The 288,358-nt window shown below is 37.2% G+C and overlaps 4 protein-coding genes and 1 long non-coding RNA gene across 16 annotated transcripts in view; 1 reads left to right on the top strand and 4 right to left on the bottom strand.

Moving 5' to 3' along the window:
- The window catches only part of LOC127524959 (uncharacterized), a 53,207-nt gene extending 48,666 nt beyond the window's left edge, over positions 1-4,541 (bottom strand). For both annotated transcript variants that reach the window (XR_007933217.1, XR_007933218.1), the window contains exon 1: positions 4,423-4,541. This is a non-coding gene — a long non-coding RNA (uncharacterized LOC127524959). The remainder of the gene's footprint in view (positions 1-4,422) is intronic.
- A 95,807-nt stretch (positions 4,542-100,348) lies between these two features.
- LOC127524765 (mRNA decay activator protein ZFP36L2-like) lies at positions 100,349-103,778 on the bottom strand. Its single transcript, XM_051916631.1, has 2 exons — positions 103,394-103,778; positions 100,349-103,214 (listed from the first exon to the last, which is right to left on the bottom strand). Exons 1-2 carry the CDS (start codon positions 103,484-103,486, stop codon positions 102,069-102,071), a joined length of 1,239 nt encoding a protein of 412 aa, XP_051772591.1. The 5' UTR covers positions 103,487-103,778; the 3' UTR covers positions 100,349-102,068.
- Positions 103,779-104,498: 720 nt separating this feature from the next.
- thada (THADA armadillo repeat containing) lies at positions 104,499-214,094 on the bottom strand. Of its 9 annotated transcripts, none has more exons than XM_051916611.1 (38): positions 213,956-214,094; positions 213,640-213,723; positions 213,425-213,531; positions 213,205-213,338; positions 212,937-213,085; positions 209,989-210,021; positions 209,846-209,894; positions 209,509-209,705; positions 209,298-209,395; positions 208,905-209,128; positions 205,492-206,195; positions 203,533-203,687; positions 203,252-203,407; positions 203,065-203,160; positions 201,376-201,499; positions 197,774-197,919; positions 197,463-197,694; positions 196,459-196,594; positions 196,221-196,357; positions 194,200-194,361; positions 193,734-193,900; positions 185,473-185,582; positions 181,858-181,990; positions 178,563-178,685; positions 178,347-178,469; positions 175,077-175,168; positions 162,670-162,759; positions 159,476-159,607; positions 143,084-143,252; positions 133,930-134,042; positions 131,469-131,551; positions 122,754-123,151; positions 118,292-118,416; positions 115,592-115,670; positions 114,359-114,518; positions 114,065-114,187; positions 106,641-106,810; positions 104,499-105,662 (listed from the first exon to the last, which is right to left on the bottom strand). In XM_051916611.1, exons 2-38 carry the CDS (start codon positions 213,710-213,712, stop codon positions 105,333-105,335), a joined length of 5,832 nt encoding a protein of 1,943 aa, XP_051772571.1. In that variant the 5' UTR covers positions 213,713-213,723; positions 213,956-214,094; the 3' UTR covers positions 104,499-105,332. The 9 variants fall into 9 exon arrangements, 8 of the variants coding, with proteins under 8 accessions (XP_051772571.1, XP_051772572.1, XP_051772573.1 ...); XM_051916612.1 differs by having other exon boundaries at positions 114,359-114,515; XM_051916613.1 differs by having other exon boundaries at positions 115,592-115,664.
- A 141-nt stretch (positions 214,095-214,235) lies between these two features.
- On the top strand, positions 214,236-269,081 carry plekhh2 (pleckstrin homology domain containing, family H (with MyTH4 domain) member 2). 3 transcript variants are annotated; one of them, XM_051916622.1, is made up of 30 exons: positions 214,236-214,405; positions 218,160-218,297; positions 234,047-234,109; positions 237,387-237,536; positions 237,649-237,732; positions 237,820-237,901; positions 238,828-239,031; positions 240,551-241,371; positions 241,461-241,536; positions 242,558-242,652; positions 242,845-243,016; positions 245,128-245,264; positions 245,345-245,458; positions 245,779-245,865; positions 245,962-246,120; positions 246,852-246,932; positions 247,017-247,169; positions 249,985-250,093; positions 255,362-255,474; positions 255,654-255,733; positions 255,887-255,984; positions 256,065-256,237; positions 257,757-257,912; positions 258,003-258,100; positions 260,277-260,418; positions 261,592-261,737; positions 261,822-261,951; positions 262,337-262,423; positions 262,532-262,681; positions 266,831-269,081. In XM_051916622.1, the coding sequence occupies exons 2-30, from the start codon at positions 218,178-218,180 to the stop codon at positions 267,014-267,016; spliced, it is 4,266 nt and encodes a 1,421-aa protein (XP_051772582.1). In that variant the 5' UTR covers positions 214,236-214,405; positions 218,160-218,177; the 3' UTR covers positions 267,017-269,081. The 3 variants fall into 3 exon arrangements, with proteins under 3 accessions (XP_051772582.1, XP_051772581.1, XP_051772580.1); XM_051916621.1 differs by having other exon boundaries at positions 255,623-255,733; positions 256,060-256,237; XM_051916620.1 differs by having other exon boundaries at positions 255,554-255,733; positions 256,060-256,237.
- Positions 269,082-271,068: 1,987 nt separating this feature from the next.
- On the bottom strand, positions 271,069-273,705 carry epcam (epithelial cell adhesion molecule). The gene is made up of 10 exons (XM_051916632.1): positions 273,542-273,705; positions 273,338-273,407; positions 272,932-273,033; positions 272,414-272,672; positions 272,183-272,248; positions 272,024-272,087; positions 271,840-271,938; positions 271,562-271,762; positions 271,438-271,482; positions 271,069-271,345 (listed from the first exon to the last, which is right to left on the bottom strand). The coding sequence occupies exons 2-10, from the start codon at positions 273,393-273,395 to the stop codon at positions 271,319-271,321; spliced, it is 921 nt and encodes a 306-aa protein (XP_051772592.1). The 5' UTR covers positions 273,396-273,407; positions 273,542-273,705; the 3' UTR covers positions 271,069-271,318.
- Positions 273,706-288,358: the final 14,653 nt, after the last annotated feature.

Genomic DNA, 288,358 nt, shown 5'->3' with positions numbered 1-288,358 from the left:
TAATGTCCTTTATGTCACTTATATACAGCATTCTGTGCAGAATTCAAATGCGTCCAATACCTTCTGTGGTCTGTGCCGACTCGCGCATATGATCCGCTCTGTGCTCTTGTGTCTCTGGGCCAGAGCAAACTGTGCTGCTCGCGTTGCGGCGGTTCATGTGACACTAACGTGAAAACGGACTTCATTCGCGTTAAAGGAAAGCATATTTACACTGTCTGAATCGTTCCCTATTCTCTATATGGTGCACTATGTGCCATTCACCATGTAGAAACTAGTAAATGTGTGAGCAAATGACCAATTTCAGCTGAGGCTTCAGCGTCTGTTGATAGTGTAGGAGGAGGTGTGATGTGATGTCATGAAATCCGTGATCCATTTTAGCGAAAGTGAGAGACTGTAAGTTTTGAATGTTTATATTTCTTAGATGCGAATTTTGTCATTTGTTTTGGAACACACCAGCTTATTAATAACCTTAAGGCTAACATATTCATGCTAAAAGCTAAAAAATTTTAAATTTTGATTTCAGAGGGACTTTAACGAGTAATTTATTCTCAAATTGGACATTGTTCTGATATTAAGAAAAATATAGCATTGTAGCTGTTCGCAATGTTACTTCACAATTTAATAAAATAGCTTTGCTACTGAAAAACCACATTATTTAAAAAATAGCAATGCTACCTCACTGATGGTAAATGTATTTAGACAAATACCTTTGCTAATTTTAGCGATGCTAATGCCCACGACTAGCTTACAGCACCTTTAAAGCAATGTAAACACATAACCATATCAGTTCAAAAATATGTCTTTTTGTACTTCACTTTGTGTAAAAGGACACCACAAACTGTTGGAACAAAGCTAGAAGCACAGAAGTTGTTTTTACTGGAATTACTGGAATAGCTGAAGTCCTGAATTAGAACAGGGTTTCCACATAGTGCATATTTATTTGTATATGGGGTAACAACTGGATAACAAATGTTTTATGTGAATATATAGGTGTGCTTTCTTTTCTGGGAGTACAACAACATACATCCCCCCCCTCCTTTTTATTCATTGCAGAGATGGGGAAATATACCACAACATAAACCACATGGAAACACCTGAGACAAGTCAATCTGGAAGCACTTCCCATGCCTCAGGAAGAGATTTGTTTTTCAGGTCGCTGTTGGCCTCAGCACTTTTCACATTTATCATGACGAATGACTAAGTGTGCTTTTGGTTTCATAAATAACCCCCTCCTGTTTCAAACAGTCTCAGTGCAACTTCCAAAAACACTCATACAGCATACAGTGCTCATGAGTTTATATACCACTTTTCTCATAAGTTTACATGGATAATGTGTTTTGCAATTTAGAGAGCTTAAATCAATTGTTTTGGTTTATTTATTTACATGTCATTGAATTATATTCCACAAGACAAAATAACAAAAACCCAAATTATTCTGTTCAAAACTTTGAGACAAAAATGGAAATTCTTCTTGCTGTTTAACTTATTTTTTTATAGAGGTGTATGAGGTTTCAACATAATGTAGGCTACTGTGGTTGAGAACATAAATGTGCAGAGCATTCTGAGAAACCAAATATTAAGAACAAAGGAGATGTAAACTTTTGAATGGGATCATTTTGTCTTGTGCTAAATAAATGTAAATATTTGAATATATGAATATTCAAAATATATGAATATGACACACAAACACACAGCATTCAGACACACACAATTGACACAAAAGATTTCTAGACATCTCTAGAGCTGAAAAGGCTCCTCTACCCCTTCCACCAAAGGGTTAATTAGTGTGTCACCCGGGCCACTATGTCTTTTCCATAGCTGCTTGCACCCTGCCTGTAGGAATGTGGCAGGCATTAATTCCGTAGCTCAAAACTCCAGAAACAGGCAGCGGTGGGAAGCATAACCATCTCATTAGCAGTCAGTGCCTGTGTCTGTTTGCAAGCACTTTGCACGCACTCATTTGCAATGGGCTGTGGATTTGGTCCTGCCATGTATTATGGGGTCAGATGGGAGAGAGGGACCCTTCGCTTTTGTCCTGCGAAATGATACAATTGAAATATTCCTATACTGCTACAAGTCCAACAGCTCTTCCCTGACCCACACACTGGACTGCACTATAAAACCCATTATATGAGCAAATAAGTGAGATTAAAAAAAGTGCATAGCCCACCTCAGCACCCTGCTAAATTCCTGTCAGCTCAGCTCCATTTTTTCTATTTTTAAATCCATTTCAATAAATGAATTTCCCCTTTGAGTCACTGATGAAAATGTGAAGGAAAAAGCTGCACTTATAAGGACTATGCCTAAGTGGATCCAATGCCATGTCCAGACTGAAGCCAGATTTGTGCCCTCTTACCCACACAAAGGCCTTTTGACTGTCTGTGATGTCAGATCTATTTTGTCTGTTTGAGATCTTGGTTTGAAGTCTCACCCATCCATCTGTTCCACATCCACACTTACAGTATATAAATTTCACTTTGTTTTCTGAAAGATTGTGAACTCCCTTAGTGCTTTAAACATGAGTTCAATTATTAGCATTGGTAACGCTTTAGATTACAGCCCAGAAATTACTGTGTAATTACACAAATTTACAGCATAACTTTTAGTAATTATAGCGTATCTATAAAGTACATATGTGTAGGTATAAGGGAACAATATGTAAAGTTTGGGGAATGAAGATGTAACATCCAGGAAAATTAACAAATTATTTATACTGTAAGTATTTTAGAACTAAGGGGTACTTTTTCTACTATTATGATAGGCAACAATCTTAAGTTTGGGAGCAGTTTAGCAATTTAGCTTTTTGCAATAGTGTACCAATACATAACGGCTTTTTTTTTTTTTAATTACGGGGTACAAAGAATGAAAAAGAAGAAGAGGAACGAGGAGGAAGAAGCAAGAAAAACAAAGAAAGGGACAAAACGTGTTACTTTCTGTCAGGTATTTAAATTTAAAAATAAATTTAATAAATGAATAAGAAGTGCTGTAAATCTGTTTTGAATTAAGTTGTTTTTCAAATAAAGGTTTCAGAGTCAGTAATATCAGATTGTGTATGTATTTTTATTGTATTTACCATGTAACTTCACAGAACAAGAGGGTAACAAGCACCACTTACCCTCTAACTACATGGAATAACAGTATATTATATATATATATATATATATATATATATATATATATATATATATATATATATATATATATATAAAATGTGATCATTTTAGTTTTACTTGCCTTGCCACGGAAGCCCAAACTTAATCAGTGCACTTTTGCTATCAAAAAAATGACTGTATGAATGTACTGATATTGTACTCTATCGTTTAAAAAAAGTGCCTTTATGCATTGGTACACAATTAATACAAAAAGCTATGCAGTGTATGTTCTCACTAAATTGCTCCCTAATGTAAGATTGTTGCCTATCATAATAGTAGAATAAGCACCCCTTAGTTCTAAAATACTTACAGTATAAATAATTTGATAATTTTGCTGGTTGTTACCCCTTTATTCCCCAAACTTTACAAATTGTTTGCTTATACCTACACGAACGTACTTTATAGGTACACTGCTACCGAAAGTTACGTTGTAAATTCGTTTTACTTTTTTACTGTTTTACTGTTTTTTTTTTTTAAATTATTTTTTATTTTTTTTAAGTGGGAGAAAGACAGAAAGACATAAAAAGAAAGTCCCAAAGAAACCTCCTAAATACACATTCGCATAGCTTAACATCTCAGACTGCACCTCCACAAGTCAACTGGGTGATTTCCTCAACCCCCAAGTCATGAATGATAATAAAACACTGTTATGTAAATATTATTTTGTAATTAAATTTAATAACCTGCCAATGACGCAGTAACTCATATCATAAATCCCCTCATGTTATTAAAACAGCTGCTTGAGAATTCAGAGCCACATTAAAATCATTACTCAGTATTTCACACCACCCCTACAGTGTGACCTTGTGACATGACATCAACAGACGCAACACACAGACTAGTGGCTCTATTTCAGGTATGTACAGCTCGAACATACAGTTGTCATGAAAAGATACATAATTGAACCAAAAATCACAAATAAAGGGATCCTATTTTAATAGATCTGAGTGATTTGTTAAGATCCCAGAAGAAATCCTGTGTTTGATTTAAAAAGACATAAACTACATTTTTTCTTATACTTAAAACATGGAAACAATGTTTTTCCTGTGTGTGATAAGTTCTCACATGTTTGTTATACTCAATTGACATTACACTGGCCATTTGGGTTATCCACCATTTGTTTCACATTTCACAAAAATGTAACCACCTGTTCAGAATGCAGTGCTACTTACTATTAAATACAGCACAAATAGGTTGCTGTTAAACAGTCTGCATTATTCAACAATAAATATTTAAAACAGTATTCAATCAAAAATAAAAGTCACATGACCTCATCACGTCCAAATGGAAGGGACCATCCCTATGCCCTACTCCCTTCGAAGGGCTGAGCCCTTGAAGTGGGGACTTTGGAGAGAGCAGGGCACTTGCATGCCATTATGTAGCCGTTTGGAATGCACTTGGTGAAGGGAGCAATGAAAGACAATAGCTGTGTCCCAATTCAGGGGCTACGCACTTCGGAGTGCATGAAAGGGGTGGGGCTTTGGAGTGGTGGGTTGCCAGGTCTGTGCAACAAAACCATCCCAAAAGTTGCGTAATCACAGCACAAGTGTAAAAGTATCCCAATCCCAGACGTGGCAACAATGAGCCGAGCGTCGTTACATGGCTAGCGGCTTTGTGACAGACAGTTGACGTTTGTGTGTGCATTTTAAATTTTCAATTGGGTTTTGACATGCTTCACTGCCATCGACGACGGGACACCGGACCATATGAACAGGTAAAATATGTATGGTTAAACTATGTAATGTTAGTTTTATATCGTTAGCAACTATTAGTTAACCTTGTTTGTTTTTTATGTTAAATGAAACGTTAACTGTGAAAATATATACATTCATATTTATACATTTACTCTGTATTTAAGCTGTATATAAGTCTAAATTTAAAGTACAGTACTTTAGAATGTTATTCAACTGCACTATATCTCAGAGACAAATATTGTATTTATGAAAAACTGACATTTTGGACATCACGGATATTACATTTTGATTTAGATATTACATATTGGTGAAAATACACTATATAACACTATATGAAAGAAACATTAAAAATGTTTAGTCCCAGACTAAAATTCATGTTTCAGTTGTTTTAACTAAAAGAAACTTGCACTGACATATCCTAAAATATACCTGCTGAGCATGACTATTTGTAACAGGCAAGAATTTTTAAGCTATGATGACCAAGACAAAATTTGAATGGACCATAGATCTGTTTTGTATGTTCAAATATTTTATGGTTTGATTTGAGTTTAAGAGTTAATTTCTTTTATTCTTGCCCCTTTCTGAAAATATCTGTTACATGGCAGCCGTCAATTGAGTCAGCCCTGCAAACCTGTTGGTAGATACGCAGTGGACAGTGGAAATATGCACTCGTCCCAGTTGATGTCCCGCCGGCAGAGAGGCCTTACCAGGGTCTCTAATGTGGAGCCCATCCAGGTCCAGCAGCTCCACCAGGGTCTCCCTGCTCAGCGGAATGAAAGTGTACACAAATATGTTTTGTTCTGTTTTATGTACTGTCAATTGAAAATGTTATGTTGTTTTTTCTGATGTTAAACCTAAGTTCTGTTGTAAATAGTTGTAAAAGGTACTTTAAGTAATGTAGCTATAGAACGATGTATTTTAATGTAAACATTTAATTTACATGATGAAAAAATGATTGTATATGTTGTATATGTATAATGTTTCATGTAAAATAAGTTGCATAAAAGAAATAAATAATGAACAGAACAATTCTCTTTTATTTACACATGTGAACATACGTAAAAAACAATTTAACAGAAATTACTCCGGCTCATTTACAAATAAATTACATTACAAATATAATGTAGCCTATACAACTTATGCTTTTCATTTTGAACTTACATCACAAAAATAAACTGTACAGAAATTAGGCTATTTCATTGACAAAGTGACATTTAAAAAAATATTTATATCGACACATTTTAATGTACCCATTTTATGCACTGTATTCTCTTCTTGAGAAAACTGGAAAAAAAAGCGACCTTTGAAGTGCGATTGTCACCGCGGCGCGAGGAGGGCTGACGTAATTCGAAAGCGACTTCAAATGCACCCTCTCCGTTTTCCCGTGGAATGAAGCGTCCATCTCAAGACACTTCGCGGTCTACCTTATCCCATAATTCATTGCGCGCCGGTGACGACAGGAGTTCTGTGTGAATTCACATAAATGTAAGCAATCCCCCGGTTTCACCAATATGTAATATCTAAATCAAACTGTAATATCCGTGATGTCCAAAACGTCAGTTTTTCATAAATACAATATTTGCCTCTGAGATGGAGTGCAGTTGAATAAAATCCTAAAGTACTGTACTTTAAATTTAGACTTAAATACAGCTTAAATACAGAGTAAATGTATAAATATGAATGTATATATTTTTACAGTTAACGTTTCATTTAACATAAAAAACAAACAAGGTTAACGAATAGTTGCTAACGATATAAAACTAACATTACATAGTTTAACCATACATATTTTACCTGTTCATATGGTCCAGTGTCCCATCGTCGCCGGCAGTGAAGCATGTCAAAACCCAATAGAAAGTCATAAAACTTTAAAATGCACACATAAACGTCAACTGTTCTCAACTTTAAAACTTGCTGTCTCATCTTTGGACACTGCATTACTTAACACATTTCTTACCTATGAAACTTATTTAAACATAACATGACAAAAATGTGAAATATATCACAGAAAAAAAAACAACAACTTGAATTGCTCGTAAGTTAACTCGAACTCTCCCGCCATCTAGCTTTAAAATTGAATCACGAGTATTCGCTGGGTCACATGACCATAAATGATAAAATTACTTCCTTGAAGTGACCATCACATGTACCCTTCGCTAACAGCCTTGTGGAAGGGCACTTCGTGAAGGGAATGAGTTGTTCACTTTCATTTGAAACACCCCTACAAATGGCGCCCCCTTCTCGAAGTGCCCTTCAAGGGTGCAAAAATGCCGTTTGGAATTTGCCCAGTGTGTCTAGTTATTAGGCTTGTTTGACTTCATGCTGCGCCGCAAAGATCGGCTGCCGCCTGAAAAAAGCAATGCATTCTGGTTAGAACATTTGTCCGACTTTGATCGGCGCTGCAGCCGCCTTATGATCATGTGCCATCAAAGTACCTCGAGAGCAAAAAGAAGACCAGCCACCTAGGTCAGGCGCTGCAGTTCCTCAAAATCGGCTGCAAAAGCCTGGATGACAACACACTTTATTCTCATTGGTCACATTCTGTGATGATAAAGACGACGTGTGTTTTTCTTAGAAAAGTTCCTGTATTTAACCAATCTTGATATTGAATATCTGATATTCAAAACATGGGAATTTCAATCACATCCACTTCTTTGGCCACAATCAACGCAAAAATCGCGTGGTCTGCCATGAATGACGTTGGTTCAGCACACTACGAAAAGCATGAAGTGTCTGACCTGACATCCGTCTCTACTCCTCCCCCACCTGCAACAGGCAGATCTCGCCAGCCAGTGGCAGGGTAGTATAGTTCATCTCGAACAAGCCTATTATCTTGATATTAATTGTGGGGACATGACCAGAGCAAAAGCGGGGAGACATTGCTTGCTAGTGATGTTAGATATGACACTGAAGCTTCAAAGTATGTATCGAGTACGCAGCACATGAAGCTCCATGCCGGAGCGTGTATTCTTTCCAGTCACATGAATGCTTCACTTTGCGTGTCGGAATGTTTGAAGCCAGACCAGTACTCTGCAGGTTTATGGAAGTCCAAGTCCATTTACATTTTTTTTATATATAAGCCTATAGCCTATATTACATGATCCTATATTCTGCCATATAAACAGTATAAAAACAATAAAATAATTAAACAATTTACTTGCATCAAACAACTAGTTTTTTTTTTTTTTATAACTAGTATTATTATAATTGTTGCATTTAATTTATTGCCATACTTTAATATGTGAGTTATATTATCAGAAAACTGAACATTTAGCGCTGTCAGGCTTTTATTTGTGCTTATGGAGAAAACGGAGCTGCAATCATCTCAGGTTATGCATGTAACCATGGTTCCCTGAGAAGGGGAACGAGACACTGCGTCAAAGACACTTTGGGGAATGCCTTGGCGTGACGATGTCTGAAGTATGAATAGAAACGCGACAGTGACATTGGCCTGCGACAGCCCGTGGCGTCACTCTAGTGCAGTGGTCACCAACCTTTTTAAGCACAAGATCCCTGACCTCGACCTTTATGAAAGACTTGATCTACTTGATAGAAAAAGAAAGCCCAGATTTAGTATTTAGTATTTTTTTTCATGGCCAATTTAGATTCTGATTTATTTATTTATTTACTTTTACAAGTAAATTGGCCGATTCTGATACTGGTTGCAGATGTTTATTATTATTATTATTATTATAAACAAAAATACATAGCCATTTCAAATTAGAGGGAACCACTGCTTTTTAATCACAATCCAAACAAAGATGCTACACACATTGCATGAGCAGTTGTTTTTTTATTTGAATTATATTTAATTTCAAGATTTAAAGCAAAAACAGAACGGTCTGACTTTATCTTTGTGAAATTATATGCTACACACAAAAAAAGCATGAAACAAAAACAGCAGGCTGAATGAGACGCAAATTCACTCTCTGACAGCAGGTGGCGCTTATGGAGCAGTAGTGATACAGTGTTTCCTTGGTTACCACTGTAAACAAAGCTGCACTGTGCTAATAATTAGCTACTTTATTCGGAGGTAAGAGGAAAATAAAATGCCATTGCCATCGAAATTTTTCTGAAGACAGTAATTCCTTTCAGAGATGCATTCATATAACCCTTCACCCCTAATTCAATATTTATATTTTCTTCCTATATTTTGATCATCGTGAACAGTGAGCTGCTCTGCCTGCTACAGACTTTTCTCCCCTTTTTGCGTCCGTCTTCAGCATCTCTGGCCTCTTGTTAACAGCCATTTACAGACTCAGACATGATCTGGGCTATTTACCTTTATCACTGTCCCAGTAGCTCCCAAAAATAACATAAAATAAACACAAAAATACAGAACAAAGCCTGGAGAAATGTAATGTATTTTTGTACTCATATTTCTGTTATTTTCGCGAGCTACAGGGACAGTGATAAAGATCGACCAGTTGATCGCGATCGACGGGTTGGCGACCACTGCTCTAGTGTGATTGACGCAGTGTTTCGTTCCCCTTCTCAGGAAACCATGGTTACGTGCGTAACCTGAGACGTTCCCTTTCGAATGGGAACTCGCACTGCATCAAAGACACTTTGGGGAACAAAATACCCACGAAATATAAAAATATTCGAAATACGAAATATGCCATGCTGGGGGAATAACCGCCTAATAGGGATGACAAGCACAAGAGGGCTAATAGTAAAAATACTGGGAAGCCAGTTTCCTCACCAGGTCAGCACGGCTGTCAGTGACACTCTTCCCTAAGGCCAAAAACCTTACCTTATGCCCAAAAGCGGAGCAGAGCTTAGGTCTGGTAATACAAAACAAAAAGATAAGTATTACCTTTAAGGGAATACAGGCAAGGAAAAACGAGTTCCATCGCTTTGTCACTATATGAGGGGGATCTAGTTCCACCCCTAACGGTCTCAGGAGAGACAGAGAAAATCCAAGTTGGTGTCTCTGCCTGAGATGGACAAAGGACAGTATCAAGGATGCTAGGAGGGCAAGCACTTGATGAGCTATCCAAAGCTAGCTAGCAGTGAAAAACAGTTTATCAAGGAGGCACAAATAGGGCTGAACACATGATGTCACTGTTACACTGTAATTCGTTTGATCCAAAACCTCCAACTTAGATGAGCGGAAGCCTCAGCAAGACTCTATAACAAGAGGAGGCCAAACTCACTCAAGTTTAAAGACAGTTTACCAAAGCGGCCCTGCAAAAGGCTGAACATTGGTGTCGCTGTCTAAACTGAGCTCATGTGAGCTGCGGCCTCTGCAGAAGGACCCTCTATAGTGAGAGGAGGCCAGCATGCTCAACAAATAGGCCGCTCATTAAGACGGTTTAAGAAGACCGAACTTGAAAGGCAACCCAGACAGGGCTCAACTGGGCGGTGGCCTCAGCAGAAGGACCCTCTATAGTAAGGGGAGGCCAATCACTCAGATTTTCAGGACAGTTTATCAAAGAGGCCTAGCAGAAGGCCGAGCACTTGACATCACTGCCTAAATTGAATCCATGTGAGCAGCGGCCATAGCAGAAGGATCCTCTATAGTGAGAGGAGGTCAAGCATGCTCAACAAATAGGCCGCTCATCAAGGCGGCTAAGAAGGCCATGCTTGAAAAGCAGCCCAGATAGGGCTCAAATGAGTGGCGGCCTCAGGAGAAATACTCTCTATAGCGAGAGGAGGCCAGACTCACTCAATTCTAATGCAGTTTATCAAGGTGGCCTAGAAGAAGGCCAAACGCTTGATATCGCTGCTCAACAAATAGACCGCTCATCAAGGCGGCTAAAGACGGCCGCACTTGAAAGCAGTCTAATTAGTGCTCAAATTCAAAAGACAGTTTACCAAGGTGGCCCACAGAAGGCCAGACGCATGGTTTCGCTGTCTAAATATATCCACACGAGCAGCGCTCAAACAATGAGCAGTGGCCTCAGCAGATAGACTCTCCAAAGTTAGAGGAGGCCAAACACACTCAATTCAATGACAGTCTACCAAGCCAAACACTTGACATCGCTGTCAGATTATATCAACCATGCTGAACCCAAGAAAAGAAACTTGGGTTTATGGCTGCTGTAAATTTTACCAGCCACAAGATGGCACTGTTTGCAACACTCCTGATGCTTCGAATCTTTTCCCGAAACAATCAGATAAAAGCTTTAAATATTTAAGAGGCTTCATTTCTCCATCCCTACTGCTTGCAGTCAATATGAAATATTTATTGACTCAAAACTTGCATTTCACAAAAAAAAATACACATATATATATATATATATATATATATATATATATATATATACATATATATATATATATATATTTAAGAGTATATATATATATATATATATATATATATTATGTGTATGTGTATATATATATATATATATATATATATATATATATATATATATTTAAGAGTGTAGTACACTAAGGCAAGGCAAGTCAAGAAAGCAACAAATTTCACTAAGTAGTTCTACCTCCTACCTGTGCAAATTAGAATTAGTTGGGTTAGTGCATGTTGAACTTTTGGCAACAATACCACATACCATGTATGGAGGAGAAATGGCTTTGCATATGATCCTAAAAATATACCAACAGTGATGTTTTCAAGGTGGAAGCATCATGGTATAGGGCTGTTTCTCTTCTCATGGTACTGGCAGAATCAATGTTATTGAAGGGAAGATGAATGGAGCCATATACTGGGAATTCTTGAGATGAATTTGTTGCCATCCACTAGGATGATGAAGACTTTGATGGACCTTCCACCAGGACAACTCTCCTCTCGCCCTCTAGTGGGCCCTGTGCTCACTGCCCGGGCACCATGGAGCTTGATTGGCATTTGCCATTGAACACCAGAATTGGCAGGTCCACCACTGGTGCCCTGTGCTTTTCACAGATGAGAGCAGGTTCACACTGAGCACGTGACAGACGTGAAAGGGTCTGGAGAAGCCGTGGAGAACGTTATGCTGCCTGTAACCGTTCAGCATGACCGATTTGGTGGTGGGTCAGTGATGGTCTTGGGAGGCATATCCATGGAGGGATGCACAGACCTCTACAGGCTAGACAATGGCACCCTGACTGACATTAGGTATCGGGATGAAATCAGTGGAACCTTTGTCAGACCCTACACTGGTGCAGTGGGTCCTGGGTTCCTCCTGGTGCACAATAATGCCCGGCCTCATGTGGCGAGAGCATGCAGGCAGATCAAAAGTGATCCAGGGAAGGAACAGTGGTGAACCGGCGACAGGGTCATGGGCGGCCAAGGCTCATTGATGCATCTGATGAATCATGTTTTCTTTTACATTATGGATGGCCGGGTCGCTTACCTGGGGAACACATGGCACCGGGATGCACTATGGGAAGAAGGCAAGCCAGAGGAGGCAGTGTGGGCAATGTTCTGCTGGGAAACCTTGGGTCCTGCCATCCATATGGATGTTACTTTGACATGTACCACCTACCTAAGCATTGTTGCAGACCATGTACACCCTTTCGTGGAAACAGAATTCCCTGGTGGCTGTGGCCTCTTTCAGCAGGATTATGCGCCCTGCCACAAAGCAAAAATGGTTCAGGAATGGTTTGAGGAGCACAACAATGAGTTTAAGGTGTTGACTTGGCCTCCAAATTCGCCAGATCTTAGTCCAGTCGAGCATCTATGGGATGTGCTGAACAAACAAGTCCGATCCATGGAGGCCCCACCCTTAAAGGATCTGCTGCTAAGATCTTGGTGCCAGATAATACCACAGCACACCTTCAGGGCTCTAGTGAAGTCCATGCCTCAATGGGGCAGGGCTGTTTTGGCAGCAAAATGGGGACCAACACAATATTAGGAAGGTGGTCATAATGTTATGCCTGTTCTATGTATGTATGTATAATATATATATGTGTGTATATTAGGGGTGGGAGAAAAAAAAATCAATCCATCACGATTCTTTCTTCAACAATTCTGGATCGATTCTGAGAATTTCAGAATTGATTCTGAGCTTAGGGAAGACGCTGATTGAAACTGCTTTAGAAACACCCGTATTCTGCTTGCTTCCAATTCCTCACACACATACACCACTCAAATCTTCCATAAACGAATCTGTCATAAAGTTCGGAAAGGTTGAAGCAAATTACGCATAGGCTTCATTGCACAGGATGCGCTCTGAGAGACGTGTGCTTTGTTTGATGTTACACTTGCAGTGCACGGTCTCGCCCGTCGGTATTTTCCTTACAAATGCTCTACGAAGTCATCATTTATGTCGTGTGGACTTATATATTTCAAACATGAAACTCATTAACAGAAGGCTGCTTTCAATTTCAAATGCGCTTTGTTTGTGAAGAGTGATCGCGCATGCGGCTGTGTAAGTGGTTTAATGTACTTGCCTCTCAAAATGGTTTTATGACGCAAAATTAATGGCCTAAACACAGCCAGTTATGTCTTAAGGGATTAAACGGACAGGGCAAACCACATTACTTAATATATTTCAAAAGAGATCCGTGCGTGAATGCAGCTTATTAGATCTCCCACTGTCTATGATGTCATAGTAACAATCAAACAACAGTAAAGATGAGAAAGAAAAATCACTCACAGTTCTTGAATGGAAAACGTTCAGATAATCTGAAAGCACTCTTTGTTTATTGCTTGTAATTTGTTTCTTTGCTCCTTTTTATTATTTGCTACTTGCTTGTATGTTTTGAAGTTAGATTAGTTTGCATACAATTGTTTTAATTTGAATTTTTCAATTTGTAATTATTTTAAAAAGAACTTATAATTACTTATGTAAGGACATGTAAATATAAGGATTGTAAGATTTTCAAATCGGTAAACTAGCTAATTAATTAATATGAAAAAAAAAGTAGATCAAGAATTGTTTTGGAATCGGATCGTGACTCCTAGAATCGGAATCGGATTGTGAGGTGATTAAAGTTTACCACCCCTAGTGTGCATACACATCCCATATATATGTATATATATATATATATACACACACATATATATACATATATATACAGTGGGTACGGAAAGTATTCAGACCCCCTTAATTTTTTCACTCTTTGTTATAATCCATTTGCTAAAATCATTTAAGTTTATTTTTTTTCCTCATTAATGTACACACAGCACCCCATATTGACAGAAAAACACAGAATTGTTGACATTTTTGCAGATTTATTAAAAAAGAAAAACTGAAATATCACATGGTCCTAAGTATTCAGACCCTTTGCTCAGTATTTAGTAGAAACACCCTTTTGATCTAATACAGCCATGATCCTCTGCCATTCCTCCTTGCAGATCCTCTCCAGTTCTGTCAGGTTGGATGGTAAACGTTGGTGGACAGCCATTTTTAGGTCTCTCCAGAGATGCTCAATTGGGTTTAAGTCAGGGCTCTGGCTGGGCCATTCAAGAACAGTCACGGAGTTGTTGTGAAGCCACTCCTTCGTTATTTTAGCTGTGTGCTTAGGGTCTTGTTGGAAGGTAAACCTTCGGCCCAGTCTGAGGTCCTGAGCACTCTGGAGAAGGTTTTCATCCAGGATATCCCTGTACTTGTCCGCATTCATCTTTCCCTTGATTGCAACCAGTCGTCCTGTCCCTGCAGCTGAAAAACACCCCCACAGCATGATGCTGCCACCACCATGCTTCACTGTTGGGACTGTATTGGACAGGTGATGAGCAGTGCCTGGTTTTCTCCACACATACCACTTAGAATTAAGGCCAAAAAGTTCTATCTTGGTCTCATCAGACCAGAGAATCTTATTTCTCACCATCTTGGAGTCCTTCAGGTGTTTTTTCATGTGTCTTGCACTGAGGAGAGGCTTCCGTCGGGCCACTCTGCCATAAAGCCCAGACTGGTGGAGGGCTGCAGTGATGGTTGACTTTCTACAACTTTCTCCCATCTCCCAACTGCATCTCTGGAGATCAGCCACAGTGATCTTTGGGTTCTTCTTTACCTCTCTCACCAAGGCTCTTCTCCCCCGATAGCTCAGTTTGGCCGGACGGCCAGCTCTAGGAAGGGTTCTGGTCGTCCCAAACATCTTCCATTTAAGGATTATGGAGGCCACTGTGCTCTTAGGAACCTTAAGTGCAGCAGAAATTTTTTTGTAACCTTGGCCAGATCTGTGCCTTGCCACAATTCTGTCTCTGAGCTCTTCAGGCAGTTCCTTTGACCTCATGATTCTCATTTGCTCTGACATGCACTGTGAGCTGTAAGGTCTTATATAGACAGGTGTGTGGCTTTCCTAATCAAGTCCAATCAGTATAATCAAACACAGCTGGACTCAAATGAAGGTGTAGAACCATCTCAAGGATGATCAGAAGAAATGGACAGCACCTGAGTTAAATATATGAGTGTCACAGCAAAGGGTCTGAATACTTAGGACCATGTGATATTTCAGTTTTTCTTTTTTAATAAATCTGCAAAAATGTCAACAATTCTGTGTTTTTCTGTCAATATGGGGTGCTGTGTGTACATTAATGAGGAAAAAAAATGAACTTAAATGATTTTAGCAAATGGCTGCAATATAACAAAGAGTGAAAAATTTAAGGGGGTCTGAATACTTTCCGTACCCACTGTATATATATATATATATATATATATATATATATATATATATATATATATATATATATGGGATACAGTATTATTGTACATATATGAGAGATTTTTTTAAGAGAAATTAATACTTTTATTTTGCAAGGATGTATTAAATTGATTAAACGTGAAAGTAAAGACATTTATAATGTTACCAACATTTTCTATTTCAAATAAATGTTGTTCTTTTGAACTTCCTATTCAACAAGGAATCCTGAAAAAAGTATCACCGTTTCCACAAAAATATTAAGCAAAACAACTTTTTCAACAGTGATAATAAGAAATGTTTACTGGGCACAAAATCAGCATATTAGAATGTTTTCTGAAGGATCATGTTACACTGAAGACTGGAAAATGGCTGCTGAAAATTCGGCTTTGCCATCACAGGAACAAATCACATTTTAAAATATATTAAATTTATATGAAATATGTTATATTCATTTTTTTTTATTTTTTTTTTTTTATGTTCTAATATTTTACAATATTACAGTTTTCACTATATTTTTAATCAAATAAATGCAGCCTTGGTTCAGCATAAGAGACTTATTTCAAAAACGCTGGTTCCCCCAGTCCTGAATATGTGGTTACCTTAATGATTAGAATTATTGGTATTCAAATGTGACCTTAAATAATGCATTAATTCCTGATTATATTATTATGCCCTTTGGTGCCTCTTTTCTCTCTGACCTTTAAAAGATGTTTTGTCTATGAGAGCACCAAGCTGACATAACTGCCCTGAATCCTGCCCTGAATCCTACCCTGTGGAGCCCTACACCCCTAACCCACTCCACCCTCCAATTCACCCCCAAGTGGGAATGGAGGGAAAAGGGGGGTGGGGAATCTCAATCAGTGATGTAAACCAGAGTATTGTCATGCTGAAAGAGTGACCGCAAAGATGAAAGGAAAGAAGTGGAAGACAAGAGAGAGAGGCAATGCAATGGCTAGCACAAAGAATGAGGTAAAGGAAAACCAGGCCGTGCACAGAGACCTGTTCTGAGGCTGAAAATATTTCACAGCTGACAAGCTGTTGAAGGCTGAAAAGGAAAAGGGAGAGAGAGGGGCCACACTGATAGCCAGACCATGGAGAGAGGTGGAAACAAGTTATGTAACAAATTCTCAGAGGGAACGGATGGCTAACTCCAGAATTAGAGAAACGGGGAGAAAGAAAGCAAGGGAAAATCAGGGAAAGAAAAGTTTCCTGTAATCAAGCAGGGATTTTTCCCTGTCTGTGTCTCTTTTTGTTTCTCTTTCATATATAGTTTTTAATGTTTAAGTCTACTGTACATGTCTTACTTTATGCTACAAACTTACGTGCTACAAAGTAAAGTGTTTGTGTTGGGTCACATACTACAGTGTGATGCGACAAACTACATCACTTGCATTAAAATCAACAAAGCTGTCTATACTACACAATGATGAGCACTTGCACAGCTTTGTTGATTATGGTGGAAGTGATATGATGTAAGTACAGTAGCAACGTTCGCTTGTAGTGTATATTGAGTATAAGATCAGAAATATACTGTAGGCAAGCACACACACGAATGCTGACTAATGCATTGCAACAGTGCAGTCACATTAAACATACTTAACTTGCTTTTTTCAGTTACTGTGGTAAAATAAAATCACAACAGATTTCCCCCCTTGTGGAAAACTTCTTTTCCAGAAAATTATCCCCAGCAAAGCAGAATTATGACATTGGCTACCAGGAGCTCTTTGCTATCAAGCTGGTGCTGGAGGAGTGGCACCACTGGTTGGAGGGTTAAAGCCATCCCTTCCTTGTTGTCACTGATCACTGCAACCTAGGGTATCTGTGTGAGGCAAGACCTGGTGGGCCCTGTTCTTCACTTGATTCCACTTAACCATCTCCCATCATCCAGTGTCACTGCACTTCACTGACTCTTCCAGCTTTGAGCCTGAAATTATCCTACCTCCGGTCCTGATAGTCAGTAACATCCAATGGGCCCAGGAAGTACAATGCTTTGTTCAGTTCTGTGCCATCTCCAAACCTCCTTGCCAACTTCCAGCTGCAAGATACTTCCTATGCTCATTCCTCATTGCCCCTGGTCACATTTAGGGGTGGACTTCAAATGTATCACAAATCTCCCTGCATCAGACTCCCTCCCGTGGTCAACTGATTCTCCAAGGCCTGTTGTCTGGTGCCGATGATGGGCTCCCCAAAGCCCTTGAGACCGTGGAAGCACTGTTCAATCAAATCTTCCGTAATTATGGCCTCCCAGTGGACATAGTATCTGACCGTGGTCCCCTGTTCACGTCCTATGTGTGTTTAGTGAGTCTTTCCTCTGCATTCCACCCTTAGACAAATAGGCAGATGAAGCGGAAGATCCAGGAGATAGGCCACGTCCTGAGGACATACTGCCATAACCAACAACACAGCTGAAATGGCTTCCTCCTTTGGACAGAGTAAGCTCCCTCCGTCAGCCAACCACTGGTTTGATGCCATTCCAATGTGTACTCTGCTTTCAAAAGCCCCTGTTTCCCTGGTCAGGAAAGCCATCGGAAGTTACAGCTGTGGGCAGTTGGTTTCAGGAGAGCAAGATGGTCAGCTTATGTCCACCTGCAATGGGCAGATTTGAAGTCAGAAGAGTCAGGCTGACTTTAGTAGAGCAGAAACACCTACTTACCTCCTAGAACAGTAGGTCTGGCTCTCCACCAGGGAAATCCGACTCCTGCTGCCATGCCGCAAGTTGAGTCCCAGATACATTGGTTCATTCACCATTCAAAGACAGTTAACTGCAGTCAAATGCCAGTTAAACTTACCATCCCACTATCGTATTGCTCCTATGTTACATGTATCATTCCTTAAGCTTCACCATCCCTCTTTGTCTAATTCCTCCCCAGAGTCATGTGTGGCCAATGATCCTCCTCTTTTGCTCCTGGATGATGGGCCGGTATATATACAGTCTGTGAGATCTTGGAGTGCCGACGTCTCAATCATTTTGAGTACCTTGTTGACTGGGAGGGGTGCGACCCAGATGAAAGATCCTGGGTGACTTGGGATGACCTCCTTAATCTGACAGTGTTCTCCACCTTCTACGCAAAACATCCCTCTCATTTTGCACCGCATGGTTGGGGTCGGTCACAGCTTTGAGGATTCCGGCCCTCCGGAGCAGCCTGTGGAGGATGAGGTACTGTTATAGGCACATGGGACTCTCCCTCTCCCAACAAATTCTGCTCATCCTCACCCATATTCTAACTGCACACACCTGACATCATTAAGCACTCATCATGAACTACATTTAAACTCTGCACTCACACTAAATCTTTATCTGGACTTGTCTGGGCGTTTTTTGTTTGTTTGTTTTGTTTTTTATATTTGCAAACATTCCTGAGAAATACCTGTGTTTGTTGTCTTATGCTAGTTAGCTTAGCATGCTAATTGGTTAGCATGCTAACCAGTTGCCATTCTTTCTAATGTGGCTCTTTAGCTATCAGGTTAACCATCAGCTATGTTAGCAAATAAGTTAGCTAATTGGTTAAAATGCTAAGTAACACTTTTGTGTGCTCATTCTTGCCTCATTCATCCTGTTGAATGTGCATCAACTACTATTATTAACAAACTATTATTAACAAACCTTTCAGGTCATGTGTTCGACTCCCGTGGACTCTGTGGTCCAAAATTTGGTTCCAGAAATGTAATGTGGTTCCAGACATTTTGTCTTTCTTAGAATGATTAATTCTGGACTTTAAATCTAATATATATACAACTGATATATATATATATATACATGTGGTGCATTTATATACAAAATCCTCATTTTAAATTAATTCTCACCTGAACTACTGCACTTCTGGCTCTGCACTGCTTTTTGGGCTTGGCCCTTGTATCACTGTTTGCAGCTATATTTTTTATTTGTTTTTGAATACTCGATCTCTTGTATAACTTTGGACTCAATATCAAACCATTCTTCCAATTTGTTTATGTTGTTGAGGTGGAACAAGATATTTGTATGTTCATTTATTTTTGGTAATTGTTTATTCAAACTTTCTTTTGTATATATTTGCAATAAAGGTGCCGGCTGTTAATTGATTAAATATAATTTGGTCCAATCATTTATCTTTAATCCTCCTAGACTCGAACCTAGTCCGTATTTAAAACCTATTAAGTATAGTACACTGAATACTTATTATAGTATTCCCGTGTTACAACGAATTAAGCAAACAGTGAAACAGTTTGTGTGTGTATGAGCCATGAGAATGTGATGTAGACTACACATTAACACAAAACTGCATTGATTCTTTTTAACATTTTTACTATGAGGTGTTTGATTCAAATTCAGAGGTAATTGTTTCTGAAGAAGCATTTCATTTTCATATTTTCATAACAGTCGATTTCAACAAAAGCAAGGGGGGGGAGGGGAGATGGGTTAAATTTTTAACATAATTTCTTTCTTTTTAGAATCACTCAGTTATGTTAGAATTTGATGAATGATTATACATAAATTTCATAAAGTTATGAAGTATAGATAGATAGATAGATAGATTTAGTTTGATAGATAGATAGATAAAGAATAAATAAATTATCCAATAACGTAAAACATATTATTATTATTATTATTATTACATATTATTATTATTATTTTTTAATTAAAAAAATAATAACTGGCAGTATACCAACGTTCAACCCCCCCAATGTTGAAACCAAATCTACGCCCTTGGTTAAAACTAAATAAATATATGCTAGCCTGCTTTCTAAACACATGGTTTTATATGCCAGTGAACTGTTTAGATGATTCGTGTTAAAAAGTGCTATATTATTTAACGTACATCAAATTTTGGAGAGAGATTGTTTCATCTGAATTTTAATTGCTGTTTCATGGGCTGTGTAAAATGTTTTATGATGTGCCTGTTAAAATCAAGAGGTGAAACGGCAGGCGAATTTCAATACATTTCTGTCCTGCATTATTTCCAGATCTCAAACTGTTTATACATGGTATCAGGCAAAGTATCACAGTATCAGGCCTCCCAATGCTTTTTGTTTGAGTTGTTCAGTGAATATGCCCATGTACATAAACAGAATACATCTGAAAATATTTACTCTAAGAATAGAGAATTCCATTACAGACTCAGCCTGGTGCAGCGATCTAAGAGCGATTCCGGCTCGGTCCACTTCCCAATCCTACCCTCATTATCATTTCCTGTCCCTTCAACACTTTACTAACTGAATAAAAAAAGAAGAAAAAAAAAATTCAAAAAAATTCATCAAAGATTGGAAAAGACTCTAATGATGTCTAGTATTGTTTGTGCTTTTGTTTGGGTATGTTTGTGTGTAGAGGCGTTCTAAAGTGTGAAGGTTCTGGCAAGTGGTCAGACTGGCCTGTGTGTCTGTGAGGCAGAGAGAGAGAATTAATTTCTAATTCAGAGGCGTGCTCTCTGGCCCATAATTAATGGCTCTGATGGAGATTCTGGACAATGAGGCTCTTTTAGTGTTGTAGGGAACGACTATTCGGGCCACACTGTTGCCCCCTCCATAACTCCTGACAGCTGGGTAAGCGAGGGAAGTTCGGCCCAGCGGGGGCAAGATACACCACAGCCTAAAAAACGCTCTTCGCCTACCAAATTGGATTAGAAGAGCTCAAAAAGAATGGCAGAGAAAAAAAGAGAGAAAGTGAGTGTGAGAGAGAGGAGGAGGGGGATTAACTGAATAAAACTCAAGTTAGCGGTCAGAGCCGCAAAGCTAGTTAGACTCACAGCTAAGAATGTCAATTTACAAAAAATTCCCATAATTGATCATTGTTTAAATGAACAATCAGTTAATCGATTAATCATTAACCTTAACATCTTAAATCCGAAGTGGGGGCGCAACTAAGTTATCATGTTACTTAACCACTTGCTTAACCAACAAAGAGTTGTGTTAAAGCCTAGAAGCTTGGCTTTACAGTGAATATAGGGAATGTTACCATCACTTAACAATTGCTTTTAAATTTGCTGACATATTAGAAGTGCTCAATTTTCATAGCATGAAAAAATCTGCTTGCTAAGTCATTACGCGTCACTGCTTCTGGGTCCAAACGGGTTCACTAAATGCCCCAAGAAAACAACAAACAGTGCTAATATAAATGTACGATGTGATGTAATACTACCGAAAAATTGTAATCCTACCCTTTATCTCAATACCAAAATCCCAGATGGCCAGACAGTGATTCATCTTTTATAAATCCTTAAAATATTCATGTCTGGGATGCGTGAGCATGGAGACTGTAGTGTACACTGTAAGTTTTTAAATGCTTAGTTTAAATGTGTAATATGAACAAACAGTCCTCATAGCGGTTGTTGAGATAGTATTCTCAAGTGAAATGAATAGAGGATTGGACCCAGAAACTGCATTCATCATGACTTAACAAATGGATAACTGAAAATGTAATCTGTAAAATCATATCACATAACAGATAGACTTGTGTCATATATCGTTGAAAAGGTCTCAACAATATAATAAGCATGTTTGTTTTAGTTAGAGACTAAACTCTAACTATTTGTATGAAAAAGCACCAACGGCGCACGTGTAAACAGTATACATAGGATGCTTTTGCACCACATGTTTGGTCATTTTAGACTGAGTTTTTTTTTTTTTTTTTTTTTGGAAATTTTAAAAATTGCTACTTCATCAAAATGGTACGAAACTCAGTGACTTTTGTGGCAGTCGCTATGTGACCCCATGGCATTACAGATGTTTTTCTATTTTTACTCCCACCAGATGGCACTAATCTGCCTTTAAAATAATAGTAATAAAAAAAAAAAAAAAAAAAATAGAAGTAATAATAAAAAAAAATAGAATTAATCATCAATTAATCGTTAGCATCCCAACTCACAGTATGATCCCACTCATTTCCTCTCAGACCAAAGGAGCAAGCACGGTTAAGGAGAGGTTGCTGGGATGCTTTGATAGTTATTGATTTGATGCATTTTTAGAGGGACAAACCATGTCTTTTGATGCCACAGAGGAAAGATGAGCTATTGATATTTGGGTTTCATTAGATTCATGCAGCCAAACCCCATGCTAGTGATTTCAGAAATCATGTGTTTGGCTGTAAATCAGACAAAAGTGGAAAAGCAGTGTCTGTCTCTCTGTCTGTCTTGGGGGCGGGAGGTGGGGGGAGCTATTTTCAAATAGCCCAGTGGGCTGACAGTAATCATTGTGACAACATTTCCTGTCAAGCCAGTACCCCATCATTGAACACTGAGGGAGGACATTATTCAGAAAGATTATTCACAAACTTTGCTATTTTCTTAGATTAGCTCTACTGTACTGTCTTCAAATAGACCCTCCATCAAAAAAATAAAATAAATAAATAAAAGAATCCCTTAAATTTGAATATATTCCTTACACTCTTTTTAGGAAATAAATAAAATAGTATGAAATAATAATCTAATTTATGTTATTATTTTAGATTTTATTAATTAATATTAATACTTTGAGTGTATTTATTTGGCTATATTTATTTGATCAAACATACAGTAAAAACAGTAATATTTGGAAATATTATTACAATTTACAAACTGTTTTCATTTGTTAACATTAGTTAATGTATTAACTAACATGAACTAACAATGAGCCATAGGCCTACATTTGTTACAGTATTTATTAATCTTTGTTAATGTTAGTTAAAAACACTGTTGCTCATTGTTTGTTAGTTCACAGTGCATTAGCTAATGTTAACAAGTACTTTTGATTTTAATCATATATTAGTAAATGTTGAAATTAACTAAGATTATTAAATGCTGTAGAAGAATTGTTCATTCTTAGTTTATGTGAACTAAAGTGGTTAACTGATATTAACTAATGAAACCCTATTGTAAAGTGTTTTAAAATGTAATTTATTCCTGTGATGGCTAAGCTAAATTTTCAGCAGCCATTACTCCAGTCTTCGGTGTGACATGATTCTTTAGAAATCATTCTAATTTGCTGATTACTATTATCAGTGTTGAACATTTGTGCTGCTTAATATTTTTTTGTGGAAACTTTTTTTTTTTTTAATCAGGATTCATTAATGAATATAAAAAGTTCAAAAGAATAGCATAACAGAAATCTTTTAACATTATGAATGTCTTTACTGTCACTTTTGATCAATGTAATGCATCCTTGCTGAATAAAAGTTTTAATTTATTTTAAAAAATAATCTGGTAACACTTTACAATAAGTTTCATTAGTTAACATTAGTTAGCTACATTAGTTAACATGAACTAATAAAGAATTGCACTTATACAGCATTTATTAATCTTTGTTAATGTTAATTTCAACATTTACTAATACATTATTAAAATCTTGTTAACATTAGTTAATGCACTGTGAACTAACATGAACAAACAGTAAACAACTGTATTTTCATTAACTAACGTTAATGAAGATTAGTAAATACAGTAACAAATGGTTAGTTCATGTTAGTTAATACATCAACAACTAATACAACACAACTAATGAACCTTATTGTAAAGTGTTACCAAAAATCTCACTGACCCCAAACTTTTGAACAGCTTCTTAGTAGGTGAAGAAAAAAAAAAAAGAAAAAAAACATGAATGTCATAGCTCACTTGATCTGGTCTTGTGAGAATCTGATAAGAAATGTTTTCTATGTGTTCTCATTTGCATTCATGTTTAAGTTCACACTCATTGCAGACTGGTATTTTGGCAAATCTTAACACAGTTTGAGACTTCTAAACACAGTTTAAAATTCTAGAGGAGACACCTGGTCTTTCTCTCAAAGGAAAATCTATGGAAGAGAATTGTCTCTATTTAATTTCAGTGCTTTTCAGTTCTTGTTTTGTTTAATGACGTTGCAAGTGTGGCTTAACTGTCACTAGATGGCGCTGTGGTCATCTCTGTGTGAAAGTGGGCCATGGAAAGTCTGTCACATACTGTAATTCTACTCTCTCTGTCTTTCTTTCTCTCTATCTTATCTGTCTATCTATATCTTTCATGGTCTGACCAATACACTGATAGTTCGGTGTGGTTCAGGCTTTTGTATTCACAAAGTAACTGGGCCAGTTTTTCTTGTGATGCATCTGTTTTACTTGGAAAGCTTATCTTGGCACACACAGCACAAGGTTTAACACAAACATACTGTCTTTGCTCCTCGCTGCTCCACCGAAGAAAAGTAAACCAGCACAAATTCCGACCTTTACAGTCTCTTTGTCAAGACCATAGAAACAGGATGGCATCTCTCTGCGAATAGCATTTTGGTTAGCGTGTGTAACTATGGCTTTGGCCATGGCGTTTGGCTGTGCTTCAGGTAAACTCTATGTAAACCCCACAAAATATGAAATCCTTGTTCTTGTGTTGACATTTCTTGGTCCCCATGAGGAAAACCGCTTATAAATTGTATTAAGTGATGTTTTTTGAAAAGGTTTAGGGGTAGGGTTAGGGGATAGAATATACAGTTTGTGCAGTATAAAAATCATTGTCTATGGAATGTACCCATAAAATATGAAAACCCAAAAGTGTGTGACTATGGCTTTGGCCATGGTGTTTGTCCACACAACGGATTCCTTGAGTGTCTGATGTATACTAGCCTAGCTAGGTGAGAGACAGACAGACATCACAAACACACATCCATACACACTGCTTCTGTTTATAGCCATCAGGGCAGATGGACAGGTGTTGAAACAGCAGACAGCATAGACTCACAGTGAGTCAGCCTGGCAGACAACCCTCACACACATACACGCATGCAGTCATGACTAGGGTCATGGCAATAGTCAGAGAAGCCACACAGGCCAGTAGGCCAGTTTTAGAGAGAGAGAGAGAGAGAGAGAGAGAGAGAGAGAGGCAAAAATAGACCCTGAGGAATGACATGGAAGCCACACACACTCAACAGTACCTTAGCTCTGCTCTTTTTCAGTGTCTCTAACAAAATGCTCTCTTTAGTCTCAGTCAGTCAGCAAATATCAGATCTTTCATGATGTATAATTCTTCTGCACAGATTTTACAAATTCATATGTGGTTTGAAATTGGATAATCTGATTTTTGGAAATCTTCAATTTTCAGAATGTATGTTGTCTCATGAAACTCAAGTTCATGACAGCAATGTGGTATGATGGACACGAGCAAAGGGAAATTTTCCAGTTTTCTATTAACACTCTCAGCTACTTTCAGACAACAACTCTCTTGGCATCTCTTTTTTTAAAAGAAATTAACACTTTTATTCAGTAAGGGTGCATTGAATTGATCAAAAATGACAGTAAATAGATTTCTGATTGAAATAAATGTTGTTCTTCTGAACTTTCTATTCATCAAAGAATCAAATGTATTATGGTTTCCATAAAAATGTTAAGTATCTAACTGTTTTCAACATTGATAATAATAAGAAATGTTTCTTAAGCAGTAAATCAGCATATTATAATTATTTCTGAATGATCATGTGACAATGAATACTGGCGTAATGATGCTGAATATTCAGCTTTGGCATCTTAGGAATAAATTATATTTTTAAATATATTAAAATTGAAAATAGTTATTTTAAATTGTAATATTTCACAATGGTACTGTTTTTACTGTATTTTTGATCATATAATGCAGCCTTGGTGCGTACAAGAGACTTTCAAAAATGTTAAAAATATTGACCCCAAATGTTTGAATTGTATGTCATAATATTACTGTCTGAAGAAATAGATCTGATTTCAAAATGATGACTTGCAAAATGCAAACAGTCCATTTTAAAGATCAGATTTGAACACTTTTTTTTTTTTTTTTAAATTAAATGTGGATTTGTCTTCTTTCTCAATTGGTCACAGGAATCATGATGTGAAGGTATAAGATGGCCTGCTGGGGGAGGTAAACATCAACTGCACAAATATACTCTAGATTTCATTATCCAATCATGAGGCCCTGACAGAATCTGTCAACTTTTCTGCATCTGAGTTGATTTTAGAGGGGAAAAATGCTGAAATCAGTGGAATGGTTTTCATCATGATAAAATATGATAAAAATGGAGCAGAGTAATACACACTTCTATGTAGCTGAATGCATCATTAAATTAGCCAAAATATTTAACAATCAAACATGTAGCGAAACAGAACTTTTGTCAATGATCGGTATTCCAGTTCTGTGGAATTCTGCAGAGCTTTCTGTGCAGTTCTGTGGGCACATTACATGTGGGCCTGGTAATAATTTGTCACAGACAAAAAGTGAATGCAAAATATAATAATTTCCATTGGTTTATTTGTAGATAATGTCAGTTTACTCCTGCCACATTTATAAAATCTACCAGTCTGCAAATAGTTGTACAGCACTACAGTGTTCTTGAAAGGACTTGCGCTTTTGTGTGTGTGTGTGTGTGTGTGTGTGTGTGTGTGTGTGTGTCATGGAGTTCATTGCAGGCTACATCATGTTTTGTTACCGTAAGAATTAAGTGTTCCATGAGGGGGTGACCTGGGGGAGAGGAGTGCTGCGTGGGATGGATGCAGGTCACAGCCTGTCAGATAGATGGAGGGGGGTGAAAGCCAGGGAATGAGAGAGATGGATTGTGGATTGGATGACTGATGCCTCCAGACGAAGCTTGGGTTACTGTGTCTGCAGCTGTGGGTCTGATCCTCGAGGTCAACCAGCACTCAGTCCACACACACATACACACTTATATATGTACATACACATCATTACAAAATGACTACATATAAACACTTACATACTGTAAAACCATAGATACACTCATGCACAAGAACATGGGATTGTCACTCCAGCCCCTACTAATGTTCATGGTGAACCAACATGTGCTATTACAACCGACGTGACATACTGTTCATGTATGTATGAGTGTGTGAGGCACTATTGGAAATTTTTCATACCTCTGTGTACATCTGTCACTTAAAATAATCTTCCAGGTTAAAAATAGAGTCAATAATGGCAACTTGTTGGTATAAAAAGAGTGTGAGCAAGGACATATTATGGTTCTGTGCTCCAGTCTCTTTGGAGGCACCTTCTTTGTCACAATTGTGATTTGTGTTGTCTAGTTAGCAAGAAAACATATATGAGAAATAAGGTTGCAATTACAAGATAGCTTTGAGGGGGGGCCAGGAACAGTTAGCATACCAGTCACTGACACATGTTGAAGCTCTGTTTGTCTAGATTCTAGATTTTAGATCTGTAGCAGCTTGTTTCCAGGTATCTGGCCTCTACGGCCCTCTTAGATGGAGGCCTCTGACAGTTACACCGTGTCTACCCTGGATGTGAGGAGCGCAATGCGACTAAAGATGATAGAACCTATAATAATGAGCGACGCTGTCTAGACTGGATGCGAGGTGACGCAACAAATCTCGGTCAATAAACTGATGCCTATGATGCATTCTATTTCTGGTGTACTTGATGTACACTCACGCTACTTCTGACATGACATATTTTTGTTGAATTTCCTCTCGAGAATATTTTTGGTGCGCCAAAGTGAGTAATAAATTACATAATTTTCATTTTTGGGTGAACTAACCCTTTAAATACACAGATACTCCTTTTCCGCCAAGGCAGTTTGAGTGCTGGTTCAGAGCCAGAAACTAGTTTCAAATCAGTTCTTTGTCTTTCAACACCCAAAGCACCAGCTCTGAACCAGGAAAAGTGGTTTGTATGTAGCACCAAAACATTGCTGGTCTAGAAGTAAGAACCGCTTGCATCAGGGGCTGGGGGCGGGGTTACCATGACCAACAAGACAAACATAAACTTGTAAACGGCATTTTTGAAATAGCAGCTCGATTGTAATCTCCGTCTATACAAATTACAGCGAGCGGCACGAACACATTGGATTTGCCGTGTTTGGATGCCAATGTAGGTTTGCAAAGCCATGAGCATCAATAGTAACGCAACGTCCGCCATTGTTGATGGAAGGCTTGTTTGAGATGCATCAGTGCTGTGCAGACCAGTTGGCGTATGACATCAAAGTACCGCGTTTGGAGAGCGTAGAGCGTTTGGAGTCGTCTGTCAATGGCGTCATACCCGTTACTCTCAGTTTCCGGTTTTATTTTGTAGAAACCATTGAAACACCAAAGACGCTTTAATATATTAGGTTTTATTAGACAATGGAATAATTGTTTGGTTACATTTATAGACAGAATGCGAATTATTGTTATATAGCTCAACACGTTTGGTCTTATTGTTTAAATCTAGTTCTCTTGATTTTCCAAGAGTATACATGCTTTTACCATGCCTCAGAGAAAAACACTATTTTGTAGCTAAGTAATACAGCATTTTCTCCATAATACATTTTAAAATTAATTGCATGCCATTTATCAACACAAGTCACCCAGCATTTATTATTATGATATTTAAAAATCGATCTAGCTTACTGCAGTGTGCAACAAGTGTATCCACCGAGCAGCCACCGAATGAACGCACAGAGTAATGTTATAACATAATTTTCAACACAGTCAAATGTATCTAATATGATAAACAGCGCGGTTTTACCTCATACACTTGACCGGAAGAAGCGGCGCCAGCGACTGCGGCATAATAAAAGTTACGCTGCTCGCGAGGCGTGTCACGTTCATCTCTCATTAGGAATCTCTCCAGCGGCCTCGTTCAGCTCCAACAGCACTCGGCCTTACTCTGCTTCATACTACATTAACGTTAATAATCTCATCCATGAACAAGATTTCTGCTCGAGTCCCGTCCCGATTCTTTTCCACTAGCTGTGAGGTAAAGACGACATTTCCCAAGATTCCCAGCTCAAACTCTGCGTCATCAATCTACGCCTTTGTTTTGAATAGGCGACCTCTAGCGACGAAAAAACTACATATTGTAGCTTTAATTACAACTTGTAAACTTGTCAAATTTTCTGAGAGTTCCGAATTGTACAATGTTACCGCTTTACCACCTGAACACTGCAGATTCTTTTTATCATTGATAGTGTTGCCATAGAAACGCATAATTGCGAGTCTGAGGACTTGAACAGCTCCGAATAGAACGTCAAGTGTTGTCATCTCATAATTACGGTACTTACAACATAGTGTAAAGTTAAACGCAGCATTATATATTTGTCTATGCATATTAAAGATAAAAAGATAAAATAAAGTATTTTTACAGAAAGAACTTGCATCACCTTTTGAATGAATTTAATTGTTCCATGACTTTATTACCCAGCGTCTGAACACCAAAACCCCAGACACTTGGAACAGGCGAGGGTCTTCAGCAGTGGTTTTTGGAGGGAGTGGGGAGAATGCTGGCATAAGAATGCAGCTGTCCCACAGAAAGAAATGCTGTTGCGCTTAACCAGAGCTGGCAGTGCTCGATCTGCTTTCCGTTAACACTATAGAGGCATGATGATCCCATTAGCAAGCAAGTGGAATAATTTTTCTAACTAAATACTTTTTTTTTTTTGCAAGCAACACATTAAAATGCATAATTTGTTGTATGCTCTTGTTAGCACAACAAATGCTGTATACTTGCACAAACACAATGTGCACATGTATACAAATACTGCTGTTTGAGGTATGTGTCACGTACAGCAAACGTGCTTCCTTTCTGCGCAAATCAAATGCAAGCTTATGCAGTCATTCAGAACATGTTGTTCTAGAAACTTTTTTATCTCGCTTTTAATTTTGGACACTGGTGATGCTCAAAGTTTTCTCGCTGCACTTCAGAGAGACCTGTGAGCACAGGAAGTTCATACTCACTAAACATTGTGTCTCCAGCCAGCGTACACACCCACAGAATGTGTTGTTGTGTGTGCAGCTGGTAGTTAATCTGCATTCTCATCTGTACACACCAGTGAAGTTTGTGTGCACCTGATATCAATTACGCACATTGAGGTTTCTCAGCTCAGCAACACACATGGCGACATAGCAACTCACTTTATCTTACCACACTGACTTCCTTTTGTGAAAACACACGTCAACCAGTGCACACTTAGAATGCACACGTGCACACTTATGAATTATATGTGAGAATACCAAACAATGGATACATAACAGTTTATGGACACATATATCAGTTTATCTCAAACTTTCTCTTGCGTAGACACCAAAAAAAAAAAAAAAAAAAAAAAGTGTACTGGAAGTATGTATTAGCAGTTTTTTTGTTGTTGGTGGTGTTGTAAAATGTATAATTAATGTCGCCAAAAAGGTGTATGTATGTGTGTTTGATATTTTTCCTTCTTTGCTTTCTTCTCTGCACAGTGTGATGTCCTGGATGGTGCGCTTGACAAGTTAGTGCACATACCTGCTTTGTGCTATCTACTGGCCTATATTTCAGGGTCAGGGGTTAACCTCACACATGTAAGTGGGGCTGTCAGTTTCAACACAGTCCAGTGACCACATTGCTGTCTGCCTGCACTCTCACTCACACTCTCTCTCTCTCTCTCTCTATCTCTCTCTCTGCAAAAGTATGCTATTGTCTGTGGTTTGTTTCTTTGTACAAAAATGTCAAAAGGAAAATTTACATCCAATCAAACACAGGTACTTTTCATCATGACAGATATAGCCAGTGTTTTCTAACTTACACAAATGCATTTTGTCCCTGAATTCACACATTCTCTCAACAAAAAAACATGTTTTCACTGAGTAACTGAGATCTTCAGATGAGTGTACAAATAGAAACACACAAGCTCTGTTACAAAATATACTGAGATGACTAGGTTTCTACAAAAATAGCTGCCTTCTTTAGACACCATCTTGAAACTGAAAAAAAAAATGCTCATACAAATAGCACTCCTACTAGTCTTACCTTTGGTTAGAGTTTGACATTAGTATGTTGCTAATCTAACTGTGTGACACATCTTTTTATGTAAATTCATTAATACTTCTATTGTCTTTGAAATATGGTTTAAGTGTACTGTGGAATGTACTGACAAGCTTTTATGCTAAACTACAATATACTTTAATGTAATTTCTTATGTACAATACTTTAAATATATTTGTAATTACAAGTTGCAATTTAATACATTTACATTCAATTTGGGAACACACCTATGCTGCTTCTATGAGTTACTAGGTTTTGCAGCAGAGAAAATGTCATGAGCACATACATTCAGAGCAAGAACAGCAGCAAAACAAAGGCAAATGCCACTAACTGTCAACGGTGTGCTTGACTAAACTTGATGTGTGATGAAAAAATAAGAGCAAGGTGTTCTGATGCTATCATTTTCACTGTGATCAGATCTGCGGGTTGCTCACTCTACAAGTGTTTGTCAGAATTTAGCTTGTGGTTCACAGCAAAGGCTGTGCAGAATTAAGCTTTGAAGAGGTTTTGGCTTGTTGTCTTTAAAAAAAGATGGTTCGTTTAGTTGTTTCATAAAGCTTCAGAGAAATTTTGATTGCTTTTGTGACATAAAATTTCTGCGTACTCATATGAATCAGACATAGCATTTTGTCCATCAATATTAATAGCATATTTCTAAAATGGACATCTTAAAGTGCCCCTGTAATGCTTTTTTGGACATTACCTTTCATGTAGTGTGTAATGTAGCTGTTTGTCAATGTAAATGGTTTGCAAACTTTGAAAGATCTAAGTGCACTATAAATGTCGTTATTGTCTCCCAAAAGAAAGAACCAATTCCAGTCTTACTTCCTGCACAAACCTACATAGATTAGTAACAAATTTGCATAATGCCAGTTAGTGTTGTCACGGTACCAAAATTCCAGTAGTCGGTACCAATACCATAAAAATTTTACGGTTCTCTGTACCAATTTCGGTACCACAGCAAAATCTGTTGGAACTATTTGACTATTTTATATAGCCTATTTTAAAAACATATTAAATATGGTAATCATACGTATAATTATTTGGAGCGTGTGTGTATGTTTGTGTATGTATATATATACCTCAATGAAATAAATTTTGAAATATAAAAAAAAAAAATAAATGCTTAAACATCCATTTTGTAACAGACGTACGTGTTTATTTTAGCTATTCCTTCAATGAAACGACGCACTACAGCCTGTAAAACTATGAAATAAATATCGGTAAATAATGGTAACCTAAATAATAAGAAAGTTAAATATTATTAAAAAAAAAAAAAAAACATTTGTTTTTTTATTTCTACACAAAGATGCGTCATATAGCCTACTGCTCTGCGCTTTGAAAGGGATGTGGGACACGAGCAGGAAAGAGAACATTTCGCTTTAATAATATCTTCATGTTATCTCCTGATGTTACAAGCAACTGACACTTGTTGTAAAAGGTCTGAAGAGCGAGTTTTATCCTCCGCAGGGGCAAGACATTCAGGCTATATTTGATTTTGCGCTGCCAGGGAAAGCAAAAGTAAAAATCATCAGCGTGTGTGAAACGCACTATACAAATAAACTTGACAAGCCTTATAAAGTCTAATAACAAGCACAAACTGTGTTAAATAGAAATTGACGTGCAAGCAAAAAGGTTTCTGTCCTACGGTGTTTTTTCTACTTTACCACAGTAAAGAATGCGAATAGCCTATAATAGGCCTAAAAGCGAACGAGAGGAAGAAACGTTTATAATCCCCTGCATGATTGAAGATTTGGGAAAAGAAACAGAGATTCCTTGTTCAGTGGAATAACTAGGCTAATGGAATATTGTTAAATTCTCTGCTAATTGGGTGACCAGATCGTGATTCGCAAAACAGAATACAAAGCTTAAATTTATGGACTCACGTACCTCTCTCATTCGGCATGAACCAAAATTTTTCCATGGTTGCAATCTCACATTTAATTGCTAACCTATTATTTCTTTTGTAAACAAAGCTTTATGCTTCACTCGTGTCATATTCAAGTAAATACTGGCACAGCCCTATCAGTGGGTACCGAATATACCCGGATTCTCGGTACTACCGGAACTACAGAAATGCTGGTATCGTCGCATTTTCAAAATTTCAGTACTGACTTGGTACCGAAGTACTGGTACTTTTGACAACACTAATGCCAGTCTATGTTCTTCATTGGCTGCCAGCAGACAACATCTACTTTGTCCTGCCCTCAAACACTGTAGTTGTAGCTGAGGCCTGAAAGAGTTTGGTTCGTGTTGTTGACATGTCGAGAAGACGCTCTTTGTTTCTATTTGTACACCGATGAGCCAAAACATTATGAACACTTGCCTAATACGCTGTTGGTCCTCCGTGAACTGTCAAATCAATGCCAAATCACTGAGGCATAGACTCTACAAGGCCCCTGAAAGTGTCCTGTTTTATCTTCCCCAAACATTGAGCCTCCCAGACACCTTCAAAACATTGACTGCTCAGATCCGTCAATCTCAGGGGTATGCCGGTTCAAAAACACTGTCGGAAGTAAAGGCCTGTTCACACAACCAGCTACATGAAGCAACAAAGTGACATGATCCAATTAATTTCAATGGAGAGCTGACGATTTCGAGTGACGCGAACGACAGTGATCGTTGGCGACAGGATGTAGGTGTGCCTCTGTACATCCTGTAGTGAAGTGTTGGTGGAGTGTCAGCAACTTTCATATAATTTATATGTCTCTGTATAAATACTGTGGTATTTGCCGTGCTGACTCCAAGCCTGACTGGTTTCATGAACCCAGATAGACTGACGCTTTTGCTTTTGCCACAATGGCAAAGAGCACTCACTGTTTCTCTTAAATATTAAGCATTTTATGTACTGATTTCAATTACATTTAGTCTTGTCCCTCCAAATTGTTTGTTTTTAGCGGCAAGAAAACTGATTCATTAAAAAATGATTCATTCACCTAGTTCGGTAGTCAGGACACTGATCAGGGGAGTCTGCCATTTCAAGGGCTGTCTCAATTGCAAAATCCTACCAGTCCACTGAAACGTTCGCTCCCACAATAAACGTATTTATCATAATGTACTTTAAATAAAATAAAATAAAAAATCAGAAAGATATCAATTCTGCTGTTAATCATAAATACCAGTAGTGATGTTGTACAATGAGGATGTCGTCATGTCGCCAGAAATAGAGTCATCAGTGTCCCAAAGTGTAGTGAGTCAGGGTCTTTACTGTTCTTACCAGTGTCCGAATTTGTGTACCTGATATACTGATTCACAACCTAGGCTAGGGAGCTGCTTGAGACACACCCAGAGTGTTAGCCTCAACTGCTTACTCATGACACATAGCAACACAGCTAAAAGTATTTGGACTTTTTATTGAAAGTAGCCTACTTGTATCTGTTGAGACATGCCTTTACAAGCACCTGTAAGAGCAGTTTGCGGTGTTTGAGTTGGGGGAGGCGCGGTACGCGAAAAGTCGTGTTTGCAAGATTGTGCTATTAGCATATAGCCTACTTTCAGTCAATTTGTATGTACTTCTCAGAAATATACTTTATGCACTTCTCAGAAATATGCTTAAAATTACACTTATACTATATTATACTATACTAGACTTTATCCTGACATTGTAAGTATATTTGGCCTATACTTGTACTCAATCTTCTGATCGAGATATACTTAAAAGTATAATTAAGCATTCTAAGTATACTTGGCTTATAGTTGTGTTTAAAATCGGAACAGGTTTTAAAACACTAGGCACACACTTGCCAACTTTGTAAATAGTTATAGAGAAAAACAGGGCATCAAGTATCACAAACTACCATACTTTCAAGTCATTGCGAGCACAACAAAACAACATGTATTCTAAAATCGGTGCAAAATATCAAGAATTTTTAATTCTCTGACTGGATAGAATCATAGTAGCAGTGTATATCATACACTACACAATTTTCGATAAAATCTGTCAACTCGGACTGGCCAATATTAGCAAAATGGCTTTGACTTTCTGTTGACTCGTCCAGCCTGTAAATTGGGGCAAAAATCTGGGCAAAAGTGTTGTAGTGTATTCCAGCCTTGAGTTTCAGGACAAATCTATGGGAGTTTTATCATCCGACAAGGCAAAAATCATAATTCTTAACGAAGAAATATCAGTTGCATAAACGGTGAGTTAAGCTCCTGAGTTCTTCAGATCCCTAACCCCAAGTATGAAAAATAGTACTATTGTAAGCTTCACAACTGAGCTGTCATTCTTTTTGACCAAACCTTGAACAGGCTTACTCACAGAAACAATCTCTTTTCCGCTCATGCAAACACCTTCATCCCCCATCCATCACAATCCTCTGCCATTAACACAATAACTTTCCCTCTCACCCAAACACCTTTGTTCCCTGTCCTCCCCACTATTCCCTGCCAAGCAGCCATAGAGCCCTCTATTGTCCTGTCCAGCAGGGATATCGATTTTTACGGCCCCTTCCACACAATACTTCCTAGCCTAAGCAGCCCTTTATAAACCCAACAATCTCCCTTTACGAGTCTTAAATAAATGAGATAGGTAGGCGCTCTCAAGAATGGCTCTTTAAAGAGAAAAGTGACATGACAAAAGGTCCGGCACTAAGCTTCCTCCTGTCTTAAAGTGAATGATCTTCTGGTGTAGTATGTGTGGCTTTGATGCAGCACTGGGCAGAGGATACGGGCCTGTGGTATATGGACTGGGGTGGGTAAAAGGTGTGTGTGTGTGTGTGTGTGTGTCTGTGTGTGTAAGGGTGAGGATTTAGGGCTAGCTGAAGGGTGAAGACCATGGAAAAGCTGGTTGATGGGGTCCGGAAATGGAGATAAAGAGAGGCACAGCTGGGCAGATGGGTGCGTTGAGCCTGCTCGAAACCCCTCTGTAAATGGACCTTACACCTGCTTTTTTATAAACCAAGCCATATGTTTTTAGCATACATCTCATCAAATGCTGACATACAGTACATTCACACATTTACATCCACACATGCAATGGACTACATGCACGTAGCATTCTTTAGAACTTCCGCAATAATATAAGCCAGCTGGAAAACTTCCGGTGAAATGTCACTTGTTGGTGTATTAAGCATCAATAGTTTAATAATTAGTTTTTATTATTGCAATCACTATAATAAGTGCATAGTATGGGGAACATGACTGTAAAATAAAGTGCTACCGATATTTCTGTAGAGTTAAAGATGCTGCTTGCTGAAGATTTGCTAACGTTAACCAGATTTAGCCACTGAGTAGTTCTCCCTCCATAATCCTGCTCTCTAAAGACATATCAGCAAACCAAAAGACTGGATCCTGGATTGGAGGATCCTGGATTGGGCATCATTGTATTTTCCAGTATATTCCCATATATTTTTGTTCCATAAGGGTAGGGACATTTTTCTGTGTGCTATTCCATAAAAAATAGCTTATAATTTCTTCCACAATGATTTTTACTGTTTATATAGACCACAAACATGACATTTACTGTGTCTCAGAACACGAACATGACTGATGGATACTTAGTCACATAAATACAAGTGTTCTTTTGCTTTTCATGCACATCTTTCCTTTGTGATGTTATTCTAAGAAATATGTCAAATCTGCAACTGATATTCTGTATTATTTTTAAACAGTTTCACATAGTGCAACCACACCAAAGCAAGTTCACTTTAGTCTTTTCTGAGTCTTTCCTCCCTCTACCTTTCATTTCTCAGAAAAGGAAAACATCAGCGAGGTATGTCAGGAAATGTCTTATCAAACTTGGCATCATTCTGAATCAATCATTTGTGGTTGTGGTTTTATGCAAGATCCAGAATCCTATCCTCATAGACCCCAAAAAGTAGCCACCTGTAATGTCTGTTCAAAATGTTATTGTGATATCTTCTTCTAAATAATCATAATAGTATGTTTGGTTATCCTTTTAACAGGGACAGCTTTGCTATAGCAGGCCAATTGGCTGGTAGTATACTAAACAAACTGGCTAATCAGTTAGCAGAATGCTAGGCTGGCTGGCTGGCTAATTGGACAATGCTATACAAAACTAGCAGGCTGATCGGTTAGTAGTATGAAAAGATATAAGTATGTAATTGAAAAAGCATTGAAATATTTTACTTAGTCCTTCATAGCTTTAATAATATGATGTGGCACATAATTTGCAATACATTACTTGTTATAATCACACAGTATCACCTGTATCATAGCCTATATGACTGTCATGTTTGGTTTTGGGTTTTGATTTCACTTTTGTCTTCATGTCTTTTATTTTGTATAATTCTCATAGTCATGGTTCCTGTTTGTCACGTGTTTCCTTTGCTCCTCATGTCATCTTGCCATGTGCTTCCCTTGTCTATAGGCGTGTTCTACTCGAAGCGGCACTGCACAAACCAGTCCATGTATGACTTCAAAGTACCACAAGAGCGATTCGAAAGCATATGGAGCTGCCTGCTTTCTAATTGCTCTCGCAGTATCGCTTTGATGTTATACACCGATCGTTCTGTGCAAAGCCACTTCAAGTCGTACACACCTTATGTGTCATGTTCTGATTGGTTTTGGTCATGTGTTTCTCAGTTCTGTTTTCTCATTGGTTCGTTGTTTCATTGTGTTCAGGTGTTTCTCGTTTGCTCATTAGTCCTTGTGTATATTGTCCATTGTCATTACCATTGTCTTTTGTCTATAGCTTTGTTCCCTGTAACTGCTGTTGTTGAGTTTTATGTTTAGGTTTAGGTTTAGGTTTATGTTTATGTTCAAGTTCAAGTTTAGTTAATGGATCAAGTCTTGCCAAGTCATTGTTTATTTTGTATTTTGTTCATGTTTTATTTGAATAAATACTGCATTTGGTTTCAACTTAAGCTCGTCTTCAGTGGACTTGTTACAAGGACAAATTTGTAGGATTTTTAGTCATGCAAAGTCTAGCATTAATAAAGCAGGATCAAATAGATCCATCACAGATGTGTTTAGGAAACCTATTTGAAAACAGACATTATTTCGGCAATTACTTTTAGTGACGCTAATAGAAATTACACACTTCAAGTGTATGTATACAATGGGACCACATACTTGTAGTTCATTAGCCTACATTTGCATAATACCATAGAGTATATTTCTGGCCTTAATGAGTCCTATAGGCATTGAAATTAGCCTGTCAGAAATGTTACAGCCAAAGGCTCTCTCCAGAAGTCTGTCACCATAAACCTGACCCTACACACACACACACACACACACACACACTCCATCCAGAGAAAAATAGAAAAACAGCAAGCACAAAACACCTCCCTCCTTTTTTAACACGGCAAGTCATTTACATTAGAAGGAGAGGAAGACAGAGAATGACACAGAGGAGGGGTTGGGGGTCCCGAGCCCTCTACTAAGGGGCAGTAAACACTGTCAGGCTATTGCCATGGCAGCCACGGCAGTATTAGCAGGCATCTGCCTGGCCTCCTAAAGCCAGTGCCCTCTCCTATTCTCTCTCTCTGTCTCTCTGCCCACACTGCCCAGCATGGCAGATGTGTACATAAGAGCACCCTGGTCTTGCATGAGTGATTGCCCGGGTTTAAGAGGGCCAGTGTGTGTGTGTTTGTGACAGGAGCCCATGGTGCCCTTGGAAAGATATTGTGTAACCAAAGCCTGTGATCTGACTCCTTAGCTGTTTCCAAAGACACACACACTTTCAAACACACTACGGGAGAGAGAGTTAAAAGGGGTGAGTGGGTGATAAGAAAAACAGGTGGTTCACAATAACTGTCCACTCTTCACATTTCAATTTGCTGTACAGTATGTATGTGTCTGTGGATTTCTGCAATGTACTCTTTTGATACACCAAAAACGGTCTGAAAAAGGCCACCAAAGCATATAGCATTTCATTAAAAATCAAATTTTCCAATAAAAGCGTGAAAAGTTTATTTTTTGTAATAGAACATGTGAATGTCCCTTCATCAGTGCAATGTAGCAGAACACCTGCAAACATTTATAGTATAAATTATACTGGGAGAAACATAATTATGTGAACTTGATCTTCAGAGGTTCAACAGTAATACATCACTGCTATACAAAAATGAAAACATTTATTTAAAGCATAGTTCTCATGGTCATGAAACACCTGAAAATGTTAACATTTCTAGGCCTGGAATACTCATAGAAATTAATCAGATCTTAAGTCAAGGAAAATTCATGGAATATTGTGAGAACTGCATCTATTGCAAAAAAAAAAAAAAAAAAAAAAAGTTATATATAATTATAATATTTTAATACTACAAATATAATTTCATATAATATAATATATAATAATAATCTTAACATTAAGAATATTGTCTGATATTTTACATACTGAGATATATTTATAAGATATAAATTACATAAAGTAAATGATAAACATTGTATAATATTACAATACTTACAGGACATAAGTGTACAGGTGTGCTGCTGCATTGCACAGATGAAGGGACATTCCTGAAAATAATGTGAAGGATTTTTGTTCTCCTTGAGCTTTTTATTTAATAAACTGTTAAAAAGGCGGTCCCCTTTTCAGGATACTGTATTTCAAAGATAAATTTCTAAAATCCAAATAAGCTTAACAGATCTTTATTGAAAAGGATTTAAACAATGTTTTTCATGCATGTTCAATGAACTATAAACAATTATTGCTCATGCACCAACAGACCGTAACACACTGACACTTTACAAGCAGTAAAGTGTCTGTACAGATCCACACTTTGTTTACAAGCAGTAGACAATTAAGCTCACAGTTAAAATAACTTGGGACACTAAAGAGACCTTTCTACTAACTTTGAAAAACACCAGAAGAAAGATGGGTCACACTTTAGATTAGGGTCCAATTCTCACTATTAACTATGACTTTTGCCTCAGTAAACTCCTAATTACTGCTTATTAATAGTAAGAAGTTTGTTAAGTTTAGGTATTGGGTAGTATTAAAGGATGTAGAATGTGGTCATACAGAATAGGCATGCTAATAAGCAACTAGTTAATAGTAATAATTGGACCCTAAACTAAAGTGTTACTTAAAGTTGTCCAAGGTCCCTGATCACCTGCGTAAATATGCCATAATCCTGCTGCAGGGAGGCATGAGGACTGCAGATGTGGCCAGAGCAATAGAACGCAATGTCTGTAATGTGAGATGCCTAAGACTGCTGATCGTCCTCACACTGTGCCACACTATGCGTAACAATATTTCCCCCCAGATGTGTTCAAGAACTTGCAGATGCCTTGGTGGATGAGTGAGGTAACATCTCACAACAAGAACTGATCAATCTTGTGTAGTCCATGAGGATGAGATGCACAACGGCTGGTGGCTAAACCAGATACTGACTGTTACCCTTTGCTCAGCGACCCCTTATTCCAATTCTGTTTGTCATATGTCTGTTAAACCTGTTCAGTTCATATTGCAGTTGTTGAAACTTTTTATTTCCAGACAAATATTTACATGTTAAGACATTTGCTGGAAATAAAAGCAGTTGAAATTTAGAGGACGTTTCTATTTTTCTTTTTTTTTTTTTTGTGCTGAGTTTGCTATATCTTATAATTGGAACATGATATAACTGCATAAGTTATGTTGCTTACACACTATGTTGGAATAAATGTCATTATGTAAAAATTTAATAAAATGCAAGATCAAAGATTATACTTACATTTACATATTCAGTTTCCATGTCAACACTTATAATACCAAAATGGAGTTTTCTCTCTTTAGTTTATTTACAGATGTTTTGAAACTAATCTGTATTAGTAAAATCATCAATTATGAAATGTGGTCAATTCAGCTATAAAGCAGCTCTGCAGAAAGCAGTGATGCCATCATCCAGCTCAATATTAAGTGTCCCCAACTCAGTAAGCCAAAGGCGACACTGGCAAGGAACCCAAACTCTATTAGGTGACAGAAATGGAGAGAAAAAAACCTTGGGAGAAACCCAGCAGTTCTCCTCTGGCCATATGAACAAATTTGGTGTGATGTCATTCCTCTCACGATAGTGTGTTATGTGTATGTTGAGATTGGTCTTTAATCTAGATTTAAACTGATAGAGTGTGTCTGCCTCATGAACAACACTAGGAAGACTGTTCCAGAGTTTAGGCACTAAATAGGAAAATGATCTACAGCCTGCTGTTGATTTTGATATCACAGAATTTTTCCTCAGATGAAAGTTTGCTCTGACTTCCCCAACTCACCCACCCCCCATGCAACAAAACCTTCAGATTTTTGCCAATAATCACCACCTGATGTTATATTGGGCCCAATAATGGATAGTATCTGTTGCTAACTAAAATGAATTTGTGGTTGAGTTGTGAGGTTGGGTGGTATCTTTCTGTTCTCGGGATTTAAACCCTGTAGCTCAGCCTTGCAGCTGCCCACACTAACTCCTCTTCTGTGCTCATGTGTTCTATTGGAAAAGGTCACTAAATCAAGGCAAAAGTGTGGATCTGTGTGTTGTTTTGTGGAAGAGAACAGGTTGTCTGTTTCAGGGGCCCCAACGATGGCTGTAATCCCAGAGTTTTATTCAGCATCAGTGCAAAAGAGCCTTTATTGGAATGCTGTTCGTTAGAGTGCAACCATTGAGTTTTGTTCTCTCTCCTGGAATGACAGAGATCAGAAAGAGAGAGAGAGGGAGAGAGAGAGAGAGAGATGACTGAAAGATGGACAGAAGGCTAGTGAGAAAAAACGAGGGAAAAACAGCCTTTCAGGGATCCCTGCAACAAAAGACAAAGTGGAGGGAGGGAGACAGAAAGAAAGAGAGCAAAATCATGAAAAGACCAGAGAGAGGGCAACGTCTGCCAGGCGCTGTGGAATTCATGCTGGATTTGTCCTTGTTTATGGAACAGTTAGCTGTCAATGGCAAGATGGAGTAGAGGCTGACTGTTGGGTGGCAGATTGCATATACCTCTATTGGAGTCCAAAGAAATCAGCCCTCCCTCTCAGCCCCTCTGTTTCAGAGGCGCCCAGTGAGGGCAGCCCCCCTTTACTGTAATGCACTGGCTCCTGGCATTGTGAGCCTCTCAATATGCCCAGCAAGAGCAAGCACAAGAAGAATCCCTTATCCCTCTCTGGGTCCTCTTTTAGTGAAAAGCCTCAAGAGCTCTTTCCAGGGTGCTTTCCCTTTGAGGCCTGTCCCAGGCATTTCAGAAAGACATGAGATGTGACACTCTGAAATTCCACTGCCCGTCTTTTTGGGGGAAATGAATGTCTTCATCTGCAAAGAGACATTTGCATTTTAGATCTAGCCATGGGGGTAAAATTTTTCAGTTTTCTGAGGCTGGCAGGGTGCTGAATTGGTAATTCTGATGCATGGGTTTTATTCAAAGGACACACAGCATATGAATGATTTGGTACTGAGCATACAGGGTTATGGGGGGTTGTGACGGAGCTCCAGGTAGGGCTCTTGGAGATTAGAGTTAATCTGAGCTGTTTAAAAGGCCTGTCACTCATCAGATCTCCTGTGAGCTGCCCGCAGAGCCAAGGCCCGCACCCCACCGTCTGTCCGTCAAAGTTGTTTTGTTGTCAAATTAAAAATGAATTGTTGGTTCTGGTCTATGCCATAGGATGATTCTTTCTTGGTCAACAAGCATTAGAAAAAATTGACTAGCTTCACCAGCAACACCATCACCAAAACCAGCACAAACACAGAAACCACCTCTTTCACACCATAGTGGCCCTCATTTATCAAACGATCGTACGCCAGAAAACTGTGCGTACGCTCGTTTCCACGCAAAATTTGGCATTTATCAATATGAGCGTGAGCGGTGACTACGCTCAAATCTCATGTCAGGTCTCAGCTCGTGTATGAACGTTTTTGAGTCAGCGGGAGCTTGCGTGCAGCGTAGTAAATCTGGTGGAGAACTGTTATGAGAACATTTAGTTTATTTTCCTGACCGACAATCACTCACTAACGACACGATTAAAATGTCAAATTAAAATTAAATTAGAATAGATGCGTGTCTTAAAATACCACAAATGTTTGTTTTTTTTTTTCTTTCCAGGGATTTCGCTTTGTATGCGCAAATGGCTGCATCAACAGAACATTAGGATTCGCACATCATTCACCTGCAACGCAGAGAAAAACAGAATATAGCCTACAAGGAATAAAAAAATAAATAAAAATAGGACTACACGAAATATATTTCACTGAAATAATTAACAGATTAACAAAACAAAAGAGAAAAACTGTGCATCAAGTAGGGCTAGTACAGGCTACGCTCGCGTTGTATTCGTTTTCTTTATTTTATTAAAATATTTATCTTTATTTTATTAAATCCAATTGATCGCGCGGGCGCCTCACTCACACACTCAGACCCAACATATCAGTTCTAGCGTTGCTAATTTTACATGTTAGCCATTTATCAGCAAACTAAAATGTAGACAAAGTTAACACTGCTCAGTTTAATGGTCCGCTATCCGTCTCTACCAGTCGGCGCGCGCAAAGCCCATCCAAACACATGTTTGCGCATGTGAAGGATGATGTTTTACGTGGATATTGAAACAAGAGTGAAATAGAAAGCCTTGTTTACATAAGGAACAGTAGTTCAGCAAGCAATAAATGTTATATCGCGAATATGGAAACGTTTGGATTCCTCCCGAATGAGAGAGGTAGGCTATGTGAGCCCAATTCAGTTTTGCTCTAAATGAATTCATTTCCGCTTTATAATGAATGCCACTAGCTATAGCCTAATTTGTGTTTCAATTTATAATATATAGCTACTTATTTTTCGTTCTTGTTCTGTTCCGAATAAAATAAATTTAAAGGATTTTCAGTGGAGTGAGGTACTAAAATAACCTAATTTATATATATTAATAATGTTAGTAAGTAGGTTATTTAGTTTTATTTACCGGTATTTTAATTTAAATTAATTTTATTGTTTACAATTACGAGGTTGAGGGGTGTTTTTAGAGTAAGATAAATTTCTTTTTCATGCGATTACTTCCTTTCCATGGCCGGGTTACGTTTCTCTGTGTCGAAACTATAGGGCGAGACTTCTAAAATTTGGGGCGTGACATTTAAATGACGACAGTTTTCAGCCGCCACATTTATCAACACCTGTTCATTCGTGCGACGGAATTGGCCGCATACGAAAGTTTAGTGAATCACACCTGAGCGTTGTCTTAAGCTGATTTTTGCGTTCGGATGTACGCTGGTTTCTACGTTTGTAAATGAGGGCCCCTGAGTGCACTCTCACAGACTGAGAGCTATCAAACTTGCAAAGTCACTATGCCTGGGAACAGAACTGAAGGAAAACATGGAAGACAACTTCCAAAAACAGCTGGCGTCTGAAGGAAACACAAAAGCTACTCTCTTCTCTGATTTCAAGGGTTTGCATGTAAAATCCAGTTCGAACAGGAACCTGCACTTCCTGCTGTCCGCTAGCCTCCTCAACCCTCTCCAGCTTATCCAGAAAGAAGGTCAGGGGGGTTGATTTGGACAGCCTATGCCTGTGGTTCCTCCTATTGTCCTTCAAAGGGCAGCACAGGAAAGAGCAGACACAAAGATAAAAGTGGACAACCTCTCTCAGGACTCCTTAAGATCTTCTTGGAGACAGTGTAAAAACTCCCATTTCGAGTCATGAAGGGAAACCAGAGTAAAGGTGATGGTTGGAGAGGAAGACGACTGGACAAGTTTCAAACAACAACTTGAGCCAGTCATGGAAAAAAGCAACTGAATCAGCAGCTTGCTAAACATAATAATTCAGTAAGACCAGATATAAACTTCAGGATTCCCTAGTGTTGTCACGATACTGGCATTTCTAACTTTGATACGATACCATTAAAAGTATCAATATTCAATACCATTTTCTATATCACAGGGGAAAAAATGCTGCATATACTGTCATATACAGGTGCATCTCAATAAATTAGAATATCATGAAAAAGTTTTTTTTTTCTGTAATTTAATTCAAAAAGTAAAAACTTAAATATATTCTAGATTTATTGGCATAAAGTAAAATATTTCCAGACTTTTTTGTTTTCATTTTGATGATTACAGCTTGCTGCCCATCAAAATAAAAAAAATCAGTATCTCAAATTATTAGAATATTTAATTTCAAGTTCTATTAATTTACCATTCTCAGGGTATAAATACTGGGTCTAGGTCAGTAATCCCAACAGCAGTCATGGGGAAGTCTACTGACTTGACAGTTGTCCAGAAGACGATCATCAAGACCCTCTACAATGAGGGTAAGCCACAGAGGGTCATTGCTGAAAGAGCTGGCTGTTCGCAGATTGCTGTGCCAAAGCATATTCATGGAAAGTTGACTGGAAGGAAAAAGTGTGGTAGGAAAAGGTGTACAAGTGAAAAGAACGACCGCAGGCTTGAGAAGATTGTCAGGCGAAGCCGATTTAAGAACTTAGGAGAGCTTCAAAAGGAGTGGACTGAAGCTGGAGTCAGTGCATCAAGAGCCACTGCACACAGACGTCTTCAGGAAATGGGCTACAACTGTCACATTCCACGTACCAAGCCACTTCTGAACCAAAGACAACGTCAGAAGCGTCTTACCTGGGCTAAGGAGAAAAAGAACTGGACTGTTGCTCAGTGGTCCAAAGTCCTCTTTTCAGATGAAATAAAATTTTGCATTTCATTTGGAAATCAAGGTCACAGAGTCTGGAGGGAGAGTGGAGTGGCACAGAAACCATGTTGCTTGAAGTCCAGTGTGAAGTTTCCACAGTCAGTGATGATTTGGGCTGCCATGTCATCTGCTGGTGTTGGTCCACTGTGTTTTCTGAAGTCCTCAGTCAACGCAGCCATCTACCAGGAAATTTTAGAGCACTTCATGCTTCCTTCTGCTGACAAGCTTTATGGAGATGCTGATTTCATTTTCCAGCAGGATTTGGCTCCTGCCCACACTGCCAAATGTACCAAAAGCTGGTGCAATGACCATGGTGTTACTGTGCTTGATTGGCCAGCAAACTCGCCTGACCTGAACCCCATAGAGAATCTATGGGGTATTATCAAGAGGAAAGTGAGAGACACCAGACCAAACAATGCAAATGACCTGAAGGCCGCTATCAAAGCAACCTGGGCTTCCATTACACCTGAGCAGTGCCACAGGCTGATTGCCTCCATGCCACGCCGCATTGATGCAGTAATTCATGCAAAAGGAGGCCCAACCAAGTACTGAGTGCATAGAAATGAACATACTTTTCAAAAGCCTGACATTTCTGTTTAAAATATCATTTTTTTATTGATCTTATGAAGTATTCTAATTTATTGAGAATTGGTGGGTTTTTGTTAAATGTGAGCCAAAATCATCACAATTAAAAGAACCAAAGACTTAAAGTACTTCAGTCTGTGTGCACTGAATTTATTTAATACACGAGTTCCACAATTTGAGTTGAATTACTGAAATAAATTAACTTTTCCATGACATTCTAATTTATTGAGATGCACCTGTAGATATTTTTAATATTATTTATTTATTGTCCATCCATTGAAAGCCTAGGCAATATTTTTTTTCTGAAGAGATTACTTTATATGATGACAGCTTTTAAGCTTTTATTAATATGCAAATGTTGATCAATTACCATTACAATTATCTCACATAAATATTTGCTAGCTCAATGCATTTGTTTTTACAATGGGGTAATATTGTTGCAATAGTTTACACACAGCACAAGGAAGCTTGAATTCAAATGGCAAATTGAATTTAAAAAAAGACAAGTAAGCAGTAGTAAAATAAGAACAAATATATACCAAATTACTAACAATAGCACAAAAATACAAGATATAAAGATAAATAGAACAAAAGATACAAATGAAGTAGACTGCTTTATTTTTTTCAGGTAGGTCTAACAGTAGTATTCAGGTAAGAAACTGAAAAATTAAATACAGATTAATCAATTAAAGTTACATAAGTTAATCAGCCGAGAGCAATAAGTGATTTTCTCTTTGTCTTTTGTTGTTTGATTAACATAAACAACATGAGCCGCTTTTCCACGGTTGGGCCAAACGGTTCTTAGAACGGTAAGGAACGGTTCCAGTTGTGTTTCCACTTGAGCCTGGTACGGCACGGCACAATTACAAAAAAAATAAAAAATTTATGAAGTGATGTCACCACTCAGGATTGGTCACTCTGTTCCCTGGCTACCGGTTTCTCTGTAGCTTGCTAAGCGCTCTATTTGAGCAATGTAAACTCAAATTAATAATAAAATGAAAAGAAATATCGTATCATCCTCCATAACGCAGTCGCTGTTTACATCTCATATCACGCGTCACCAAGGCAATGACTGACGGTTTTGTATTACATTCCAAAGAGCCCCACAGTGGAAAATAAAACCATAACCATACCAGCTGGCTTTACGCAATGAGAACCGTTCGACCCGATGGTGGAAAAGTGGCTAGAGAGCGACGTGTTTATTAGGCTGCTGTCCATTTATTAAGACCTGACACACGCACCCAAAATACTGTTACACATGCATTTTCATGAGCAGTTTACAACTGTTTACATTAATACTCACCAAGATGGGTATTGTGACATTATGTTTGTGTGTATTTGACCATTAATAAGCCACGAAAAAGATTTTGGCACTCATGAGCTGTATGTCAGAGGCGGCTGTATTATGTGTGTGCACCTCGGATATGAGCTCGAAATCTGTGGGAATGAGTAGAATTATGCGCAATCCAGCGCCGAAATTCAAACCCGGTCACACCAACACTATTTAACCGGAGTGAATGAGATGACTGAATGAGAGGAGGCAGGTGCGTGTCAACTCGCTTTCAGAGAGGAGAGTAAGGAAGCGCAGCTGGTGTCGGTGAATCGATACTGCAGAAAGGAGTATTGGTATCGTTTCAGATATTTCATTATCAATACATATCAAAATATTTATATTTTTGACTACGCTATTTCCTAGACATTTATAATAATGTAAAATATATAGATCACACTTCACAAATTTACTTTCAGGGCGGAGTGGGGCCCATTTTAATGGCCAAGACCAGCCCCAGGAATAAGGAGTTGGTTAAAACATTTTGAATGAACTGTCCCCAACCCCAAACAGCCATAACATAGCTAACTGTTTTAGCATGTGGGTTTGAAGTTACCATTAATGCAAGCATCAAATTAAACTAGAGTAATGGGTACTTTAGTTTATGTACGTCAAATAATTGTATCCACAATACAATAATTTCTAGGTAAAAAAATTATCTTAATAAAAAATGTTACTTTCTTTCCTGTGAATTATTTTTTGGTCATAAAATCTACAATGTTGCTCACAGTCACATGGCACTTCTCCTGTGAGCTCAAAAAGGTGATGGGAGTGTATGATAATTTAATGACATCACCACAGCTCTTTTCTCACTTTTCAAACCGACAGTGTTACAACTGTCCCCGAGTCTCCCCTATGGCTATGTATTAGGGGTGGGGGGAAGAAAGTTGATTCACATATGAATCGCGATTCTAACTTCTATCGATTTGAATTGATTCACAGATTTCAAAAATTGATTTTCTAAAGGTTTGTTAATAACGTGATGTTGTCAGAACAGAAGGTGGCAATCAACTGCATTACAGCACCCGGACAGTTTAGAGAGTGCACAGTCTTGCAATGGGGGAAGCAAAGAGTGGTGGGCGATGTGTTTTTGTAGGCCATAAACCGGAAGCGAGTTTGAATATTAGCACTTCTGGTTCCATCGCCCTGAAGTCAATGGGTTTTTTAAAATGAGGTTTTGGTTAAATGCTTGAAATAAGTTCTGTGGCGAACACAAGCTCATGATATTTTCACATTTTATTCTACAATATAAAATACATCAGTAATACCCTCTTGTGATTTTTAAAAGCTTTTACTTGTCTTGTAAAAGGCGGTTGCTTACAAGAGGCTAAATAGGACTACAGGACTTAATGTCTGGGACATTAAACGTCATCAGCCAAACAGGTAAACTAATCTACTCACTAGTCCACTTTCACAGCCTTGTTGTGTTTATAATCGCACTCTTGCAAACTATTATAACTCAATCTTTCAGGGAAAATGTTTTTAAACAAAGGCAGAAAGAATTGTCAGAAACTTTGCGATGGTGACGTTGAACTCATGCGAGCATGCTGTAGTTTGTTTATAGCCTACATTTAGTTTTTGAATTCTGCCGATTGTATTTGCGCTTCAAAATTCATAAAAGTTGTTTTAATTTGTGAAAATTATCACGATGAACAAAATGTGTAAGAATTTCTGCAATCATCTAAAAGCCACTGAAAAATCTTTTTGGGGTTTTGTCGAGGGAACCAAGGTGATGCCTTGGCCTACAAAAATATGTCATCCCTTCACCACTCTACTATGAAAGAAGCTTACTTTAGGGGGGCCAAGATGATGACAGAGTAGTCGAGTAGTAAGTAGTTTTGAGGAGATTAAAGTAGGTTGTGATAATTTACTCTTTTTTTGCAATACTTGACTTCTGACATAACATAATGGGCAAAAAAAGAAAAATCAGTCCCTTCAAAAAAGCGCCACAGTAGCTGGACACCTTGTGGAAGAGAGTTGCATGGAGTCGGCTGACTTGGAGAATATTAATCTTGAAACAGAAACATGCCAATGAAGAGGTTTTTGCAAGGCCTGTCTTTTGTACTCCTTCCAAGAATCTAGCAAGATCAAAAAGGAAGGATGAAGTTTCATTATCTACACTCTTTGACGTAATCCAGAAGCTAAAAAATGGATGAAACACACGATAAGGTGATCTTCATCGATAAAACAGTTGCTGTTTCTTGAGGAAAACTCAACAAACAGTTTGAGAATGTTTCCCAGATGAGTGGTCAAGATGCACTCAATTAAGATCATTCATCTTGAAAAGGATATAAAGTTACTGCAGGCTGAAAACATATGTCTAAAGGAAAGCTTGGAAGAAATGCAATGATACTCATGTTGATGAAATCTCAAGCAACAAGGGGTCCCATAGCGCGATGGAGAAGATGCTAGATGTGTGACAATTGCCTAACTTACAGGGTCTATGGTAGCTTTAACTACCTCTTTGTTAACTTATGTTTACAGTGGTAAGCTTTAAAAACCTTTTTGTGTGTTCCTGTTATTGTTCTGGTTTGTACTACAGGTGCTGGTCATATAATTAGAATATCATCAAAAAGTTGATTTATTTCACTAATTCCATTCAAAAAGTGAAACTTGTATATTATATTCATTCATTACACACAGACTGATATATTTCAAATGTTTATTTCTTTTAATTTTGATGATTATAACTGACAACTAAGGAAAATCCCAAATTCAGTATCTCAGAAAATTAGAATATTGTGAAAAGGTTCAATATTGAAGACACCTGGTGCCACACTCTAATCAGCTAATTAACTCAAAACACCTGCAAAGCCCTTTAAATGGTCTCTCAGTCTAGTTCTGTAGGCTACACAAGCATGGGGAAGACTGCTGACTTGACAGTTGTCCAAAAGACGACGATTGACACCTTGCACAAGGAGGGCAAGACACAAAAGGTCATTGCAAAAGAGGCTGGCTGTTCACAGAGCTCTGTGTCCAAGCACATTAATAGAGAGGCGAAGGGAAGGAAAAGATGTGGTAGAAAAAAGTGTACAAGCAATAGGGATAACCGCACCCTGGAGAGGATTGTGAAACAAAACCCATTCAAAAATGTGGGGGAGATTCACAAAGAGTGGACTGCAGCTGGAGTCAGTGCTTCAAGAACCACTACGCACAGACGTATGCAAGACATGGGTTTCAGCTGTCGCATTCCTTGTGTCAAGCCACTTTTGAACAACAGACAGCGTCAGAAGCGTCTCGCCTGGGCTAAAGACAAAAAGGACTGGACTGCTGCTGAGTGGTCCAAAGTTATGTTCTCTGATGAAAGTAAATTTTGCATTTCCTTTGGAAATCAGGGTCCCAGAGTCTGGAGGAAGAGAGGAGAGGCACACAATCCACGTTGCTTGAGGTCAAGTGTAAAGTTTCCACAGTCAGTGATGGTTTGGGGTGCCATGTCATCTGCTGGTGTTGGTCCACTGTGTTTTCTGAGGTCCAAGGTCAACGCAGCCGTATACCAGGAAGTTTTAGAGCACTTCATGCTTCCTGCTGCTGACCAACTTTACGGAGATGCAGATTTCATTTTCCAACAGGACTTGGCACCTGCACACAGTGCCAAAGCTACCAGTACCTGGTTTAAGGACCATGGTATCCCTGTTCTTAATTGGCCAGCAAACTCGCCTGACCTTAACCCCATAGAAAATCTATGGGGTATTGTGAAGAGGAAGATGCGATATGCCAGACCCAACAATGCAGAAGAGCTGAAGGCCACTATCAGAGCAACCTGGGCTCTTATAACACCTGAGCAGTGCCACAGACTGATCGACTCCATGCCACGCCACATTGCTGCAGTAATTCAGGCAAAAGGAGCCCCAACAAAGTATTGAGTGCTGTACATGCTCATACTTTTCAGTTGGCCAAGATTTCTAAAAATCCTTTCTTTGTATTGGTCTTAAGTAATATTCTAATTTTCTGAGATACTGAATTTGGGATTTTCCTTAGTTGTCAGTTATAATCATAAAAATTAAAAGAAATAAACATTTGAAATATATCAGTCTGTGTGTAATGAATGAATATAATATACAAGTTTCACTTTTTGAATGGAATTAGTGAAATAAATCAACTTTTTGATGATATCCTAATTATATGACCAGCACCTGTATTATCCAAGTTTTCTTTTCCCCCTGTTGTGGTTATTCATGTTATTAAATGTGATAATGGTCACATTTAATAACATAATATATGGTCACAATTTAAGCTCTGCCAACAAGTCTATTTCATTATTATGAGGAAAAATGTAAGCCTTTAAGCTAAAACAAATACCAACAGGCCTTTATTGTTATTGCTGGAGATTTTAATTAAGTTTTTGATAATACAGCTGAAAGATTTTGTCCTAAAATGGGCCTTAATAATAACATTGTTTGTAAGCTATGTAATCAACTCCATGTTGCAGACACATGGCTCTATTATCACCAAGATATAAAGGAATATACCTGGAGTAATAATTTGCTAATCAGTAAATCTAGAATAGATTTTTTTTCTCTCACTGCAATATGTGGTTGATGTCAATCACCAATATGTTCCATTCTCTGACCACTTAGTAATTAAGCTAAATTTACAAAAAAAAAAAAAAATGTGGGAAGAATACTTAACATAAACAATACTTTGCTAAAAGATTTTAATGATCAGGTCAAGGGCCTTGCTAAAGAAATATTTTCTGAAAATTAGTTTGAGTCACATGGTGCAAATTGGGAATATGTATATTTGCAGATTACTAGCTATAAATAGATCTAAAGCCTTAAAAGTGGAGCCTTAAAGCCTTAAAATGCAATTATCTTATTTCTAGATTTTTATAAGGCTGTACAAAATGTATTAATGTTGTTCAAATGCTGTACAAAGACATTAATAGTTGTTTAATTTTAAATTTACGTACATCGTCAAAGTTTCCTTTTCTTTGCGGTGTACTCCAGGGTTGCCCTTTGAGGCCTTTATTTTAATTTGTAGTAGAAACATTATCTATTGATATTTTGCATAATGATAGTTTCGCTGGCCTTAATATCTTTCAAAAGAAAGATTTGAATTTCACAATTACCAGATTTGTAGAACCTTCCCTTTCTTTAGCACTAGATAATCATACCTCCAAAAATATATTGATAAGGTTTTTCTTGATTATATTTGGAATAATAAATCTCATAAATTGAACAAAAATATTTTGGCAAACAAAAGAAGTGATGGGGGTCTTGAAGTTCAGAATTTTGGTGATACTAACAACACATTTAAAATTAATTGGTTGAAAAGATTTGCTTGGAACAGATTCTGTCGTATTTTATCCCTAATAATATATTTAATAGGGTAGATGGCCCTCTTTTTTGATGAAATGTAATTACTTCACTGGTAAAATTGGCTTGATTTTTTGATAAATGGTTTAATAAAAACAAATATCCTGTCCTGTTTAAAGAATTTAATTCTGTGATAAATGCTATTCCAAGTGTCTGGGGTTGTTGTGCTTTTAAGTAAAGAATGCAATAATAAATTTATATGTCAACCCTATGAAATTCAATTACTCCAAGAAAGAAATTTTCTGGGCTCTCCCTCACCATCATTCACCCGCTCACAGTCACCCAAGTTCTGATGAGATGCAACTGCCGCTCATCAACTCGGCGTCTTGAGACTCACATAAAAACCCCACCTCGGCTGTTAGTCTTAGTTGGGCATTGGACTCACCTTACGCTTTCTCAGTGTCTGGATCTCTATCTGCTTCTGCTATGCAAACTTATCTGTGTAGTATTTAAGACTCTTTTTTTTTTTTTGCTTGTTTGTTTGTTTGTTTGTTTGATGGATTAAGAAAGATTCTGTTTACCTTAATGAAGTTTTGGCACAATCTGCCCAGTTGTTTCTGTTATATTTACCTGCATAGACCTTGATGTTAATCCTGCTGACAATTTCAGCACTCCCTCACTACCAACCTGTATATTTCTACTTGAACTGAGTATCTGCATCATTTCAGTATGAATCCCTGTGAAATTCAACTACAGTATCTATACTTACCTGTGAACAGCAAAAAATCACATGAAATGTGATTTTTACAAATCCGTTTTGAGCTACATTCATGTGTAGTTTGAAATCCTGTTCAAATCTCATTTCTGGAAATCTGTTTCAGTCTGACCGTTCTAATCGGATTTTGCATGGTTTATGTCACTTTCTCACACCACGTAAAACATAAACATGTCAGATGTTGTTATAGCAAACATGCTCAAAGTCGCTGCAAAATCTTGTTGCAAAGTGCCAGTCAGGCAGAACATTACAATATAATGGAGACATGTTGAATCATGAGACCGATGGAGACAACAGCCTCTTACATTTCTGCTGCTGCCTCAGAAGATGCAGTAGTTCACTGTGGCAGCTACATATTGTCATGATGTAAGACAACATCTGTATTGCAAACCTCTCCATGTTGCTGTTGTTGTTGTTGTTTGCCGTATGCCTACTAACACAACGTCATTGCCATAGAAACCAATGCAGATATTCTGGAAAATTAAAGAGCGCCAGGGGACACACAAATCAGATCTGAACAGTCAATAATTTAGATCAGATTTCAGCCTGATACACAAATAATAGGATTTGGACTGACAGTGTGAACATAGCCTTAGCTGCCAATCAGCTCCATTTATCTCATTTTAAATCTATTTACAGATTTTTTTTTTTTTTTACCCAAATCTCCCTGCAGATTATATCTTGACCAACAAATGACTCATAAAAGGAGATTCTCTGAAACTTGAGTTAAACATACATATTTTGGAATGTTACTTTGCAGTATGTTGAGGGTTCAATAACAAGTTTAATAAGTCTCCATTCTAGGTCAAACATTGATGTAAATGGATTAGAATAATCATTTCATCAATTTATCTTGTGAACTAAATAGTCTAAAATCCTGATAAAACTAAAAACTCTTTCATTTACTCTGTAAATTTCTTTACCTCTCAAACCATCTCCTTATCACTCTGCAACATTCTCTTAAGTCCGGGGTTGGTAATCAATCAACCCCATCTCTCTGTGGACCTCAAACATGACACAGGCATTTTAGGACAGACTCCAGGTCAATTCCTCCTTCCTGGTGAGTTTTAGTGAAGTGTGGTTTGGCTCTGATCAGACTGCAGGTCATATCTGCTGCAGTGTGCATGCCTGTTTGCAGAAGCTGCTTGTTCTCTGGTTCTCTCTTACATAACCCTTGAGAGAATCAAAGGGGGTTATGAGAAAAGATTAAAAAAAGGGAGAGAGAGAGAGAGAGAGAGAGAGAGAGAGAGAGAGAGAGAGAGATGTGGGAAGATACTTGTCACAGGTAATTACCCATTTTGTTAAATTTGATAGGAATGTTTTGGCAGCTTAAATCTGGTTTAGTAAAGGGCTAAGTGGCAGGCGAAGACTAAGTAAGAGCCCTTCCTTGTTGACTTACAGTCAGTGCATTAAGCTAAATCTCTCTGAGGGAATACTAAAAACCTTGTTTCAATGTTATCCCTGAAGATATGCGAGGACACAAATCTTAAACCAAAACCCAGATATATACTGTATGTATGTGTATATATACATATATATATATATATATATATATATATATATATATATATATGTATATGTGTGTGTGTGTGTGTGTGTGTAAGTGATTTCAGTTATGAAGTTACACCGAAAAATAAATCTGTCTAAATGTTCATCTATTTTAAAGGTGAAGTGCAATTTCTGTGTCAACAAATGGAATTACGAAAATAATTTCCAAACACTCCCCTTTTTTCATTGGATGGAAAAATAGATTGTCCTGTGCCCAGACTCATACACAATATTGGTGTGCTATTTTTTCATAGTACTACAGAACCACAGTTAGTATGTAGTCTGACTAAAAAATTAATTGGTCTTTGCTTTGATTTCAGTATGACTGAAGCATTTAGATGACATTTTATGATTTTTGCATACCAGGACTAACAGATTGTAGCACTATTTGGACTTTAATTGACCTTGCCATTGTGCAATTGATCTGTATGACAGAAGTGCAACACATATTTTATATTTCAAATATTTAGTTACGCACTGTGTTGTGTACTTGGACAGAAACTGTAGCTCGACTACACACAAACACTAGCATGATTATGACTGCACATGTAAACATACTGATGTTTTTACACGTTTCAAGCGAATCAACTCATGAATAGCTTACCTGTCTTTGCATATTAAGCTTGGATAAGAGAACATATTTTAACATTAAAAAAATTACACAAATGACCTTTTACTAAAAACAGGAATTAGCTTAAAAATCAGCATATCTCTAAGTGTTTATAAAAACACTTCATTTAGAGCTACTTTTATGGATCTTAGATATTAGAATATTTATTTTAGAACACATTCCACAATCGATGGCTAGATACATGTAGCAAACACTCAGACACCTGCACTGCAGTAACATCACTGTTCATAGGTGTGCAACATAGCTGTCAGCTATGACAGAATCATTGCTTAAAGGCAACAAAAGAAGCTTGTGTGTTATGTAAGGTGTGACTACCGGCTGATTAGATCAAGCCCAGGAGGAAAGAAGGAGAGAAAGAGAGTTGTCTGGTCAACTCAGTCACTGGCATGAGGCAGCTTTAGGTGGTTAATGATTACTGAGGAAATTTGATAGCTTACTGCTGCACCTGCTTATGTCATCAACAGCATAAGCAGAAGCAGGCTTTCATACAGCTCCAAATGTCCACTATTGTCCTCATTGGCATTGAACACTGAGTAGGAACAATGAGCCATGTGTTTATGTTTGTGACTTGTACTGTACACTTTCAGGAATGAAAACACTTCACAGTATTCAAGAGACAGTAATGTCTTGGAATTAACTTCTAATCCATCAAAGTCACCACATTAGTCCAGAAAGCTTTTCTGGAGGTGTCTGTTCCATGACCGGAGGTAACGAGAGCTCTTGAATGCTAAGTTTCAACTTATGACTAATGTGTTGACCATCCCATTAGTCAGAAAGAGAGCATTAATCAAGACAGGGCTGAGATTCGGAAAGCCTGCAGGAATCTGAAGGTAGCTCTCTACATGAGTGCACTGGCCTACACTCTGAATGGTACAGAGCGCTTAGATGCTCATAACTTCTGCCAGAGCAAACAAACCTTGAATCAACAGAAACTCCCTACTGTCTTCTCTCCGCTAGGGAGGAACTGATTTACTTCACATAATAAGGAAGCTCAGAGTGCAGGCCATGATATAACATCAGCACTCCAGGACCAGGGTTGCTGTATGTGAGGGGATTAGTTCAAGCTGTACTTCAAATGTTAAGTGTCCAAAAGTATGTCAGAAGAGAAAGTGAATAGAGGTGTAGCATTCTTTCCATAGCTCACCCATTATTCAAAAATGTATTTGGTTCACAGTATTTGTTGGCCAGTGTCTCTGGCGATTGCAAAAATGTGCTTTGCAGAGCTGAGGAGCCGAAGGCACAGAGTGACACAGCTGGCCTGGCGAGCTAAGGCAAAGCCAACGAGAAAAAGGCTAGGAAGACTGCGGTGAAGCTGGAGTGACCAAGAACAATGATGGAGCCTGAGGGAAGGCAGTGCCTGGTGGAGCCAAAGGGGTGGAAGGCTGGAAGACCGGAAGCATATGGCAAAGCCAGGGTGATGACTGATCGAAGCAGAGCTGGAGGGATGAGGGAGCCTGGCCAAGCCAGTGGGATGACGATCCATGCTGGAGACGAGGTAGCATGGAGTCAAGGTGGAGCCGATGAATCAACAGGCCGAGGTGGCATTATGTGCTTGGAGGCCTTAGGTGTAGTCAGGTGGTCCATAAACCAAGGTGGCAATGAAAGAGACAGGAGACTGGGCAGAACCAGCGGCGACGAAGAAGACAGGAGACTGGGTGGAACCAGCAGCAACGAAGGAGTCAGGAGACTGGGCGGAACCAGTGGCAACGAAGGAGATAGAAGACTGGTCGGAATCAGTGAGAACAATATATATAATGAGCTTTTAGGGAGCAATTCTACATCAGTGGTGGGGGCAGTAGAACGGGCATGATCCAACTCCAAACATTCCAACTCAACCAAAATTTCCACTGGGACAGACATGGGTGCTGGCTCTCGCACCTGGTCAGACTCTTAGACTGGCTCAGGCTCCGGGATGAGGGTAACTGCAGGCTCTAGCTCCAGGGTGACGCTCTTCACCAGTGGAGAGGCTTTGGCTCTGGTCTCATGGTGGGCACAGGCTCTTGATCTGGGTCTGCAGTGAGCTCTGGCTTTGTGTCTGGTGCATAGTCCATATACTGTGCCAAGGTACAGTTGGTTGCTCCCACTGGCAACAGTTGAATCAGATAATCATCCAACCCACTGCAAAAAATGGTCTACAGAGCACCGTCGCCCCAGAACCCCAGATAGCTGAGCTCAAGAAACTCCTCCACAGTCTTCCAGTGGATGACCATCTTGTGAGATGGAGAGGAGAAGTTCTTCGAGGAGTGACGGGTGAAAGACCTGTTGCTAGATCCATATTTTAATGTCTGGTGTTTTGTCACAGTTGGTTCCACACTGAAGCATATAGAGCAGGGGTGTCCAATCCTGCTCCTAGAGGGCCACTGTCCTGCAGAGTTCAGCTCCAACCCCAAATAAGCACACATAAAGCAGCTAATCAAGTTCTTGAGGCAAACTTGTTGAAGCAAGTTGGAGCTAAACTCTGCAGGAAAGATGTTGGACACCCCTAAAACAGAGGATCTATTTACACCAGGCATACTTTATTAAACTAAATAAAAATAAATAAATAAATAAATAAACTCTGGCACAGGAGAACTACACAGAAGTAACATAAACCAACTTTAACACTGAAGACACCCGACAAAGAAATGAACTGAAAAGATGGTTTAAAAACAGACCAAACAATGAGGCTAAACTAGAAACAGGTGAACACAATGGGTTGCTACAGAAACAAATAAAGAGTGGAAACATGGAGAACAAAGGAAAAGGTAAAAACAAAGAGCAAGGTAAAACAAACTAAAAGTCCATAAAACAGAACATACACCTGACAGTTGCCAAGGCATTTCTGATTTTTAAGTTTAAAGCTGCAGCCCGTAACTTTTTTTGGTTAAAAATGATCCAAAATCAATTTTTGAGCAAGTACATAACCAGCCAGTGTTCAAAACTATCTCTCTACCATAGCTCGATTCACAACGGTAAGCTTGTAATAATGTGTTCTAATTTGAGTGGTACTGGTAGGTTTCCGCAGGAAATTTGAGCATGCCACCGTTCGTCTTTGCGTCATTACGCCACATCTGTTTACATAAAGAAAATTTTCTCACAGCAGCTGGAATAATTAAACTTAATATTTTGATGACGGATTGTATAGTATGACAAATTAATGTTAGAGATTAGACTGTACAGAAACTGAAATCTACAGGTAACGCTAATACACACTAAATACACATAGTCATGCAATGCTAATGTTGTTAACATTAATAATTTGAGAACAAAGTATAACAATAATTATAATTTGCCTGGTTTGATGTGATATGAGCTAAGCGATCGTTAGATTTAATCACCATTAGTAGCGCAATTTATTTTTTAATGCTTTTTTCTCAGTTGGTCAGAACAAAAGTGGCTGATTTGTTACTTGTTCAGATTACTTTTTCCGGTGAAAATTCTTATTTTGGTCGTACTTCCAAGACTACAATCCGTGATTCCGAAGTACAGTATCCACCGATGTGGTAACTGGCAACAACACATTCTCCTCAAAACATTAGATTCATCCACGCTGAGGAGCCGTGCCGATGCACAACCCACGTAAAGATGTTAATTCTGCAAATAACTACAATTGCAGGTTTCAAATTGAGATGGCGACAAAGAGGCAAAACTTACGGACTGCAGATTTAAGTTTTTCATATAATATTTATTTTGTTTTATTTTTAATGACGAAAAATATATGCTAGTTTTAGTTAACAATAACAACATTGATGTGTACCAAATTTTGTGTAAATCAGATTTTATAGCAAAAAAGAGAAAATTCAAATTTTAGACAAATTTCATAGACTGAAATGTTTTATTTCTGAATTCTGTGTCGTTGTGAGAACTCACAGATCATGCAATTGGATTAATAATTCAAAAGTGTATGGGGTGGAGCCTATGAGAGGCCTTTATCAATTTGTTTTATAAATAATTTATTTTACCAAGGCTTTTTTCCCCATAACTACAAAGCAACTAAGTTAACCTTGACTGAGTGGATGGACAGCATTTGGGGGAGGGACTTTCCCCAGAAAGGATGGATCACCTGATTTGATTGGCAGATGCTCACTTTTCTCTGAAAATGGGTGACAAAAAACAACAGAGAGTGTCTGAAAGAAAGAGGGGGAAATCAGAAAGCAGAAACAAGAATGACAGAGGTAAAATGAAATAATGATAACAGGAAATAGGACATGACTGACAGGGATTGCCATTAAAAGCACATTCCTCTTTTATGAATAAGTAAATCATGTTTGCTAGAGAAACAGATCACATAGAAGAGGCAGAAGGTCAAAATTAACCATCTCAAAAGCATGATCAAACCGATGAGATCACTCTAGGCTAGTTGTATGACCAACCTAGTGTAATTAGAAAGTTCAGTGAATGTTATAATTAAAAACAAAATGTTAATCTATGTTCAAGCAAATTATGATTTAGAGAACAACACAGTAGCTCTATTTTATATTTTACAGACATTCCAATAGTCATAGAAATATTATAAACACATGATTTATACAACCAAGAATAGAATAAATCATGTCAAAAATAATTTGATTTTGTATATGAACAAACAGCTCCTATATGTTGTAAGCATGTGGACAACTATAATGATCTCATTAGTAATCGTAGGTATTCATATGTAAATTTTGGTTCTAGCAAACATACATTTTTGTACATTTACATAAACACAGAAGTGTACATTATTAGCACATTGGCAATATCTAATAAGTAAACAATATAACATATGAACAACTAGACATAAACATTTACATTTGTTTATAAGCTCATTGAATATTGAACTCATGGAAATCAATAGGCTGATTTTAATAAATTTAAACAATCAGAATAATTCAATATGTTTAATGTCATCATATTTTTAACACATTTACCTAATTTGATATTACAATAGTTTCATTCTGTTCTGTGTCATTTCTGTTGCTGTATTCAACTTGTTTCAAAGAATTACATCACTTTACTCAAGTCTAAACTTTAAAATGTTAAAATCCATTTTGGCAAGCACACATTACATAACTATCAGCACTAAGAATGCCTGGCACAATTGAAGTTCACAAACCTATGTCCTCATGTAATACAGGTGAAAGCATTAAGACAGACATCAGTAAATATCTTTGGTTGTTGGCACAAGAGATTTTAAGAGTACACTTGATTACCATTTATTATCATGTCAAGATTTATTGCTCCAAACACTCTCACCCTCTTGTTATCTCTTCAATAGGCTTTGAGTTTGCCCGAGGAAGTTTAGCCATACTTTCCATGCCGACTGACAGCCAAAAATATGATGAACAATGTCTTTGAAATGCTGGTCAAGTTACTCACAAGTTTTGTGCTTCCTTGAGAGGCTGAATGGAATAAACGTGTTTATCTGAGCCGGAGAAAAACACTGTGGAATTCTCTTACCGAATGATTCATTATAAGCCTCTGGCAGAGAGAGCCATTCAGGCCAGACGAAGGACTTTTCAGACTCCCAAGGACACACCAAAGAGTATCATGTGAGTATCGTTGAGCAAACATGCAAACTCGCGCACTTACACACACACAAATGCTATGGGCTAAAAAAAGCCGCTACGGTTTTTGGGCCATCCTTGAAACTGAACAGCAGCACGCATAAAGTCACACAAACAGTCCAAATGACAACTTCAAACAAGTGCTTAAAAAAAGATGGAGGTTGCCGAAATGACAGCCTCCGCCAGGATTATGTTCTGTGCGAACACCAACCCTCAAGGGAAAGTGCCGGTTGCTGTGCCAACATGTCTGCAGAAATGACAAGTGAGCTGTAAACCACAGCAGGAGGGGCCACGCCTTTCAGCTCTCCTTCAGGCGCCCCCTTAGGGCACCTCAGTTCCCAGAATGCACCTAGTCCTTGCTACCATCGAGTCAAAACACTTTTTTTCTTGTTCTATTTCCTTCTACTCAGTCAGGTAGAGCCTAACCAATAATGGCAGCCTGGCTGTGGTATTGGCAGTGTCTGCAGGGTTCAGAGTGACTTCTATATGAAAGTTCAGCCAAGTCGTTCTGTGGAGTCACTTTAGAGGATTATTCACATCCTCTGGCCATCCCAGCCACCCCAAGTGACAGTCCGCTGATGGATGACTGCAGATGGAGAGATGAAAACAACCGACATGTTGGTCTCAATTTTTAAATATTTACACATTGTATATGAGAGCTCAGACTTATCACTGACTTAAAAGTCATGAGCAGTTTAGATTCTATTTTCAGGAGAACAACACCTTCAATCCAGTGTAAGATGCTCTGGATAAAAACATCTGCTAAATGCATTAGGGTCGATGACAAATAATCATCTACAAACCTTTTCACTCTGCCTCAAGGATCATTTGGGGTCCTCTGATGATGCATTATCATGTTTACTGTTATTGTATTGTCAGTTCATAATAAAAGAGCCATGTTTGCAGTTGTGCCACCCTGACATTTGAGAATATTCAAATTGCTGGACAAAAATTTTTCAATTATCTCAACAGCTTTAAAACTACTGATATTTATAAAATGTGTTTATATGAAAGGTTTGCAAAAAGGGTTGTAATCTAATTTGTATATCCTAGAGTTTCAGAAAAGATCTCAACAATGCCTCGTCATTTACCAAGATACTTAAATGTCTGAAATATTTCTCTAATTTCCCAACTGAGCTGATCAGAGCTATGCTACCCACTTTAATTTATAGCTCTATGCTGTTTCTCAACAATTGTTTCATTGTTTATTTATATTTTTTCAAAAGAATTTGAGGATAAATATCTGAGCTACTTACTGTAAATGAAACAACTTAGAACTCAATTAAGGCTCCAGAGTATTGCATCATGTACAGTCTATTTGGCCATTTTTTTTTTTTTTTTTCTTCCCACAGATCGTAGTGTCCTGGTGGACAGTGTTGTGTATGGAGGGCTCTGACCTGACATTGACACACCTGACCCCAAAATGTGCAATCTGAGGGGAGTCTGTGAAACCTCAGTTTGTTTGCATTCACATCTTTAAATCCAATTTACTCACTTTTTTTTTGTTTTTGTTTTTGTTTTTGCCATCTTATTGTAGTCACGTAGGTCTCCATCATCGTTTAGTATGTCTATTCCTTGCTTTCTCTTTCATTCTCTGTCATATTTCTGCTGAAGCTTTGCCCCACCTAGTTCCTTCAGAAAACATTGTTGATTTAGCTTGGAGAGTGATGATGGATAAACTTATCCAAACCTCAAAAGGGTGTGCGCAGCACTCAAGAAGCCAAGAGTGCTCATTTATGCACACACAAACACACACACTCACTCACACACAAGCACCTTCAGCTCCAGCAGCTTAGACATCATTCACAAATAATAAAGACATGACAATGTGTCATTTCTTGACAAGCAGATGTTTCTTTGAGTGGGCATGTGTTCTCTCGTTAGCAAGTCTGTAGTAGTCAAAGGGGGTGGCTGAAGAAAGAGAACGGTTTGTGGGTTCGGAGGTTATCAAACAAGCTGTCTGCACAGGCTCTGCAACAGTCCATATTGACGTGATACCCAAACATCTTCAGATTGAGTAGAATAAGTCACGAGAGGCTGTATGTTACAGAATTGTTGCCACAGTAAGAGTTTTTAAGGCCCCATTATGCTCACAGAAAAAATCTTGTTAACGAACATTAAATATGTAAAAATGTGCTGTGTGCTTTTTTCTCAATAAAAAAATAAACAGACAACAAAAATGAAAGCAGTGAGAAAACTGCAGTCAAGAAAGCATCTGATCATAGTGATGTGGATATGTTTGCACTAGCTCCACAATTCTGCACTCCAGTCAATGCCAAGTGTCAATGGTGGTTACCAGCCAGGGTGAACATTTCTGGAAAGTTTCGAACTCCCAAAATGAACTCCAAACAAACTTAGTTTTGGCCTGGTTTTGTTCAAAATGATGTCACACCATTTCGTTCTTTGATTTAGCTTGAAGTATATCAAGGCTTTTAGGGAAGGAGGTGGGAGGTACCAAAACCCCCTCAACTGTTGTAAATGTAAATGTTGTAAAACTCAAATGAGTTATAAAACTTTTGTAAAACTGCAGTAACAGTAAAATGATCACCAATACTCAAACAGTTTAAATTTATCAAAATAATCAACAATTATTCTGCCACCTGTGAAAATGTGCAGTAACGGGAACAGAGATAACCTAGTATAACCGAATAAACATAACACATGCTGTTAGCCTTTGTTCCTACGGTTTCAAACAACCTTGATAAAACTTCAGATAATGCCATTATCTGTTGATTTGAACCTGAAAAGCATAGTATCTGTTTGCTGATAACACAGTCTTACATACGACCTCTATTCTGCACCCTATGTAGAAGAAAATAGCCGCTGACCTTGATAGCACTCTATATTTAGGGACTATCGCTTGTCATGGACAGGCCAAATCTGCAAGGGTGGTGGAGACACTGATGTGGAGAGCAGCCTTCGCTGTTCAGTAAAGTGTGTGTGTGTGTGTGTGTGTGTGTGTGTGTGTGTGTGTGTGTGTGTGTTTGTCTTCTTTCATGAGATTCTCAGAAACTCAGGAGTTAATGGAATTACAAGTTGGGCCAAAAAAAAAAAAAAAGGGCAATAAAATGACCACTGGTGGTTAAGTGACTCGTCAGCCCTTCTGCAAACCAGTAAGAATAAAAGTATTTCTTTGGCCTGTTATGCTAAAACAGCATTTCAAGTCATTAGAATTTCTATCTTGCCATCTTGTTTTTTAAAAGAGAAGAACAGACTGACAAAAGCTAAAAGTTTTTATTTATTTATTTATTTATTTTTGTTTGTTTGTTTTTTGCTGACAGCAGTGCTGTCAGCAAAAAAAAATCCATTTAACCAGCATTAATTCCACATTAACCCAGCCTGGTTTAACCTGGTTAGAGCTGGTATAGTTCTGGTATATTAGCTGGTCTAGCTGTATAGCTGGTCCACCAGCACTCCTGCTTCTCAAACCAGAAACCAGCACCCCATGCTGGTCCCAGCATGCAAAACATATCTTATGCTGGTGACAAGCAATGTGGAGTTATGAAAGTATTTTTGAGGAAAATTCTATAGAAAGTGGCATTTCCATGTTTAAATGTTTTAGTAGTCCATCTACATCTTGTGCACTTGTGCCATCTACATTTGTGGATCGGAACCTGTGCTTGTAACTAAATGTACTAATTAGTGTGTCCAGTAGTAACACTCACAGTTTGGTCGCAGAAGAAGAACACCCTAGCAACTGTATAGACCTTATGCGCCAGAGAAACAAGCGCGCCGCCATCTTTATAAAATTGTCTTTGAACTTCCGTTTTGCAGTAGCTCTGTACATTTCTATGACATCGCTGTCAAAGAATAATTAGCTGGTTAAGTGGATTTACTTGTAGAGTTAATGAAAGTTATCATGAGCATTGTAATGTTTAAAGCAGATGTATTAACAAATGTCAGTAGACCGGGAAGATTTTAAAACGAGCAGTTCATTCATAAATGTAAGATCGCTGTGGAAATACAAACCGGAAGTCAAAAGACAACGAGCGTAACGCTGAAAAGGGGCAGGGCTACATAAGGTCTATAGCAACATGCTAAAAAAAAAAACAACAACACTCAGAACACATTTGAAACTATACAGAATGCTAACATTATGGAATTGAGTTGTGGGGGAAGTACCACTCATATTTCCTTCAGAAAGTGAAAATATTTTGCTGTATTTGCAATTACATTTGGTGCTGCTATGGCAGTTACATTACATTTAATGACTGAACTAAAAAGAAAAAGAGCTGTAACCACAAAATGTTGTTATGCCAAGGTAGAAACAATGGGAAAGATTCACAATCACGTACGACACACACAGGATATCCTTTGTGCTATTCCACAATTTATCCCTGAACCCAGTTTAGCCAAGGAAAAGTTTTGAATGGAATTTTCCATTAATGGGACAGACTTGCCAGCCCATCCCAAATGCGGATATTCACCCAACATCCCCTGCCAGCGGGATTCTCTCACACACAACCACACATGTATACAGACACACAAAACACACACAACCCGTTCTATCATGCTCGTTCGCCATGGGGTCATAATATAACAGAAACCTTTCAACACCTAGCAGTCATCCAACAATCTGAGCAGAGCACTGCTGTCAGCAATAACACACACACACACACACACACACATATACTAAAACACATACGGACATGCAGGCAAAAAAAAAAAACCCACTCTACACCCCACATCCACATACCCACATTAGTGGTTATACAACCATGTATAATCAAGGACAGACACAACAAGCGCTTTTCCCCCTCACCCTCTCCTGTCTTTCACACACTCACACACACTTTAAAATCCAAACCTCTGTTATGTTATGGCCTTTTGTGCTTGTCAATCACCCTGTCTCCTGTTTCCCACGTCTGCCTGCTGTGGCCTGGCCCCTGGCCACCAGTCTGCATGGGCAGGAGTCTCTCATGTGTCATTTCCTGTCTCACTTTGGGCCAGCTCCTTTTGTGCTATGGACATGGATGATTCCTCAAACCTTGCAGATTTTTCAAAAAAAAATCTGACTTACAATTTGCGCAATGGGTGAAAAATCTCATTGACTTAAATGTGAATTATTTAGTTACTGCAACATTACTGACCTAGCCAAATTACAAAAATACAGCATATTTTGCAAATGCCCTTTTTTTGAGCGTGGCAGCCACTCCAACTCGAATATCCCAATCACAGCTCTTACGGGTTCTTGTGAAGGCATGTTTCAAAAGGTAAAAGTAGACTACTTTCAATAAAAGGTCCAACATATTAGGAATATATTTAGCTGTGTTGCTATGTGTCACATGTAGCTAACACTGTCTTGAACAAAAGTGAATGTCTTGCTTATAATAATCCCATCCAACGTGTTTAGAAAACGGGTGCATTTTTTGACATGATGCGGCACATAAATTTGAGGCTGTTCACACTGGACACATCAAATAAACATTATAAACTGGAACATTTGTCTTTCTGTGACCTGGTGCATGATGCTGTATGGTACTGAAGCATCTATTGTAGCGCATCACATCACAATGGCCCGTTCCATTTTCTAAATGCAGCAAAATTTGGTTTGCACTTCTGTACCTAAAGATGAATGTCTTTTCCCATGTGACACATCAGCCATGGTCACATTTACTATTGTTCTGTGAAATTTTCTGAATGTTGAATCTGCTCAATGCAGAGTTTGAAATGTTTCTCCACTGAGATTTTGCATCAGGTTCATGCTTTTCACACAAATTTTCTGTGTTGAGAACAGAAAGCTGCTTGGTTTCTTGGTTTTCTGTATGAGCTGTGCTTCATGTATCACTACACTATTGACAAAGGATAATTGACTTTTTTGCAGGAGACATTTACGTAATGTGATCTCACCTTTAGATAGGAAATCTGAGGCATATGTAGAGACCAAAATATCATAGAGATGACTTGGGCCAATAAGCAACCACCTAGCAACATGATTAAAACCACTCTGAGCACTGTAACAACCACATATCAACCCCCTGGCAACCATCCACAACACCTTAGCATTGAAGGCACAGGAAAGCACCACTCTCGTTTTCTTCAGAAAATGTAAAAATCTAGTTTCCTTTACAATGTAGAGGAAAATTATATTGTGATCACAGACAAAACGCACAATAAACTCACAACACATCTGATGACAGAAAGACCGTGTCTACAAATAAAACCTAAGAGGCTAAACATGGATAAGCTTTTAAAATAAACAAGGACTCAAACTCTAACCACTTAAACCAACTCAAGCTAATGCGGGGTGCGATAGACATCATGTCCAGTTACTCACGTGATTGTGGTGGTTATCAGTTCAGATTGCAGCATGCCTGCTATTGCAGTGCATTCATTGTGTGTCTGTGGTTATTTCTCATGAATCTTCTTCTTCTGTTTGTTTGTGCTAAAAACTGATAATTCAGCAGTATTTTGTTTGACATGTGTGTTTATTAAAACATTTCTTTTTAAACTTTCTTTTTTGTTGTTCACATGAAAGTCACATCAAAATCAGTCTTAATTGCAAACTTTTTTTTTTAAACTTTTTTTCTTGTTGTAGCTTTGTCCCAGACCTAGTCTTTAGTGATCTTAAAATTATAAACAATATCCATATCAATATGAATTTCTACATTTGTAGACCACCTATAATCTTAAAGAGAAAATACATAAACTATTGGTGTGAAAATTATTTACATCAATATTTACACAAATTATGGCTGTCCCTCAGTTATTGCATCATTTCCATTATATTTAACAATTTTGCCCGTAATAAAGAATATTTTTTTATTGTCATAAGTCGTTTTTAATAAAGTTGTAATTTTGTCAAATTATGCAAAGAGTGTGGAAATAGTATGTAATTATAATTTTAGCATTCTTAAAATGCTACCTTTAACATGCATTTAAAATACATTAATAAGACAAAGATGTTTATTCCAAAAATGTTTAAAATGTTATTTTCAAATCACATGTATCAGATGTGATATAAAAAAAAAAATTAAAAAAATTAAAAATTTAAATTTTTTAAAAAAAGACACTGTGGTGAGTTCATGAATGTCAGAAAAAATGGCATAATTCTCCTGTAATATCTGGCAATATTGTTAGTAGTCACACAAAATAACCTAGTGAAGCGTAAAAGAGAGTCTCCAAAAGTCTACCAGGTCAAAAGTGCCCATAGTTGAAGAAATACCTACAGTGTGTATATTCTTACATTCATGAATGGGAAAGTGGGTGTGTTCCACAACTGGACCATTATGAACAATTTCCTGTTTCTTGTCTAGTAGCAATAAAAACAAAAATACGTGCTCATGCATGACACCCTTGTACACATTACAATGGCTCTAATCACACTACAGAAAATGTCATTTGTTTAATTTAGAATTAAAGAGTCCTTGGTTGATATTTATTCGTACAATGACAAAGGCATAAATGAGTGACATAAGTTTGCCAGAACAATCATTATGATTACATCTATGATTAGATATTAGATCCCATCTATCTGACAGGAATTTTTCTGTCCACCTTGGAAACTTTGTTTCCTTGTCATCATTCCTTGCATGTGGAGTCCCTCAAGGCTCTATTCTTGGCCCAGTGCTGTTTTCCCTGTACATGCTCCCAATAAGGTCCATTCTTAGGAATTATGGCATTTCATTTCATTGTTATGCAGATGACGTTGAAACAAAAAGATTCTAACCCTTTAAAACTATTGTTTGACTGCCTCAAGGACATTAAAGCTTAGATGACTCTAAATTTCTTACATTTTAATGAGACTGAAGACTGCAGACTGAAATCATGATATTTGACCCAAACAGTACTAACAAGGTCCCTAACATTGATCTGGGCTCTCTGCTTCCCTATGCTAAACCCACTGTTAAAAATCTGGTTGTAATAATGGACATAGATTTTAAACTTGATAAACAGATAAATTCTGTGATAAAATTGAGTTTTTATCAGTTAAGGCTTTTATCTAAAGTCAATTCTTTTTTTGTCATTTAATGACTTCAATAGGGTTTAGACTATTGTAATGCCCTTTATGGCCCTGTCCCAAATGGCACCCTAAACCCTCACGGTCTTCCTCTGAGTCCGCACTTTCACGACGTAATGCCACTTTGACTGCCGGGTAAAGTCCTCTGCGTAGCTCACAGTCTTGCTGGCTCAGCAGAAGTGAGCATCGAGGGCGCATAGCAGCCGCAAAAGGGGGTGCTCACGAGCACCCTTCTTTAAGCTTAGATGACGAATGGGACACCCTACGGTCTTGTGGACTTAACGGACACGCGCACGCAGCGGCCATTGTAAGTCCACAAGACCGAAAGTGCACATGAAGTGTGCCATTTGGGACAGGGCCTAAATTGGTGTCAGCCAGGCCTCTCTCTCACTCTTGCAGTTAGTGCAGAATGCTGCAGCTCGACTTTTAACAGGAACGCACAAGTGGGAACACATTTCCCCCATATTCCCTGCATTGGCTTCCAGTGCATTTTAGGATTGATTTTAAGATTTTAGTGTTTGCTTATAAATCCTTAAATGGTTTAGCTCCAACCTACCTTTCTGACCTTATACAACTGCACGTCCCATCAAGGTCTCTGAGGTCTTCCAACCACATGCTTCTGGCTGTCCCTAGAGTAAGGCTATAGCACAGGGGAGATTGTGCATTTGTAGTTGCTGCCCCTAAACTAACATATTTTTATTCTTTGGCATTTATTTCAGTTTGTTCCCTCTTTGTCTTTGTTGTTGTTTATGACCCTAAATGTACAGCACTTTGGTCAACTCCTGTTGTTTTCCTCTAAAAATAGATTAAATTTGAAACTTGAATTCATCAAATGAAATTAAATGTCAATACATGGAGGAAAATATGTCTTGCTATTTACAGTAATGTGAGCTCCTACTTAAATATTTCCTGTTTTGCATGACCTAAGTTTGAGAATTTTTCATGTAATGAATTTCACCATCTCACAAAAGACTGACTCAAAGGCAGTTATGAGATATAAGCTCAGAGAACAATTATGTTTTTGTTTGTTTGTGTTCTTTATGTTCTTCATGGTTGGAGGAACAGATAGAAGTGTGTTCAGTCAAAGCGGTCTAGCCCTTGGCTAAAGATGTACTTGGCTTTGTTTTCATATGTTCTTGTCTGTCTACTGTGACCACAAAATCTTTAGAACTTCCTTCTTGTCACAGACAGCTTCTGGGAAGCTCTCAGAGGCAGTGAGAGACTGAGACACAAATGTGTTTGTGTCACATTAAGATGTGGGCAGACACACTCATACATTGGGGTCAACAAATATCCAGACATGATAACGTCTAACATCTGTGTTTATGGTAAATGGTTTCTTGTCAAGGTAACAGGCAAGAAAGTGAATAACTGATCAGGAAGTCATCAACCATCAGAGATATCCCTATATGAGCTACATACACACTTATAAGTACTGAGTGAAGGTTGAGTACAAATTTGCACAAATGACCTTGTTGATTATTTATGTTCACTTTAATAACTAAATATGTAAATAATCATATTTACATATTCTGTCTCAGCCTCACTTTAGTTAACACTTGCCATTGCTGCATCACTTTTTCCCTCAGATGCAGAAACTTAACAATCCCTTTATCCCAATATGCATACTGCCCTACCATATAGTAGGAGAAAAACAGTATATGAAAAGAGTAGTTTGTCTGAATTCATAGTATTTATAAAACAGTATAGGCAAAAAAAAAAAAAAAAAATAATAATAATCCAGATGATGTACTACTATCGTTGAGATTTTTGAAGTGCAAATATGATAGACACTTTACTATCCCATGAGGCCATGGGCGAGGAATTGTGAATGGTAGTGAATTGATGCAACTGATTTAATTCATACTATGCAGATTCATACTATATAGAGCATACTTTTTTAATTGACACAAAGTAAGCTCTTCATTAAATTTAGTTTTGAAAAATTTGGCAACTGCAAAAAGCCTGTGAATGTTCAATGAGGCACATTGTTGCATTTATCATTGGTTGTCTGTTGCTAAATTACATTCTAGTACAACATTGTAGTTTCACACTTTAAACCTATGGCACAGCACAGGTAGTATTAGTGCAGCAAAAACCTATGCTAACCCTGTTGTGAATCAGGGCTTGATTACCCAGAGCTAGCAGTGGCACTAACCCAATTTCAAAATTATGGCCTGGTTTTACAGATAGGGCTTAGATTAAGCCAGGATTAGGCTGTTGCGGTGTGGACAGTGTGTGTACAGCAGCGCATGTGCAAGTGACTTGAGCGCTTGAAACAAAGCCCGCTAGATGTCGAACGCATCTTTCCGCACTCACAGCCAAAGGAGTATGCCTATACTTTGAAGAGTCGCGCACTCAACTGTACGCGAGATGGAGAGGAAGGCAGAAAATGAAGTATACCAGGGCTTTAAGTGTGAAACACAGCTTAAAAGTGGCCTTAACCCAGGATTGGCATAGAAGACTAATGCTGAATTAAGCCTGTTTAACACACACTGATCAGATTTCTTCCTTGACGATTTGTTATTCAGAAAGAAGAGGAGGCATTTACTTTAAATGTAGGATTTTTTTTGGTTAAAATATTTTTTGCATTTCCATCCAGTTAGATCAGCAGTTGTGATTTGACATGGTATGTGGGTGAAACAGTAGTCTGGCGTCTCCTCAAAAACACCTCATGTTTGATGCAGAGACTGCATATTCAAAGCTCTTCTGAGAATATACATCCACACAGGGCAGATCTCGGTATCGCAGCATTAGCAGGGACATGTGAGTGATTAAAATTGAGAGTTGTCACTGTCAGTGGGCGCATCAGAAGACACTATGAGTCAGACATGAGAGGGTTAAATGTTTTATCACAACCAGCATACGTATTGACACCAACTCTCATAGGGCCTAGCTGTGAGAAAACCAGTCTTGACGCCTTTTTAAAAAAGTCAGTGACGTAATTGCCCCCCACTGTGCTTGCGTTTACTACACCAGAAATTGCCATTTTTAATTGTTTACTATTCACCGTGCCATATTAACCACCCAACCCTTGAATTCTGTTTGCACCAATGAATCATTATTTTCCTGTTTATCACTGTAAAACTGCTTTGAAGCAATCTGTATTGTATAAAGCACTATACAAATAAACAGTGCTGGGGGTAACGCATTACAAGTAACTTGAGTTATGTAATTAGTAAAGTACCACTTTTTTTTCAATTTACAACAGCATATCTAAGTTACTTTTTCAAACAAGTAAAGCAAGTTACTTTTTCACATTTATTGACTGACAGCTCTCCTGTCCCCAAATAAAGTGCAGAGGCATTGTGTGCACTGTGTAAACATGATGGTTATTGTAGTTCTCTAGACTAAATGTGAAAATGCATTTACTCATCTCACTTACACGAAAACATTCAGTATTCCTCAAAATGAATAAAAACAGTGAAATGCAATCTAGCGCTTTATATAATACAGACTATTTACACTACATCTAACACTTTTTACACTTAGTGCAAAGAAAATACTTTTCTAAACAGTATCACTAGTCAAAATTATTGTAAATACCAAAATAGCCCAAAAATAGTTCAAATAGCCACTCCTAAAATATTATTCTGAAGGCTAAAACCATCACTGACATAGTCATGTGAAAAAGAAAGTACACTCTTTTGAATTCTATGGTTTTACAAATAACATCATGTCATTATTTATTTAACAAAAAATGAAGCATTTTAATCAAGGTCTGGACTTTGAATGGGCCAGTGCAACACCTTGATTATTTTCTTTTTCATCCATTCTGTTGTAGATTTTCTGGTTTGCTTGGGATCATTGTCCTGTTGAATGACCCAATTCCGGCCAAACTTTAGCTGTCAGACAGTTGGCCTCACATTTGACTCTAGAATACTTTGGTATACAGAGGAGGTCATAGTTGACTGAATGACTGCAAGGTGCCCAAGTCCTGTGGCTGCAAAACAAGCCCAAATCATCACCCCTCCACCACCGTGCTTGACAGTTGGTATGAGGCGTTTGTGTTGATATGCTGTGTTTGGTTTTCGCCAAACGTAGGGCGCATTATGGCCAAACTCCACTTTGGTCTGGTCTGTCCAAAGGACATTGTTCCAGAAGTCTTGTGGTTTGTTCAGATGCAACTTTGCAAACCTAGCCATGCTGTCATGTTCTTTTTAGAGAGAAAAGGGCTTTCTCCTGGCAACCCTTCCAAACAAGCCGTACTTGTTCAGTCTTTTTCTAATTGTACAGTCACGAACTTTAACATTTACCATGCTAACTAAGGCCTGTAGAGTCTGAGGTCTGAGCTCTTGGGTTTTATGCAGTTTCTCTGAGCATGGCAAGGTCTGACCTTAGGATGAATTTTCTAGGACATCCACTCTTGGGAAGATTGGCAACTGTCTGGAATATTTTGTGAATAATCTTCCTCACTGTAGAATTATTGACTTCAAATTGTTTGGAAATGGCTTTGTAACCCTTCCTAGATTGATGGGCAGCAATAAATTTTGACATATCAGGACATAATAAAAAACCATCTGGTCCTAGGCAGGTCTTAAAATTAGGTAAATATAAACTCAGATAAACAATAGCACATGACGTATTATTACACAGTGTCATGGTTTATTTAACAAAAACTAGGCCAAAATGGAGAAGCCATGTGTGACAAACTAAGTACACTCTTACTGCTTCCATAGGAATTAAGAGGGTAAGTAGCACTCGGGCACTGCTAATCAAATGCCTTTGATTAATTGATCATCAGCAAGTGTGACCAACTCTATAAAAGCTGAAGTTTTGGCAATTTGCTGGTCTGGAGCATTCGGGTGTGTGTTAACACAATGCCAAGGAGGAAAGACATCAGCGGTGATCTTAGAGATATAGACTTCAATAGGGTGTACTTTATTTTTCACATGACTAAACATGAGTGGGGCTGCAATATTAACTGTTCAGCTGTATTGAACTATTCAGCATGACCCACAGTTCTGTTTATTTGTGAGACTTACCAATGGGTATTCCAACATGTGTTCAAACTGATTTATGCTGCCCGATTGATTGACACTGTTTTGCGTATGTAAGCATTCACTCCATGCTCTCGCTGAACAGTTCAATTGGGTACCGCCATTTCATCAGACAGTGTTACGTGTCCCATACAGCTAATAACCATGGAAACTGTGGACTTTTTCTTTTCTTTTTCTTTTTTGTCAGGAAAAACTGCTGGAAAAGATGTTGATTAGCAATAAGTTACGTGGGACCGTACTATATTGTGGACTGCCACATAACACATTTTTTTTTTTTATTTACTTTTTTTTTTTTTTTAATTATTCTCCATATTTCTTAGCCATGAAGTGCAGCTCTTGTCACTCGTGTGGTTTGAAAAATGTTTTGATGCACTCATGATGTATTGCTATTCTCATGATCTTGCACATTAAGTAAACAATGGAATAATTCAATGTTTGCGTAATGGTGAACAAGCAATACTTTGTTTAATCAGGGTTTAGTGTGTGTATGTGTGACCATAGAGTATTTCTCTGAGACTCAGCCATTATTACTGCAGGACAGTTCTGACTCAGCACTGACGGCGTTAAATGTGTCAGAATCAGCGTTTCACTGCTGTGGTCTCAATATAACAAACCCCAACACCATCATATATATGTATACGTAAAAAGGAGGCTGGGAATTAGAATAAAGGTTATTCAAACAAGCACACAATATAAGAATACAAAAAGCACCCAGCTTGCAGAAAACAGCATTTCCTTTGTTTATAAACCATAAAAACCTCAATGATCTCAAACAGAAGTGTCACCTGATGCACTCAAACATCCTATATAAACACACAGTCTGTGTGGAGATGATGTGATGTGCACAACTTTACAGGTTTCCCAAATTTTGGATACAGCTGTATAGTTGAAGCCAATCTTAGAGCTTATACCCTTTGAGCTTATATTGTGAAACTCACTCACGTGTCATCTTCCAATTTTGAAATCATTCCCACCTAAGAAAAACTGTTCTGATAGTGTCATGGACAGCTAGAAAAAAAAAAATGCTAAATGCTAATAATAAAATGCAAATAACCACATAATCATGCATAGTTAAAATAGCAAAATAAAAAGGCTTTTCAACTCTGAGACTTCAAAAATGGAGGACAAATCCCTTTCAACAGTTTTTATTGTTCATCCAAGTACAATTCTAACAGTATTTTGAAGCAAAATTCATCTGTTATTTTGTAGTAAATAGCCAAACTAGGCAGACACTAACACTGAAAACCATGGCTAAAACTACAAAAGGTTAATGATTTTATGACTCAGACTACATTTGGTAGTGTGTTAGCCACTTGCTCTAGACAGCGTCTGTCACTTTCACAGACTTCCACTCTGGCCAGTCAGCCCAAAACAAAAGCGATTAGAAACTTCAAAGATGCTGGTCTGTGACTGAGACTATGTCCAAAATTTCAAGGACATGAGCTACAGAGTTTTAACAACACGCTCAGCCTGTATTGCATGCAACCACATCCTACTGACATGCAAGCCCCTGCCTGGGTCTCAGGCGCAAATGAGAGGAATCAGCAAACAGTGCAGTGTCTCTGCTGGGGTTAGTCGTTCTTGTTTGATTTACCGTCTGTGTGTTTGCAAGGGTGTGTGTTACTGAGACGTGCCACTGTCTTGTGACTGTGCAGTGCTGCAAAAGCAAATTGACACTAATGCACCTGAGAATAAAACTCTCACACATATGCAACCACACCCAAACATACAGGAAGCTGGTGGGTTATGTTAGTCTTACAGAAAGCGTTACGTGTGCCACTTTTACATCATCCTGTTGACAATCAAAGTCATTTTCATTTTCATCCTTTGTTTATGTCTCAACTGAACCTGCAGCTCTTAAATCTCATTCAGCTACTGAAACTGCTATTGCACAAAGGTTTGCACAGAGTGCATTGAATATCAGTGAATATATAGAGCAAAATACAAGTTATTCAGTCAAGAGCAGTGAGTGACTACCTCTTTTCTTTTGTTGTTTGATTAACATTAATGACACATACAGCAGCAGGTTTATTACAATGCACGGATCTAATAGGCCTGTAATGATATCGGATTTTTCCCCCAAACTGTTTACGTTCACTTAAAATATAACCGAATATGTTTACGTCAATACTCGCCTTGTTTCCACCATGGAATAAAAAAGGTAATTTCAACTTTTTATCTCACAATTTTGACTTTTTTCTTGAAATTGCGAGTTTATATATTGCAATCCTAACTTTTTTTCTCAGAATTACATGAGATAAACTCACGATCCTGACTTTTTTTCTCAGAACTGCGTGATATAGGCCTAAACTCGCAATTGCGAGTTACAAAGTCAGAATTGTGAGGAATAAAGTCAGAATTATGAGATATAAACTTGAAAATTAGTATTGTAACTTGCAGAGTAAAATAAAATAATTATTAGGCCTAACAGCTTACACCGCAACTGAAACAGCAGCCACCTTTTACAGTTCCTCCTGAACCAAAACAATGATTAATTCGGAAGATATGGAAACCCATGACATTATACTCGGAGCAGTTTGTGACTCGAATGGATGAGTTTCAATGGTAATGCTATCAACGCTGAAATGAATCTGCAGCAGTCAGGTGGTACAGGTCAGTGATTTGATTTTTTTTTTTTTGTTAAGGAAAATACAAATGACAAAATACTCAAAAGTAATTAAATACATATTTTAAATACATTTAATTAAAATACTGCCCATCTCTGACAGTCAGCTACAAATCATTTGAGACCTGCAGCTTCTATAACTTTAACTGTCTGTGCTCTGCGAATTGTGTTGTCTTATGGTGTCTGTGCCTGATAGTTGCAGAAGATGGACCGTACTGTGTGTATGTAAGGGTGTGGTGTGTGTATCTGAGATAATTGCTGTGTGAAGAATTTCAAGGTGGACCAGACCTACAAAGTCCACACATACACAAACCCACAAACTTCACAAAGATAGCCAAATTGACAACCTATACGTAAAACTTCAAGAGATATCAGAGTTACAGAGTTGAAACCTGTTTCACAATGAACTTTTTATTTCCGATGAACGGCAGTACTTTAATCATTATCAAATTCCTGTGACCGGAGGATGATGCATCATCCCTCTCCTCAGTGTGACAGAAAACATATTTTCTCCTCTCTTTCTTTCTTTCTTTCTTTGGATTGTATGATTGTAATGAATACCCAGAAACCAGATCTAGAGGCATATGTTCTGTGCCATCCTCCTGAATTCACTGTGTCATTGATTATTAATACTAAAAGAATGCATATACCATGCATTTAATCAGATAAAAACAGTAATGATACTGTGTACCAGTGGCAAGCCTAGATTTTTCTTTTGTTTATATTTTAAACAAGCCCACATGTCTTATTTTTAGTTTTAAGAGTGTTAAACAGTTTAAGCTTGCTGTTGTTCATTTTTACTGTTGTTCATACTTAAGTTTAGAGATTCAAACACATGGTTTTCAAGTTTTTGGTTAAATGCCTGAAATAATGTCTATTGGGTTTTTGCCTATGGAGCCAAGGTGATGCTAATTTCCAGTTTGACCTACAAAAACATGTAATCACTGCAACTCTCTCTCTATTTGTGTGTGTGTACCTGGTATTTCACTATGTTTATAGGGACCAAATGTCCCCACAAGGATAGTAATACTAGTAAATTTTGACCTTATGGAGACATGTTTTGTCCCCATGAGGTAAACAGCTTATATATCATACTAAATGAAGCATTTTGAAAACCTAAAAATGCAAAAAAAAAAAAAAAAAAAAAAAAAAATTCTGTCATGGGTAGGTTTAGGGGTAAGGTTAGAGTAGGGGGATAGAATATACAGTTTGTACAGTATAAAATCATTATTATGGGAAGTCCCCATAAAACATGGGAACCCGTATTTGTGTGTGTGTGTGTGTGTGTGTGTGTGTGTGTGTGTGTGTGTGATGAGTTGGATCAGATAGTAAAGGAAAAGCTGCCAACAAGCATCCAGTACACAAGTGAAATCCTTCAAAACTATTTAAAAAGCATCCCAGGATACACCTTATGAAGCTGGTTGAGAGAATGTTATTGTAAAGAATCCGTGTGTTTATTTATATATAAAACTGTGATTGAAAATAATTTTGCTCCACACCTAACGTGATCTAACGTGATGTGCTATTCAGTCTGGAGGGGTGATTCAGCGTTTTACTGCTATATGTGTGGGGTAGTTTATTACAGCTCACAGACATACAATAATTCTGGAAGCTAATGATTAACTGTGACAACAGCTGAGAACAAGCCCTGCATCTTACTCTGATGACCTCTATACGTTAGATCAGCACACACTGACGTAAGACAATTGTCTCTTTGACTAAACATTGACCTATTTTTCAACCTCATTATGGTCCACATCCTTTCCAGTGTTTGCATTCAAGTTCCAAATGTACCTTAATTCAGGGAATAATGCGGCATTTGATTCTGGTGGTGTGATATTTGCCAAGGCAAAACATTTACCAGCATTTAAAAACAGGGTGTGTGTGTGTGTGTGTGTGTGTGTGTGTGTGTGTGTGTGTGTGTGTGTGTGTGTGTGTGTGCGCGCATGTGTGTGAGTGTGTGTGTGTGTGAGTGTGTGTGTGTGTGTGTGTGTCATCCAAGGGCATTTCCAAGGGTAATGCCCAGACAAACAAGTCAATTAAGGCCTCTGTCCTAAATGATTCACGATTCCCAATGAGGCACTTTTATAGTCTCTTATACTATCATGCCACTAAACAAGATAATAAAATACCTTCTGATATACAAGACACATGACCTGGGAATGTTCTAAGTAATTTCTAATGTCCAATATCCTTCTAGTGTATGATATGCAAGGGGGTTTGGTTCAGTAGTTCAGTATGTGATTATAGACAGTTGATGATTGTAAAAGGTCTACTAACCACATACTGAGACATTGGATGTTGGGTACTGTTGCAGGCCTGAAAGGAGGAAACCCATTGAGGAAACTTGACCCAAAAACAGCTAAACACTCACAATGAAGAAACAAACAAAGAAAATAACCGAGTAAAACCTTGAGGAATGAGAAAAGAGGGAATAATGAAAAACTTGGGGACAAACAAAAGATAAAAAGAGATGTATAGTAACACATAGTGGGCTATGTACGTAAACAGCATTTTAAGGTATCATAGGCGCATTCCTGATGTAAAGATTATTCCAAAAAGTTGGAAGAACTAGTGTGCTGCCTTTTAAGACATTATCTTTTGGACAATTTTAAGGCAACATTGCATGTATCCATCGCATAGAAGGAAATCCAACAATGCATTACCACAACCTCAATGAAAAAAAAATCATCCAAGATGTCCGACAAAGGCCATAATTATTTAAAGCCCAAAAAGTATCCGAAGAAATAGTTCTATCTAATTAAAATTGGCTATTTTATTCAGTATTTGTGTACAATGTATTTTTATGCTTCATAGCTTTAGCATAGCAACATGCTAGTGCCAAACTGTATTGAAATCAATTTTGAGTCTTGTGTCCCTCGCGTTAAGGTGCGATCACATTAGCAAAATTTTATCGACAAATAGGTCTATTGTCAAAAGTGTAGCAATGTAGCTCCCATCACACAGAAGTCACTTTCAAACCAAGCAGCTTTCTGTTGGTCAACACAGGGAATCCTTGTGACCAAGCTGAACCCGTTGCAAAATCTGTGTGGGGAAATATTTCACCCATAAAAATTCACCAAACAACGCTAAATGTGACAGCACCTTTATACGTGATATTTGTACAACATGTACAGAGTTACAAATCGGTCATGTATGAGGTTCCATTCAAGTAAATATGCTGCCTGTATGAAAGCAGTAGACAGCAAGGCAGCTCACTAGGTGTTGGAACAGAGCCAGAAAGACTTGTCTTTGTGCATAAACAGGATGAGCCAAGGTCTCTATCTTCTTTCTCTCCCTATACTGTACTACATACTTCCTGCATGGATCTCACAGTGACCAAAATAAGACCTAAGAACAATTGCTGGCCCCAGTGGTGCCTGCATCCAGAGAAGGGTTTCATTTGCCACGCAGTGTCGGGTTCTGGACACGTGCATTCGGGGAAGGTCTCAAGCCCACAACGAGTGTGACGACACACTCCGACTGCAGGTTTGAGTTCAGCTGTTGTTTACATCCCTCTATTGAACATTGTGTGATGAGGAGTTATACACAAGCTGTTCTCTGATGCACATGGTACAGGAACAAAACAGCAGGATTCAGACTGTCCATGTTTTGCAACATCCTCTGCATTACAATGGTGTTCATTTTAACCCCTTACTTTCCAACGCAATATGGAAAATGAGGATTAAATCTCAGATGAAGCGAGAAGGTCAACCTGTTAATTCAACAAAAGCACAGTAACTTTTTTTTTTTACTTTTATGATTTTCTTTATCTTTCATCATGAGCATGCAGGTTTTGCTTATCCTCAGCTATGTTTTCAACTTTTCTTGTTTTTAACGTCTTTGCTGTATTAGCAAATATGCACATTTTTTTAAAAGAAATTAACACCTTTATCCAGCAAGCACATTAAATTGATCAAAAATGACATTTATAATATTACAAAAGATTCCTACTTCAAATATAAACTTTCTAATTCATCAAAGAATTGTGCAAAATTAATGTATCTGTCACAGCCACCAGCACTTGCACTCCATTTCCCAGCATCCCTCCTGTTCCTCACCTGCACTCACTCACCAATTACCTACACCTGCAAGCCATCTACTCATCACCACTGTAGTATAAAGGCACACTTCACCACCACTCTTGGTCTGGTCTCGTCTCACGTACCTGGACTCCTCTCCTGTTACTCTCCTGTTACTCTCCTGTTACTCTCCTGTTACTCTCCTGTTACTCTCCTGTTACTCTCCTGTTACTCTCCTGTTACTCTCCTGTTACTCTCCTGTTACTCTCCTGTGATTCCCGTATCCTCTTCCATTCTTCTTCCGTAGTCTGCTCTCTGTTCCCCGTGGATCCTTCTCCTGCAAAGACATTCACCTGTTAATTCTCCAGCTAAGTGACTGTTCCAAAGTGCTTGTTCATTGACTCACCTGCATTCTCCGTTTGCCAGTGTCCGTGCCTCTGTTTAAATAAACACCTGTTGATCACTTACCTGTCTGCCTCCATCTGTGTCCTGACAGTATCACAGTTTTCCTAAAAGATATTAAGCAGCACAACACTTTTCAACACTGATAATAAGAATAAATGTTTCTTAACCATCAGATCAGCATATTAGAATGATTTCTGAAGGATCATGTGACACTGAAGACTGGGGTAATGGCTTCTGAAAATTCAACTTTGCCATTACAGGAATAAATTACATTTAAAAAAAAATATTACAATATAAAACAGCCATTTTAACATTGTAACAATATTTCAGTCTAATTGAACCCTGATTTTATCACTGAATCATTATTTTTCTGTTGATCACTGTTAAAGCTGCTTTGAAATAATCTGTATTGTATAAAGCGCTATAAAAATAAAGGTGACTTGACTTGACTTCCATCATATATATCAGATCATATATCAGGTGAAGTTTCTAGACTTCGGTAACCAGGCATGTGAACTGTGTCAGTGGTGTTTGTATTAATAGGGGAAATAATCTTAAATAGCATATGACACAGAAATAACAGAATATTTCAACACAATTTATAACAGAGGAAAGGTTCATAACTCATCTCATTTATTGAAAAATTATCATTCGGAACAACACATGCTGGAATGCACCGCAATCCTGCACTCCATCCAGCTTCCAAGTCTTCATGCTTTGAGTCCAGCCTGTGCATATGAGACTGTGTTTATCATAGTGAGGAATGTGCACTATTTGGTAAGTCAAATGCTGGCTCCACAGTCAGGATGTGTACAAACACGGTCTGGTTAATGGGCTCATCCGTCAATTCCATACAGCGCCAAAGCACGTAGTGCAGATAGCCTCGCTAGCATGCCTGTGTGTGTCAGTCTCAGTTTCCAATTAAGACTTAATAAGGCTAAAATATATTTTATAAATATGTTCCAGGCATATTTCACCCCAAAATCATTATATTTTGCATACACAAAATAAAAATGATGCTTATTTTTAGGTACTATTAAGATGTGTGTAATGTCTAAAGATATATTATTTATATATTATAAAAATATATCGTTATATGATTTATTTCAATGGCTATGTATAATTATAAATTGTTTAAGCATTTGCTGTACTGAATTTCATTTATTTCAATTATTTCATGAAAATCATGTTACAATGCAATACATTCAAAACTTTCAAAAACTCAGTAAGGTTTTACAGTAAGGTTTTTATTTTAACAGAAGTTTTTCGTAACATTATAAATGTCTTAGCTGTCCCTTTTGCTCAGTTTAAAGGGTTAGTTCACCCAAAAATGAAAATTCTGTCATTTATTACTCACCCTCATGCAGTTCCACACCCGTGGAGGCCTACATAGGGAGCAATGACATTTCCTCTCTCAAGATCCATAAAGGTACTAAAAACACATTTAAATCAGTTCATGTGAGTACAGTGGTTCAATATTAATATTATAAAGCGACAAGAATATTTTTGGTGTGCCAAAATAAACAAAATAACGACTTATATAGTGATGGCCGATTTCAAAACACTGCTTCAGGAAGCTTCGGAGCATAATGAATCAGCGTATCGAATCAGCGGTTCGGAGCGCCAAAGTCACGTGATTTCAGCAGTTTGGCGGTTTGACACACGATCCGAATCATGATTCGATACGCTGATTCATTATGCTCCGAAGCTTCCTGAAGCAGTGTTTTGAAATCGGCCATCACTAAATAAGTCGTTATTTTGTTTTTTTTGGCGCACCAAAAATATTCTCGTCGCTTTATAATATTAATGTTGAACCACTGTACTCACATGAACTGATTTAAATATGTTTTTAGTACCTTTATGGATCTTGAGAGAGGAAATGTCATTGCTCCCTATGTAGGCCTCACTGAGCCATCGGATTTCAACAAAAATATTTCAATTTGTGTTCCGAAGATTAACGAAGGTCTTACGGGTTTGGAACGACATGAGGGTGAGTAATAAATTACATTATTTTCATTTTTGGGTGAACTAACCCTTTAATGCTGATTAAATGTAATACATTTTTTTAAAAATCTTACTGACCCGAAACTTTTGTTATATTATATTATATTATATTATATTATATTATATTATATTAACATTTTATTATATAACATTTTAAAAATCAGCATAAATTAATTTAAAAAAAAAACTTCTTTGTAAGAAATGTATTTAAGGATTTTGGGTAAAACAAGTGTAAATTCATTTTAAAATCTTTAATCTTAAAAATAATAATTTAAAAAATAAATAAAGTCTGATAGTTATCTCATAATAAATAGTGAACAGGTCTGTGTAACATGCTGCCACAGTGTGCATGCAAATTGATCATGAAGCATTTTTATTATTGCATGACTATCGAAAACTATTCAAAGCTTTTCATATCCTATATCAAACGACACCTGTTTGAGCGATCACAAATGAAAGCATAAAAAAGCTAACGCTCACATCATTCATGAGTACAATTCATGCTTATTTTGCAATATAAACCTATGTCATTATTGCACAATTGTGTTATGCTTCTTATTAATGTGAATATCCTAGAAACATCGGTCTGATTTACCCCAACTGTCCACATATAGAATGTAGGTCAGTGTGTGATACCAGCTCAGCAATACTGACACAAATGTTGACAGGAGGAAATTACAGAAAATATGTTGCAGGAGGTGGGCAGCAAAACGAGAATGGTGAACTGACACAGCGGATATTGCCAGCCATTGGAAGACTGGGCTAAAGATTTGGAATGGAGTCCAAACTGCCACAGTGAAAGTGTGGCTGTCCTTGGACATTTTTGGGCGAACTGTCTATGTGAAAGAAATTTATGCTAAGCAGAACTATACAAGTAAGAGTTTACATTCTTTTCGTGTAAAACATGGTGCCTTGAAATCTGGTTGGCTGAAAAGTGCTTTATGAACATAATTCCCTATTTATGCTATTTGACAGGAATTAAAGTCCAGAGAGTCTTGCCAAAACACTCATGAAATACCCCATATATTTTTCCTCAAATGAAACCGGATACATTTTCATTAACAGTTTATCCACCGCACTCATAAACACCACATCTACAAGAAAAGTGGACAGGATTGAGAAGGTAAAGCCTTAAAATGGAAGTCATCTGAGACACGGCAGCAGTGCTGAGCTTGGCCCAGGGTCACCAAGTAATAAACAGTTATGAAAACAGTTATCACCAGGCTGAAGGGGTCTGTAGGGGGGAGAAATCTCCACATTTCATTTCCGCTAAGCGCTCTAGTTTCACTCTGGACTAAACTACTGCAAGAGAACAGAGGGTTTAGGTGAGGGGTTTTTCAAGTATTATTACTTTACAGTGATTCTGTAATGCTGTGGCTGTAATGAGTGCACGAAGATGAAGGAGATCAACAAAACAGTCTTTAATCAATCCAAAAAGGTAACAAAGAACACACAGGAGAATGCAAGAATTAGTTTAGCACAACCACACTACCATAAACAAGACTGAACTCTGAACAAAGGGAATTTAGGGCTTAAATACACAGGGAGACAGAAACTGGGAACAGGTTAATAAATAATTAGAAACTATGACAACAGATGAGTAACTACTAAACAATGGCAACTAAGACTAGACAGAACAGAACAAGACAAGAACGTGACAGCTCCAAATATGTAATTCAAGTTTTAAGTACATTACTTATGTTCAAATCTCTTTTTCCAAAAATGTACGAGATTGCAGAATGGTTGAGCTGTCAATCTCCAAAAAAGGACCACTGAAATACACTGATATTATTTATATACTAATATAGTTATTATTATTATTATTTTTTAAGCTTTTATTTTATATATATATATATATATATATATATATATAGCCAGCATGTGATATATCCCTGGTCTTCCAAAGAAATATAGTCGCTTTGTGTGAGGAATAGATTGAAATGTAATAAATGACTGATCTTCCCCTGCAGCATTGCTCTAACCTAAATATCATAAACTCTGATAAAGGCATCTGTGAATCAACAAGAATTTAAAACAGACTGGTTCTGTTGTACTTTCAGAAATGCAATTTCCTGTATTCCTGCTTAACTTCCTAGATAGCAAGGTGACATTGATATAATGGCTGCATCCAAAAACTTGGGCAGCTGACTTGTTGCCTCGCTGCCCTATCAGGCAATGACTCTGCAGGCAGCGTTTGCGCATGAAGGTACCTCATGAAACTGATTTTGGACAGACTTCTGAGGCAACGTAACGGTTTAATGATCTACAGCAAAATAGCGCGAGCTTTGGTGATAACTAAGCGAAAATTTAATTACTACAATAGTAATTTCTCACTAGAAATGACATCAAAAGTGGAAAACAATGGTCAAAAACATTTACACACAAACTGACCACCAACCGCAACTTTCAGATGCCATCTTTATTTTTTTAGTTGAACTGTCACAAAATGGAAAGCACAAGATTGTGGGATACAAAGGCAGCAAAGGATTCATCTATGCTGCCTTCAAAAATCGATCAGATGAAGGCATCACATGAGACAGGAAGTGAAGCTAACTCTGGATTCAGACGTATCTTGATGCCTTCCTACCTTGGAATGTGTCCTCCAAAGGCAGCATTTTTCAATTTTTGGATGCAGCCAATGTTGAGTTTTTATCCAAACCATCATTTTGATTGAGATTGACATTTCAATGTTTAAAGTGTTGTCAGCATCAAATTTTTTATGAAAGCAAACAGCACACAGTGGAGACAGGGATATTGAACTATATTGAATTTCTAGCTTCCGCCAGACTGCCTTCCATATTCAACTTAAAAAAAACTTTTTGAACTGTGAGAGGCATTACACTTACTTCCTAAGTTAAATACGGAAGGCGGTCTGGCGGAAGCTAGATATTTTACTTTATAACAAGTTAAATATGAATATTTTTCTTACACAAATGCATTGCTTCGCTTCAGAAGGTCTTTATTAACCCCCCGGAGCCATGTAGAGTATGTTAATGATGGATGGATGCACTTTTTTGAGCTTCATACTCGTTGGTCTCGTTCGCTGCCATTATAAAGCTTGGATGCGTCAGGATATTTATTAATATAACTCTGATTGTGTTCATCAGAAAGAAGAAAGTCATATACACCTAGGATGGCTTGAGGGTGAGTAAAGCTTGGGGTAATTCTCATTTTAAAGTGAGCTATCCTTTAAGACTGTCTAGGCCTTCAAAATGCATCTTCACGCAGAGCTACAGTGTGAAAATTCTTCAAAAGTTTACCTTTTGTGTTCCATGGGAAAAAAGTCATGCAAATTGGGAATGACATAGGTGTGAGAAAATAAGAAAAGAGGACAAAATAATTTTTATATTTTATATATTTAGACTTTCCAGGTTAACGTTTCCATATGACTTTTGACCTGCCTCAGTTTTATTGCCACAAACAAAAGGCCCAATCTCAATATCTGCTCTTGAGAAGACTTTAACCAGCTGTAAAAGCATAAAGTACTGTGTTCCTGTGATTACAGATCATCCTAAAACCAAATATAGAGGTGGGCAACAACTTGTTGCAACATTTTGCCTCATTAAGGCTGCAGGCTTTTAATTGGGTTATCTGAAAAGGGATTTAGTGCCTTACGCAAGTTCCTTTATTAGGTTAAAACCTTACTGACGTGATATTTGCTTGACTTCCAGATCATGGACTCAGGTCAGTGGGCTTCCTAACCTCAGCTTTTTAACTTGAAGGTAGATATCGCAAAAGCGCGGCATGTTGCTTAAGTGATGCGTAAGTGTTGCAAGTTAATGATTAAACATTATTTTCTGGTTTTGTGCAGAGTTTACTGGTTAAACAAAGGAATTGCTTCTAAAAAAAGAGCCCTGCCAAGTCTATCAAGGTCAAGTGAGTGTGTGTCGATCCACTGTGTACTATACACTATTTGGACTCTTTCACGAGCCCTTTTAGAAAAGCGATTGGGCATATATATATATGTATAATCAGTATTTACTTATTTACTCTCTAGTAAGTGAGAGAGAGAAACAGACATTTGTGTGTCTTAGTGTGTGTGCACTGTTGGCAGACGTAGAAGGATCGTTTTGCTTGGCCTAAGGAGTGAAGAGGATGCTTACAAACACACACAGGCATGGCAGAGAGCTCCCTTGCTCCACTCCATGAATGAGCTGCCTCAGTCTCCACATAAAGACGATCTATGAGACAGATCGCCTGGCCTGCTGAGTCACATGACCTGTGAAGGAGTCAATTGATGACAGTGCTACAGGATAGAGCTCTGCCCGATAGCATGAGCTACATTACCAGGGGAAAACCAGGGAGGGAAATTAACAGGCACTGCTATTTAAAAGTGGGTTACTTAGACGCTACGCCACATACAACAGTGATAAATCAACACTAGACATAGTTAGCATAGCATAGCTCTGCGTACACCCACAATGTCAATTTTTAGGTCACCCACAACCCTGCCAATATGCTTTCCTAAAGGTGCTGTAAGACATTTAATGGAATAGCACACAGGAAATGTCCTGTTAGCTGACAGATATCACTCAAACTGATGTCCTGAGATGTCACACCTGTATCTGTGATAGTATAGAATCTAGAAACAGGTACGCTATTACTTAACCAAATGGTCCTTAACTGATTTTGCTTAAAGTCGGCATGAAATGAAAATTCACCCCCATTTTGTAAATGCATGTTGTAAATCTTATTGTTTAATTTTTAAAATTTTAAAATTTTTGATATTTTTTTTCAAATGTCATAATTACCTTTTTCTGAAAACAAGATCAAAACTTTACCTCTTTCTTACAATCAACTGCAAGCTCTATTTCATTTTTGTGTGCAAAGCCCACATCTCAAAATCCATTCAACAACTGATGCGTAGAAGTCCCCATCCTACATTTTAAGAAAAAAATCTGTTGCTACTTTTGTTTCATGATGACTTTAAGTTTAGACTCTACACAGTAACAAAATAGCTTATTGTACAAAAAATGTCCTTACAATCAAACACTGAAATGTATTAATATTACTTTTTTTTTTTTTTTTTTTTTTTTTTTTGAGGATAAATGGTGTATCACACTTACACGTTCAATGGGTTTATTATAAGCAAGACGTATGTTGGACCTTTTATTGAAAGTACCTTTTGAGACATGCCTTCACAAACATCTATAAGGGCTGTATTTGTAATGTTTGAGTTAGGGGAGGCGCGACAATGTGAAAGGGGCATTTTTGTAATTCTGCTAGGTGCCACTAGTGTTGCAGAAACTCACCTTTAAATGCATATGAGAACGCATATGATGCATATGATATTTTTAGCAACTTTTTTTTTTTTTTTTTTTTTTTTTCAATATGAGACTAACTAGCAAGTTTGTTGCCTTCAGTTTGGTTACATGCCCAGAGCTGTTGCTGTCACATAAAATTACCACTGTATCCAAGTAGGCCTACTTCCCTGAAGTATAGTATGTGAAAAACAGTGTCTGAAACGAGTACCATGTCCAAATTCATAGTATTCATAAAACAGTAGATGAAAAGTAGGTTTTCAAGTATTATGCCTCAATGACCTGCTACTTCCACTGAGATTCTAAAAAAAGTGCACATTAAATAGACACTTTACTATCCCGTGGTTTACCGTAGTCAGCCAGATCTGGGCCATATCCAGGTGAGATCGAGGACCTGCGCTTTGACGCGACCACAACGCAGACCTGACGTGTCAGCAGAGATTGAGTCAATTACATCATCCACTGTGAACACAATTAATTAAACCTCATTAACACGACAGCCAGTGGCACAGTTCCTCAACAAACTGTCCATACCGGCGTGATGAATACAATCCTCAACTGGATGGAACTGGAATAAATATTTTGACTGTTGCGATCCCATCGGACTTATTATGATTCAGGCAGCTATCATAAAGCACTGTTCGCTGTTGGCCAGAGGAGAACTGGCCCCCCGACTGAGCCTGGTTTCTCCTAAGGTTTTTATCTATTTTAACACCTGTTTGCCACCTGATGTCACCTGTTGGAGTTTGGGTTCCTTGCCACTGTCGCCTTTGGCTTGCTTAGTTGGGGACACTTGACATTTGATATTCAACAGTGTTTTGATCTGCCTGCACTGACACCATTGTATGCGAACTGAACTGAGCTGGATGATGACATCACTGTTTACTCCAGTGCTGATATAGATAAATTAACTAAATTAATAACTATTGATTCTTACATCGGAATGAATCAATACTGAATTTACTTAAGATGGATAATGACACCATTTTCTTTAAGAGCTGCTGTGCAGCCAAAATTATATACCAGTTATCACTGTAAAGCTGCTTTGACACAATCTGCATTGTAAAAAGCGCTATATAAATAAAGGTGACTTGACTTGACTTGAGGCCATAGGAGATGTTTGGTGAATGACAGTGAAGCTACACAACTGATACCGTAAGTCATATGACAACAACAACATGGTGGATGTAGTATGTCCAGATTTTATTCATACTACACACATTCATATAACATATTTTTTAATGGTTGCAAAGTAAGTTCTTCTTATTCAAATGTAGTACCTACTCAGACAGTCTGTGTTTTCAAATGCAGCTATTGACTTTGCAGCGCTGACAAAAATACTATTTTACTAAGTGACAGTGAATAGCAGAGGAAGAATCTGGAAGCAACTTTCTCGTCTCTGTAACCAGGGTATTGGCATTGGACCGAAATTTCTTTTTCTTTTTTTTGTTGTTGATGTAAACAGGCCTTTTACCTCAACAACTGAAGGTAATGTACCGACTTCATGTAGTCAAAATGTCAGAAATCTACATGTTTACATGACCTATTTTTAAACACAGTAAAAGACACACATTTTTTACAGTATGAAATAGCCATTTTCTGTTTGCATTAGGATAAGGGCATGTTAGCATGTTATGTGATGGCTGCATGTTTGACAAACCCAAATAGCACAGATATAAGGCTGACAGTGACTATGCCGACATTTGTGCTTTTCCCATGTGTGGCCGAGTACATGTGTACGATAGCCGGATTAGTTACGGGCTGTTTCTGTGTCAGTACATGAGGTGTGTGTGGACTGGGAGATAGAAGTTTATTTGTGGCTTGTTTGAGTGGGCGTGAGCATGAGAGCGTAGTGTGCATGGAGATAGGGCATAGTTTATTTAAAGACATTCTTCCAATAGGATCCCTTACGTGGTATAACCCACTTTGGCTCAGGGTCTGTTTAAGTGTGCGATCCAGGTTCTCAAGGGTAATATCGGGCAGAGGGCAGTGCCCCAACCTCCCTCAAAAGCTTTTTTATTTAGAACTAAACAGTCACAGTACAGTACCAACTTGTAGATGTACAGTATATTATGCCTGTTCTCTAACATTGACCATCAAGGGATAGTTAACCCAAAAATGAAATTTACTCTCTATAATGTCTTTCCAAACTTATGGAACACACTAAAAAAGAAATTATTAAAGGGTTAGTTCAAATTCTGTCATTAATTACTCACCCTCATGTCGTTCCACACCCGTAAGACCTTCATTCATCTTCGGAACACAAATTAAGATATTTTTGATGAAATCTGAGAGCTCTCTGACTCCTCAATAGACAGCAATTTAACCACCACTTTCAAGTTCCAGAAAGGTATTAAAGACATCGTTAAAATAGTGGACGTGACTGCAGTGGTTCAACCTTAATGTTATGAAGCGACGAGAATACTTTTTGTGCTCAAAAACGAATCAAAAATAACTTTATTTAACATCTTCTCTTGTGTCATTCTTCTACGCTGTTTACTTCCAGCGCTTCGAGGTTCTACGTCAGAGCGCCGGCTCAGTATTGACAGACGCTGTTCACGTGAGCAGCACAACTCATATGTGTGATGTTGACGCAGGAGCCGGCCATGAACTAACCCTTTAAGAATGCACTGGCTGCTCTTTTTCTATAACTGTTTCTATAACACTGAAGCTTTAAACACACACACACACACACACACACACACACACACACACAAACGTATCATAAAAGCATCTTAAAAATATTCACTGTAATTCATGTGAGGAACAGCACAGTTTCATTATTCAATGATAATATTCAACCTGAAACAACCTATTAACTGCTACAACTGGATCATTTAAAACACTGAACAAATCTATCAGACCGGTTTGTGAAGTGGATTAAGATCAAACCAGATCCAGAGATCTCTACTTTTCTCAAGAACTGCCATGAACGCAGAAGCTTTCAGTGAGTAATTACTAAAACTTAATTTTCTTTAGCCTGATTTCACAGACAAGGCTTAAGCCTAGACCCAGACTAAAAAATGCATGTTTGAGCTGTCTTAACTTAAAGTAACATGCACTGACATATCTTAAAATAGTTCAATGACATTGTTTTGCACACCGGTAATGTTTTTGTTTTTTTCTTTTTTTCTAAGGCTTGTATAAAAAGCTACCTAATTGAACTAAGGCCTAATCTTGGCTTAATCTAATCCCTGTCTGTGAAACTGGGCCTTTATCACATAAACTATTGTATAGCTTCGGAACATTATTTAAAAGTTTTTTATTTCTGTGTTCTACAAAAGAAGGAAAGTCATACATTTTGAAAAATATGAGTGTGTAATTTTTTTTTTTGTGATCAATCTCAATACCATATAAGAAGACATTGAAGAACCCGTGCAGAGAAAGTAAGCGAGAAGGAGAAAAAAGAAAGGGATAATAAACATCCTGAAGAGCAGAAACACTCATTTCCAGCACTCATTTCCCTCACAGACCTTATCAACGTGGCCTTTGTCTGAAAAGCGGTCGATATGAAATCTCGAGATGACCAAGCATACCACCTCCGAAGCACCTTCCGCTGCGTTGTCCCCCACCCTCAACTTCACCTAATATCCGTCAAGCGCTCACCTCTGACCTCTCTAACTTCCTGCACATACACATTGAAACCTGAAGACCTTGTTATTCTTTCTCACAAATGTTCCAGAGTGACATTCTCACCAGCTGCAAACCAATGTCACCAAGAACTCAGTAGATAATGACCAAGTGGCTCTGCAAGCTCACACGCTCTCAGCCTAGCTACAGTATCGGTACAGTATAAACATTTTGGATGATTACATGCAATTACTTTGTGGTCCATAAACACACACACACACACACACACTCACACACACACACACACACACACACATACATGCTCCTCCATCATAAACCAACAGATTTCAAGGGCTTCTGTTTGGGAGCCCAAAAACTGTTTACTCAGTAATAACGCAAATGAGTACAGTTATCTACGTCATGCTGCCAAGAAATTGCCAGAGTGTATGCTCCAATTAAACGTCTTCAAATAAGGCTTCCACTTACGAGCGTAAGCTGCTCAATTTTACGATCCACTGAATTTGTGTATATTCAGAGTAAAGAGTGGGAGGTTGTGTTTACTTGCAAACTATTAGACCACCACACTGAAACATGTTTTCCACATTTCTGGCTATAAAATTGACTGTTTTGATATTGTAAATAGTTTACATAAGTGAATGTTACTCAATTCAGATTTGCACTGATCACCTGGCCAAATGGAATCTGATTGCTTTTTTCAGATTTTCTGCACTGATTTTGGGACAAAATCTGCTAAATTCTCAAGAATGGACATTATCATTTAAACACTGTGAAATTTGTTTAGCTGAGAGTTCTACCCTTGTGAAACAATAAGTACACTTAAGCATATTTTTAAAAAAAGTTTGGTAACGCTTTAGATTACAGCCCAGAAAGTACTGCGTAATTCAAATGAATTTACTGCATAACTTTCGGTAATTATAGTGTACCTATAAAGTATATATAGGTATAAATGAAGATTATTTAACATTGCTTTGGCACAATATGTATTCAATGACTACATCTTTCAAATTACATAAATACATTTCTCACTTAGACATGGCCACCACCAAAAATCTATTACCAATTTGCATGTTTACATACTCTTTTAAAATTTCAGTATGGTATTACTGTAGAAATGTAACAAAAAAAAGAACCCTTAAGAGATTCTATGAAGTGCCTGACAGAACACTTTAAGGTTTTATAACTTTTTCTTTTAAAGCTATACTCTCTATAAACACACTTACGTGATCTTTTATTTCATTAATATTATATTATATATTAGTATACTTTTAAAAATAGAAGTACACTACAAGTGCACATTCAATATAATTAAGCACACTTCTTTTTCACATGGATATATTCATGATATTTAATAAACTCACCAGGGGAATGTGTAGAGCTTTGTGCATGACAAATGTTCTAATTTCTGCCTGACAATCACCAAAGTTAATAAAATAAAAAGTTATTTATTTAAAACATATCATTAATAATGAAATTCTAACAGTCCGTGTGAATATAAACTGTGAATATTCATATCTTTCTGACTGTCCATTTGAAACACAAATAAAGTTTTTTTGTGGTCTTAGACTAGTGCACAAGACACATTGCATCCAAAAAAAAAAAAAAAAAAAAATTATTAGGTCTATTTATATTAGGCCCCATTCACATTTTTCCAGAGTCTGTTTGTCTTGACCTCAGCGGGAACATCTTGACCGGCAAATGTAAACTCAAGACAATGACAAAGGCAATGAGAAATCATGAGGAAGTCTGGCCAAACAACAAGGGAGCTATCCGGTTAGAGGGGAATTACTGGATCAAGCTCAAGTGAACATTTTTGGCATAAACTATTACGATGGCCCACTTTAGACATTCTGCTAACTACAGCATAAGTAACTTTGCAACTACATGTCAACTAACTCTCATTAGAGTATTAGTAGACTGCCTAATATCTGCTAACACTTTATTTTTATGCTCCCCAACAGACATTCTACCGAGTATAAGTTTGCAACTATACATGTCAACTTATTCTACTAACCCTAACACCTAACTCTAACCTAACGGTCTGCTACAGTCTACTAATACTCTAAAGAGAGTTAGTTGACAAATTACTTATAGTTAGTAGAATATCTAGAGTGGACCATCCAAATAAAGTGTAACCAAAACAAAATTTTTAGTTCACCAAAATGTTTTAGAAACAGTGTCCCAAAAAGTATTTGGACACTTACTCCACACTTAAAATGTACGAATTCCACTGAATTCAGCTGGTGTTTTAGTGATTTTTCATGGATGTATAAAGTGTTCTCCTCAAGTTCACACAGGTGTACTATCAGAGTAACCACAGGTGTAGAGAATCACATTAACTATGATTGACATCATATACATTTGCAGTAGATAAATTTATATATAAATTTAGGTAGGGCAGATTCTGTGTCTTAGCTAGTTTATAATAAACATTTTGTAAGCTTTATATCCTAATCGCTGATCATCCTAATCATACACACTTTTGACCGAATTGTAATGTCCGAATCCGTTATTCAGCCTGAGGTTGGTGCTTTAATGATTGACATACTTTAGTATAGGCTACACAACAAACGCATAGAATGCCATTTTAGAATTGCCTTAATAGTATTTATTACCTTCAAATGTTGTTTTAGAATATTACAACTTAGGAATTCTAGTGAGGAAAAAAGTTATGTCTATTCTCAGAACAAACATAAAACAAACACAACAGAACTACTGTATATAAAAACTATTCACATGAGCACATTTAAACTAAAGGGCTTATACTCTCATTAATTTGATACGCTACTACACATAGAAAGAACAGACATACCAACTAGTTACTAACCTGATGCAGATGCATAGTTGAAGCGGAATGCTATTGGGCCCTATCCCAAATGGCACACTTCCCAGCAAACATTTGGACGTTTAATGACCGTTGAAAAGATGTCCCTCCAACACATCCTGTCATGGTTGAAAAATAGTTCCAAAATGAAATTTGAACTAACGTCTTAGGCGTTATCTTATTAATTTATTTAATAATTAAGTGTTATATATTAAACTACATGTAGCTAAAAGTCAACACAATTATACATGCAACCCCAGAAAATTGTAGACAAACTTATCTGAATGCATTTTTAGGAAATGTTCTGTGTTACATATTTTTACCGATTTATGCCGTCCTACCGCAACTATTTTTGGCCGGGGACATGGCGTTGCCATCGGACCAGTGTCGCCAACTGCTTTCAATTGAAAGTAGCTAACACTGGTAACTAAATGTCACTAGATGACATCATAATGGCAAAAATCATTGATCTATATAAATATGCATATGGATCAGTGGGCAAAATAAGAATCTAGATAAGGTTTGTCCAAGAAGTTTCTAGATTTGTCCCTAAACTTTTGAAAAATGTCTCAAAAGGGGCGGGGAAGTCACTAAATCTAGTGACAATATCCCTAAATTGGCAACACTGCGTTGGACCAATGGCTGAATCCCAAATGGCACACTTCTATGCACTTTCGGTCTTGTGGACTTACAATAGGCTTGTTCGACTTCATGCAGCACTGCACATACTGATCAGCATCTGACTTAAAGCAGTGCATGCCGGTTAGAAATTTTGTCTAACTTGAGACAGCACCGACGCCATGTGACTGTAACGTATGGCATCAAAGTACCGCGAGAACGATTCGATAGCAGCCGGCTGGTTCATTCTGCGCAGCATCTCAAGAGCGGCTGCACGAGCTCTGATGACGACACACCTGTTTCACGATTGGCCGGATTCACCGCATGACAATGATCACGTGTGTTTCATGTTTATTCTCACACCTTCAATTCAACTAATGCTCACAAATCTGTATTTTTATAACAGTTAAAGCTCTTTTCATGTTTTCGCGATGTTATATTGTGTCATGTTTATCAAAATAAAACTGATAAAAAAAACGTAGACCCCACTACATTGGTATTTAAATAGTATAGGCTTATGTTGAACTTTACTCTTGTACAAACAGACGCTGTAAGCAGTAGCCTACGTAAAGTGTTGAATGAAAATGTCTTTGAAACATTGGTGTATTAGTCAAATATTGTATTCATTTCACTTCAGCTGTGATAAAGTATGCAAAACCGACTTCACGTCTCCATTTTCAGCTCCTCCCCGACTGCAAGTGGTTACTCTCGCCGATCAGTTGCAGCCGATGTCGAACACACCTAATGGCTTCCGTGTGTGCATGTCCGTTAAGTCCACGAGACCATAGGGTGTCCCATTTGTCATTTTATGTTTCAGAAGGGTGCTCGTGTTGTGAGCACCCCCTTTGCAGTCGATATGCACCCTCGATGCACACTTTTGCTGAGCCCGCACTGGTGCAAGCTCCGCAGCAGACTTCTTCCCGACACTCAAAGTTGTGTTACGTCACGAAAGTGCGGACTTGTAGGAAGACCGCAAGTGTTTTGGGTGCCATTTGGGATTCAGCCAATGTTTGCTGGTTTCATACGCACTTTCAGTCTTGTGGACTTACAATGGCTTGCCGTGTGCATGTGTCCGTTAAGTCCATGAGACCGTAGGGTGTCCCATTTGTCATTTTATGTTTCAGAAGGGTGCTCGTGTTGTGAGCACCCCCTTTGCAGTCGATATGCACCCTCGATGCACACTTTTGCTGAGCCCGCACTGGTGCAAGCTCCGCAGCAGACTTCTTCCCAACACTCAAAGTTGTGTTACATCACGAAAGTGCGGACTCGAAAGAAGGTCGCAAGTGTTTAGGGTGCCATTTGGGACAGGGCCTTGGTCTGGAGTCAGGTTACATAAAGTCAAGTCAAGTCAAGTCACCTTTATTTATATAGCGCTTTTTACAATGCAGATTGTGTCAAAGCAGCTTTACAGTGATAACTGGTATATAATTTTGGCTGCACAGCAGCTCTTAAAGAAAATGGTGTCATTATCCATCTTAAGTAAATTCAGTATTGATTCATTCCGTTGTTAGAATCGATAGTTATTAATTTAGTTAATTTATCTATATCAGCATTGGAGTAAACAGTGATGTCATCATCCAGCTTAGTTCAGTTCGCATACAATGGTGTCAGTGCAGGCAGATCAAAACACTGTTGAATATCAAATGTCAAGTGTCCCCAAATAAGCAAGCCAAAGGCGACAGCGGCAAGGAACCCAAACTCCAACAGGTGACATCAGGTGGCAAACAGGTGTTAAAAAGGTCTGTTTACCTAACATGAAAATAAGCGGGGTGTTATGTGAAATCTGTCCCAATGATGAGAGCACACTGCAGTTCCATTTTTTCACCACAGATTTACATTGGAAATTTGTGGGGCGCTGTAGAGCTAGGGAGGGCTCCAAGACTGGCTGCCCCGCTTAGCATCATGAATACATGCCTGCCAAATTCATGAGCTACCTTTTAATATAGTCTTAAAATAGTCTAAAAAAAATCTGTTGCAGAATTCTGCACACATTTATGATTTATTATTAATTCAGTGTATATATAGAGGTCTATGTTTAGATGAATATTTTGGTGGGGCTCTGCCTCACCTACCCACACAGACGAGCCGCGGCTGAACAGTTGACAACCAGAAAAAATCATAGGACCTTTTGTCTTCATTTTGTCAATTTTTTGCTTGAAAAGTATATTTGTCTTTAAAATAAATCTATATTTTGTTATCTAAATCAATGACATTTAGATGTTAAGTGTGGCTTTAGTGTCCCACTTTATCCCCTGGTTTCACAGACAAGACTTAAGCTAGTCCTAGACTAAAATGCATGTTTGAGCTGTTTTAACTGAAAGCAGCTTGTACTGACACATCTTAAAATATGTCAGTGTCATTGTTTTGTCTCAAGATGCACACCAGTAATGCTTTTTTCTAGTGTACATTTATAAAAGCCACTTAAATATTCTAATTGAACTAAGGCCTAATCTTGGCTTAGGCTAAGCCCTGTCTGTGCAGGCATATGCATTTTCTATGTGTATGCCACAGAATAATGATTATTATTATTATTGGCATTAATAACCTAGTTCTTCTTCTTCCCTTGATCCCAGGCTTTTTTAGATCAGTTCATTAAAGTGAGCAACATAACTGATAAAGCTACACCCATAATTTAATCACAGTTCAGGGTGCAATCTGAGTAATTATCTAGCACAAAGGAGCATAGGTACGCACACACATCTTCACTCATTATTGGCCAACAGTAACGTGTAAACAACTCAAATGTGCAAGAACAACTTGTTCAGCAAGTTATATTATTATTAGCAGCATGTGATAATGTGGCAGTTATATTATGGCATATTATTCACTGAGGTGGGAATTTGTCCAATTTCAGAAAACTAAGAGGTGACTGACTCAAGCAGAGATACACACTCTGCTGGACTTATTATACCCTTTATGGATGTTGCCTTCACTGGTCCTCCGTCTGCCGGCCTGTAAACAATGACCTCCTGCACATGATGAGTAAATATTTGCAATTTTGTGAAATAGTGAAGGGTCATGGACAAGCTGCACCTTTCATGCAAAGCCAGCAGGATTTCTTTGAAGTCTTTTTTCTTCTTAAAGGGATTTTCTGGACACTGATTTACACCCCAAAGCCAACCACACAACAACAATGTGAAATAAACTATAAAGCTTGTGCTCCAGTGCATAATTACTGTACACAAGGGATATCAAACACTCTTTAACTTTTCAATTAATTGTTGCTTTGTGAAACAAACATTTGGAAAAATAATGGTTGTTTGGAATGGAATATCAGTGTAGCAATAACTTCTGAGAAGCATATGCTGACCTCATCACATTGTATGTTTGATTCAGTATAATTGGTGTCCAGTTATCCTCTTGGAATTAAAAATAAATGTTTCATATTTTTTTTTATTTGATCGTGTTTTTTTTTTTTTTTTTTTTTTTAAATGAGCTCACATTACTTTCAGTTAATTCATCACACAGGAAATGGGAGGTCAAATTGAGAACATTGTAAGATCTGAAAAAAAAAAAATAAGGTTTTCATTTTAATGAAATTTGAAGGTGTTAATGTGATAGATAGATAGATAGATAGATAGATGATAGATAGATAGATAGATAGATAGATAGATAGATAGATAGGTTTAAATGTAATATTAGTAAGTCCTTTTCTTTGCATGAGAACAGTGTTTTTATGAATCCAACACCCCTTCCTTCTCCAACTTTTCCTGTTAAACACACTGAGGCACAAATAGAAACTTTCAGAATGCCTGACTGACTATACCAATAAAGATGACAAAACCAGCAGGAGAGAGGCTGGAAATGGGAGGCGGTAAGGAACCGGGTCTTTCCTGCCATAATCAGAAGTCAGAGCATTTCCTGTCATTGTAGGAGTTCCAGGCGCATTTACCACTCTGACACACAAACATGCACACTCAACCATTTGCATTCACACGTATAAGACAAAGAGTACAGATTTACTCTGAAGCGAGGCACCTTCACGACACACATTCCTGACGGACAAATGGAGAAACAGATCACAGACCATTTGGCACTGATCTACTCGCTGTGGGTTTTGATAAATATTTCATCATAAATCGCAGTGGGACTTGATAAATATTTGCCCACTGTTATCTTTCTTCCTTATTTTATATATGACTTCAGTGGTGGTGATAGTTTTTATCACATACCACAGTCACTTCAGTGCTTTAAAACATTGGCAAAAACAAACAGTTGAATGACTAAACCAAATCAAGGTTGCATGAATGCCCTACAATGTCTACAGGCAGCAATCTGAGACCGTATGAGTGTGCGTCATGGTCATTTATGAATGGTGAGCAATATGTGAATGGCACCATACTAAAAGTTCTCATCCTTTTTTATGAGGGAACAGTAATTTTCTTCTCTTTATTTAAAGGAACATTGTGTTATGCAAATACTGTCAAATAACGAAAGCAAGCAAACTGTCGTGTCATTAATCATATATTGTTTGAAATATGCATTGAGCAAGTTTTGACACTGCATACAGATGACTTCAGTCTTAGTCAGCCACGGAGAACAAAACTACTAGGTTGGGGCAACCCCCATAACTCCTGTCACAGGCAGCTAAACATGCAGACAGAATGCAGACCACTGCGGTTAGACTCAACCTCAGCATGCAGAAACTGTCAGGGTTCATGTGAGTCGAGAGAGACTGTTTTCAGGGAAAAAATACAAGAATAGAAATGGCTTGTGTGTGACTTGAAGAGCTTATACACAAGTATGACTTGCAAAACAGCTCCAGTGTTTCAATGAAAACCACATGGACTACATTCCAATGTTCGGTTTTTTTTCCAAAATTATTTTATTGGGAGAACTACAAAAATGTACAGTACAAAGTTAACAGTCTCACACGCAATTTGTAGTGAACTGACGCCCCAAAAACAAATGTTACAAATCCTGTTCTTTTTGTCTTTTTTTTTTATTACATTCAAAAAGCTTTACTTCTGATAAAGTAGTCAAAAAAGGTACATAGTGCGAATCCCCTGTACCTACTATGTACAAACTAAATGTGTTCAAACTCTTCCCCGTCCAGCAAGTTTGGAAGAGTCAGACCATTACCATATCGTAGGAAAGCAAAAGAACAAACAAAAAGGCAAAACAATGCAAGGAACAGGGAGTAATAGGGAAAATAAAAAATAAAAATACAACTCAGATTGTTGCTCTAAGCCTCTATTTCTCTCCTTTGATAAGTGGTAACAACCTTCCAAGAAATATAAATTACAAACTACATTCATTTCCTCTTGTTGTAAAACAATAACATGTATGAAAATACTTTATTTGGTTAATCATAAGGCAATGTAAGATGGTGAATCCCCACAGGCACTAGGCAGTAATACTGGGGCACTTGACTGCTACATTCTCACGCACATGGCTGTCGTGCATTTTACATACACGTGTATATGTATGTGTGTATAATTATATATATAAAATTAAAAAAAAAAATACTTTTTGGTTAACCAATGTACTTGGGATCTTTGAAATCTGATTTTAATGAAAATCTAAGGCTAGTACACGTTTGGACGGTCCAAACAGTTTATACATTCTACGTACATACCTACCTAAAAGGGACACGTCTAACGATTCTCCAAAACAAAAACAAACAAACCCTTCCGAAAAGTAACATCCCAACAAACAAGCAAATCACACAAACTTTTTTTTTTAATGAACGTAAACAAGGAAACAAAATGAATGAAATAAATATCACATACAATCTCTTAAATTAAGATTTTTTTTTTTTTACTCATTTACAATAAAATAAAGAAGTTACAAAAAAAAAAAAAAAAAAAAAAAAAAAAAAAAAAAAAAAAAAGAGACCAAACAAAAATATATATTACTGTGAAAAGAACATACACTCCACTTTATGTAGATTAATAATGGCGATCTTAATTTAAACATAAAAGAATATAGATCTATTGCTTCATCATACTCGATAAATACAGTATGGACACAATTAACAATGTAGCCTATACTTTTCACAAGATAAAATAAATAAGTTAAATAGTTCATAGCCAGTTATGCACTGCTATGTAAATCACACAAATCAGCTAAAAAAAAAAAATAGATATATTCAACCATCAGCAGTGATTTCCCAACAAGCCAAACGAAAGTTTCAAACTGCACAAACCAACCAAACCACTGGGTGGCGCCGCGAAACTGGATAAACTTTTGGAATGGAAGTACATACTTTCAAAACTAGTATACTTTTTGTCAAGGCATATTCTTGGCAAGGAAGAAGGAAAATCTGAAACCGCTCTGTCTTTCACGTTCAAAAACAAGTCTTTTGTACAAATCTGGAAAGTAGTTGGTCCAAAAAGACCAAGAGAATGCAACAAACTGCACCGGTGGAATGCCTTCAAGCAGTTCATACAGACTAATGCCATGTCAACCGTCTGACAAACAAATCCATCTCCCTCGATATTAAAGTCTTTTGCTGAATTGCATATCTATCGGGAGGGTCGCGAGAGAGAGAAAAAATCCACCACAATTCACTATAAAAGCGGATTAATCATCGGAAATCGACAGCCTGCTGAAGATTGGCAAACGTCTCCCGCCGTCCAGACTGGGAGACTCAGAGCCGCTGAGACTTCCAGAGGAGCTGAGCGAGCCGCTAGCGTAGCTCTCCCGGTCCGAGATGCTGTCAGGCGGGCTGGGGGGCGAGTCGAACACCGGCGACTCCGACAGGCGGTGGAGGGACTGCAAGTGGCCGAGGCCGTCGCCCATGTTGACCTGAAGGTTCCCATAGTAACCGTTGTGCGTGTGCACGGCCAGCGGCGCGAGCAGGGTTTTGAGGTCTTGGCCGGGGAAAGAGAAGGCACTGTTCCCAAGGCAACGACTCGACGAGAGAACGTCTTCGTAGAAGTTAGTGGCGCTGGGGGAACTATTGGAAGAAGGCGGTGGGGGAGTGCGGGACGTGGGGCTTTCGAGAAGGGGCGAGTCGAGTTCGTGGTGGCTGGAGAAACCCGAGAAGCTAAGGCTGTGGTGGAGTTTTGGTCGGTCCCTGAAGGCTCCCGCCGCCTGCTGGTGCTGCCCGTAGCCGCACACCGGCTCTCCCCTGGCGGGCTTGGTGGACTCTACATGCATGCTGTTGGTGTTGGTGGGCGCTGGTCTGCGTTCGTCGGCATTATGGATGAAGTGGCAGCGCGGGCCATACGGACAGAAGCCGATGGTGTGGAAAGTGCGACAGGGCTCGGTTTTGTATTTTGGGTGGCGAGACAGGCTTCTCAGCTCGTGGTAGCCGTGCGCGAACTGACACTTTTCGCCGTATTTACACGCGCCGTTTTCCTCGAATGGCCTGCAGAGCTCCGTCTTGTAGCGGGTGGAGTTGATCTGCGAGCCCGGTTTCTGCTGCAGGACTTGCAGCTGTTGCTGGCTGCGCTCGCCGTTCTCGCTGTAGGCGCGGTCGCGAAACTTGTTCTCCTTATTCATTATGGCGTTCTCCTTCATGTTGCTGTAAGAACTGGCGGGGTACTTGTTGCCGTTCGTCATGGACTCCATGTTGCTGGCGGAGTTTCGACGGAAGAATCCTGACGCGTACGAGTTGCAGTTGTTGGTGCAACTGCTGCTGCTGGAGGTTGTTACCGGGGCCCCGACTGCTTTCTTATCCAGCATGCTGTTAATGTGAATGGCGTTCATGTTGAGGCTCTTCTCCTGTTGTGCAGAGAGGTGGAAAGAGGAGAAACAGAGTTAAAATCAATGCACAGTAGTTGCAAAACTTTGTATGTACTCGTTTCAGCCATGCATGAAGTTGTTTATACAGCCAAAACTCCTCTAAACGTCTTAGTAAAGTCCCAGCAGAGATAGGATGCAAGTTAAAGTAGCAAAAGTACCTTGTACAGCATGTCGATGTCGTAGAAAGTGGATAGGATGGTTGCAGACATTTCTGTTTCTTCGGAAGAAGATAGTCGCAGATGATCTCTCATTTGAAGACCGACCTGGATCCTTTGGATGCAAAGGCTTATAGTTTGTCACTGGCTCTGGGATTGTGCAAGAGATACGGAATAATACAAAAAAAAAAAAAATGTTAGTCTCAGATGTGGTCTGAAACTCGGAGAAGGAAGGCTGAGTTCCTAGTTGCGTGTTTTTGTTGTTAAGTCTTCTCCCACAGTGCCGAACTAGAACAGTAAAGAGTCTGCTTTACTATCCCGCACATATAAGCTTGAGGACAGCGCGTAAAGAGGAGGAGCTCTCAAACTTACTGCGAAAGTTGCCTCAAAGTTACGCCCTGCTTTTCAAGTGTAGCCAGGCCTCAGGATCTCATTGGTCGCTTTCTGCACCCCTCATGCAGTGCACACGCTCTTTTTACAGCACTACACAGCTCAACGTACAAGGTTGTTTTTATACATAATTTTAGAGTTTAGTGCAGTGAATTTCAAAAACAGCAAATAAATACTCGAATATATACATACTACCACAGAAAATAATCGTACAACTGTGCTAATAGTTTGTTCACGAATTTATTAAGTTATTTTTGTATTATTATTTTTTATTATGAATCATAAATATATATATTAAAAATTGCATGTAATTTATAACGGTGGGGCTGGGTCGGTGGGAGGGGGAATGAATGGAAGTGTCTTAGAAGGATATATATCATACAGGCACACGCACAGTGTTGTTGACTGTTTACACTTGGCGTGCACGAAATTCACGCGCGCGCCTGCAGTGTGAGACTGGTCGCTCTGATATCAGGAAATGTTTAGTGCGATTGCATAATCTAGGCCGAGAGGCCAAACTTTGAAGTTGTGCCAGATCTGATACATGGAGCGAGAAACCATGACGCTTACTGCACGTGACAAAGTTTTCCCCTGCTCATTTCTTTCAATGTATAAATAAAGTGCAGTTTACCCTGGAGCTGCATATATATATATATATATATATATATATATATATATATATTATATATATATATACATAACATTATTTATGCATTACTTTAGGATTGTGTCCTTTATTTAAAACAGAAAATGCAGACAATAAGAACTTTTACCAAGCTGCTTTGTAACAAAGTGAAAATCAAATCCTCCAAGAAACACGTTTCTCAGCTTTAATAAAAACTATACAATACTGCCTCCTAACGGTCTCAATGCTTATCGTCATAAAGAAAGGCTTGGGCGCCACCTACAGGCAAAACATATAACAGTAAAAAATATTATTTACTTCACAGTGCCTGATGTGCTTTCCCCCCTCCTCCAGATCTCCTTGCATATCTCAGCAGTGTAGTATTTCAATTCCATTGTCATGGTTTCAGCAAAGCACATCTATACATTAATGAAAAAACAAAACAAAAACCTGATCTTGGTGAGGGGAACGGTATGTATGATTTTACCCACCCCGTGTGTGGGAGGAATAGGCTGCTGACATTCCAAAACATTACATCATTTACAGTAAAAGGGGAACATTGCTACTACAGTCCCTGAAGGCAGCCCAGCTGTCTACTTACCAAACACACATCAGACTAATTGCATAACATGCACAGGAGGAGCAAACAAACAATTCATTTTACTAAAAACAACGTTAAGCTGTGCATTAAATACAACAATTTGCACAAATACCACCATGTGTGAAAATGTGACATTGAAAAGACAGCTGAGGAAAAAGTAAAACCTCTCAGATTCTCAGTCTCACAAACACACACATTGTACAAAAGTAAACCCACATTCAAATAAACGTAATAACTATTTAAATTAAAGAAAGATGTGGTCATTCCTGCAAGCAAACCGGAAAACCACGGTGAGATTAAAATAGATTCCTAATGCACAACCCCTTTTACTTGTGTCTTTCACAGTCATCTAAGAAAAACGAAAGTGTATCTAGAAGATTCTGAGCGAGTGATGTCCTCTCATTCAGCAGTGTTATCTTGGCATACTCGATGGTGGCTGAAAACTGGGGCAGCGCAGGAAGGGCTTTCATTGAACGCTGAGCAGTGAGGAAATTGCTGTTGGCAATGGCTGATAGTCGGTCCAGCTCTGTGGCGCTTACGCCAGGTACATATGCCACTCTTAAGAGGGCAGAGAGGTGTCCGTGCAACATCCGTGCCCACAACAAAGGCTCTGCCCACAGGTTAAGATCTCCCTTCTCAAAGAGGAACTCTTCATCCTGGACAAAAGAAGATAATTAGAATAACAACCAACATTTTTAAACTGGTAACTCCAGTGGGTTAATAAAGGCCTTCTTAATTGAAGCAATGGGTTTTGTAAGAAAAATATCCATATTTAAAACTTTACAAACTATAAAAAACAAGGGCTGTACTCCGAAAACGGCTTTACGCACTGATTCATGATGGAAGTGTGACCTCTGACTCGACGTATGGCTTGAGGTTGAGTAAATCATGGGATAATTTTTTTTTTTGGGTGAACTATCCCTTTAAAGCTGTTATGTACAGTCTTGTATCTTTGTCTTTTTGTCAGATTTTCTAGCAGATCTTATAGCTGGTTGGTTTGGCTCATGGCTTAAAACTGTTTAACAGTTTTTAAAAATTGACTTTTTAAAAATCCCTATGGGAAAAATGAATGGGAAAAATGTGCCAGTGGACGGGCATAGTTGCACTTATTTATCCACCTTATTTTTCAACACACAAGTAAGCTATTTTCTGTGAATGTGTGAGACTTGCAATTCATTAGCTGCTATTAGAACCAGAAAGTGCAGTAAACGCTAAAAAAAAATGTGCTACAAACCAGTGTGTTTATGAATACATTAATATAATATTACAACAAATACTGGTTTGCAACATCAAGCAACATAACGGGCTGTTTTTGTACATCTAAAATAACTGGAAGCCACTGACACAAGAAGGATTGTACGTTCAAGTTTAAAATGGCAGCAGCCCTTCTTATGTTAAAAATAAGGTGGATAGGCCCACTAATTTATATAGTCCATAGTATTTTCTGCACTTTTTTTTTTTCCATTTCTTAGGTGACGATTTTAACTCTCATCAATAATGGATTGCATGATTTTGTGTCCTGATTCTGACACTAATGGGGGCGAGTTGTGTGCCGAAGTTTAAAAAGCCCCTAAACATGAACAATATAGTGATGCATTTAAAAATTACACAAAAACAGGAAAATTGGTCCTTACCAAGTCTGGTGATTCCTCACAATTTGTATCCAATTGTTCATCTCCCAGGAGCCATTCTATCAAGTTGACCATACCAGCAGCCACATGGTCCCACATCTGGAACAGCTGGCACAAAAGACCCACCCCCATCTCCAGGGCAACTGGAGGAGAGACAGCACCCGTGGCAACACCTAGAAATGTGGCAGAACATAAAAAGTCAAAATGAAGCCTGTCAAATATTCCATGATGTAACAGGATTCAGCAAAATGAATGATTATGAAACACACGTATGGAAAATTTAAATAGATCAATTTAATGAGCGATGTCAATCTTAGTCTGGTTTCTTTAGTCTCCAAGGCATTACTGGGTTCATGCAGTGGAGGTGGTGCCTTGCCACAACGAAATCTGCTCCCAATCTGAGATTTGCCAGAGCGTTGGATGTAAAGCAATAGCCTGAGATTGATGCCTTGCTCTCTTTTTGTTCTCTAGACAGCACGTTTCCATCTTCCCCTGGCATGGAACCCATTTGAGGGAAACAAAACTATAACTCAAGCAAAACGTGAACATTGGAAACCACAACGTGCCATATGTGCACAGGCATTCAAGGTCATTTCTGACTCAACGATCGGGAAGTTGAATCTAAGAATAGATATAGACGTAAGATTAGGGAAGTGAGAAAACACAACAATACTGACGGCCATCCAGGATGGCCGTCGACCTCCCTTTGGCTTTAACAACCACAGCTGTTCATGCTTCAAAGCAGTAACGTGAGAAATCTAATGCAGAAAACTCCGGTTTCCCTCCACTGCCCCCCTTCCTAACCAGAAGATGACATGCAAATTACTTAGGTGACTTCAAAAGTCACCAGGAATTGCCAGTCAAAACCAAAAGAAAGAGCAAAGCAACACTTTAAAGGTTGCCCACCCACCCCTCCTCCAACAGAACTCTAGGAAAACAAACGCTGCACAAGAATGAACAGATCGGCTTTCCAATGCAAACTTAAGTAGAGTGCCATGAGCTGACATTACTAGAACATGGAAATATGTTGATTGTGTAGACTCAGAGGATGACATGGTCCTTTCTCTAGGTGATGTGTTGGGACGCCCATCTCTTGCTTTACTGGAGTCTGATGTCAGAGGTGCTTTTCATGCATATAGGCTTTGGTGCTGGATGCCTTCCAGGGCCGAACAAATAACTGACACCCAGACATTAAGAAATAATAGGAAACTCAAGCTCTTTCCATTCCTTTTTTCTGTGGTTTAGCACTTCAAAAAAAAAAAAAAAAAAAGATTTCTCAATCTCTTCAGCGCTTACTCAACAGGATGTTCTCTTCGTATCTGCGAAAGAGAGTGTTGTTTTTCTTTAGGATCAACTCTGATGTGTTCATCTGCAGTTTGAGAAGAATTTGTATAACAATGTCTATAAATTCAACATTTAGAGGCTGAAAATGCACAGTTAAAACAAATTGTAGCTTTAGAGGTACAACAGCTTCTCAACAACTTTGTCCATTTATCCCTAAAAGGTTCATATTCATCTCTTAAGGGTACATATTACTATAAGGTACTAATATGCATCTTTTAGTGATAGATAAGGTGCAAAGTTGTCCTTTAAGAGTACTGGCTCCAGTGACAAGCTGTTGTACCTCTAATGGTAAAGTTTTATACCCTTTTTTTTTCTGACAGTGTATGCAGCAAGGTTTTCAAGGCCTTGCTGCACTTAACGGTATAGTTTATCCAAAAATGAAATGTCATCATTTGCTCACCCTTAATGACGTCATCATAAATGCTGTCATTATTTACTTGCCCGTATGTCATTTCAAACCTTTATTTTCTGTGGACATTTTAAAGAATTTTGGTAACCAAACTGTTTTGGTGACCATTAACTTCCATTCTATGGACATACAAAGACATTTCTCAAAATATCTTTATTTGTGTTCCACAGAAGAACAAGAAGTCATTCAGGTTGAAAACAACACAAGGGTAAGAAAATAACAGAATTTTAAATTCTCTGAACGATCCCTTTAAATTAACGTGAAGAAGTTTCTAGACCTTGGCTGTAGATGTAACAGCAGAAATGTTCGTGAGGTGTTTTGGGGTAGTTCGCCCAGCCGGTTTGCGTCTAGGCGCACACAGTTGTGCTGGGATTCCAGAAGGAAGAGGAGGGCAGTTTCATTCCCGTAATCGATCTGTGGGAGTCGTGGAACTGGAACTAATTAAAAAACTTTCTGAATAATGAGAGCAAGAAGAGCTTTAGTGTGTGGCAAATCTGGGATGTGAGTAAGCGCAGCTGGGCTAGTGTCGGGTGTCGGGCGTGAGGGAAGGAGGGGTGGTGGGCGAGCGGGAAGACGGGCTGGATGAATAAGACAAACTCCTCTGGTTCCAGCTTACCCATAATGCACCTGGGGTCTCAGTGCACTTTCTCCCACTCTCCTAATAAATGCTTTTCAAAACCAAATTACTAAACTGAGACCCCAAAATAAAAATGTTGTCATAATTTACTCACCCTGTTGTTCATCCAAACCTTTACGACTTTCTTTTTTCAGTGGAACACAAAATTTTACTTTCTGAACAATATATTGGCTGGTCTTTTCAATATAATGAAAGTGAATCAAGATGGGCACTGTCAACCATAAAAGTATCCATGTGACAGAGTCCACAGAAGCCATATGCTATTCTTTTCTGTTTCACAGAATCAAGTCATACAGGTTTGGAAAGACATGAAGATGAGTAAATGAATACAGAATTTAATTTCTGGGTGTTTTTTCCTTTAATTTAGACTCTATATACACTTACCACTTATCAATGTAAATCAGATGTTACACTGATGAAAAAAAGCTTGTAAGTAGGTAGAGATTTCGGTGCATGTGGGAATGACCACGTGCATCCGTGCATTCTCTCTCACACATATTTGGATACACACGCAGAACGTGGTGCAAGAAGTGTGTGGGCAGGAAGCATTGGTGTGGGCGAGAGTGGTGTCAAGGTGCGAAAACACACACGTGTTTACAGCTCTAGCTTCCTTCAGAGATCTATGAGAACCAAAGAATTAGAGGAGGCTCTTACCCAAACAAACACAGGCAAGAATTCTCATATGTACAAATTACAGACAGACTGATAATCAGCTTGACCATTAATATTCTAAACATATTGGTTCTTCACCACACAAATATAATGGTATTACTAATAATAATGAGAATAGTGCAGTGCAGCTTACTTTTAAGATTATTGCTCTGGATATTTAGCAATATCAGGTGTAGCTCTGGAGACAGATATCATCTGACACATTTATGCCAAAATTGAGAAGTCTGCCAGAGTTCTTTAGTGTCCTTTACCACAGCCTAACCTGTCTAACAGGAGTGTTACAGTATCACCCAGGTGTCTGCTGGTTAAAAGGCCAGGCACATGGTCACATGACCCTAAGACTGACGGGAAAAAGACTCTGTAACATATGTGGTACCTCACAATGCTTAGAATTCTTCCTGTGTCAATAGACTGTGACCGCCCCATCCATCCATCCATTCATTTCTAGCATGCTATATGTTTGGAAACGGTTCTTTTAACTCTAATTGATGGAGTGTGTAGCTTTTCATTTCTTAAACAACCATGTAGGAAGACACATCATGGCTTTATTCCAGGATGACAATGTCAAGATTCATCAGGCTCAAATTGTGAAAGAATGGTTGGGAGGGGAGCATGAAGAGTTATTTTCACACATGAATTGCCACCTCTGGGTCCAGACCTTAAATTCATTGAAAGTCTTTGGGATGTGCTGGAGTAGACTTTACAGAGTGCTTGACTCTTGCATTGTCAATACAAGATCTTGACCAAAAATTGATGGAAATAACATCACAACATTAATTTATTAGCTTTATCATTCTGGAATATGGACATGATAAGTCTTCCTACATGGTTGTTTAAGAAATGAAAAGCTACACAGCTACACACATCAATTAGGGTTAAAAGAACTGTTGTCAAACATATACATTTTACTTCCAGAATGTATTGGTTGAGTTCTATCGACAAGCTAAAATGAGCGTTAGGGCCAATATGCCTAAACTATTACTGCCAAAGACCTCTGCTTTGATGATTGAGCACTCTTGCGCTACATTTGGACACTACAGGTTTAATGGATGAATGGTCCATGGATCAGTTCAGACCTCTTCTTGTAATCCATTACATGAATGACTACGGGGCATCTACTGCTAAAGACATTACACGCACAACACTGGAGTTAGACATGAGCTGAGGTGAGAACTTCCTCAAAATGAAACCAGATGGCCAAGAACAATATCAACAGAAATAATGCGAGCAACAAATGTTTAAAGCTTTTCAAAAGGGTAGAACTGATGTTGTACTTGGATATAACATGGGGGGGAATAGCAATTTACTTGTAAAATGCAATTTACTTGTAATAACAGTAATAGCACTTCATATTTAAATATGGCAACGTAAAATGATCCGCTAGTGGGAAAAAAAATAGCATTCACATTATGACGACAACAATAATACATCAAGGCAACATTATTAATTGTTCCTGGTATGGGGATTCGAACAAACCCTTAACGCTAAGCATTTAGCTTTGCTGTGCTGCAGAGTTTGAACTCAAATCCAGGGGCTTGTTGAGTAAGGGTGTATTTTTCCAAGTGATCAGAACGTGATTTTTGCCTGGAAGATGAAAAAACTGTTAAAAAGTACCCTACTTGCTCTGTAGACTTACATATTATAGAGCTTTTTTGACTTTTTTGCCAGTAGGCAACACCCTAACAAACACCTAGTCACCCTAGAAACCGCATATCAACACGATGGCAACCAAATACAACACCCTAGCACCTTTATTCTGTAAATGTAAAAATATTTACACTTGTTCAAGGTTACATCTCTGTAACTGAGGCGAAAGCAAACGGATCCCTAAAAAAGCTGGCAAACGAGAGAAAAGCGCTGAGCATTTCGGGCACAGTAATTACATTTGAAATGCTTGAACACTCCCGAGTTCCTCCCCGTGAGAATATGGTCCTATTCCCTCTTAATGCTGTTATCAGATGTACCTCTCACCCTCCTAAAAGCCTTGTCAAGTGATGCCAGTGGTTCTGATTTCCAACCTAATTTGTATTGAGATAGCGGAGGAATAAAAGTGTTTAATTGAATTTGGTTGCGTGTACCGCACAAAGACTTCACTGTGACGGCGAAAAGAAAAAGGGCCAGGTACAAAGCCAGCAATGTGATTAGAGTGAGAGATCATGTTAGAGTTACTTCATATTTATCTGAACTGCTTCATTTTTCTCAGCCAATTTTCTTTCTAATACTAGAAAAGCACTGAAAAATAACATACCAATGAACTTTTTTTTTTCCAATTTCATCAAGATTTTAGATTAAAATTTACATATACCCTACCATTCAAAAGTTTAGGGTTGGTATTATATATATATATAAAAAATCTAATTTATTTATGCATTGTTGAAAACAGTTTTAATATGCTTAACATTTTTTTTTTTAGGATTCTTTGATGAATAGAAAGTTCAAAAGAACAGGATTCACCGGACAATAGAAATCTTTTGTAACATTATAAATGTCTTTCCTGTCACTGTTGATCAATTTAATGTGTAAAATTTAACTTTTTTTTTTTTTTTGACCCCAAACTTTTCTTCGGTCGTGTATGAGAGAACGTTCAGTATATATTTATGTATATGTTTTAGATATAAAGTAACAATATAATATTTACAGTATATGTAATAAGTATATATTTTTTCACCATTTTTAAATCCCATTTTGCAGGCCACTTGTTTTTTTTGAATATGTCAGGGATAATGTACAGTCAAACAGTCATTAAAAGCAAAATTAACTTTAATATTTTGCTATAATGACTGGCTGACTACCGTTGAGACGATCATTACAACGTAACTTAAGTATACAGTTTAAAAGTCCTTACACAAAAACATTTTCAGAGTTCAGTGATCGACCAATCAGAATCAAGTGTTCCAGAGAGCCGTGTAATATGGGGTCATAAAAACTGCAAGCGCAACAATTTTACATCTTATTTAGATAAATTGCAGCAGCTGTTATGGTTTGAAAGTTCATGTCAACTACCCAAAACGAGTAACATATTGTGGGTTGGATACAAGAGAAGACACAAAGGATTGTTGGAAAAGGCTTTCTCAAACTCTTCCCTCAACATGCTCGTTTTTCTTGCCCATGTGAAGCAGGATATCAGTGCATCAGGGAATGTGGTAATGGTCTGGTTTTGATGTGACTGATTTATGAGACGGAGGTGCTGCTCCTCTCTGCATCGCTGACCCACACACCTCCATTTCAAAGGCGCAGGGCTGCCGTTCACCGCCTCTCCTCCACACCTCTCCTCTGTCGCTCAGTCAGGCGAGGTTGTAAACAACACTGACCTGACCTCCCCCCATCCCTCCAAAACACTCTTTAAAATACCTCCCCTTCCAGCAATCTTCATTTGATCTCCTTGAGTGAGTGTTGTTGTATTTATCCTATGTAGACCATGTCTCCACTGATTTAAAGCAATGGTCTGGGTTCAATACAAGTTAAGCACAGAATTTACAGCCTTAGTTTAAAAAAGCAGCAGCAAAAATCTTATGTACAGTAATGTACTTACAATGGTCTAAATCATTCTTTAAATGATGAAACTAACTTTGAGGCACTTCTGGTTATGTGTTACAGACGTAAATCCTGTAAACGAGTGAGTTTGTCTTATGTAAACAGTTCCTTTTTTTAATATTCGTGCATGTGAAAGTTACTAGATTTAATGGCTTTACATGGCCATTACCCTGAAATATTGACCATTACATTACACAGACAGATTAGCAAGATATTTTAACATACTAGTTTAATACTAACACATATGTTTAAGTCTTGTGGATATAATTCTGAAAAATAGTGTATTTTATTGTTTATTGCCTATTTTGGTGGACTTCTATTGCAAGGGAGTTACTGTAAACCATATTTTTTTTTAAAGATTGTCTGTAGCAGGGTTGATGAAAAGCTAATAATAAGCAGCTAATAATTAATTAAATCCTAAAAATGTAAAATTGAAATAAAGAAATGGCTACACTTTATTTTAAGGTGTCCTTGTTACAGTGTAACAATACATTTAAGTACTGAGTAATATTAATTAACATGTACTTACTATATAGTTAGATTTAGGGTTTAGTTTAGGGTTAGTTGCATGTAATTATGCATAATTTACTGTTATTGAACTTACTGTTATTTATTAAAAATATTTTTTGAACATGTAAATGTATTCTGGCGGACCCCAAAATAAAATTATGAACTTGTAAAAAAAGCATAATATGGGCACTTTTACTTAAAAACTCAGGAGGTACTATAGAAGTACATATTTTAAATCAAAGGGAAACTGTGCTCCTGATAGAGCTTAACTTGCATTGAACCCAAAACATCTCTTTAATATGAGTGTATGTATGTGTGTACCTGTGTTGTGCAATTGGGCTGGTATGTAGCAGGTGAAGTCAGCCGCCCCGTCCCTGACGTCCTGATCTTCGTCCTGTAATAATGTAAACAGACACTTCCATAGCGCCACTGTGTGTGTGATACCTAGAGAAAACAAACAAACACACACACACACAAACACACACACGCACACACACACGCACACACACACGCACACACACACGCACACACACGCACACACACGCACACACAGTGTAAACTTTAGTTTAGATTCCTGCATACTTGTTCTTGTCCATACTGTAGATGAACACTCACCCAGAGGCAAAGCTGGCGCCGTCAGTAAGGTGGGGACGGCCTTCACCAGCACCTCTGCTGACATGAGTTTGACTTCTGCAGGTTGCTTATCACTGCAGCTCTGCATGACCAGCGCCCCCCATCTGCTCAGACTCAGCACTGCAGCTTCACTGAGCTCCTGCTTTATAAAACAACCACAATACTGAAGTAAGATCAGACATGTACTGTGGTGATACCACAGTTCAGTGGTAATGCCTTGGTACTTTGATGTATATCATAGTACTGCATTGACATAGATACACAAGATACTTCAAGGTGTGTTAAATATCAGCAACTGTACAACGGTATCGAAAGTGATTCATCTGATCAAAATTGGTACAATCTTTTTTTTTTTTTTTAAATGAGCTTTACTGTTTGAGTTTTTACTGTTTTTTTGCACTGATGCCAAACTTATTCATTTGTGTATAAATCCATTTATTTGTTGTTTATATGAGGCAAAATATAATACCACATTTGTTTAATATGTAAAAAAAAATAAAAAAAAAATAAATAAAAACTGAATTTCCAGCAAAATAGCTTTATCATGATATATATTGTTACCATAAAGTAAGATTATACTTTGACTATACTAGACTAGATGTTTTTGAAAGAAGTCTCTTATGCTCACCAAGGTTGCATTTATTTAATCAAAAATACAGTACATACAGTAATATTGTGAAATATTATTACAACTAAAATAACTGTTTTATATGTTAATGCATTTCAAAATGTAATTTATTCATCTGATGGAAAGCTGAATTTTCTGAGAGCTGAAAAAAAGAACAGCAGTTTAACTGCTTTATGCCACTGAAATTACACTGTCAACTAAGAAAAAATATTTTGGAGGGCATAAATCTCAGTCGCCCCCTCCCCCTCATCACACTTAGCGGCTAATCGCCCAACGGCCATTCACAAACATTTCAGTGACCTACAAACAACGTTAACAGCTCTTAAAAACTTGCGTGAAATCAAACAGGCTGATCTTTCCGGAGCCTGTGGTAAAGCTAAAGAGCCTATGCTCTCTTTTTCCCAGGGATTGCCTTATTTGTAGTGAGATGTGACGGAATGTTAAGCCGCTATAAGGTTAAGTATCTGTAATCTGCTCCAGTCTAGATAGAGTGTCCAGTTTAACATGCTTGAGGTCTGTCTGGAAACTTCCCACACAATGCTTCTCTCTTTCCTTTCCTCACTCTAGTTTCTTTTCTTCTTCCTTACCTGCGGTGTTGATTCAGCCAGGTGCACCACCAGTCGAGACGTCAAGGAGAGAGTGGCACAGTAGAGCTCCACACTGAAACTCATAGAAGAACATGTGCATACTAAAAATGCTGGGTGATGCAACTGAAAAACCACATTGATCATCCATCTATCTATCTATCTATCTATCTATCTATCTATCTATCTATCTATCTATCTATCTATCCATCCATCCATCCATCCATCCAGATGGCAGACTATGTAAATAATTTTTATATATATGCATAAGTAACAAGTAAAATTCCCAAAAACGAACTTCAGGATGTTTGCAATTCAGATTTAAATTGAGGGCAGAATTAAACTATCATTTCATGTCTGCAAAATGTGCAACAATCTTGACAAAAGGGGCACAAAATGGCCTACAGGAAATAAAATGGAGTCTACAATGATAACGTTCACACTCTTTTTGACTAATGAATTTCCTTGAATTAGAAATCATTGTACAGAGATGCCCAAGCAAATTTCTATTTCATGTATTTCTATGTGAGGAACCAATCTTTTGATTTAAAACATGTAAACAATTGTACTTCCCTATTATTGTACAAATGTCTGGCTTACCTTGTGAGCATTTTATTTCCCTACACAAGCACTCAAATATCAAAATGTAGCCAATTATGTTAAATCAGAGCAAAACATTTTATATTTACTATAGAAATTTCCAGGATTTATTATTATTATTTAAAACTATACAGAACATTTTCTCATTTTTATGAGCTTTCTAGGCCTGGAAATAACCAATTTATAATTTTCTGATTTTTCCATGACCATCTGGACCCTGATCATAAATGCTGTCTGATCATGAACTGACAACATACACTTGAAATCAACCCCTAGGCCAAGTCTAGAGGGGCTGTTTTTCTAACTTGATCTCAGAACAGGTGTAATCCAGCATGTGTTGTCCAACAGAACACGGCTACCAAAATACACTGAGCAAATGTGCCATTACACAACACTGCAAGTGTCTCCCTGCATTACACAATTGCAAAGACACACAGCAAGTATTATGGTGTTGCTTAAATCACAGGACGACTGTTACAAAAGACACATATCATGTCACACTGTACAAATAACAATATGCTATGAAGCGTTTCACAACACTGAACTTAAGGGGAGAGATTGAAAGTGTATGAGCGTCGCAGGGAGCGGGAGTCTTTGTAATGTAATACCGACGACCTGTGTTCACTGCACACTAGGATGTGAAGGTGTCTGTTATTCAGAGGCCCCTACAGGCACCTAGGAGCCAAAAACAACAGACCAACTGCACCTGCTGCCACATAAACACATATTAAGACATGCACACAACCTCCAAGCATGTACATACCCACAAATTATAGGGAATAACCCTATGTAAAGGTATACGAACACACTCTCTCAATTGAAAGCACAGGTAGCTGTGACCCTTTAATGTGTAAATCAATCTCCCTCCCGCTCTGCCGTAGGTATGAAAGGGTGATTGATGTACACGGGGCGGCTGGCGACCACAGGTATGTGTGGTTTCTTTTGTAGTTGGAGCCCACATCTAAAGACATTACGCTCCCCGCTAACAGCGCTAGCCACTCAACAGAGTACCTCTCGTCTCCCCAGAGGGATCTACACCACCCCAAACCGCTACTTCAACAATGAGGAGGTTTGTTGGAGTCCACAGCTGCTGAGAACATGTTTTTAGGGTGTCAGTGCAATGTTTTATGCAATATTAATAGTTTAAATCTAGTGTGGACTTTCTGCGCAACTGGATGTAAACGGAAAAAATAACATTCATGCCTAAATCCCTAAAGGTGCGGCCACATTTACCATTGTTCGGCAAATTTTTGTAGGCGAAAACCAATGATTTCAATCGCGATCAGGAATTTCGCATGCGTTACAGATTTCGCCATGCAGATTTCGCTCGCGTCAAGTTTGTCACACGAATTCGCCACTTTGAATTTCAATGGAAAGCTGCTTGTTTTGTGAAAGTGACTTCTGTGTTAGTGTTTCATACATTGCTACACTACTGACAACAGACATTGGATCTTTTTTTGCATGTGAAATTTTGCTAATGTGAACACTCTCCACATCTGACATTGTTTGAACTAGTGGCCAACTGACATCCAATGTTGTTGCTGATATGTAGAGAGTCGCACGGCCAATACAATGCTGTGATACAGGTTACATAATACAATTGAATAATAGCAAATGAGATATACCTATAATTGATATAATGTGATAGGCTGAAACAATATTTGATTTAGGCTTGTTTAGGTTTGATTAGATTTCCATAATAATCATTAGAAGAATAAATTATAATAGTTCATCCACTCATGGTTTCAATGTCTCGAAGTCAGTGGGTTTTTTAAAAGAGTGTTTGGCTAAATGCCTTAAATAAGGTCTATGGTTAACACAAGCTCAAGATATTTTCACATTTTATTCTATGACATAAAATACATCAGTAACCACACCCCACCCCCTTTTAAGTTTTTACCTGTCACTTATAGCCTAAGCTTTTTCTTTTTTTACTTCTGCTTGCTTCAAAATTCATAAAAGTTGTGTTCATTTACAAAGATTATAATGCTGAACAAAACGTGTAAGAATCATAACCTTTTGTTGGTCACAGAACTTATTTTCTGCAATAATTCAAAAAAAAAAAAAAAAAATAGATAATATAGTTTGATCTATATGGTTCACCTGTGTGAAGAGGTCTCCAGCAGTTTGAGGAGATGCTCTAGAACCTCCTGACAGCTCAAAGACATCATCCCATCTCTCCAGGGCAGCAGGGAAGAAAGTGGGATAACAGCAAGAACTTGCAAAACCTGTGAAACACCAAGATAAATGGAGACTTTAGTCAGGGTAGATGCACTGAAAAAATGTTTGCTGCTTGTTCAAATTATTTAATTAAATTAAGCTAAAGCAACAAGTGCTATTCATTCCTAACATAATTTCATTGTGTTCAATCCACTTAAATCTAAAATTGAAGGTTACTTAATCCATTTGTGTTGGGATTACATGAATGATTTTCATTGCATTAACTGAAACTGGGAGGTGGATTGTTAATTGACAGCATGCTTTGCAAATATTGAAATTAAGTGTTATTTTGTGTTTTTGAGTGAAGGAAAACATCTGTTCATGTTTAATGTTCAGTTATGTTTGACATTTGAAAGAGTTTCTGTTATGTTGACGTTTTTATGGTTACCACTGTGCTGAAGATTAGAGTTTATGGTTAGGTTGTGGATAACTGCATGTACTAATATTATGATGCATGTTGCTTTGTTCAATGAGCAATAACTTTGCTAATGCCAGTGCAGTAACAAGTTTCTTCCTTCTTTTGCTGTGCAGAATCTTTTAATTGTACAACATACTGAAAGTCAAATACAAAAGGGTATTTTTTGTTTACTTAAAATCACACTCTTGACTATATTGGAATCTACTCAATATATTTGAACTGATATAACTAAAAAAACATTGACTAAATTCAACTTAAAATGTTTCAAATGAAGATAAATGAATATTGTGTAACCACTTGCCTTAAATTTAGTAAAATCAAAAAAACATTTTTTTTTTTTTTTTTAAGTGTTCCCTATTATACTAATTTTCACAAAACACAACGTATTTTCAAAGTTGTCTTTATTGTTGTTGTCTGAACGATAAAAGGATTTCCAACAGTACAGACTGTATATCTATCATGCACAGCCTCATTTTCTTTCATTTCAAAATAAATTTGGCATCTAACCCGACTAATATACAAAGAGCAGGAGACGTAAAATGTGCTGAGGTCTGTCTAGGATGTTTGTGAATATTTTCATTTGCCAACCACACTTCTCAACCTATATTCCTTTCATCCATATGAACATTCCCTTATTCCACCCTCCCGTCTGTCAGTAACATTCCTGCCTCCCTCCCCATCCATCCATCTATCCTTCCATCCCCCTGCACATAAAACACATCTGGTTCGGCTCTGGCCTTCAGGTTTCCCCCGCCCCCCAAACACTCGAGCAAGGGAGTTAACGGAAGACTTGTTTTTCTTCTCCTCAGACCCCCACCGTCTTTCCTTTCCTTTCCTTTAACGTGACAGGCCTGGTAGCTCATAGGGGTTTGTTGACATTATTTAGACTTATTTGGTTGATTATTATTTCTTGGAGTGCACAAGAGGATATTTATAATGGTTTTCTATGTCCTCTGTACTTGATTATATTTAAGTCCTTTATATTATAGTACATTACATCAGTGGCTCCCAATCCTGGTCGTGGAATACCCCCAGCACTGCACAGTTTAGATGTCTCCCTAATCAAACAGAGTTGATTTAACTCATCAGCTTGTTAGTAAAGACTCCAAGATCTCAGATGGGTGTGTCAGATAAGAGAAGCATCCAAAATGTGCAGTGTTGGTAACCACTGCATTACATAATATTAAAGTACACGATGAAACCAGTGTGGATTTAGTCCTAAGACTAAAATGAATATTTTCAGAACAGATTTAAGCACTAGGCTTTAGTTGAGTTGCAGTTCAATGCGTATCTTCTTATTAGTATAGCCATTTGAGCCCACAGAGGAAATTAGCCTAACTTTCCTAACTAGTCACTTCCCAGAATGCTTTGGTGGAACAGTAGACTTACCATAGAAACCAGGCCATATCGAAAGTCTAGAGCTTAACAGCAGGACTTTAAACATTAACAGTTGGCCAATAAAACAGCTTTTAAGAACACACACACACAAAATCACTGCAACAGGCACACAGAAAAACATGCATCCCCAGACACAAACACACAAGCCATTCCCAAAAAGCCAATTCCCGTCAGTTTGAATGTTGCCTAATGATAGAAATGGCAAAACAGGAGGGTAATTGATGGTTGGTTGAGTGTTTATGAGGAATTGAAACATGACCCTTTTTTCTAAACAGGAAATCGCCTGCCATTTCACTTTGCAGGGCCAAAGCTTTCAGTTGAAATTACATTTGTGTGTATTGAGTCTGTGAATGGAAATTAAATGACATTCAGCCGGTTTCATTCAGATACTGCTGTTAGTAGCTCTTGTCCAGCAGGTTTTTACAGTGTAGATGTTTATTCGGCTAATCAGAGAATCCCTGTACGAGGGTATATCATTTCCACAGCTGAATTCACTAATCTCAGGGCCACAGAGTTCTGTGATCTGTGTTTTTAGGAATTTCAACATGGTGAAAAAAACAACACAAAGGTTTCGGCTGCTAACCTGTATCAAGTTTGATTCACAAAAATTGTGATATCTGCAAATCAAACTTGATTATTCTAGTAGTTTTCTGGTAAACCTACAGTTCACATTTTTGTTTTTGTAAAGTTTTTTTTTCTATTGTTTTTGCATTTTTTGTCAGGTTTTCCTATTATATATTGTATAATAGGAAGTGTTTTATCATGAGGAATTTATAATTTTTTTCAGCTAACTGAATTTATTATAATAGAATACATTTTCATTTAATTGCAATTAACATGCAATTAAAGGTGCAATAGGTGATTCTCTACAGAAACATTTTTGTTTTACTGGTTGAAATTCTCCTCATATCCTGATGGCAATTGCTCAGTCACGGAGCACCACAAACAAACAGCAGCCACCTTTTACAGTTCCTCCAAAAACAATGAGCTTATGCTGCGTCCACCCCATAACTACAGTAATTAAGAGATGGCAACCCGTGACGTTCTAACCGGAGCTGCTCACGTCCTCAGACTCGGAATTATGCGTTTCCGTGTCAACAGTATCAACACTAAAATGAATCTGCAGCAGTTAGGTACAAGCTCTCTAAGTTGTTTATGTTCATTATTATTGTAATGTTATGTGCTTTGAGACATGAGGTAGTTTAATGTCATCTCTTGTGACACTTCGCCGAGAGCAGCTGTGTGTGTGTGCCAGTGTTGGGTAATGCATTACAAGTAACTTGAGTTACGTAATCAGATTACTTTTTTCAAGTAACTAGTAAAGTAACGCATAACTTTTTTAATTTACAACAAAATATCGAAGTTACTTTTTCAAATAAGTAACGCAAGTTACTTTTTCTCATTTATTGACTGACAGCTCTCCCGTCCCCATGTTGAGAGAAATTAAGTGCAGAGGCGTTGATGGTTATTGTAGTTCTAGACTAAATGTGAAAATGCATTTACTCATTTCACTTGCACAAAAACATTCAGTATTCCTCAAAATGAATAAAAACAGTGAAATGCAATCTTTTATGCAAACCTGTAATAATTAACTATATTAAATTACACAAATATACTTTGTGTATTTAATCTCACTTTATTAACCAATGTCTTTGCTGCTGACCTTCAATGATCAAATTCAACCATACTAATAAGCAAAAATTACTTTAGATTTAGAGAGTGTTGAACTTCCTTCTCCTGTATCCTATTCTTCTTTAATCCAGAATGGCAGCACAGCTGAAATGTTTGTTTGAGCTGCGCCCTCTACTATACAGGCGTAAATATGGATTTCCCTCAGCCTGAGGCTTATTCATAACACTTTTGGTGTAAAAGGGCCTTTACATTTGCTAAAAATAGAACTTTCTGTTGTTGTTATTAAAAAACAAACAAGCAAGCCCAGCCCAGGTGAGAAAAAGTAACGCAAAAGTAATGTAAGTAACGCAGTTACTTTTTTAGGGAGTAACACAATATGTTAATGCATTACTTTTAAAAGTAACTTTCCCCAACACTGGTCTGTGCCTTCATGTGTTTTGGAGGAGGCGTGGCTTTGGATGGTGACTTGCAGCAAGGGTGGGATTGTATGCTTTCAATGCTAGCAGGTTAACATTAGCATTTCCCAGATCTCCTACTGCACCTTTAAGTGTCCAAACAACATTCAGTTCACTTAACTGTATTTTTTTTTTTTTTAAAGTATATTATTTCTGTACGCTGAAAAAAAAAAAAAAAAAAAAAAACGGTGTAGAAATTTCCACTCAGAAATTCCAAAACAACAATTACAATATAAAGCAAGATTGTTTGAAGTTGTAACACAAATTTTGTGTAGATTTTGTTAAAGTTCTTTTGCTTTTGTAGTGGGTTTAACGTTTTGTAAAGTTGCAGGTTTTTGTTAAGTTTTTTTTGTGTGTGTGTTGTATTTTCTTTATGTTCATTTTTGCAGTGTGTTTTATAAATTGTGTAGAGGATGACAACGCAAAAGGGTGGTTTCCTCACCTTGGCTTGACACCCTGGGTATGTCTCATGAAGGGCCAAAGAGGTTAGGCTGGACATACTGAGGTCAAAGGGCAAAGGTCCCTGACCACAATCCTGAGGCTTTTCTTCTGTCTTCTGAAGTCTCCTGAGGAGCTGTTCCAGGGCAAACAGCCGAACCTCATAGTGTGGGCACTGCAGCAGTCGTTCTAGGAGGTCTCTCTGAAACCCCTCAGACTCTGGAAATTCCCAGAGGTGAGGTGATTCTACACATATGCTGATGGCTATGTAAGCCAGACTCTGCAGGTACTGTGTAGCTCCAGGGACTGAGAGGTTTATGTCATCGGGTCCTTGAGGGGCCACAAGTTCTGAGGCCATAAGAATGTGCAGTGTTTCCTTACGTAGTTTCTTCAGCGGAGACTCTATGAATATAGACAATAAATGTACTCCATTAAATGTGAAAGAAGTGAAATATATTCTAAAATTAAAGCATAATTGATCTTAGGAGACATATCAAAGTGTACAATGCAATAAGAGAACTACTTTGATGGGTGTATAATAGTGAAAGATGATCAACCATTGAACTTTCACTACTAAATATTGATTCAGCTTCACTATGACATCACTATGACATCACTATATGCTCAGCTGAAAAGCATCCTGGGAAATACAAATGCTTCAGAAACTCAAACATCATTTTTTCCTTACTGAATTATTATGAACACAATATTCTTCTGAAAGCTAAATAAAGTCCACTTCTCCATCCAAGAAGTTCCAATGACCCATTCCAACTCCCACAATGCAACCCAATCTGGCTCTGCACATGATTCAACAAGGAGTGGACAAGAGGGCGGGGCCATACTGCATTCCCCAGGAGACAGGCCCGGTTACCGTGACACCAGAGTATTAAAAGAGCCCTCGTACGCTTCTTGTAGCAAGCTCAGATTGACCTGAAGCATCTAGTGTGCGGTGCACTCTAATTTAGCCAAGTGTGAGAGGGGATTTTGTATGTGTGTATACTTGCCTGTCTCTTTAGGGCATGGACATTGCTCAACACCTGTTTCAATGATGTTAATTGTTGACATGTTCACACAGACCCAGACTGTTATTATGAGAAGGGGGTGATGGGAAGGCATGTTTAAAATCAGGGTGGAGATGTTGACAAACGTTTGTAGTGATGAGAAGAGGAATATCTAATCTAATGTGGAAAATACCTCATCACCAGAACCCTGACACAGACATTGGCAACATAACGTCAAGCCAAGAAACGGAGCCATTTATCATATATACATTTCCACATGCTTTTGCTCATGTTTTCTTGCATCACTCAGTCACAGGCACAAACAACTGTAGACTTGGTTAAACGTTCCTTGAAAATCTTCTCAAGTCAGTCCATTAAAAGTGCAGCATGTACACATTTGTACACTATTACTATTACAATTTGTGTCTAATGCTCACCAAGGCTGTATTTATTTGATCAAAATTCCAGTAAAAACACATTCTTTGTCTTATAGATGTTTAAAACAATACAGAAAATGAACTTTAACAAACACTTTTCCACAATGTAAAAGGCACTAGTTTCATATAACAACTCTCCTACACGTTCCAATAAAGAAAACAAGAATGCTGCAGTTATTCAGAGCGAAAGAAAAGTGAAATGAAGTAAAAACAAAACTGCAGTGGGTCATAAGAGGAGTGATGGTAACCATTCTCAAGCCTTTAAACTCAGGCCAAGTACTCATTATTACAAAACAACCCACTAGGAGAAAAACATCATTAACAGAGGGAGGGAGACGAGAACTAGTCAGTCATGAGACAGACTTTGGTTAACAATGCTGATTTATTTCTCTTTTACACTATGTTTTCATCCAACACCGAGGCAGATACACAGAACAGGGAAAAAAGAGGAAATGAGAGTGAAGAGGGTGTGTGGTGGAAAGAAAGGACGCTTCGCTATGGCATTTATTAACATTGTTGACCCTCTGGAGAGATGGAGGACCACGGTAATGATTACCCTCGGAAATGAAAAGCATTTCTCAGCAGGACAGACTGTGGCAGACAATATGTGTATGAGTTTGGAGACAGTAGTTCTGGGGATGTGCTGGAATCTTTATGAAAACCTAAACAGCCCAGTAAGACATCCAAGGCGTTACACACAAACACACCCGCCACCCCAGCATGACTCAGAGAAAGCTGTGGTTTCATCAATGCCACGACCACCAAGTCTCAATGACGATATTTTGCTCTCTCATAAAAATAGCAATATTACAGTCACTGGCAATAGAAAATAAATCCTATTGCATTGAAATCAAACACTGGCAAAACACTCACACAACCTGGAGAGGCCATTCACTTTTAAACCTCTCGGCTTAAAAAAATAAATAAAAAAAATAAAAAGAGGGGAGGGGAAAAAAGTGGAAGAGAGACATTTAAAGGGATATTCATCCATGAAAACTGTCATCATTTAATTATGTTGTTCTGAACCCATATAACATCTTTCCTTTAGCACAAAAGATGCTGTTTTGAAGTTTGAATGTTCACATAAATTCCGGCCTATTTATCACGCAAAGCTATCGTATGGCTTCAGAACGCTTCAAATACACCAAATACAATCATTTGGGCCACATTTATGATACTTTTAAGGTGCTTTTTTGTCTTTTTTGAAGTCTGACAGCCTCTGGTAGCTATATACTTTTACTGTATAAGAAATGTGAACATTCTTCAAAACATCTTTTAAAGTTTGGAACAAAATGAGGATGAGTAAATGACACAGGGTGCATCTCAATCAGATCAGCTCCCTAGCTGTCAAGGTCATGCAACATTTCAGCTATAAATATATTATAAATGTTAGCAAGATTATGTTCATTATCTATCATATGTTTTTTTGATGAAATGTAATAAAATAATAGTCTGTATTAAAAAAAAAAAAAAACAACATCCATTGTGTTTCATTATGTGTTGTGAGTTGATTTATGTTTCACGCTTTCAGAACTTCAGTTAAAGGAACATAGTGAGCATTGATGCTCCCAGGTGCAAAAACACAAACGATTTAGAAGAACAACATAGTGACTAAACACGCTCTGTAGAGTGTTTGTCCGTTTAGGGTTGCTGTAGAAACGTGCCGGTGCATAATGGCGACTTGACATGGAGGGGGGGACCCGTGGTGTGTGATAGAAATGGCTCATTCTAAGGTAATAAAAACATAACGGTTCATTATGTAAGGTCTTTATGCACCACTGAAAACATAGTTATGTATATTATATTGCATTACTGTCAATAGATCCTCCCAAATTTTACACATTGCATCTTTAAGGAAAAAAAAGTCTCTCTCAACTAAAGTTGTTAACCCTGTCATTTGGTACAATACTATAATATGAAAGGTTAAAATTAACCCAGAAAATTAGTCCAGACTAGTGTTGTCAAAAGTACCGGTACTGAAATTTTGAAAATGTGACGATACCAGCGTTTCTACAGTACCGGGAGTACCGAGTATCTGGGTATATTCGGTACCCACTGATAGGGCTGTGCCAGTATTTACGTGAATATGACACGGAAGCACAAAGCTTTGTTTACAGAAGAAATAGGCTAATAGGTTAGCAATTAAATGTGATATCACAGCCATTGGTTCATGCTGAATGAGAGAGGTATGTGAGTCCATACATTTAAGCTTTGTCGGCTTTGTATTCTGTTTTGCGAATCGCGATCTGGTCACCTGATTAGCAGAGAATTTAACAATATTCCATTAGTTATTCCACTGAACATGAAATCTCTGTTTCTTTTCCCAAATCTTTGCTCACGCAGGGGATTATAAACATTTCTTCCTTCGATTTTAATTAAGCCTATTATATTCGCATTGTTTACTGTGGTAAAGTAGAAAAAAAACACCGTAGGACAGAAACCTTCTTGCTTGCACATCAGTTTCTATTTAACACAGTTTGTGCTTGTTATTGTGCGCGTCAAGTTTATTTGAATAGCGCGTTTCACACACGCCCGTGATTTTTAGTTTTGCTTTCTCTGGCAGGGCAAAATCAAACACAGCCTGAATGTCTGAAGATAAAACTAGCTCTTCAGACCTTTTACAATAAGTGTCAGTTGCTTGTAACATCAGATAACATGAAGATATTATTAAAGAGAAATAGTCTCTTTCCTGCTTGTGTCCCACATCCCTCTCAAAGCGGCAGGCTATATGACGTATCTTTGTGTGGAAATAAAAAAAAAAAACGAATGTTTTTTAGAATAATACTTAATTTTCTTATTATTTAGGTTACCATTATTTACTGATATTTATTTAATAGTTTTACAGGCTGTAGTGTGTCGTTTCACTGAAGGAATAGCTAAAATAAACACACGTCTGTTTGAGCATTTGTTTATTTTATTTTTTTATATTTCAAAATTTATTTCATTGAGGTATATATATACACACACACACAAACATACATACACACACTCACTCCAAATATTTATATGTATGATTACCATCATATTTAATATGTTTTTAAAAATAGGCTAGTTAATTAAAATAGTAAAATAGTTCCAACAGATTTTTCCTGTGGTACCGAAATTGGTACAGAGAACCGTAAAATTTTACTGGTATTGGTACCGACTACTGGAATTTTGGTACCGTGACAACACTAGTCCAGACTATTAAAATTAATTGCTATTTATTTTTAGATACAATAATAAAAAATAATAAAAATAAAAAAATTGTTGTATTCAAACATTTAAACTGCACATAAGTCATACAACTTTTTAATTATATAATAATGGCTGTCTTTTTTTTTCTTTTTTTTTTTTTATAAAAGATTTATTTAACCATATATTAAATGATTAAAACATCACTAACATATAATATATATGTAATATAGTGCATATATTTAGCAAAATGCTCATCTCTAGCTTTTTTTTTTTTTTTTTTTAAATAAATGAGATACGGACACTGAATGGCTTTCCTAAGGTAAATGTGACATTATGTGATATTGTTTATAAGCTTTATTAATTACTGACATCTTTCTGCATTTGAAACACTGATTGAGTAATTACACAAGATGATATAAGTCAGTAAGTTGTACCGTCTCTTTCAACATAACTTCTGATTTTCATTTATGTTTATTTTGTGATAAAACTATTAGTAAAGAGGAAGAGATTATCAGTGACATAATTTTCAATCCCTTTAGTTATTCATAACACTTTCTCACTTTATATAAAATGGAACACTCAATAATTCTGTGAAATACAGTACTACAGCCCAAACACCTTTGTGACGCAATAGCTGTTAAAGTACATGTGCAATCTTTTTGTTTCTAAGTGTTCAGCTAGATTTTATGGTGCAGGAAAACAGTGGGCCGTCTGTACTCACTACAGTAGTAAACACACACCGATCCACACAAGCGGCAACGTGCATGAACACATGGATTTTACATCATGCTCTGCCATCATTACCCAAACTGTGAAAAACAAAACCCAGACGACTGAGGAACGTGCAGAGCAGATGTGAGCATGCTTTCCCACAGTGGGCGACCCCTACGTTGCCAACCACCTTCTGACGAGTGTGTGCGCGTGTTATCCACAATTTATTCACCTAAGAGGTAGTAATATGGGGAATAGAGTACAATTTGTGCCAAAATTATGGTTTGAATGGCCATCAGAGAGAGAGAGCGACAAAATGTGTGTTGTTGAGGGAGCATTTCTCAGGCGGTAGTGTTTGATCCACACAGGCTCATAAACCCGTTCCTCTCATGCCCAGCTAAAGCATCGCCAGTAAAAACACCATCACAATCCCTGCTTAGAGTCTCAGAGCCAAACTACTTAGAGCACTTGGCCTCATACCCACCCACCCACATACACACACACATACACACACACACACACACACACGCACATACACACACAAACGTCCTGTTTCAGTGAGGAGTGTATCAGGATGGGAATACATGTCAGAACTGCCTAGAAAATTTCAGCTCCTACTTAGTTCCAAGACAAATTAAAAAGCTGATTGTTAAGGTAATTCTGACCAGTTTCAAGCGTTAGTGATAAATTAAAATGTTAATTTCTTCACTGAGGTACCAACACCTGTGAATAATGCACTTTAGGAAAGAGAGAGTGAGAGATATAAAAAGACAGAAAAAAATAAAAAGTGAGGGAGGGTGAATCTCACATACTATTCCAAAAAAAAGAAAAAAAAGAAAGAAAAAAAAAAAAAAGAAAAAAGAAAAATATTGATCACACTTTATTTTAAGGTGTCCTTGTCACTGTGTAATTACACAAATACCTACTCAGTAATATTAATTAACAACATGTACTTACTATGGAGTTAGGGTTTGTCAAGAGGTTAGGCAAGAGTTAGTTGCTTGTAATTATGCATAATTTACTGTTATTACTATAGCAAGTATACAGTGTTGCTTGAAAGTTTGTGAACCCCTTCCAGAATCTGCAAAATGTTAATTATCTTATCAAAATAAGAGGGATCATACAAAATGCATGTTATTTTTCTATTTAGTACGGTCCTGAATGAGATATTTTACATAAAATATGTTTACATATAGTCCGCAAGACAAAAAAAAAAAAAAAAAAAAAATAAAAAGCTGAATTTATAAAAATTAACCTGCTCAAAAGTTTACATACCCTTGATTCTTAATGCTGTGTGTGTTACCTGGATGATCCACAGCTGGTTTTTTTTTTTTTTTTTTTGTGATGGTTGTTCATAAGTCCCTTGTTTGTCCTGAGCAGTTATAATGCCCAACGTTCTTCAGAAAAATCCTCTAGGTCCCACAAAATGTTTGGTTGTCCAGCCTCTTTTGCATATTTGAACCCTTTTCCAGCAGTGACTGTATGGTTTTGAGACTCATCTTCTCAAACACAAGTATTAAAAAAGGTTCAAACATTCACTGATGCTCCAAAAGGAAATACGATGCATTAAGAACCAGGGGTGAAAACTTTAGAACAGGATGAAGATGTCCAAATTTTTCTTATTTTGTTTAAATATATTTTTTCATTCAGTACTGCCCTTCAGAAGCAACAGAAGATACTTACATGTTTCCCAGAAGGCAAATTAAGTACAATTGACCTTGATCTTCAAATTCAAACAGTTTTCACCCCCCGGATCTTAATGCATCGTGTTTCCTTCTGGAGCATCAGTGAATGTTTGAAACTTTTTTAATAGTTGTGTTTGAGTCCTTCAATTGTCCTCAGTGTGAAAAGATGGATCTCAAAAATCATACAGTCAATTCTGCAAAGTGTTCAAATGCAAAAGATTTTTCGGAAGAACGTTGGGCAGTTTAACTGCTCAGGACAAAAAAAAAAAAAAAAACAGCCGTGGATCATCCAGGTGATGACATACAGTATTAAGAATCAAGGGCATGTAAACTTTTGAACCGTTCAAAAAGTCTTGTAGACTATTTGTAAACATCTTTTATGTAAAATATCTTATTCAGGACAGTACTAAATAAGAAAATATGCAATTTGTATGATCCCTCTTATTTTGTTAAAATAATTAACATTTTGCAGATTCTGCAAGAGGTTCACAAACTTTCAAGCAGCACTGTATGTAATGTACAACAAGGGTATGGTAAAATAAAGTGTTACTGAAGTAATTTGCTTAAAGAAATTGAAGGAATTAGGGAAATAGAAAATGAATATTTTTAGGGACCATTAATATTTTTTTATTTTTTTATTTTATACACTTATTTTCATGACAATTTCCTCCACCCAATGTCTTATTAGCATAGTGCGTCCAGATGTTTTATTTATGTTCATTAAAACTTTTTTGGAACTCATTATCTTAATGGTGATTCTCATAACTATAATACATTGGGGCTTATGTATTACAGTAAATATGCTGTGATATACATATTGCTGCTTTGAATGAGTTTTTAAATTTTAAATTACATTTTTCTTTGCATTACAGTTATTAAAATGAAATCAAAACAAATTTCAAAAAAAAAATAAAAATAAATAAATAAATCGCAAGTTACAAAAGGACAAAAACTTGGCCATATAACATCTATATATAGACTACTTTTACAGTTGATTTTTTTCTTGTTATTTTTTTTTTTGTCATTTTTTTAACTTGACAACTTTTTTGTCATCTGCTTTCATAGTATGGCAAAGAACAGTGTGAACATTCAGCCTAACATCACTTTTTGTGTTAATCTAGTACAAAGTAAGTCATATGGCTTTGACAAAGTCTGTTGACAGTTTTTATTTATAGGTAATTCCTTAAACTGACAGAGGAAAACACCAGACAGAGTTTGAAATATAGAGATAGAGTAAAATTTATGTTAAGAGAAATGAAAGGAAAGGTAGACAGAGATTAAGAGGGTGTTAAGACTGAGAGTACAGGGCAGAGTGTAAAAATAAATCTCTGCACAGCACAAGGCGTGTGTGTGTGTGAGTGCGTCCATCGTTTGTTATGTAAGTGATGGCAGGCGGGTGGGACTGTAAGAGTATGCTTGTTTTAAAATGATAAACACCGCCACCATGCCCACATGTGTGCGACACATGGGGCCGGCAAACATGCAGGGGCCACCCCTTTTAACTGGGTCACACGGGCACAATTGTGCCATCTGTCAGAGATAGTTTAGCGTTTTTTTTTTCTTATATCAAAGACCCACAGGCCTACAGCACACTCAAAATAACACACTCTCAAGAATTTCCTTGGTCTATAAACTAGACTGGAAGTTGTACATTTGGAAACAAGCACATGACACTTATTTTGATACAGATGTTGTTTTGAGCTCTTACCTGACACAGGAACTGGAATACAACCACAAAGACAGCCAAGCAGGTCTAGAAACGCACCACGTGTTACCAGACACAGATTCTGCCTGTCAATTGTGTGTGAGAGAGATTAAGTTGATGATAATTTTATACTTCATAGCATTTCATTGCATTTGTACAGAAACAACACTTTATTTTTCAAGTGTAACATACACAGGGTGTGATTTAAAAAAAAACAACAAAAAAACAGAGGGGGGATATTTTAAGGAGAATGTCATTATTGAAATTTTAAAGTAAAAATTAAGGCAAATGCAGAAAGTATAATTCACACAAAATGCAATTAACTAATTTAACAATTAACTTAATGATTATAAATTTATTTATCCAATTTATAGGCCCCATGAGGTATATGAACTTATTTCAGCCAAATAATATTAATCCAATTACGGTTCGTCTCAGACGGATATGTAATGCATGTTTTATGCCTGTAGGAAAACTTATATTACCATCTACTGTCAAAAATGGGAAATGCATCCCGTCTGACCAGAAGTGTGGATAAAACGTATGAAAAATAAATGACCAGAAGGGGGATATCAAAACAAGAGGCATGGAAATGGTCGTATGTGTCAAAACACTTTTGAGTCACTGTTATAGTCAGAGTGACTGATAATGTATCCTGACTGCAATAGAGAGCAATTAAGTTCACACTAATTGTAGATGCTGAGGATAAAGCATCACATGTGCTGCCCATGGGCACAAAGGGAATTCTGGGCCCTGTATCTCAGACCAACTGCAGGGGTAACATTTGTGGGAGAGGGTGAATGTGTGTGTGGATAGAAACAAGGGTGAGTATATGGAAGAGTAAATCAGTTATGTGTGTGTGTACAGCAAACGCTCATGGGCATGGGCGAGAACAAGAGGGCCAGTGTTCAGGGCTGACGTCAGTATTTCATCACTGAGATATTAATAACACAAACTCTCCCTCTCTTTGAATGCCTGGCTTCATCTTTTTGTGTCCTTCTGTTGCTCTTTAAACACAAAATATTACTCAGAATTCAACAAATTACCAAGCTAAGGATTATGGGGAAATATGGTCAGATGTTTGGGATCTCTGTCATTATCTTTATCCCTCCATCTCCAGTTTCTCTTTCATTCTTCTGGCAGTTTCATCCCAGCTTTCTAAATGTTCCCTAAATCTCTTCATTGGATATGTTTGGAATGGTGTACTACCATATTAGCCTTATTAGAAATGCAGTATGCAGTATGTACACAGTATGAACATTTTCTCTATGCATGGAGAACTTGGATAACCTAATACATCTGCCAATTGTGCAATGTACAAGAGCACAATGTATCCCAGTATCCCAAAATGCACTCAACTTAACATTCCCTTTCCAGTATTAGGAATGAATCAGAAACTACAGCATTTCATCTCCTTCTTGACTCATTATTTGATTGAACTTCTAAAAGGTCAGTCTTGCTGGCAATGGAGGCCTCACTGAGCCACCGGATTTTATGAAAAATATCGGTAACACTTTACAATAAGGTTCATTAGTTAACATTAGTTAACTACATTAGTTAACATGAACTAATAATGAACTGCACTTATACAGCATTTATTAATCTTTGTTAATGTTAGTTTCAACATTTACTAATAAATTATTAAAATCTTGTTAACATTAGTTAATGCACTGTGAACTAACATGAACAAACAATGAACAACTGTATTTTCATTAACTAACGTTAACAAAGATTAGTAAATACAGTAACAAATGTATTGCTCATGGTTAGTTTATGTTAGTTAATACATTAACTAATGTTTAACTAATGAACCTTATTGTAAAGTGTTACCAAAACATCTTAATTTGTGTTCCGAAGATGAACAAAGATCTTACGGGTGTGGAACGCCATGAGGGTGAGTAATTAATGACAGAATTTTCATTTTTGGATGAACTAACCCTTTAAGTTATTTTAGTACATTAAGTTAAAATAAATGAAAATTAGAAACATTGCTGTGCCAACTAGCTGATTTTGTTTTTTAAATAATTTATTTTATTTAAATTTATTTTATTTAAATTTATTTTAGTTTTAGTTAACTACAATAACCCTGATTAGGACACTACTCAATGAATGAAACGTACAACATAGCGCTATTCCTATTCCAAAATCTCTCTCGCTCATTAAGGAATTTGTTATAAAACATCAGTATGGATGAGTGAGAGTGGTCAAACGGCATGTGGCCATGTCACTCTCCCTTGCAGCGCTGCAGTCCATGCACTGGGTCAGTGAGACGAGATCAGCCTTTGAAACAGGAGCTCAAAACACAGAAAGCTCAATTTATTCACCAATGTGTCGTCATGTTATTTTGTAAAAAAATTGTTATTAGCAAAAGCCGAACCAAAATTTCTTGTATGCACACTGTTTTTGCTGATATATATGCAAATGATGAAAGTTTAGACCAATGTATAACCCTGACAGTACCCACCTTGTAGCGAGCCACAGCCGTGGAAAAATGGCACTGGAGAGGTCACAGTCCTGCTTATTTTCTGACTGGGGTCTGTGTGTGTCCGCCAAGTAGGAACGTAACAATGACAGAACCTGTGAAGGAGATGGTACACTTTTACTATGAGAATAAGTTGGAGAGAAATAGATAGAATGTTCATAAAGAAAAATTATACAGAGAGAGAGAGAGATCAGTGCCATCAGACTATAGTGAAATAAACAGATCAGAAAGATTTTAGAGAGATCAGACATTGCAATCTAAAGTATTTTATTATCTTGTTTACTTTTTCCTTGAAAGGCACAACATGTAGGATTTTTGGATTGAAATATCCAAAAACCACTAGAACAGTGTTATATATTTTGTTGACTTGTGTACTAACATTATCCCAGATGTTTCCAAGAATGTTTAAATCCAGAAAAATAAGGAATTTTAACCAGGACACGGATCGTGTCTGTGTGTCGCCCATCAGTGACGTCATACCTGTGTTACTCTCGATTTCTGGTTTTATTTTGTAGAAACCATGGAAACACCAAAGACGCTTTAATATATTATGCATTTTATTAGACAACGGAACAACTGTTTGGATACATTTTAGACAGAAAACTAATCATTGTTATAAAGCTCAACATGTTTAGTCTAACGCCTATTATTTGAATTGAGTACCATGTTTTTATCATGGGTAACATAGTATAATCAGATGCAGCTTTATGTTTAGTAACAGTAATACAGCATTCTCTCCGTCATTTAATATGTTTTAAAATGAATTGCATGCCATTTAACAACAAAAGCCAACCAGCATTTATTAATATAATATTCTAATATCGATCTAGCGTAAACAGCACCCAAGTACGCTTGACCGGAAGAAGCGGAAGCTGCGATTGTGGCATAATAAAAGTTCCGCTGCTCTCCAGCTGTGTGTCGCGCTCGTCTCTCATTAGCAATCGCTCCACTTGGCCCTGCTCTGCTTGATACTACGGTAATATTAATAATCTCATATCGATTATTTTACACCGGCTGTGAGGTGAAGACAACATCTCCTATGATTCTGCGCTCAATCACGGCGCCATCAAGCTACGCCTTTGTTTTGAATAGGCGACCTCTAGCGGCGAAAATTACATATTGTGCCTTTAATTATGATCATAGATCAGAGATGGAGAGATCAGACGTGAATTAATGAGATCAGTCAGAGAAAAGAGAGAAAGAGACCAGAGAGAGCAACCAAAGAGATTAGATAAATCAGAGAGAGAGAGAGAGAGAGAGAGAGAGAGAGAGAGAGAGAGAGAGAGAGAGAGAGAGAGAATTCAGACAAATCAGAAAGATCAGACAGTGACATAAAAAAAAATAAATAAATAAAAAAAATAAAAAAATTCAGAGAAAGAGAGATAAATCTTAAAGGATCAAACAGATTAGAGAGAGATCATACAGAGGCGTCAGAGACCAAAAAGAAATGAGACAGAGATCTGATCAGAGATCAGACAGATAAATCATAGAGGTATCAGATTTAAGAAATCAGAGAGAGATAAGACAGAAACATAAAAGACATCAGACAGATGAATCAGGAATCAGACATATAGACCAAAAAGGATCAGACAGATAAATCACAGAGAAATCAGATATCAGACAGCAATTGAAAAGACACCAGACAAATTAGAATGATGGATCAGATTCTTCATTAGTTCATCTTTCTTAATCTAAAAGATATCTGACAGAAATCAGAAAAAAAACACTGTTACTTCCTAAGTTCTTCTTTCTTAATTATTTGCTCAATTAACATTGTTTTATTTTTCCTTACATATGACAGTCTATAGAGATATAAAATGAAGGATAGTAGATGGCTCTATGCATGCCCGGCTAAAGACTGTACAGAAGGCTGAAATAGTCTCTTTACTGGGTTACAGCCACAATGTGGAAGCCACTCATTATGCTCCGGGAGGGAGAGGCACAGGGAAAAACAAGTTTGACCATGAAATACCAGGCATGGCGTTCAAGCTGCGGACACCCCCCGACACTAGCGGCCCACACCCTGTATCCCACACATCTAGACCAGGCCTGCTTGTGCCGTCGGGTGGGAAGGCCCATGACGGCCAGCCTCTTCTGCGCCCTCGAAGGAAAGTGTGTATATTTATAGTGACGAACTACACAACTTGTGACCGACCACAAACCGATGGCAGTGGCTAAGGGCAAAAATAAACACCCCATAGAGGTCCATAATTCAGCGTACAGAGAGCCGTGCACACATTTAGAAAAGAAACATGCACAAACAAACACCAGCATACGGCCTGAATGCAGTGCTAGATGCTGACCTTTGACACACTAAGGCCATTGAGTCGACTGTCAAATAAGACTTCAAGGAAATGTTTTAAAAGCCAACCTGTGGGCGGACGCTTTTATGAGAAGATTTGGAAAGTCTGGACACAATCTGAATCTAATTAAGCTAATTTGTCTCATCAGTTTGACGATTTTTTATAGGCTTTTCCTTACCGAAGAAACAATTCTTGTGTGAGTGGGTGTTTCAAGGCCGATTGAAGTGATCACTAAATCCAGACCTTTGGCAGCAATGCACAACAGAGGAGGAACAACACAAACAAAATGACAACATGTCCTAACCAGGTGGGATGATACAATTTTCCTGTGACAAATAATTTGCTTGTTAACACTGAAAACAAAAATCTTGCAAGATGTAATACTCTCATAGCAAATCAGGACATACCCAAAATGTTTAATATACAGTTTTGCACAGTGGTATTTTACACCAATGAGGTCTCACTGTGGTTGGAGCTACTAGCACAAAAATATGCATATTCGCTTTTTTTTTTTTCTGTTTTTTTTTTTTTTTTTGGTTTGCAAGAAAAGAGCACCATTACACAAATACACCAGTAACACTTTACAATAAGGTTAATTAGTTAACTAAATTAGTTAACATGAACTAATAATGAACTGCATTTCTACAGCATTTATTAACCTTTGTTAATGTTAATTCCAACATTAACTAATACATTATTAAAATCAAGAGTTGTATTTGTTAACATTAGTTAATGCACTCTGAACAAACATGAACAAACAATGAACAGCTGGATTTGGATGAACAAACCCAGTAACAAACGTATTGCTCATGGCTAGTTCATGTTAATTAATATATTAACTAATGTTAATAAAATGAGACCTTATTGTAAAGTATTACCAATACACCTCTGTCTGATGTCTTTATATTAATGAACATTTAATTGCACTTATATTATTAGTTGACATTTTAAAATCTCATTTCTCATTTAAGTTAATTTTCTTTGTCACCAAAGAGGGGAGGGAAAAAATGAAATGAGTAATCGGGCTGTTCTCCATTTAAAATAAAAGTAAGTAAATAAATAAATAAATAAATAAATAAATAAAAATAAAATAAAATAAAATAAAATAAAATAAAATAAAATAAAATAAAATAAGACTGGGACTGCTTTCCTTAAGGAACAAATAAATAAATAGATATTGAACTGCTCTCAGTTAAAAACAACAACAACAAAAAACATGCACACAATTTTAGGACAATGGTTAAGGGCTGAATCAGTATACAACACACTATGTGTGCGTGCATGGAAGACCCACATTGAGTGCAGTATGTCTGCTGATCTGATTTACTGTTTTCAAAACACAGTGGATTAATTTCCCTGTGGAACCTGGATGTTACCTAGGACTTTTTGCAAAAAAGAAGCTGTTGCCGAGGTGTCAGATTAGGTTAGTGCTGCTCAATCTGTTTCCCTCGTTAGCCGGCTTCTAAAAGGAAACCAGTGAGTTGTGTCAACAGGGATTTTTAGGTGAACTCTGCAGGGTTCAAGCGTTTTACTCAGCAGAGCTGGTTTTGTAATCAAAATGGCACTTTGAAACATTGTGCCGACATACTTCTTCATTTCATCCTGGTATCAACACTCTGTAATGCAAATCAAGGTTTGTGGGTGCGTTGTCTATACAGTGTGTACATACAGTGAAGCTATTTTTATGTAGGCTTACACACATCCGACTCAACAGAAAACAAAAAGTCTTTAATTCAGGCCCTAGACAGCAACATCTGAAACCTGTTTTTCTCCCACCCACACACTTTTTTTTTTTTTTTTTTTTTTTTTGCATTTCACTTTCTCCTGCCATATCTGTTTTCTGTTTAAACAAACACACTGTAACATTTGCTTATGGTCAGCAATGTCCAAAGGAAAGTATGAATTTTGTACTATAGAGATGGTTTACACCTCAAATTGTGATTAGACTTTTTTGGTGGGTGATATCTAAAAGCTAGAATATCAACAGAAACTTGGGAAAATGGCTCTTTGACTCAAATTTGAATAATCTATTTTAAGTAAAGTTATGATCAGTCCTATGATGGGTTCAGACTACACAATATCAATCTGATTTTGGCACGATCTGTTTGACAAAGGGTGTCATGGTGATTCATAAACGACAACGGGACGCAAGAATCGATTGTTTTCTCTCGTATAGTTTGTCCTAGGCTGCGTCTGAAAAAGTAGGCAGCTGAGTTGTTGCCTCTCTGCCTTATCAGGCAATTACTTTGTAGGCAGCATTTGCACATGAAGGTGCCTCACGAAACTGATTTCAGATGGACTTCTGAGGCAGCGTAATGGTTTAATGATCTACAGCAAAATAGAGAGCCTTGGTGATAACTAAGCGAACATTTAATTACTGTAATAGTAATTTCTCGCTGGAAATGACATCAGAAATGCAAAATGTTGGTCAAAAATGTACATTAACACAAACTGAACACCAACTGCAACTTTCAGATGGCATATTTATTTATTTTTTTAGCTCCACTGTCACAGAATGGAAAGCACAGGATTGTGGAATATCAAAGGCAGCAAAGGATACATTTAAGCTGCCTTGATAAATCGATCAGATGAAGGTACACTATATTGCCAAAAGTTTTGGGACGCCTGCCTTTACGTACACATGAACTTTAATGACATCCCATTCTTAGTCCGTAGGGTTTAATATGGAGTTGGCCCACCCTTTGCAGCTATAACAGCTTCAACTCTACTGGGAAGGCTTTCCACAAGGTTTAGGACTGTGTTTATGGGAATTTTTGACTATTCTTTTAGAACTGCATTTGTGAGGTCAGGCACTGATGTTGGACGAGAAGGCCTGGCTCACAGTCTCCACTCTAATTCATCCCAAAGGTGTTCTATCGGGTTGAGGTAAGGACTCCGTGCAGGCCAGTCAAGCTCCTCCACACCAAACTCGCTCATCCATGTCTTTATGGACCTTGCTTTGTGCACTAGTGTGCAGTCATGTTGGAACAGGAAGGGGCCATCCTCAAACTGTTCCCACAAAGTTGGGAGCATGAAATTGTTCAAAATGTCTTGGTATGCTGAAGCATTAAGAGTTCCTTTCACTGTAACTAAGGGGTCAAGCCCAACCCCTGAAAAAAAAAAACCCCACACCATAATCCCCCCTCCACCAAACTTTACACTTGGCACAATGCAGTCAGGCAAGTACCGTTCTCCTGGCGACCGCCAAACCAAGACTCGTCCATCAGATTGCCAGACAGAGAAGCGTGATTTGTTACGCCAGAGAACATGTCTCGTTCTTTACACCACTGCATCCGACGCTTTGCATTGCACTTGGTGATGTAAGGCTTGGATGCAGTTGCTCGGCCATGGAAACTCATTCCACGAAGCTCTGTACGTACTGTTCTTGAGCTAATCTTGAAGGCCACACGAAGTTTGGAGGTCTGTAGCTATTGACTCTGCAGAAAGTTGGCGACTTCTGTGCACTGTGCGCCTCAGCATGCGTGTCCCAATACTTTTGGCAATATAGTGTATCTCAGAAGAAAGGAAGTCAAGGCAACATTGGATTGGGATGTGCCTTGGTGCCTTCCTACCTTGGAATGCATCCTCTGAAGGCAGCATTTTTAATTTTTCGGATGTAGCTATAGTGGATGACAACCACTGCCGTGCCTGTGACACTTCACAATGTCCCGACAGTTTTTTTTTTTTTTTTGTTTGGTCCTCCACAATGGGTTCTGTCACATCTGTGACTTTGACCAATAGGAGCACAGAAGCTTCCATACACCGCTTTCGAGAGGATGGTAATAGTGCTCCTAGGTGGAATTATGCAATGGAGGAAAGGTTTTTGGAGCTATAGCAACAATACTCCTGCCTTTATAATGTTTCCTCGAGGGACTACCATGACAGAGTGACAAAAGATAAATGCTGGCAAGCAATAGCAGAGGTGCTTCAGCAACCCGGTGAGTATTGGAATTAGCATTAAGCTAATATTTTAGTTTACACTTCTGTTTCCAGAAGTCAGTAGCTAGTTCTGCCTTCTCAATCACATCACGCACGTTGCTAAAGACGGCAAGTGATGATTGGTCAGAAAATAACGTGTAGTCTGACATGTTTCTTGTCAAGAACTTAGCAGTCAAAATCGCATACTCTGACGCAATGACTATCGTAAGACTAGTCTAAGCAGTTTAGGCAACCAGCTATGTTTGTCATGATGAAACCGCCTAATAAACATCTTAAACACCATACCAACCACCTAACAATAGCCTAGAAACCACTGACTGTTTTGCAAGTCCCATTCGCATTTTCTAGAGGAAAAAAACAAACAAACAAACTTATAAGCAAGGTCTAGAATGTTGTATTTATTTTTGCCACTCTCACAGCACATAAAATACTCAGTTTAAAGGTGTAGTTCACCCAAAAATTATAATTCTGAAAATGTGTTATGAGGGTGAGTAAATTATGATAAATTTTTAATTTTTGGGTGAACTTTGCCGTAAAAGATTTTATAACGAACAGAGACACAAAAACAAAGCCATGCATAGGCAGTGCCATCTTTATCCATCTCTTAGCTGATGCTGTGGTACACACGTACACCACTCCTGCATGCAGCTCAGGTATTCTCATCAGATAGCAAAATGAGGGCAGTTCTACGATGAAAATGTTAAGTTATCACTAGCTGATCTGAACATACTTCACACCATAAACCACCCCCCCACACACACACACAGTTCCCCATCACACAGACAAGATGTGCATAGAAACATTATCTGTTTCTAATCTAGTCATACACACAAACATCCAGAATTTCCATATTCAAAGAGTCAAGAGAGAGTCACTGTGAAACAGTGAATCGAAAACAACATGGTTAAATACAGGAAAATAAAGAGCCATTTCACTATCCATTTCCCTTTCTTTTGATATCTCTTTCATAGTATATGTAATTCTCTTTTTATTTATTTATTTTTTTAAATATGCTTGGTCTTTTACAGTGCAAATAGAATCAAATCAAAAGGGGACTGTGCATTTTTTTGTAATAATTAAAAAAAATAAAGTAACTTTGCAACTACATGTCAACTAACTCTCATTAGAGTATTAACAGACTGTAGTAGACTGTTAGTAGAGTGTTATGTAAGGATTAGGTGTTAGAGTTCAAGTAATAAGTTGACATGTAGTTACAAACTTACTTATAGTCAGTAGAATGTCTGTTGGGGACAATCAAAATAAAATGTTAGCAGATAATAAGTAGACAGTCTAATACTCTAAAGAGAGTTAGTTGACATGTAGTTGCAAAGTTACTTACTAGAATGTCTAAAGTGGACTATCGAAACAGTGTTACCAATAAATTTTATAAATAAAAATATACAAACAAAAAATTGCGTACATATGAAAATATCACTACCTTTCAAATGTTTGGGGTCAGTATGATTTTTAAATTTTTTTGAAATAAAGTCTCTTCTCAGTGCTCAACATTTGTCTGCTTGTTGACAAGAAAAGGTAATTCACAGAAAAAAGAAAAAAAAAAAATATAGTGATGGTAAGTCAGTTATAGCCTAATTGTCCATAATGTTTCAGTTTGCTGCTATATATTTTATTTATTCGTTTTTACACAATGTATATTTATTTTGTTTGTGTTCTGACCTCTGAAAAACTTAAGTTTTCATTTAAAGTTAAGGCTACTTGTCCATTGGTCTTATTATGTTTGCTGTGATGTTTCTATTTTAGGTGTTTCAGTTTGCTGTATATTTATTTATTTGTTTGCTTATAATTTATATTTATGTCCTACATTTTAAAAAAGATTTTTGTGCAATTTATGTCCTACATTTTACATTTTTTTTTTATGATTTTTTTTTTTAAAGTATGGTTGTTATTTATGTTATTTATATTATATTATATTATATTACATTGTATTATTTTTATTTATATAATAGTTTGTTTGCGTTCTGATCTCAGAAAAGGTCACGCAATAACCTTTATGCATGACCGATGGATGGATGGATGGATGGATGGATGGATGGATGGATGGATGGATGGATGGATGGATGGATGGATGGATGGATGGATGGATGGATGGATGGATGGATGGATGGATGGATGGATGGATGGATGGATGGATGGATGGATGGATGGATGGATGGATGGATGGATGGATGGATGCCCATACAAAATCCCTTTGGACCTCAATAATTCCTCACCATAGTCAAATTCCCCATCTGCAGGAGCTTTGGGTAGATATATGACTGTCATGATGGGAGAGAACACCAAATCCAGTTCTTCCCTTACCCGAGCACATCTTCATCCCAACGTTTATCTACAGATATGTCCGTCTCTCTCTCCACGCACATTTGCTCACGGACAATTCAAGTTTCATGCCCAGAAAGCGTCTTTAGTGTCAAAACTACAACATTTTACTGTCTCTATCTACAATTCTCTCTTAAGCTTCTAGTTTATATGTTGATGCTGTTTTATCACTTGAATTTCCTTTTGGGGTTCAAATTTTCCATGTCTATCAATTCTATCAAATAATATCTATTATGTCAGAAGCGTAGCATGGTGGTTAGCGAAAATGCTGAATCAATGAGCTGTGGAGCATTGTTTGCTGGTTGTATTAACAAAAGTTTTTTCTATTATTAAACATTGTTTTTAATCGTTTAAAAGGGGAATAATTCAGGTATCAGCATCTTTCAGAAAATGGCATATTCGATAATTTAAAGCTAATTTATAACAAATCATTTAAAATGGATTTAAATATATATATATTTCCCTCAAATATTTATACTCTTGTAGATGCTGCGTATGTAATGTAACACAACGTAATTGATTGCTGTACAGAGCATGTGATTGGAGTATTCACACACCTGAAGCAATGTTCCATGTATGTGGTTTTGTTGGATTCCTGGTCCAGGTTCTTCAGGCAGCTCCTCCAGTAGAGTTTGGATAGTGGAGGGAACTTGGGTCACCAGAACAAAAGGAACCAGGGCTCTCGCTGCCATTTCACGTGTGCGGTACACTGCTGAGCGACCACACCTACAAGAAAACCACAATACAAGGGACAACAGATTCATAATTATATTTCAACTGCTTCATGAACGTTTCAACTAGTAACTGCATGGCATGGTAAGAAATAGATTTTGAGGGGGTTCTGGTGAAGGAGTGAGAAGTATTTTAGGAATTAAACTTTCTCATATTGCTGCTTCTTGAGAGTCACCATCCTAGATTATAACAGTGTACACTCATTCTTTCAACTTCATGAGGAGCTTCCTGGGATGCTTTTAAATAGCATTGAAAGAGTTCACATGTACTGTACAATCTGTATACAGTAAAAACAGTATTGTGAGAAATATTTCAATTTAAAAAACTCATTTCTTTTTTTAATATATTTTGTAATGTAATTTATTTTTGTGATGGAAAAGCTAAAATTTCATCAGCCATTACTTCAGTCTTCAGAAATCATTCTAATATGCTTTTTTGGTGTTCAAGAAACTTTTTATTATTATTAACATTGAAAACAGTTTTTGTGTTGTTTAATATTTTCGTGGAAACCATTATTTTCCAGGATTCTTTGATAAATAGAAAGTTAAAAATTAATGCATAATTGCTGAATAAAAGTATTAATTAATTTTTTTTTTTTTTTTTTTTTTTAAATAAAAGAAAATCTGACTGACCAAAAATGTTTGAACTGTACTGAAAGTTTTTGTTTTGCAAATAAATTGATACATAGGCAAAATGTATAGCTGTTTACTAAACTAACATCAAACATTTAAATTTCTTTATATCAGAAGGATTTTAAAATCAGAAATACAAATTCATTCAAGTGTGTCCAAACTTTTAGGCCCGTTTAGTTTCACAGACAGGGCTTAGATTAAGCCAGGATTAGGCCTTTTTTTTTTTAGTTAAATGGTACAATGTTTCTCACTGGATATCCCAGCACTGTGTAATTAGTTCAATTAGGACATTTAAATAGTTTTTATAAATGTACCTTAGAAAAAACATTACTGGTGTGTATCTTGAGAAAAACAATGTCACTGACATGTCAGTGCAAGTTGTTTTCAGTTAAAACAGCTCAATAATGCATTTTAGTCTGCTTAAGCCTTGTCTGTGAAACCGGGGGTTAATGGTACTACAGTATATTTGTATGTAAAAATGTAATTTAATAGATTCCTGGAAGGTTTACTGAACTCTTTTGGACTGGTAGTAAAGTGGGGGGTTGGAGACTTGGTGAATTCATTTTCAGAGCAGCCCCTTGACGACTAAGATGACTGCTTTACAAGCACTAAATCTAAAAAGCCTCTCCAAAGTTCTGGAAACTCCCCCAAGAAGCTCCAGAGACAAGAAATAGAAAATATCCATCCATCAAAAAGAAGGGGGCAGGAAAAAGACAAAAAGAACAACGATGTAGATAAATGAATGGATGTCTGTAGATAAATGAATGGATGTTCAACAGATGAACAGATAGAAACAACAAATAAACTAAAGCTAGACTTGGAGAGCTGTGATTGGGATCTGCTGACAGCAGATTGAAGCGAGCATGGAGGTATGAGTTCGTGTTTTGCATTCTCTCCCAGACCTAACCGCAGTTAGAGAACAGAGCTCACTGCCATTACTGACCTCAAACCATAAATAACATATGGATTCTGAAAGGGACATGTTAATCTGTACAATAACAACTTCTGGGGAGGCTAATGAAACCCATGTCATAACAAATGAAACATTAAGTTGCATATAACTACTGTTCCCAGGAAAGAGACGAGGTAAAACACTTGACTATGCGATATTGTGCACTTGTGTAACCTGCTTATACACATGGGTGTCACATTGACAACATTCATACTGCCTTGAATAGTCAAGCACCTCTTTGATTCTTGAAACAGTTGTGAAGAGCACCTGTAACCATAGTGCCAATGGGCCTGTCCCAATACCAACAGTTGCTGTCTTTGCATTTGACCACTACATGACGTATGTCCTGTATTTCCGTTCTTTTGGTCCAAGTGTTTAAGTGGGCGTGAAGACCGCAAGTGTGTGTGGAACTTTTGATTACCTGACGTAAAAATGCAACAACGTAATTTTTAAATTTTAAACCTAATTTTTAATAGGAAAAATTAAAATATTCTACTATTAAATGTACCATTGTTCTTCTATATCGTTGTTGTTGTATCATACTGAACTGACCGACAGCTTCAGTGATTTTAAAAATGCTATTTACTTTCTTTTCTGTGTAATTCAGTTATAATTTGAAGATAAGGTTTTGTTTTTCATGAGACTCTGTGACATATATTTCCTCTGCCACCATCTTCTAGTTATAGTGGTCTTTTTAAATAAAAGTGTTTCCTACAAATTTTAAATAAAAGTGTTTGCTACAAAATGTTAGTTTTCCTACATCTTTAAATTTACAGTTTAACAAATCACATTAAAAATAAAATTAAAACTGGATAATATTTAGAGCTTTGAAATGCTGACTCAGGACATTGTCTGTTTTTGCTCTATTTTGCCAAAGAAAATAATTCCAAACAAATCCACAGCAGAGCCACTGCTCATATCTGAGCAACATAGTAATGTTTAGTTACTGAATGAATCTGCATTTTTAACAAATCTGTCGAGTGAATGACTCAACGACGTTTTTAATGAATCATTTGAATGATTCAACTCATTAAGGCAATGATTTGCTGCCACGCACTGGTGTTTTTAGTTTCAAAATTAAAAGTATCATTTCATTTTTCCATCATTTCATATTTCTATATTCTGTATTTCTTCTGCAGAAAACAAAAGATGATAATTTGAAAAATGTTGGAAACCAACTACTATAGGTGCCAATTAATTTCCATAGTATGGGGGGAAAATGAGGGAGTGAAAATTATAGAATTTTCATTTTTGAGTGAACTATGCCTTAAGTAACTTCTTAAACTCTTGCTAACATGACATAATTTTCACTTTTGAATGAACTATGCCTTAAAAAACTAAGTAAACTCTGGCTAACACAAGTGGGTGTAGGTCATTCATCACATTCATTTTAGGCCGTGACCATGCACAAAGAGCCACAAATGGGCATGACCCACGGAGATGTCTTGCCTAATGAAGCTAACCAGTGCACTTAACAGGTTACATACACATGGCACATGATAATACAGGAAGAGACAGTAGGGCACGTCACAAGTAACTGTCTGATGATCAGCTCTACTGACCACTGTTATGTGTACTGTACACTACACTCTCTAAACAGGACAGTGAGAAAGCAGGAGACGCCAGCAACAGACAGCCAGACATGTGAATCTTCACCTGCTGGGTTTAAATTGCACCATCATACAGACATCCACATTAACCCCCATGACATACATGTTGCCTTCAGCAGTCACAGCAGGACAACAATCCACAGACACGGCTTGTCACATGACGGAAGCACAGACTCATTTGTGGCTGCAAATATACGATACACACAAAACAAAACAAAACCAGCCTAACCTGTTGTGTTCACCTTTTCTTTTACAAATGAAAGTAATATTTCACCAAAAAAATCATTAACTCAACCTGATGTCATTCCAAACCTGAATAATGTACATTTTTTATTGGAAGCAAATACACCATTGAAGTATCAAAACAAACAAACAAACATACAAAAAAAAAAACAAAAAAAAAAAACTGTACTGCACAACATACTGAGCAAACCCATACAATCTCAAAATAAGTCATGTACATGTGTACTGAAACTAATTTATGCAGTATATCAATACGTACAATTTAGAGTTGGATTTCGCTGACAATGTGATTAAAGAAGGGAAATAATAATAATAAAGCCCGGTTTCACAGACAGGGTTTAGATTAAGCCAGGATTAGGCCTTAGTTCAATTAGGACATTTAAGTAGCTTTTATAAACATGCCTTGGGGAAAAACAAAAAAACAAAAAAAAAAAAAAAAAAAAACTTTACTGGTGTGAATCTTGAGAAAAAACAATGGTACTGACATATTTTAAGACATATCAGTGCTTTCAGTTAAAACAGCTCAAAAATCTATTTAAGCCTGAGACTACGCTTAAGCCTTGTCTGTGAAACCGGGGGGTGAATGTATTGTGTTGATACTAGTTAAATCCTTATACTGAATGCATTAAATAATATTCTTAGTTTTCCTTCCTATGATGGGGCAGCCCAGAGAGAAAATACAAGAGTTTAACATCCAGATACAGTTTATTATTGTTACTATTACCAAAAAAATAAAAGATTATATGCATAATGCGGGACTTTTAATTATAAACAAGTCCAAAATACACCAGGACTCTTATTTTGAAATGTCTTTGCTTTACTACTTCCAGCTACTCATTCAGATGAGCCAGATAAAACAACTATTTACAACATATTACAATATAAAAACCATAAAGCAAACATTATCATATTTCATAAACAGTGGATCATAAGCAATCGCTTGGCAAAAATGCACAGTATTTATTGATTGCACACTGCTCTGAAACAGCGAATCTTTATGATGCTCAACAGCACTGCATTTGGATGTTGAATGTGCAGCACTAACATTTATTTAAATCATTGCCTTTTGAAGGTTAATAATCTCATAACGCCATATCGCGATTATTGCTTTTCCATCCCCAAATTTAAGACCTCTTAACATTTAAGATAATTTAGAATTTTAATGGCCTTAAATTTGATCAAACTGAATTTAAGACTTTTTAAGGACCCGTGGGGACCCTGTGGCCAGTGGATTATCAACATGGTCATACAGGTTTGTTTAAATATTCCTTTAATTTAAATAAAGAACTGAAATAAACATACTGAAATACATAGAGCATAAGCATCTCAGACACATATTTCGATCTAACGACCGCCTCTGTACTGTTCCCCCTTTCTGGCCTCATATGTTAACTATCAGTGCTAATTTGTCCCATTAAAAGTCTTTGGAGAGGAAATGACAGTTTGGAAGGGTGTAATTTTAGAAACATAGCAGTCTGAGGCAAGTCATCTCCAGGGGGCTTTCTCAGTCTCGACCCGCCATTTCGGCTCAAAGGCCATCTGGCTCTTATTAGGCATGGTGGTACAGTTTCCCCGAGTATGACTCGGCAGTCTGCAAGCACCAAACAAACCTAATCTTAGTCTGGCTTGAAAACAACAGGCCGAGACCGTGTTGGACAGCACCTGGCAAGAGCGCCATAACACAACTTGTTTATTCAAGTTCGTCTGGCTCTTGAGGCGCACTGGAGAAATGAAATGAGAAAGAGTACATGCAGTTCCATCACACGCTCCAGAAAGCACATCAGTGTATAAACACAGTTGCTTTTTTCTGAGATGCAAGTTGCTCCACCTAAAACAAGTTTTAAAGTCCACATGAATTAAAAATCTTTTCTTTAAAGTTGCAATGTAACGGGAGTAGTGACAGATCTTCCTTCTTGTGACGCACATCTTAATGAAACAGATTATTGAAAGAGAAAAATGTATGAAGGGGAATTGTTTTATCTATCAGTTGTTGATTGGATTAAGGAACATCTGAATGTCAGCTTGAGTTGATTGTAAGAAAGAACTGGACTAAATGTTGAGAGAAACTAAAGCAATTAAATATTGTTTTCGGTGATTAAAACTGAAATAAAATAAAATATAAATATATGAAAAATCAAAATCTGAAAACTAGAAATGTTTCCTTGGCAATTAACTTAAATGATTAGTTCACTTCTGAATGAATATTTCCTGATAATGTACTCACCCCCATGTCATCCAAGATGTTCATGTCTTTCTTTCTTCAGTCGAAAAGAAATTGAGATTTTTGAAGAAAACATTCCAGGATTCTTCTCCATATAGTGGACTTCAGTGGGGTTTACCGGGTGGAAGGTCCAAATTGCAGTTTCAATGCAGCTTCAAAGGAATAAGTGTCTTTGTCTAGCGAAATGATCGGTCATTTTTTAAAAATAAATAAATAAATAAATAAAAATGTATATACTTTTTAACCACAAATGCTTGTCTTGCACTGCTCTGCGATGTGCCACGCATTACGTTGAAAGGTCAGGTGTGACGTAGGCGGAAGTACCGCAGTAGGGTGAAAAACTTCATCTAGTTTTCTCCTCTAACTTCAAAATCATCCGATATCATTGTTTTGCCTTTTTATTGTAAAGGGCGTTTGGCTTAGTCTCTGCACGTTGGCTTTGTAGACACTGGATCGGTACTTCCGCCTACGTCTATGACCTCTGTAATGTGATTATGTCATGCGTGCGGATCACAGAGCTAGTGCAAGATGAGCATTTGTGGTTAAAAAGTAAATAAATGTTTTTTTTTAGAAAATGACTGATCGTTTCACTAGATAAGACCCTTATTCCTCATCTGGGATCACGTAGAGCCCTTTGAAGCTGCATTGAAACTGCAATTTGGACCTTCCACCCAGAGAACCCTACTGAAGTCCACTATACGGAGAAGTATCCTGGAATGTTTTCCTCAAAAACCTTAATTTCTTTTAGACTGAAGAAAGAAAGACATGAACATCTTGGATGACATGGGGGGGGGGGGGGTAAATTATCAGGAAATTTTCATTCAGAAGTGAACTAATCCTTTTAAAAAAACACAAGTTTAAGCTGGAGTACTAAAAATGAAATAAAAATAAATTTAAGCTAATTAAAAATAATAAAAACAACAATAAAAAAAACTAATAAAAGTGACAAAAGCACAAACAATTACTAAAATTAAAATTAAACTCAAACTAACGAAAGACAACTCAAAAATAGTAATAAATACTAGTATTTAAATAATACTAAAATAACACTGCTTTTCAGATGCCGTCACCTAGACCACACAAGTGGCAAAAATAATGTCAGCAAACAGCCAAATAGTCATTTAGACATTGTTTTAGGCTACTGTACAGCCTTAAAAATTTAAAATCTTTAAATCTTTAAAATCTTGCCAATGGCTTATAGTCATAGTCAATGCAATAAAATATATGACAATAATTAAAAATAATATAATTAAATATTATTAATATAAAAAAATAATTTGAAAAAGGAGGCATGAAAAAGACATCTTTATTGAGTAGATAACATAGACACTTGTTTCTGTTTTTGTACCTAAGTGGACAAATTGCCTTTGCGAGCATCATCTAAACAAGGAACTAAAAGTAGCAGCAGAGTACCAAAGCTAACAGTGGAGATGACACTAGCAGACACATCAACATAGTAGCCTTCAAACAAATATAAGCTACATGTTAGAGATAAAGATAGACCACATCCAAAAGAATGCTTCTAGGAACCCAATGCTAATGTACTAGATAAACGCATGCTTGCACTGGAAACACACTGTGCTTCTTTGACTGACAGAAATGCTAAGCTGTTAGCTAAATTCACTGACCTCGTGTCTTGTACCTGGCACAAAACATCCGAATTATCGGTCTGCTGGAGCTCCTCCTGTGAGAAGATAAGTCATCTCTGCCTGAGACTGACCAACAGTGGCTGGTTGCATAAGTATTGCAAGTTAGTCATCTAATTTTTTTTAGTCTTTAAGACTGGTCATAACTAAGTAAGTTCCTTGAATTAAAAAAAAAAAAAAAAAAAAAAAAAAATCATTAGTACATTACACAATTGTGTGGGAAGTGTTGGCTTTATAAACAAGGATTCAGGACAGCCCTTCTTTTTCCAGTGAATCATATGCAAGACAACTATTACGTTATTTGTAGGTAGATTCCACCATAAACTGTAAACACTGTGGCTCTGTGATGCTATAAAAACATTGCTTGGTTTGTTTGAGCATCACAATCAGTTTGACATTGGATCAACCAATGGCATGACCACTGAGTACATACAAAAATTTTCCATTTGCCCACTCTTAACAATTACCTGTTCTCTCCATCCAGTTTTGATCTTGCATTTGGTCATTCAATGGCAGTCTTAATCTATACTAGGATGGGGTTCTCATCTTTTTCAGCCCAATCTACTACCCAACAGCCACATGTACAGCATAAAAAAAAAAAAATAAATAAATAAAAAAATACTTTCAGTAATTTATAACCTAATTAGATCCTTAAATGTAGACCCCACCAAATCCCTCTTGGGAACACAATTTGGAAATTTCCATCTTGGATGACCAGTGGTGTGACAATCTGGATCTGGTGCACTCCTCAACCATATGTGCCAGGCACAATCTACTACAGATCTAAGCAATTTCCAGCCAACCACTTACATATGTTTTGGACATGCCTGTGGCTGACAGACTTTCAGTCAAGGTTATTTGACACACTTAAGCAGGCCCTCAACCCTTGTTCGGCATTTCCCCAAGAGCAGACATGCCAGCTACAGCATGATATTTCCTTTACAGCCATGCAAGCTATAGACACTTTTTTTTTTTTTTTTTTCAAAAATGGATTTATCTTTATGTGTTACACAAAAAAAAAATCTATAAAAATATTTGAAAGGAAGAAAAAAGAAGAATTGGTATATGTGTCAAGATTTTGCAAACTTGGCCTTCAGCCTTTATGCCCCCAGCCACCATCTTGGTTCCCAGAAAGAAGCTCAAAAAAAAAAAAAAAAAGGAAATTTCAAAATTTCATCCTCTCTCAATGCGACTACATTCTGATACATTGCGCCTACTTTTCACAATCCAATCAATTCCTTGTGGATAAAAACCACAGCTGTCAATTTAACACGTTAATTTGATTAATTAGTTAAAATAACACAGTAAAATTATTAATGCATTTAACACACCTGCCTTGCCGCAGACCGATGTAGTTCAGAATCAATCAAATCAATCGGGTAAACCAATGATTCAAATCATAAATCAATGGCGCAATATAATTATTTTTGTTATTTAATGAGCGTGTTAGTAATATGTGCCTATAGGTGGGTGCACAACACGCATACACTCTGCTTATTACACACACAGGGACGCGCAGCAACACACAAACATGCCAAATGTTAAAAATAAAAGGATTACAATGTAAAAGATTATTATTGTGTGCATAAAGATAAAAATGCTTTGGTGGAATCCGGCTTGTCCTGTAGATGGTCTGCTCACGTGCTTTAACCTCGCGCACGAGCAGATCCGTTTCCTCGCTAGAGAAGCGTTCAGTTTTTCCGCTTGCAAATTCCACCATGTAAATAGCGAATCTGCCATGGCGCGAATGCAACTGGCTTTTAAAAGGACTGGGAGATGAGACTGATTGGTTTATTGCACCTTACACCCAAAACACACCCATTACTCATTAAGAGAATAGGGACAACCCTTTTAGACCATGCGCCGGGCACACCGACCATTTTCCCGTCGTTAAACTAGCAAGGACATGCCCTAAGTGCACTTTAGACCATAGCTTAGATCGTTAAAATAGGGCCCAATTTAGACATTTACCGCCACCTACTGGCAGTTTTAATTTCTTATTTAGGGCCCTATTTTAACGATTAGGTTAGGGGAACACTGTCCTAAGAAACTTAAATGTCACTGAAAAGTGCTATAAAATCATCATGACCATTCATGATGTTTGTGTTTATAATTTGAGGATCACTGCAAAAATATCTTGAATATTTGATATATGACCCAGTCCTACTTTAGGTTATAATAATACACCCAATAAAAGCACACTTGAATGGATAAGAGCGCTGGATCACGTCTATTTCGTCATTATCTTCTCACCATCATTATACATTATTCTGTATATGTTCAGCTAAACACTGCACAGTCTTAACTGCATAAATTATACATTTAATATAGATGAATCCTTATTAAAGCTATAAAAGTTATTCAGTCAAGACCAGTGAGTGATTATCTCTGTCTTTTGTTCTTTGATTAACATTAATGACAGAACACTGAACTCACATTACTGTGCCTCGTCTAAAGTCAGCCTGACTGTTAGTTTTCACACTGTTTCTTAAGGTCTGTGGGAGAGGGACGGAGGAAACTACAGGAACGCAAAAAAGAAAAAAAAAAAAAAAAGAAAAAGGAATGTATAATGATTAAAGCAGATTTTTTAGGCTGCTGCTACTTTTAAGATCTGACGCACATGACGAGTATCTGACACGCATCCTATTTTCTCCCAACTCTTTATGTTCATTTAACACTTTTTAACTCATGTAAGATTGTGCTTAAGGGGATACTCAAAACAGGAATTTTGACATAATTGTATGTGTTTTTGTCCGTTCAAGCGCGAAAGAGAACTCAACGTGGCACTATTTATAATAGTTAACAAATAATGCTAAAATAACACTGCTTTACAGTTAATGTCATCTAGGCCAGGAATTTGGCACAAATAATGTTAAGTAGACAAATTTTTCTTTTTTTCAAAATGAATTAATCATTACGCAAAATCAATAAAAATATTTGAAGTCCATATAAATGGATTCTTGGTACAAAATTTCATACTCTCTCTCCACTGCAAACTACCACTCAAGTGCGGCTACATTCTGATATGTAATGCCAACTTTTCACAATTCAATCCATTCCTGATAGATAAAACCAAGTCATGTATTTTTTTCTCATTGAACATCAAATTTCACTTGGAAATATGTCACTTTAGGGAAGCAAAATGGGTTGAAAATACGGTTTATGTTCAATTTAATGTGGTTGCTGGTTTTGGTTTGTTGGTTTCTAGCTAATCCAAGTTAGAAGCTAATCCTAACTAAGCTTCATGGTTCATCTTAATCAGAGCTTGTGCACCTAAGAGTAGGAAAAAAAAAAAAAAAAAAAAACATCTATCATGTTACAAAAAACAGCTTAACCACCTAAATGTGTAATGACCTAGATTTAGCAGCGGGGTTTCCTGTCACCACTTTCGTGGACATTGTGCAAACCCATGTTTACCTAGCATGTGGCAATGTTAACAAATGGATAGTAACAGTGGTAGAACTCTAGTCTGGGAAGGGTGTATTTCAGATGTATTTAAATATAAAAACTTATATAATCTATAATAACATGAAACTAAATTAAATTAACTAAATTAAACTGCATTGTGTACAGACTACAGAGGTTAATGAGGAAGCTATTCTATTTCTGCTGTTCCATACTGTAAGTGCCATCTACTGTCAGAGAGTGAATTTGCCTTTTCATTCAACCCGTTGCTGTTTTTCTGCAAACCAATGTGAAGATCAACCCATGTTTTTACGCAGCATACATGCAGTGTTGTAAATGTTAAACGGTGGATTGAAAATATAATGTGCAGTCTAAAAATTGAAATAATTATCCGACTAGACATCATATCAGACATCATTATTGGGTTTTAATTAAATCTGATTAAACCTGGATCACTTCAGATATGGAAACACAGCTTTATCCATACCAAATGTTCTGTTATCACATCTGTTAAAGTAACGATTTCAGTTCAGATTTTCATCCAAAATCTCGGTTCATTCCAGTTAATTTAGCTTAAGTAGTTTGCTCTGATGATCGGCTCTGTGAGGCCACACATTGATAGAGAAGCATGTCCATTGGCTGCAACCCACAGGAATTATGGCCAATCACAAAAGTTGACATTGCGCAGCCAACCATAGATGAATATCCTGCTGCATATTACTGCACTACATTTTTGTGCATAACTCAGATCACTTTTGTAGGCTATTAGGTGAATAAAAGATAGAAATCACTTTCATTTCTCAAAAAAATCTAACTAGTTTAAAATAGGATGCAGTCCCCCCCTCGAAATTCACTCCCAGGACTCTGTACCCCCAGTTTACAGCCCTTGAGTTCAAGATTCAGCATAATTCAAATGCACCCATGTTTTTTTACATTCTTGGACAACAAAAAACAGCTTGTTGTGCTAAAAAATTCTCAAATTTTCCATAGACTGGAGCTCAACATATCTACCCTGACACAAAGACAATGTTTTCAAGGCTTAGGCGCACAATACAAATTCACAGTGTGAACAGCAAATGTATCATCTCTATGATTTATAACACGCTGACAACACTGTGGGTTTAACGAAAACAACCCTGAAAGGAGAATTCAGCACTGATTGTGGAACAGAATCGCAGTCTACTCAGGTAACTAATAATGGGTTGCCTCGTATGTCAACCAGCACAATAATTAACAGCACAGATTCCTCAAGTGTTTTGCTGAGAACCCTTGTGTTATTGCAAAGAGAGGCCTGATCAACACCGGACACCCAGACACACACAAATACACGCCTAGGGGAGAGGAGGGGGCCTTGGCAGCCAGAACCCAGCTATATTTAACATCATCTACATGTGGGCTTCATTTGAGTGAATGCGCCTGCATACTTCCACTGACAAGAAACAGGCAGACCCCAATCCTCTAGTCTCTTAACCCTTGCGTCCCTGCACCAAGAAAGTCTGAACTCTGTTGACTTGGATCCTTCTATCAATCTGTTCATCCATCCTGGAGGTCTGACCCTCCTGTAATTCCTTAATTGTTAGGAAAATCCATCCATAATTTCTAGATATGACAAGGTTTAATGGAAAAGGGGGGAAAGATGAATGTGGTCTTGCATTTGTTTCAGTAGGGCTGAGATGTTTGCTGATATCTAGTCATATGGTTTGAGTCCATTATTTATAGTGGCTGTGGACTAGCTGTTGATCATTCAGAGTGCATTAGAGTCGTGAGCTTGATCTGCTTCTCTCTGTTCTGCATTATCTGTGTTCCAGCCCCAAGGCCTTGAACTGATTCTTTCTCCAGCCCCTCCACACCTCTGCTCTGCTCCAGATGTCTGTGGCACACACAGGGGCTCAAAAACACACTTATGATACTATACAGGCACTTACACCCAAACAATGTTCTAGAGCTTCAAAAATGCAATTAAATAAATGCTTAACACCGTTAAAGCAATCAATTCATAAATATCAGAGAGTTGCAAGTGTCCTGATATCATTAAGTCTTTTTAAAATGATACAATTCAGAACAGTGAAGCAGTTGCTAAAACATAATAAATATTTTAAAAACTTTTGTCAAAATCAGATCTGATTTTATGATAAAGCAAGGTTAGTTTAGGTTGTAAAAGCTTAATATTTGAAGAGTTCAGATGCAAAAACCTCTAAGTCCATCTGACATGTGTAGAGTATTTATTTATTTATTTTTTTTTAAACCAGGCTCCTATGTTTAGGTTCAGTAATTTCACTTTAATGGCAATGAAAAGATTACTAGTCAGTTATTGAAATGCCTTAATTTAAAAAAAAAAAAAAAAAAAAATGACACTTTAGTCAATTCATTGGTATTTAACAAATTTGACTGTGTTTTGCTGCATACATGTGTGCTTTTTTTTTTTTTTTTGCAAAAAACGCTAAGTCCATCTCTTTGGACAACAAGACAAATCATGCAGTCCTACTGTGTTCAGTGTGAAAGGAAGATATGTTATTACTTTTCTACTTGGTTACATGAAATGGAATTAAAGTTTTTTAAACCATATCAGTGATCCCAAAAAATCTTTGTAAAGTCTCACATGTAAGATTACATCCATAAAGTGGAGAAAATTGTTGTACTTATTACAGATGTGCCTCTTACCAGTGTGTTATATATATATATACACACACACACACACACACACACACACACACACATCCTAGTGTATGATATATGCATGCCAATTAATTGCACATATTATTTTGATTCCTTATTATCAATATTTATGTAATATTAATATTCATTAAACTAAACATTTAATAACAGCCCTTACATTTCCCATGTAGATTCAAAAACAGGCCACAACAGCTCAGTTCTCACATAAGCCACAAAAACCAAGCAAGTTTCAAATAAAACATATAGTTTAAATAAACTTTCTCACTAGTTTAAATACCCACAAAAGCACAGAGGACTAGAAATACAGATAAACCTCTGTGCTAAAACAAAAAGAAGGCAGAACCCCAAACATCTTCCTCAGAGTATGAGAGTGGGGGACAGAACATTCCTGGCATAAACACTGGTGAGAATAATGTCACAGAGGGGAAACAGGTTTGAGTCCAAGTCTTTTGGTCACCAAAACGAAAAGCAGCCAGCAACAGTTGTGCACATTCACACACCTGTACAGAATATGTTCATATGACTATTACATAATGTGCTGAGCTCATTGTTTTGGTCTGAAGTGGGTCACACTATCAGGATCATAAGTTTAAAATAAAGTTCTCTTCTACTGTATGTTCATCATAACATTTAATATTAAGACTAAGCTTGCAGCAACTTCACTATCACATCACTGTAAACAGGAGATAGTGAAGATACAGATAGTACTCAACCAGAGTAAGTATTTTGCCACCGCTGTTTCTGCAGCAAATGCATGTGCAGCCTTTGACCACTAAAGTGGCGCTAACCATAGACTTCTCCAAGTTATCAGGCAAATGTATCAAGCGCATTATTGTGAGTAGCAGTCAACCTTGCCTTGCAAATGGGTTAGATTTGAGGTTGCAGTCGGCAGAAAATCTAAGAAAAAATACTTAATATTCAGAGGAGAATATGTGCAAAGTTAGTACTCTTGAACTTGTGTAGACTATGTGTTTGTTATTTAAAACAAATTGAAGCAGTATAGTAAATGTCAAGACTGTGAGACTATGCTTTGTAAAACTCTAGGCAACACAGTACTACACTATTTTTAACAGGTCTGCAGTGTTATTTATATAATTGAATTAGTGCTGTCAAATCGATTAATTGCTATTAATTGCATCTAACAAAAGTTTGTTTATATACGTGTGTATGTGTGTGTATGTGTATTTACAGTGCCCTCCGTAAGTCTTGGGGCAGTAAAGACAAAATTGCTCTGTTAGCTGTGTTGTCAAGACATCTATATGATTAAAAGATTAATATGAGGCAGAAGTACAGAATGTCACATTTTACTATTGACTGTTTCAACACAAAATGTTTTACCAACTAAGTAGTACAGCACTTTTAGAGTTTCATCCCTCTGCCTAATGTGAGCATAAGTATTGGGACGCTTTAACTTAAAGCAAATGTAAAAGTGTAAAAGCTAATATTTAATTCTAAATCCCTTGTAAGCAATCACAGGAGCGAGTCTGTGACCTATAGACATCACCTGACTCTTGGTTTCACACTTTAAAATGCTTTTCCAGGTCGTTAATACGGCCATTTTCAACAGTTATTCTAACTGCATTCTATAGGCTATATCACGCAGTGAGATGTTGCCCTGCATTATATTCATCATCAGTCAACTGTATGAAATGTCAGATTACCCTAGGGGCAGGGCAAGTGCGTTAAATGCATTAAAAATATTAACGCATTATTTTTTTCCGTAATTAATTCATCTAATTAATGCGTTAAACTCCCAGCCCTAATATATATATATATATATATATATATATATATATATATATATATATATATATAAAAAAAATAATAATTTTATCATTTAATCATTTTAAATAGAGTATTCCATTAACATGTCGCTAAGGTATCAACACAATCTATTTTGCATAAGAATACACAATGCACACAAATTAGGTAATATAATCAATTATTATGGCTAAATGAACTATTTTATAAACAAATTATCATATGTTATATATTATAACCATTTATAAAATACATTCTTTTGACTCGTCTGCCATCTTGGAAGGAAAATGAGAGGCACACAATGCCATCTGAAGGCAGCTCACTAGGTTTTTGAAAAGAGGAGAGTCTATGTGTAATTGTATCATTTTACCCAAAAACTCTGAGGAAACTGCAAAATGCAAATCAACATACAGAGTTCTAAATGAGATTTCAAATGTGGTCAGTCATGCGTGAAGCACACAGAGTCAGGAGCTGTGTTATCAGAAGCAGCAGTGGGAGCAAGACTTCTCCACCCTTATTTTAAGCCAAAACAAACACCATCCTGCTATTGTTTCTTTCATCCGAATAGATCTATTGCTCCCCAGCTGGAGGAACACAATGTTCTGTGACACACAAATGGGAGTGGAAATGATTACTCCTGGCTCTGGGATCACGACTGAGACCTATCCCTCACTCTGTGTCTGTGTCTGTCTGTGTGTGTGCGTGTGTGTCGGGGGGGATGCCACTACAGGTACTTGTAGAATATGTTCCAAAAATATTTTTCTGACTTTGTCTAAACAATGAAAAAAAATGTGTGAATGGAAACAGCAATGGCAGTTGCACGTCTAAAGCATTACAAATGGTAAGAGAAGAAAAAATGTGGAGTCAGAGGAAAAAATCTATTACAGGAATGGATGCACTGAATTGAAGGATGAGAGGATATGGAAAGGCAGCGGACCTGTGACACCAGAGGGCTGAGAAATAGTGAGCTGATTCAAACCAATATTTTATTTTTGGGCTAAAACATTTGGTGCAGCTCATCTCGTCTAGCATTGCATTTACAGTAAAAGTGTTCCAAATGTCTACACTTACCTGATGATTAAAGGCATGAAGGGAGCTAAACCCAGAGGAGATGATGAGCCATCCATTGGAGATGGGTAGAGACGGCCCAAAACCAACAACAACAAGAAAAGACTGGGGTGCAGTTTCACCTGCCCTGAATCACTGAAAAAAAAAAATAAAAATAAAAAAAATAGAGAAATACGTTACATTTGCTTACCTAAACATTGCCTAAAATACTTGACTTGTGTAACAAATTTGCATTACTTACTTATACAAGCGTATGTGCAAGTATAAAGTCATGTGTAAATAATGAGTAAATGTAAATGTGTCTGACTACCTTAACTAACAAGTTAACTTCCAACTAACGTAACCAAGGTGACTTACTAAATTAACTAACTTACCTGTATATGACTTCATAATGTCTCTAACTTCAACTAGCATCACTTAAAGTTAGGGTAGGCAATTTCAAAGAGGTTAGCAATAGCAAGCTAGCTTTGAAAGCATTAGATCCCAACCTCCCTTCACAGCGGTTCCCAAATCCACACCTCCTCAAACACATGAAAGTACACAGCCAGAGCAGACTTTGCAAAGCATCACAAGAAAAGAATGCGTTAAAATGACACTCTTAATCATATTTAATCGATGACACATTATCGTATCCGATAATCCAACGCATTAACCCCATAAATGCCGAAGCAAAGGAAAGAACAGCAAATCACAACTATTCAGTTTGACTGTGGTGATACAGTATAAATACTCAGTAAATATCAAACGATCTGCATTAGACAAAGCAATAGTGATACATGGTAAAAACACTAATGTAGTTAACGCTGCATCTTTTATTTTCAGTCTCTCTGAAAAGCCTGAGTCATACTGTGTCTAATTTGAGTATCTAAAATGAAGCAAACAAACGAAGTTTCTTACTGACATGATGTGACTGGAACTTTGATAAAAATAAAGTTCATCCACGCTTTCTTAATGTTAGGATCACATGTATGGTAATGTAAAGACTGTTTTTACACAAATTTGCACTTCAAAAGCTCTTTGAATACTCAGAAGCATCTCTATGGTTTTGTTGCTGGAGTAATCCTGTTTTTGCATCTCTCTCATATTTACTACTACATGGCATGCGCAAATCGGTGGGCGGGGCTTAAGAGGCAATGATGTACAAGTAGGTGTTGATCCTCTTCTGCAGAGGCGGTCTTTCATTGCACTATGATATAATAATGTGACAAAATCCGAAACGAGTCATTTTCTGAGCTTGGTTTCAATAAAAGGTGTTTTTGGACTAACAAGGAAGTTTAAAGTTCTGATATTTTAATAGTATAATGAACTCTTATGTGTCAAAAGTTTTCTCAACTCATGACCCCTTTAACCAACATAACTTTCTCCACATATTAACTGAACTAACCTAAATAACTTAACTGAATGTTATAACTGAATTGACTTAACTAAATGAACTTACTAATGTCAACAGGGCTAGGATAGATGTAGTATTAGCTGAGGGGTTCAGAATTAGTGACCAGCCACCACACACACATACAGCTACTCAGAGTGTTACAATGACAAGATGAACACATGTACACATGGACACCATTACAAACCCTTCATTTCCTTTCTCTTTTACTACATTTCTGCACATGCAATGTGCTTCTCTGACAGCCCAGTGGAAACTCAAGACTTATGCCAGAGCAAACACAAAAAAACAGGCAGAAAAACACGCAAATATAAATTACTCATATCTTTCTATTACTCTGAAAGGGCCAAAATCTGTTCTGTTCTCTATAGGCCGTGAGCTTTCCACGGCACAGCTGCCAGCTGTGGATACGCTTGTCATTATTACATCAAACATGGCCAAACTCACCACCAAGGGGTCCCAGGAGCCTGTAGACCCTGGGCCAGAGTGCAGGAAATGTTATTTTGCTAATCAGGGCCTGGGTAATGCGTTTAGAGTCTGATTTCAGTCAAGCACAATGTGGGACAGCCAAGAACTTGAGATCATCACCAAGCTCAGGGAGACTGAAGTGTTAAACTTCATCCACATTCATGAAAAAAGCTGAAAGGGGAGTGCGAGAAAGAACCAATGAAATACAATAAATCAGAGGAATGGAAAAAGATGCTAAAATGAGTAAAAAAGTGCAGCCAGGGTGAAGAGGTGATAAGACTGGAAGAAAATGTGAGATTAGCAAAGCGAGTTAGTTGGAGTTCAGTCTTGGCTCCACTTGCCCCGGTCTTTTCATCTCATTTCATATCTGGTGCATGTCCAATCGAACCCTCTCGGCACTCATTTCCCATGTTAAATGTTTAAAATTGTTATAAACCCCTCAAGCTGAGACAAATCATTCATCATGATTTCGTCCATGCTCATGAAATCTTCATATCGCAAACCAGATTACAAATTGCAAGGAGGTCGATGAACCGTATTCCAGCGATCCCACATGCTTTTTACAGCCTGCTTTCCAGATAAAAGAAACATTCTGGAGTGAACTTCAATAGGAAAAACTTCTCAATCACATTAAATGGCATACTCCCCCCTAGATATCCCATGATGCTCCTTTCATATTTGGTAAAGGTGGGTGGCGCAAGGACGCTGATGATTTTTAAACCTTTTCGCACTTCTCTCTACCCTTATTTATATGCGAAATGATTTACTGGCGGTATAAAATACGAGCATTGCAGAGTCTGACTGGCTTGGCAAGCGGGACACAAAGACTAGGCCGTGGGAAAGAGTCAGACCACTCTCTTAGCTAAAAGGAGAGAACGCCAGACTGAAAACGCATTAAAATAATTTGATACATATTAAGATAATATTGGCTCAAGGGCCTCTTGCACAATGTAAGTGCTATTTGGAAGAGCAGCTCATCAGTCTGTGGAGAAATTAAATGAGGGAGATAAGAGACTAACATGTTCTCACAGTGCAGAGTCCAGTGCCTGGATCCAACATGGCTGATACTCCCACATGCGGTTTACTTATCTGAGGCATCTCAGCTAGGAATCTGTCCATCAGTGTGGTCAAGAATGCTTAATAGGTCTAAAGAGGCTTGATGAGGCACTTAAACGATCTTAAATAAGGGCCTCAGAGAAATTAAAGAAGGGTGAGAAGAACTGTGTCCATTTAGCGAACGCTGGGATCATTCAACTCTTTAACAACATCCGACACAAATCGCACACACATTGCAGGATCCTGTGATGATATAGGGGGCCTTTTGTTGGGACATTCTCACCTGTTCACAGAGGCTGCAGCTTCCTGTAGCTGACTAAGAAGGAAAGGATAGAGGGCAGGAAAACGAGTGAAAAACTCTCGGCCGGTCATCCTGTTAAGAGAAGAGAGAGAGATTAAAGTGACAGTATGTGTAGGATTACACAATCAGATGAGAAATGACAATTGAATGACATTACTCTGACTACAAGAAGTTTTTACGTTTGGCTGAAAAATGTCACAATCGAAGCTTTCAATTTGACAGCGCAGATGTACAGGAGCCCCCATTCTGTGTCTTCATTAGTTTACTGTGTTTTACAGTTCCGTATAATAACTGAAAGGCAAACAAGTCTTTGAATATCTAATAAACACTTAATGCCACAAACCTCGCACACTTCGAGCTGTTAGATCTTGTGTGCATAGCTTGAATAAACAAGAAGTTTAGCTCTCACTGGAGATGCATGAGCAAGCAACTTGGTCACATTTACTGAAGTTCTGTGAATTTTCACGGGCGAAATCCAGTCTTTTCCATAGGAATCCATGCAATTGGATGAATTTCCCCACACAGATTTTGTAATGGATTCAAGTTGGTTATGTGGATTTGAAAGTGACTTCTGTGTGAGCTGTGCTTCATACAGTACATCATTACACTATTGACAACAGACACTGGACCTTTTTGCCTCAAATGTGATTGCACCTTTAAGGCTCGGGTATTCTTCAATTTCCACTTTTCAATCTGTCTTGTCTGCACAGCTTTACAGTATACACAACAGCAGATGAGCTCGGATGGATGCCTTCGACACATGAGCAGTACAATTGCATTTTTATACTCCACCAGATGTCAGAAGGCAGCACCGAGTTGTGTCATTTTCAAGACATTCGCTCAGAAGGATAAAAGAAAAGTAGCGGATCCAGTGATGCCAACTTAGCAATTTTGTTGCTAGATTTAGCAACTATTCAGACTAACCCCAGCAACATTTTTTTGTTTTGTTCTGTTTTTTTTTTTTTTTTTTTTCCAAAAAGCACCTAGCAACAAATGTAGCTACTTTAAAATTTGGTGACATTTAGCAACTTTTGAAAAGTTGCCAACACAAATGCTAAAATGCACACATTTTCCCTCTAAGTGACAAAAATTATTTTTACTCACAACTCTGTCAAACAGTCACAACACATGGTCTGCTACGTGACTGCAAATGTGCATTGTGAGTGACATCATCAGAAGTGACAGCTCAGCTAGCTCCATAGTCAGGCACAGAGACAGCAGCAATCATGTTAGTGGTGTATAGTAGGTACTACATTTCCTCTGAAGCATACTTTGTGACTGTTAAAAAAGTATGTTCTAGTGTTGTCAAAAGTACCGGTACTTCAGTATTGAAATTTTGAAAATGTGACGATACCAGCATTTCAGTAGTACCGGGAGTACCGAGTATCCGGGTATATTCGGTACCCACTGATAGGGCTGTGCCAGTATTTACGTGAATATGACATGAGTGAAGCACAAAGCTTTGTTTATAGAAGAAATAGGCTAATAGGTTAGCAACTAAATGTGACATCGCAGCCATGGAAACATTTTGGTTCATGCCCGAATGAGAGAGGTAGGCTACGTCATACATTTAAGCTTTGTCGGCTTTGTATTCTGTTTTGCGAATCACGATCTGGTCAACTGATTAGCAGAGAATTTAACAATATTCCATTAGTTATTCCACTGATCATGGACTCTGTTTCTTTTCCCAAATCTTCACTCACGCAGGGGATTATAAACGTTTCTTCCTTTGGTTCGCTTTTAATTAGGCCTATTATATTCGCATTCTTTACTGTGGTAAAGTAGAAAAAACACCGTAGGACAGAAACCTTTTTGCTTGCACATCAATTTCTATTTAACACAGTTTGTGCTTTTTATTAGACTTGATAAGGCATGTCAAGATTGTTTGTATAGCGCATTTCACACACCGGTGATTTTTAGTTTCGCTTTCTCTGGCAGCGCAAAATCAAACATAGCCTGAAATGTCTGAAGATAAAACTAGCTCTTCAGACCTTATACAACAAGTGTCAGTTGCTTGTAACATCAGGAGATAACATGAAGATATTATAAAAGAGATGCTCTCTTTCCTGCTCGTGTCCCACATCCCTCTCAAAGCACATAGCGGCAGGCTATATGACGCATCTTTGTGTGGACATAAAAAAACAAATGTTTTTTAGAATAATACTTCACTTTCTTATTATTTAGGTTACCATTATTTACTGATATTTATTTCATAGTTTTACAGGCTGTAGTGTGTCGTTTCACTGAAGGAATAGCTAAAATAAACAAGCACGTCTGTTTCAAAATGGATGTTTGAGCATTTGTTTCGGCCTATTTATTTTTTTATATTTCAAAATTTATTTCATTGAGGTATATATATACACACACAAACATACACACACATGCTCCAAATATTTATATGTATGATTACCATCATATTTAATATGTTTTTAAAAATAGGCTAGTTAAATAAAATAGAAAAATAATTCCAACAGATTTTCCTGTGGTACCGAAATTGGTACCAAGAACCGTAAATTTTTACTGGTATTGGTACCTACTACTGGAATTTTGGTACCGTGACAAGACTAGTATGTTCTATATAGTATGAATGAAATTCAGACATACTACATCTGCCATGTTGTCATGTGACCTACAGCGTCACTTGCGTAGCTTCACCTCCATTCACAACTCTTCTCTCGTTACCTCTTGGGATAGTAAAAGTGTCCACTTCATAATCTCACCAGTAGTAGTACTAGACATCAGTGTACTTTTTGCCTACTGTTTTTGGCAAAAACATTTGGGAAGTATTTGATTTTGGACACAGAGATTGTGTATTCTACATAATGATGTGGTTTTACGTCATTATGTAATGAGGTCATCACATGATGTTACAACATCATTTAGCAACTTTTAACAACAAATCAACCTGCCTCTAGCAACTTCTCCTGAAAATTAGCTGGCAACAGTGAGCGGATCAGCGATCACATGCAAACTTTAGAACAAGAACCAAAGCAAAAACATGACCTTAAGGTTATGCTGCTTTTTTTTTTACGGTTTTGTATCACTCTTTACACACTCTTCTTTGACTGCTGAACATTACATCAGAACTGTGCGTATTGCCACCTTAGTGGACACTTCTGTCTCAACATTTATCTTCCACATATGCTATTGTACACACACCATTCGTGCGGTCACAAAAATTGGGCTGCAAACGCTCGAGATGACGAAAATCATGGTGCGTGAACAGTGGAATGCGGAAAGCCAAAGTATACTTTGGACTTTAGGCCACTGTTCCAAAACCTTACTGTTTAGTGCCCACATAGGCTAATAATCATACCCTAATACCCTAAAAAATAATTGAAATACACAGCACACCCTTACATTGGTCTTAATTTGACTAAACTAAATGTTTAGAGGGATCATAAAGTGTATTTTCAGATCTTTATATTATGTTTCTGGAGGTTAGCTTACAAAGTTGCATCAAAAAAAAAAAAAAAAAAAAGTTTAAATATTTGTAAAAAAAAAAAAAAAATCTCTGTCACAAACACTTCATTTCAAGGGCTGTTACCCCTTTCAGATATGCAAGTAAACATGATGTTTTAGTGCTGTAATAGAGCTGAATATGTTTAAGTCAGATTAAAATGAATCAATGCAACCACAATGATTGCCATTGAGGACAAAATACTTGGCACAGCAGTAGCTTTCAATAACAAGATATTTGGAAAAACTGGGAAGTTGAGAATAACTAAGAATCTGTTGCAAAATGAGACGAACAAATGAAAATGTTCTTGTTTAATCGCTCAGACACATCATTAAAAATAAAGCCATGCATTTCTAATAGTTTGATCTTTTGGAAGGGTATGCAGTTTTTGGACATGTAGTTTGTCTACATCCAGGGACAGAACAATGTTGGACGTTCTTACTCAACATTAGTATCACTCTTGTGATTGACAGAGACATGAGTGGTTAAGAACACGCCTTCATTTACATATGCATGTTATAGGGTTTATAGAAGAAAATCATGACATCTTCATAGTGCATTATGGCAGGGGTGTCAAATCCAAACTCAGTAAGGGCCATGCTGAGGGTTGTGAATAAAATCAGGGGCCGGACATATATTTAGAGGATTTTTTGTGTATTAGTGTATTAGTATTAAAAACTCAATTCATTAAACCACATTTATCAAAACAATGAGGTTTTAATTTTGAGTTGTAACATTTGTGTCACAGCAGACTTTTTTATCTTTATCAAAACAAGAAATAAGGTCTCTGACGAGTATAACTGCATAAAACAATACTTTAAAACAGTAGCATAAAACAGTACTTTAAAAACAACTTTCAATTTCAGAAAGTAATTTTGATAAATCAAAAAAAGTCAACAAATTACAGATATAAATACCACATGGTATATAGACAACAAGTGGTATCTGAAATTGTGTTATTTGGCTTATTTTGGTAGATCTTACTTTGAAAAGACAATGCATAATGCCTAACTGTTATTTAAACAAAACTACTTGAATACAACTCCTGGATTTCAGAAAAACTGATGATGTTTCATTCTTGTGCCTTCTTATATTATACTCTTTGAAAACCATGAATGACTCTTGACATTTATGAGACACATTGGCTTTTCTTTGTATTCACAGAATAAATATTCTGTTTCCCATCTTGGTTGGAATTGTCGACATTCGTGGTCCACTTTTCTTTTTTTAGCCATTGTGCTAGCCACATTTAAAGTCAGATAGCATTTACATTGTTTACAGTTATCGCCGTATTCTCGGATAAAATTAGCGAGTTGAATGAAGCGTGACAGCACTACCTGTGTCTCAATGTTGTAATTATTTAAAGGTGGGGTATCCATTTTTTCAACTACACTGTTTGAAAGTTAGTTGGGCCGATACCAACAACAAACGTCTAACCAATCAGCATTAGGGGGCGTATGACGGTTGAGGAGACAGAACGAGCAAGAGGGAGATTTGGGGAAAAAAAAAAAAAAACACCTGCAGAACGAGAGATGGGACACAATACAAAAGAGCTCAAAAGAATATCACTGGAATGAAGGTTTATGACTGGGCAAGCGCTTTAGGACCCACATTTATATTAGAAAAGCTTTCCAGCACTGGAGAGAGCTAAGTGGGAAGGCCTGAAAACAGACACGAAGGCTGCTTTGATTCCTTCTTATGTAAGTAATACTGGGTTTTGATTGTCTGGAGCTGCTGTGCTGTTGGCGACTAACAACGAACACTTGTTTACGTATTTACTCGTGTGTACTGTACGTTCATTTTTGGTGCTTCTTTGTCGTTTATTCATCAACTGCGCTTTATTTTACGTGAAGCATTTTGTTGCGCGTCAGCTGTGATAAACAGACATCCACTCGCATTGCGTGTGTAACAGTGAGAGTTTTGCAGTTAAACTACTGCACACTGACGATCGCTAGAGAAAGCAGTGTTTAGCGTCATTGGTAGTGCATTCGCCTCGCAAGCCAGTAGCGATTTGGTCGGTGTTCGAGACCAACTCAGAGCAGGGTGATTATGGTGTGAGTTTTGGAGGCGAGGCAATGAAGAGAGGGATGGGTTTGTTTGGGTTGATTTCAAATATCAACATTGTTCAACAATAAATTTTAAGAAATCGCATACAGCACCTTTAAAGCTGCTGTCTGTAACTTTGCTGTTCAAAATTTACAAAAAATTACATAATGAGCAAATACATCATGAATCCATTTTCGAAACCGTGAGTTTTTGTTATAGGTGTACTGTAGTGATTCAGGATATAAGAAGTGTTTATATTCAGATTATTTTAGACAGATTCGGGTCTTACCACTGCGGAGTAGCACAGTACCTTCGTGAATCGTCATAGAAATAAACAGAGAGAAGTAGCTCCGGCTACAATGTTCTTCCGCAAGACGCATGCAGTTTAGCAACCGCTAGATTGACAAAAGTTACGGACTGCTGCTTTAAATTTTTTGCGGGCCGTGTAACTGACACGTGCATTATGGGATCATTTCTTCTGCTATGGATAAATGCAATTCTGCCAAAGGCGGGTATTTCCTTTTGGGACACCCTTGGTGTCAGGAGTGTGCTGCCTACGTAGGCAGCAATCTAGATTTTGGAACAGAGCCTAAGTGACATGGAGAGAAGAGAGAGAGAGAGACTGCAACCTTTAAAGCTCTGGTTTGTAAACCACTTCCTAAAGTCTGAGCTCTTTACAGCTCTATAAAGCGCTCATTAGCTCAGCCTCTGATGGAGCGCTGCAGGGACACAAGGCTCACAATCCCTGTTTGTTTATTCCTTAGAAAGCAGTGTGGCTGGAATAAACCCTGGGAATCTCACTCGAGACAAATGTGTATGTATTAAAAGAGGGCAAGACAGACAGCGAAAGTGTATGCGTGTGTGACACACATAAACGTATCTTTATTTAGCTAAGCCTCTGTGTTTAGGATAGGCCTTCCAATAAAAAAAGTTTTTTTTTTTTCTTCCTATTCATGTCTAACTGAAACAGCCCATACAGGGCTAACTTTAGCTCAAGAGCCAATTTTTCAAACACATATGCTGTGACTTCGGCTATGCAAAATCAACACACACACAAACACACCACATCCTGTTTCAACCGCTAATGCACACGGTCTGGTCTGAACTTAGGCCAGGGCACTGTCATGGTAACAAGGTGGGTCATCTACGTCTGCCACACGGCCACATGCTGCATGCTAGTGACACACACACACACACTAATGAGCTCTAATGTGGGCAAATGTGGTTACAGTTAAGCTCAACACAACCCTGCATTTTTTCAGTATGGATCAGTGTCTTCCTGACAAAACACTTCCAAGATGTCCATAAATGCAGCCTGTCAACCTTAAACCATCTTTAACCGCTCTTCGTTTGTCATTACTTAAATTCACAAATGTAAACTGATATAAGTTAGCAGATTAAGTGTAACGCACTTGAGTGTGTTGCATAGGGCCATAACCACAAACGCCAACCAGACACACACACACACACACACACACACACACACACACACACACACACACACACACACACACACACACACACACAACACTACAATGCAGTATTTCTTCAGCTAATTTGTTTATGTAATGTAACATTCAGAACATCATGAACACAGGAAACAAACTTTTTCTCTATTGTGCACTAACTGACTGAGGTCAACCAATGAAGGTCTTAAGGAACAAGCAAACATCTCTGATCATAATCTGAAGAGACCAAGCAAATACAAATAAACAAAAGTATGCTTTTTTTTTTTTTTTTTTTGTGAAAGTACTGAAACGAATTACTAAGACAGATGTAAATGTTTAAAGAGTTTAAACGAAATTACGTAGGCGAGATGATGATGATATCAGAGGCTAGCAACTTTGTTGGTCTAGTTTACAAACTTGCACACCAGTGAAGTCATTACTTATCAAAATAGGTTTTTTATATAATGGTTTGAGACTTTCGTTTTGTTTCATTTCAATGTTTAACTAAGATGTGTATCATTCATTTTTCAAACTGTGATTTGACTCCTTTGATCTAGTCCAAATAGACCAATGGAAACATTACTCTGTGTGCTTTGTTTTGACCAAAATCCTTGTTATAATGGTAAGAAGCAGAACAATTTTTTATAGTTACGTGAAACATGAAAGCTAATGTCAAACATATGTTTGAACGATAAATCAGTCCAAGAAAAATATTCAAACACCATTTATATTAATGCATTGCTACTAAAATTCTGATTCGATAAACAAATTAAAGACTGTACAACTCTTAATGATTTAGGCATTCAAAAGTCTGATTTCATGTATAATTTTATTTGCACATGATTAAGTTTGAAAGGTCACAGTCATTTTTTTTTTTTACCTTCCTATGTCTATTTTCAAAATGGAATGAGTTTTTACTTATTGTGCACTGCCTTCTATTTTTTTAAGAAATGCTTGTGAACCTGAAAAGTTTATGCAATGCTAAACATCTCAAACAGCAGTGAAAACCATGTAGCATGACCTCATTATGTTGTGTTGTTTAATATGTTGCGTAAAAACATCATGCATGTTTCAGTAAGTGCCGACTAGTTATGGCCCATTTTGTCCAGTTTTCAGTTATTATTTGATCAAAATGCCAAAAGGGGAGTCAATACATATGCTAAAAATGACGTCTGATATTACATGGAAAGTCAAGTCGAAGGCAATGCACTATGAGATGCAGTACTGCACACATTATATTCTGATGTATAAAGTAGCTGTGTTCCAAATTACACTACTGTTCAAATGTTTGGTGCCAGTAAAATAATTATATATATATATATATATATATATATATATATATATATATATATATATATATATATATATATATATATATATATATATGTACACTTTTTTTTTTTTTTTTTCCAAACGCTTGAATGGTAGTGTTAAGTACCTTACACTGGTCACTTAAAGGTTAAGTTCATCCAAAAATGAATTTTCTGTCATTAATTACTGAACCACACATTGGCAGCAACATCATTGCACCTTTTGAGGTCCAGAAAGGTAGTAAAGACATTGTTAAAATAGTCCATGTGACTACAGTGGTTCAACCTTAATGTTATGAAGCGATGAGCATACTTTTTGTGAGCAAAAACAAAACAAAAATAATGATTTTATTCAACAATTTCTTCTCTTCTATGTCAGTCTCCTTATGCTACTGATTTAGTAAACATCAACAGCGTAGCGCACAAAAATAAAACAATGTTTTTGCGCATATGTCATGCTGCTCACGTGCACAGCGTCAGCCAATACTTGAGCCGGCATTCGGACGTGAACAGAAGCGCTGCATTACATTCACTAAGTCAACAGCGTAGGAAACTGACAGGGAAGAGAAAAATTAAATAAAAATTGTTACTTTTGTTTTGTTTTTGCGCACAAAAAGTATTCTTGTCGCTTCATAACATTAAGGTTGAACCACTGTAGTCACGTGGAATATTTTAACAATGTCTTTAATACCTTTCTGGACCTCAAAGGTGCAATAAAGTTTCTGCCTATGTGTGGTTCAGAAACCCTTGCATTTCATTAAAAGTATCTTAATTTGTGTTCTAAAGATGAACGAAGGTCTTTCAGGTTTGGAACGACATGAGGGTGAGTACACTCTAAAAAATGCTGGGTTGTTTCAACCCAGGTTTAGGTCAAATATGGACAAACCCAACTGTTTTAGTTTAAAAATTTAAACCAATAGTTGGGTTTGTCCATATTTGACCCAAACATGGGTTGAAACAACCCAGGATTTTTTTAGAGTGTAGCTTCTTTTAAATACAACACTTGCCATTTTTTTAACCACTGGCCTTTTTTTTTAAGACGCTACATTTTCAGTGCACTACTAATGCACAAAATAGTGCAGAATAGTACAGAAGTATGCAAGATGGGACACACCTTGCATTTTGGAAATCTTCTGGGCTAACACAAAGATCATTTGCATACTTTGCACAGTATACATATAGTACACTGCAGAAATATTATTAGTATGATAGTATGATATTGCGAACACAGCCTATAAAGTTTACACGCAGATTGTAAATAAGTCCCCAAAAAGCCATAACAGGGAACAGCCTGTCAAAATGTTTAATAAGTATATGTCGGCGTACAAATCCCAAGACTCACAAAAAAACACTTGCACACAGGAAGAGAAATTAAACAAAATAGCATTAAGCAACAGTTGAGTGACCCGAAGGACTGAGATGTCTGCCATAAAAAACACATAAAACTAAAGACAAACACATTGAGCTGTTGGACAAGTTATCCTGGAAGTAAACGATCCTAACTATGGCTGTTCAGAGCGCCAGAGCCAGACCGAAGAGTCAGCGTTATTTCAGTACAATTATGACAAAGCTCTGCTGAGTTTCAGTGACCTCTCAAGATTCAGCGTCTCTTTAGAAAATCCTTTGGTAATCTTAGACTGAAATGCCACGGTCAGCTGACCTGGGACCACATGGGCTCTTTGAAGTGTGAGGTATTCCAATGCACTGGGTTGTGTCATTATGGCCTGCTCGATTTTCCAATTAAGTCCAATCAGCACACCGATTAATCATAACAAACCATGATCTCATGAGTGAGCCATTATTGTTCTTCAACGAGGTCAGTGCCACTCCCGTTTAGTCATTCCTTACTCCATCCGTGACCTCTCTGCTTTCAATCCCAGAATGCATCAGGACATTCTTGCAACAGCTCACGCTCCACTGGTTTGGATGAGATTAGGGAGCTGACGCAGAGCAGTCTCCGCAGCAGGAGGTCCCATCATGGCCCACCACCCCCCCGTTCTGTGGTGGCCAGGGATCAGAGGTCACGGTCAACCCGGCAGCAATCTAGAGGGTGTGAATGTGTGCCAGAAGTGTGTCAACATGCGTGTTGAGGCAAGATGTTGTTAGCATTCCCTCTACTACGGAAAAGATAAACACGCGTTGAAGTTTGTTAACCCCTGTGCGTCAACACGAATGCCTGTCAAGAGTTTGAGGTTATCAGCAAAAGGGAAGAGTTGAAACTGTGAGCAAAAGAGTAAGTCTTTGCGAGGGTGGATAAACGTGGGATGAGGATAGAGGCAGAACACAAACAAACAAAGGCCAACAGGGAGTTAGGAGGAACATCCAGAACATTTAAGGGGCTGGAAGGTGTCCATGCATTGTAGGCCAACATACGACAAAGATTAATGACTGGAATGGAAGATTCGAAGGTGAAAAGCATAGAACTTCAGTGACCCCTAGTGAACAACCCCTGACAGAGCAGGGTCACACAGAACTGTTGCTCACCAACAAGATCTATAAGTGAACAATGCGACAAGACTTAAATCAAAACAATGTATTCCAATGGACCCTTGCATCAAAAGTCTTAATATTTTATTACAATGTAATAACTAGCTTTTCTTCTGAAACGCCTTTCCTTTTCAGTTGATGTCACAGATTTCTCTTTTCAACTTTTCCACTCCAACCACCTGGCTCCATTCTGCAATGTTACAGCCAGTTTTGAAGGATGAAACTAAGTTCTGTCTTTACATTGTTCCTCATTTGTAAATAGGACAAATAGGTCCTTTTGGTAGGGACAGTAAAGTACTGAGTAACGGATGACAGGCCAGGTATAGTGTAAAAAAAAAAATCCATCTTACATTTTGTCAGACAAACTCTATTTTACAGGTTGACTGAACTATTTAATGTAGAAAAAGTTGACAATACAAAAAAAAAAAAAAAAAAAAAAAAAAGAGGGGTCAAACTAACAGGCTGGTGAGCATGTTCAGTTTGAGCATTGATCACCCATAATCCCTTAAACTTGAATAATTTGTGTTTTTAGTCAAAGCATGGGGACATGAGAAAATATTTATTATTCAAAATTAAGATGTTTTAGCTCTGATTAGTGTTAAAAAAAGTGTTTTGTTTCAAGTCATGGTGATGATTAGGATGATTAGTGTACCCTATTGGTGAAGTTCTGCACACTGGTTTTGGTGCAGAAAGGCAACTATGACATTCTGAGTTTGTGCAACTAATTGATACACAAGCTGAGCGAACTTTAAATGTTCAGTGGAAAGGTCTGCCAAAAAAAAAAAAAAAAAAAAAAAGAGAATGTTTTACATTACTAATGTGCAATATTAATGCTCATTTTCCATAATAATCTTTTTAAATTCAAAATGATAGCTTATTAAACTTGGATCCACAAGCATAAATTATGAATCATGAAACATTTTATTATGTTCACTGAAAGCACATACCAAATTTAATTGTTAAATTGATACTCATTGTTCCATACTGTAAGTTGAGTAAACTCAAAAAAGACCTGAAAAAGTTTTGAATTTTCTCAACTTTTTATATTGTAGTTACTAGAGATGCACAGATAAATTGGCTAATAAATCGGTATCGGCCGATAAAAGCAAATTTTCACACTATCGGCTATCGGCCAGTAGTTTAAAAACAGCCGATAGTCAGAGCCGATATATCCTCTCAATCAAAAGAGGGCAGGAAAGCGCACTGAATTTGCTAAGAAATGCTAAGAAACCAGTTTGATGATCAATATTAATAGAAATTATATGAATTGATAACATTCAGAAAGTTAAGAAATATGAATTTAATCTTCAGAATTTAGTTAATGTGTGTTAATATTAATTTGAGTAATGTGTTTGTTTATAACTGATACCAGTTACTCTGAAACAAGTTGAAGAAATGGAGAGAATAAAGTTTTTATTTGTATTTCTTTCAAAATATAATAATTAAAAATATAATGATTAATTAAGAATTCTAATGAAATTATCATTAATTAACAAGGTGGTATAAAAGGCAGAACCCCCAAACTATCGGTATTGGCAGATATCACTCTGAATAATTGGCTATCGGTATCAGTGGAGAAATGTAGTATCGTGCATCTCTAGTAGTTATGAGTGGTGTATAAAACAACTGAAGTCACACCTGTTCTTTTTGGAGTGCTCATCTTTTCCTTTCTTCACCCCGAATATCCGAGTAATCAGAGTGCTGAACAGGAGAGTTGAGGAGTTCCTCACCTAGAAAGTGGACAGGATGGAGAAACTGATGTCAGAGCAAACTTTCCTTCCATGTATATTTATCATTTGATCTTTGACTAAGAATTTGGTGCTTGAAATCTTAAAAATGTGGTGCTCATTGACATCTACAGCCAGTTTTTCCTAAGGTCTATGCAATGACTTATTTGTCTGCCACAATCTCATCATTTAGAGTAAAGTATAGTTATTAAGGTGCGGTCACATTTATCACTGTTCAGGCATTTTTTTTTTTTTTTTTTTTTTATTAAAAAAAGTTGTGGAATATACTACATTGACAGTTTTTGATGCAAAAACACTTTTAAAGTAAAGGTTCACCCAAAAATATGAATTTCTGATGTCATTTACACATCCTTATGTTGTTTTCTGTGGCACATAAAATAATTTATTTTGAGAAATATCTTAGTGTTGCTGTTTGTTGTGTTCAAACAATGGAAGTCAATGAGCTCCAATGTTGTTTGGTTTCCAAAGTCCTTCAATTATCTTTTTCTGTGTTCCACACATAGCTTTGGAACAACACAAGGGTGAGGAAATGATGACAGAATTTTCATTTTTGAGTGAACTATTCATTTAAATGTAGCTGGGGGAAAATTTAATTAAAAAAATATGATATGACCTCTTTGACATGAGAGAGTAGTGAGTCAGAGCACATGATGATGGCCCTCGAGACGATTACAATGCAAAAATTGGTCTTGCAGCTCAAGGGAGTACAAGAGAAACAAAGCCCACGTCACGCAGTCATAGGAGCAACTTAACTTAAGCCGCCAGATTTGCAGAGTCTGATGACATCTTGAGTTCCAAGAACAGTAAAAGGCCTTCAAATCAAAATCTTATGTGGCCAAAGTAATGCTGGACACACCAAACTTCATGTTCGAAGTGTTACCAGCTCATAACTTTGATCACATTTTTATGTCAGCTTAAGAAACATTCCTCACAGACTACAAGAAAACTGTGTGTGTTCTCGGTGTCTGACTGCTGCATTGTGGGAAGGATTAGGCTTACTGTACTCTACACAGTAAAGCCTGCTGTCTTGAGCTCTGCCATAAAGATAGAAAACGGCAACAGTAGCAGATCTTTTGACATCCTGAGTGTATATGGAATGAGTGGGAGGGAAAAAGGACTCAAAAGGAATGAACTGATAAGAAAATGAAGTGAGGAGAGATGTATGAAAGAGACGTAAAGGCAGATAGACAGGTATGAGGGAGGAGAGCACAGGAATGTGACCTGGAGTTGTCGCCATCATGACCTGTAGGAGCCATGTCGCCCATGTGGAGGTGATCAAAGCAAGCAATCCAGGGCAACTGGCCAGGACCACCGCACAGCTGTGTGTGTGACCGCACATACTGCCCCTGTCCCCTGTGTTCTCATTCAATTTAATTATTAACCTGTCAGTGTCTCAGCAACAGCTATGATCTGACAGGGTGGTGTACGTGAGGAACAGTGAACAAATGAGTGTGAGAAAGGCAGAAGAGACAAGAGACACTGGAAAGAGAAATATATACCTTAATATAAACTTAGAAATTTTTGAATGTCATTGCATTAGGTACAAAATATCAAACCATGTGGCATCTGCACACAAATGACACTCAGGCTTTTTAACTTTTTTATTATATACAGTATTGTGCAAAAGTCTTAGGCACGTTGGTATTTTCACCAAAAAAACCAAAAAAAACACTGGTTTGAAGCCAGTTATTTATATCTTTTGCTGTAGTGTGTCAGTGGGAAATATCAGTTTACACTTTCAAACATTACTTTTGCCATTAATTGTAATAATTCAGTGAGATTTTTGTATGCACAATGAGTCTGACAACAGCCGGTATGCTCCACACGGAGATCTGATCCCACCATCATCTTTGATTACATGAAGAAACAGAAAAAGCTCAGACAGACTAAATCCAGAAGAACTGTGGCAATGTCTCCAAGATGCTTTTGAAATCAAAATTTAAGTTTTTTAGCTTTCAGTATGAATATGTTAGCCTTAATGTTATGAATAAGCTGGTGTGTTCCAAAACAATGACAAAATTCGCATTTAGGAGATATAAGAATTCAAAACTTACAGTCTCTCACTTCCGCTAAAATGGATCATGGATTTTCATGACATCACATCGCACTTCAGCTTCTCATCAAATCTTCTGTCCAATCAAATGCTCTCTAGAATCTGAAGTCCCACCCCCTCCTACACTATCAACAGACACTGAAGCTGCGGCTGAAATCGGTCATTTGTTCACACATTTACTAGTTTCTACATGATAAAGTGCACATAGTGCACTATATAGGGGATAGGGAACGATTCAGACAGTGTAAATATGCTTTCCATTGACGCGAATGAAGTCCGTTTTCGTGTTAGTATAACGTAAACCGCCGCAGCGCGAGCACAGTCTGCTATGGCCCAGGGACACGAGAGCACAGAGCGGATCATATCCGCGAGTCGGCTCAGACCACGAAAGGTATCGGACCCATTTAAATTCTGCACAGAATGCTATATTTTAAAGTGATATAAAGGAGATTAGGAGGATAAACGGTTAGATATTAAAAGGAAACTTTTACTGTTTAACGGCTCTGGCCGAGCTGTGATATAAACGAAATACTATTGGCTATTTTAAAAAAAGGGGCAGTGCTGTTCGATATATCGCCCTGTCTTCCTGTTTCAGTTGAAATTACGTCAACATATTGAATAATGCTGCGTGTTCCAAAACACTTCGGCAGGCCTTTAAAGAAACCTACCTCCAAAGCTACCAGTTTTTCTGGATTTAGTTTTTTTTCCTGTTTCTTCATGTAATCCCAGATGATGGTAAGATCAGATCTCCATGTGGAGCAAAATCTCACTGGATTATTACAATTTATGGCAAAAGGAATGTTTGGAAATGTAAACTGATACTGACAAACTACAGCAAAATATATAAATAACTGGCTTAAAACCACTTTTTTTCCTCTCTTTTTTTGGTGAAAATACTAATGTGCCTAAGACTTTTGCACAGTACTGTACATAGCGGTACAGAATTATTATCATATGCACAAACCATGTTATTTACATGACACTTCAAAAAGTAGAATTGTATTAACTATGTCCAAAAAACATGGTACTTCTTTTTTGTTAGTGAAGGAACTGACATAGACAGGAAAGAAGTACAGAAATCAGAAAAAGGGATTATTATACACTCACGGCCCACACAGGAGAAGTGAAACCTAGGATAGCAGCTTGCATGCCCTCTGACACAAACGGCACAATGTTCTCCCCCAGACGTGTATCTCGATACAAAGCCCTCAGGATGTTCAGAGCATGGACCTGTATGTGCATAAAAACAATGACCCATTAAACATGCCTGATCCTATTCATAGTTTCCTCAAAAATAAAGTGTGTTTTTGTGTGTGTGTCCACCTGTGGCACAGTGCTGCTTTCAGTAGCTCCATCATTAGACGGCATGGCCAATGCCGTCAGAGATCTCATGGTCATCTTCAGGAGTCCACAGCTGGATGATTTAGGCTCAGAAGACAGCAGGGCCTACACAGAGACAGTTTTATTACATTTATCACTTAAGGCCCGGGAATACTTAATTTTCCACATTCTGTTCCGTCTCACGCACAGTTTAGCGCACGGGCCTTTCAAAGTATACTCCTTGGGCCAAGGCAGAAAGATGCATTTGATGCATGATCACTATCCAGTGGACCGTTTTCAAGCACTCGAGTCATACGCACATGTGCTGTTGTACAAATTGAATTGCATGCAGACAGCGCGTGCGGACATCCGTGGATCCTCCTAATGAAAATTACACACAGACAATGCACGGATAGTCGCCGAACGCGGACATTAAAAGTATACTTTGGGCTTTACAATGGAAGATTAACAGGCAAGTTCTCACATTTTGACATGGTTTAGAATGATGAGGGCGGGTAAAGATTTTTGGATAAACTGTCCTTTAAGCTGTATTTAAGACAGCACATTCCTGTGAGACAGGGACAGTGAATGACAGCATGACAGTGGAAAAATGACTCACAATATGTAACCGAAGACAGTCTCTGGAGTTCTTTTGTCCCTGTGCCAAAGGGTGTGAACTCATCGTGCAAGACCACCTTTTCCGGGACACACCGCAGGAATGTGCGCTCATGCCAAGGTGTTGAGTTTATCCATCCTCTCCCTGTCTTATTCTTCCCTAAAACCCTCTCATTGTCTTGCATTTCAGATCCAAACCCCATTTTTCCTTGACTTCAGTATTTAGCTATTCTGACCTTTCAGAGGACTGTCCACTGGGGACGATCTCCATCATAAAAACTATATGGAATCAATTACCGATCCACAGATGTTCAGATAATACTAATGAAACTAATTCCTGGTGGTGGAAATTGTCAGATTATTGCATATTTGTGAAAGAACAAATGTTTTGAGAGTGCTATACATCTACAACTTCATACACGCTGGTAGTAAATGTTAGGCTACACTCAGACTGTAGGTAAAAGTGTCCCAAATCAAAGTCTGAGGACGTGAACAGCTCCAGGTAGAATGTATTTACGGTTAGGGCATGGCGAGAATGCAGCATAAGCTCATTGTTTTATTTTAGGAGTAACTGTAAAAAAGGTGGCTGCTGTTTGTTTGTGGCGCTCGTTGACTGTCTGTCGTATGGAACGTGCTGACGATGTGTGATGTCTGCACGAGCAGGGTGCATGGAGGTATGGAAATACATATGTTGACAGGCAGGAAGGACATTGTATCTGAATGCAATGATCGGATGAACATTTTTTTGGCCCTGAGACTTCCACAGAAGATAAATGTACGTTTTTTAATATTTAGACCACGTCTGTTTTTGATTGCTATCAGGATGTGAAGAGACTTTCAATCAGTATAACAAAAAGTGTTCATGCCTATCCTACCTTTAAATAAATGCATGATTTCAAGTAAAAAAAAAAAAATTAATTTAGTGATTTAACCTTTAAGTTGCAAACATATTTTTTTCTAGTTTATTTGACATAATGATGATCATTACATTAAAGGGATAGTTTGCCCAAAAATGAAAATTATCCCATGATTTCCTCAACCTCAAGCCAACCTAGGTGTATATGACTATTTTCTTTCAGACAAAACACAATCAGAGTTATATAAAAAAAAAAAAAATATTCTGGCTCAAGCTTTATAAAGGTAGTGAATGGTGCTCGAGATTTTAAAGCCCAAAAAACGGCATCCATCCATCATAAAAGTAATCCACATGGCTTCTGAAGCAAAGCGACGGGTTTTTGTAAGAAAAATATCCATATTTAAAACTTTATAAACTATAATAATTGGCTTCAGACAACGGCCGTACACAAGTCGAGCTCCAGGGAAAGAGTGACCTCTGACCTGACGTATTATGTAGGATGTAGGAGTAGCTTAAGCTTAGGTGAGAGTAGACGCCTCTCGTGGTTCAAACAAATAGGGCTGGGCAACAAACTCAAGCTCCTCCTACATTTCGCTTTAAAAATTCTCATTTTAGACTTCTAATTTTTGACCAGTATTTTGCTTTTGTTCTATCCTCTGTGCTTCACATTCATCAATACGTCATGCGTCGGGTCACTCTTCTGCCAGAACCAGACTTGCATACAGCCGATGCCAGAAGCCAGTTATAGTTAATAAGGTTTTAAATATGGACATTTTTCTTATAAAAACTCATCGCTTCACTTCAGAAGGCCTTTATTAACTCCCTGGAGCTGTATGGATTACTTTTATGATGGTTGGATGCACTTTTTTGGGTTTTAAAATCTCAAGCCCCATAAACTAATATTATAAAACTTGGAAGTTTCTAATATAACTCGATTGTGTTAGTCTGAAAGAAGATACACCTAGGATGGCTTGAGGGTGAGTAAATCATGGGATAATTTTCATTTTTGGGTGAACTATCCCTTTAACTTAATATGTGTGTAAATTAAACTCAAATGTCTGTGTTAATTGATTTATTTTTTATTTTTATTTTTTTTAATTAAGTTGTAGTAACTTTAAAATTGAAATTGTCTTGATAACTTTGTAAACTGTGTAGTGGATTTCAACTTCCCAGCATGCTTTGCTTAAGACTGGATAAGGAGAGTGTTGAAATTGGTTACCATTGTGCTGAAGAGTAGATACATGAAGGTAAACACTACATTGACTCTATAAGCAATTACTGCGCTATTGCCAGTGACAAGTACTGTAATATTTTACTTGTTCATTAAATATACATGCTAAATAAGTTACATTTAGCATGTGTTATGATAGCTGTGGATTTTAACTGAAATGGGTAAGATTAATTTGTTCCAGGGCTATAACTTAAGTAGTTGGAGCAACTTATTTATTTTATTTTTTTGAGTAATAAAGTTTATGTTTAGTTATGTTTAGTAAAGTGTGTGTTTATGTTACAGATTATTAAGTTCCTCTAACTCAGTATAGTTTGTTGGTTGAAAATTTTATTTGAAGTTGTCATAATAAAAAAAAAAAAAATGTATTATTTTTTGTAGAGCTAACTTTTTTTCTTTTCTTTTTTTAAGAGTCTGTGCATGGATACATTTTCACAATAAGATCAATAACATCAGTTTAGTAAATAACTAGGGTAAAGTTCCATGTCATGCTGACTTTAAATTTAGAAAATCAGAGAAAAAAAAAAAAGAAAAAAAAGGAGGTTAAGTGTTAATTTTGGGGAAAAGAATTTGGTCATTGCTGTACACAGAGTACTAACCTGGATATAGAAGGGTATTCCTGCACTCCGGCGGGTTGCACACAGTTTAGAGGAGGGGTCACTGGATTTCACTTCCTCAAGAACCTCTTTCAGCCAGTGTGCTGGCAGCTGCTGGAGCATAGCACTCCCACTCCTGACAGAGAGACAGAGAGAGAGAGACAGAGACAGAGACAGAGAGAGAGAGAGAGAGAGAGAGAGACAGAGAGACAGAGACAGAGAGACAGAGAGACAGAGAGAGAGAGAGAGAGAGAGAGACAGACAGAGACAGAGAGAGAGAGACAGACAGAGACAGAGAGAGAGAGAGAGAGAGAGAGAGAGAGAGAGAGAGAGAGAGAGAGAGAGAGAGAGAGAGAGAGAGAGAGAGAGAGAGAGAGAGAGAGAGAGAGAGAGAGAGAGAGAGAGAGAGATTACAGACAAACCCACATAATGCCTTGTTGTGGAACTATGAACAAGACATTGGCTCCCATGATTGTGGGCATCCAAGTTTATGTGGTTCTCAGTTTCTCTCAGGCATTTTTGTTTACGTATTCTCAGATGTGATATTATCCACAATTTTCAAAGCAATCTGATAATCAAATCACATCCAAATGTGATCTCAAAGCAGAGACTATAAAATAATTGAATTTAAACACTCATTTGAGGAAAACATCAGGCTAGAGCCAAGTTACATTACAGCAGAAAAGTTGTGAAGATTAACACTGATTTAAAAAAAAAAAAAAAAAAAAAAAACAGTCTTTGTGGACTCTGTTGTTGTCAAGATCCAGTGTAGGACCATAAAACTACAACAGTACGAGAATTTACACATCACTTTTACAGTAGGTCATATTAGCCCTGGGATGTATATTACCGTTTAAAATAATATAAAATGCTGTTGTTATAAACTTTCTATTCAAAGAATCCTGAAAAAAAATGATGATGATGATGATGATGATGAAGATGAAGATGAAGAAGAAGAAGGTGTTTCATAAGCACCAAATCAGCATTACAATGATTTGTGAAGGATCATGTGACTTTAAAAAACATTTTTTTAAGATCTTACTAACTTCAAACTTTTGCACGGTAGTGCAAGTGAAGCAAATGCTTGAGGAAAATTATTTTTCAGCAATTTCTCATTCACAAGGCTGTAATTACGAAAAGAAATCTCAAAAAGCTGCATGATTTCAGGAATCATTCATGTCCATAGCATAAATAGTATAGGACGATATACACAACAAAGTTTAATAATTCAGGTTAACAGTTTATTCAAATCCCTAATTCCAAAGTATGAGCAATAATAATAGAGATTCTTTCCTAAGCAAGCACTGTAATTACACTGCAAACCTCGGATGAATACACACACAAACACATAGCAGGAGCTGCCCAAGCGTGTGCAGGACGCCCACTTTGAGAGCGGAGAAAAAATGCGAGCCTGAAAAGTACCGTTATACCAGACGCGCTGGACCGAGCAGGCCAGATCAAACAATCCAAACCACACAGCAAGCGCCCGCGCCCGCGCCCGCGCCGCGCGCACACACACACACACACACACACACACACACACCTCACTCAGTAATACACTACCCCAAACACAAGGGGAAACCTTCAAAAGGCAGCCGACGAACGCCCAACAATCAACACCTCGTAACGGGCTTAGCGGTTACCGGTGGAGCCGTGTAATCACACAGCAATGCTTTTTCTCCAGAAGCACCTCTGAGACTCAATACAGACAACTGTAAATACAGGCCGATCCACCACAAAACACACAATACTACTTCCTCAGGGATTTCAAGAAAAGTTGACATCTCAGGACTAATCACATATTCGCACGCACGTTTTTTGGCAGTTTTGCACATTATTGACAGGGATGCCAGGAAATTGAGAGAAAATAATAGGGAGAAGAGACACACCAAACTCAAACCTACATCACCCACTTAAGCACAACATCTCAATGGCTATGCTCACTATTACAGATCAATTCCTGGTGAATATGTTCCATCCATTTTTACTCATTGCATATCCTGTTTCACTTTAAAATAAGTCACAATAAGAAATAAAATGAATTGTGAACAACATGGATTCAACTTCTATTCAAGTTTGTGTTTCTTTCATTCTTTGATATGCAGCCCAAAAGCTCTCCGGTTTAAACCGGTTCAGTTTTTGACTTTCTCCTCCACCCACTTAAAAACCCACAATATACCTACTTTCCACCATTTCTCATAACCTGGAGAGATTGAGAACACTTAACATGAGGAGTTTAACACAGCAATTAACAGCAAAGACTAACTCGTGAAGTGCTTGCTTCATGCCGTATGAACATAAATGGCATGGCAAAAAAATAGTTGTTGACATTTTTATAGCACACATTAACCAAACTTGCTTTCAAATTTTAATATATTTAATATTATTTACTGTTTATTCTATTATAGTTTGTATTAATATTTTGATTTTGATTTTAATTTTGGTTTAATTTTTAATAATTTTGTTTTATTCGTTTTTGTTTTTCAGTTTTTGAATTTTAGCTTTAGTTTTATTTCAGTTAGTAATTCTAGTACTTAAAGGGTTAGTTCACCCAAAAATGAAAATTCTGTCATTAATTACTCACCCTCATGTCGTTCCAAATGCGCAAGATAATGTTGAATAAAGTCGTTATTTTTGTTTTGTTTTTGCGCACAAAAAGTATTCTTGTCACTTCATAAAATTAAAGTTGAACCACTGTAGTCACGATGATTACTTTAACGATGTTTTTAGTACCTTTCTGGACCTTGAAAGTGTTGATTATATTGCTGTCATATACGAGTCATATACCTCTCTTATTTCATTAAAAGTATCTTAATTTGTATTCCGAAGATGAACAAAGGTCATGAGGGTGAGTAATTAATGACAGAATTTTCATTTTTGGGTGAACTAACCCTTTAAAGTAAAACAAACATAGAAATGTTTCCTCGGCAACTAACTAAAATAAGTTTAATATTTTAATGTAATTTTCTATTTTATTTTAGCTTTATTTCAATTAACAAAAAATGTATTTTAAATTGTTTTTGTTTTTGTTAATGATAACTATGACCATTTTTATTTTTATGGAAACAAAAAAAAAGAAAAAAAGAAAAAGAGAACTGCAGAGGTGAATTAAAATTACAAGAGGCTCTATCTGCAGCTCCACAGCAGCAGAACCGATCTGTTGTCCCATTCATGTCATTGTCGTGTGAAAGCGAGTGAGTCAATTTCCTTGACCTCTGTGCAGAGACCACATTCCAAAGCTCATTAAATCTCACATTTCCAGATGTTAACAGTTTTCAAACTTCCTGATTATTTGAAGCTTGTCCTTCAGGAGCAGCACTGGTTTCCAGCCCAGCAGCTGAGAGGGAGTGGGGATGAGGAGGAGGGGGGGCTGGACTCATTCAGGTATGAAACGTGGTTGCCAAGCATAACATTAGGGGCTCTGGTGTAGCACTCCCTTATCTAAAGATGCACACTTGTTCTGTCTGAGGCCTTTGGGTTGAAAACATCTTGAATTTGCGTTATGACAAAGGAACTATTTGATTGGACAGAGAGTTGAGAAGTCAGTATGTGTTTTCTCATCATTATTATATAACTGTTGGGTTAGGTCGAGCAATCTCACTGAGTTTGACCTCTCACCTGCAGAGCATCTCAGTGAGCCGAACAAATCCCACATAGGCCAGTTCAAACGCCCCCCTATGACGAGATTGCAGCAGCTGCTCCCGAAAGTACTTCCCCACACCTTCCACCTGAGAGAAAAACAGACAGAGATATACAAAATGAATGTGTGAAGACACTTAAATTAAAAAGCTAGCATTTTGCACATACTGCCTAAATAAAATACTGTAGACATCAAAAATCAATCTAGATGGACACTTGTTGATGGACACAAAGTCTGATCCAACATACACTGCCCGGCACAAAAAATAAATAAATAAATAAATAATTCGCTGTTTGGATTTAAATTGGCAAATGCTTAAGAGTCTATGATTGGATCATTACTGCAGTGATTATGTTTCTAGCATGTTATATGTTTGGCAACAGTTCTTCTAACCCTAATTGATGGAGTGTGTAGCTTTTCATTTCTTAAACAACCATGTAGGAAGGCACATCATGGCCATATTCCAGGATGACAAAGCCAAGATTCATCAGGCTCAAACTGTGAAAGAATGGCTGGTAGGGAGCACGAAGAACCAATTTCACACATGAATTGGCACCTCTGAGTCCAGAACTTAAATTCACTGAAAGTCTTTGTGATGTGCTGGAGAAGACTTTACAGAGTGCTCGACTCTTGCATTGTCAGTACAAAATCTTGACCAAAAATTGACACACCTCTTGATGGAGATAACATCACAACATTTATTTTTATCTTTTTTTTTTTTTTTTTTGGCCAGGCAGTGAATATTCTTATGGGTTAAAGAAAAAAAAACTTCACTTAGGCAGGGGGGGACCAACTCCACATTAATGTCTATGTATTTAGAATGCAATGTCATTATAGTCCCTGTTGGAGTAATGGTCAGGTGTCCCAATACTTTTGCCCATATGTACAATAGTGGCCAAAAGTGATGTCCAACCTAGGAAAATTGTCTTCTGTGCACTTTATTCAAACTTTTTATTAAAAATGTATTAAATATTTTGTATGCATGTTGTAAAGTTGTGCCTGGAGTGTAAAACTAATGTATGTGTTCCAGGATCCAATTGTATAATTTGTCATGATGCAATGACACATACCAAATTGTGCAGAAGTGTTCATACCAAGTTTGCAGTCATTATTCCCAGCCTGTAATTCAATAAATCCCTATGTGGCTGGTATTAGCTATATTATTAGATGTTATGTGGGTTTTAGTGAAAATAGCCAGATGGAAGGAGCTGTCCTCTGCAACCAAGGAGGATATTGTTGAAATGGCTAATCGTTTGGTCAATCGTTTTTGGATATTGCTCATGTGCAGGATATGAATGGTCACAATGGCCACAAAGCACAGTGAGACCACTACCATGCAGAATGTAAAGTGCTGCGGCTGGTCAGGGAAGACTAGTAAGCATTTTGACAGGAGGATTCTAAAGATCTGGATGAGATTGTGAGGAACCTCCCATTTCATTTTGAACTGTAAGCCAACAGCTACAAAAGGCTGGATTGAGAGGTTGTGTAGCAGTAAAGAAACCATTTATTAGTTTTATCAACTGCAAAAAAACACCTTGCATTTGCCAAAGAACATAAGGACTGGAGTGTGGAAGATGTTCTGCAGTCCAACAAGACAAAATTTAACAACCTAGCATTGGATGGTGTCAGGTATGTTCGTAGGAGATGACTGGAGTGTTTTAATGCCAAATGCATGTGTTGATCCATTAAACATGGCAGGGGAAATGTAATGGTATGGGGACGCATGTCTGCAGCAGGTGTTGAAAGGATCTACAAAGTTGCTGGCACTTTGAAAACAGATCAATACTTGGAAATCCCGCTGAACACAATATAGGCAAGTATGGAGGATCTCTTCAATTAAACTCTGAATGGCACACATTCATGATTACAAATAAGCTTAGTAAAACAGATACTGTACTGTCCATGTCAGCCTCTGCTCCCAAATCAACAAAACAGCTCCTCCCACAGGCAGGCAGCGGTTAAGGAGCAGCTGTTTACGTTCTACTCCAAATGCTTTAGCTTCAGTAGGACTTTATTTAGCCAGACACTTCCTGTTTGCAACTTCACCCGCACCCCCCACCACTACCACCACCAAACTTGGCTTACGCTCCACGTGCACCGAGAAATTTCCCAACACGACCAGCTAATTACTCTCAGGGTCAGTGACCTAAATAGCAGTTTTTCCTGCACGTCCAGCACTAAGAGGGGTTAATGCAAGTCTAATGCTGTTGTTTGCTGGTTGTTTTGATTCCATTAACTCAAATTCTGGTTAAATAGCTATCGAGAAAGAAAAGAAAAAGAAAAAAGAAAAAAAAAAACACAGATGGTGTGATCAGCAAGCTATCAAAGACTGGATGCAGAGTGTTCCAAACTTGCAGGTTAAACTATTGTACAGCACAGTGTTCACACAAGTAGCTCATGATTCACGTCTCAGAACGGACCAGTTCACAGTAAAAGCTGCATGTGCTGTGAGTTTGAAGTGCAGTGATGTTACATTGTTTGCACTTTGACTTTGACAAACAGTCAGTTTGAGATATAAATGAGTATTGTGTGTAGGCAATCTTTGGATAAATTTACAAAATAAAACAATTGGCTCCTCTTTGAAATCACAATTGTATTGCATTACGTTGTTTTAAACCCAAAATCTTTTACTTAAAACATTATTCATTAACAATTATTCAGTTAGAGTAATATACAAAAAAGTAGCAGCCAGCTTCTTTCTGATAGTAACTTGTAGTGTAGCTAACTACTTTTTCAGAAGGGTAGCTTGATTTTATCTTAACTACTTCAACTTATGAGTAGCTTGTCAAGGATTCAGAGTATTTTCCTCAACACTGTATATATTCCTAATTTTGCACATTGCTGAGCATTTGCAGCTCATTGATAAATGTCAACATTTTAAAAACATTTTTGTGTACATAATTTTGGTACTGTTTTGGGTCACCACTCGACGTCCAACACAAAACCAACTAAGATTGGACCTAAACACGAGTCAAGAGACGCTTTGTACAAACATGGGGTTGAGAAAAATAGCATTTAAATACATTTTTGTTTTGCTTTAGTATTTTTGTTTTGCTTTAGTATTTTTGTTTTTGCTTTAGTATTTTGACAACTGCTTTGTCATTTATATTATTTTTTTTTTTTTAATATTTGTATTTAGCTTAAAAAAAAAAAAAAAAAAAAAAAAAAAAAAAAAAAAGGTTGCAGAAACTACATGCTTCACTTTTAAAAAACTTACAAAATTAGAAATGTCACATTGGCCACTAACTGAAATAAAAGATTTACTAAAACTAAAAAAAAAAAATAAAAAAATAAAAATGTAGTTTCTGCAACATTTATTTTTTTTTTTTTTAAATCAGTGCTACCTGACTAGAGAATACAAAAAAAAAAAAAAGGCTGTTGTCTAACCTTTTGCCTTTTGGTAGGAAAACTGCAACACCCATAATGCACCAGGCATACTGCCGTCGAAGGCCACTCCCACCAGTCTGCTATGGATACACTTGACCAGAGTCAAATACCACCTTGCTTTAGTAGGGAATACTTCTTAGCAAACTTTTAGTTATAATGTTGTCAATCTGTATTGTTCCCGGGTGCAAGAATTCAAAGAGTAAATATTTAGCGGAAGCGTGTTATTTTCGGTTTACAGTGAAGGATCCAGCACATTGTAGGCAGTGGCTAAAGGCTGCAAAGAATCATAAATATGGAGTGAAGGCTGCAACGGAAAATCAGAAAAACCTCCATGTTTGTAATCAAACATTTCAAACTGGATGACCACGTACAGTGTTTATGCCAAAATGTAAAACGTTGTCACGTACAGATAAGAAAGCTGTTGCCCTAGTGCTCCATTTTTACCATTATGCTGTTTAAAGAGTAGACAAAGTACGATATAATTTCAGTGATAAACCTACCCTTACAAATAACTGTTCTGTTAATAACCCTCTTAATCCAACAGTCCGTGGGCGAGGATACAAAAAGGCGGAAGTATAATCTGTAGTTTTCACGAAAGCCCTGGAGCTGTCAAAAGTCTTTTGCTGACAAATAATAATCCAGGTAGGACAGAGAAATATTGCTAATTTACATATACTATCGATATTGTAACAACAGAAAGAGGGTTAAAAATCTGCAGTTACACTTTAACAGTAACAACACGGTTTCAAAAACAGCAGCTTTTTGTTGGTCAACGTGGTGAACCCGCTGTGAAATCTGTATGTGGAAATCTTTCACTCTCATGAGAAGTTCCAGATAGCATGTCACCTATTGAATTGTCTAGATTTTGCTGACAAAAATTTGCCAAACAACAGTAAATGTAAAAATGTACATTCACTATCAGCTCTCGAAACGGTTCAAGCTAATACAGCAGAATGTAAACAGTACAGAATGTAAACAGGAGTACAGTACTCAAACTTATGACTGCCACTGGATTATCCAAATTAGTCACAACTCTCTCAGCTTAGTCCAAAGGGGATAGAAAGGCCTCAGCTTAACCAAAGCCATGGGCAAGCCAGACAGATTTAACTTCCTTAGCTCCACATTAGTCCATCTATCCAAACTAAACATGCAAGACAATCTTGGAGACAAATGTGTAGGACCTTAATTTCACACCAACTTTCTCAAAGGCAATCTACGCAACAGAAACTGGCAGATTTGACTGTAAAGAGCATTTGATGGTCAAATGACCGGAGTGCGACTTCTTTGGGTACCACAATGATGGTGAAAAGGATCCCCTACTGAGAAGCAGTTTACTCTTAACTCAAGGAATTATACACCATCAAGATGTGACTAACTGCTTGCAGTTGCCATGGTGCCTCCACAGTCTGAAAACATGTGCCGCGTTTCCACAGCGACGGAGGACATAACAGGATGCAGGACACACACATTTGGGAAACAGAACCTTCACTATCATAAACACACGCTCGGTCCGAACCCTCTGAAGAAATGTGGTCTGGAAAAAGATGTTGTATGAGGCATAAACACAAACCACAAACACAAGCCATGTGGACCCCGGCAGCATCATTAGATCATCCTTTACATAACAGGCGAATATGCCATGGTAACCACACCAGTGACATCACTGAATAACTTCGCTCCATCTGTTAAAGCACTGAAGTCATTTTAGCAGGACAGAGCAGTGAAAATAACAATCGTACTGACACATAAACGCGCTCACTGAGGCCGTTGGCTGATCAACACAAATTCCCACTCTGAAACCTTCGCACAGATATCAAGTAACAGTTTTAATGATATGATATATTGCTTCATTTTTCTGTAAGTGCAAGAGATGTTGCAAGGTCTGCTCACTCCCTTGCTAATTTCTGGATTTGGAAACTACATCTAGCTATCAAGAAAAAGTGGGAACATTTGATCAAGCTGTCTGGCCTTGGCCGAAGTTATACTCTTAGCTTAAGACATCAAAAACTAATTTAAGAGTTTAAACCTTCTGCCCCTTAACTGCTATGCAAAATCTGCTCTACAAATCTCAATTGGATGGAACTGGAATAAATACTTTTAATGTTGCGATCCTATTGGACTTATGATAGCAACCTGAATTGTAACAAAGCACTGTTGGCCAGAGGAGAACTGGCCCCCCGACTAAGCCTGGTTTCTCCCAAGGTTTTTTTCTCCATTTTAACACCAATTTGCCACTTGTCTGCCACCTGATGTCACCTGATGGAGTTTGGGTTCCTTGCCGCTGTCGCCTCTGGCTTGCTTAGTTGGGGACACTTGACATTTGACTTGACATTTGATATTCAACAGTGCTTTGATCTGCCTGCATTGACACTATTCTTTAAGAGCTGCTGTGCAGCCAAATAATGTACCAGTTATCAATGTAAAGCTGTTTTGACACAATCTACATTGTAAAAAGCGCTATATAAATAAAGGTGACTTGACTTGATGTGGACACACAAACTGTTTGTTGCTGAAATCTTATTACATCGTGCAGGACACGGTGTTAGACTATTTAGTGTATTGCTTCTGTAGACGAAAACAAAAATGTTTTTAGTTAACTGAAAAACTGAAATTTATATACATTCATGATTCCAAATAAAACAAATATATATATATATATATTTGTTTTTTTTGTTTTTTTCAAATAAATTTAAGTTTTAAATAAACATGCATTAAACATGAAATTGCCACTAGACAGCAGTAACACTAAACTGTGCTGAGAAATTTAATACATTTTTAAATGATGCCATTTGATGAATTAAGTTTGGCAACTCTAAAATGCTAAATGCTAAAAATAAATAAACTCAAATTTGAAAAAAGCTAAAATAGCAGAGTAAATATAATAATTAAATAAAATTACAAAAAAAAAATTATATAGACAAAATACAAATTAAAATCTAAAAAAAAATTCAAAACTATAATTAACCATTGTTATAGTGTTTTTGTTTTTTGAAGTTCAACAACTTTCTTTCAAATTTATTGTATGGATCTCTTGTTTGGGTTTGGATGAACATAAGGTTGAGTAAATGATGACTTTTTGGTCAATCTATTCACTTACGGCCAGTAGGTTTTAGGACAAGGCCCATTTGAGGAAGGGAATTTTCACTTTAGGCCTCAAGCTATTATTTGCTTGGTTCAATGTAGAGTGAATATACACAGACACTGTTACAAACACATGTTCTTATTGTACTAGTGCTCATGGCATTAAGGCAGTGAGGTTTTGAACATACACCAGGATGTAGGAAACGTTCATGTTTATATATCGTATTGGAACATAGAACAGAGATGCTGCCAGAACAACCGCTGCCAGAGTCTCAGGTGTAAAAAGCTGGTGAATGAGTTCAGTGTGAAGTGGTTCAGCTCTTCAGGGAAAAAGGAAGCCATTTGAAAAGAATGCAGGATAGGAAAGGTAGTCGGCCCATTAAACAGCAGGCTGGTCTGAAATGAAAGCACTATGCTAAGAGGGCACATGCTAATTGAAGCCGGGCACAGCAGGAGACAATGTATACATTCACATGGTTTAAACTACTGCCGACGGAAAATAACTGCCCTGCTAAACACAGGCAGCTGGCATGGTTCATGCTGAATTAGAGCACAGCACTGCTCCAAACCCTAGTGAGCTGCATACCTAGCCACCATTTCAAAACATCATAAGCACACTTCTATCCTGAACCATAGGAAGCAAAATTATGCTACCTTCTAACATACCTCATTTTAGCCAAATACAGAGGTAGCATCGCATGTATCCTTCACAAATAAGGCAATGCCAGAATGCACTGCAACAATTGAAACAAATTATTTAATATGGCTGACAATGTTGCATGTACACATTTCAGATGTTTATGTGAAGGACTCAGGACATTTTTGCGTGGAAAATCAAAAGGATGTGACCTTTATGCACGCTCCTATAAGCCTCTCTTCCGTTCAAAGACAGATGAAATTAATGCTTATACAATGTTCAGGAAAATGCTGAAAGAGCCATTCTTTACTGTAATGTCAATGTGTCATCCAAAGAAAAGGGATTCATTCAAACTATAGTCTCACATAGCCAGATCTACAGTTTATAGTATCAAATATACTTTGTAATCAAACTATCGTAACAGTGTGATTTTAATTACCTCATCCGTCGACATGATGCCGGTGATTTGCAAACCTTGTGCTAAAACATCCACGTTGCTATGATCAGATTCTTTCTTAACTGCTGCTTTCTCACTGCCGTCATTTTTGTTGTGTGATTATTTTGTTATTGAGAGGGACGCGCACAGCACATATTTACATTATGTTTTTCCCTGTAAATAAATAAATTATTGTTTCCTCACATTCAAGCTAAGACGTTCCATACAGGATAGGATTCCATCTTAGAAAGAAGCCTACTATGAAGAGAGTAGATACTGAGGCAGCTCCCTAGGGATTAGAACAGAGTCTTTGAGTCTGTACTGGAAATACGTTTGACATTTTCTTTTTAATGAGCGCCAGGCTCAGCTTTATGGCAAATGAAGTTGTATTCACCGTGATCACATTTCCTGACGCCTCTTCAGGGGCTGTTCGCTAGACCATATTTAAGTCTGTATTAGCTATTACCTATGATGTCTCATTTCTCGGCCCTGAGCTCAAAAAGATCAGCTTACTGGTAAAAATCTCCGCTCTACAGTATGAGGTACAGTTCTCCATTATATTTCACTCGCTTATGTAACCGAGATCTTGGCTTCAGGGAGAGCCCGGTGGCTTCTATTATAACAGCCTCTGTGTTGAGTGTGTGTAAACCTGTCAGTGAAAACTAGATTAGGTGACACCTGTCGAGTGTCTGTCTGACCTGGTCCTCTGTGATGACTCCTCTGCTGTCAGGGTGTGTGAGAGGACAGTACAGGGTCATGCTCTGACACAGATGACCCAGTAACATGGACACCTCTTTCATGGTCCTCCAGCAACAAACCAGCACCATCTGAGCAGTGACTCGATAGGCTTCTCCATCACTGCCACCTAGACAACATAAATAAACATACACACAAATAAGCATTTGGAAAACACTGATCAAATGTCGGCCTCTAATGGACAGGACATGTATTACAACAACACCACCCCTCATTTGAAATTAATTATGGCTAAAAGTATGATGTTTAAAATGTCAATGCTGTTACTATATGCATCATACTAATGGATTTATGACATGCCTCAATGTATAAAATTTGAGTTCAAACTGAGCTTTTTGATACAGATAATATGGTAAAGGGCAATAAGGTGGAGGAACTGTGTCTAGTAATGGGCAAATGTGTTTGTACCAGCGTTACAGATTTGTCGTTTATGAACGGTGTTCTCTGGCTCCTTCTGCTCGCTGTTATGGTCGGTGTCACTGGGGTCCAGCTCTCTGGCACTGGTGAAAAAGTCATTTGTGTCACGAGGTTGAATCTCCTGCAGGATTTTCTGTAGGTCAGCAGAGGTCTCTGTGGAGAAAGAAAAATATGTAATGTAATAACATGCATGCAACTGAATAATGTGAAGTGAAATAACAGTGTCCTGACTCTAAACTGTCCTGACTCCGTGGCATGCTTTCAGAGTTAGACTTGCTAAAAAAAAATAAAAAATAATAAATCTGCCCAAGAGGTTTACTCTAACTGTAGATAAGAGGTTTACAGAGGAAATAAACCAAATAGCTTCCTTAAATTCTGATGATGGGAGTGCACTGCCATTGAAAATTCCATGTAATCACCTAAATTGGATCAAGTGTTAATGAAAACTGCCCAAACACATACACTTTATTTAAACAGTCTTTCTATTTAATGGAGAAAACATCACAGAATCATGTAAAATAAATGAAGGACAGTGTCATAAAAAACAAGTCTATTCCAATGCTTGCATTTTTCGAGATTACTGGCTGATTTCAGGAATGGAATAAACAATACTCCATCAACTCCACTCTGGATAGATACCCAGTGTTCGAATTACATGTGTCATAACATAACAATTAATCATAATAAAGCGATAAAGCTTAGTACACTTATCAAAACAAAGGCTGCAATTTAATTAAGTATATAGTTTGTTGAACTGCCTGTTTCAGAGTGAAGAGCAGCATTGTGTTATTTTACATGCAAACAATTCATCATGTTATTTTTAGTGTCTTAGAGTGTCTGAACACTTAAAAAAGTGAAGAATTTAAAGTTATGCTTTTTAGTATATTCCCTTTCATGTAGTGTTTTATAGCTGTTTGTGAATGTAAAAGGTCTGCAAAAATGCAAAGGGCAAGCTAAATGTTGTTATTGCCTGCCCAATGAAAGAACCAATTCTGAACTGCCTGAAATGAGTCGTCAGCAATTCCAGTCTTACTTCCTGCATGAACCTACGAAGGTTTGTAACCAATTTGCATAATGACAGCCTATGATCTTCATTGGCTGCACGCAAACAAAAGGGACTGAATTCATAGATTATAGAGACGGAATCTTTTGTCGAACCGTTTGAGACACTGTGAGAAAAGAGATGATGCTGCAATGTATATAATGGGAAAATTAAAGTGTTTTTTTGACCTTGGATGCATGTAAACCTATTGTAGGAGACCTCCAAAACAAAATTAGGAACCTTTAAAATAGCATAACAGGGGCACTTTAACACATAAATATTAGTATTGTAACTTTATTTTTATTTTACAGTACAACTGTGATTTACAACTGCAATATATTTGAGTCTTCTTTTTAATAATTAGAGTTTATAATTATATTTATAATTATTATTATTATTGTGCCGTTAATTACTTTGAATGTGTTGTTAAATTATTTAAATATTAACTTAAAATCTCAGGGGGTACTTCAAGTAAATATTTTACGTACTGTATAAGGGGTTCGGCCGACAAAACAAAAAGTCGAAAAAAAAAATCTAATTCGATAACTTTCTCTTTTTGAATTTTCTCTTTTATTAGACATAAATCAACATAATCCAACAACTAATGCTATAAAATATTAATAAAATTAATAAGTTGCAATGCTGCTGGACAACTGTACACTAAATTCTGCATTGTGTTCAACAACACCAATTAAGATGTTCTTCCTCACCTTGACTTGAACATCCTTCTCTACATTTTTTTTTATATTATTCCATGTTTTTCCATGTGTAATTTAAAGCAGTTCTGGCTCACTAACAGTCACAGAAATATATCTATAGCAGTATAAACAGTATAGCAATCGGTTGACGCATTTCTACTTTCACACGGTACATACCACCCACTAGGGCAGATGCACTGCTTGACAAGGTAGTGGCTGGTTAGGACTCAGTTAGGATTGTGTTTTTTGTACACTACAAAAAGTGCATTTACCAGACTCTGTATCCATGGGAATAAGGCCCTCAGGAGAAGAGCTCTGAACCACAGGTGACACTACATCAGACATCCTGTAGCACAGGCCTATGAGCTCTGACACAACAGCCCTCCATTGAGACAGCAGTACAAGTGATCTAAAGACACAGAAATATATCAACCACACGTACACCTGTCAAAATGAATGCTAAGACCTTCTGTAAGTAGATGATTAAAGGTCAAGTATGCATGGAAGTACCCAGTGTTGAGCTGTTGCAGAACTGCAGTTATGCAGTGAGCTCTGCCATATAAAGGACAGGAAGCAGCAGCCTGCAGAAGAGATGACTCTGCCTTCAAAATCTCTTCTTTCAGACAAATCATCAGCCACTGGACCACTAAAACATCACAAACACATTTTCTAATTTAAAACAATGGCAAAAAATGGTCTCATTGGTCATTTTCACTGATAAAAACACAACATGTGTTGGAAGTGTGTATTTTGTATTTAAAAGTATGCATCTTTGTTTTCTACAAATAAACACTGATCAACACACATGCTATTAGCACATCAAATATGGTAAGAGGAAGCTCAACAGTACTTACTTGACATACAAGAACAAACTTCATTTATTCTTGTGGAAGCTCCAATGTGCTTGCATGACAAGAAAACAAACATCATTTGTATTTATGCATCAAGCAAATATATTTGAGCTTCCATTTACCATGCAAACCATTTGATGGGCTCTATATTTTATCAATGTGTTTTTTGTACACTACAAAAAGTGCATTTACCAGACTCTGTCTTATCAATGTAAAGCTGCTTTGACACAATCTACATTGTAAAAAGCGCTATATAAATAAAGGTGACTTGACTTGACTTGACTATATGTATTTGCACTGATCAATGTTTATATGTGAATAAAAGTCTAAATTATGGGGGGAGGGTAACAGATGACAGCTATTCTTTTAAAAATAACTATTCTTTTAAGCATGGTAACATGTTTTTTGAAGTCTTGAACATTTACTTTCATAATTAAATTATGGAAATGCTGGAGATTCCTGAAAACTGACAAGCTGCTTACATCTACAGTCTTTCAGATTGCAGCCTGGATCATACATCTATCTATTAGTGCTGGGCATCTAACACCAAGGATGGATTACGACTCCCTTGGCACGGACTTGTCCTAATATCACTTGCACTCCAATTTCATATTCGGGGTTTTAGGTGTTGCTCTCCAATTTCTAGTGCCCTGTCTAGTATACCTGCCAAGGTGTTCTGCTCCAGAGTGGAAGCCTCAGATGCCTGGGACTGGTTCAGTACTGGTGGCCAGAGAGGGATGTACTGCTTTTGGATACAGCCAAGTAACGCATCCTGCAGACCCGGCTGGTACAGCAGCAGATTGAGAAGATGAGCAGCAGTGACGCTGTCAAAGGGTTTGGTGCTTGTGCTGAGATCCAGAGCGACCTGCAGCAAAGACTGTAACGTCTCTGGCTCCTACACAGATGAGGAAAAGCATTCATATTCATTTGAACATTACTTAATACTAGTCTCAGACTCTTATTTTCACACTGACCTGAAGTCGCACTGCTGCAGGGGGCAGTTTTTGTAAGAGGTTGCAGGCGAGCTGTTTGACTTCAAGGAAGTTGCTTGCAAGGCAGTACAGCACAGCTTTGGCATGAGATACACTTACTGATTCTCCAAGAGCAAAACCAACAGAGCCTGAAAAAGATTCAAGATTACTTTATTGGTCCCTAAGGAAATTTGTCTTGGACAAAAGGCTTCCACATAAAAACATACAAAAAAGGAGGTAAACAGATGAATTGATGAGATAGAGGTGACTAGTGGTCGATCGATGTGGATTTCTTTGATGGGCGATACCAATATCTTAAAGAGCAGGGTGGCCGATGGCTGGTATAAAGTCGATATACGTTTATATGATATAATACTATTTAATTTAAAGGTAGTAAATAACACATGCACAACAAGTTCTGCAATTAAAATTATATTTTATAATTTATACATTTATAATTTATACATTTAGACTGTATCATAGTGCCATAGTCTGCTCTCATTAGATTTACATATGATTTGCTCTTATCATCTGATCATGTTTGTATCTCTCTATTAGTGTTACTGTATCTTAGTGCTGCATTTGATACTATCAACCACAACATTCTTCTGAATGGATTCGAAAATTACGTTGACAATAGTGAAATTGCATTGGCATGGTTCAAATCATACTTATCTGACCGTTACCAATTTGCAGTAGTAAATTAAGAGGTGTCATATCGATCACAAGTTTGACAAGTATGGAGTACCAGAAGGCTCAGTACTAGGACTGTTGCTTATCACCCTGTACATGCTACCCTAGGGAGATATCATTAGGAAGCATGGCGTTAGTTTTCACTGTTATACTGATGATACTCGGCTCTATATTTCTTCGCACCCTGACGAAACATACCAATTCACAAAATTAACGGAATGCATAGTTGATATTAAAAAATAATAGACTTCTGGGTATTGGAGGTTGTAGACTAGAGTTCTTGCTTCAAAATTATGTAAAAATGATCCTTCCTACTCGTTCATATAAAACAATATATTGGTTTAAATTTTGTAAGACACTTTTTGTCAAGACACACAGTATGCATGGAGGCATGAATCTTCATGAATAATGCTGTGATTCACACCTGAGAAGACAAAGACCCGCATAATGACCTGCATAATGACCTGCACAATGAGCCCTTTCAGTCAGGTAGGCTATGTGAAAAAACCCTCTGTGATCATGCTGATAACAGGAATACGTTAATGTAATGTCCACTCTTGACAAAAAAAACATGATTTTTGTGATCTCATGCATGCACGTATTATTTCACATAATGTGAAGAAAATTTTGTATAGGCCTATTATAGTTTAAATTACAGTATCAGTCAAAAGATTGGACGCATTACTATTATAATGTTTTTAAAAGAAGTCTCAAGTCTCAAACCAAATAATGGTTTTCTATTTTAATATACTTTAAAATTTTATGTATTTCTGGGATGCAAAGCGCCTGAACATTCATGTTACCTCTATGGCATTTCATATAGGCTATTATATTTGTTATATTATATAGCCTAAATGTTAATGTGCAGTTGACAAACTATACATCATTAAAAAGATCTAAGACTCAAGCTTCACATTTTGACCTCTGTTTTACTCTTACAGTGACCATAATTTGTTAATAGTCTATGCGTCAGGAGTTGAATATGAAAAACGATGTCGTTACCTTTGACAAAACAACATCCATCAGGACTTTTAGCTTAAAAGCATGCACATTTGGAGAAATATTGATGGATTCTCATATGTTTGTCAATTTTCTATACAGAGGAGTAATATTTATTTAATATTTATTGTCATCACTATAAGCGCTGGATACTGCGTTTTCAATTCATACTTGCAGCCGGAGGGCGCTCTGTGCACATTTAGTCCACAAATGTCTCAGTGAAGAACAGGCATACCATGTGACATTTCAGGAACTAACAGAGGCTTCCAGAGATCACTATAACATGCAGATAGACACTTTTGAAGATAATAAATACACGATTGCAACGATGTATACATGTATTGCCTCAGAATTTGCGTCTGAATAGCGCTCGCTCCGTGGGCGTGGCCGAATTAGTGGATAATGAGCTGACTCACGGACATCTGACATGTCGTCTCTTTTCATTCAGATTACATAAACAGAGAATATTTGTTTTCGATTTGACTTACAGGATTTAAAACCTGACATTTCAACGTTTCTTTAGACATAAGTCTCATTTTTGTGTGATTAGTATTTACTAAGTTACAGTTCATTTTCTGAGAACTATCAGACTGGACTTCGTTCAGAGGGAGACGACTGATCACGCATCATGTTAGTTTTCTTTATTTTGCAAAAAGCACAGGGGGTTAAAAATATATCTACATTACACGACATATGCTCTCAATGACAAACACAGAAAAGTTAAGATTAAGGCTAGATTATTGTAATGCTCTACTGGGTGGTTGCCCTGCACGCTTAAACTCCAGCTGGTCCAAAACGCAGCAGCTAGAGTTCTTCCTAGAACCAGGAAGTATCACCATATTAGCCCAGTTCTGTCAACACTGCGTTGGCTCCCTATTAAACATTGCATACATTTTAAAATCTTGCTAATTACTTATAAAGCACTAAATGGTTTCACTCCTCAGTACTCGAGTTAGCTCTTAACGCATTATAGTCCATCATGTCTATTGTAATCTCAAAATTCTGGCCAGTTGATAAACTGCAGGCGGTAGATCCTTTTCCTATTTAGCACCTAAACTCTGGAATAGTCTTCCTAGCCTCGGGAAGCAGACACACTCTGCCAGTTTGAATCTAAACACATGTCTTTAACCTGGCATACGCATAAAACATTACCAATTTCTAATATTCAAACAATATTATTGTTCTGACTGTACTTTTTTTTTCTTTTGCAAAACTGCTTTATAGATGAAATAAACTAATTTAATAATTGATTATCTTTACAAAAGAAATCAATCAACACTGAACTGACTTCAACTGAACAACAGAAAAGCATCATTTTCCTGTTATAACTGTAAAGCTGCTTTGAAACAATGTGCATTGTACAAAGTGCTATATAAATAAAGGTGATTTTTACTAAATATAATTAGAAATAAATTATTTGAAAATTATTTAATTTGAAAAAAAAAAAAAAAAAAAAAATATCTGTCAAATCTGTAAAAATACAAAAATAAATAAATAAACAAAATAAATAAATAAATACTATGGATGTCAATGACTACCGTCAACTGTCTGGTTACCAACATTCAAAATATCTTTTTAGTTCAAACAGAAGAAAAACTCATACAGGTTTGAAAAAACATAAGGGTGAGTAAATGAACACAGAATTTTCATTTTTGGGTGAACTATCCCTTTAAATAGATATTAGGTGTCTAAAAATTTTGCTATTCAATTATTAGACAGAACTGTTAAACTAATGAAGACAGAGAAAGGGCACTTCTGTGGGTCTGCACTGGATCCAGTGCGGTCAAAAGTTTAAAAAAAAAAAAAAAAAAAAAAAAAAAAAAAAAATACAAATATCGTTCAAAAACTCATATTTGAAAACTCATCATCAGGCTAGCGTTTAACAGGTTTTAGGAGGGAAGACTGGGTATTACCTGTGTTAAAGGTGAAATGTTCAGCGATCAGCAGCAGCAGGTGCAGAGCCATCAGACACCTGGAAAATGAGGCTCCTGGATGAAGCACCTGGAATAGAGTCTCACAGAACCAGCATAGGAACTCCTGATTTAAAAAAACAAAACAAAAAAACAAAACAAAAAAAAACAAAAAAACAGAAAATAGTTGTTTAATTTTGGAACTGAGTTGTGCTTGACTGTACAAAACTCTCCAGCGTGATTCTAGGGTGCCCTAGAACAGTGGTTCTCAACCTTTCTGACTTGAAGGTCCCTGTTGTCCAACACAACATTCAGAGGGGACCCTCCCATATAGGCCAAGATATGTCCAGAATCTGCTGTAATTATGACAAAGCTGCTTGTTTTCCACTTTCTTTTTTTATTAATAGAAACTCAGAGTGTTGATGTATTAAATTAACTCATTTTGATTCATTTCGCGATTCCAAAAAATTCAAGGACTGTATGTTGTTAAATAAAAACAATAGAGTGCTGCAGTGATGATGTATTTTTGTAGGCTAAAACATTAAAAAGCATCATATCACCTCTTTAAGTAGTAGACTGGACTAGCTCCACAATCCTTCTTTGTCTCGCAACAATACTAAACACTGACTCTAAGGGTGTACTCACACTAGGCGCTCTGAACCGTGCCCGAGCGCGTTTGACCCCCAAAGCCCGGTTCGTTTGACAAGTGTGATCGCTCCGTTCCGTGCCCGGGCGCGGTTCGTTTAGCCGGCCCTGGCCCGCTTGGAAGAGGTGGGCTAGAGCACAGTTCGGTTGGGCTCGAGCGCGGTTCACATGCAGTATGAGTGCTAACTGTGCCAGAGCACGGAACAATTACTACTTTTGTGTGCGCCACTGTCATCATTATGACGGCAAACATCTTTATTACTACTTTGATAGTACACTTCTCAATTCATGTAATTAATTCGAGTGTATTTGGGTTTATAACGGATCTGATTCTCACCTTATTGATGAACAGGAATTGTAGTTTGCGAGTAAAGCTGCAAATTCCTCCATTAACGTCAGCTGCCTTCGTAATAATCCTCTGATACGTGCTATTGAAAATCGCTGTGCGGCATAAATTATAAATAGCCTATATATTAGGCAGTATCTTAGCGAAAGTGCATTTCTTCCTGTTTTCTTCCAGTCAAAAAGTTGCATCGTATATGACGTAAGTGTGCTTCGGCCTGGAACGTTAAATGCAAGTGTGAGTGCAGGCCAGCGGGAGGGGGGACAATTGCGCTCGGGCTCGGTTCAAGGCAGCCGTGCCTAGTGTGAGTACACCCTAAAGGTACATTTCCCTCAAATATGACTCATCTCAACTAACAGAACTCCGGCTAATGGAAAAAGTACATTTTTTTTTCTGTTATCTTAATGTTTGTTGCTTCATGTGTGTCTCCTATATTCAACACATCACTTAATGGTCATGTAATCAGAGGACTCTCTGTTCCTAATGTTCCTTGGCACTTCTTGCTGTTTAGATAAGCATTTCTAAATTCACTCCTTTTGCTATATTTTCCAGGGTCCTTTTTGTTTTAGTTATGCACCATCTAATCAGTTTCAAATGCAAAAATGCCTATTGAGTAAAATCATTTGCACAGACCAAGATTCAAGACCAATTAAAGTACTGTCTGTGGAGTTTATCTTACAGCTCAGATTGTATCACAGTTGTACCTGGTACATGTTGAGGACTTGCTGATCTTTGTCATTCTCACGCTGGTCCTTTCTCTTTTGCAGAAGCTGAGCACTGTCCTTCACCCTACACAAGAGCTGACAACACAACAAAACAGACATAAGCCAATCAGAACACACTTACAACATCATCTGGCCAATCAAAGCTTAAACTGACATAGGTTTCTACCTTCTTTAACAGACTGACAGTCTGCTGTCTGACTCCTGGTGACTGACTGTTCAGATTAAAAGGCAGGAAGTGGCGGATCAGCTCCATTTCCTGTCTGGACAGCTGTTCCGTGCTGCGATGGCTCTCACATAGCAAACCCAGAGCATCCATTCGAACCTGAATTCACACATAAACAGCCACAATTTCCCTTTGGTGTTCTAGTGCCATAGCAATAATACACTTTAGCATGTCATACTTTAATTATTAAATGTTCAGTAAAATATAATGTGGTTCCAGTTTACCTGATCATGTTTGTGCACCAGAGCCTGTCGCATTAGTGGAAGGGGTACCAGGCCACCCCACAATTCCTCCTCAACAGACTTCAGAACACCCTGAGACCGGGCAGCACGCAGACATGTCATTAGAGCCCCCAACGCACCTCTGCTACCAGCTGCCCCTGAGGAACAAACAAACTTAGCAAAACTTTGTATAAAAAATAAAAAAAATAAAAAAAAATACATATACATACACCTTTCTATAATTCAATATCACTGTTTTCTAAACCTCATTTCAAATACCCTAAAAAAAATTTATACACATACAGGCAACAATGTGAATATTGCAAAGAATATTAAGGTACTAACAACGTAATGGCTTAAGGATAGGAAGGTGAATGTCAGAGCCCTCAAAATCTGATGAAAATCTGTGAATGAGAATTTGACTGAACTTGAGCAATTATGCAAAGAAAAATGGGCAAATATTCCCCAATCTAGGTTTGCAAAGATAGTACAGACATATCCAAAAAGATGAATGGCTGTAATTAAAGCAAAAGTTGACTCTACAAAGTATTTAAGGATTAGTTCACTTCAGAATTAAAATTTCCTGATAATTTACTCACCCCCATGTCATCCAAGGTGTTTGTGTCTTTCTTTCTTCAGTCGAAAAGAAATTAAGATTTCTGAGGAAAACATTCCAGGATTTTTCTCTATGTAGTGGACTTCAACGGCTACCAACCGGTGGAAGGTCCAAACTGCAGTTTCAGTGCAGCTTCAAAGGGCTCTACATGCTTCCAGCCGAGGAATAAGGGTCTTGTCTAGCAAAACGATCGGTCATTTTCTAATAAAAAATAAAAATGTATACTTTTTAAACCACAAATGCTCATCTTGCAGTGCTCTGCGATGCGCCACACATTACGTAATCACGTTGGAAAGGTCACGCATGATGTAGGCGGAAGTACCAATCCAGTATCTACAAAGTGAACGTGCAAAGACTAAGCCAAACGGCCTTTACAAAAAAAAAAGGTAAAACAAAGATGTCGGATGATTTTGAAGTTGGAGAGGAGAAAATTAGTTTTTCCACCCTACAGCAGTACTTCCGCTTACATCACGCATGACCTTTCCAATGTGATTATGTAATGTGTAGAGCAATTAGAAATATCATTTTGTTAGACAAGACCCTTATTCCTTGGCTGGGATCATGTAGAGCCCTTTGAAGCTGCACTGAAAGGCAATTTGGACCTTCAACCGGTAGTACCCCAGTGAAGTCCATTCTATGGAGAAAAATCCTGGAATGTTTTCCTCAAAAACCTTAATTTCTTTTCGACTGAAGAAAGAAAGACATGAATATCTTGTATGACATGGGGATGAGTAAATTATCAGGAAATTTTAATTCTGAAGTGAACTAATCCTTTAAATCAGGGGACTGGTGGCTTTTCCAACCCTGTTTTTCTAGTTTTTTAATTAAATTTTTTTTTTTGATTAATCAGAACTGTTGCCTTTTCTTTTATTACTTTGATATTGTAAGGCAAAATTTGCTCAAAATAAAATAAAGCTCAAAAAAAGTTTATTTTAGAATGGGTTTTGATTTCAGGCTGTACAACAAATAAAGTCACTACTTCAAAAGGGTATGATGACTTTCTATAGACACTGTAAATATGCTGATTTGATGTTCATGAATTTTCTTACTATAATCAATTCTGAAAACATTTGTGATGCTTAATATTTTTATACAAACTGTGATACATTTTTTCAGGTTTCTTTGATGAATAGAAATATAATAGAAGCATTTATTTGAAACTGGAATCTTTTGTAACAAATATTTTACTGTCACTTTTTATCAATTTGATGCATCATTGTTGAATAAAAGAATGCTTTAAGAAAAAAAAAATATCTTACTGAGCCCAAACTTTTAGTAGTATACCCAAAGTGTACATATAAAATATGTATTTGCATACATTACATTGCAGATTGAATGTCTCTTACCCTCAGTGCAAGACGGCATCTCTTGCAGGGCCTGTACCATGTGGCTAAGACTGGAGGGGTTGCAGCGTAGCAGTTTGGGCAGGAAGTAGTCTAATATATAAGTGGTTTGATCCAATCGGGCTGTACACAATACCTGCAGCAGAGGTGTCACCCAAACCTCATGCCATCCATCTATCCAGGCATTCCCATCCCTAAATCGGGCACACAGCTGGGCCTTATGACTGACAAACAACTTCTCTAGAAGGTCGCTGGAGTACGGTGCCAGTGTCTGATCCCCCATCAGACCCAGTAGCCTGGATGGCAGTCCACCATCAAGCTTGAGTAGATACTCCGCACCCAAGTGCTCCACCAGGCAGGCCAGTGTGCCGTATTTTCCTTTCATATGCCACTCCAGTGCTAGAAGGTCCCGGGTGAGCTGGCTGATGTAAGGGTCGCTGGTGGGATCGGACTTGTGATCACTACAGTGCTGGTGGAGCGTAAGAAGGTTCTGGAACAGGGATCGTGTCTGGTGGCGGACTCCATCCAGTGGGTGTTCCCAGTGGGCATAGATGTGGTGGTGAAGGCGTGCGATTAGATGAGAGCCTCCGACCAGAGATGAGTGAAGGAGAGGGGGACACGTGTCGACCTGTACGCAGTCAACCGCTGCTCCGCTCCAAAGAGTCAAAACCCGAGCCACTACCATCACTGTACTGGACTCCTTTACTCTGAGAGAGATTCATGTTAGAGAGAAAATTAAAAGGAAAACCAGGCTGATAAATTTCAAAATTAACTAAGAACAGTATTAGGCCGGTTTCACACCGCACGCGTCAGCAGCGCATATTTTTTTCAGCTTTGGGTCTATTTTTGCTGCGCTAACACTCAATTAAAGTGGAAATACACCTTTGATGGACAAAACAAATATGATTTCACACAAAAAGTGCTCAAAAAGCACAGAATATGCATATCTAGTGTGTTTTAATAAGAACTGGAGTAGGGCCTATGTCAGGAAAGAAAATTAATATTAAAAAATATTTATAGAAGATTTACTCATTTAAACTTGTTTTTAATTATTCAGTTTGGGTTAAAGTATGGTGTATTATAAAAAACTAAAGTAAACTAGCCAGAAAATATGATATATATAACATTATTACACAGACAGCTATATAGGCTCTAGCATACCCAAATCAAACCCAAGTTTGCTGGCTTTTTTTGCCGAGTTTGCTGTCTTGTAAACAAGATGATGTAAAACACAAAGCTTACCTCATTCGTGTGTAGCAATGGATAACACAAGGCTTTTATTTATTTATTTGTATTTATTTTATGTTTATATGCGAGTGTTGTACACCTCCCCATGTTAACAAACTTTCAAGACTATCAAATTTATAAATGACCAACTTATAAAAACAAATTTATAGTTGTCTTTGTAAAGAAATGCTCACTTTATATGCAGCTTGAAGCCGCTGCTGTGACGCAGTACAAACGCTTCCAGTGTGAATACTCACGCGTTGCTGCAGCTGCAGTTCACGCTCACGCACTGCTAATGTGCCGCTGACGCTTGCGGTGTGAAACCGGCCTTATAGTGTGAATTAGGGCAGAGGTCTTTAATCCTGCTCCTGGAGGCACATTGTCCTGCAGAGTTTAGCTCCAACCCTAATCAAACACACCTGAAACAGCTAATCAAGCTCTTCACAAGTTGAAGCAGGTTGGATATAAACAGGGTTCCCACACCTTGGTTAACTTCAAATTCAAGGACCTTTCAAGGACTTTCCAGGTCCAATACTCTCAAATTCAAGGACTTAATATGGGGACACATTTCAAGTGAGAGCGAGGTTACATTGTGTTACCTTGTAAGATACACTGTTACAACTATGCAAAAAAAGCATTTTTTTTTTTTTTTGCATTTATTTTTGGCCATATGACAGAGATCTGATATTCTATTTGTCATATTTCTGTTTTGCATAAAACTGAAGAATAATCGGTACATCCTATACTGTATTCTAAAATGATCTGATATTAACTTTGCATGGATTGTATTGAAAAGAGCTTAGGCTCATGTAACCAGAAGTTTTAAGATATATGATTATGCTTTTAAGTTTTTCTTGCCTCATGGGTTTACATCTGTGAAACGTTGAGGTACCATCGTAGTAGTTTCATGCGCGTGTAAATGTCATGGCAACGTACAACACAAAGTACCTCACGTGGGAAACACTTAACGTAACGCGTAAAAGCGCGTAACTAACGTAAATCAAGCAAGCTAGTATGCATAGGCCACGAAGTGTTGGCGAAATAACACATTAGCAGACCGGAGGGAATAATATGGAATTTTTTCCAGAAAACTTCTTGCACAAAATAAATTCAAGCACTTTCAAGGACCTGTATCTATGTATGTTTATTTTCAAAAACTTTTTTTTTTCAGATTCACAAACTTTCAAGGATATGAAGGACCCGTGGGAATCCTGTGGGGCAGTGGGCCTCCAGGAGCAGGGTTGAAGACCTATGAATTAGGGGGTGAATTCAGAGATGCAACTTCTCTGAAAGAACTATTTTATTTTGCTTTCTGTCAACTGAAATGCTATGACTAATCGTGGTCATTTCATTTATTGATAGCCATTTTCACCAATAAGAAATGTGAAAAGAAAAGAATGTATTTCTAATTCCCACGTATTAATCTCCATTTCTTTTTATAATAAAAGTTTTTTTTTTTTTTTAAGTTTTTTTTTTTAAATGGTTTATATTATGTTGTGTCCATCTAGCAAGTTATTTATTATTTATTTATTATAAATTAATGATGAATTATACCATTCAATTTTTTTGAAAGCGATTAATATTTTTATTCAGCAAGGATGAATTAAATTGATCAAAAGTGACAATAAATGCATTTATTGTGTTAACAAATTATATTCCAAATAAATGGTACGCTTGTACTTTCTATTTATTTAAGAAAAATTATATAATAAGAATATAGAATATAAATATATAATAATAAATGTTTTCTGAGCACCAAGTCAGCAAAAATATAAAAAAATGTTTTTGAAGGATTGTGTGAAAATGACTGGAGTAATAACTGCTGAAAATTCAGCTTTAACATTAGAAGAAGAAAAAAAAAAAAAATCATTTTAGAATGTATTAAAATAGAAAACAATTATAGTATTTCACAATATTACAGTTTTTACTGTATTTTTGATCAAATAAATGCATCATTAGAGAGCATAAGAGACTCCTTTCAAAAAAATCTTAGATCAAAAAAATTGAAGAAAAAATATTTTATCTTTAGGTTTATACATATAACTGTGGGGAGAAAAAAAAAAACACTGTAACTGCATTGCAAATATTTAATTTTGCAAACAAATCCCTGGTTCAGACCACTTACTAGCTAATTGGTAAAATATGTTTAGCATATCCTTTGTGTGAATGCATTTGGTATACTTCAATACCTTGTATCTAGAGACAGGAGCACTTCAGGTATGAGCAGCAGCAGTTTCTCTGCCTGTGGACCGAGAGTCTTTCCTCTCCAGCTGAGCATAGCCAGAGCTCCATGACTCAGATACAGAGCCACAGCTGCAGGCCTGCTGCTCTCGTACAGCCCTGCGCAGCTCTGCTTCAACCACTGGGGGGCGGTGCTGCCTGCATCCACTGAACACTGCAGAAGACCTGCAACCTACAAACACATTTCACACTTAACAGCTTTTCCACAATCAGGAATGGGTTCAAATGCAGCTCAAGTTGAGATAGTTAATTCAAACTCAATAACGAAAGTACAGAATACAATTCTAGACTCTTGTATTTAGAATACTCTTGCTCCTGGGATGAAGAAAACGCTCACTTACTATAACAGGTACATCATCATTTCCATTCCCCATAATAGATCTAATGAACAAAACAACAGCCATCCCAGCAGTGCTCTGGACCGTCTGAACAAACTCCTCTGGATGGGGAAGAAAAATCAAATATAAAACAAAAATCTACAAAATAAATACAATATACAAAAAAAATGTAAATTCAATTTGCATATGAAGATAATAGTGGTCTTCACAATACCATCAGTCAAGATACATGTATAACAGTTGAGTAGTCCACTGAGAACTTGATGTAGATCAGATTGGTCACTTGAAGCTGAAAGAACTGCAGTACTAATGGGTTCCTGAGATCTCTGAACCACCAGCATTGAGGCCTTCACCACTGCCAAACAGGACTGCATCAGCTGAGCCTGGGCTACATGGCGACCGGCCAGACCCCTGAAGAACATATCAAATGTAAATATACAACAATAAACCATGTTACAGACAATTTAAGGATTCTGAATAAAAGGAACAAGATGTCAACATTTTCATCCATGCATACAGCACATTATACAGTACAAAAGTGAACAGTTTACCTGTTCTGCTCCACATAATAATTCAAAGTCCTTTGGAAGAACTGGAGGACTATGAGAGAAAAAAAAAAATCAGCGGCTGGATTTACAAAACAGAGCTGAGAAAGCCAAAGGCATGCCATTAAATTATTAACTTGTATACTAACCTTCTGTTAGCAAACGGTGAACACATTTCTCACCTGTAAACCAAGAAGAACTATTTAAAATTTTATTACACCCATTTACACTACTGCTGAAATGTTTAGGGTCTGTAAGATTTGTTAATTTTTTTTTAAAGAAGTCTCTTATGCTCACCAAGGCTGCATTTATTTGATCAAAAATAAAGTAAAACAGTAATATTGTGACGTATTACTACAATTTAAAATAATGATAATGATTTCTATTTTAATATATTTATATAAAATGTTCAGCATCATTACTCCAGTCTTCAGAATCACATGATCCTTCAGAAATCTTGAAAACAAATCTTACAGACCTCAAACTTTTGAAGTAAAGTATCCACCTTATTTGAAAAGTTAGAGTGTGGGCATCCATTTGTAAACTGAATGTGTCTGGCTTTCAGTGTCATCCGCTTCGTTATTTTTAACTGTACAGCCTGTTATGCTGCTTGAATTTGCAAAATGTTATTTCTTACCATATTATTTTAAAGGTACACTATGCAACTTTTTGCTGCTCTAGCAGTCAAAAAACAAAACTGCATGTATTTTGTTGAAGAACATTGTTTTGGTTGTGCTTTGGCTCTGCATGACTATGCGGATGAAAATGATTCTCATGACCAAAAAAAAAAAAAAAAAAACATTCATTACTAGGCTTAAGGGATACTATAACCAGTTTAGATGGAAAGGATCTCAAGCTGACTGTGAAGACGTTACTTTAGCTTTAACAGACACAGTATTTCCTTGAAAATAGATTCCAGCACAGTGTAACAACAACCATAATGAAATGACCTATCACAATAGATAGATATAATGCTTTATATTGAACTCTGTTAGAGAGCTACATACGACAATTTATCTGTTCAATAAAATACTTTACTCATCTGTTGAGCAATTAAAATGCCATCTCCGGGTTTCTTTTACAACGCTTCAAGCTGTACAAGTTGTACAAAATGTACAAGTGTAGATTTAATGTATTAATGTCATTATGATGCCTCAACACCTGTGACGAGTCGACCCCAACCCCTGCGAGGACTTCAGATGATGCAACTCTGGATCAACATGCACCGTTCCAAATTTTGCTATATATCCAAATTACTTCAATGAGCTCATTGTTTCTGCCTTAAATTAATACATTGCTCAAATTAATACATTATCATCTACAGTATCTCACAAAAGTGAATACACCCCTCACATTTTTGTAAATATTTTATTATATCTTTTCATGTGACAACACTGAAGATATGACACTTTGCTACAATGTTAAGTAGTGAGTGTACAGCTTGTATAACAGTGTAAATTTGCTGTCCCCTCAAAATAACACACAGCCATTAATGTCTAAACCGCTGGCCACAAAAGTGAGTACACCTCTAAGTAAAAATGTCCAAATTAGGCCCAATTAGCCATTTTCTCTCCCCGGTGTCATGTGACTCGTTAGTGTTACAAGGTCTCAGGTGTGAATGGGGAGCAGGTGTGTTAAATTTGGTGTTAATCGCTCTCACTCTCTCATACTGGTCTCTGGAAGTTCAATATGGCACCTCATGGCAAAGAACTCTCTGAGGATCTGAAAAAAAGAATTGTTGTTGAAGGGGTCAGTGCTCAATGCTCAGACCATACGCTGCAGTGCTGAGCCTGTCAGTGCTCAGACCATACGCCGCACACTGCATCAAATTGGTCTGCATGGCTGTCTTCCCAGAAGGAAGCCTCTTCTAAAGATGATGCACAAGAAAGCCAGCAAACAGTTTGCTGAAGACAAGCAGACTAAGGACATGGATTACTGGAACCATGTCCTGTGGTCTGATGAGACCAAGATAAACTTATTTGGTTCAGATGGTGTCAAGCGTGTGTAGCGGCAACCAGGTGAGGAGTACAAAGACAAGTTTGTCTTGCCTACAGTCAAGCATGGTGGTGGGAGTGTCATGGTCTGGGGCTGCATGAGTGTTGCCGGCACTGGGGAGCTACAGTTCATTGAGGGAACCATGAATGCCAACATGTACTGTGACATACTGAAGCAGAGCATGATCCCCTCCCTTCGGAGACTGGGCCGCAGGGCAGTATTCCAACATGATAACGACCCCAAACACACCTCCAAGATGACCACTGCCTTGCTAAAGAAGCTGAGGGTACCTAAACCCTATTGAGCAACTGTGGGGCATCCTCAAACGGATGGTGGAGGAGCGCAAGATCTCTAACATCCACCAGCTCCGTGATGTCGTCATGGAGGAGTGGAAGAGGACTCCAGTGGCAACCTGTGAAGCTCTGGTGAACTCCATGCCCAAGAGGGTTAAGGCAGTGCTGGAAAATAATGGTGGCCACACAAAATATTGACACTTTGGGCCCAATTTGGACATTTTCACTTAGGGGTGTACTCACTTTTGTGGCCAGCGGTTTAGACATTAATGGATGTGTGTTGAGTTATTTTGAGGGGACAGAAAATTTACACTGTTATACAAGCTGTACACTCACTACTTTACAAAGTACATTGTAGCAAAGTTTCATGTGACAACACTGAAGAAATGACAAGATATAATAAAATATTTACAAAAAAGTGAGGGGTGTACTCACTTCTGTGAGATACTGTAACTGCGTGATTTGTATATATACATTTCTGAAATTACATAACTTTGGACACAGTCAGCTCTGATAACAGATCACTCTAAATTGTAATGTTGACATGCATTTTCTGTAAAGCTGCTTTGTATGTATTGTGAAAAGCGCTAAATGTGAATTGAAAATGTAATTATAAACACTGGTTTGTAGCACAAATATTTTTACCATTTAGAGTAATTTTGTTATATTTCTAGTTATTTACCTACAGCAGCTAATGAATCAAGTCTCACACATTCACAGAAAATAGCTTACTTCAGAATTGTAAAATAAGGTGAATACCTGCTATTATTTATGATTCAATCTAATAAAATGACATCACTTAGACATACCAATTTTAAAGCCATCCAGACAGGAAGTGATGCTATCTGTTAGGTGTGAGAAGTGATCTGTGTTCGTAGAGGAGAGAGAGGAAGACAGGCACTCAGACAGCCATCCAACCGTCTTCTCCTGCAGCCAATCTGGGCCACTACCTAATGCACTGTTGGAAAAGAAAAAGAAGATGACAATATGTTAAATAAACAAAGTGTTCAGAAGTCATTAAAAAGAGTTGTTGATTTACAGTCACATGAGTGACAGTGAAACGTGGGTACTTTTAACCTTGCTACGGCTCTCTTAAGTGGGTTCTTAGCTGGCAGTGTGGTATACAGGAACGCTAGTGTGCTCAGGCAGGCATGCAGTAAAGGACCTGTAGAGGACTCATCTTCACTCATCTGCTCCAACATGAAGCCTGCCTGCACTCAGTATGCAAACCAATGAATTAAAAATGTTATGCGATAACATTCAGTATAATTAAGTTTAGCATGTGATGCAGACCAACCTTAGAGATGAGCTGGATCTGCTCAACCGGGTCAGACGAGGATAAACTGTCCTTAAGAACCTGAGCAAGCTCTATGGATCTACTATCCCCCTCCACAGATAAGGAATCTGGGAGAAAACATGAGATACAAAAGAAATATTACAGTAAAGAAATATTACAGCAAATACGCATTGCAACCACAACACAACCACTAAAAGTTGATTTCTGTCACTCACCTGTCAGGCTCTTCAGCTTGACATCATCCAAAGCTACAGCCTCCACTTTAGGTGTTTTTTTCTTCACAACCATACTGACTAGACCTGGGACATAAAAAATAACTGCAGATGAGTATCATACATTTATCGTAAAATTACTTTACAAAGCAAATACAACAACTGCAGAAGATCAACTTCAAACTACAGCGCTTAGTGTGACCTAGTGCTAGTCACACGTTATTGTTTCCTGCAGACATTTATATTAAACCGACGTTTTCCCACACCGTACCCCCCATTTTTCTGTACATTCAAAACACTTTAAGGCATATTGTCATACCTTTGAAACAAAGCAGGTACCGGTGAAAAAGTTCAATGCTGCATGTAGAAATCAGTAATTCCACAGCAACATAACATACACGTGTGACGCGTCAATTCCGGAGTCGCGATGAAAGACCGCCCAAACAAACATATGATTGGTCCAGACACAATACTTCTGAAGTTTGATTGGTCCTCGGGAAAGTCAATCATTCATGACATCACCGTTCTCCAAAAAAAAGTCCTAACCACACCTACAATGGTTTGATTGTACGTGCTCGTAAAAACACGCCCATGATCCCGCCCACTTCCAGAGGACGATGCTGGAGTGAAAACTTTGAGCTAGAAAACGCTCGCTCTTTATATCATAATTAGGTCATTAGTGCAATAACAACTGAGACAACACGGAATAATATTTTTATTATGTTGTGAAACCAGTGCCATCTACAGCACTTGTAACACTGAGTGTCGGGTAAGGATAAAATCTTTAACTATTAACAAAAAAGTATTAGTTTGTTTTGTTTCTTGTTAAAGGGAATAAGAGGGAATAAGTACTTAAATATAAAGTTTCTGTTGTTTGAAATACACTATTTGTTGATTTTATATGATTGAAATGTAGTTAATATTGATTAATACTATTCTGTTCTCTTATGTTAATTTTCATGAGCACAACTCTAATTTATTGCATCATCATTCTTTCAACTGCAGTTAACTGGTATATAGATAATCATTATGTACACATAGTCATGTCAACATTTTAGTTTAATATATATTATATATATATATATATATATAGGGTTCTATACCATTTTTGTCATTTTAAACAATATTTTGTCTTCATTAATTTATTTTCAACGGCCCACTAATCTTTGAAAGTACAAATATTCCACATACTGTCTGTCATATAGTGTCTGAATATGAGGTCGGTTGCCCAATCACCTGTGATATTTCAAAGCTATAAAGATGTAACCTGTAATTACAGTTATGTGGAATCATTGTATATTTGCTCTGTATTATGTAGTGAAACTGTAGACAACCTGATGACATGGGGGTGAGTAAATTATCAGGAAAGTTTAATTTAAAAGTGGACTAATCCTTTAATGGAGCCAGAGGATCACTGTCTCTCTACTCCTGAGATGCAAATTCCAACAAAAATTCCCACATCTTTGTATACATTTCTAGATGTACATTTAATGACCCTGTTATCCTCTTTGGCTCACTTTCCCCAAATGTTTCTCTCAAGGAGGTTGATCCATAGTAACATGTTGTTTTTATTCACATTGGTGAAGATTCAAACCCTCAGTCTTATTTACCAGGACAGCTTAATTGAGCTCAACACATGTTTGTACTGTCTTTGTGCTCATGCCAATGCTGTAATGAGAGCTTATTATAACTGTAGAGAAGTTGTAGTGAAATGTGTTCACTCACACTTTTCTGTTGTGCTTTACCACACCTGATTTACATCAGTTGACACATAATTAAAACTTTTACAATGGAAAAGCATGATGATGCATCAGTGCTGGCTGGTATTGTTTGTTTTTATAGTGGTGGTCAGTTTGTCCAGGGCTCTGCCTGGCCCTCAAACACTTCTGACATTTTCACACAACCAATATAGACTGTCTTTGCTGTTTATTTCCAACTTATTGATGTATGTCTCTATTTATAAGATAAGATCCGAATGGAAAATCAGTTAATATTAGAATTGGGTCATATTCTGGTTGTGCATGCACCATGTAAATGTGTTGATTGGAGTAATCCAATTATTGATGAGATTACAGTTTTTTAAAAGACAGCTGGCATAAACCTGTATTAATCAGAATTTTGTACATTTTTGGAGTGAGGAGGAGACAGATTCTTTTGTCCAAATTTTAATAAAACCAAATTTGCAGTTCATGATGATGATTTTAATATGCTTTCCCAGTCTGCATTTCAGCGTTTATTCACGTAAATCAACATCATGGATCAAAGTTAAAACTGTAAATTAAATAAATGTTGATATTGCAACGTCGTTGCAACATTTTCCTCTTCAAACATGGTTGAATGAATCTCAACAAAGTATTTTGATAACCTATTCAAACCTTTAAACATTGTTCCAATGATGTTGTTTTTTCAACGTTGAAGGTCAGTCATATGCTGTCTGGTTTTGTTTGGCCATTAAGGGCCAGATTTACGGAGCCCGCACATGACATGCAAGAAAAAAAATTTAATTGTGCGCACGATTTACTAATTCGTTCCCTCGATTTACTAAATCATGTGCACGACTTACTAATTCGTTCCCTCGATTTACTAAATCGTGCGCACGTTTTAGTAAATCAAGGGAACGAAATAGTAAATCGTGCGCACGTTTTAGTAAATCGAGGGAACGAATTAATAAATTGTGCGCACAATTTATCCTACTATTTTTTTTCCTGCATGTCATGTCCGGGGCTCTGTACAGATTTACTAAACAGGGCAAATTAGTGTGAGAGTGCAATTAATTTCCATAATGATCAATGCAGTCTACCAAGAGCAGCACAAATTAGCGTATGATTTAAGACATGCTTTTTTTTGGGCAGTAAATAATGCAACAAATACCAGTAAATTGACTAGCGCAACCTTTAGTAAATCAATGCATACAATAAGGTCAGCCGCTAAAATAACTGTGTCCACGCCTATTCATTGCTAATTTTTCACTGCGTGTCTTTAAGAAATCCTTTTTTAACGGCAAAAGAGTGTTTGCACTGGTGCAAGCTGTTAGTAAATCTGGCCCTAAGTTTCCTAAAGTCCATGTCATTAGACACATTTTGGAAATACTGTAAACATAGACCAGTACAACAGTTTGGAATTTTGGAAATAAACATAGACCAGTACAACAGTTCTAGGTTTATTCAACAGTTCATGTATCATACTTTTTTTTTTTTACAGAAGTTCCTCCTGATATATTTAATGCACTACAATGTTTCAGTAAAAATGCATGTAGATAATTATGTGGAAACATGCCTAATTTAAACTGGATTTTTACTGTTCTTGCATTTAAACATTTTGAATTTAATTGATCACAGGTAAATCAATATCATGTATCAAGGTTTAAAACACTGTTTAAATTTGTTTCGATTTTGCAAATGGAATCATTGTTGATAACTCTGTTTCAACATCTTTTCAACATGAGTGAAAGAACGTTATTAATCTAGTATTTTGTTAACATTTATACAGTGTTTTTTCAATATTATTTCAACCACATTTCCAGTGTTGGGGGTAATGCATTACAAGTAACTTCAGTTACATAATCAGATTACTTTTTCAAGTAACTAGTAAAGTAACACATTACTTTTTCAATTTACTACAAAATATCAGTAAATAAGTTACTTTTTCAAATAAGTAACGCAAGTTACTTTTTCACATTTATTGACTGACCGCACTCCTGTCCCCAGGTTGAGAGAAATAAAGTGTAGAGGTGTTGTGTGCGTTGTGTGAACATGATGGTTATTGTAGTTCTAGACTAAATGTGAACATGCATTTACTCATCTCACTTGCACGGAAACATTCAGTGTTCCTCAAAATGAATAAAAACAGTGAAATGCAATCTCAGAATTTTACACAAACCTTTCATAATTAACTACATTAAATTACACAAATATACTTTATGTATTTAATCTCACTTTATTAACCAATGTCTTTGCTGCTGACCTTCAAAGATCAAATTCAACCATACTAATAAGCAAAAACTACTTTAGATTAGATTTAGAAATAAGAGTGTTGAACTTCCTTCTCCTGTATCCTATTCTTCTTTAATCCAGAATGGCAGCACAATTGAAAGTTTGTTTGAGCTGTGCCCTCTACTGTACAGGTGTAAATATGCATTTCCTTCAGCCTGAGGCTTATTCATTACACTTGTGAAACACGTGTGAAAAGGCCTTAACATTTGCCAAAAATAGAACTTATTTGTTGTTAATACAAATTAAAATACAAATTAAGTAATGCAATTAGTTACTTTTTTAGGGAGTAATGCAATATTGTAATGCACTACTTTGAAAAGTAACTTTGAAAAGTAACTTTTGAAATCAATGTTGAAATGTGGCTCATTGGTGAAAATGATGGTTCCTCTGTGCTCCTTATATCAATATTTGTTTTGTAGCCTGATTTAAATTTGGACCTATGTTCTTTAGCTTAAGTTCTTGAGTGGTTTTCTACTGCATGTTCTGTCTCTCCGTCTGCTTCGGTCTCATGCTGTGTATGTGATGTTGCAGGGCCTGAGGGGTGACGGCATGGCGGAGGGTGATGAATGCGCGGGCGGGGAGTGGAAAGAGAAGTACATGGCCCTCGAGGCCCTGCTCTTCAAGTTCCGTGGGCAGATGAGTGTGATCCGAGAGCTCACGGCAGAAAAGGTCAGTCAAACGCACTATGCCTCAGGTCCCTGAGTCTTTTCACTTGGATTGCTGTTTACACTGGTGCTCTCGGACCTTTAAAAATCATTACATCAGACTGCATGCTGAGCAAGTAAAACCTACTCTACCCATAGCCATTTTTTATTAAAGTAATAACAGACCAGGCATTAGATTTGTCTGTAACTGTCACTGCCCCACTAATTCCTGTCTGTATTTATATACTGTTGCAGAGTGAATTCTAGGAAAAGCAAAAAAGCCACCTATTAAAGTATTTGCTTATTTCCATGTTTGGTTTTTATTTCCATGAAAGAGTATGTGTGTGTATTCGTGCCATGGCCTCTTTCTTTGGCCTATCTCGAGGGAGAGCAGATTAGAGGTTAATATAAACAGACGCCTGACCACAGGGCTCCAGACTGCTGCATTCTGGGATAGCAGAATCGTCTTTGAATTACAGACTTGAGATGTATTCGGGTGCTTTAAATGTCTTGCCCTTGGGGAGAGGTCAAGTTTAGTTTTTTTTTTTATTTTTTTTTTTTACAAAATATATATTTATATTGTATTGTTTTTTCTCCAACTACATTTCAACGTTTAAGTTCAGTCACATGGCATCTGTCTTTTTTTTTTTTTCTTGAATCGATCGCCTGCGCATCTACAACAAGTCATGGGGATTTTGAATGTGAATATTTACTATGGAAAGTACAATTGAAAATATTTTTTCTTGTTCTACATTAGTCTTGTCCTCTTTCCCATGGGGAAAGTATACCAAACCCGCATGCTTCATCCCGCATGGAATATCTGCAGGCTTTATAGGGTTAATGGCAGTTCACAAATGTTATATAATTGATGTAAGATTTAATAATGCAGCAAAAAGTAGTTTTATGACCCCTGGAGCCTAAGAGAGGCCTCAGCAAACTTCCTGTGGGGCCGTGGTATATAAAAAAATACCTAAATTGATAAATTATTATAAATATATTAACTAAACTGTAATCTAAATTACACATAAATTCTAAATAAAATAAAAAACACATAAAATGATGTATAGCAATGACTCTGAGATTTCTTTTTACTCTCTTAATAACTTATAATATTCTTCCTACTGACGAACATCAGTTTTTGACATTTCTAGAATCACAAAATGAATCACAAAGTCAAAAATTTGAGAACCACTGCTTTAAAGTTTATCTGCTGGACAAAAAGCATTTTAGACCCCTCTAGACCCCTCTTCTTTTTGTAGTTTCTGCATGACTGTTAAAATGTATGCTCTATATAGTATGAATGTGTGTAGTATGAATTTAATCTGTATGTACTACATCGCTATGTTGTCATTATCATGTGACAGGATCAGTTGCGTCACTTCACTGCCTTTCTCAAATCCTCTCCCATGGCCTCTTGGGATAGTAAAGTGTCCATTGGATGCACACTTCAAAATCTCGCTGGAAGTAGTAGATCACCCAGGGACCTTTATCCAACTGTTTTATGAATACTGTGATTTCGACATAATATTTTCACATAATATTTTTCCCCTCTATATAGTAGGGAATTGTGCGATTATATACAGCCTCAGTCACAGTAAATGTGACCCCTGACCCCCCTTTTGATGCTGATTCAGTTGAATGATTTAATCACATAAAAATCTCATTATAATTGTTTCTTATTCCTTCATCAATAGACATGTTGTTTTTATCAGCAGCTGGGTAGCGTCTGGGCCCACTTAAGTGTGCCATCTATTATTCCTCCCTTGTATAGCATATAGTGGATGCATTCCTTTACTACAGTAATTAAATGCTAAAATTAAATGTTTACATGGGGCCTCTTTCCTGACGTGTCCTCCAACTGCAGATGCTGGATCAGCTGGGCTGTAATATACAGATAGCTGGGAAGATCAGTTTGGTCTGAGGATATGTCAGAGATAAATCCTGTAGAAAAAGACAAATGAAGAGGATGAAGGGGAAGGATTAGATCACAGGATAAAGAAAGTGAGGAAAGTAGGGAAGTAGGAAAGGGCAGGATAATCAACTATTCACCCAACAACTGATTAATTAAGCGGTCGAGTATTATCTAGATTTTTTTTTAACTATATTTTAAGCAGTGGTGCTTTACATGGGGTGAATTAAAAGATGCAACTTTGGCGGAGCATTTTAACATGCTGCCATTGTGCTTGTTTAGTCTCACACTATAGCTATCTTTCCATCCACCTATTTTTATGCACATTTTGGAATATCGCATAAAAAAAGATGGAAATGCCAAGATGCGCATAAATGTAAAATCAAAAAATGCGTATAAAAAAACTTGTGTTCTCAATTGAGGCGGATACATTTTTTATCCAATAAGAAGACATGCAGGTAAACTACGATATAAACATATTTACTGACAAAAACTCACGTGACTTTGCCTCAACAATGGATTTAATTGGATAACTGGACTAACCAGCAGACCAATTTTATTACACAGCAACTCAAATGTTGGTTTTATCATTCTGAAATGCCTGAGCCAAAGCCTGTCATCAGAATGATTTGGTATAATGACCTCCCAGAAGTGTCTCACATGATTGCATTCCCAAACACCAGGCATCCAAATGCAAGATAACATGACAGCGTTTATTGCGTTTCTTCTCTGTGCTCTGATACGCAAGTCATTTGTGCTGTAGGAAAAAAAGAGCCACAGACTTCCCTGATTGCATCAAGTTCCATTTTTATTACAGATATTTTGCTGCAATTTCCCGGGAAGCGACGGTTTTGTTTTCTTGAATGCATGGTATGGAAACGCTGCTACTGTATATTCATGAATGTTTTATGCGATATTCCAATTTTGTGCGTAAGTTAAATTCACAACATTGAATGGAAACAGCTATTAAAACATACAAGAAGCTGTATCTTTAAATTAAAGGCCCATTCATACCAAGAAGGATATCTATAAAGAGAAATATAATGTTGACCATATTAGTGTTGAGTTGACACAAATCAATGATAGTTATTTGCTATTTATTTGGTTAACAGACTGTTGCTGTAATAAAACTTTATAGTTATACTTCTTGGTGTGAACGAGTCTTAATTTAAAGCGCAGCGCTTTTGTGAAAAGTGACTATGACAGTTTTATGCAAATTTATACAACAGTTCAACATGCTAAAAGTTAATATTGAGTAACTTACATTTTAGGCACAATATTGCCAGTTGCTTTGTCTATTTTTGGTCCATCTACTATTTGTTAACACGATATTGTAAAAAACTGACATTGCGATATTTTGCTTTTCTGTGATATATATTACGACACGAAAATTTCACCACATGATTTGAATAGCTCTATTTATAAAGAATTAATCATTCTAGGATGATTGAGGTGATTTTGTAAGAATAGTGCATCTGCATAAAAAATAATAAACAAATTACAAGCATAGATAAATTTAATAACAGTAGAATAAGATACAAATGGAATAAACAGTGCTTTATGTTTTTCAGATAAATCTGTATTCAGGTACAGACGTTAAATAATCAAATGAAAAACAACCCTTCAGTCTTCATTGTATAAATTGAATAAAATTAATATAATTAATTAATACAATTTATCTTTGATAAAGATACAAAAGTGATTTTCTCTTTTTCATTTGTTATTTGATTAACATTGGTGACACAGACAACTGCTGGTATATTAGGTTGCTGTCACTTTAAGACGGATGCATGGATCCAATTTAATGATACTCATTAGTTTTCTTTCTCAATTGTTTACAACATATAACTGACTGTGTTTACGAGGATACTCGCCGAGACGGCCATATTGACTTAATTTTGCTTTCATGTGTCCGTTCAAGCTAAAAAAGAAGAGAAAGAGAACTTAATTCAGTGTGCATGTGCTGTCTGCTCGGCTCTGTGCACGCACAGAAAACAGAGCGTGAATTACAGTCTTCTTACACTTGATGTTTAAACTGGCAGGATTCAAAAACACATGCAAATGTGTTTTAAAAACACAATCTTTCAGTGAACCTAAATGAATCAGTGGTTTTGAACAATCGGTTAAGTGAATGATTCAATTGATCATAGGTGCATTCCATTCAACCATGCGATGTGGACTTTTATTCTGTTTCAAGTGAGATTCCAATTCGAAGGGACTATACTTCCTAGTTATCCTCCCTAGTTAGTGGGTTGTCTCAAAGTATTATGAATTATGGTTTTGAAATTATTTTTGTAGTTTTACATGTGCCTTGTAGGATGATGAGGAGGTATAAGAGTGAAAGGGAAAGAGAGGGAGTAAAATGGGAGGAGAGAGACAGACGAACAGAGTGGCAAAACAAACTATCCTTTAATCACTGAGACTCCCAAGGGAGGAAATGCCTGACCTCGTGCTATACAGGAAGTTAGCATACGAAATGCATTCACAAACAAACTCATATATGCTGATGCAAGTGTGGTTTGTTGGGAGAAATGGAGGTCATTTTCTCTCCTAGTTTGCATCCTGTTTTGTGAAGTTTGAAATGAATCAACCGGACATGGACAGCAACTGCTCATCGTGCAAAGAAACTCAAAACAGTAACGAACATTCGCTGTGAGCCATCCTCAAAGAATGTCACAAAGGATCACATGAAGAAAACTTCAGTGGCTACACCATATCCTGCTTCTGACCTCATGCAAACCTTTCTTTTAAACTATTATGGTAAAAAAAAAAAAAATAAGGACAGCTTTCTAGTGCAGTCAAATACATACATACATACTGTACTTGTGTTCTCACACCGAGAGCACATTGTGTAAAGTCTGAATCTGTTTTACACATTTGTTTGGGAGGCAGTGGCCAGAGAGCACAATTCAGAGATGTAATAGTTGACATGTTTCTGAGCATTGTGATTCTGCGTAATTACTTCTACTTTAGTAATTACTTCTACCTCCCCAAAATAAAAAATAAATAAATAAATCTACAAAATTATATATTTGGCTTTTATATTGTTACTGTACTGAAGCCAAAGCCAATTATTAAAATGTTGACTTTGTATTAAGTGTAATTTTTTTCTACTCACTATTAATAATAATTACTAAATGATGTTTTATTAACAAAGGTCGGGAGGAGCACATTCAGATAATCTACCCAATCAGTGCGAGAGGAGTCTTACCTCTGTTCCACGACAGTTTTTCCAGCATCCCTCCTCCACCCCAACTCCTTACTCTTGATTATTCCTATCCCAGCTATGGGTGGGGGGAGTGCTTCTCTTCAGACAGCACACAAAATAGGCATATTTTATACTGTATCTCATTATATGTAAGTGTGAACTCATGAAGGATATGTATAATTGGTAATACTTTACAATAAGGTCCCATTCATTAACATTAGTTAATGCATTAGATAACATGAACTAACAATGACTATGAATACTGTATATTTCTTCAGGTTTTTTTTAATTTTCATTTGGCCTAATGCTACATTCCAGACAACTCGGGATTCTGATTTTTCCCACCTCTTAAATGTAAATAATGCCTGGAATGCTTTTTGATGTCGGACATCCAACCTGTGAACTCGGGGCAAATCGATCAACCCTGACCTCAGTGAGACACGTCATTTGACGTCACTTCCAAGATGGTGGCAAGTCTTTCCAACTAGCATAGCGTAGAGCTACTTTATGTCTAGTCTCGCCTAGCCAGACCTTCAGACTCACGGCAGAAGGTCTGGACTCTATCGCAGCTTGCATTGGCCATGGACCGCCCAAGAGAATGTTTGACTAAAATGTAACGCAATCAATCACAGTTTGTTTTGTTCCACGTCATGTTTAGGGGTGTGAAAATATAAAGTCGATGTCCCTACAATAACAGACCGGTGTGCATCTATAAATCTTTCATTCAAGAACATTGTGCAGGTTTACTGCAACAATGGAGCCACGAAGTTCACATACTTTTGAAAATCCAGCGTTTAGTTGATCCTGGTAAGTGCTCATTGTCACAGTGGTAAACATGACGGCGCTCTTCTTCTATGAGGGGGTTTGGCTTCACGGCATGTGTTTCCAGGCGGACCATTAAAGAACGTGACACACACGTCTCCCGGACATCCTGTAGAATTCAAAGAATTAGATGACGACTTAGAAACTCCTGAAGTGTTTCCAGGTGTGCCATATGCATCAGACGTTCAGCCAACGGTCCGTGAGCGTGACGTCTGAGGCTGAGACTACCTTATGTCAAACGTAAAGACAAACTGTTACATTAAACATTAAGTTTATATAATGATAGCTTTAATTTTTGCTTTTTGCCAATTGTTTTTAAAGTGAACACCAGCATTGTTTTGTTTTTTTTGTTTTTTTGCCATATAATTGAAACAAAAACACAAAATGCTCTCTTTGTGCACAAAAATTTTAATTATAAAATCTACTAACACAGCTAGAAACTTCTAGCACATTCCAAAGTCTTTACAGTATACAGTGTGCTGCTTTTCCCCCTGATTGTGTAGGACACAGATGAGTGGAGTATGGAGCACAGGCCGGGTTACGCTTGGGAATTTGGAGCTGTGGTGTAGTGAGGGGTGTCATACAGACAGGCTTTGTGAGCTGGCCTGTGGAGGAGGCTGGATGAGGGGTGCAGGGCGGGCCGGCCACAGAAGGCCGTGGATGGAATGCATGGAATGGAAGACAGACTCTAGCCATGGCCATATGGGGCGGAGAAGCAAAGAGGGCTTGTTGTAGATTAAAAAAAAACTATTGATAGAAATGTGGATTTTACAGGTGCAAACTGATGACAGCATCCATAGAGGTTTTTGGTTTGTTTTGGTATAATGCTCTCCCATTAGCAGTCGCCCATCACATCAATACTCATTTGAATAAATTTTCACTTCATTTTCAATATTTTCACTTAATAATAACACGGAGTAATACTTATTTCTATAACTGTGTTGTTTTTTCGATATCTTTTGAGTTATGGAACAGTTTTTGTCATCGTTTGCAACCCATTTTTTGTACAATAAATTATTCAAAGAATAACAACCTGAGAAAGCTACAGAAAGAACAAGCTGAATTCAACATACCCCAACATTGCTTAGTTCTGGTGAGTTTTGCTAAACTTCGATGCTTTCTTTAGACCTATGTTTCATGTTTGTGTGATAATTATTCGCTGAGTTTCAGTTCATTTTTTAGACGTTTCAGAAAGATTCAAAGACAGATGAAAGCGCATTGTTTTTTTATTATTATTTTACAAAAGCAGAAGGTCTTGATTTTATTGTGAGCATACACAAATAAAAGTAGACCATTTGTAGTTTGTGATGATGTCTTGCACTAATCTGTATCGCCAAAAATGACGGAGTAGGCCTATTTTAAGTTGTTTCAGCTGTCATGAGGAAAAATCCATCAGAACGCGCCGGCGTGTTCGTCGGCCAGAGGGTCAAAGAAAACGTAGCCTATTTAATTTCATATTTATGTTTAAATATTAGACTATAGCCTAATATTAGTTTTTAAATTTCATTTATGTTGATTATGAAAAGTGAACAGCATGACTAAGATAGGCTAATAAGATGCACAATATGTCGGGAGACATGCAGTGGGTCAGACGTGATTTTGACCACTTCATTAAGTTTTGTTTTGTAGGCTAGTAAACCTTTCTTTAAAGTGAATTTCGTTTTGTATAAATTGTATTTTAATTTTAATCAATGTTTTATCAACCAATTGCCTGGATTTAATAAATAGGAAGAAAACCAAGAACGTCGGGTGTGAGCGTCATAATTAATTGATAAGATATTGTTGGTCGAACAATATATTTTAGCTGAGCATTATCTGTAGACATCACAAGTACTGGAACCTAGCTGGAACCTTAAAATGATTATTAATACTCTTGTTATACTATTTAAGGTACTGAAGACTTGTATGCCCTTAAATTTATCTGATGAGCATGAGCGGAGTGGAATAATGAAAGTGATCAGCATGATTGATATTCAAAACGGTAAGCACACGCTGCATTGTGTGTGTATCTGCAGTCTAAGAAATTTATATGAAGAAATAGGCAGTTGTCTCCTTTACGCAGGAGCAGAACGGTGTGTTCAAATGCAGTTTTTTGCACCGCCGCGAGGCGACAACATAGTCAGCTTTCTTCAGCGATAGTTCTTTGGCGTCTGTTTGGTGTGTGATATTTTCCCCTACCAGTTCATATTTTTGGCGCTCTAACCCAGTGAATCTTTCACACCTCATTTAATTATGTCAACACAACAAATTATTTGAAAGGCTACTGGTCACAGAGCACGCAAATAACTGCAAATTTTACAGTCATAACGTGTGAATTTGTATGATATTTCAGCAAAAATAACTAATTAAAAAAATTAAAATTTTTAGTCGCAAATGCAACCGTTTTAGGCGTTCCATCTTGGAACGGTCAGCGCGTCGTCACTCACAGTAACACCGTGTCTACACCAGAGACAACTGATACGTTGCATCGTGCCGTGCAGAAACGGCTAGAAGCTGCCTAGACTGGACGCGACAAAGCGACTATTGTAAATTCATTTGTCCTTCCTATGAGAAGTATCACAAGTGTTTGGAGTATGTCATAAATAGAACAAAGCATCAGTTCCCTTGCGATACTACACGACTACTGCGTCGTTCGTCTTATTAATTAATATTGATTATTAATAAGACAAGACGCAATGGGGAAAATTCCTTTTTCTCTGATTCTGAAGCCTTTATACAATCACGCAGTGTTAACTGCACGGCCATTGGTTCGTGAAGTTAAAGTAAAGGAACCAATGACAGCGCGGAATCGCACGAGCCAATGGTGAGCGAGCCCTCTCGAGCACGCCACAAGGGGCAGGGTATCGTGCTATATAAGCGGCCCTCTCACCATGGCAAATCGATTCATTCTCCTTCAAGCGACGCAGATGTTATCTCTTCGCTTGATCTATGAGACTTGAAGCCGCCTTCACCTGCAAGCAGCTGGAATTCGCCGCTGATCAGCTCGCCACTCTGCAGCAGTTTGGTCAGCTTGCCACTCTCTATTCTGCTCGCCGCTCTCAAGCAGCTCGCCGCAGTCTAGCAGCCGCCGAACGCGAGCAGCCTGCAGCTCTCTCACCGCTCTGCCAGATCGCCGCTTCACAGCAGCCAGATCAGCAGTCTCTGAAAACTGCCTTACTGCTAGCTTTAGCATAGGTTAAGCGTGTGGGAGATTTACAGGCGCTCTCTGTGAGCCCCTCATGTCTTAAATTCAGGCCTAATGACTCCAAAGTCGTCCTGAAACCGAGACATGGATATGTCCCGAAAGTCCTATCTACCCCCTTTAGGGCACAGATGGTCGTTCTCTCCGTTCTTCCTCCTTCTCAGGATGAACAGGAGTTGAACCTACTTTGTCCTGTCAGGGCCCTGAGGACTTACATTGACCGTTCTGCCTCTTTTCGTCAGGTGGAACAGCTTTTTGTCTGCTTCGGTGGCCGCACAAAAGGTCTTCCGGTCATGAAGCCCAGGCTTTCCAGATGGATAGTCGACGCTATAGCACTCGCTTACTCCTCCTTAGGCCTTCAATGCCCTTTGGGTGTAAGAGCGCATTCCACGAGAGGTATGGTCTCCTCGTGGGCGTGGTCCTGTGGCGTTTCCATAGCCGACATCTGTGCGGCGGCCGGCTGGGCCTCACCGTTCACATTTGTCAGGTTTTATAATCTAGATGTCCCTGCGCTTTAGACGCAGGTCCTTTCTGCATGAGCCTCTCTGCTGTGTCCAGCTTATGGCTTTCCATTACGACCCCGACCACATCTGGGCATAACTATGTTCTGTGCCCTCTGTATACACCCTAGGCCCCTCTGTGGTGCCCTAGTTTATGGGCTTGGGAGGATGACTACAGTGTTTCAGTCCCTGTTGTCTGGCCCATCCTGTCTTATGAGTATCTGTCGCGAGCCCTTTTTCAAGTGCTCTGCCCCGATGCTCGGTCGTCCCCCTGCGTAGCACGGCACGATTGTACTGTCCCCATTGCGTCTTGTCTCATTAATAATCAATATTAATTAATAAGACGAACGGTGGCCGTCTCACAGTGGCCGTCTCACCATGGCAAATTGATTTAATTCAACTGAAGCGACTTAAATCGAATCAGTCGAATTAAATCGATTTGCCATGGTGAGACGGCCACTGTGAGACGGCCACTGTTCATCTTATATAGCCCAATACCCCGCCCCTTTTGGCGGGCTCGAAAGGGCTCGCTCACCATTGGCTCGCGCGATTCTGCACTGTCACTGGTTCGTTTACTTTAACTTCACGAACCAATGGCCGTGCAGTTAACGCTGCATGATTGTATAAAGGCTTCAGAATAGTTGGTTTATAATTTTTTTGGTAAACACACCCCAGTTCAGCCTTGTTGAAAAAAAACAGCATATGCTGGTTAGGTATGTTTTGAAGCATGGCAGCTGGTTTGAGCTGGTTTAAGCTGGTCCTGAGCTGGTTATAAGCTGGTCCTGAGCTGGAGCTAGTTGCTTAGGACCAGCACTTGACCAGATTAAACCAGCTCATGACCAGCTTATGACCAACTAAGGACCAGAATAAACCAGCTCAAACCAGCTGTCATGCTTCAAAACATACCTCACCAGGATATGCTGTTTTTCTTTTCAACAGGGAGTTCTTGGAGCTCTTGCCTAATGAGCTGATAACCTGAATCAGGTGTGTGTTAAATAAAGAAGACATACAAAATGTGCAGAGCGGTGGGTCCCCAGGACTGGGGTTGAGAACCAAAGATGCATAATTTCTGAATAAAAGTATTAATTGAAAAAAATCTTAACAACCCCAAACTTTCTAACTGTTTTGTATGTAGCCATTTTTGAGTGCAATATGCTTTAAACTGTTAGTAAATAGGTGTTCATTAACGGTCTTAATCAAAACAGATTTAATGATGAGCTTTAGAAAAAAGCATGTTAATATGTACCACTAACCTGTGGCTCAACTGGTCAGAATCTGACTGGGTTTGTGCAGCTGTTCTCAGAACAGTCTGTAATTACTCTGCTATTTTTTATTTTCTATATCTGTGCCATTGGGCAGTGGTGGACCAGCTTGGCCACAGATGAGGTTGGGCGTGTACCCGTGTGTACAGTATGTGTGTCTGTGTGGTTGTTGTGGTACGAACATATCTGTAGTTAGCTACACATTAAGCTTGTGTGTATGAATAGTTTGCGGGGATAGTGACTGTGTGTGTGGACGATGTAGAGATAATGAGTGTGTGTAGAGTTTGTGATGTATTTCTGACCATCAGTGTGTTCTGGGGACACACCCTTTGGTTTAGTCTAGGCATTGGCTTACTAAACAATAAATAGCAATAGACTTTTATGACGGAAAACTAACCAGACCCTTTTTATCTTCCATCTGTGAATAAGAGACTTATGTCATTCATCAAGCTCTGACTAATGCACCATTAACAAATCTAACAAAATGTGCTTTAACTTAAGTCCAAGAGAACTAGAGCAGAAAAGGTGTACACAAACTAGATTGTTCCAAAGTCATCATAATGACAGTTTTGTCAGTAGTCGGAGTAGACGGAGGCTTGTAAACAAGAGAGCCTGTTAGAAAGATCAGAACATCATTCAGTCACATACACACAAATGCATAAAACACTTTTGTGTGGTGTTCATTGGAAAATATGAGAGCGGCAGCAGTAACTATTAGTAGTGTGTTAGGTCATATTTGTCTGTTCTCCTTTGGGATTCTGTGAAAAGAAACAGGTTGCTGATGGAGCTCATGCCAAAGCAGGAACAAGCAAACTGTTCCAGCGCATAACACCCACATATGAATCTCATGAATTTAACCCCCAAATCAAAAAGATATAATTAAGAAAAGACAAAAAAAATAAATAAATATATAAATAATTGGTCAAAAGGAAGCTAATTTATAAACATTTTGGGGTTTATGACAGTTAGGCACTCACTAAATTCTAATTACTGTAATCCAATAAAAATGACATTTTCAGTACTAATACTTAATAATTATAAGGTATGTATACGCAAAAAAAAAAAAAAAAAAAAAAAAAAATTGTATATACATATGTTGTAACGATGGGTCGGCAGAGCGGGGATCCATTTGCAAGCTTTATTAAGAACAGTATTTACACAGGTAGACAGGGGCAAAGGCAGGAACATAAACAAGGACAGGCAATGGTCGAGGCAGGCGGCAGACAAACAGTATCGGGTCACAGGCAGAGATCAGGGCAGGCGGCAAACAAACACAGTCCAGTACACAGGCAAGGTTCAGGGCAGGCAGCAGAGAATCACAAAGAATAAACAATCCAAACGGAAACCAGGAAACAGTCCACAAGAAAACGCTTAGTAGTGATCACCAGGGCAAATCAAGACTTCGCAAAGGGTGTGTGTGTGTGTGTGTGTGTGTGTGTGTCTTAAATAGTCCAGGTAATGATCTGCAGGTGTGTGTGGCAATTGGTGATTGGTGCATGTGATTGGAAGGGAGGATTCTGGGAAGTGGAGTCCAGGAACTGACAGGAACAGACAGTGATCGTGACATATGTACAGTTGCATGAAAAAGTATGGGAACCACTTGCAGAATCTGTGAAAATATATATAATTTTAACAAAATAAGAAAGATCAAATGCATGTTGTTTTTTATTTAGTACTGTCCTGAGTAAGATATTTTACATAAAAGATGTTTACATATAGTCCACAAGACGGAAAAAAAAATAGCTGAATTTATTAAAATAACCCCATTCAAAAGTCTGGGAACCCTTGGTTCTTTCTTAATACTGTTTGTGGTTACCTGGATGATCTACGACTGTTTTTTTTTTTGTTTGTTTGTTTTTTGCAAATTCTTCAGTTTTCCAGCATCTTTTGCATATTTGAACCCTTTCCAGCAGTAACTGTATGATTTTGAGATCCATCTTTTCACACTGAGGACAATTGAGGGACTCAAACACAACTATTAAGAAAGGTTCAAACATTCACTGATGCTCCAGATGGAAACATGATGCATCAAGACCCGGGGGATGAAAACGTTTTGAATTTGAAGATCAAGGTAAATTGTACTTAATTTGTCTTCTGGGAAACATACAAGTATCTTCTGTTGCTTCCGAAGGGCAGTACTAAATGAAAAAAAATAAAAAAAATAAAATAAAAGAAAGATATTTCAACAAAATAAGAAAAATTTGGACATCTTCATCCTGTTCAAAAGTTTTCACCCCCTGGTTCTTAATGCATCGTGTTTCCTTCTGGAGCATCAGTGAATGTTTGAACCTTTTTTTAATAGTTGTGTTTGAGTCCCTCAATTGTCCTCAGTGTGAAAAGATGGATGTCAAAATCATACAGTCACTGCTGGAAAGGGTTCAAATATGCAAATATAAAAAACTGAAGAATCTGCAGGACCTGGATGATTTTTCTGAAGAACATTGGGCAGTTTAACTGCTCAGGACAAACAAGGGACTCATGAACAAACATCACAAAACAAAAAAACAGTCATAGCTCATCCAGGTAACCACACACAGTATTAAGAACCAATGGTTCCCAAACTTTTGAACAGGGTTATTTTAATAAATTCAGCTCTTTTTTTTTTTTGGTCTTGTGGACTATATGTAAACAGCCATTCAGCAAACTCCAATCTGATGGCCATAACTAAGCCACCAAATGTGTGCTTATATATGAGACTGGCAAGAGAAATATGGAATTTATATTAGAGCTCAACTAGAATGAATGAGAATTGAGAATAAAGTGGTCAAAATTCCCTGAAATTTCACTGATGACAGTAAACAGTGACCAAAATGACCAGCAACAGAATCATTACCTCTGGTTTACCACAGAACACAAAATCGATCTCATCTCAATACAGTACAGCCTTAGGACTTTGGCAAATGTTTTTGCTTGGACAGTAGTTTTTGCATTCCTTAACTTTCTACAGAAATTTTTCTCATGGTCTTCTCATCCAAAAAAGAAAAATAAAACACTTGATGGAATGTAACCCTAATATAGCATGGCATTCCTGCTATGGTAAAAATTAATTGAAAATGGACATGCTGCATTCCTGACAATACTATGCTATGAGAGGAATACATATAAAAAGATGAAATCCCAGCTCAGAGGATATTTGTTTTACAAAACTAGCTGTCTTTTTTCCCCCAGTGATGCATGGAATATGTTATGCATAGAGCAGGGGCGAGAAGTGAGTGGGACAGAAAAATCAAGTGTAATACCAGTTTATTCTGACCTTTGTCTAATTGACAGGTTTTATTTTTTCCTTATCTCTTGCTTTTAATTGGCTAAGGAATGTAATACCCTGCTGAACAATAATAACCAATAATTTTAATGTTATTTTTACTAGCGTATATTTTCCTAATGACAATTTTATAATTGGTTTATGTAGGCCTTACTACAAACACTTGTCCATTAAGTCATCATGGATTTTATACAATGTTAAAGCTGCAGTCCGTAAATTTTTTTGGTTAAAAAGTATCCAGTTTTCAATTTTTGAGCAAGTACATATCCAGCCAGTGTTCAAAACTATCTCCTTATCTTGATTCACAACGGTAAGCTGGTAATAATGTTTTATAATAAGAGCAACCTGGTGGATTTCCGCGGGAAATTCGAGCATGCAGCAGTTCGTCTTTGCGTCATTGTGTCACGTCTGTAAACAGAAAGGAAGGAGTCCAGGCTAGTCAGCTTTATCATGTGAGGATGCTGCTTGTAGCAGATCATTTATAGCCTGTTCTCACAGCAGCTGAAATAATTAAACTTATCATTTTGATGGCGGACTGTAATCCAGAAAGGTCCAAATGACAATCATCATACATAGTCACGCAATGCTGATGTTGTTACCATTAACAATTTGAGAACAAAGTATAACAGTAATAATAATTTGCACGGTTTGGCGTGATCCGAGCTAAGCAATCGTTAGATTTAATCATCATTGACAGCGCAATTTATTTAGACTAATGCTTTTTTCCTCAGTTGGTCAGAACAAAAGTAGCAGAAATGTTACTTACTTGTTCAGATGATATTTTCCAGTGAAAAATCTTATATTGGTCATACTTTCAAGACGTAGAATCTGTGATTCTGAAGTACAGTATCCACACCGGGGTAGTGATTGACAGCCAACATTAGATTCATCCGCTGAGGAGTCGTGCCGACGCACAACGCACGTAACGATAACAATTCCGCATATGACTGCAATCGCAGGTTTCAAACAGAGATGGCGACAAAGAGGAAAAATGTCAGACTGCAGCTTTAAAGTAAAGTAATCAAACACTTAATGAGGCTTTTTATCACAGAATGGCAGAAAATATATTTTATAATTTCTACTGTAATAAAGGCTATGTCAAATTAGCACTGCATTATTCATATACTATATTGTTATGAAAATACCCCGTGATGTCTTGAAAAACACACACGTGTCTCCACGTTTCATCAGTCAAAGTGTTTCTGCTTTTTATTCTGCTACAGTGATAGTTGGATGTCTTTGTTTATATAAGGGATTTCCTGTAATGTTATAAGCTTTTACTTCTATGAGTCCGTTTTGGACTTTCTGTGTGAGGGCGCCCTCCGGCTTCCTTCTACTATGAATAAAACAGACTTTACATGAGAGTGCTTAGCACTCCATAATGCTTACATTGCCTCTTTTTGGATAAGAATATTATTACTATTTCATCTCTTTGAATTTAAATAATAAAAAAAAAAAATCACAATAGCCCATGAAAACTGCAGGGCACACATGTATTCTACAGGTATTTTACACCCATGGCATAGAGGAAAAATTAAAGCAGACATTCATATTAATAATTATCATGTGCATGCATACATACATAAACACAACTGATTTGCTCATGCATTCATTGTTCTTGTTCTCTCAGATGCAGCAGTTGGAGAAGCAGGTGTTGGAAGCAGAGCGTCGGGCGTTTGAAGCCAACCAGCAGGTAAATACTAATAACACTCTTGTGGACATTTCATTAAATATTAGGGATGTACATATTTGATTCAGCTGAATTATTATTCTGTTCTTAAAGGGACATTCAAACACAAACACAGTAGGCCTACAGGTTATTAACAGCACAGATTGCACATCATTGAAAACAATGGTAGCACTTATTATGTTTATTATTAAAGATTGAGTATAGTGAACTCATTGTCATGTTCAAAAAACAGTTTGAGATGATATGAGCTTTGTGACATGACGCGTTATTCAGCTGGAAGTAGCCATCAGAAGATGGGTACACTGTGGTCATAAAGGGATGGATATGGTCAGCAACAATACTGTGGCATTTAAACAATGCTCAATTGGTACTAAGGAGCCCAAAGTGTGCCAAGAAAATATCAACCACACCATTACACCACCAGCAGCATCCTGAACCACTGAAACAAGGCAGGATGAATCCATGCTTTCATGTTGGTTACACCAAATTCTGACCCTACCACCTAAATGTCGCAGCAGAGATCAAGACTCATCAGACCAGGCAACATTTTTCCAATCTTCTATTGTCCAATTTTGTTGAGCCGGTGTGAATTATAGCCTCAATTTCCTGTTCTTAGCTGACAGGAGTGGCACCCGGTGTGGTCTTCTGCTGCTGTAGCCCATCAGCTTCAAGGTTCAATGTGTTGTGCGTTTAGAGATGCTCTTCTGCAGAGCTCGGTTGTAATGAGTGGTTATTTGAGTTACTGTTGCCTTTTTATCAGCTCGAACCTGAACATTCTCCTCTGACCTCTAGCATCAACAAGCCATTTTTGCCCACAGAACTGCCGCTCAGTGATATTTTCTCTTTTTCCTATCATTCTCTGTAAACCCTAGAGATGGTTGTGTATGAAAATCCCAGTAGATTAGCAGTTTCTGAAATACTAAGAGCTTCACGTCTGGCATCAACAGCCATGCCACGTTCGGTCACTTAAATCAACTTTCTTCCATATTCTGATACACAGTTTGAACTTCAGCAGATCGTCTTGACTTTAGCTACATGCCTAAATGCAATGAGTTGCTGCCACGTGATTGGCTGATTAGATATTTGAGTTAACAAGCAGTTGATTTGTTATACCTAATAAAGTGGCATGTGTGTGTGCGTGTGCGTGTGTGTGTGTGTGTGTGTGTGTACTTATATTTATTACTTTGTGAGGTCCTTTAGTTGAGATATATATATATATATATATATATATATATATATATATATACACAGTATATACACAGTGCTCAGCGTAAATGAGTACACCCCCTTTGAAAAGTAACATTTTAAACAATATCTCAATGAACACAATTTCCAAAATGTTGACAAGACTAAGTTAAATATATCATCTGTTTAACTTATAGCATGAAAGTAATGTTAATAATATAACTTAGAGAACAAAATTTTCAGTTTTACTCAAATTAGGGTGATGCAAAAATGAGTACACCCCTCTGAAAGTCTCTGGTGCAAAGCTAAATTTTAGACTACAAATGTCTAATTTAACAAGAATTCAACCACAGGTGAGTCTAATTATTCATTACACAGGTGTCCAGCAGACAGTTGACTATAAAAGGGTGTTAAAACCCCTTCCCATTTCATGCTGTCAGCAATGGCACTACATGGAAGAGAAATGTCACAAGACCTGAGAAAGAAAATAATTTCTTTACACCAGAAAGGTGAAGGCTACAAGAAGATCAGCAAAGCTTTACTTATCAGTCACAATACTGTAGCAAAAGTGGTACAAAAATTTAAAAAAGATGGAACTGCAACCATCTCACAGAGACATCCAGATCGTCCACGGAAGTTAACACCTCGACAGGAGCGTCTTTTGATGAGAAGGGTTAAAGAAAATCGGCATGCAAGTTCACTGCAGTTATCTAAAGAAGTAGAAAGCCAAACTGGGGTGACTATTTCCGGTGACACAATATGGCGTGATGAATGGCACTGCAGAGGAATGGCATGCATGGGTGCCATCCACTAAAGTAGCCCTTCCTAAAGCCCAGGCACAAAAAAGCCCGCCTAGAGTTTGCCAGGCCCATGCTGACAAAGATAAAGACTACTGGGACTCTGAAGACTTGGTGCTGTCATTAAAAATCATGGAGGAATACAAAGTACTAGATGTAGTAGTTTTTGTTGTGGGGTGTACTCATTTTTGCATCACCCTAATTTGAGTAAAACTGAAAAATGTGTAATCTAAGTTATATTATTAACCTTACTTTCATGTTATAAGTTAAACAGATGTTATATTAAACTTAGTCTTGTCAACATTTTGGAAATTGTTTTTGTGTTCATTGAGATATTGTTTAAAATGTTACTTTTCAAAGGGGGTGTACTCATTTACGCTGAGCACTGTATATAACAATGTTAGAATTAGGTGATGTGCAGGTGATGAGCAGTGCCCGGTTTCCTTGGAACTTAGGTTCATCAGACCAGAGAGTTTTGTTTCTCACAGTCTGAGAGAGTCTTTTTAGGTGCTTTTTGCAAATTCCAAGTGGGTTTTGTTTCTTGATTGATGAGAGGCTCTGTCGTAAATCCCAGATCGGTGGAGTGTTGCAGTAATGTTTTTCCTTCTGTAAATTTCTCCCATCTCTATATATGATCATGGAGCTCAACTAGAGTGACCATCAGCTTCTTGGTCACCACTCTAACCAAGGCCCTTCTCCATTGATTGCTCAGTTTGGCAAGGAGGCCAGCTCTAGGAAGAGTCATGATTCTTCCAAACTTATTCCGTTAAGGATTATGGAGGCTACAAGCTTCTGTGAACCTTCAATGATGCAGCAGAATTTTTTGTTGTCTTCCCCAGATCTGTGTCTCAACACAATCCTGACTCTGAGCTCTACAGGCAGTTCTTTTGACCCCATGGCTTGGTTTTTGCTCTAAATGCATTTTCAGATGTTAGACCTTTTATTGAGAGGTGTGTGCCTTTCCAAATTACCCATTCAGTTGAATTGGAATGCTCCTGAGCTAAATTTCAAGTGTCCCAGAAAAGGGTATGAATACTTATACAATGTAAATATTTCAGTTTTTTATTTTTAATAAATGTACAAAGTTATCCCAAATCTGTTTTTTGCTTAGTCATTATGGTGAATGGAGTGTATTGAGGTTGAAAGAAATCATTTAAAGTAGTTTAGTATAAGTCTACAAAACAACATGTGGAAAAAATAAAGGGGTACGAATACTTTCGCAAGGCACTGTATATATATTAGCTTATTATATTTTATATATTGTAGTTATTAGCACAGTGTGTATGTGTGTGTTGCAGGTGCAATGGATGGAAGAGCGTCTAAAGGCTTCAGATATCCAGTCAAGTGATTCAGAGCTGCAGCTTTTCAGGCGCTGTCAAAATCTTCAAGCGGTACTGAAGGAGAAAGATGAGCTTATTGCTGCCCTAGACAAGCAGCTGGAGGAACAGGTCAGTTACACCTCCAATCATCAAAACCACCAGGTTTGCATCAGTACACAAAAAAGCGCCTATTTAAATCCATCAAATTAAAAATGTAATCCATTACGTTTTACACCTTCAGAAACAGAACCGAATCCAAGATGCCAAGACCGTGGAAGAAAAAGCAGCTAAGATCAAAGAATGGGTCATGCGAAAGCTGAATGAAGTATGTTCATGCACTTTGTATGTGTAGAAAGAGATAAATATCTGGGGGAGAAAGTGTGAACGTTTGTGATCACAATCACTCTTGTAGTTTGATATAGAGAATGCCTCTCTGAGAGAGATCAACCAACAACAGGAGGCTGAGATACAAGACCTGAGAAGACAACTGCCAGGTATTCATGCATGTGATCACATAGTAGGTTAAATCATGGCTATGTTCAGAATAACATTCCACCATATTAATCCTGCTAATTCTGCAGGTTAAATCTTGTTTACTGACAAAAAAAAACAATTTGTTGACAAGTTTTTTTATTATTATTATTGTTAACATTATTATTATTTTATCAGTGATAATGAAGATTAAATTGAGAGAACATTTTTATTAAAACTATGACTAACACAAAAAAATAAAAAGTATGTAGCATGCATACTGTGCAATATAGAACAGAGCACACTTTTTGGAATACTTTATCCCATAATGCAATGTGTTCAATTTTTATTTTTTAAATATATTATTTTTAGTTTTTAACTTTATATACAAAGCAATAAATAGAAACAAAACAACAAATAAAATAAATCAATAATGCAAATAATTTCACACAAATAAATTACTGAAGCATGGGAAATTGCGTCATTAACTATTCAAACCATTTAACCCATTTTCGCTTCTGTTTGCTATCAGATCATTTTAATCTGCTAAACTCAAGGAAAGTTTTCAGTCCAGTGATCCAGTAAGCGAATTCATGCAACCAATGTAAAGAAAACCAGGCTGATTACATCAGAGATGGTAGAGAGAATAGAAACTTTGCATTTTAGTGAATTATTCGTTCCAGTGTATAACAATTAATTTCGCTTTAAAACATGATTTTTTTTTTTTTTTTTTTTTTTTACTTTGGTGTGCATAAATTTATGAATTATATGGACTCATTATATCATTTGGTTATTTGGTGTCCTTTTGGAGTCTCCAAGTGTCATTTTTTTTAAAGACACCTAAATTTACCTTGAAAAAAGCTTGCAAAATATATATATATATATATATTTTTTTTTTACAGTGAGGGAAAGGAGGTGTTCAGTGTCATGTTTTTGTGTTGCGTTTTAGTCATGGAGCAGACTTTGGGTTCTGGTGGCCCAGTCCAGCCCAGCGTGGGTGAGGCCCGGCGGCTCAGCAGCCTGACTTTTGGCTGTTTCCAAAACAGAGGGAAGATCCCACAGGTACTGACGGGCCCAGAACCGTCCCAGAAGAGCATCGGCACCCTGCCGGATCGTGACCACACGCACATGGATTGTAGGAGACCCTCTACTGGTCAGAAGACTAATATAATATCTTCAGTTGTTTGACTGAAATTAATAGCCCATAATCTGTTGGATTTTATTGAGATGCAACAGGGATACAAAAAAAAAAAAAAAAATCTATTTTAAATAAAAGCTGTTCTTTTAAACTTTCTGTTCATCAAAGAATCACAAAAACAAACTATCACAGTTTCCACAAAAATATTAAGCAGCACAACTGCTGATGATAATTAATCAGATGATATAGAATCAGATCAGATGCTATAGAATGATATTAGAATGATTTCTGAAGGATCATTTGTCACTGATGACTGGAGTAATGGATGAAGAAAATGTTTAAATTTCAAATGGAAAACCATCATTTTGATCAACCAGCTTTAAATTGTCCCATCTAGAAAAGGAAAGTTTCTCAAAACTTATTTCAACAAAGCCTCATCTGGAAATTCCAAAATGTTTAAAGGGGACCTGTAATGCCCCTTTTACAAGATGTAATATAAGTCTCTGGTGTCCCCAGAATGTGTCTGTGAAGTTTCAGCTCAAAATACCCCACAGATTATGTATTATAGCTTGTCAAATTTGCCCCTATTTGGGTGTGAGCAAAAACACGCCGTTTTTGTGTGTGTCCCTTAAAATGCAAATGAGCTGCTGCACCCTGCCACTTATCAAAAGAGGGTGGAGCTTTAACAGCTTAACTTTGGTTGCTCAACAACAACAAAGCCGGAGAATCTCATGCAGCCAAAATGACGATTGTCAGTAACGGTGTTCAGCCTTACATTGTTCAAACTGTCGGACACTGATGGAGAGACTCAGGAAGAAGTTACAACTTTTAGAATGCAACTGGACATTTCTGAATGGTTAGTGGATAAATTTATGTAGTTGCTGTGAAGTTGATTCAACTCATCGACTAGCATGTGCCATCATGTTAATGTTTTGTGCAAATCCAGCGTTGAATTGACCCTCGTTTGTGAAGCAGTACGGCGTAAAATGACGGCATGGTAACAACACTCTACTACATTAACTCTTCCTCTACTCTAAAGCAGCCCAACGTGGCCTCGCCCCCTTTGTTGCGTGTTCTCGGGGGCAGGGTTTATGTAAATTTTAGGGTTAGTGATGTCAGTAACCCGGGAAGAAGCTCATTGTAGTCCCTACCAGCCGTTTGTTGTAGTCTTTAAAAAGTGATTTCTTTACAAGAAAATATCTCCCTTTGCATTAAACCTTGAGCGTCGTAACTTTGCTGATGTTGTTTATGCTCTAACACCAACATTACACACTAAATATAGTTAAAAAAAAGTGAAATCATAATCAACCACACCTTTAAATGACGCAGCATGACAGTGTAGCACAGTAATAGTGTTATTCATGTTTTTGATTCAGAAGAACCAACTCATAAGAGTCATTTGTTCAGGAGTCATACTGCATTGGTTGCGATCAAATGAGTCATGGTCATGAGTCTGATTCAGTGAAATGGTTTGCAAAATATTTACTATTGTATTCATGTATTTACCAAGTCTCTGTGTTTGGTTCCAATCCAGATTCTGGAATAAAACAAAATTGCCCAGAAACAGAGTGTGTTGGCCGTTGCTCTAAGGGGGGATCTGAGGACGAGGGTGAGCAGGACAGTCCCGGACACATGCTTTCTTGCGGTGTCTCCTCTGTCCTGTCCAGCGCTGCCTCCTCTATCCTGTCCAGCGCTGCCTCTGAAGGGGAGAGGAGTCTGTTTGGAGGTTTGCATTTCAGTCGACCCACAAGTGAGACATACCACACCGCCTCTGATGACAGCAGCTCATTGTTTGATGATGACATGCAGCGTGTGGAGTGCTCCAGACTTTGCCTTCCTGGAACCAAGAGTGCTTTAAAGAAAGACAGCGAGAAGACTGAAGATGGATCCTCAGATGAGTTAAATAAGCGCTTCCAGTCACAATGTCTGGATTCTTCGTCGTCCTCCAGTGACACAAACACCTCCAGCCCAGTTCTAACTCCAGCTCTCACACCAAAGCGGCCCACCCCATCTCAGGACACCCAAGACACCCCAGCTTCCCCCAAACAGCCCCGATTGCGCAATCCAAATGCATTTAATGTTAGTTTGGCATTGGCCAAGAAGCATATGAGTCAGCCTCCATTGTACAGTGAAGCCGCTCACGGGCGGACACGAAATGCTATCAGTATGCTACGTCCTCTGCGGCCTCAAGAAACAGACATGGACCAAGATCAAAAGATGGAGACCTGTGAAAGAGAACATACTGATGTGCCTTCAGCTGAAGTGCCACCTGAGGAACCCGAAACACCCGACGCCTCTGCAGCTGTCCCCGGGAGTAAACCCCCAACCCCTCCACTGCACAGGCTGCCCTCTTGGGTGAGTCCTGTAAAAAAAATAGCTGAACTAATATGAATTTCGGTCGTTTTAGTTCATGTGCTAAACATGTGTTTTCATGTTATTTGCAGGAGAGCAGAATATATGCTGTGGCAAAATCAGGAATTCGTCTGTCAGAGACGTCATGTACAGATTTAGCTAATAAAGGTGTGTTTTAGATTATGTTTTTAGTATTTGTGGGGTTTTTTTTGTTTTTTTTTCCAATCAGCTGCCCTTCATTGATCTCTCTTCATATTATATCATCATTATTGTTCACGTGCACTTCTTAAAGTCCATTTGTGTCCATGGGAAATTTTTTTCTCATTTCCAGGTTTCTCAGAATCAGAAGTCATCATAGTTGGGCAAAATTCTATGCAAAAGAAAAAATCCATTATATAGCAAAAGAAAAAATCCATTATAATGTTTGTATAACTTTACAAAAGAGGAAACAAATACTGAAAGATTGATTATCTTGGTCAGAAGAGAGAAAGATGTTGAATTTGCCGTCACTCCCTTATCTGTTGTGTTAGAAATATATATATGAGAAAAAAATATATTTTACAATAAAGAATAACAATGCTATTTTAAGACAGTTTATTTATTTATTTATTTTGCATTGTGACTATTTTTATGACAATTACATTTGCTCCAAGATTCCTTTTACCAAAATGCAAAAAATGCTTTTTTATTCATTTTAAAATTAGCATAAATTAAATCTTGATTGACAAATTTGTTACTATTTAAAAATAATTAAATTAATGATTTTTCGTCACATTAGAAAAAAATTGTTTGCATTATGGGCTGAGAATTGTGGGAAAGGAATTTAAATATTAAATATATAAAATGTTACACTAAAAAAAATATTAAAAATAGAGTTTAAATAGGAATGTTCTTGACAAATTTCCCAGAGATTCAGAGTTCATTCACAGATTAGAGGGCCAAATTATTTTGGTTTAGGGCTGGGGTTAGAGGTTTAAACAATGTACTTATTTACCTATAAACCTTTTGATTTTAAAAGCTATAGTTTTAAGTTATGGTTATAGGATGGTGTTTGGCCATTGATTGTTGCATAGAATTGTAAATATTAGTCCAGGGCCAGCAAAGTAATTAAGGAACATTTCTTACTTGCCTAAATCATAGTTGTGCATTTACTGACAGCTAGTGAAAATGTCCTATCCTCTTCTTCCAGACTCCTCACACACATCCTCATGCCCTGCCTACATGCTCTACACATCCCTCATCTACAGGAACACAAATACACCCATCTTCACCACAATCAAAGGGGTAGGGACTTGTGTGTATCTTTAGATGTCTGTTGGAGTGTGTGGCTGTCTCACCATAAGACTATGATGCTCAGCAGTGTTTATTGTAGAAATTGTTTGTCATAAATGACTGTGAATTTGCAGAGGAGTCAGTAATAGAAGCAAGTCTTTTAATCATGTTTTTATGAATGCCACATTTTTTTTACTCCTATAGAAGGCGACTTTGTTAATCAACAGTCAGTTCTCTGACGAGTCGTCTAGTTCTGAGGAGGAGGACAGTTCAGAGGAGTGTCAGTCTAACTCTGGAGAGGAGGACAACTTGCAGACCTCTGGATCAGAGTCACACAAGAGCAGCAGCCAAGGAAGCCCTCGCTCTCTTAAGAGAGGTACATGCATGATGCAGCAGTTGTTAAAGATCGGGGTTGGTAACCAAGAACCTGCAGGTTTGAACCCTGCAAGTAGCAATCCATGAGTTATCACCATTGTACCTTTGAGCAAGACCCTTAATCACAGCTACCCAAGGTGACTGTCCTCATAATAATTACACTGGAATTTTTCTCTAAAATATGTATTCTTCATGAGTGCAGTCTCTGTATAATTATTTTTAAAAATCCTCATCCAATAATTATGAAGGACTGGAGCATATATGGAAAAATCAATTAAACTTTTTGGTCACAACAATTTTTTAAAATGGTCCCTATGATGATTTCTGTGAAAACACAGACAGAGTCATGAAATCCAGTCATGGAATTTGGAATTTACTACGTAACATGCAATGTCATGGAATTGACCATTTTGGATTAATTAATCAAAAGTATGGCTCTAAAAATTAACTGAATTCTAATTGTGATATGGACTAGTGTCTGTGAATATTAAATCACAAAAAGACTGCTATTTAATTATGACATCTGCATGTTTCACGTGTCTCCGATTAAATAAGACTATGCATGCTTAAGGACGTGTGAAGCTCATGGTGTCTTCAGCATCTGCCGTCTTACTATATGTGGACACTCCACATAAACTGAGTTCACTTCATTTCACTGTTTCATTTGATCGTCAAATACAACACAGAAACGCAAAGGTCTTCAATACAAACTGCCAACCTTTTAATTTGAAGAAATTATGATAGAAATACATTATGTACTAATTATTATATTAGTTTACCAATTTACTAAGTACTGTATATACACTATATGGACAAAAGTATTGGGACACTTAACCATTACACCAACAGGGACTGTAATTGCATTGCATTCTAAACATATAGACATTAATATGGAGTTGGTCCCTCCTTTGCAGCTATAACAGCTTCCACTCTTCTTGAAAATCTTTCCACAAGATTTTAGAGAGTTTCTGTGGGAATTTTTGAACATTCATCCAGTAGCGTATTTGTGAGTTCAGGCACTGATGTTTGACGAGAAAAGAGCCTTCCCTCTGCATACCGGATGTGGGCATGTAATGGTTTACTCTCAGTTAAGGACCTGTATGAAGAGAGTGTGTTTTCATCCTTCTTATCTCTGTCTACCAAGTTTAATCTACCCTATTTCGTTGTTTTTTGTTTTGCTTGCTTGTTTTTCAGATCAGACATTTTGTGCAGAAACTGTTCCCTCATTTCCCAAATCGTCCCCCAAAATATAAATTGGACAACTTTTTTTATCTTAAAACCAACAATAAATGTCTTATTTCCGACATTTATAACACGATTAATACTTTGACTCCTGATTTATCAAAGCATTTGAAGGAGACTTGGGAACAAGACCTTTCAACTCACATTTCAAATGACATATATGACATATATATGATATATGCCATATATACTGTGTATATATATTCGATTGTTAACATTTTGGTCCTATGTATTTAACACACTGGGAAAAGTGCTTAATGTTGATCTCAGCCCCAATCCTTTGATGTCCATTTTTGGTATTCTACCATACACTGGTTCCTCTTGCCCCGTTGCTCAAGTGGTCGCTTTTACTACTCTGTTAGCCAGAATTAATATTCTCCTCACATGGAGGTGTGCTACTTCCCCTACTCACAATAAATGGATACAATACATATTTTTCTACATTAAATTAGAGAAATTAAGGTTCATGCTTCGAGGTTTCCCTTAAACCCTTCAGTAATCCCTGGGATCCTTTCTTGAATTTTATTAAAGGCTTGCTCTGCCCCGCTGATCCTGACTCGGATAATATTTAACACTGAATGTCTCTTTCAGAACATCTCTGTTGTGCAGCACTTTATTTGGCCCAAAAATAAATAATTAAAAAAAAATAAAATGCAATGTTCTGTTGTAAAGGAAGTGTTATATTTGATTTTCTTAAAGGTATATGAATTAAATTGATCAGACATGCTTTTTGCTTATTAAAATTTAATTAACCCATTAAAACAAAATCCAAAAAATGGAAGACATGGAATTTAGGGGGAAAATAGTAAAGATTTCATAGGGCTTTACAGACACACACACACCTTAATGAATGCATTGTGTTTTGCTCAGCTGTGTCATTGTCTTCTATGACATCTGAGAGCGACTACGCCATACCCCCTGATGCTTACTCCACTGATACGGAGTGCTCTGAACCTGAAAACAAACTACCAAAGACCTGCTCCTCCAGCAGTGACAACGGCAAGAGTGTAAGACACATGTACACATGCACACATCTGTGTTTCTCAATCACACCTGTGAGACCAAATGAGGATATGTTGTGTCTCAGGAGTCTATGGAGAAGTCTGGATACCTTCTCAAGATGGTAAAGACGTGGAAGAAAACATGGAAGAGGCACTGGTTTGTTCTGAAGGACGGGGAGCTTCTCTACTACAAATCACCAGTCAGTTTAAATGGCTTTTAATGGCTTTTTTTTTTTTTTTTGTCCTATTTTATAATCTTGTTTTGCTTTTACTGTTTGTTTATTTCTTTCATAAATTTTGAGTTTTATTTTATCTGTAAGTTTTCTTTAAAGCACTTTCTTACCACTTTTTAATTGATCTTATATAATTTGCTTAAAAATATTTTTTTATATTAAGTTAACTTGTTTTACTCAATATATATTAGGGTAACTGACTGTCCCAATAACCTCAATATGGTGGTCAAGCTACAAATAAAAAAGTACTTTGTTTCATGACTCAATTCTTTGATTTTGTTCCATAGAGTGACGTAATCCATAAGCCCCAAGGCCAGATTGAGCTGAATGCGTGTAGCACTATAGCACGTGGTGATGGGAAACAGATTCTTCAGGTAAAGTGTGTGAGAGAGAGAGAGAGTTTGTCCACTCATCTCAGATATAGAATGTTCTTTCACATGACTGTCCATGTTAACGTTGTGTCCCCTCAGGTGGTGACAGGTAAAAGTGTGTGTAATCTGAAGGCAGATTCTCCAAACCTCCTGGAGGAGTGGTTGAGGGTTCTGCAGAGTGTCCTGAGGATCAAAGCTGCTAGTCCGCTCTTCACTCACCCAGATGTACGGCCCATTATGAAAGGACACCTGGCGAAGGTATCCCGTAGGAAAGAAAAATCATTTTTATGTATGCACTACTGTTCAAAAGTTTTTGAAGTTTTTGTTTTTGAAAGAAAGCTGAATTTTCAGCATCACTACTCCAGTTTTTAGTGTCACGTGATCCTTCAGTAATCATTCTAATATGCTGATTTGGTGCTCAAAATCATTTCCTATAATTATCAATGTTGAAAACAGTTGTCCTGCATAATATTTTTGTGGAAATTGTGTTACATTTTTTTCTTTGATGAATAAGTTCAATTCAAGTTCTAAAGTTGATCAATTTATTGCATCCTTGCTGAATTAAAGTATTAATTTCTTTTAAAAGAAGAACTTTTGAACAGTAGTGTAATTTTATACAATTTCTCTTTATTACATTTTCTGTTGTCCAAAATAAAGGTTTGATATTCTTGTTATATTTTTCATTACTTCCGTTTTATGAATTGTTTGTTTCATAGTGATTTACTGTGTAAATTATTGCTGAAAAGAAAATTAAATAGCCTATAATCCTAAATACTAAATAATGTAAATACAAATATGTTGTTGATGGCATTTTTATCGTCTTTTTTTCCTGGGTAATACAAAAAAAATTGTTGTCACAAATTATTTAAACTATATATAACATTCTGCTCATAAAGTCACTCTACCAGTTTGAATCATAACCCAAGTACAAGTTGTAGGTGTTTGTAACATGTTTGCTGTGTGTTATCTATTGTCTCTGACTCTTTAAGGTGAAACATGGCTACTCTAAGCATGTGTGGTGTGCGCTTTTCGGAAAGACTCTCTACTACTTCAGAAGTCAAGAGGACAAGGTCTTCTGTTTACTTAAATCAAAAGTCATCTTGCACAGGACATCTGTATGTGTGCATGCACTAATATCATATTTCCCTATCAAGTTTCCCCTAGGTCAGATCAAACTGTGGGAAGCTCGTGTGGAGGAAGTGAATAAGTCATGTGACCTAGCTGAAGTCTCTGCTCAATATACCCTCTCCATTCAGTCAATGAGCCAGGGCCCAACATACCTGCTCATCGACTCACCTCATGAGAAGGTACAGTAGGCAAACCATTCTGAATTATATTTAACTAAAACCACAAATACCTGTGCACCAATGAGTTTGAGACACAGGTAAACAGAAGTGCCAATAAACAATGTATTACTACAGTTTCACTACAGTTGATGCACTGAGCAGCCATATTGGTTGGGCTGTTCCCAATCTCAACTCTGTCTTGAGGAGGCATTCCAGTTAAAAGTTCCTACTGGGAAATAGGAACAAATAGAACGCATCATAATATAGCTGCAAATGGCAGTCATCGGGGTACAAGCATTATTGGCCCATGTGAATGATTAGCGATCCAATTGAAATGTATCTTATGATGTGTTTTTATATAGCAATCTTTACTGAAAGTTAGGGATTGATTATTATACACTGTATGTAGTGTATGTGTGGACACATATCAACATTTAAATTTAGAGGAATCCCATGTCATAGGATGTCACAGGACAATTTCAAATTATATAATTTGTGTTACGTTGGTTGCAGTGAATGAGTGAATTAACAAGGGGCAGGTGGACACAGTAGTTTCAAACAAACCAGCGTTGTCAATCTCTTTGAATGGCTATAATCATCATAGACAGTGGCTTCACTATATTTGCAGCAATTTTTGGTACATATCAACGCATAATGTGCATTGATTACTACATTGACGAGTACAGTAGTATTTTATTATGGGGAGTGATGGAGAGATAACATCAATATGATTTGCTTGTATTTAACCCTCAGGTATTCCTAACTTATGGGCCACACTCATACAGTCAAACCAAAATTTATTCAGACACCTCGAACATTTCATACATTATTACAGTTTATTCACTATAGTTTAAAAAAATTGGTAATAAAATATAAGATCTCAGAGTTAAACTGTGTCAGAAAAAAAATTATCTTAACTATGACAGAAAACACTTAAGCAAAACATGGTCAGGTCAAAGTGTCTGAATAATTTTTGGTCCCAAATTTTTATAAATTTTACTGGTAGTCCACTGTATGAAGAATTTTTTGGTATAATACGTCACAGTTAATATCCTCACTTACATAAATGAACTATAGTGTCCTGCACCCACTTGAATAAAAAAAAAAAAAAAAAAAAAATTATATCTAGTGTCTGAATAATTTTTAGTTTGACTGTATGCTACTCCTTGACGATCATAACCTTTTTATTAATTAAATAAATGTCCTATATTTTAGTTCAATAATATATGTAATATTTTGAGGAGATTTTTGGGGTAATAAATAATATTATAATTATGATCAATTAATGATCATTTAAAATATATTACTTGTATTACAATTAGTGTAGTATTTAAGGTTAAAATAGAGAAAAGGTTTTAAATTCCAATACAAAGAGGCACAGGTATCTAGTGGCCAGAAAATTATAATATTCATATTTAATGCCATGGTTCACCCACTACTACATGGATATGCATACAGGGCTGTACCTCTAGTCTAGTTTCTCAAAAGAGCATTGCCGGTCATAATTGATAATTTATTTTGTAGGTTTTGCGTTTGAATATATATTTAGTCATGATCAATCACTAGATTTTTAAAATTTTAGATTTTTTAAAATGGTAAATTTAAAAAAACGTTACTTGCATCATAAAGTTATTTTATAATACTCACATAAGCACATATATTACACAAGTGAATATTATTGAATGCAAGGAAATACTGAATTTAACCCAAGAAAAAAAAAAAGACAACCAGTTGCATTCAACAAAACACATTATCATAGCAAGAATATATCCAGTGAGAGGCTAGACAAGTTTTTCCTTGAATGTTCAGTCTTTATAGAAACTCACGTGACTTGCATAGAGGGAAAGATGTCAGAAAGACTAACAACTGTTAAAAATATGTCAATAGCATCTGGTTATGGTAGCTACTTAAGTGTTGCTCATTTTAGCTAACTGTAATTAGAGTCTGACTATATGCCACTACAGGCTAGATTCCAGAGAGGTCTACTAATGCATTAAAATGTCAAAAAATGCAGTAATTTCATCAACTTGCCAGTGAGTGTGCTTGAGAAACACTGAAATGGGGTTCAATACTGGAACTATTCAGTGTTTGGAACTATTTGTTGCCCCACGACACGCATTACTTCCACATTCTTCAATTACTATGGAAGTCTATGGGAGTGTCGCAACTGTTTTCCAACGGCTCTGTAGGAAACTAGGTCAACTAAGGAAGACAGGAAATAAACACAGAACTGGGAGCACATAAAACTAATCCTGACAATTTGCAGCTTAAACTTAATTATCTGATGCATTTATGTCAAGGCCCTTTTCATTTTTATAATTTATTTCAATATATGTTGCCTTCTAACCTCATGTTTGCAGTTTAAGTGTTTGTTTTATTATTATATTACTATAAGACATATAATTTTGTCTATTCATTTTAAATGGACATCGTATACATTTAATCATGCCTTATGTGCTTAGACCCCTAAATAATGAAATTACATATATAAAGATGTACTAGTACTACTTAAGTGGGTCAAAAAAACACTCTTTAGTTCAACTAATAGTATTTAACATAAATTTAAACTGTAATGCTTTTATTTCATTGTACATAAATGTTAAGTGTCTGAAAACATTACATTCACTTAAATATATTCTTTTAAAGTATGTTATTTATGTAATAAGTACTCCTTAAGTATGCTTTAAGTATGCTCTAGTATGGGTACTTCTTTCACAAGGGATCTAATCTCATCATGGCACAGAAAAGGTATAAATTCAAAGATAATCTTAAATGTTTGGGTAGTTCATGATGAAACAGAATGTCATTGTTGCTTGTCTGTGTTCCTCTCCTGTAGATGGCCTGGTTTTACCATCTGTCTGTGGCAGCGGGCACTGCAGTGGGGCAGGTGGGAACTGAGTTTGAGCAGCTGGTTGGTAAACTGCTTAACGTGCAGGGAGACCCAGGTAAGAAACTAACAGCTGCATTCTGGATAATCGTGTTATTAATTTCATGTATTTCATCGTAGCGGAGTATCCTACATCAGAGACATACAGAACAAGGAAAAATCAGCTATGGGAAACAAATCCCAGCATATTAGAGCCATCTTTCAGGGCCTGATGTTTACAATTGGTAGTCTTGTCCACCATGTTGCTTATTCTGGCCAAGAACCACCAACTTAGACAGGAAGAGACATTTACTGTAAATGACCAACCACAATTGATCATACTATAACAATAGGCTGACACAAAAACACTAGTCCAAATAATGACGTTGGAATCTCTGTGATTGGCTCCCAGGAGGTGCGCAGATCCACTATTCATCAGATGGTCTGTGAAAATAAGGGTGAATTAGCATTTTTAGGACCTCCAGCAAAGTTTGGATTTGAGGCCAGGGATGTGATTTTTCCATATTTATAAGGCTTACAGCTCATGGTCTGGTATTTTCGATGTTTTGGTAACTCGGTTCATAGTAAATGCTGCTTCACACGAACTCCATCTCTGCAAGTGAAATTGGGTCGCTTATAACCTGCATTTTAAAAGGTCAACCATCTTCCTAAACTTGTAATGATATATAAATCTGTTGTCAACAGAAGAAAAGCTGTTTTCCCAGCTGTTTCCCACCAAAATAAAATTATTTTTAAGACAGCCACACATATTAGTATTGTAATTTTACTTTTGTCCTAACCCTAATAATGAAAATAATAATAATAGTTATTATTATTATATAGTCAGATTGAGTGGGGGTTTCCTTCTTTTTTTGTCCTTTTTGTCCTATCACCTGTCTGGAGTAATACTAAATCTGATTAAAACTAACAAAGTCCTCTAATTTCAATTTCAATACAGTCAACGCAACATGGCTCTAGTTGTGTTTGTAAGAAACAAAACAGATTGAGTCTGTGGTAGTAAATGAGGGACACAAAAGTAGCACAGGTTTCAGTTAGTTGGATGCTGGCTGGTATATGCCTTATTTTGCACAGAGGTGTAAAGAGTACCTGAAAACCATACTTGAGTAAAAGTACAGATACCTTACATCGAAAATGACTCCACTACAAGTTACAAGTCACCAATTCCAATACGACTTGAGTAAAAGTCTTAAAGTATCTGATTTTAACAGTACTTAAATATTTTACTCATGCTGAATGTAGGCTCAGAGATGCACTAGTCCTGAGAGACTGCCAGTGAAAATAACAAACAATTGATTTGTAAGATGAGAAATCTAGTTTATTTTCTAAAATCAAAATAAAACTGAACACCTCAATGTTGCAATAAATCAAGGTCAACACAGCAACCTTTTAAACATCTACAAACTCTTAAGTCTCAGTTGAGCTCAAGTGCACAGAAAGGCCATAAGTAAACCAATATCCTTCAAAACGGTCTTGTCAATATAGCGGATAAATAAAACAATGTTAAGTAAAATTAAATAGTCGAAGTCTACTGTATGTGCTGGTTTGAGCCTCATCACCAGCTGCAGTCAACATCTGCGATCAGCAACTGCCTGCTAATGCACTCACATTCACGTAAAGTATCCTTGATGACAAGTTTTGGGTGAGTAAAGGCAAAACGCACAAAATATAGTACCTTCAATGCCCTTAGATGCAAATATCGCTATCAGAAACAAACTGCTGCAGAAAAAGTTAGCTGCCATGAAAAATGTAATGTGTAATTGCATTATTAATCACAAATGTAGTGGAGTAAAATTACATTTACTTGCTCAAAAATGTAGTCAAGTAGAGAGTAAAAGTTGCCAATATCTTTGATACTCAGTACAACTACAAAGTAGCCAAAAAGATACTTAAGTACAGTAACTAATTACATTTACTCAAGTACTTTACACCTCTGGTTTTGCATCACGGAAGTAAGATGTTTTTGCTTATTGTTTGTTTGTTTTTTAATATGCAAGACTTCATTAACCCCCTATTTAAGTTAAGTCAAGTCACCTTTATTTATAGCGCTTTTACAATGCAGATTGTGTCAAAGCATCTTTACAGTGATAGAGGGAACATAATTTTGGCTGTACAGCAGCTCTAGAAGAAAATAGTGTCAATGTCCAGCTTAAGTAAGTTCAGAATTTATTAATTCCATTGTAAAAAAAAAAATCATTAGTTATAGGGATGCACCGATACCATTTTTTATGTACTGAATACGAGTATAGATATTTTTTTTCTGGTACTCGCCGATACTGATACCGATGCCTATACATTTATTAATTTCTTTTCTTTTTTTGGTGATGTGGCAGTTTTCCAAGTACAATACAGTGAGACTAATGAATGCAAAACAGCTTCTTTATTATTACTTCAATGAAAAAAGTAATAATTTTTATGTGCTTGTCACAAACTTAAAGCACAAATTTCACAGTGTCCAATAACCTTCAAAGGGCATAATTACCAAAGTTATAATAATAATAATAATAATCAAGTCTTTTTTAACCTGCTTTTTAAAAAGTGCTAAACTAATATTACAGAACATATAACACTGTGAACCAATGTAAACACAACCTAGGGTGACCAGATTTCTCATTGTGGAATACAGGACGAGTGGGCAATATGACCATGATATGAGAAATTTTATTTCACGATATATATATATATATATATATATATATATATATATATATATATATATATATATACATTCATTTAACATCTTTTGTTGTTTTATTAACATTAATGACAGACAAATATTTAATTAGGCTACTCTCCCTTTAAGACCGAATCCATGAATGTAATATACTGACACATATCCTGTTTTCACCCACCTGGTTACGTGCACTTAAGTCAAGTCAAGTCAAGTAAAGCCTTAACCACTTAAAAGTCATAACCGACTGTATTTACGTGAGATATTCCACACGATGGACATTTTGACAACTTTTTGTGCATTTGACTATTCAGGCGCAAGGAGAACTGATCGCGCGCTGAGAACTGGGATCGCGCGCAAGAAAGAGAGAGCACGAGCGCAAGAGAGCGCTTCTGGTCTGTCATTCAGTGTGATTTGCATGCAGTTCGTAATGTGTCGGTTGTCATCAGTAATTCTGAAGTATTTCCACACCCCTGAGGCTGACATTGTTTCTGCTGCTGCTGCCAGTGTCTCTGTGCGCAGAAAATTCTGTCAGTTACGTCACGTGAGGTATCGGTCTTTGGTATCTGGGATATTTTTATGAGTACGAGTACAAGTACATGAGCTTGGTATCGGCCCAATACCGATACTGGTACCGATACTTGGTGCATCCCTAATTAGTTATTAATTTAGTTCAGTTATCTATACAGCAGCTCTGGAAAAAACTGTGATGTCATCATCCAGCTCAGTTCAGTTCACATACAATCAATAGTGTCAATGCAGGCAGATCAGAAACATTGTTGAATATCAAGTGTCCCCAACTAAGCAAGAGGCAACAGCGGCAAGGAACCCAAACTCCATCAGGTTACAGAATGGAGAAAAAAAAACCTTGGGAGAAACCAAGCTCAGTCGGTTCTCCTCTAGCCAACAAATGAACAGTGCATGATTATGATTCAGGCAGCATTACAGGTCATAAATCAGATTGGGATCGAAATAGTCAAAATATTTAATCCAGTTCCATCTGGTTGAAGATTGGATTCATCACGCTAGTATGGAAACGGTTTTGTTGGGAATCTGTGCCACTGGCTGTCATGTCTATGAGGCCTTTACAGGGGATAGTCTAGTTGACAAAATCTAGCTGACACTTCAGGGATTTGTTGTGCTTGTGTCTAGGTGTGGGTCCTCCTTCTAATCTCCTTCGGCCCGGATCCGGCTGACTACGGTAAACCTTGGGATAAACAGAGAGACTAATATTAGCGTAGATGTCATTCTTCTTATGATGTAATGAGTACATCTGGTGTTATAGGAAGTGTTCCCAGTTTCGGCTGACCTAATTTATGCAGGCTAACAATCCTTTAACGGATGTGAAAATATAAATTGATAATGTGTTATGTGTATGCCAGGTTAAAGAGATCTAGACTAAGAGTTTTTAGTCTAGATTTAAACTGTCAGAGTGTGTCTGCTTCCCGAACAATGCTAGGAAGACTGTTCCAAAGTTTAGGTGCTAAAAAGAAAAAGGATCTACCGCCTGTGGTTGATTTTGATATTCTAGGTATTATCAACTGGCCAGAATTCTGCGATTGCAATAGACGTGAAGGACTATAATGCATTAAGAGCTCGCTCTAGTACTGGGGAGCTAAACCATTTAGTACTTTGTAACTAATTAGCAAGAGTTTAAAATCTATACCATGTTTAATAGGGAGTCAATGCAGTGTTTACAGAACCAGGCTATATGTCACTGTCTGACATGATACTGTAGTAGAGGGTTGCATGGTTATAATTTTTTTTATCTCTAATATTGTCAATCTTGCAAGTAAAGAAGTTCATAAAGTCATTACTGCTGTGCTGTTTGGAGACATCAGAAGTTGAAGCTTTATTTCTCGTTAATTTAGCCACTGTATCAAATAAATACCTATAGGGTTGTGTTTTGTTTTCTTCTAAGAGATTTGAAAAATAAGTAGATCCAGCTGTTTTTAAGGCCTTTCTGTATGCAAAAATGCTTTCTTTCCACAAAATGCGAAAAACCTCTAGCCTATATGTAAATAACTGTTAAATGAATAAGTGTCATAAACAGTAAAACTGTTTGCCCTAAAAAATGTTGTGTTTATGATTATGAATGAAATTAAAATAAAATATATGTTAAGAATTAAGTTTGCAATATAAAGCAGTATAACGGACTGCTTTTGTACAGGTAAAATAACTGGAAGTGAGTGACACCAGAAGCCAGACACATTTACAGGGTTAGTTCACCCAAAAATGAAAATTCTGTTATTAATTACTCACAACTCGTGTTGTTCTACATCCTTAAGACCTTCGTTCGTCTTTGCAATGCAAATGAAGATATTTTTTCCAACAAGGAATTTATTATCTGTATTGAAAAAAAAGATGCAGTGACTAAGTGATTTATTCAGTTGTTTATGGCCAGCAGAGGACCTCCAGATCTCAAAGACCCCAAGCAATTGTGTGGTGGTTAACATCACTAAATGAAAGGACTGTGGTATGTGGGTGTGCTGCTTGAGGTTGAGACTGATTTGACATATGTTATTAAAATGTATCCATGGCAAACACTATATCATAAAATTAGTTTATTATCAAGTTGTTCATTTCAACCTCATGCTGCCCTAAATTGTAGCTGTATAAAAATAGTTTAATGTCCATATTTGTCTGATTCTTTTTCAGGGTCTTCGCTCTGGAGACACCAAATGCTGTGTTTCACGAAGGAAGGACTGTCTTCTCCACTCACCACCCTGCCTTCACAGGCTCTACAAACTGAAGCCATCAAGCTCTTTAAGGTGTGTCTTCATTCATTACACATTTGGGGGGCATGGCCCCAAAACAAGGGCAGAAACACTGTTTTTCTCTTCTTTACAGACATGTCAGCTCTTCATTAACGTGGAAATTGACACTCCAGCCATAGATTATCATGTGTCTCTTGCTCAGTGTGCTCTACAAGTGTGTCTCACCCACCCAGAGCTGCAAAATGAGATCTACTGCCAGCTTATCAAACAAACACAGAAGAGACAACCACACGGACCGCCTAAAACCCTGCAGGTAAGATAATTAAAAATCACATGCTTGAGATGTGAACACACACCACTAGGGGGGGGTGCTTGGTTTTGTTTTGTGTTTCTTGCCAATTTGGGAGTGATTTATGAGGTTACAAGAGAGGATGTCAATGACTTGTTTTCATTTTCTCTAACACAGGGATGGCAGTTCCTGGCTCTGTGTGTCGGTCTTTTCCTGCCCACACATCCCATTCTTTGGTATTTGCAGGTTCATCTCAAAAGGCATGGAGATTCAAGGTAAATCAGAACAGATGTCATACTCTTCCCTGAAACACATCCTACTCAGTTGCTCAATCTCTGAATTGTTTCCAGGACAGAGGTGGGAAAGTACGCCATTTATTGCCAACGTTCCCTGGAGCGGACGCAGCAGAAAGGAGATCGGCAAGCCCGATCGTCACGTATGGAGATCTTGTCAATCTTACTCAGGAACCCTTATCACCACTCTTTGCCCTTCAGCGTGCCTGTACACTTCCTTAACAACACCTACCAGGTCCAAACAGATGCAAAAATGCTTTATGATCAAGTAACAGTTAATCAAGAAATGAATATTGATCTGTCATTATTTACTCACACTGATGTTCTTCTAAATTTTCATGCAGCTCATTTTTTTTCATACGAGTAACCAAAAATGACAAAAAAAATACTATAAAAGTATTATAAAAGTGGTTCATTTTATGTTTGTATTATATTCCAAGCCATCTGAGAAATTCCTACAGAAGACTTGGAATAGAGAGCAAGAGTCATATGGATGACATAAAACTTTTTATTGTGCATTCTGGATCTTGATGGTCACTATGAATCACTCTGTTGTGTTTCTGTAGCTTGAATGGTAAAGCATGACTTTAACAAAAACGTTTCAGGTTCGATATCCAAAGAATGCAAAATATGCAAGTTGCTTTTCAGCAACTACCAAATGCATGACGGTATCTATATCTATACTAAAACAGTGTGAAAAATTCTTCAAAAAGGACTCCCATGGGCAAGTTTAATTTATTTAAATGTATATTATTTTCCAGTTTTGCTTGGCTCTAAAACATTATTACTGATTACACTACTGTTCAAAAGTTTGGGGTTGGTAATTATTATTATTATTTTTTTTAAATATCTTATGCTCACCAGGGCTGCATTTAATCAAAAATACAGAAATAAAACCCAGTAATATTGTCAAATATTAGCACAATTTAAAATAATTATTTTCTATTTTAATATATTTTAAAATGTAATTTATTCCTGTGATGGTAAAGCTGAATTTTCAGCATCATTACTCCAGTCTTCAGTGTCACATGATCCTTCAGAAATCATTCTAATATGCTGATTTGCTGCTCAAGAAATATTTTTTTATTATCAATGTTGAAAACAATTGTACTGCTTTTTTTGTGGAAACTAATTTTTGATTAATTTATTACATCTTTGCTGAGTTGTGGTCTAATGGTTAGAGAGTCTGACTTGTAACGCGATGGTCACGAGTTCGAGTCTCAGTACTGGTATCCGAGGGAGTGAATGAACAGCGCTCTCTTCCACTTTCTTTACCCACAACTGAGGTGCCCTTGAGCAAGGCACCTAACCCCCAATCGCTTCCCGGGCGCCACAGCAAAAACGTCTGCCCACTGCTCCGGGTGTGTGTTCACTGCTGTGTGTGCACTTGGATAGGTGAAATACAGAGCACAGATTCCAAGTATGGGACACCATACTTGGCTACTTGTCACGTCACTTTCACTTTTATTTTAATTTCTTAGTATTTCTGTTAAGTATTTAAAAACTTACTGGTCCACACCACCAAATTATTAAATAAAAATAACCCTGAAAAGCTGAAAAAGTCATCAACTCAGTGTGCTCAGACATTTTTATATTCCACGGAACAAAAATAACAGTTTAGAACATCACGATGGTGAATAAATAATGTGGGAATTTTCATTTTCGGAAGAACTGTTTCTTTAAAAATGAAATTACAAACTATAGGTATTTCACCATCTACCTGTCTAAGCTAACAGTCTGTCTTTGTGTGTCAGGTTGTTGGTTTTGATGCTTCAACCACAGTGGAGGAATTTCAGAGTCGGTTGAACCAGGACACGGGCATGAGGAAAACTGGTCAGTCTGGTTTCAGCCTTTACTCTGACGACCCCACTGGCAAAGACCTTGAGCACTGTCTTCAGGGAAACCTGAAGGTCAGACTCGCACAAACTACACACTCTGGACAGTGACTTATTGTACTTTATAACCATCTTTATCTTAAAACCAATGTGCTGTGTCCTCAGATCTGTGACATTATTGCAAAATGGGAGCAGGCCTCGAAGGAGCAGCACACAGGCAAATCAGAGAATGCCAGGACGGTGAAACTCACTTATAAGAACAGGTAGAGTACAGCGGCCAGATTCACGAAAATCTTAAGAAAGTTAAGAAAATTCTTAAGATGAGATAAATTCTAAGAAGTTCTTTAGAATGTTCCTAAGTGCAATTCTTGAAAAATTCTTAAGAAGTTCTCAAATATTATCTTAAGAACATCTTTTTTTCTTAAGAAGAAAATGACAGGCTGTGGTGTTATTTGATTGAAAGGCAGGGATTGCAGAGGACTTGCTGAATGAAAAACACCTCAAAGCCTGTCTTTTTGCGCTGCCTACAGATTCCGTAGTTATCATAATAAGCGCGCAGACTATTTGTGTTGCGACTGGCTTGACGGCAGTTAATCATTTAGCGTTGTGATTTTAATGTGCACTGTGTCAAGTTAAAATAGTTATTTTAAAAGACATTTTTTTAAGATGCAGTTGTCTTACTTGTGCTCTCTCTAGTGAATGTGTCTTGTATCTGTGTGTGCTGCCTCGCTAGTTCTAGCTAAAGTGAGTGCATCATGTATACGCATTCACTCTAGTGATCACTGTTTTAATGATCAATTTTTGTCACTTGTCCACATTTCTGGTATTAGTATGTATTATAGGTAGCTTGTGTTATGTTGTAATTCTTAATCTTTGAAACAACCCAATAAATTCATTAAACATCTTATCTTTGGGGATTTAAGACAGGTTGGAGGTTATCCTAACTTTAAAGGATTAGTTCACTTCAGAATTAAAATTTCCTGATAATTTACTCACCCCCATGTCATCCAAGATGTTCATGTCTTTCTTTCTTCAGTCGAAAAGAAATTAAAGTTTTTAAGGAAAACTTTCCAGGATTTTTCTCCATATAGAGGACTTCACTGGGGTACAACGGGTTGAAGGTCCAAATTGCAGTTTCAGTGCAGCTTCAAAGGGCTCTACACGATCTCAGTCGAGGAATAAGGGTCTTGTTTAGCGAAACGATCGGCCATTTTCTAAAAAAAAAAAAAAAAAAAGTATATACTTTTTAACCACAAATGCTCATCTTGCACTAGCTCTGCGACGTAATCACGTTGGAATGTAGAGGTCTGCATTCCCGATAAGATTTCTTGCTGCGCGGGATTAAATTTTGAATGAAAGGCAGATTGCGGTCGGTAACTATAGTGTACTTTAGGCGGGAGCGGGCGTTCTGACTATAACCCGGTCGCTCCCGAGATGCTTTGGCATCAGCGCATCTGTGTTGAACTTGAAGTGAACAAAACTTTCTGCAGTGGTGGCGTTCACACAATTCCCAGTTCTCTGTCCTGAGAAACCTGGCAAGATATGTTCTTTGCAATAGAGGTCTGCGCGAGTGCACCTTCAGAGATCATTCAACCTTTGTGATCTGATTTTGGAGGAGAGATGTTCTATAACGATCGTCAGTCAGCGTCATTCTGTTCTTGCATGGATGTTAAAAAAGATTTCATTTTGCAGTATAGCTAGTAAGCCAACAGTTTTCGTTTTCGTATGTATTTTTGGCTTAGCCTATAGGAGGGACATGTTGTAGGCTATTTAATTTAGCCTATTTTTTCTCTGTGATATTTAGCCTATTATTCTTTGTGACATTTTTTTCTCTGACATTTTTTAGGGTGTTGACAGCATCATAAGACAAATAACAAATAAAAATCTTGTATATGCTATGCAACATTTTATATTTGTTATCCCAAATCACTCTCTTTCTTTAGGGGAAGTTTAAATGCGAGATTCTGGAAACAATCTAAATTTAGTGGGACCCGTCGGGTCGGGAAGAAAATCACTATATGCGGATAGTGGGTGAACACAGAGTGAATTTTAGGCGGGAACAGGTGCGTGCAAAATAGAACCTTGCGGGAGCGGGACGACCAAAACAGTCCCGTGCAGACCTCTATTGGAATGTTCTTGTGAACTAATCCATTAAGAAGTTATTTGCGATTATTTTTAAGAACATTCTTTTCAGGAATATGAATACTTCTTAAATGTTGTCTTAGGAAAAAAGACAAGAACATTCTTAAGAAAAGTTTTTGGGAATACAAAATATTCTTATCTTTTTTCTTAAGTTAGAAAATATGAAGAAAATAGCAGTTAAGAAGAATTTTATTCTTAACAATGTTTTCTGAATCCGGCCCCAGATTCTTAAACAGAACATCAGCAACAAGCCTACTGTACATCCAACAAGCTGCAATTTGTGTCTGTTCCCTGTAGGTTGTACTTTTCCCAGCAGATGAGAGGAGAGACCGAGAGGGAGCGGTTGCTTCTGGCATACCAAACAAATGAGGAAATTACAGCGGGTCACTTCCCTGTCAACAAAGAGCTTGCTTTAGAGATGGCCGCCCTGCTTGCTCAGGTACACGGTGCTGCTCCTATTATGCTACTGGATAAATCTTACACACCTGTCAAGAACATGTTCAAGTGATATTTCACCCCACTTTGTCAATGAATTAAACAGCCCACTACATCTCTTCAACCACACGCCCTCTCTCTAAAACCAAGCCTCCAATAGCACGTCGGCCAACCTGCAAAAAATGACTCTTAGGCACACAGTGGATCTGATTGGCTAGTTTTCTGATTTGCTAAAATTGTGGAGTGATCATATATATCAAATAAATGACTTTTATGAACTGGTTCTTTTAAAGAATTGTTCAAAAAGACTCAGATCAGTCAGTCACAAATCAGGTCCCTCACAATTACTAAAATAATCATTAATAGTTTTGAAACCAGAATCTGTAAATTCTGGATAATTTCGATCCCATTCTTATATAAAATAAATCACTTAAAGCACCTCTAAAGACAATTAGCTCAGTTTTGGCTTCCATTAATTTAATATTTTTATATTGTAACATTATTTTCATGTCAGTTAATCAAAACCGATTTTCATTTCTACAATGCAAAATAAATCATTGTCATTACTGTAATAAGACAAAAAATGTATTAATTAAATTTATAGTATTTATGGTAACACTTTATAATAAGGTCTAATTTGTTAACATTGGTTAATGTATTAACTAACATGAACTAACAATGAGCAATACATTTGTTACAGTATTTATTAATTTTTGTTAATGTTAGTTAATAACATTAGACATCTGTTCATTGTTTGTTCATGTTAGTTCACAGTGCATTAACTAATGTTAAGATTTTAATAATGTATTAGCAAATATTGAAATTAACATTAAATAAGATTAATAAATGCTGTATTGTTAAGTATTGTCAATTCTTAATTCATGTTAACTAAAGTAGTTTACTAATGTTAACTAATGAAAACTTATTTACTGCTTTAAATTCATGCTCATTTAAGTAAATAATCATTGTATTACAGTAATTTGTCAATGGAGATTTGGCAAATTACTAATGGCAGTTACTAAAAAAAATGTCTGAAAACATTGCTATAATGAGAATTTGGGGAGAAAATGTCCTTAATTTTCACTGAAATAATGCCATAATCCAAAAAAAATCTTAATGTTCCTAAAATAGGCTTTGTTTTCTTTTAAGTAAACTTAATGCGTTTTGTGTCACGCAGGTGGAATTTGGGGACTTTGAGCGCCCATTTTCTAGTCCAGGTGGTTCAGGAGCTGCACAGACTAAGTCTAACCAGACCCTCAAACAGGTTCTAGAGCGTTTCTACCCAAAGCATTACAGACACACCTGCACTGAGGAACAAATGAGGTATTTATGCCTCCAGTGAAACAAACTCAAATATGAACACAAAGAATTTGATTGGCTTACAAACTGAAATGCATACATTCTCAGGCAGTTGCTGCAGAAACTCTCTACCCGATGGGCATCCCTGAGGGGTCGCAGTTCATCAGAGTGCATACGAATCTACCTGACAGTGGCTCGGAAGTGGTCATTTTTCGGAGCCAAGCTATTCGAAGCTGAGGTGAGTTAAAGCCCGTTCACACCAAGTACCATAACTATAAAGATAACGATAAAGATATACAGTAGTTCTAAAAATGATAGTTCTAAATATAAAAGAATAGCAGAGTTCACAATCAGTTCGCTAATCAGATTACATCCTGCTTTAAAGAGATTGAGTATTTAAAGCATCAGACGACTGCAGCACGCGCTTATAATAAACAGAACAATATTGTGCGTTGGTGTGGACCCTGATATAGTTATCTTTATAGTTAATGATCTTGGTGTGAACTGGCCTTTAGTCTCCTAAGACTAAAGGTGATGCGTACAATTTTTTCAGTATTTAAAAACTCAAAAAAGTATAAATGCTGTGGCATTGTTTCTTAATCTTACTCTCTTTCTTCCTGTAGCCTGTGACTTCATCTCCACAGAAGAATGTGCATGTTTGGCTGGCAGTACATGAAGATGGAGTCAGCATATTGGAGTTTAACTCTATAGTAAGTGAACATATTCTCCTCAGAGCTGCAGCAATCTTACATGTTATTTCAAACCAATTCATATTGTTAGTGAATGGCTAAGATGAGTTTTCACCTTGTGTTTTCTAGAAAGTCCTTGCATCTTACCCTCATAAAAGCATTGTGACATTTGGATCATGTGGTCAGGACTTTATGCTGGTAGTAGCTCTGAGTTCTGGCACCAACACATCCAAAGATAAGTCTACAGAGAAGCATTTATTTGCTATGACCCCATCTAAGGTAGGTGTTATGCTTTTAAATGAGTATTTTTGTTTAAAAAAGAAAATTGTTTTGGAAATGACAATTGTGGGACAGTTGTAATTTGTGTTTGGAAATGACAATTGTGGGACAGTTGTAATTTGTGTTATATATATATATAACACAAATTACAACTATTATTAAACTAGTATTAAAAATTTAAAAAATTGAAAATGATGGCATATATATATATACAGTGGGTATGGAAAGTATTCAGACCCCCTTAAATTTTTCACTCTTTGTTATATTGCAGCCATTTGCTAAAATCATTTAAGTTCATTTTTTTTCCTCATTAATGTACACACAGCACCTCATATTGACAGAAAAACACAGAATTGTTGACATTCTTGCAGATTTATTAAAAAAGAAAAACTGAAATATCACATGGTCCTAAGTATTCAGACCCTTTGCTGTGACACTCATATATTTAACTCAGGTGCTGTCCATTTCTTCTGATCATCCTTGAGATGGTTCTACACCTTCATTTGAGTCCAGCTGTGTTTGATTATACTGATTGGACTTGATTAGGAAAGCCACACACCTGTCTATATAAGACCTTACAGCTCACAGTGCATGTCAGAGCAAATGAGAATCATGAGGTCAAAGGAACTGCCTGAAGAGCTCAGAGACAGAATTGTGGCAAGGCACAGATCTGGCCAAGGTTACAAAAAAATTTCTGCTGCACTTAAGGTTCCTAAGAGCACAGTGGCCTCCATAATCCTTAAATGGAAGACGTTTGGGACGACCAGAACCCTTCCTAGAGCTGGCCGTCCGGCCAAACTGAGCTATCGGGGGAGAAGAGCCTTGGTGAGAGAGGTAAAGAAGAACCCAAAGATCACTGTGGCTGAGCTCCAGTGATGCAGTCGGGAGATGGGAGAAAGTTGTAGAAAGTCAACCATCACTGCAGCCCTCCACCAGTCGGGGCTTTATGGCAGAGTGGCCAGACGGAAGCCTTTCCTCAGTGCAAGACACATGAAAGCCCGCATGGAGGACTCCAAGATGGTGAGAAATAAGATTCTCTGGTCTGATGAGACCAAGATAGAACTTTTTGGCCTCAATTTTAAGCGGTATGTGTGGAGAAAACCAGGCACTGCTCATCACCTGTCCAATACAGTCCCAACAGTGAAGCATGGTGGTGGCAGCATCATGCTGTGGGGGTGTTTTTCAGCTGCAGGGACAGGACGACTGGTTGCAATCGAGGGAAAGATGAATGCGGCCAAGTACAGGGATATCCTGGAGGAAAACCTTCTCCAGAGTGCTCAGGACCTCAGACTGGGCCGAAGGTTTACCTTCCAACAAGACAATGACCCTAAGCACACAGCTAAAATAACGAAGGAGTGGCTTCACAACAACTCCGTGACTGTTCTTGAATGGCCCAGCCAGAGCCCTGACTTAAACCCAATTGAGCATCTCTGGAGAGACCTAAAAATGGCTGTCCATCAACGTTTACCATCCAACCTGACAGAACTGGAGAGGATCTGCAAGGAGGAATGGCAGAGGATCCCCAAATCCAGGTGTGAAAAACTTGTTGCATCTTTCCCAAAAAGACTCATGGCTGTATTAGATCAAAAGGGTGCTTCTACTGAGCAAAGGGTCTGAATACTTAGGACCATGTGATATTTCAGTTTTTCTTTTTTAATAAATCTGCAAAAATGTCAACAATTCTGTGTTTTTCTGTCAATATGGGGTGCTGTGTGTACATTAATGAGGGAATATTGCAGCCATTTGCTAAAATCATTTAACAAAGAGTGAAAAATTTAAGGGGGTCTGAATACTTTCCGTACCCACTGTATATATATATATATCATCATTTTCAATTTTTTTCAATTTTTAATACTTTTATTCAGTAAGGATGCATTACACTGATCAAAAGTGACAGTGATGACATTTATAATGTTACAAAAGATTTCTACTTAAAAAAAAAAAAATGCTGTTGAATTTTCCATTCATTCAAGAATCCTGAAAAAATGTATCACATTTTCCACAAAAATATTGAGCAACTGTTTTCGACATTGATAATTGTAAAAAAATGTTTTTGAGCGGCAAATCAGCATATTAGAATGATTTCTGAAGGATCATGTGACACTGAAGTAATGGCTGCTAAAAATTCACCACATGAATAAATAAAATTTTAAAATAAATGAAAATTAGAAACCACTAACAGTTATTTTAAAATAACTTTATTGAATGTATGCTGTTTATTGTTCTGTTTTAATAATAATAATAATAATATGTATTATTCACGTCCTTATTTTATTCTTATTACTATTAATATTATTATTATTATTATTAACGCCGTAACATTTTTGTATTTAAAATGTACAAAATCTATATAATGAGCCAGTACATCATGAATCCTTTTTCTAAACCGTGTTTTTGTCTTATCCTGAAATCACTATGGTAGGCTACACCTATCATAAGTGTTTGTATCGGGACTATTTTAGACTGGTTCGAGTTGGCACTGCTGCAAAGTAGTAGGCTACAGTACCTGCACAGTACCAAGACGCCTGCAATTTTGTTTATTTACCGCTAGAGCGCCAAAAGTTTCGGACTGCAGCTTTCATATATAGCCTAATTAAAAAGCATGTCACTGAAAGCCAAATAACAGATTTGATTTGACTGAACAGTGGCAGGGCTTAATTTATGCCCTTGATTTTTTTTTTAAAAATCACCCTTTTTTTTTCTTTTTAAATTGACGCGACCAAACCAAAGTGACCAAAGTGAAGCCAAGCATAATAATAAAATATATAATATACATATACAAAACAAGAATAAAAATTTATAAGTAGCTATAAACAAGCCAAAACGAATTCATTTGAAGCGAAACTGAGAGTAAAACCAGCGTTGTTCTCACGCAGCCTACCTCTCTCGTTCGGCACAAATTCAAATGTTTCCATATTAGCAATGTATTTGGATGCTGAACTATCATTTATTATGTAAACTAGGATTTGTACTTCACTCCTGTTTTATTATCTACGAAAAAATCATCCTCTTCACATGATCAAAAATGTGTTTGGCAGGACCAGTTTCAGCGGTGGTCACGCTGAACGGCACAGATAGGATACTACAGAGTATTTAAAATGAGCAGTGTAACTTTTTTATATGTTTGGTTGACTGTATTTTATTTTAATAATGAACAGGCTACAATGTCAAGTTTGCAGTGCTAGAATATGTTGTGTGCGCACGTGAGGTGCCGAGCGATCAATTTAAATACGCCGTAATTTACAGATATGAGTAAGACATCATTTGATACTGTAAAGTTTACTTTTATTTGTGTACACTCACACAAAAACCAGAACATTGTGCTTTTGCAAAACAAAGAAAAAAGGATGCTCTTTTTGCCATCTCAGTTTCCTTTCCGTGAACTTGTTTGTGGAGCGCCACGCCTCACAAAAATGAATCAAACTCAGCACCATATAGGCTAGGCTAGCCTACTATTTGTCACTGAGTTTTTTCTTTCGCTTTGTTAATCAATTAAGTCAAATATATTTTGTATATTTATTCATTTTAGACTATGATTTTATGAAAACAAATTTTATTTTTATTTTATTTTTAATATAGGCTAACTTACACAAGCTATCCTGTCAATCTATTTTTTGAAGTCACAGGTTTGAAAACCTGTGATATAAAGAATACATATAAAATATTCAATGTTTTATATAAACTATACATATAAACTTTGATGGCGATATTAGAGCCATTGCAAAAGAAACTATACATAGCTTACATGTCGCATTAAACTGGCAGATTTTAGAATGTTGTAGGCAATTCTTTTGCAAGTAATTACAAGTTTAATCTTGTCTTGCCTGGATCCTTGGTGTAAACTCGTGAACGCCCCCCAAGAAGCCCGTTGTTCTCTGAATGCTCCTGTTGAGAAACACTACGTGTAGTTGAAGAAACATGCGGAAATGTATATATTCTCTCTTACAAAGGGAGAGCACACACACACACCAAAGTACACAGAAACACTGGCTGATAAATACTTAAGTTTGCCATTCATGAACATTACATGATGACATCTAACATTTCATAGAGAATTGCTAGAGAATTGAAATGCCACAACAGCATACATACATGAAAATTTTACAAAGTGTGTCCCACAGCATTTCTCTGCTTCCTTTGTTTTTTTAGGTTCGAGACCTGACGCTGCTCATAGCCAACTACATTAACTGCACACAGCAACAAAAAGCAGCAGTGCACCACCTGTCAGCCCCAGCCCTGCTTCTGGCCCTGTCTGGAGAGATGAAGAACAAGGAATCAAGGAGCAAGTCTCCTCCAGCTGCCTGCAGACCCAGCAAAGCACCCACCCTCCTTTAATATATCACTGGTGGATCATGTCATATGTCTCAGTCCACTCCTTTCATTAGTAAGTTGTAAGCTAGTGCCAAAACCATCTTTACAATGTACTGATTTACATCAAAGGAAATATGGAAATTAAATAAGAGACATATCTCTTTTAATCATCTAATATTTAATTAATCTGTTAGAGAGATGAGGGTGACATGGTTCACAGTAGTCCTCAACATAAAAATGGGTGAGATCTCATGAACATGTCCAAGTCATGTTCCACTCCAAAATAATAAAAAATAAATAGTAATTTGCATGTGAAAGTTAAGCCTTTTTTGTATTGTAACATTATTTTTATGACATTTTGCCCCAGATTTTCATTAACATTTTTTCCTGATATTGAGATTTTTATATATATATATATATATATATATATATATATATATATATATATATATAAGCTATTTAAAACAAGATAATTTAAACTGTTTTCGTACAATGTTGTTTTTTTAATCCAATCCGATCTTGAATCAGTAATGCAACTTTGCGTGGAAATGTGCATAATTTTCATGAAAAAAAAATGTCAAAGAAGCAAACAAGCTTTTTACCTCCTTGTACAAAATTTTAAAATGACTTTGGGATGAAATATAGCCAGAACTGTTCTTTGACAAGTTTCATGAGATTCACCTAAGTGGACTTTTGTCATGCCAACATGGTATTCTAATACTTCTACATCTGTATATGAAATTCAGTGTGAAAAGACCATTTTCTACTTTTCAGGCTCTAGCAACAATCTCATTTCAAAGGAATATATAAACCCAGAACACTAACTAAAACATTTCCTTACACGCAAATGTATATGTAGGCTATACATTGTTCAGAGATATGTTGGCTTGCTGGAGTTTACTCAAACGAAACTGGAAGTAAATTTTGATTGCAGAATGAGTAATACTACAGTTATGTATCCTGCCACTCTGAATCTCACCTTATTTTTGCATGTTTAAGCTTACACCGAGAGAATGTAAGGATTACGATACAACAGGAAGTGTACAGAAGACGTGTGGTTTCTGGTGAAGGAAGCCAGCATGAAGTCATAGGATGACTGCGGTATTTTAGAGAGTATGTACCGGTTTACTTAACAAGGGGCTTGAGATTCATAAAGAGATTCAATGCAGGAAATACAAACTAGAAGGTTCAACAAGACCCATACCTAAAAATACCACAAAGCCAAAGAAAATTATATATAGCCGAATAAATATAAATAAATATAAGCCAAAGCATTTCATCATTGAACAAGGGACACTTTGATAGATAATGTCATGGTAAATTGTATTTATTTATTTCTAAAGTGTATTTTCTATAAATATTATCTATTATGCTATTTTAAATAAATGTCCTTACTCAAAAACTAAAATTGGATCTGTTTTTAAAATAGAAATTCATCATAAGTTATATTAATACACTACCATTCAAAAGTTTGGGGGTCAGTATCTTATGAAAGAAGTCTCTGCTCTGCCACATTTTTTGATCAAAGTAAACAGTAATAATGTGTAATATTACAATTTAAAATGAATATTTGATTTATTTTATGAAATATATTTTAAAAAGTAATTTATCCCTGTGATGGCAAACTGAATTTTCAGCATCATTACTCCAGTCTTCAGTGTCACATGATCCTTCAGAAATCATTCTAATATGCTGATTTGGTGCTTAAGAAACATTTCTTATTATTTTCAATGCTAAAACAGTTGTGCTTCTTTTTTTGTTGAAACCATTACACATTTTTTCAGGATTCTTTAATGAATAGAAAGTTTAAAAGAAAAGCTTTTATTTGTGACATATCTTTACTGTCACTTTTGATCAATTTAATGTGTTCTTTCTGTATAAAAGTATTAAATTCTTTAAAAAACAAAATCTTACCGACCCTAAACATGAATGGTAGCATTCCTACTGTATATAATGCATATACTGCTCAGGAATACAAGTCAGCTACAGTTAAGTAATCTAAAATGTTTTTTGTACAGGACATGAATGATTGTTTGGCTTCTCTTCATCAGTATTCTGGTTATAAAAACTTGCTTTGTATAATTCCAAATGTTTGTTCTGACTTGTTGCTTCTGTTTGTTGACACACTTCCTGCTATTTCCCAAACCAGTGGAAAAAACAGGTATTTTTTCCATGTCACATCTTCCCACTTGGCGGCTGTTTTTCTTTGTGCTTTGTCCTATTGGCAGACTTCCTCACTTCATTACACAGAATCAAATCCATTTTTTTCAATTACTTTGGAAATGTTACTTGGAACAATTCGCCCTTCGATTCAGTGTAAACAAACAAGTTTTGTCATCCTCTACCCTTTCATTAGTATCTGTGTTGGCCAGCCATGACTCATATTATTCTTACAACAGGAATGCCGAGTCAAGTGTCACCTAGTGTGCTAATCTAGATAAACACCTGATACTTGAAAACTATTTAAGATGGTAACTTATATACTCTAAAGCCAATGATGTAACAAAATGGTATTGCTTATAACTAAATTGTGTGCCTTTTAAGTATCGTCGATAATGTAAACCGAAACACAGGTGAGTGAACCATCCTCACAAAAATGTCCCTCCCTACTGTGACCCATACTCATCTGACAGGCTTTGTTATTTAATCCCTCCTTTTCTGCCATGGAAACACAGACTGACTATATGTGACTCCCAACTCAGGTGTGAGCACGGTTGGGGGAGGGCAAAATGTGATCCACCTAAACCTGTCTAAACTAGTCTGAGAAACAAATGCTTGAAGCTCTTCTGGGAAAAAAATACTAGGGGACTAGAATTGAAAACAAGGGAGTGCCAGCCAAGCTTTTGTGTGAAGATTTCTCTTAAAAAAAAAAAGAAAAGAAAAAAAAAGTCAGATTTATGTCTGAATTTCTTTGGACTTTTGCCACTTGTCATGCTGCAACCTCTTTCTTTGGCAAGGTGTTTGCTATTCTCGTACATATTTGTAACATGCCATTTCTACTAAGCAAGTGTGAGAAAGCTTTTTATTACTAATACATTGGTCATTCATTAATGTGCCTGTTAAAGCCTGACAGACTCTTCAACCAATGCAGAATTTGAGTAAACATGGCTTCCTGGTTCATGAGAGGAGGTTTTGGCCTTTGTTAGTCAGAAATTTGCATAAGTCATACCACAATGATACAGGAACTTTTTGTGCCCGAAACTTGAGCAACAGGTCTGACCAGTATTTCAAAAAGCTCAATGCACAACTCTCTCATGGGTTTAATTATTAGTCCTTCTCTGCAATCGAACGGTCACAGCAGCTTTGGGTTAATAAACAGCCCCTTTGTTCTAAATTCTGAAAGAAAATAACCCTTGTACAAATGCATATGTAAGGGGTCTACAATTAGACACTTCAGGCCATGTTATTTAAAACACTTGCATTATAAACCTTATAGTAAGTGCAGGCACTGCCAGTGGTAAACCTAATATATAGTAGTCAACATTTGAAGTGGATCAAAACCTTTCAAAGTTGTCTTAAAACCTTCTTCTTAGGACAACTTTGATTAACTTTTCTGATCCACTTCAAATGTTGACTACTGTATTTGGCTTCCACTACCATCTTCTAGTACTGTTCAAAAGTTCATTATGCTGCTTGATATTGCAAACTGGTATTTGGTATATGTATTGTAATTATAAAACACTGGTTCTACCATTCACTGTTATTCTTTTAGTGATTTACCAATAGCCTACGCACAAGTCTTGCAGTCACAGAAAGAGCACAAAATAGATATCTTTCCCAAATTAAACACCAGTGTCAAGTGTTCTCTAGAACCAGCACTATTAAACAAGTTGCCATGACTTAGAGATTTGAATAATGTTTACTTTTTTGATGAATCTCATGTGACAAACAGGTGCAGCTCAGCTTGCCCTGGGCTGAAAAGTACTATCAAATCATGTGGTCACCAAAAGAGAAAAAGATTGTGTAAGAACTGTCTTTACCAATACATAACTATATTTAAAGGGTTTTGATTTATGACATTTAGATTGTCATATGGCAGATAAGAATATGGTACATTTAAGAATAAATAAAAAGCATGACATTTAACAAATTTTATTAAAAACTCAAGTCACACAAACTGTACAATGTTAAAACGTTGATCCAATTGAAAATGAGCCCTCATTAAATAGCAAAATATAACAGTGACGCTTAAAAACTGTACTCAGCATGTAACAGACAATTTCCCCAATATATAAGTGTCACATGCAGTGTACACAACAGGTCTATGCATCAGCATGGGGCACATCCCAGTGTCAGATTCAAGTACATGGGACATCATTAATAGCTTTAAGACATGGTCTCCATCTCTCTGGCCTGCAAGAAGAGAAGGAAATGTGTTAAAAACAGAAGCTAGCTTCCTTTAGGGAAATACCACATTTTGGATAATGAAGTAAATGAGAACTAACCTGTGCTTTACTGTACTGGGCCTTCTGTCGCCGTGCAATGAAGAACTGAAATAAGAGGAACAGTTAGACAAGTATGCACGTTAAGGAAGGGGGGGGGGGGGACTCTATATACACACACACTTACCAGAACAAGAAGTCCAGCAAGCACAATCAAGCTGACCACCACAATGACAGCAATGATGCCACCAGTCAGCTTCTGCATGGTGAAGGTGGGTGCCTTTTCATCTACATAGTACACCAGAATATTCTCCATTGTCACATTTCCCCCAGCAACACTGACCTCAAATTTTTGTTTATCATCATGAAACAAGGGAAGAACTTTGACCTATGGAAGACATAAATTTCATACTAGTTACAAAACAAAACCAGGCATTAAAACTAAAAGATCATAATGAGTCTTACATCCTTCTCCAAGTAATAAGTCATGAGGGACAGGTCAGTAACACGGTCTTCCATCTTCTTTTTGACATCCACAACAATGATGCGGCCATCTTTGTCATACTGGGGATGAAAGTGGGGGGGGATTTGTTAGCTTCTGTACAACAAGCAGCCAAGTTGAGGGCTGGCATAACAGTAAATGTCTTACCTCAACCGTTTTCACAAATTCCTTGTCCAACTTGTAACGCTGCAGCAAAGCATTCTGAATCCCACTGCAAAAACAAATAAATTAACAAAAGACATTACAGAAGCAGAGCTTCATATTCCACATGGTCTAGCAAAACCCTAAAAACCCATTGTAACATACGTCTTCAATTTGTCAGCATCGAGAGGTACATCTGTTGCTTTATGCTTTAATTCCAGGCGAACCCAACTAGAAAAAAAAAAAAAAAAAAAAAAAACAACAACAACAGAATTGTCAGACCATCAAGTTGTGCTTCCTTCCACAAACAGTAGTACAATACAGACCACACCTCATACTGGGTGTGTCAGTCAGAAGTGTCCTGTTAACATTCTTTACTAATACAAGTGCACTCACTAGGTCTCCACAGGCTCACACTTGATGCTCTTATCTCCCTTGTCACTTCTACGTACACCGGCACTGTTGACACACCAGCACACATCAGTGTTGTTACACTGGACAGCCTTGAACTTCCCATCATTCTCACACTCTGGGTCATAGATGCCATCATTGTCCACAAAGGCGGTCTCTACTGGCTTCCCACCAATTGATCTTGTGCTCAAGTTTTTCTTGGCACGATACATTTCCGCTTTCATGAGGTAGCACTTGGGAACCACTGTGGGGAGGGAGAATAGAAAAACACAGCCTAATGAGAAATGATGATTAAAATCTTCTGGTTTGTCTCAGCTAGGTGGAGTTTCCAAAACCCATCTAAAAGCAGCCTGGGAAACTAGTTAAGTCAGCAAACCAGGCTAGGGTGTTTTTTTTTTTTTTTTTTTTTAAACAAACAGCCCAGGTTAGACACTTTAGTAGTGACATCAAAAACTACACAAAACAGTTAATCAAAATCAATTTAAGAGTATAAAGAAACTCACACTTAGTACAATCAAGCGGCTGCTGGATTTCATCAGTAAACTGAAGGGTGCACTGACAAGGGCTTCCATCGCATTTTGCCCATTTCATAGAGTTACAAATACCTGTTGGATTAAAATATATTTCGTGAAAAAAAAAAAAAAAAAAAAAATTATATATATATACACACACAGTTTGTTTAAACACTAAAGTTGTTGGTAGATTTAAAAATGTATAACCCGAGACAAGTAGAGTTTGCCCCTCCCCCATACTGAACCACACCCAGGATCTTTGTTTTGTTTGCCTTCCAACTACCAAGTTGTTAACAAGGACTAAACAATTTGTAACAATTTAATCCGCTTCATTCATTCATTTTCTGGTGTAGCCTACATTTAAAAGCCTTTTAAAATTTAAAACAAAATTACTTACATTGTGAAGCGACCACATCCACGAATACCACAACAAACAAGGCGATTAAAACCTTCATCGTGGGTAAGAACTGAAAAACAGAAACCAACAGTATCGGCGTTATAAATATACTCCGTACGAGGTACTGATGCGTAGGCCTATGTTAATACCCAGAATGCGCAATTTAACTAGTCTTTCACCACTAAAACGCTGAGGTCCTCTTACCAAAAAAGCTCTGATAAACTTGAAAAACCGAGCAAAATCCAACCAAAGAGAGTTAGTCCGCTTTCTGTAGACTCTTGAGCTTAATAAAGAATAGATCCAGTAGATATCCTCTCTATTCCCCGCCAAACGACTGTTCTAAACGCGCAACAGGTGGCAAATTATGTATACCTGTTTGAGTGAAGACGTCAGGTGTAAGTGGGCGGAATTAACTCTTAACAGACTCACCTTTTTTCCGCCCATGACCATATTTGGCCACTTGACGCATCGAGACTGAACGCAAAACTTCCTTTCTCCATTTTGGAAATGTAAAGCACCAACAAAGATTTTCGGTTGAAACTCGACACATGCAAACTCTGATACCTATCAGGTGAAACTGCAGCATTGCTGCAAGGTGTAGCCCATATGACAAAGGCTACCGGAGTGAAACAAACACAAGGTGACTAACAGACGTAAAGCAAAGCAAATTAATTTATATAATTTACAATAATCTCCTATTGAGCCTACATTTCATACAAAATTGTGATTTAAAATGCATAAGAGGGAGAGAGAAATATAAACATGTAGTAATATTGAGTTTTAAAATCATTTAAGAACATAAAATGAATGTTTAATAATAATAATAAATAAAAAAAAGATTCAAATGAATAAAAAATACTGTCACCAAATATTAAGAATAACTTAAATGTGTACATAAGAGCAAGAGAAAGTGGGGAGTATAACACAATCAGTTTAATTAATTAGAATTAAATAAGTTAGAAATTACTTAAGCTACTCTGGTGAAATCATTGTCATACATGACCATTATTACTCTCCTGAGGGTAATTATATATATATATATATTACAAGAAAAACTAATTTAAAGTTAAGAATGTAATTTTATTTCTTATGATTTGATTCGTGATCATTGTGGTTAATACATTTTGAATGATAGGACTGGTATCTAAATCAGCATATTCTCTAATGTGATATAATGTATAATACCCATACAAGCTTTTCATTTACATGTTAGCAAGGTAAAAATATGCCTGACCAGAAGAGGAGGGCTATAACCCACAAAGACAAATGGGACAATGTACAGTATAGACACTTTTGACAATTGTCCAACAAGTGACTAACATGCCCTCACACAGTTTATGTTTTTAGAATTATTAGGATGTTTTGTTTTGTCTTCAAATTATTATTGTTATTCAGTTTTACTTGGCTTTTTGAATGATAATGTTTACTGTATTGTTTATCCTTTTAATTAAAATGTTTAAAATTACAATGATTTAGGATGTTGGTGAAATGGAATGGCATAATAATTATTTATTTATTTATTTTTTAAAGTACACACTGAATTGCCACAAGTTCTCACAGCATTTAAAACATTTTTTTTCTTTTCCTTTTTTTTTTTTTTTTTTTTTTTTTTTTGATTAATGTAAACACTTGTCACGCCAATTAAATAGAATCTGAAAAAGGCAGGAATGACAATCACAACAAATATAACAGAGACACATACAGTACTGTTAACAGTCAGTATTGGGACATTCAGTGTTACAGGTAAAGTCATTAAAGGCATCAACACACACACTGTCTCTGTTTCTCAAAGAATATGGCGAAAACCAGGTGAACAAGTTTGGATAGAAGTGGCCCAACCCCCAACCACTACTTTCTAAGCATTTCGGGACATGTTCTGTATACTAGTGTTTAGATATTAAACTAAATTTTAAAGCAAATCTTTGGACACCAAATTTTGGATTGAGTCGAAAATATCATCTTTGTCATGTGTAGCCCACAGGTATCATGGCCTCTTGGGAAGCACAGCGCTGTCAAAGCTGAGAAATTTTTAAAATGGACACACCCTTCCATACTGGTACCTACAACAACAACAACGAAACTGACGTCATACTCTCAGTATGTAGCAGTATCTCAAACAACATCTCGTAGACAATTTCCTATCATATACATCTGGATCTGTGTTCGTCTTGTTCTTTGACTCTAAAATATGTTTATAAGTGTTTCATATGGTCATGTGGATCTGAAACCTTTTTTATATATAGCTATGGTTGTAAAACCTCTTAATGTAACAATATATAAGTCTAAACTAAACAAGGGCAATAATTTGTGAGTTTAAAGTTGCAGTTATCCTATTTATCACACTCTTTAAAAAAACATCTCAAGATGTCAGACACATTGGTCTGCATTGCTTGTCTCGAATGAAAATATGTAATAACTGAACGCATTTGAAAAATGTTTCTCTGTGTTATATATTTCTACATCTCCACTTGTTGGTGCTCTTATGTTTTTCCACAATAATACTCTTTCTGATATTTTTTGTCTACACCCTAAACTACATTTTCAAATGTCCAAAATTGCAGGACTAAGGTTTGACTGGATTCTGTAGCAACTATTAATGACAGACACTGCAGGTCTTTTTATTTTTTTTAATTTTTTTTTTAGTTATTTTTTTATTTTTTTATTTTATTTTTTTATTTTAGTTGTAAGCAATTATATTTTCCCCATTTTACCTCAATATATTCATTATATATACACATTTAAGCCTTATAAAAGGTCTCACCCATGAGAATAGAACCATCTCACTTGAATTAAATGAAGTGTTACTGAATAAAGCTGAATCATCTCTATAATTACTTATAGGTTTCTCAAACTTTATTAAACATTTAAATTATGTTTGCTCATATACAAAGTTTAAAAGCAATTATTTGTTACAGTTTCTATTTATTTATTTTTTTTTAAGTCAGCTTTCGTTGGAAATTTAACAGTATTATAAGCTATAAAATTTCTCAGCAGTTTCTCAAGTTAAAAGTTGTAAACAGTCCATGGAAACAATACTAATGCACTGAAAACATCTAACTATAGTTTCATTTTTTAAAAACCTTCTTGGTCTGAATAAATTTAGGCTTGTTTAGCAAGCAAAGCGCAAATAAAAAGACAATCTACTCACCTGGACTTCACAATGTCTAGAAATTAAGATGAAATCAACTCTCTTTTACACTTTCAAAAACTTTTTTTTTTTTTTATGAACACAGATGTTTACATTTAGATTGGTTGGCTGCAACTTCCTATAGCTGCACACAACACCACAAAGTGGTTTAAAAGTGCCAGATTAAAGATTATTTAAAATGCTTAACTAAACAGAAGCATGAGAAATGGGTTTACTTTGCCATTACCCTTTGTGTGAGAAATTAACCAAGAAGGTAAAAAAGTATAGTACAACATATTCCACCAGAAAAGCTCCCAAGCAGAAGTGGCCTTTGCAATTCGGAGGCCCGTTTCAAATAAACAGTTGGAGCCCCCCACCCCTCAATTAAAAAAAGCCAAAAACATTGTATGCAATGCGACTGCAACTTCTATATTAACTCTGTTATATTATCTTACTCTTAATAGTCTATTTATTAATGCTTTCTGTCTCTTTAACCAGAACTATTGTTACAATCATGACGGAAAATAAAAACAGCATTCAATCTTCGTCACTCTCTCAGCCCCTCAGCTAAAAAGAAGTCATTGAATCATTCAATCAAAAGATTAATTCAAAATTGTAAAGACACAACCCGTTCTCACTCCCGAGGCGTCAAAAATTGAAGCATGGTCAAGCGTCGCTTGGTATACGCCAAAGGTGCCCCTCGGCGTCACTCTATGGACGAACTGAGAACTCCATTGCTTTCAATAGGAAACCTTTAGCGTCAAAAACAGACGTGAATTTAAAATCACGCTGAAGAAGTCTCAAAAAACACACCGCGATATTTGGCATCAGTTCACGTGTGCCAGATGTTGGTAAGTGGTCGTTAATACGCTGTTCTAATGTTTGATATAATGTCTTTTCTGTTTGCTGATATTAATCAGATTAACGTTAGCTCCCTCATGTTCAGTCACTGCATTATATCTGTCACCTTCGCTGAGGTTTTGCTTTTCATTTCTTTCTAAATTAAAGCACCTTACTAAACTAGGGTGATTACACACTGTCACGTGACGTGCATAGACCTTCAATGAGTTAATCATATTCAGGTTCAAAGTAGTACAAGTGTAGTTTGTAGTAGAAGCACGGTAAAAACAACACTTACCATGCTTTTACCACAGTATTGGTAGTTTTAATGTAGTATTTGTTGTCAATACAGTGTAACCACAACACTTGCCATGCTTTTAATGCCTAATAATGTAAAAACCAAAAATTGTAATGTCAATCAGTACTTTTTTCCTATATATAATCCTATATATTAAAAATAATGATATTTTCTTTTCTCTTGCTTCAGCTGAAAATACCAAAAGGGCCTTTTGGAAATGAATGGAGGAGACAGAAAGCTGCAAAGGCAAATATTTGCAATGGTATGTATGTGTTGGTTTTAACCCTTTATCAAACATTTTATCAAGCATTTGTTAAATAGTCTCAAAGTCTTAAATTAAAATTAAAGTCAGTTCCTGTACATATTTATCACCATATTTGTAAATCAGTTGTGCCCCTTCTTGGACAGTCGGATGTCCCACACACTGTCAGAAAGTTTACATTAATTCCATGAATTCTTTAAAATGATTACAAATTGGGCCCAAAATGTTCCAATGATACATGATGTCTCTCTGCACCTCATAACCTACCTCTGTTTGCAAGAGTGGAAATGATCATTTGACTTGTCACATGACATCAGATATTCGATTATTTTGTCATAATCAGTTACACTGCTGATAATGTCCTGCTTGCATGTGAAACATGTTATTTTTTTCAAAAAATTATATGAATATAGCTTGCTATTAAAGACATACTTTTAATCATGGAAATGCCCACATATCAGTGAACTTATTACATAAATGCATTTAACATTTAATTGTGCAACACTCTTTACAGAAGGAAATCCTGCAGTTATGTGTAAACTCATAACATCATCAAGTGCTGTGCTGGGCACATTGGGCAACAAGTGTCCTCCAATGTATCCAATCTGTGGCCATGTTCTCCACAGCTTCCCATGGGACACCGACATTCTTCAGGTCTTCGTGAAACATCTGTCTCCACGTCTTCTTTGGTCTTCCCTGTCCCCTGCATTCTCCTGGTGGTGTCCACTTCATAACTGTGTTTGGGTGTTGTTGTTTGGGCATGCTTAGGATGTGTCCAGGGAGGTGCACCCTTTGCTTTGTCACAGTTTTTAAAAGTCTTCATGTGGACTCCTCATGATCTCTTTGAATTGTGCAGAACCAATATTGAAAATAGTAATTTATCTTTTTCCGTATTGTTGCCTTTATCAAAGAAGCATCAGTGCTCATCAGGAGTTTTGGTAAAGGACATATTCATTGCCATCCACTAGTTAGTCATGCAGCGACTTCATGATGCGATAGTCAAATATATATTTCTGCATGTGTTTATAGCAGGTGTTTGTCCAAACAATTGAAGATAGTAGGAGTGTTCAGGAAAATCTTTTGAAAACAATCAATATTTATGTAATTCTGTTTTGGTGCTGATAGAGTATTACAGAAATGACACACTTGACATACTGGACATTATTCTGTGAGTTTGTTACCTTTACATTTAGATGGACTTAAAAATGTCTTGCATTTTGCTTCATTAAACCTTTTATTACAGTGGTCACTATAGTAAATGTCCACCTTAACTACATCTATGGTTATGGTATCATTATATCACTACCTAGATAATGTAAATGTAATATACCCATGAATGTATTTTTTATAAGCATTTTATCGCTGAAAATATTTAACATTTATGATAGGCATTAACTATTTTAATTTGCCTTTCATTTAGTTACAGTAAAAGTGAACAATAATCACAAGGATATTGTATTAAAGTTGAGAATGCAAAATGTTATTTTTGTCCCTATTCTTTAAAGGGAAGAAACACATCTCATCTCTTGGTTTGTAAAAATAATACTTCATCATAGCGATTTTTTTTTTTTTTTTAAGTTATGTTTCACTATAATAGATTGCCTCTGTAACTGGATAATTTTTTTTTTCTTTTCTCGTAATTAACTGATTTTTATACTGTTGTGCAGTAGTTTGGGGACTACATTTGTCTTTAAACAGTTTGACATTAAATATTGGAATATGATTACAAAATTGAGTGCATTCATTATGCTTTTGTTACATTTACTTTTACATTTATTTACATTTATAATTCCAAGAGTTTAAATGGTGGAGAATGGTATAAATAAGTGATTAAATGTATACCTTTAATATACTATACATCTACTTTAAATGTTAGAAGCACTTTAGTAGATTTTAGTTAAAATACTGCAAAACTACACCTGCTGTAGTAGGTGTTGCTTAGAAAAAAAGTATCTCTTTCAAATATATTTATGCACCAGTTTAACTACACAAAGGAGTCTTTCGTTTTAAAATTTTATTATATTTAATTAGATTAATTACATATTTAAGGAATCTTTCCCTTAGCCGGAACCGAAGGAGATCTGTCGTCATTTACCATAAATGGACAAGTAAGTGTGACGTTTCTGTTCAGCTGGGTTGTCATTGGCTGTGACTTTATCTCAGAGCTCGCTGTGATTGGACTATCTTTTAACGCATATAAAACGGCGCTTTATCTTACAAAGTATGTTTTAGTGTGAATATTACTTTACTCATACATTAAGTTAACTATAAAGTATGTTGTGAGAAATTACTCCTTTACCGAGATCCCAACCCTAACCCTAGCATCTCTGCCCATTTCAATGAACTACAGCGCCATGTTTCCCGTTCCATTGATAGAATGACAGAGACATATGGGTAATGTAGTTTAAAACGTTTAGGAATTAAATGATAAATGTTAAATAAATAAGATCTTTAATGGACAACTCGATATCTAAATATGTTTATTGTGCAAACATTTATTACATATATGAGGGACAGGCTGAAATTTGATATTTTACTGTGAGCACTTTTAAAAAAACCTTTATGCCAGCTTTCCATGTATGTCTGAAAACTGTGCCCAACATTATTTAGTAAACATAGCATAAGCAGTTGTCCTGATGATTTTCTCTTTGATACACTAACCGGACTTTGAGTTACAGCCATTTGAATTGTGCATTTTTTTGCTCATCATTACTGGCCCCTCGGGGGTGGAAGGGCAGTAAAATCTACACAGATGTATTCTCCTCATCATGGATAACAAACTTTGTTGAATCACATTAAAATATTTGTAAATATTTGATGATATTTATTAAGTATTTGATCTTTTCCCCCGTTTTCTATTCTAACATCATGCTTGTATAGGTTTTGATGGATGTTGTGAGACCATCTGATGAAATATGGAAATATTTGAACGAAATGTTGTAATACAATAATAATAATAATAATAATAATTGATTGATTGATTGATTGATTGAATAGTAGTTGATTATTATTATTATTTATTTATTTTTTTTTGTATGAACACCAATAAATATAATGGATAAACCCGCAACAACTTGCCATTATCCAATTTCCAGTGTTGGCAGTAAACAAAAAACTATAAATGTACACTTCGCTATTACACAAATACAATGCACCATTCAGTAAAATAACAAAGAAACAGTGCCAAACTTTCATCTTCACCCCCTCTTCTTGCTCCTCACATGCCTGACATCAGTAATGTCCATGCTGTCATTTTTAATGCAGTAGTAGATGTACCAGAATGATCAACATGGATCATCTTCAGTTATGCTTGAAGTGTTTGTAGCAGTATAGCCCACTGCAGCCTTCACAACTTCACAAACCTTCCCTTTATTTCTCTGGAAACTGGCATACTTGTCACAACATGAAAGTATATGCAACGTTTTGTTCATTGTTGTCCCAAATATTATTAATCAGATCAAAAATATTTATGTCTTAAGTAAAAAAAATCATGATAATTATTTATATGTAGTTTTTTTAAATTATGAAATAAACTCATAAGAACACCCCGTTCACACCGTATTCACCATACTTTATTACACTTCATTGGAAGATACCGCATAACATTGAAAGTAGCATAAAGACAAATGAGATTGAAGATAAATACAGGTGCTGGTCATATAATTAGAATATCATCAAAAAGTTGATTTATTTCACTAATTCCATTCAAAAAGTGAAACATGTATATTATATTCATTCATTCATTACACACAGACTGATACATTTCAAATGTTTATTTCTTTTAATTTTGATGATTATAACTGACAACTAAGGAAAATCCCAAATTCAGTATCTCAGAAAATTAGAATATTGTGAAAAGGTTCAATATTGAAGACACCTGGTGCCACACTCTAATCAGCTAATTAACTCAAAACACCTGCAAAGGCCTTTAAATGGTCTCTCAGTCTAGTTCTGTAGGCTACACAATCATGGGGAAGACTGCTGACTTGACAGTTGTCCAAAAGACGACCATTGACACCTTGCACAAGGAGGGCAAGACACAAAAGGTCATTGCAAAATAGGCTGGCTGTTCACAGAGCTCTGTGTCCAAGCACATTAATAGAGAGGCGAAGGGAAGGAAAAGATGTGGTAGAAAAAAGTGTACAAGCAATAGGGATAACCGCACCCTGTAGAGGATTGTGAAACAAAACCCATTCAAAAATGTGGGGGAGATTCACAAAGAGTGGACTGCAGCTGGAGTCAGTGCTTCAAGAACCACTACGCACAGACATATGCAAGACATGGGTTTCAGCCACTCTTGAACAACAGACAGCGTCAGAAGCGTCTCGCCTGAGCTAAAGACAAAAAGGACTGGACTGCTGCTGAGTGGTCCAAAGTTATGTTCTCTGATGAAAGTAAATTTTGCATTTCCTTTGGAAATCAGGGTCCCAGAGTCTGGAGGAAGAGAGGAGAGGCACACAATCCACGTTGCTTGAGGTCCAGTGTAAAGTTTCCACAGTCAGTGATAGTTTGGGGTGCCATGTCATCTGCTGGTGTTGGTCCACTGTGTTTTCTGAGGTCCAAGGTCAACGCAGCCGTATACCAGGAAGTTTTAGAGCACTTCATGCTTCCTGCTGCTGACCAACTTTATGGAGATGCAGATTTCATTTTCCAACAGTGCCAAAGCTACCAGTACCTGGTTTAAGGACCATGGTATCCCTGTTCTTAATTGGCCAGCAAACTCGCCTGACCTTAACCCCATAGAAAATCTATGGGGTATTGTGAAGAGGAAGATGCGTTATGCCAGACCCAACAATGCAGAAGAGCTGAAGGCCACTATCAGAGCAACCTGGGCTCTTATAACACCTGAGCAGTGCCACAGACTGATCGACTCCATGCCACACCGCATTGCTGCAGTAATTCAGGCAAAAGGAGCCCCAACTAAGTATTGAGTGATGTACATGCTCATACTTTTCATGTTCATACTTTTCAGTTGGCCAAGATTTCTAAAAATCCTTTCTTTGTATTGGTCTTAAGTAATATTCTAATTTTCTGAGATACTGAATTTGGGATTTTCCTTAGTTGTCAGTTATAATCATCAAAATTAAAAGAAATAAACATTTGAAATATATCAGTCTGTGTGTAATGAATGAATATAATATACAAGTTTCACTTTTTGAATGGAATTAGTGAAATAAATCCACTTTTTGATGATATTCTAATTATATGACCAGCACCTGTATACAAATACCTCATTAAAATGTCTACAAATGTATAACACTAATCAGAGATTAGGTAATAGACACTTTAAACTTAATACTCAGGTAATAGTCATAGACACTTGTTCAATGATTTGCTGCTGGGGGGCGATCTCAGTGAATCCGCATGATTCATGGGATCACAGAGATCGCCCCCAGTGGTGAACCATTGACATTTTGAAACGTTTTGAAACAGTTATGATGTAACGAAGCCTCATTTCCTGAATTTACGTGACTTTGGCAGTTTGAAACACACTCCGAACCAATGATTTGAAACAAAAGATTCATAAAGGTTTCGAAGCTTCATGAAGCAGTGTTTTGAAATCGCCCATCACTAGCGATCCTCTTCACCCATCTTCAGTCTTCAGTCATCTGCCATCTGCTTCAGTCATCCAGTCCATCATCTCATCTGCAACAGATAAGACTGTCATTCTCTGCCAGTTCAACTACAGTTATCCAAGTATCAGTTACCTACCCGCTAACATCGCTTGTCTTCACAAATCTGTTCAATAAACCTGTTGTTTGGAAATGATCTGTGTTGCTGTGACAGACATTGATCAGCTTGTTCAAGTGTGTTTGATTAGGATTGGAGCTAAACTCTGCAGGACAGCGGCCCTCCAGGACCGACGCTGCCCATCCCTGCTTTAAAATGTAATTGTCTCCCCTTTTCACTTATCCCTATTAGCAGTGTTTACTAATGTTTCTAAAGCAGGTAAATACAGTTTTGTTATCTGTCAAAATGATGGAAAGCACTTTGAAATATTATCACTCAGTGCTAAAGTTAATGAATATTTTTGATTAAGGCAACATAAGTTACATAATATAGACAAATAATACTACCGTGATAATTAACACGTCCGTAATATTGCTGTGGAAATAATCAAGCTTTTGGGGTTATTCATGGTTTGTTGTAGTAATTTGTTAATGTATTTACACTTTTAAATTTAATTTTAATATTTGAAGGTTGAAGGGTGAGTAGAATAATATCACTTCATTATCATCAGTTAAAAAAAACTTATTGCATTAATTGAGTGAACCTTTCACTCATTGTTTAGTTTAACAGAAGTTACTCCCATAATTCACACAAAGCATCATGGGGCTTAGGAAAAGGGTGGATATTATGTGGGTCCAAACCACAATGCATTTGTATCATAAACCTCTGTTGCATGGTAACTACGATGGCGGAGACTTGCATCTGCTGCGAATATACTGCACATGTTCTAAAAAATTGTGGGAGCCCATTTCTGCTGAAGGCGAGCAGAAATGAGCAAACGTTCACTCTGCTTTCAGTGTGTCAGTCAAGCTTGTCAGGAAAGTCAGTCAACCACAAATGCACAGTTTTATCGAATTCGTCATCAATAGCAGTTCACTTCCGCAGTTTGGTATGATTGCATTCATATCAGCAGAGAACCATACCAGAGTTCACATGAACTGTACCCCAGACCCTTTTAGGTGAATTCGGGTACAGTTTGCGAGCGCGCACCCAAGTTCGGAAAAGAGCGTTCACATCATCCAAACTAACTGAACTCTGACGTCAATCGAACCCAAAGACAAAAACCAAAAGCACCCTAACAGAATTCCCTTCTATCTTGTGCAAAACACATAAAATAACACTTCAGTTCAAAATTTACTCTGCTTATATTGTAATTTTTTTTTTCTTTTAAATGCATTGAACTTTCACTTATATTTAAGATAATTCATTTAGTAAATCTGACAGGCTTTACAGTACATTGCTGTATTTTTCACAGTAATTTTACAGTAAACTACTTGCAGTGTTTAAAAAAAAAGAGTTGGTGACAAACAAAGAGTTGGTGACAAACATTGGCTGCGTTCAGAACCGCATACTTTTCTACTATATAGTAGGCGAAGGAATAAGTATGTCAGAATCCTTAGTATTCATTAAAGCGTAGACGAGAATTACCTGTGTGATGTTCTATTTCTCGCAAGATTTGGACGTGCATATACTTAAAGTGTGTTCAAATGTGGCTACTTACCTACTATATAGTAGAAGAAAACAGGACATGAAAGGAGTAGTACATTCGAAACCTTAGTATTCATAAAAGAGTAGGCGAGAAGTTCCCGGATGGCCTACTGCTCCCACCCAGATTCTGAAGCACTCATCGTCGGATACTTTCCTATCCCAGCCATCCCAGGAGGCCACGGGAGAGGATACATCATAATCAAACACGGAGGAGAAAAGCGACGCGGGTGTTTTCATATGTAAGTAAACACGGTTCCTTGTGTTAAAATCGCATTTGATGAACAACTGTAGAGTAAAGTGTTGAAGGTGTAAAGACGCTAGACGGTATAGTAGTGTTGTAGTACATTTTGAAGGTCTTGGTCTCGGCCGCATTTGGTCTCAGACTTGTCTTGGTCTCAGACTAAAAGGACTTTATTTCAAGACTAGTCAAGACCACAACTGCGGGGATATCGCTAAATTGCTGTTGTATTGTCTGCTTTCTTTGTTAATCTCATTAATTTGATTGGATTTAAAACTTCCTGCTTCAAATGCAATCAATAACTTATTTCTATTTTACTGTTGTGCCGGGTCAGAAATCAACAAGAGATTGTGTCAAATGTCACCAAAATTAATACAAATGGCCACAAAATTCAAGATATGATTGCAAAAAAGTACTTGTATAAGATCTTGATATTTATATTATAACACATGATATACATAGCAATTAAGCAATATCAATAGAAAGAGGGCTGTTTTTTTTTTTTTTTTTACAAACATGAGCACAATTGCAAATGTAAATTTTTATTTATTTATTTTTTTTACAAATGTTCAATAAACAAAATTTTATTTTTAAAACATTAATCTCAACATTATTTATGCAGTTGTAATTGTATCAATTCAGATGCAACTTCTGTTCTACCTCTGCAGTGTAAAGATGAACTTTGTTGTTAGTGAATTTCAGCTGATTGGTAACAGCTCTGTATAGTGCCTTATTATTCTAATTGTAATTATTAAAACAAAAAAAAAAAGATATTTCTCAGGCAGTAAATGTGGATCAAATGAATTTGAGGAGTGCTTGTCTGGTCTTGGTCTTGTCTTGGTCTCCACACACTCTGGTCTTGGTCTCGACTTGGTCTCGGTTTAGGTGGTCTTGACTACAACACTACAGTATAGTATAGTTGTGATTTTGCTGTAAAAACATGTTTTATTATGTATAGCTAACAGAGTAGCTCCTGTAAGCACACGTAATCCAAAGTTGATTTAAATAAATTCTAAACCATATTCATCTTAAAGATGCTTACTAAATTTTTATTTAACATCTGACAGGAAAATTTTTCGATAAGTCTGGCAGATGAGCACATCACAACATGAAATAGACATCTGATCAGAATGATGTGTGCTATTATGTAGAATTCACATAATGTATAACACATAACACTAAAAGTTTACATTAAAAAAAATTTGCGCTCAATTTAGGGGGATAACTGAACTAACCATCAGACAAATTCCTTTGCTTAGCATCTCAAATGTTGGTTTGGCCATTCTGAAGCTAAAGTCTGTCATCAAAATTATTTGGTTTAATTCCCTCCCAGAAGCATCTCACACTATTGCTTTCCCAAACATCTGGCATCCGAACGCAAGATAACATGACAGCTCTGAGACGCAAGTCATTTATGATGTAGGAAAAAGAGCCACATGGCTTCTCCGATTGCAGCAACTTTCATTTTTTATTACAGATATTTTAAACCAATTTCCCAGGAAGTGACAATTTTGTTCCCTTGAACACATGGGATGGAAATGCTGCTTTATTAGCAAATGTTTTATGCAATATTCCAAATTTGCACCCAAGTTAAATTCACATCTTTGGATGGAAACATAGCTAGTGAGAATTAACAGAGGTTTAGCTTTAATCATTGTTGACGTTGTATTGAAAATGTTTTGCCACCGTCACTATTATGGTGATCGGTGTTTCCGTTAGTTGGGCACTTGGTCCTCAATTATTTTATGTTACTGTTTCTCTGGCTGCTGTAACTGTGTTTATAAGGTACATTTGCTATGGCAAGGAAAATAAGATCAAGTGATATTGGCTACATATTACTGATGATAGAGCAGCCTGATTCATTAATCATATTCATATTCTAATCTCTGATTGTAAGGGTGATGTGATGATTAACTTCACATAATTAATTACAGTAACTCTGAGAAATTACATCATTAGATCACTTTAGTGTTCTGATAATCATATTCTGAAAGATTGTAGCTTGTTTTGTAATGTTCAGAATATTTTGTTGATTGTTGATGCCTGTATCAAAATCATTCAGTAGTTCAAATAGTGTATGGGGGCAATTCCGGACACAGTTTCTGAGTACATATATATGAGTATATACATATATGACTCTACATATATATGTTCCCAGTATATTGCAGTAGGCCACTTTATAGGAAATGGCAAATATTGCCCAGAATGCATTGCTTCTTACAGTAATATTACTGTTAAAATGGAATAAAATTGATCTGCCTGCATTGACACCATTGTATGCGAACAGAACTGAGCTAGACAATGACATCACTGTTTTCTCCAGTGCTGATACATAGATAAATTAAAATTACCTAAATTAATAACTACTGATTTTTACAATGGAATGAATCAATATTGAATTTATTTAAGCTGGACAATGACACCATTTTCTTTAAGAGCTGCACAAAATTATTTGCCAGTTATCACTGTAAAGCTGCTTTGACACAATCTGCATTGTAAAAAGCACTACATAAATAAAGGTGACTTGCCTTGACTTGAAAACATTGTTACTGTCAGAATTTGGATGTTTTCACAGCATTTATTTATTTATTTTTTTACAGTGGATTGCAAGTTTGTATATGACCATTGAAAATTAGAATGTTTTCTTCTCATCAGTATCTGTCTCTCTCTTGCTTATCTAGATGGAGTCTGCAGTGCCTGCAACCTTCACCACTTCCCCAGTTGATAAAATTAAACCAAACATGAAGAAACAGAAGTTTCCTGTGAATTTGCAGAGGTCTCAGCCCACCTTGTTTTCATATTTAGCTACTCACTAGTGTTTCTTGTCAGTCTGGTGCTGAATTGCATCACAATTCAGGACTAATCAGCGTGTCCAGTCCAGCATCACGGTCTACATGAAGAACTTGGCCACAGCTGACTTCTTCCTTTGCCTTTGTTTACCTTTGCGCATTGCTAAAAGTGCTAACTATTCCATGATGATATGTAATCTTTACTGCAGCTTTGGAGCAACAGCCTTCTATTTAAACATGTATGCAATC

The sequence above is a fragment of the Ctenopharyngodon idella genome, chromosome 13 (genome assembly GCF_019924925.1).
Source record: "Ctenopharyngodon idella isolate HZGC_01 chromosome 13, HZGC01, whole genome shotgun sequence".
Lineage (NCBI taxonomy): Eukaryota > Metazoa > Chordata > Actinopteri > Cypriniformes > Xenocyprididae > Ctenopharyngodon > Ctenopharyngodon idella.
This window is presented reverse-complemented; position numbering and strand designations above follow the sequence as displayed.

Bases quoted from the DNA above. Each gene is read 5' to 3' on its own strand.
- thada (XM_051916611.1), bottom strand. From the start codon at position 213,712: ATGGTTGTGAAGAAAAAAACACCTAAAGTGGAGGCTGTAGCTTTGGAT. The intron at 203,161-203,251 runs GTAGAAACCTAT...TTGTGTTGTCAG, and splicing joins CTGTCAGTCTGTTAAAGAAG to CTCTTGTGTAGGGTGAAGGA. The intron at 178,686-181,857 runs GTTAGTACTCTG...GTCTCTGTGTAG, and splicing joins GAATACCCTTCTATATCCAG to GCCCTGCTGTCTTCTGAGCC.
- epcam (XM_051916632.1), bottom strand. From the start codon at position 273,395: ATGAAGGTTTTAATCGCCTTGTTTGTTGTGGTATTCGTGGATGTGGTC. The intron at 271,483-271,561 runs GTAAGTGTGTGT...CTCTTATTTCAG, and splicing joins TTGCTGGACTTCTTGTTCTG to TTCTTCATTGCACGGCGACA. The intron at 271,346-271,437 runs GTTAGTTCTCAT...CTCTTCTTGCAG, and splicing joins CCCAGTACAGTAAAGCACAG to GCCAGAGAGATGGAGACCAT.
- plekhh2 (XM_051916620.1), top strand. From the start codon at position 218,178: ATGGCGGAGGGTGATGAATGCGCGGGCGGGGAGTGGAAAGAGAAGTAC. The intron at 239,032-240,550 runs GTCAGAAGACTA...GTTCCAATCCAG, and splicing joins TTGTAGGAGACCCTCTACTG to ATTCTGGAATAAAACAAAAT. The intron at 261,952-262,336 runs GTGAGTTAAAGC...TTCTTCCTGTAG, and splicing joins CCAAGCTATTCGAAGCTGAG to CCTGTGACTTCATCTCCACA.
- LOC127524765 (XM_051916631.1), bottom strand. From the start codon at position 103,486: ATGAGAGATCATCTGCGACTATCTTCTTCCGAAGAAACAGAAATGTCT. The intron at 103,215-103,393 runs GTACTTTTGCTA...TCTGCACAACAG, and splicing joins ACATCGACATGCTGTACAAG to GAGAAGAGCCTCAACATGAA.